The sequence below is a fragment of the Trifolium pratense genome, linkage group LG1 (assembly GCF_020283565.1).
Source record: "Trifolium pratense cultivar HEN17-A07 linkage group LG1, ARS_RC_1.1, whole genome shotgun sequence".
Taxonomy (NCBI): domain Eukaryota; kingdom Viridiplantae; phylum Streptophyta; class Magnoliopsida; order Fabales; family Fabaceae; genus Trifolium; species Trifolium pratense.
This window is the reverse complement of record NC_060059.1, coordinates 1,440,201-1,723,660: the sequence shown is the minus strand read 5'-3', so window position 1 is coordinate 1,723,660 and position 283,460 is coordinate 1,440,201. Positions and strand designations below refer to the sequence as shown.

The 283,460-nt window shown below is 33.8% G+C and overlaps 32 protein-coding genes, 1 long non-coding RNA gene, 2 other non-coding genes and 4 pseudogenes across 47 annotated transcripts in view; 15 read left to right on the top strand and 24 right to left on the bottom strand.

Annotated features, from left to right (window-relative positions):
• The window catches only part of LOC123902611 (glycerate dehydrogenase), an 8,922-nt gene extending 8,452 nt beyond the window's left edge, over nt 1-470 (bottom strand). Inside the window, exon 1 of the mRNA XM_045952379.1 lies at nt 1-470. This exon is cut by the window's left edge and continues 212 nt beyond it. The gene's annotated coding sequence lies outside the window, so the exon portion shown is untranslated.
• A 3,756-nt stretch (nt 471-4,226) lies between these two features.
• On the bottom strand, nt 4,227-6,360 carry LOC123918523 (purple acid phosphatase-like). Its single transcript, XM_045970602.1, has one exon. The coding sequence runs from the start codon at nt 5,853-5,855 to the stop codon at nt 4,434-4,436; it is 1,422 nt and encodes a 473-aa protein (XP_045826558.1). The 5' UTR covers nt 5,856-6,360; the 3' UTR covers nt 4,227-4,433.
• A 243-nt stretch (nt 6,361-6,603) lies between these two features.
• Nucleotides 6,604-9,678, bottom strand: LOC123918532 (pre-mRNA-splicing factor syf2). Its single transcript, XM_045970611.1, has 6 exons — nt 9,387-9,678; nt 9,082-9,224; nt 8,255-8,469; nt 7,927-8,167; nt 7,168-7,304; nt 6,604-7,083 (listed from the first exon to the last, which is right to left on the bottom strand). Exons 2-6 carry the CDS (start codon nt 9,206-9,208, stop codon nt 6,856-6,858), a joined length of 948 nt encoding a protein of 315 aa, XP_045826567.1. The 5' UTR covers nt 9,209-9,224; nt 9,387-9,678; the 3' UTR covers nt 6,604-6,855.
• Nucleotides 9,679-11,068: 1,390 nt separating this feature from the next.
• Nucleotides 11,069-14,150, bottom strand: LOC123884365. Of its 2 annotated transcripts, none has more exons than XM_045933449.1 (5): nt 14,059-14,150; nt 13,596-13,778; nt 12,750-12,893; nt 12,280-12,491; nt 11,069-12,100 (listed from the first exon to the last, which is right to left on the bottom strand). In XM_045933449.1, the coding sequence occupies exons 1-5, from the start codon at nt 14,075-14,077 to the stop codon at nt 11,294-11,296; spliced, it is 1,365 nt and encodes a 454-aa protein (XP_045789405.1). In that variant the 5' UTR covers nt 14,078-14,150; the 3' UTR covers nt 11,069-11,293. The 2 variants fall into 2 exon arrangements, with proteins under 2 accessions (XP_045789405.1, XP_045789410.1); XM_045933454.1 differs by lacking the exon at nt 14,059-14,150 and adding an exon at nt 13,922-14,041.
• Nucleotides 14,151-18,703: 4,553 nt separating this feature from the next.
• LOC123885793 (transcription factor ABORTED MICROSPORES) lies at nt 18,704-21,965 on the top strand. Its single transcript, XM_045935118.1, has 8 exons — nt 18,704-18,796; nt 18,910-19,052; nt 19,140-19,310; nt 19,388-19,466; nt 19,563-19,634; nt 19,916-20,806; nt 21,281-21,457; nt 21,595-21,965. Exons 2-8 carry the CDS (start codon nt 18,949-18,951, stop codon nt 21,796-21,798), a joined length of 1,698 nt encoding a protein of 565 aa, XP_045791074.1. The 5' UTR covers nt 18,704-18,796; nt 18,910-18,948; the 3' UTR covers nt 21,799-21,965.
• Nucleotides 21,966-22,589: 624 nt separating this feature from the next.
• Nucleotides 22,590-22,674, bottom strand: LOC123903355. The gene has a single exon (XR_006807933.1). It is a non-coding gene; the product is annotated as a small nucleolar RNA SNORD36 (small nucleolar RNA).
• Nucleotides 22,675-22,802: 128 nt separating this feature from the next.
• On the bottom strand, nt 22,803-22,890 carry LOC123903356. The gene has a single exon (XR_006807934.1). It is a non-coding gene; the product is annotated as a small nucleolar RNA SNORD36 (small nucleolar RNA).
• A 1,167-nt stretch (nt 22,891-24,057) lies between these two features.
• Nucleotides 24,058-25,174, bottom strand: LOC123899632 (basic blue protein-like). Of its 2 annotated transcripts, XM_045950821.1 has the most exons (3): nt 25,107-25,174; nt 24,854-24,975; nt 24,058-24,439 (listed from the first exon to the last, which is right to left on the bottom strand). In XM_045950821.1, the coding sequence occupies exons 1-3, from the start codon at nt 25,157-25,159 to the stop codon at nt 24,075-24,077; spliced, it is 540 nt and encodes a 179-aa protein (XP_045806777.1). In that variant the 5' UTR covers nt 25,160-25,174; the 3' UTR covers nt 24,058-24,074. The 2 variants fall into 2 exon arrangements, with proteins under 2 accessions (XP_045806777.1, XP_045806767.1); XM_045950811.1 differs by having other exon boundaries at nt 24,854-25,171.
• A 1,529-nt stretch (nt 25,175-26,703) lies between these two features.
• LOC123885345 (probable ubiquitin-conjugating enzyme E2 23) lies at nt 26,704-33,806 on the bottom strand. The gene is made up of 9 exons (XM_045934625.1): nt 33,633-33,806; nt 30,928-32,859; nt 29,688-29,825; nt 28,941-29,393; nt 28,546-28,612; nt 28,300-28,439; nt 27,877-28,188; nt 27,093-27,378; nt 26,704-27,001 (listed from the first exon to the last, which is right to left on the bottom strand). The coding sequence occupies exons 2-8, from the start codon at nt 32,857-32,859 to the stop codon at nt 27,127-27,129; spliced, it is 3,294 nt and encodes a 1,097-aa protein (XP_045790581.1). The 5' UTR covers nt 33,633-33,806; the 3' UTR covers nt 26,704-27,001; nt 27,093-27,126.
• Nucleotides 33,807-35,370: 1,564 nt separating this feature from the next.
• On the bottom strand, nt 35,371-42,554 carry LOC123902776 (monooxygenase 3-like). The gene is made up of 10 exons (XM_045952571.1): nt 42,373-42,554; nt 42,031-42,177; nt 41,872-41,943; nt 41,561-41,717; nt 41,018-41,246; nt 37,114-37,156; nt 36,734-36,952; nt 36,418-36,583; nt 36,052-36,280; nt 35,371-35,961 (listed from the first exon to the last, which is right to left on the bottom strand). Exons 1-10 carry the CDS (start codon nt 42,450-42,452, stop codon nt 35,438-35,440), a joined length of 1,866 nt encoding a protein of 621 aa, XP_045808527.1. The 5' UTR covers nt 42,453-42,554; the 3' UTR covers nt 35,371-35,437.
• Nucleotides 42,555-43,470: 916 nt separating this feature from the next.
• Nucleotides 43,471-45,294, bottom strand: LOC123902817 (annotated as a pseudogene).
• A 1,042-nt stretch (nt 45,295-46,336) lies between these two features.
• LOC123902802 (monooxygenase 3-like) lies at nt 46,337-48,794 on the bottom strand. The gene is made up of 6 exons (XM_045952601.1): nt 48,582-48,794; nt 48,352-48,498; nt 48,175-48,243; nt 47,875-48,031; nt 47,548-47,776; nt 46,337-47,022 (listed from the first exon to the last, which is right to left on the bottom strand). Exons 1-6 carry the CDS (start codon nt 48,665-48,667, stop codon nt 46,481-46,483), a joined length of 1,230 nt encoding a protein of 409 aa, XP_045808557.1. The 5' UTR covers nt 48,668-48,794; the 3' UTR covers nt 46,337-46,480.
• A 944-nt stretch (nt 48,795-49,738) lies between these two features.
• Nucleotides 49,739-52,111, bottom strand: LOC123902809 (monooxygenase 3-like). Its single transcript, XM_045952606.1, has 6 exons — nt 51,696-52,111; nt 51,480-51,626; nt 51,312-51,380; nt 51,056-51,212; nt 50,741-50,969; nt 49,739-50,345 (listed from the first exon to the last, which is right to left on the bottom strand). Exons 1-6 carry the CDS (start codon nt 51,779-51,781, stop codon nt 49,813-49,815), a joined length of 1,221 nt encoding a protein of 406 aa, XP_045808562.1. The 5' UTR covers nt 51,782-52,111; the 3' UTR covers nt 49,739-49,812.
• Nucleotides 52,112-52,364: 253 nt separating this feature from the next.
• Nucleotides 52,365-62,687, bottom strand: LOC123902788 (RNA-binding protein 39). Of its 2 annotated transcripts, XM_045952583.1 has the most exons (14): nt 62,594-62,687; nt 61,802-62,448; nt 59,280-59,361; nt 59,135-59,191; nt 58,680-58,735; nt 56,843-57,077; nt 56,446-56,529; nt 56,227-56,301; nt 55,810-55,893; nt 53,514-53,578; nt 53,222-53,438; nt 53,048-53,136; nt 52,852-52,966; nt 52,365-52,739 (listed from the first exon to the last, which is right to left on the bottom strand). In XM_045952583.1, exons 2-14 carry the CDS (start codon nt 62,428-62,430, stop codon nt 52,701-52,703), a joined length of 1,827 nt encoding a protein of 608 aa, XP_045808539.1. In that variant the 5' UTR covers nt 62,431-62,448; nt 62,594-62,687; the 3' UTR covers nt 52,365-52,700. The 2 variants fall into 2 exon arrangements, with proteins under 2 accessions (XP_045808539.1, XP_045808547.1); XM_045952591.1 differs by having other exon boundaries at nt 61,802-62,607.
• Nucleotides 62,688-63,638: 951 nt separating this feature from the next.
• On the bottom strand, nt 63,639-68,994 carry LOC123921430 (translation initiation factor IF3-1, mitochondrial-like). 2 transcript variants are annotated; one of them, XM_045973972.1, is made up of 8 exons: nt 68,652-68,994; nt 68,390-68,486; nt 67,585-67,655; nt 67,139-67,237; nt 66,437-66,490; nt 65,421-65,489; nt 65,098-65,160; nt 63,639-64,990 (listed from the first exon to the last, which is right to left on the bottom strand). In XM_045973972.1, the coding sequence occupies exons 1-8, from the start codon at nt 68,856-68,858 to the stop codon at nt 64,742-64,744; spliced, it is 909 nt and encodes a 302-aa protein (XP_045829928.1). In that variant the 5' UTR covers nt 68,859-68,994; the 3' UTR covers nt 63,639-64,741. The 2 variants fall into 2 exon arrangements, with proteins under 2 accessions (XP_045829928.1, XP_045829934.1); XM_045973978.1 differs by having other exon boundaries at nt 63,639-65,000; nt 68,652-68,966.
• An 8,858-nt stretch (nt 68,995-77,852) lies between these two features.
• Nucleotides 77,853-83,423, top strand: LOC123911155. Its single transcript, XM_045962513.1, has one exon. It carries the CDS (start codon nt 77,853-77,855, stop codon nt 83,421-83,423), a length of 5,571 nt encoding a protein of 1,856 aa, XP_045818469.1.
• A 10,496-nt stretch (nt 83,424-93,919) lies between these two features.
• Nucleotides 93,920-97,278, top strand: LOC123884165 (probable protein phosphatase 2C 79). The gene is made up of 5 exons (XM_045933193.1): nt 93,920-94,177; nt 94,636-95,151; nt 95,843-96,210; nt 96,387-96,623; nt 96,852-97,278. Exons 2-5 carry the CDS (start codon nt 94,833-94,835, stop codon nt 97,119-97,121), a joined length of 1,194 nt encoding a protein of 397 aa, XP_045789149.1. The 5' UTR covers nt 93,920-94,177; nt 94,636-94,832; the 3' UTR covers nt 97,122-97,278.
• A 4,218-nt stretch (nt 97,279-101,496) lies between these two features.
• On the top strand, nt 101,497-105,744 carry LOC123910899 (protein ALTERED PHOSPHATE STARVATION RESPONSE 1-like). Its single transcript, XM_045965065.1, has 4 exons — nt 101,497-103,124; nt 103,830-104,050; nt 104,216-104,439; nt 104,523-105,744. The coding sequence occupies exons 1-4, from the start codon at nt 102,158-102,160 to the stop codon at nt 105,373-105,375; spliced, it is 2,265 nt and encodes a 754-aa protein (XP_045821021.1). The 5' UTR covers nt 101,497-102,157; the 3' UTR covers nt 105,376-105,744.
• A 555-nt stretch (nt 105,745-106,299) lies between these two features.
• Nucleotides 106,300-114,025, top strand: LOC123884958 (pentatricopeptide repeat-containing protein At2g35130-like). Of its 3 annotated transcripts, none has more exons than XM_045934192.1 (11): nt 106,300-106,413; nt 106,614-106,821; nt 107,092-107,154; nt 107,603-107,701; nt 111,071-111,258; nt 111,356-111,588; nt 111,968-112,217; nt 112,301-112,446; nt 112,560-112,765; nt 112,887-113,011; nt 113,302-114,025. In XM_045934192.1, the coding sequence occupies exons 2-11, from the start codon at nt 106,628-106,630 to the stop codon at nt 113,886-113,888; spliced, it is 2,091 nt and encodes a 696-aa protein (XP_045790148.1). In that variant the 5' UTR covers nt 106,300-106,413; nt 106,614-106,627; the 3' UTR covers nt 113,889-114,025. The 3 variants fall into 3 exon arrangements, with proteins under 3 accessions (XP_045790148.1, XP_045790166.1, XP_045790156.1); XM_045934210.1 differs by lacking the exons at nt 106,300-106,413; nt 106,614-106,821 and adding exons at nt 110,198-110,268; nt 110,621-110,712 and having other exon boundaries at nt 107,139-107,154; XM_045934200.1 differs by lacking the exons at nt 106,300-106,413; nt 106,614-106,821; nt 107,092-107,154 and adding exons at nt 110,198-110,268; nt 110,522-110,712.
• A 1,029-nt stretch (nt 114,026-115,054) lies between these two features.
• Nucleotides 115,055-116,827, bottom strand: LOC123911131. Its single transcript, XM_045962489.1, has one exon. The coding sequence runs from the start codon at nt 116,825-116,827 to the stop codon at nt 115,055-115,057; it is 1,773 nt and encodes a 590-aa protein (XP_045818445.1).
• A 5,920-nt stretch (nt 116,828-122,747) lies between these two features.
• LOC123902646 (protein ALTERED PHOSPHATE STARVATION RESPONSE 1-like) lies at nt 122,748-125,188 on the top strand. The gene is made up of 4 exons (XM_045952424.1): nt 122,748-123,641; nt 124,354-124,574; nt 124,741-124,964; nt 125,047-125,188. Exons 1-4 carry the CDS (start codon nt 122,948-122,950, stop codon nt 125,186-125,188), a joined length of 1,281 nt encoding a protein of 426 aa, XP_045808380.1. The 5' UTR covers nt 122,748-122,947.
• A 1,753-nt stretch (nt 125,189-126,941) lies between these two features.
• On the bottom strand, nt 126,942-132,813 carry LOC123902640 (protein SAWADEE HOMEODOMAIN HOMOLOG 1-like). The gene is made up of 9 exons (XM_045952410.1): nt 132,644-132,813; nt 132,428-132,513; nt 130,363-130,408; nt 130,137-130,272; nt 128,734-128,797; nt 128,402-128,453; nt 127,811-127,954; nt 127,371-127,490; nt 126,942-127,229 (listed from the first exon to the last, which is right to left on the bottom strand). The coding sequence occupies exons 1-9, from the start codon at nt 132,698-132,700 to the stop codon at nt 127,128-127,130; spliced, it is 807 nt and encodes a 268-aa protein (XP_045808366.1). The 5' UTR covers nt 132,701-132,813; the 3' UTR covers nt 126,942-127,127.
• Nucleotides 132,814-144,907: 12,094 nt separating this feature from the next.
• LOC123884713 (protein CHAPERONE-LIKE PROTEIN OF POR1, chloroplastic) lies at nt 144,908-148,670 on the bottom strand. Its single transcript, XM_045933879.1, has 3 exons — nt 148,225-148,670; nt 146,609-146,966; nt 144,908-145,511 (listed from the first exon to the last, which is right to left on the bottom strand). Exons 1-3 carry the CDS (start codon nt 148,567-148,569, stop codon nt 145,336-145,338), a joined length of 879 nt encoding a protein of 292 aa, XP_045789835.1. The 5' UTR covers nt 148,570-148,670; the 3' UTR covers nt 144,908-145,335.
• Nucleotides 148,671-151,628: 2,958 nt separating this feature from the next.
• On the top strand, nt 151,629-153,236 carry LOC123902328. The gene is made up of 2 exons (XR_006807561.1): nt 151,629-151,833; nt 153,052-153,236. It is a non-coding gene; the product is annotated as an uncharacterized LOC123902328 (long non-coding RNA).
• A 730-nt stretch (nt 153,237-153,966) lies between these two features.
• LOC123903065 (V-type proton ATPase subunit B2-like) lies at nt 153,967-160,328 on the top strand. 4 transcript variants are annotated; one of them, XM_045952939.1, is made up of 15 exons: nt 153,967-154,056; nt 154,948-155,012; nt 155,212-155,267; nt 155,385-155,483; nt 155,771-155,830; nt 156,600-156,711; nt 156,815-157,023; nt 157,520-157,651; nt 158,172-158,309; nt 158,559-158,709; nt 158,805-158,887; nt 159,238-159,285; nt 159,386-159,439; nt 159,534-159,617; nt 159,716-160,328. In XM_045952939.1, exons 2-15 carry the CDS (start codon nt 154,955-154,957, stop codon nt 159,899-159,901), a joined length of 1,470 nt encoding a protein of 489 aa, XP_045808895.1. In that variant the 5' UTR covers nt 153,967-154,056; nt 154,948-154,954; the 3' UTR covers nt 159,902-160,328. The 4 variants fall into 4 exon arrangements, with proteins under 4 accessions (XP_045808895.1, XP_045808890.1, XP_045808892.1 ...); XM_045952934.1 differs by having other exon boundaries at nt 153,974-154,055; nt 154,932-155,012; XM_045952936.1 differs by having other exon boundaries at nt 153,989-154,148.
• A 697-nt stretch (nt 160,329-161,025) lies between these two features.
• Nucleotides 161,026-165,344, top strand: LOC123903066 (annotated as a pseudogene).
• Nucleotides 165,345-176,782: 11,438 nt separating this feature from the next.
• Nucleotides 176,783-190,735, top strand: LOC123921610 (annotated as a pseudogene).
• On the top strand, nt 190,700-192,923 carry LOC123921616 (AAA-ATPase At3g28510-like). The gene has a single exon (XM_045974243.1). The coding sequence runs from the start codon at nt 190,737-190,739 to the stop codon at nt 192,210-192,212; it is 1,476 nt and encodes a 491-aa protein (XP_045830199.1). The 5' UTR covers nt 190,700-190,736; the 3' UTR covers nt 192,213-192,923.
• Nucleotides 192,924-193,760: 837 nt separating this feature from the next.
• LOC123902114 (dnaJ homolog subfamily C member 17) lies at nt 193,761-197,155 on the top strand. The gene is made up of 4 exons (XM_045951771.1): nt 193,761-194,468; nt 194,576-194,758; nt 195,671-195,749; nt 196,305-197,155. Exons 1-3 carry the CDS (start codon nt 193,812-193,814, stop codon nt 195,698-195,700), a joined length of 870 nt encoding a protein of 289 aa, XP_045807727.1. The 5' UTR covers nt 193,761-193,811; the 3' UTR covers nt 195,701-195,749; nt 196,305-197,155.
• A 1,094-nt stretch (nt 197,156-198,249) lies between these two features.
• Nucleotides 198,250-210,198, top strand: LOC123903035 (transportin-1). Its single transcript, XM_045952895.1, has 29 exons — nt 198,250-198,676; nt 199,184-199,471; nt 200,941-201,030; nt 201,123-201,200; nt 201,301-201,381; nt 201,737-201,787; nt 202,121-202,206; nt 202,615-202,681; nt 202,767-202,823; nt 202,915-202,944; nt 203,020-203,079; nt 203,213-203,326; nt 203,732-203,845; nt 204,551-204,649; nt 205,024-205,149; nt 205,252-205,326; nt 205,483-205,554; nt 205,650-205,760; nt 206,503-206,586; nt 206,774-206,881; nt 207,140-207,241; nt 207,507-207,569; nt 207,649-207,723; nt 208,270-208,341; nt 208,427-208,551; nt 208,980-209,031; nt 209,118-209,186; nt 209,283-209,342; nt 209,537-210,198. The coding sequence occupies exons 1-29, from the start codon at nt 198,488-198,490 to the stop codon at nt 209,618-209,620; spliced, it is 2,682 nt and encodes an 893-aa protein (XP_045808851.1). The 5' UTR covers nt 198,250-198,487; the 3' UTR covers nt 209,621-210,198.
• Nucleotides 210,199-211,452: 1,254 nt separating this feature from the next.
• Nucleotides 211,453-213,769, bottom strand: LOC123902838 (serine/threonine protein phosphatase 2A 57 kDa regulatory subunit B' beta isoform-like). Its single transcript, XM_045952642.1, has 2 exons — nt 212,250-213,769; nt 211,453-211,914 (listed from the first exon to the last, which is right to left on the bottom strand). The coding sequence occupies exons 1-2, from the start codon at nt 213,228-213,230 to the stop codon at nt 211,576-211,578; spliced, it is 1,320 nt and encodes a 439-aa protein (XP_045808598.1). The 5' UTR covers nt 213,231-213,769; the 3' UTR covers nt 211,453-211,575.
• Nucleotides 213,770-223,355: 9,586 nt separating this feature from the next.
• On the top strand, nt 223,356-230,123 carry LOC123911512 (tetracycline resistance protein, class A-like). The gene is made up of 14 exons (XM_045962940.1): nt 223,356-223,679; nt 225,813-225,924; nt 226,747-226,859; nt 226,982-227,104; nt 227,321-227,511; nt 227,755-227,830; nt 228,015-228,101; nt 228,269-228,349; nt 228,436-228,468; nt 228,554-228,607; nt 228,707-228,748; nt 229,163-229,241; nt 229,331-229,401; nt 229,547-230,123. Exons 1-14 carry the CDS (start codon nt 223,515-223,517, stop codon nt 229,640-229,642), a joined length of 1,323 nt encoding a protein of 440 aa, XP_045818896.1. The 5' UTR covers nt 223,356-223,514; the 3' UTR covers nt 229,643-230,123.
• Nucleotides 230,124-230,374: 251 nt separating this feature from the next.
• Nucleotides 230,375-232,958, bottom strand: LOC123911520. The gene is made up of 4 exons (XM_045962951.1): nt 232,682-232,958; nt 232,472-232,578; nt 231,847-232,110; nt 230,375-230,773 (listed from the first exon to the last, which is right to left on the bottom strand). Exons 1-4 carry the CDS (start codon nt 232,809-232,811, stop codon nt 230,600-230,602), a joined length of 675 nt encoding a protein of 224 aa, XP_045818907.1. The 5' UTR covers nt 232,812-232,958; the 3' UTR covers nt 230,375-230,599.
• A 1,300-nt stretch (nt 232,959-234,258) lies between these two features.
• Nucleotides 234,259-238,554, bottom strand: LOC123911342 (DDB1- and CUL4-associated factor 8-like). 4 transcript variants are annotated; one of them, XM_045962763.1, is made up of 6 exons: nt 238,310-238,535; nt 238,130-238,241; nt 237,625-237,876; nt 237,367-237,510; nt 236,538-237,290; nt 234,259-234,893 (listed from the first exon to the last, which is right to left on the bottom strand). In XM_045962763.1, exons 2-6 carry the CDS (start codon nt 238,238-238,240, stop codon nt 234,648-234,650), a joined length of 1,506 nt encoding a protein of 501 aa, XP_045818719.1. In that variant the 5' UTR covers nt 238,241; nt 238,310-238,535; the 3' UTR covers nt 234,259-234,647. The 4 variants fall into 4 exon arrangements, with proteins under 4 accessions (XP_045818719.1, XP_045818706.1, XP_045818714.1 ...); XM_045962750.1 differs by having other exon boundaries at nt 234,259-235,235; nt 238,310-238,515; XM_045962758.1 differs by having other exon boundaries at nt 234,259-235,235; nt 238,314-238,475.
• Nucleotides 238,555-239,586: 1,032 nt separating this feature from the next.
• On the top strand, nt 239,587-241,473 carry LOC123897388 (pentatricopeptide repeat-containing protein At2g17033). The gene is made up of 2 exons (XM_045947994.1): nt 239,587-239,894; nt 239,983-241,473. Exons 1-2 carry the CDS (start codon nt 239,619-239,621, stop codon nt 241,090-241,092), a joined length of 1,386 nt encoding a protein of 461 aa, XP_045803950.1. The 5' UTR covers nt 239,587-239,618; the 3' UTR covers nt 241,093-241,473.
• A 316-nt stretch (nt 241,474-241,789) lies between these two features.
• LOC123897380 lies at nt 241,790-243,375 on the bottom strand (annotated as a pseudogene).
• Nucleotides 243,376-246,373: 2,998 nt separating this feature from the next.
• On the bottom strand, nt 246,374-260,310 carry LOC123921324 (serine/threonine-protein kinase ATR-like). The gene is made up of 16 exons (XM_045973819.1): nt 259,963-260,310; nt 259,726-259,870; nt 259,537-259,649; nt 258,671-258,969; nt 258,438-258,562; nt 258,006-258,150; nt 257,308-257,886; nt 257,016-257,091; nt 256,076-256,391; nt 254,232-255,518; nt 249,902-253,214; nt 249,187-249,756; nt 248,020-248,643; nt 247,404-247,598; nt 246,891-247,103; nt 246,374-246,796 (listed from the first exon to the last, which is right to left on the bottom strand). Exons 1-15 carry the CDS (start codon nt 260,132-260,134, stop codon nt 246,936-246,938), a joined length of 8,127 nt encoding a protein of 2,708 aa, XP_045829775.1. The 5' UTR covers nt 260,135-260,310; the 3' UTR covers nt 246,374-246,796; nt 246,891-246,935.
• A 2,396-nt stretch (nt 260,311-262,706) lies between these two features.
• LOC123907459 (mechanosensitive ion channel protein 6-like) lies at nt 262,707-267,871 on the bottom strand. The gene is made up of 5 exons (XM_045957759.1): nt 265,569-267,871; nt 264,941-265,064; nt 263,625-263,918; nt 263,317-263,519; nt 262,707-263,219 (listed from the first exon to the last, which is right to left on the bottom strand). Exons 1-5 carry the CDS (start codon nt 267,431-267,433, stop codon nt 262,934-262,936), a joined length of 2,772 nt encoding a protein of 923 aa, XP_045813715.1. The 5' UTR covers nt 267,434-267,871; the 3' UTR covers nt 262,707-262,933.
• Nucleotides 267,872-274,516: 6,645 nt separating this feature from the next.
• LOC123924492 (serine/threonine-protein kinase STY46-like) lies at nt 274,517-281,875 on the bottom strand. Its single transcript, XM_045977402.1, has 15 exons — nt 281,580-281,875; nt 281,012-281,126; nt 279,656-279,756; nt 279,321-279,483; nt 278,936-279,046; nt 278,540-278,590; nt 278,273-278,448; nt 278,055-278,162; nt 277,608-277,681; nt 277,319-277,494; nt 277,049-277,144; nt 276,204-276,284; nt 276,059-276,112; nt 275,814-275,948; nt 274,517-275,066 (listed from the first exon to the last, which is right to left on the bottom strand). The coding sequence occupies exons 1-15, from the start codon at nt 281,798-281,800 to the stop codon at nt 274,992-274,994; spliced, it is 1,737 nt and encodes a 578-aa protein (XP_045833358.1). The 5' UTR covers nt 281,801-281,875; the 3' UTR covers nt 274,517-274,991.
• Nucleotides 281,876-283,460: the final 1,585 nt, after the last annotated feature.

Below are 283,460 nucleotides of genomic sequence, written 5' to 3'. Positions count from 1 at the left end.
TCATGATTCAGTGTGAAGCAGTGTACAGTAGTGATATGTTACACCCTCATGTGTCGGCCAGGTGGCATAGGCTCGGTGGGACCTTAAAGTGTCTCCTCTCTACGTTTGAATTCTCTCGTGTCAATTGGTTTCCGCTAGTGGACGGTGAGATTGATCCCAAGTTAGTCGGTCTTTGAGTCGGATAATTGGTTTCTGCTAGTGGACGGTGAGATTGATCCCAAGTTAGTCGGTCTTTGAGTCGGATAATTGGTTTAAAAAAAATGGTGATATTTTTCTGACCAATGAAATTGATGAATTGGGATGACTTTGACTCTATGATTGCATGATCATGGAATGTTGGTGAGTATAGGATTAGAGCCCTTTGAAGGTTAATGTGAGGCCGTTAGGTGTTGTAGGGAAGAGATGAGTTTGATGTAACGTTTGGGCCTCTCGTTAGGATAACATCCATTTCATCATCTTTCTCCAAACACAATAACATCCTTTCTATTATTTTGTCTTTTATTTCCTAAAATAATTAGTGATATAATATTTTAAGAGTCTCACATCTTTTATATTATAAGCTTGTATACATAAGCAAATTTTAAACCCTAATTTGTTTTTCTCATTTTCCCTCCATTTTATTTCTAACCACTATGGCAAGTATACCAATTGTGATTAAAATTATGTGCAATAATTGATAAGCACCATCAATTTTAAAAGTATATCATATCAAAATTATTGTTGACTATATTATTCATCACAAAATATTTTTATGTCTTTCCTGATCAATGATTTTTTTTCTACTAGATCATAAATTTAGAGAATAATTATCATGTGAGATTTGAAAAGTTATTATCACGTGTGATTTGAAAAGTTATATATATATTCTCATACTATAACACCTTCAACAATATTTAAATCTATTAAAAAAAAAACCATCTTTCACATTTCAATGTCTCATGTAACCTTACTTATATCACTTTTTAAATTATTTATTATGCAGTTTATTAAATTGTAGTTTTTTAAAATTGGAAAAAGAATTTTGTCAAAAAAGATTAATGGAAAAAGAATTGATATTTTTTATAAATACCCTTTATTTTTACGTTAATGTATCCAAACATAAATCAATTCTGTTTAACTCACTTTTAACCAAAATCAAATCTATCAAACTCAATTCTGCTAAATCAATTTTTTTGCAATACAACCAAACACAATCATAGTCATGTCACTAATCACATTCATTATTTTGATTTTAACATTGCAGATTTAATATTAACCGATGATCAATTGATACAATATGCACTAAGAGATATTGAGATGATGTTACGTAGTTGTGGGAAGAGTTTAAAAGATTATCCTCCAATGCCTAGAGCAGACACATCATTAGTTCCTGATATACAAAATAGTTTAATACACGACGAATTGAATTATAACAAACAATCATTAGCTGAGGAACATGTTAGATTGATGTTAACTATGACTTCAAAGCAACATAAAGTATATGACACAATCATGACAAGATTTAACGAAAACAAACATGGTGTGTTTTTTCTTTGTGGTTATGGCGGTACAAGGAAGACATTTATTTGGAGGGTCATGTCAGTCGCATTACGCTCAAAAGGTGAGATAGTTTTAACAGTTGCCTCAAGTGGGATCGCTACATTGCTTATACCTGGCGGTAGAACAACACATTCAAGATTTTGTATTCCTCTAAATGTTGACAAGTTTTCAACATGTATCATAGTTCCTAAAAGCCCTTTGGCGCTATTAATACAAAAAGCAAACCTCATTATATGGGATGAAGCACCAATGATGCACAAACACTGTTTCGAAGCTGTTGATCGAACTTTAAAAGATATTCTCAAGTCTGTTGATAAAAAACAATAAACACATTCCCTTCGGTTGAAAAGTTGTTTTTGGCAGAGATTTTAGACAAATTCTACCAGTAATACCCAAAGGTACAAGGCCAGAAGTTGTTCATGCTACTATTAATTCTTCGGTTCTTAAAAAAATTTTGTGAAGTTTTAACATTAAGTAAAAACATGAGGCTTCTCGGTGGTATTTCAAGTGCAGACGTTGAACAAAGAAAATTATTTTCTGAATGGGTTTTGGGTGTTGGCGATGGGGAAATTGGAGATGAAAACGACGATGATTTAGAACTTGACATTCCATCAGATTTATTGATTCCAAATTCAGGTGATCCTCTTGCTTCTATCGTTGAAAGCACATATCCCAAATTTTTACAAAACATGAACGATATAACGTATTTCCAAAATAGAGCTATACTAGCTCCTAAAAATTCAATAGTCGACACAATAAATGATTATATGTTGGATTTAATTTCTGGTGAAGAAAAAACATACTTGAGTTATGATACTACACTCACACAAAATGTAGACAGTCAAACAGTGGATGATGTTCATACTCCCGATTTTTTTTAACACGATTTCTACGTCGGGACTTCTAAATCACAAGTTGAGACTTAAAGTTGGAGTTCCAGTTATGTTATTAAGGAATTTGAATTAAAAATTAGGATTATGCAATGGAACAATATTTATTATTACGAGATTGGGAAAACGTGCTCTTGAAGGAAAATTTATTTCAAGAAGTAATATTGGTAATCAGGTTTTCATACCTAGATTTTCTCTGACACCATCTGACGTGATAATTCCTTTTAAATTTCAACGGAGACAATTTCCTATAATGATTTCTTTTGCGATGACTATTAATAAGAGTCAGAGGCAATCTTTAAAGCATGTTGGGATATATCTTTCATCGCCAGTGTTTTCACATGGTCAGTTGTATGTTGCAATTTCAAGAGTTACTTCTAGAAAATGATTAAAAATATTGATCATCGATGACGACGGTGAAGATACGACTAAGACTTCGAATGTTGTCTATAAGGAAGTCTTTCGTAATATAACATAATTTTCTTTGTATGAATATTTATCCAAAATTATTATTGAACTATCGTTTAATGTTACTCAACTTTTTTCATATACCTTACATTATTGGAATTATCATATATTATTTAATCATTATATATCTTACAGCTAATTAGACCCGTGCACCGCACGGGTCGATGTTCTAGTCATAGTTTATAAGTAGACATAATCTTTACCTAACAAATCGGTTCTATAAAATTGAATGGGATTAAACTCTCAATTCTATATCGATTATCGGGCCACTAGAGGAATAGAATTAACGAGCATCGCGTGACTTAAAATAAATATTTAGTTGAATATGATTCGTAATGAAAATGTTCTTTTATATTATTTTACATTTATCATTTTAAAATGTGATAATACTAAATAAAATATATATAATATTAAATATTAAAAAAATTTAAAATACTAACGTAAAATATTAAAAAGTTATTTTATATCATTTTACATTTTTCAACTAATTGAACAACTAATTTTCATATACACTTTAATTTACTTATCCACTACCTGATATAAGATATCTATTTTCGACTTATTCATCTAAAATAACATTTGCTAAATTTAGAATTCTTTTTTATTGTTCAACTTGGATTTTTTTATCGTATATCTAATTTTTTGTGTAGGCCTCTTCTTGAAGACTCTGTCATGTGTAGCCGGTATGTCAAATGTTAGTTAGAAGTTTGATATTGGATAAAAAGATAAATGTTGAAAAATATATAAGTAAGATAACTCATATAATCTACGCTCTTAAAATTTTGGATTGTATCAAATTCTCTTTGCAGTACCTCTTGTAACTATTTCTAATCACAATATTATTATACATAGTATATGGAATGCAATAGAGACATCAAACCAAAAACCTTCACATGTCATGCCAGACTGTGGCAGACCAGATCCAAGGAAAGACCCCTAAACAGCTACGCAGGTATGAAGATCTCAAGAATGATATGACTCTCCTAGTGGAAGAAAAGGACTATTACAGGAGTGTTCTGTCCTTTTAAGATTCATACATGAATTTATTCAAAAAAAAAAAAAAAAAATTCATACACGAACTTGAGTAATTTGTGGAAATTTAAGTTTGTCATTTTGTTCATGTTTAAGATTCTCTAAACTCATACTAATGTCATCATAATGATAATACAATCCATCGGATGCCATTTGCTCAATTTGTATTCATGTCACAATTTATTTACTTTTCTTGTTTCCTCCTAATTCTGCATTAACTACTTTTAACTCAAATTTGCTAATGGAGAAACTCTGATATGACAATGCAAATGAGCTAGCAGAGAAGTCTTGTTAAAGTTATACAACATGCATGTTCCTTTGTACTATTTATATAAACAGTTATACAAAGTAGAATGAAAGGTAATGATAATCATAATAATTGATGGTGGTAGGGTATTGACCCACATACAATTATTACATAGTAATAATAATGACTTTATTGATTAACATCACATTGAGTATTCTTGTGAAAAGAGGAGTAAATCAATGTGTTAATGGGAAACATCAAACATGTGCTGTGGAATCATCAACTTGGTTCCAAAATCTGTTGAGAAACCAATGAGAATCAGCCTCAACAGAATAACCATCTTGATTTCTATGCCAACTATAATGAGCATGTGTTCTATTCTTTATGTCAAAAATGGCATGTCCAAAGCTAGCTTCTCTGAATGCTGAGTACTCTGGCTGTGGTTCTGTCATGTTGGTTTCTATGCCTCCGAGGTTCCCGCCATCTCCAATTGTTATGTATACAGGAGCTGATTGATCTTTTATAGGAGTACAAATACCATTTACAACATTATATGCAATATTCGACACACGTTCGGTTCTTTCATAGGCATGTACATGACCAGCAAACACAACATCAACCTTGTACATAACAAACCATGGCTCATACATTACTCTCATTGTTTCCCCTTCCATGTAATGATGATTGTTACTATTATACCAAGGTGAATGCATTAGAACACTCAACCACGGAGTTTCTGTCCGGTTAACTTTTGGTAGCTCCTGTTCAAGCCATTTGTACTGTGGTGTATATTTTCCATAAGCTGAATATGATGACAAGACAATGATGTGTGCTGAAGCTCTTTTAATAGAATACCAAAAGGGTGAAGTACTTTGTGATGACTTATAAGGAGTATGGTATCGGTGCGAATAAGGTTTAAATGGTTTGGTTTCGTTGATTTCTGGTGCGAAATCAATTTCATGGTTTCCTACAGTCCATATCCACGGCTGATAAGCCGTGCTCCTTTCTACAAACCTTCCCCAAGTATCCCACCGAACATTGTCATGATTCGGGAAGTTATCCGCATAAGAGAGATCTCCAACAAACAAAACTGTTTGTCCCTTTCTCGGGTTCAATTCATAGTGAGAAAGTGTTGTGTTTGAATCATAGCTCTGACCAAGATCACCTATGAGACCAAATGTGTATGGCACATCAGGACCAATTTCGGGAGGAGTTATAAACCAAAACTTCCTTGTTGTGTTCCCAAGTCCAACCTCATAATAATATTTGGTGTTGTACTCCAAATTGTTTATAGTAGTGTGATGAATAAAACCAGATGAGTAATTGAAGAATTTATATGTAACAATTTTCCCTTTAGCTAACTTCTTCTTCTGTTTGCTGCTGTTCTCGGCACTCCAGTAATGCACTGTGTTCGACCCTGGTTCATCCTCAGTCACCCACGATACGATCACTGATTTCCCCACAAGATCACCTTGTGTTATATGAACCTGTTGGGGAGCATTATAACCAGAAGGAACAGCAAACACATCACTATCAAGTGACATATTAATGCCCTTCTCAACTTTCCTAACAAAAGTACTAGTTGTTCCTCCATTACACAGACACACTAAATTCAAAACCACCAAAGCTAGTAGTAATAAAAAACTAGTAGGAAATGATAATCCTCTAAAAACACCCATTTTTCTCAAACTCAAAAGAGTGGTATGAATTAAACTACAAATGGAATTGACATATAATGTTGAATATTCAGATTTGGAGTCAATAAAACAGTGAGTCAGTGTAGGGACTTGGCCAATCGTTTTCTTTGAAGGGATTAAAAGTTTTTTAGAATTGTTCTTCCAAAAGGCTACCAAGTCAATAGCACATGTTTTTCTATCATGACACTTTGTTTCGACGAAACTTCTTTCATTACAAGTCAATAGGACTGTTTGCTAGTTTGGAAGTTCTTATGTAATGGTGACAATGAACTTTGCATTTACTACTATGGTCAATGAATAATTGGATAAGGTGGAAATAATTTTCCACAGCATGTAAATGATCAATACAATAGCTTGAACCTTGGAAGAAATTGATAGTGCTTCGCACATTTTAAGTGTATAAGATCATTAATCAAATGTGTGATCAATGGTTGACCAGGATTCAATTTTCACCATCAATACTCTTGGATAATAAATTTACTCTCTTTTTTATTAAGGATAAAATAAATTTACTCTAAATCCATATCCAACAATAAAATAAATTGGAAAAGAATAAGGTTCCATAAAATTGTTAATATTATTTGTCAAAAAAATTTCTAATTCATGTCACACATCAAAATCATGTGATTGGTTCAACATGTAACGTTTTATCCAATCATGTGATGTGTATTTCAATTTGCACCGTGATTGATTCAAATCATTTGTATCCATTTTTGTATAAAATGCCTCATACACATTGAAACATAGAATGAATTGAAACATAGAATGAACGAGAAGAGTGCTACAAAAGAAGAACCCATGTCTGAAGCAAGCATTTAAACTCCAGAAGTTATAAATACTCCACAATGCTCCATATGTGGGCATAGCAAAAATCTATAATATTACATCTGATAAAAAAACCCTCAGAAAATGCAATCCACCATTTAAACTTGCCAGCATTAGAACAATGAGAATACAACGCACCACTGTAAAAGCAAGTGCCTCAGTCAGGCAATGCAGTTCCACGCTCAAGATTATTTTTAATCTCCAATGTGTATTTACCAAAGGCACGTTCAATCTTCTTATTGAAATGCTCGTTACGGTCATTGATTGAGTCAACATCTTTCTCATCGTTAAATTTTCTTCTCCTGCTAAATGACCCGCGCTTCGCATCCCTATCCTTTAGCTCTTGTACCATCTTGTCAATCTTATCCTCTGAGATTTTTGGCGCCTACAATGAAGGAAAGAAAATTCCTCATGAAATATCCATTGGTATGCAGAAGTAAAAATAATACTTTATGTTTTGACATTATACCTTTCCGTACTGGAGACTTGAAGCATCACGATAGAATTCCGGATCAGCTTCTTTCATTCTATTGTATTCTTCTACGTCAACCTCAATGTTCTTGGTCCGCTTTTTGTATGCATTGTACAATGTCCTTTGATTAAAAACTGGTAAAACAAATAGTTACATTATCATCCATTCCATAAGAACTTCTACAGGAAGGCACTTATCTCTCATATAAGATAAAACCTCTGTCAGCTTTCAAATAACAAAAAGAAATATTCATGTGATTTAGACAAATATTTTGAGGTGTTATTCTGCCTATAAACACCTCTTTATCAGTATTTTAGTATCAGAACATGTGTGCAATTCTCCATAACAGCAAACATTCGTGCAAACAAATCTAGTAGGGTCTCACTTAAGGAAAAAGACATTGTAATATTCGGTTAATAAACTATAATTTATAATACGACATTATAATGTTTGATCCATGTAGTCAAGCTTAAAAACTCTGGTTGTTGTGCAAGCTTACAAACTCTACACGAGTCTGAAAATCTTGATATTTTTGGGAACCGCGTTGAAGCCAACACAGACAGAATAAAGTACACTTAAACTTTATATCTGTGTGTATACATGTATGCATGCAAGAATAAATATAATCGAACCAGCTAGAAAAATAACGTATTTGATTGATTATGCAAGAGCATATAAAATCAAACCGGCTAGAAAATTAACATAGTGATTGATTGTGCAATAACAGTTGTTGGAAATATATATTGAAAAACATACCATCCCATCCGAATGGAGCAGGATCCTTATCCCATTTCTTGTATTTCTCTTCTGCAGCCTCTTGTGTGTCAAGCATATAAGCCTTTGTCATATCCAATCCATTTGCATCGAGAAGCTTTCCAATCTTTTTCTTCCTATCTTCAAGCCACTTTTGTTTAGAAACACCCCTAGACTCAGTTGGAGGTTCCATCCTCTTTTTTTCATTAGCTATTTCAATTTGATTACGTTTTTTGGCTTCTTGCTGGCAGGGAAACAAAGCAAGGATCTTTAATTTTATTCCAATAAATAAATAAAAGTTACAAACACAATAATTTTAATCATTTAATACCATTTTGGCTCTCAACTCCATCCACTTTTTCTGTCTGGAAGAGAGTTTCGGGAAGGAGCCATCCTCCATGTTCTCTTGAGCAGGCTCAGGCTGATCAGGCTCACTATCAGAATTTTCTTCAGGTCTCGGTCCGTCGTCATGTGTTCCCTCGTCAGGATACAATTCATTTGGGATGGCTTCCTCACGACGACTACCCCCACTAGCTTGTGCAACTTCTGATACATGCGGCAAACAACGTGTAAATAAATATAGACAAAAACACTCAGAAACATATATAACAAAAAATAATACTAACATTTCAAGTTTTATGCGTATACACACACACACATGTATAAAATAAGATACTTGTTACAAAAAAAGTAATTCATTATGTACATGTTTGGTTTCAATTTGGATGGAGCAAACGATTCTATAGGGGTGTAGAACTAATTTTTACATGTTTGTATGTCTTGAGGAAGAATTTATTTTGTCTCCAGAACTGATTATAACTTGTAGATTTATTTGTAGATTTTGACTCCAAACATGATTTTACACTCAAAATTATTGTTTAACTCAATTTTACGTGAATGTATACAGACATAAACCATTTCACATTCAGCTCAATTTTAACTAAAATCGATTTATTCAAAATCAAGTATTGTCATTGAAGAACTAAACACACACTACAAACACAATGATTAAACCAAAGTTAATTCTAATTCTAATGAAAGCAATAATAGATAAGTATTATCCAATTATCAATTGAAAGAATCAAAATTTAGATAATTGAAGATTGATGACAAGCAATGAATAGAAGATAGTGTATATGTGGAATTGAAAAAACGAACCAGATTGATGATGTAGCTGCATCCTGAGTTTAGCTTCAGCGATGACTCTAAAGCAGTAATCAGTACATTCGTGATAAGGGTTACTTGCATTCCGGCAATCGGGATGAACATCTCGTTCCTCAGACATGTTGTATAGTTTCTTTCTGCATAATAATAATAATAACAAAACCCTAATTTATGAATTGAGTGAATTGAAAAGAGAAGGGGAAAAGAGATAACACATACAGAGATTGGAATTGAAAGAAGGGGAAAAAAATCAAAGCTGAAAAGAAAAGTATTGAGTGAATTAGGTTAGCGATTGTTACCCTTTTTGTTTTATGCGTTGCGTTGAGAGAGAGAAGAGCGTGACAATTAGATGATTTTGTCTCTGTATGTATGTAGCAGCAGAGATTGATTGATTGATATCTGAAGAAGAAGAAGAAGAAGAAGAAGAAGCAGCGATGGAAATTGGAATTGGATTATTGGGGGGTTTGGTTTGCGTTTGTATGATGCAATTGCTTTGCTTCTTCCAATTTCGATGTTGTGCTAAAGATATTTTCTTTATCTTCACGTTTTTATTTTATGGCTGAAACACACGTATATTATTTTGTTACACCATGGATAAATCATAATAGTTAGATACTTTTTTTTTTTGTTTTACCAATAAATAAATATAAAAAAAAGGAAAAAGATTGATATGAGTGAGATGATTCTTATGGATCAATTTTGACAAATAACTTAAATAAAACATATTAATTCTTCTTTTTTAACAATTCATGAACAAGAACAACGAATCCAGAAAAAACCTATGAATGTCCCAATTAGGGGTGCTCGCGGTTCAGTTTGGATTGATTTTTGAGGCAAAAACTTATCCGATTCAAAAATAAATTTATTTTTGGTTTTGTTCGGTTTTGAATGACAAATAAAAAAAATCCGATTCAATTTTATGCGGTTTAATTTGGATCGGTTTTTGGAGATCCATATTATAAATGATAATTTTTTTTATTAAATATTAATATTATAAAAAACGCTATAAAACAATAGTTTGACTTTTTAAACAAAATAAATATTAAGTTTGATGTAAAATATAACATATAATATATTACAAAATAATATTCTGGAATAAAAATTATCAATTATATATTTGAAAAATATCAAAAAGTAAAAAATAGATTAAATTATACTAACAAATACTATTAACAAAATTTAAATGAATAAAAAATAGATTAATGCAATACATATTTATAATAATAAAAAGATAAATAAGTAATAAAATAGATGTATGCGGTTTGGTTCGGTTTTGATTGATTCTGAAATATCAATCCGAAATCCAAAAGTACATAAAAAAATATTCAATTTTTTGAAGTTTTCAGTTTTTTTTATTGGTTTGAGGTTTTTATTTGGATTAGTTTGGATTTGACCACCCCTAATCCCAACTAAAATAAAAGATCTCATGATAGTCAGTCTAGGGTCTTAAAGAGATATCTGGTATATGAAATACAGTTAGAGTATGTTTTGTAAGCTTGAGACCGTCAATCTCTACCTCGCATTCGATGCAAAGAGGTATGCTCCAATACATATAGTTATGTTAGACCATTAGTGAGTGGAAAATAAAAGTAGTAGAGAAGAAGGTGTTGGGTCTTGAGGGATACGTGGATCATCACATCGGGTCTTGCACAACTACATAAGTGAGTTGGACACCACACTTTAACCCAAAACCTTAAGGTGTTAGGTTTATGAGTCCTCTCACTTATAAATTATTCATCATTCACCGTTTCATCCTCAACTCACACTTAAATCAATACATTTTACCTACACCATGTTTATCTAAAAATTCCCCATTCAATATTTTAATGTATTGGTTAACATTTGCTCAACCATAAACTCTTTCTTTGTATCTTTCTTTTTTCATCCCCTCTCCCTTTCAAACGCCCGAAATATCATAATATAAATTAGCAGTAGAGCTAAAAAAGTATTAAATTTACTGGCCAAATAATTCCTCAAGTGATTAAACAAAAGTGTCTTTTATCCAGATAAACTAAAATTTTATCATGACCTCAACAAGGTCTTCATAATTCATACAACCCAAAGTTGTTGGGATAATCATCTTTAACCAAAAAAATTGAAGTATTATGTAATCATCATAGCATTACCTAGCTTGTAAATATAGCATAGTTGCCAAAATACTAATACCATTACCATGATCACCATCACCAGTTTACATTATTATTTATTAAAGTAGTTCATCTAGCAATGATCTGCTATTCAAATTATCAACCTTGGACTTGATAGATAACATGTTCTTCTCCAAATCAGACGACTTCACCTCAAGCTCACCGAGACGCTCTTTGATCCCTTCGATTTTTGTTTTAATATCTGTTGCCTCTTTTTCTTTTTCAGCCAAATTTTCCATTTTTGATTCTAGCTCTTTTCTCAGTGATTCCATTTCACTCTCAGAGTTAGCCTTTGCCTCCTCCACAGATCGGTGCTCATTGATGAGTTCGATGTTTTCAGCAATTTCATTAACTATGCTACGTAACCACGCCACGCGAAGTTGAGCAGACTCTACATCATTAAGAATAGCCAACAATTCCTTGACCTTGGACTTACTTAAGTGCATAATCGAGGTTGATTGCAACTCTTGGATAACGAAGCACACACACTCGATGTAATACGAACGCATTACAACCGATTCCAAATGGCAGCTTTCTCCTATATCGCCATACTTATCGAAGATGGATCGCAGGATAGTAGCAAAGCTTTCTTTCACATGGTATCTTCCAACCGGAACACGTGACTCAGAAACCACAGAATCACTCTCCTCTCCACTGTCAACATCATCATCATCATCATGAAGAACATCAGAGTAACAAAAGTGCTTGGATCCACCAGCTGATGAAGTTAGACCATCTCCAATGTCATCAACAGAGGATATTGGAACAACTTTCGTCGACGAGTTTTTATCCCCTCCTTGTTTTGTTAGTATCACACTGTCTAGATTCTCAAAATTATCCTTTGGTTGGACTTTCTCACTGACAGGCTGCAAAAGAAACATGGTCAAGAGACAAGTCAACTATATGCTATTGCGAAGATTAGTTACATATTTGATAACTAGCGTGGCTTACAGACTGTTATATAACAGATTAACAAACTCTTAACAAATTATATGCCCAACAGAATGTTCCGAAGAGGGTGTGAGAAAAGCGAGGTCGCTGTTACCTTGACATCTAGGGTATGTAGTGCACCAGAAGCTGGTACAATCTCATTGTTTTTTGGCTCCAGCTTTTTAGTTTCATAATATTTTGATATTGGTGATGCAGCATCAGTGAGATAAATAGCACCAATTTTCGATTTCGGTACATTGTCAAGAACTGGGAGTTCAGGCTTAGAACCTAGCCTCTTTTTCCTGTCAAAGTTTAACGAAATGGCACCTACAATTTGAGAAGATTGTAGTCAATACACGTTCATGAACGAACATTCACTATGATCCAATTCGGATTAGTTTCCAGCTTAGTATTACACACTACTTTCATCTTAACTAGAAAACAAAGTTAAACTTGGCCTATAAATTGGAAAAGGCGCCGACAAGAAGACGCACGATATATAAAAATGAGAAAATTGTTACTGAGTTACACATCATTGAATTTGTTATCCTTAAATATAGTAGTAGATAAAAAATGAAGGGAAACCTGAATCAGCTCCTGACATTCTTTTCTGGCAATTGACATCACATGTATGGTAAGGATTAGATGCTTTAGGACAGCCTGAGTGTGTGCGCTTTTCTTCGTTCGTCTTTTTTCCTATGTCAACGTCTGTTACACTTCTGCGAAAACCTTTGGGAAAAAAGGACAGATTTTATAAGTGTTGAGAGATTTGTAGCAGTTAGAACTCAAGAAAATAATAAATTACCAGCACTTTCAATAAGTCAAAACAGTCCAAGCATACCAAAATCATGAATAAGCAGTAACATATAGCAATAAGCCAGTCAGCAGTTACAATTTTTTTCTTTTTTGGTGTAAACCATGTATTCTCTACGCGCAACTGCAGAGACTAATGTCTCACTAAGAGTTTTAACGTGGCTGCAAGCCTGCAACATGCCCAAGCCGGAGATTGAACCCAGAACCTTTGTTAAGCTAGAAGAAGACACCCGCGCCATCTCATCTAAGCGCTCTTGGGTCGTCGGTAGTTACAATTGATACAACTAAAGAAGTGACTTTTTTGAGGCCACCAACAATACAGAAATGGTGTTTTACTTCATAATATAAATAAATTATATTGTTTGTTCGATTAAACAACTTAATTAAGCTCTTACAGCATAATCGATTATCATATAAGCGGTTATGTATAAACTATTTCATTAACAAAAAAAAAAAAAATCAAATTGCATTCATATATACTTTTTTATGAGATATCCTGGATAGTAACTTATGCAAATAAGGTGAAAACAGTTTATGAACATGTCAACAGATAAACGAAAATACGCCATTCAAAGAGACTTATGTATATAAAAAATGCAAAGAGGAAGTAGAACTAACCAGAACCCTTTTTATTCTTAGGTGGCTTATTGGAATTGAATTCATTGATCTTATGCAAACAATTTTCAGTGCATTCATGGTATGGATTAGAAGCATAAACACAGTTTGGCATAACTCTTGGATTCTTAGCCTGAGCCATCTCTATCTCTATCCAACTCTCACCCTCCTCACCTTTGCTACAAACTGTTTCATCCAATCCAACAAACAAAAACAAAAAAACTCAAATTAAACAACATATTCACATAAATAATATATCATAGTTCTTACAAAAGAAAAGAAAAACACACAAATCTGAAAAAGACAATTTTTTTTTTTTTTTGTTTTACATGTTCATTTTTTTTAATGCATATTTTTCATCGAAAAAATGATCACCAATAAAACATCATTTCCAGCTTATAAAATCAATGTTTGAATATGTAAAATCAGAAGAACACAAGAGAAATAATAGAAAAAAAAAACATACAGCAAAAAGAGACAGCCATGAAAGTGAAACAAGAAGCAACAAACTGAAGAATGAAAAATCAAACATACAAAAAGGAACAAAGAAAAACAGTTACCTAGGAGAAGTCAAAGATGGACGTTGTTGATGGAGAAAGTTGGTGCCACCAAATTCCTAATGAAACAGTAACAGGTTTGTTGAGATGTGTTTTGGTTTTAATTAAATAATAATTTTCTCTGCTACAAGTAATAATCAAATTGAATGAATTATGAATGAATGAACATGGTAGGAAGCGTTTGTTTGTTGACCATATTGAAAATTAGATTTATGAGATTTTTTGACCAATTGAATATTATAATAGGTCTTGACCAAAAAAAAAAGAATATTAGTAAAATAGGAAAATTAATTGAAGCATGGAAAAAGGACGAAAGCACGTCAGAGTTGAGTTCACAAGTTTTGAATGCATGTTTGAAATTTTTGCAAAACAAAGAAAATTTTGTCAACACTTCTAGAATGTCACACGCTAAATGTTGCTTATTTGATAGCAATCTTTGCTTACAACTCAAAAGACCCAAGGAGTTAGGGTCTAATGAAAAGGACTTGTTACAACCTACAAAGGTTGGCTTCAATGCTTCATATATAGTTTACGACTTTAAGGAGATGAAGAGGCTCTCATTTAAAAGACTAATCTAATACTCTCTTTTTAACACTTTATAAGTAAAAATGCATTTTTTTTAGATTCATTGTATATCTAATGTATCCGGTCCATAATATATATCAGATGGATTAAATATATAATGAACTTAAAAAATATATTTTTGCTTATAAAGTGTTACGGATGGAGTAAGTCAGATATATTATGTTTTTTTTTGTTAAACGGATAAATTATGTTATATGAACATATTTTTGTAGGAAAAATACGATATTTGTGTTTTGTCTCTTTTATGTATGGTTCTTTAAAGGTGCAAAATGTATTAAAAAAATTTAAAAAGTTGTGCGAATACGTAGATTTTTTGTATTTTTGTTTGGAAGTTTGTGTTGAAATAATATTTTTCTAACTTTTTTTTTTTTGTCAATGCATTTTTCTAGGTTGAATATATAGTGTACATTGAATTAAAATTAATTTTTTTTGACAATAGATATTCATATACATTGAATTAATTAACTATGTTTAAATATATTCTATGATTGTCAAAAAAAAAATATTCTATGTTAATCATCAAATCAATAAATTGAAATAGTGGATATCTGACGTAATGTATGACGTAGTAATAATATGCGATTAAAAGAAAATAGAAATGCATTATGGGAAACAAAATTCCTAATGTTGTTTTAGATTCAATTGATCTCTTTCCTTCTATATTTAAATTTAAACTCGTTTTTAAACTCGTACTGGACAAAAAAATAAAGATGAAGTGAGGAAAATTTTGACTTTATAAATTAAACTTTGAATTTTTTAATGAACTTTTTATAATGTTTTAAACATGTTTGCTAGCCACTGTATGTTTAGTCTAGTAATGGAGGAGTTTGGGTAGTATGTTAGAGATCGTGAGTTCGATCATCATCTCCATTATATAAAAATACATATTTGTAATTGCCATCCAAAAATAATTAACCACAAAAAATTATTTGTAAAATATCATTTAAAAATATACATTAGTTTAATAAAAGAGATTAAAACTACGTGTGTAAATTTTTTTGTTATAACGAAAACATGCAACTTTTTAGAGTAATACGCACCACTAATGTAATTTTGTTTTGTTTTGTTTTGAATGTAAATTAATTTTACACTATTATTAAAAAATGATTTTATAATCATATAAATTCTTTTTTTGGAATGATGCGGTGAAAAACGGTAAATAGTTGTTTGGACGGTCCGGATAGGAAGACAGAGTGTGTGTGAATAGAAGAAGAAAGTTTTGTAAAAAACGGTACAACCCTTTAATGACTTTTTTTGACAATAAAAAAAGCTGTTGAACCGTCCTAGCTGGATGGACTTATAACCAACCACATGCAATTATTTAATTTGTGGTGCTGTGCAAGTGCAAGTACAAGGAAAATCAAATGAAAGAAATTAGTTTACCAAAAAAAAAAAAATGAAAGAAATTATTCTTAATTAATTAATTAATGGTCAAAATAAGATTTTTGCATGCGTATATATATCATGCAAGTCTACTCTAGCCAGCCAGCCAGCGTCTTTATCACGATGCTATCAAATTTTGGATAACTCTTAATAGTAATGGCCCTCTTTGAAATTATTCAATCTTAATTAATTAATTCTTTGAAGTATTTCTGTTGGACATTTTTCAAAAAAAAAATATATTTCTGTTGGACAAAGTATGCAGTTACTTTGTATATTTTTTTTTTTTATAAAATGGAGGCCGTAAAATCAAATTACAACAAAAATATGACGGTTAAAATAAATATTAAACATCGTGTCATAATAAATTAATAGTAGTAACAAATATTCAAGTGGTTAATTTGTGATATAAAATATTCAAGTGGTTTGGTATTAGTTCGTCGGTACATCCGGATTCCTTTGTGTCGATGGGAATATTTTGTTCGGCGGCGGGGCGTCGAAAATACTTAAAGGGATTATTAACGGTGTGACATGCAATGATGTGGAATATTTGGAGTAAGAAACGACCTCATATTCTCATCAAAGGTACCGATCCTCGAAGATATTTTGACAACATAAAAAGGAATTCTTGGAAGTGGTTGGTGAAAAAAAAAAAAAGTGGGTGCCTTATATCTATTATAAATGGAACATTAATCCAATGAATTATATATTTTGATAAGGCTGATTGTTATTCTAAGTTATAGGTTTTTGGTAGTACGTTATAGGTTCTGGGTTCGATCCCGAGTTTAATGTAAACAAAAAAATTAAGATATTGACAACACTTAAGTGAATTTTTTTATGTGCTTTTTGTGTTGTTCTTCACTTAAAATGTATTTATTCTTTGTGGTTATAACAAACTTAAAAAAATTGATTTAAGGACATCACGGTTTATAGATTGTTATGAATATTTAAATGAATGACAATGCATAGGCACCATAAAAAAATGCACACAAAAACAAATGCCCGTAAAATTTTGTCATTAAGGTATTTACTAATTTATCTTTGAGGTAATTTAGAATGTTTATTTCTTATGAATTTGTTTGTAAAATAAATATATTAGCTAAGTCAGAGATATATAATTAAAAAATATGTGTCTGTACTATCTTTAATGTTTAAACTAAGTAATTACGTTCAAGTAGTTAATGAATATCTCTAAGATAAATTGTTCGGAAGAATTTTTTTTTTTTTTAAGATAGTATTATTTATCTTTCGGCCAAATTCTAAATTATTAAGACTCCCCTACATGAACTAGAGGGTTGACAAAATAAAAATGTTAAAACCAACAAAATTTTGGAATAAAGGCTCTAATCGGTTGTTCAAATAATAACTACATGATATTTTCTCTAACCACCCCCCGTGAATCTTTTATCCCCCTGAATTTCCAATTTTGCCCTTGAAAAAACTTCGGTTCGTAGAAACCGAATTTTTTTTTGCCTTGAAAACAAATTTCGGGTTCTAAAAACCAAAATTTACTCTGAATTTGCACTAGAAAAAATTCGGTTTCTGCGAACTGAATTTTTCTGCAAGGGCAAAATTGGAATATTGGGGAGTATAAAAGATTCATCGGAGGGGGGAAGAGAAAACATCTAACTACAGTATTAACTAGTACTGGTATATACTTTGGGCCAAAATACATTAGAAAAGTTGTTTATTAATGAGTTTGGGCCAAAGTGCTCATAATGCTTTGGGCCAAAATAGTGCCTTTGTGGTACACCCCCCTCGTCCACCAAAGGAAAGGCAATCAAGATCCTATTCTGTTGGCATTAGATACTCAAAATTATGATGCATAGGATAGGGAGGAGTTTGAGGATGCCAATGATCATGGTATTGATGGAAACTCTGGTATTTTGGATTTGTTGGGTCCAAATTTACATGGAGAGGTCCAAATTTATCGCGGGGGTGGAAGGATATATGAGCGCTTAGGATGATACTTGGTGATTCAATTTTCCGAATGCTTATGTCAGAGTGTTAACTCGTCTTGAGCTGTTATGTCCAATATTTACCATTTTACGAAACAAACGGATCCATAATCAGTAAATTCCAACCAACATTAATAAAGTAGAGGTCTTTGTTAAACTTAACATCATGCACATAATCATCAAGTACACATATATATGTGCAGTTTCTGTTTTTGGTTAAATATATAATAAAGCATTGAAGAGTAGTTGAATTTAGAGAGATATTAGTTTCCCAAACGAATGAATAACTTTAGCAAAGTTGTTAAAGTTTTTGTAAGCTATCTTTGATCATGCAATATTTGCTCCTCTCATCATCACCAACTCATCTTATACTATATCTCAATTCCCTAACAGAACACATTAATTAATTAATTAATTAATTATAAACCAAACTATTGTTTATTTATCTCTCTCTCTCATTCACTCTCTACACTTCACCTACCAATGTAACTTATATGCATATAAAAAATATATTCTTGTGATAATTAGTTACATCATGCTTTTAAGACATTCATTGATATAAGAAACTTTATTTCTAGTTCATTTGCTGAGATAGGATTTTTGTTATAAGTTGTGTTATATATATTATTATGTATGCATATCATATGATTCAAATTTTGTAATGATGATAATGATGATGCAATTAACTGTTGTCATCAACTGAGTTTATTGTATGATATAGCATGTGAGTATTTTTAAAAAAAAATGCAGCATATTCTAATAGTACATTAATATCTTATATATTACATGATGTATGATTATGATATCTGACAAATTCTATAATGGTACATTTTTCAGCATCTATTGGATTCTCATTAATAATTGAGAGAGTGTGACATGAACAATTTCATCATGCAAAACTTTACTGAGAGATTAAGACCTCTTGTTGGTTTGAATGGCTGGGATTACATTGTCTATTGGAAATTAAGTGATGATCAAAGGTTAGATATATACATTAACATAACTAATCATTCAAATTTTATCTCCTTATCAAATTAATTTTGATGTTACTTTTCTGGTTTATGTAGGTTTCTTGAATGGTTAGGATGCTGTTGTAGTGGAAGTGAAAGTAATCAAAATGTTGGAGAAGAACATCTTTTTCCTATATCTTCATGTAGGGATACAATGTTTTCACATCCAAGAACAAAGTCTTGTGATCTTCTTTCACAACTTTCCACTTCCATACCTACAGATTCAGGGTATATATACATATAAATGTCCTATAATCTGTCTCTTTAATCTATCTACTATGTCCTATAATCTCTTCTTTGAACAGGATTTATGCACAGGCTTTATTAACAAACCAGCCCAATTGGTTGAACTATCCTAATACCTTGGATCCAAACACTTTACAAGTTAGTTAATTTATTCATGTTGAATTCATGAATTGAATCCTATTTTTTTTTTAACTTCATCTTTATATATTGATATTTTGAGTACTAATTTTGCAGGAAACAATTAATGGGACCCATGTTTTGATTCCAGTACCTGGTGGACTAGTTGAGCTCTTTGTCACTAAACAAGTACAGTCACACTTATATATAGATACATAATCGCTTATTCAATGTATCTGAAAAAAGAATCTTTGGTTAGATATTAGGAATTGACAAGTAAGACTAAAAAGTTCGTGTTAGTTTTGATGGATTAGATATTAATCACAGGGTTAAATAATGTTTACCTCCTGTAATGTTAGCGAATTTTGGTTTACTTCCTGTAATATTTTTTTTTTTAACCTTTAAATTAAGTTAAAGTACCTTTGATGCAATTTTACCTAAATAAATATGCTTTGTGTATAATATGACAGGTTGGTGAAGATCAACAGGTAATAGATTTGATTACATCTCAAAGCATTGCAATGGTGGATCAAGAAGGAATGAACCATTCATTTGGCTTCAATTCAATGAGTAACATGCAATTAAATCAAGTTCTAGGTGATGAAAATGATGGAAATAAAACATTGAATCTTCCACATGACATTTCTGTAATGAACTTCATGCAACAGTTCAATTACAGTTACAATCAGCAACAAAACAGAATAAAAAACGACGAAAATTTCTCCGAAGAATACCATGGTTCATTCCTTCATGATCTTGAAAACAATAACATTCTCAAATCAAACACAGAAGAGGAAAATGATAACAAAAGTTTGATGACAGATAATAATCAGTATATGTTTGTTGATCCATTAGACTCAAAAAAGAAACAAGAAAATGGTGTTGGTAGATCAGATTCTATGTCAGATTGTAGTGATCAGAATGAAGAAGAAGATGATGGAAAATATAGGAGAAGGAGTGGAAAAGGAAACCAATCAAAGAATCTTGTTGCAGAGAGAAAAAGAAGGAAGAAACTGAATGATAGATTATATAATCTTCGTTCTTTGGTTCCGAGAATCTCAAAGCTTGATAGAGCTTCAATTCTTGGTGATGCTATTGAGTTTGTGAAGGATTTGCAGAAACAAGTGAAAGAACTTCAAGATGAGCTTGAGGAAAATTCAGACACAGGAACTGAAAGTAACTGCATTGTTAATGGAATTAACAATAATCAATATGTTGGTGGTGTTCAAGTTCAACCAGAGAATCCTAATAATAATGTTGGAAGAGCAGAACATGGTTTTCATGTTGGTAATGGCTATGTTTCAAAACAAAAGCAGGAAGATGTTGGTGCTGTTACTGATAAGCAGACACAGCAGATGGAGGTATACCTAATTAACAACCTAGTTTATAATATAATCTCTATATTAATTGCTGAGGTTTTTGACTAAATCACGGTCGATTTCACTGTTCGTGATATATATATATATATCGATGAAAATTGCCGTCAAATGTGGTCTCAATGACAGGTCGCTTTTGGAAGTCAAATGCGGCCTCAAATGCAAGTCAGCGTCTAATTTTTATTATCTGTTAGAATTGCGACCAAATGTGGCTTCAATTGCAAGTCACAGTAATTGAGATCGCGGAGACATTAAAAAAATGCTTTTGTTTTATTGTGAAGTAAAATATGACCAATAATTGTTTCAGATAGGGATTAAATTTGGGTGCTACGGATCGATATACATTGTTTTATTAGACATGAAATGACTAATAGTGTTTGTGTTTTGTTTGTGCTTAATTGTGTTTTCTATGTTTCTCTCATGAGTGATGACTTACATTGCAAGACATTGATATTGCAGCCACAAGTGGAAGTAGCTCAGATAGATGGAAATGAGTATTTTCTGAAGGTGTTCTGTGAGCATAGGCCTGGTGGTTTTGTGAAATTGATGGAAGCTTTGAACACTCTAGGCATGGATGTAGTACATGCCACAGTTACTAGCCACAAGGGTCTTGTCTCAAATGTTTTCAAAGTGGAGGTAAACATATAATATACTTTCAAAACCTTGTAATTTTAATATTCCAAAATTGTCCACTTCAATAGATATTCTGATACATATCCAAATAAGATGTGTACCGAAGAATTTAGCGTTGATTAATATATGATTATGAACAGAAAAAGGAGAGTGAAATAGTTGAGGCTGAAGATGTAAGAGATTCACTACTAGAGCTGACAAGAAACAAATCTACATGTTGGAGTCATGAGATGGCAACATCAACATCAGAGAATGGTGTGATCAGTAAGGACCAACATGATCACCAGCTCCACAATCACCAGATTAATGCTGCTGCCTATCATCCACATCAATTTCATAGTTAACCTTTTTCATAATTAATCTTTGTCATTGATTATACATTATAATGTTCCTTAGCATAGTTGAAATAATTGAAGAGGTTGTCACCAACCTATATATGAGGCAATTGGTGTATGTGTTATTGTTATACAATAATCTTTGGTGTTAAATATATATTTTTCAGTCTCTTTATTAATGATTCATCCTTTCAAATTTTAACTACATATTTTTTTTTTTTTTAAAACTTGGTATCCGGTCTTAGGACCGACTAATCCAAGGGGGATCCCACCGCCCACTTGCGGGGGGCCCATTTAAAGCCAGAGTTTTTTTTGCTCTATATGGACTTAGAGCACCGAAATTGGCACAAGCGGAATCGAACTTGAGACCTTGAGAGGAGCATATACTCCAAGGGCTCAAGCCAACACCACTCGACCAACCCCAAGTGGGTTCAAATTTTAACTACATTGATTATTTCTTTACAAAAACATCTTTAAGAATTTTAGATTTTTTCTACTAGTTTGGTTTAGAAAAACAACAACAACAACAACAACAAAAAAAAAACCGGATCTAAACAACATCATCTCTCAAGAAATATTGGATCAGAAGAAAAATAAAAAAGATATGAAAACTTGTTTGGATCTAATTTGAGAGATTATGTAAAAAGAACAACAAGTTCTCGTAAGCATAACTCAGTTTCAAGGAACATTATATGTAAAATGCAAGAATCGGAGTTCGAACTCTAATGTTAATTACCACTATTTCAATAAAACAAAAAACAATTGTTCAAACAAAATAAAAGTTGATTTTGAGTATGATTTGAGCATCAGTTTTAAAAAGCTCGATTAGGATAGCTTCATGGAATAACCAATAAGCAATTAATGATTTAATTTCATCATCTGCTCAAATTATCATAGTTTCATTATTTTTTAAAGACAAACAAAACCAAAATATGAATATAAAGAAGAAAATAGGCGAAAATAACAAAAATAAAATATGAATGGAAATAATAAAATAGAAGAAAATGATGATTTGAGCATCAGTTTTAAAAAGCTCGATTAGAATAGCTTCATGGAATAACCAATAAGCAATTAATAATTCATTTCATTCATCATCTACTCAAATGATCATCATATTCTCAATCAACTAAAAAAATAAAATAAAAAATGAATCGAAAGAATAAAATAGAATAAAATGAAAAATATTGTGTTTCAATTTAACAAACCCTATATGACTCTATATTTATAGATCCAAACATGTTAAACCTATCACTTAATTATAAGTTAGAAACAGCAATGTGTCCCTTTTAAAAAGTCCTAACCCAACAATTTTGTAACAACTATAACGTCAACATAGGGATATACATGCATTATTGTTGAATAGATTTAATATAAGCTAGAATAATAAAAAAAAATAAGAAGACACAATTTTGAGATAAGCTAGAATAATTTTGAAACTACTTTGTAACTTCATGCAGAGACTATAAGAAATTTGAGGCATAAAACACGATTTATAAGAGACAATAGTATTTAGTATTTCAAAAAAAGGAGATTTGATATTATAGAAGAATATATTTTTTTTATTAATCTTCTAATTTTTTTATATCTGTATATTTGTTTATCAATTAAATTTTATACAAAAAAAGGTGTACTATTCCGGTAAAAATACAAGAAAAGAAAACCATAATAATGGTCTAAAATAAATAAATAACTAAATAAATAAAACTAACTGTTTTGACCATATTTAATGATTTTTTGACTAATGACCATATTTAATGTTATTAATGGAAAAAAAAAATGAGAACTAATATTAAAAGTTTGTTTCTATCTATGTACCAAAAAAAAAAGTTTGTTTTTATCCTACTTGAAACGTTTATTTTATGCTCCCTCCAGTTTTTTTTTTATTATAAGAAACGTTTGATTTTTCAGTTTCATTTAATAATTAATGTATTTAGTTTATATTATAGATCAAATACATTAATTATTCAATGAACCAGAAAAATTGATATTACAAACACACATATTTTTACGAAATCTGCAGTTAAAATTGTTTATGTTTATCCCTTATATCTGCTAATTTCTTTAATTTTCATTTTCACAATTTGTTGGTTGGACATTAATTAGTTACTATTTATTTTTTGATGTACATGGTGATAATCAGGTATGATCTATACAATTTATCCAAATCTCACATAAATTATTAGCCTAAGAATTGTTATGAAAAGCAAACACGTATTATTATGATATGAAAACACAATGTGCAAAATTAAATAAAATTACCAAAGACCACATACCTAATCAAAGTCTTAATAAAAAATAAAATTGAACAATAATAATAATAATAATCCTGTTCCAAAAGGAATGAACATCCCAATAACTCTCCATCTTTGAGAGATACAAGAATTTTCCAATGGACTTGGTTGAATTTGTTGATTTATTTCACCACCATCCATGGAATTAGTAACATTTTTAACTTCAATTCCAAACCTCATTCCTCCAAGGCAATGGCCAACTATATTACAAATGAACCAATATTTCTTGACCTTATTGAGAACAACTTGATCTTCACCACTCTCATATTTAGCCAATACTCCACTACTTGTTTCACATGATCTAAAAGTCTCCTCTCTCACTTCATACACATTATGTTGCCCCTTCACATACTTGAAAACTATACCAATACAACAACAAACATATAAAATACATTTTAATTTCAAAATAAATTTTCTTGAAATTAAATTTAAGACTAATTTTTTTTTTTTTGTAGATAGACGAAATGACAAGTTATTGAAAATTCACACCCATACAAAAATGGAGAGATCAGGGTTCGAACGCCGATCATTGCGTCTGACCTAACAATTTCAGCATTTTTAACAGTTGGGCAAAAATTTGTGGACACTAAATATTAATTTTTAATTAAACTTTCGAAATTTAATAGACAAATCACAATAAGCACTACATTTTTTTTTAAGATGATGATATAAATGATCACATGAATATCATTTATTGGTGATAAAACAAATTTTAAAAATAATTAAATCAAATACAAGAATTAAGTAAAGATTGAATTAAGAAAGAGAAATACCAAGAACATCTCCAAGGGTAAAATTGTATTTTTCTGCCCATGTAGCATAATTTGTCTGGCTACTCCATTCATCTTGATCACCAACAGCATAAACACCAGCCATGACACAGTTCAATAGAAAACTAGAGAGCAAAATAAGAATTGAGAGCATGAAGATACAATTTTTGAAAAAAGTTGTGACTCCCATTTCTTTGAAAAGGTAAAAGAAGATGTGATGAAACAGTGGCTGAAATAAGGGTTGGTTGCCACTTACCAAAGGTTTGCTTGTGTTTGAAGAAACAGCTCAAATATGGAAGTCCACTTCATCAAATAATTTGTCAATGTTCCAAATTTATTATAAGTCATTAACCACTTATTTTACATAATTTTAAAACAAAGGCAAAGATGGCACTATAAATTATCTTTGCATAACAAATACAAAAGTGGCTAATGCATGGACCCTAAAACATCATTGAAGTTTTACACTTTGCTTATGAAATGATTATTAACTTCACACCCAAGATACCAGAGGACTATACATAGTAAACATTGCTATGCAAATACTATTTTTTATAGAGAATTCGATCATAATAATCATAATTAATAATTATTATTTTTTCGACAAATTAATCATTAACAACTTATTTTTAAAAATAAAAAAATAGAAGGGTCTTTATCTTTTTCTCTCTTCAGCTTTGAATTCATGGTCTTAAGTTCTAAACAGTATTTCCATAGGTAGAACGTAATTAACATTTGAAGACCCATAAAAAAGATTATTGATTGAATGATACAGTTGCCAGCTGAACCCAAGATAGGTTGTCATAACTTGATTATACTTGTTGGAGTGGCAACAAACAAGTAATTTTAATAATTAACAACCCATAAAGTGTCCAACAACTTATAATTTAGGTCCCAGTATATTCTTAAAAAATGGATTTTTGATGATTTAAATTCACAATTGATGAGAGGCTAAATCAGCCTTATGAGATTAATAAATGGAGTGTTAGGGATTGGACCTTGATTAAAAAATGTTTTGGATAAATTTATTTAGAATTCTAATAGGATTTTAATGAAAAGAAAATTGAAGAAGTTTGTTTTGAGATAAATAAAGTCTAACTAATGATCGTTTATGTCAATGCTTCTTGTGGAGCCGTGATTCATGACCATACCAGAGGACTATATTCTTCTCCTTTGCGGATAATCTTAGTCGTGTTTGTTCAATATTACATATGTTCAGCTCTGGGCTATCTTGTTAAGACTTAAGATTTGTCTTTCTTTCCACCTATAATTTTTCGCGTCTCCATGTTAAAAGAGTTCCTTCAACTGTTATTCTTACAGATGACCATAGACGAAGAGCTCAAGCTTTGAGTATGCATTGTAGATCCCTTTGTTAAACTTATATGTGCATGGTATATTCCAAATAGTTACGGTCTACATATCGGATACAACTGATGCAGAGCCTCACTCTGAATAGTATTGTAGTCATTGCAACATCGGATACAACTTATACAGAGCCTCACTCTGAATAGTATTGCAGTCGTTGCAACATCTAAAACATGATGTCACGACCCAGATTGTAATCGAAGACCTTTTTCTACTACCTTAACAAACTTATAATAATACATAAAAACTTATTTATTTGCATAACCTAAAAATAAGCTATTCTAAATGGTGCCTTATTGGAAAGAGAAAGTGTGCAAAAAATTAGAAATTTATTGGTGGATTAAAATGAATGTATAATAGGAAGAAAAATTGCAAAAATACAGTTAATAAAACAATTGGAATTGCCCGAAAAATACAGCATACTAGAAAAATTGGAATTGCCTGCAAAAATGCAATGTGATTGACAAAACAATCCAGGAAGAGAGAAGAAAAACAAAATTGGTTGGTTAGTCTTCAATTATATTCAATTCACCAAATCCTCACACAAAAGTTAATAAACCAGTGCAAGATAATCAACAAGAGACTTTTACATGCATGAAAATATCCAACCCTTCCCACCCTCTTTCCAGATATTCAAAAAATAAAAGTTCAAAACATAAAAGTTAGTAATGAACATTGCCTCCCCATCTGCAGGTGACCATACTACTCAAAAGGGATATTTAGCATGCTCTGTTAGTGGTTGCTTCTCTCCAAGGTTTTTGCCACCAATTATGCTCCTTCAAGCTCCTGGAAGTGAACAAGGTCATTTAAGCAAGAGAAATAAAAGTTTTTAATGGTATAAATCAGAACACACGAGAATCTTTAAGCTTGTCAGTACCTTCAAATTTTAAGGAAGTGATGTATTTATTTTGCTACAGCTCTTTCAAATGCTTGAATTCCTCACAATCAGCTCCAACCTCACTCAGTGACAAGAAAAGCTTTGGCATTATCTTGCCTAACATCAACTTGAAACCAACAGATGTAGAATTTGGACTGCTATTATTACTCACGGAGGCATCTCTGTTCAACGAGCCAATCAAGTAACCTTTCATATATGCATCGCAAGCCTTAAGGATGTAATGACCACGTCTCTTAAAGTGATCTTTGATGAGCACTTCGAAATCCTAGAGAATTCATCAAGAAGATAACAGTTAAATATACTTTGCACAACTAAAAGAATCAAAGTCTCAACAACACATGGAAATATTAAATCTAAACCCTATAGACTTCCCGACATTGTTTTTGGTGAAGACTTAAGACACAAAGTATCGTCAAAATGAATATGTATAATTAACATAACAATTTCTGTGTCATTCAAATGTCCTTCCTTGCAATTAAATAATTCGGAATAGTTTGTTTTTAGTATTTTGTTTATTACATTTTCCTCCTAAGATAGAAATGTTGTTTTGCAGATTACCATAAACACATGCTCCCTAAAAAAATACTTATATTTATTCTTTGCTAACCATGCCCCAACAACGTTTTAAGGGTGCAAATTCTATATAATGATACATTATGCCTATGGCAATAGTCCTTTGACTAATCATGATAAAATAAGAGCAGTGTTGAAACAAACAAAGGGATAGAATCAAATAAAACATCTAAACATTATTCATAATCACCTTAGGGGGCTTCCGCATAAGATACATCATGGTCTTGCAGTTCAGTAAAAATGTATTCTCATTGTATGACAATGAATTCTTCTCTCCTTCAGCTGTTCCAGTTTGCTTATCATATCCAGCTTCATTGAAGTAAGGCTTGGAGTTGAGTACTAGTCCTTGTAGTGAAACTAGAACTTGAAGGATGCTAGATGATTTTGGATCCCATACTTCATTTCCTCTGCCTGTCCATGTATTAAGAAGGCTAAGGCAAACTTTCCCTTCCTCGTATAAATTAGGGTTAATACGCCAACCACCTGAATGATAGTACGCTGACTGCATCATTTAAGGCCCAGACAAAGAACACAGAAAAACATGAGATACATTTATGTGGACTAAATTTATACAATGGAATATAAACTCTTTACATTTAAACATCTTCCTTACCGGCGGAACATCAGGATACTCTGGTGGAAGGTGAAAATCAAAGAAAAACAGTCCATCTTGGTAAGGGGTCCCAAATGGCCCTACAATAACTGCTCTCAAAAGATCCATTCTATCTTCATAGACCCGTACAAAGATTTCATCTGTCAAAATGTTTAAATTGTTTACATTTGTTGAAATGGATGCATAAGTACATCACAATACAAAAATTAGATGGTATGAATAAATCTATCATCACAGTTCACTGACCAGGAAGGTTATTTTGTAGTATGCTCCAATCTTGTTGCACCTTCTTAAACCATTTTCGGTTGTTTCTCTGAAAAAGGAGTGAAAATCATTTAGTGACTTCTTACTCCATATGATATAATAAAGGAAATTATACTTCAAAGAAAGAAACAGGCATTTTAATGTATTTGAGTGCATTCTCACATGTTTGATGCACCAACATGATAATCATTCATCGGTGTTGATATTTAATTTAGCTATATATATATATATCAATCAATACTCAGGCAAATGCATGCCCGTGTGTATTGGTTAATATTCATCAAAGGAAGATGAAGCATAAGATAAACACGCAACTACCTATTCATTCTTTCATTCCCCTACTTTTCTTGATATTAGATATAAGGCATCAGCAGTACCTGTCCATTTGCACCAATATAATAATGGTCTGACGGATCTGTAACCATGTCAAAATGTTTCAAACTGCAAGCATCATTGTCGCAACTTGCAGGGGCCTCTCCATTTTTCAAGCTGCACGGCGTCTCAGCTACTTCCACATTTTCAGATCCTTCTGGAATAATAGCTTCCTCACTTTTACGACTGTTGCTGCCTGAATTGTCACCATCAATGACAATACATTCCTGAGAACTGGACTCACATACATTAACCGGTGATGGACATATAATTTCATCATTTGACTGTGTGTGAACAGGATCTAAGTTCTTTTGTCCCCTGGAGAATATTCCAGAGGCAAGTCTGGTGACGAATCGAAGGGCCGCTAGCGGGACAGAAAGTGCTGTGGTCCGACCAAAGTCTTTCTCTCCATCTTCTGCCTCAGAAGTAACATCGCTTGAATTTTCCATATTAACATCCTGCATGTAATCTTGCGTAATTATAGAAATAGACTAATAATAACAATAACCAACATCTCTAGTTGGTCCATGATATGTCTACCATAAAACAAATGCTTTTGTCAAAGGAAGGAACGGACTCAAAGACCTTTCAAAATGAGGAAAAATAATAATTTATTTCCACTATGAAGTAAATTTTTTATAGGAATCCTGCTAAAGGTAGCAGGTCACAGATTTTCCCTTAGGCTTCCGCTTAGAAAGAAGCAAGCTTAAAACTTACTAATAATCACATTATAGTTGGAAAGAGAAACAAACCTCTTTGGAATGCTCTAGGACTTCCATTTCATCATCATTAACGGTTTCCCAGCTTGCAGCATCACTTATATCGCTCCCTGCAGCAACTGATTCATCATCATCATCTCTATCAACCACATAGATTGCTTGGGGCCCAACCTGGAAGTAAAGTAAATTATAGACAGTGAAAATGGAAATGCTGTATCATTAGGCATCAACAAGTGATTAACAACACAAACACACCACACGTTTATACCCTCAATCTCTTATTTTGCCTCTTAGGTTATTTAGACAAAAGTTTTGATTAAGAATCTAAGTCAAACCTTCATTTAAGGCTGTGAATCGGAAAGACCCATAGACTTAAATTCATGGGTTATTTTAGTACCACTAGACTGTTCAACAAGCTACCAGAGGAATTTTAGTAACCTCAGTCAGTAGCAAAAGGACATGCTTCACTTATTCATAATAGTCTATGATTTTCTCTTACATTATTTAACCCTATAGATATTAAAATGAATACAAAATACCAATTACATTGTCAGTGATATAAAACCTTCCAGCAAACATTTAGATAAAGATCACCCACTCAAAATATTTACTATCAAACAATGGCAGAAACCCATATCTACTACTCCACTTTGATTTTTATATTATGGCACAGGCAACAAATGTTCTTTGACTAGAGATTCTCATACTCCACAACGCAACAAATGTGCCTTATCCCATTAAGTGGGGTTGGCTACATGGATCAAACAATGCAATAATGTTTCTATATCACATACCATATTTCTATCCACCTCATTAGCCTCTAGATCTTTCATACTCCACCTTATTTTATATTCTATAGCTCCACCTTAAGGATCAAATATTCTCTTAGAAATTAGGGTATTGGTCTAACTCAACCCCAAAAGCCAGCTCAAGAGGTGAGGATTGCTAAATACATATAAAGTAAACTAAGGTGCGCAGATTCACCTTTCCCTCATTTTCCCTAGTAATACTATTTCAAGCTTCTGCAATAAGTTTTGACAACTTTCAGATGTAATCCTTATTGATTGCAACTCTAAAAGCTAGACCAGACTTTACCAGCCCAACAAGCATCCAAAAGTAAAATCCTATTCTACCGATAGAAACAACACAAGCAGATTGCTAGAGTTGTATTAATAATGTATGTACAAAACTGAATATTAGTAAAATGCAGCATTTATCTTTTATCAACAAAATAACAGAACAGTGAGAAATTTAATAAATGAAATGAGCATACCGTTGATACCATCCCATCAGCCCAAGTAACTTCAATATCACCATTCTTAAGGCCAGTTATATTTCCAACCCAAGAGAGGTCTGAGAACTCCACATCCCTTTCGCCAGCAGATGCATTTTCTGTTTGGGTTCCAGCTTCCTTTTTAAGTCCCCTTTCTTCATTTTCCTGCTTCGATTTCTCAATGGACTCTCCAACAGAAGCTTCTGAAGAGACAGTCACAGGTGATAGTCTAACAACCACGTCCCCGTGGCAGTAATCATAATCTGGATGGCCCTCTAGCTCATAGACACTAACAATTTCCTCCTTGTCAAATTCTCGGGGATCATCTGCCCTGGCAGCTGGTTTTATCCACCTCACACAAGCTGTCCGCTCTTTGGCATTAACACTCCTCACCACCCCAACTCGGCTAGTTTCACAATTATCCTCACCAACATCAGAGGTCTTCTCCACAACATACTGTTCTGAAACAAATTCATGATCACCAGGATTATCAATAGGAATTAAACTCGTAGAATATAGTTCACGCTCTATTGTTCCATCCTGCCAAGCAACATCAACTCTTGTCCTGGTGTTGGAAATTAGAAGAGCTTTTTCAAAGCTTTCATCTTTCTTCCGAGCTCTCTTTTCTTTCCTGATGACAACTTTCCTTATTTTCTTGCGGTGAAGAGGCCAGGCTTCATGGACAGGGTCCTTTGATACTGAGATAGAACTACCACATGAGCTAGATTCGCGTGAAGGATTCTTTCTATCATTTCCATCGTTCCCTTCCAAAGCACCCACCGGATCAAGGTCCATAGCATCCTTATTCCCATTTGATTCCTCAACTGTAGCGTCTTCTGATTCACACCCACTCCCTGTTTGATTAGAATCTAATTCAATATTAACAGAATTGTTGCGTTCCAATTTTGATTTGCTCTTGTTGATGGAAACAGAAGATGACAGTGCAGATGAGGGTAAAAGACACCAGTCACCCAATTGCCAATTTGCATGAGCAAAACAAGACAACAATTTTAAGTTTTTCGGACTCTGTTCCTCAGCTGGGGAAGTAGAAGAATATGGTCCATAACCTGCAGATGCTATCCAATAAACGAACACTGATCCAACTGTAACATTGGTGACAGTACCTTCTAACCTATTTGCTTTCCACAGGCCAGACAACCACCTAGCCATCTTGAAGATTGATGAAGACTTGGCCCTTACACGTTGCCCTGGGTAATAAGGGAAATGCCCATCTTCAAGAATATTCTTTGAAATCGGTTTAAGATTCATTGGATCTGCTTTGGAGACTTTACAAACTGAACCATCATCGAATAAAACAGTCACATTATCCAAAACCTCATCAACTCTTCCTAGCCAAGACCCGAGCACCACATAATCACCAACAGTGAAATCCCTAATACGCTGTAAGGCTTTTGATGAGACCTCTTTTACAATAGATCCATCATGGGCCAACAAATCCACAGACATATTGACATCAACCACAACACCCACTTGCCCAGTAGGATCAGAGGCAGCAGCTACAAAATCACCATGTAAGAATCCACGATCAATAACCTCGACGTCGCCGAAAGTCTGTGTGGATTCAGATTCATCCATCCAGAGTACACGTAGCTCGTTAGTCTGAAGAGCAGCAGTTTTACCATGCACAGAAGCATCATTCCTATCAGAATTTCTACAACCATTATTACTTTCATCACCTTCTTCAACATCACCATCCTCATCCTCACTATCATCCTCATCATCAGATACTTCGCTATCTGAATCCGAATCTGAATCACCATTAACTTCCGTCACAATCCCAATCATCCCACCGTTTTTATTCTTCACAACATCTTGTCTATAAATTTGCACGGCATTACTTTTCTTACAAGAAACTCCATCGGGCTCGGCCTCATTGTTTTCAGAAAGTGTATCATGCTGTTGAACTTCCATCTAAAATTACAAAACATCAATGTCATGAGATAGTCATTACATTCTTCTTATTCAACATTCAACTCAGCAATTGAACACTAAAAACCTTATCAAATCCAAGTACTACTACTTATAAGAATGGAAAAAATTTATTCTTGACTAAATAATATAGTACTAATAATTAAAAAACATTCAAAAGACATTTGAAGAAATTGGTTTCAAGAAAACATCAGTACTAAACTTCTAAAAATTCCAACTTTAATCAATATGCCAACAAAAAATTCCAACTTTTAAAAAAAAAAATCCAACTTTAATCAATATGCCAACAAAAAAACTCCAAAATTGTTGTGGATCTAAAATCACATAACAGAATCAAACAAAAACATGGTTTAGCTGCGAATCATAATTCAAAACCCAGTTTTTTAAATTCAAATTGACACGCACACACACAACATCGTCAATAAATATTTTTAGCTCAATCAGATTAAATCATAATCGATTATATCCTAAGAAAAACAATAATCAAAACATGGATTAACATACCCTAGGGTAGCTCAATAAATCAAAAGAAAAAGCGAACAAATTGATCGAACATTAAAAAAAGAAAAGAAATAAACGAATGAGCTAGGTTTTTAGATTGATCGGCGCTGCAAGAGGTTAATCGTTGAAGAAAACAAAATTGAATTTGGAGATAGAAAAACGAATATTAGACATTAATTGAAAAAGAAAATTATAGAATGAATACGAAAACCTATATAGCTGTGGGAAGAAGAGAAGATGAAAGTGAAGCTTACGAAGAAAGAAGAACGAGTTTGCGTTTATGAGTTGAAGACGACACGACGATGATGAAGAAGAAGAACATGCGAAGAAGTCGAGTATTTTGTTGTTGCAGCGGCGAAAGGGTAAATTCGTCATTCCATGTTTTATTCTCTTCTATCTATGTGGGTAAACCCTGATCAGGACCGTTCGTTTTAAATATATTTTTCATCATTTCTTTTTTTACTTAGTCTTTATTTTGGTCAATTTTATTTATTTTGTTACCTAATGTTTCTTTTCTTTTTTTGTGAAATACCTAAGTTTTTTTTTTTTTTTACAAAATCTAAGTTTTTTTAATCATCAGTTTTTAGAGTTAACTTTTAAATACTTTTTTTTTGGGAAACACTTTTAAATACTTTTGGATTCTTTTTGTCTAGTTTTTTATATTTTTTTTTATCGATTGTTATTTTTAAAGGGTCATGCTAATTGTTAAATAGTGCATCAGACACTTGTTAAACATGTTAAAAAAGAAAAATTAAGATAAAATTATTGTTAAAAATATATATTTTTTATATTTTTGAGGTATTGAATGCACAAGTTTTAAAATAAACATTCTTTAATGGTATGTTTAACTAGTTAATTTTCGGGGCATGGTTTAATATTTTCCTTTTTTATCTTGTATTAGAAATTATCCTCTTACTCTAATTTCTTATAGAAAAAACTAAAACTAACTTAATAAAAAAATTAACAAAACTAATCGTGAAAAACTATCTTAGAAATGAGTATTGGGCCTAACTCATCCTTACAAAACCGGCTTGTAATGTGAGGATTGCCTCTAGTTTATAAACACTTAGTCAGGTCATCTCTCAACCGATGTGGGACTTCTTAACACACACCCTCGCGTTCAGCGCTATTGGGCTTGATACTCGGATACAAATGGTATAGGTGGCCCGATATCGGGTGGCCCAACGGATCTTGGAGAGGCTCTGATATCATCTTAAAAGTGAGGATTGTCTCTAGTTTATAAACACTTAGTCAGGTCATCTCTCAACAGATGTGAGACTTCTTAGCAAACTAATAGTCAAAACTGATATTTGTTTCCCATTAAAGAATGAAGACGTGCGGAACACTCGCCAAATTAAGGAAAAAAGAAAGAAAGAAGCAAAGTAATGAAAATGCTTTTCTAGGTGATGCAAGTTTAGGATTGTTTGTTGAGAATACGTTCAAAAGTAGTCTTTCGATCCAAAAATGTACCTAATTTAAATAGCAAACAAACGTAAAGTATAAATTGATTAATTTAGGTGTTGAAATAAATATATGCTTTATTTCTTTATTTTTTGTTGACATTATTCTCTTGGTTCTTCAGATAAAGAGGTTCCGATAATTTAAAGTTCGAACACGAAATTAAAAAAGTTTGGCAAAAAATTGTGTTCATTAGATTTTTTTTTTTTTTTTGACGAAGTGTTTATCAGAAATTAAAATCGAGTTCTTCCGAACAATCCATTATAAAGAAGCTACTTAATTATTCTTTTCCCATTTGCTTATTACCAAATTACCATTCATTCATTATCTATAATTGATGGACTTTGACTATATTATTAATTATTAATAATAATTATTCCGATAAAATTATAATAGAGGAATTCGTAGCCATATGAAATAGTATTTTTTTTATTAATAATTATTTTTGGAAGATCCCCTTATAAAATGAACACATAAAAGATATTTTTATTTCCAAATGTACTCTTAATTAATATTACCAATTTTCTTATTATTGAAAAAAAAGTAAATGACACAAGTTTATTATCATGGCAATATATTTGGTCACTAATAATAACTAGAGCTATTTTAGTTGACCATAATCAAAATCTGACTTCTTCAACAGCAGAACAGTTAGAAATGTAGCCAAAATTGTATCTCTGATGAAGTTAACAGATTTTGAACCACTTTGCATAATAAAACCAACAATATAAGATGTAGTAATTAGATCAATGCATCTCCATCTTCTTTCCTTTGCATATTTCTTCAAACTTTCCTCAATCCTTTTGTATATTTCTTCTTTTTTTGGTTTTTTGGAAAAGACCTCACCTAGGCATCTTGCTAAAACCACCCCATCTTCTAAAGCACAACACCCCCCTTCACCAAGATCAGGTGGCATAGAGTGTAAAGCATCTCCAGCAACACAAACATTGCTTTTACTAATATTTCCCATTATAAGCTCCCAAGGATGTCTATATCTCAATGGAGTTGGTTGAAATGCATGTAATTCAGTTTTTTCTATGAAATATCTAACATCACTTGGAATCATCTCTAGCTTGCTTAACACATATTGCTTCAGTTCAGCAGGGTCTTGTGCTAGCTCTTTATCTGTCACACAAATTAAGTAAAGTGTGACAATTATTTCATTTTATGCAAAAGATAAATGGGAAGAAAAGTTTATCTACATTTAGTATTCACCTTGGTTGATAGGAGTCCATGTGAAAAACCAATAAACACCCTTGTCATTACATGGAATAGCTCCAGCTCTAAAACCTTTGCCAAAATACTGCATGAATATTGGCTCAATTTCATGAGTGGTATTCAACTCTGCATAACCCCTGATTGCATATCTTCCTGTGTAAGAGGCCTCCTTGAAGCTTAGCCACTTTGCCACCATAGAGTTCACTCCATCACACCCAATCAATACCTTTTGAATTCAACAACTCCAACTCCAATTTATTGAATGTTGTAAATGTGTGACATTTGTGACCATAGGAATATGTATCTTACTTACTATCTAATTTCATATGTTAGTATGTTACTTATGTTATACATATTATTTACCTTGGTTTTTATGGTTGTTCCATCAGTAAGATGTAGTATCTTAAAGAAGCCAGATTCCTCAATAGCAACAACCTTTGACAAGTACCTAATGGTTCCACTCGGAAGCTCATTGGCAAGGGCTTCCAACAATAACCTCCTTCTAACACCACGAACTTCATGTGCTCCACTACATGTCATAAAAACACACAATATATATACAATTTAGGCATTCTCTTCTTTCTTTTTTTTATTATATTTTTAATATGCGTAAAATAGTCAAATGCGACAATTATTGTAAAAGCACGATGTGAATGTTATAGTTGCATAGTGCAGTTACTGCTTTTCTTTGTTGTCCTTGAAAGATATAGTTGATGTTTGTTGGCCAGTGACCAAAGAAGTAGTGACAATCCCATGAAGTTGTAGATGTTGGTGGCGAAGGATGTCTCCAACACCAACAGCATCCAAAGCCTTCCAAGCATTTTCCCATAATGTTAAAGCAAATCCACTTACTCTTAAAGAATCCCAAGATTCCAATACCAAACTTTTTACACCTAACCTGTGGTAAAAAAAAGTGTAAAATTGTGCTTAATTGTGTATAATTTAATTAACTATATAATTTTGAATGGGTGATTTGAATAAGTAGTCACTAATCACACTTTTAATTTTTATATATGGCTAATCAAGTATCACATGTGTAGGAGAGGTTATTATATCGACCTGTGAAGCCCCAAGGATGTTGTGAGGCCAGCAATTCCAGCTCCTACAATCACAATATCTTCTTCAATTACTGTTTCCATTACTATAAGTATATATATTAGGAATTTAGGATAGATAGAGTAAATAGAAGCTTTGCTTTTAGGTAAGGATAATACTTCAAAGAAGAGCTCAAGAACTTTATTTATAATACTAGTATCGTGCAAAGATGATATTGCATTCAGGATAATACTTCAAAGAAGAGCTCAAGAATTAAGTTTATTTATGATACGCATGTCCTCGGTTGAGTATCGTACCATCCTTAGGTACTGCCTCATGATTCATTTATTTTCTACGGATGAGGTTTGTCTTGTTTATCGTAAAACGTGTCTCGACACTTTTGGGGAGCATATGACTCATTATAGGGAGCTTTCAGACTTCAAATACATGCATAACCTGGCCAAATATGTGTTTTTTTATTTTTTATTTTCAGGTGTGCGGGAATTTATGTAAAGAAATAGACACCAATAAACTTCTTGACCAACCCACAAAAAATGAGATCGACACTTCGCCCGATATATATTCATTTATTTAAAGGTTGACAAATAATTATAGTTAAAAATTCCTTCCGATGATATTGAAGGCATGAAATACATGTAAAATGCATAAAGCAACATTTTGTAAAATACATGTAAAATGTTTGAAAAATTGCTCTCAAGCAATTAATGCATTTTTATTAGTTGGAAACACATGCATTGCTCATGCTCAAGGAAAATTTTTCATCCCACTCAATCACTTTCTCACCTACTCCTTGTTTTTCCATTTTCGCCATTGGTCAAAAAATTCGGAATGCGCTTACCGAATTTTTTTGCCTTTAAAAACAACTTCGGAATGTGTTTTCCGAATTTTTTCCAAATTTGAACTAAAAAAATTCGGAAAATGCATTCCAAATTTTTTGACCAAGGGCAAAAATGAAAAAATAGGGGATAGGTGAGAAAGTAAGTGGGTGAGATGAGAAATTTTCATGCTCAAGACTTTCTCCTTGTTATCCTCATTAGGGGTGGCAAAACGGGTCCAACCCGTCGGACTGGTCAGTTTATCCCACCATTTTTGGCGGGCTGAGCTTAAGTTTTGAGCTCGATCCCTTTAGTTGGCTCGTCCCGCCGAACTCGCTTAAAAAGCAGGGCGAGCACGTGGCGAGGCAGGCTGACCCGCGAGTTATATAAAAATATAAAAACTATTTTTTTTTTAGTAATGAATAGTAATACAAGACTTATTTAAAATAAATTTAGTTTTTTTCTTCTATTCATTCATACAACCGGTGTCAAATTTAGATTACTTGTTGCGGCTTTACTCTCTTATTGTCTCTTCGGTCTTCATACTCGTTCTTCTTCTTCACCGGATTTCTAGTGTAACTTACTTTTTTTTATTTTATTACTTGAAACATCTCATATGGTGTGGTTCACATTTTTTCCGGTTCATTACCTTAAACACATATCAAATACTTCTTTGATAATTAGAGTGACTACATACATATTAATTATAAGTAGATAATCAACGGACTTATGTCATTCTTCCTTGATGATTTTGTCTCATAAGCTACATACATGTTTTTCGTAACAACACAAGTGTCAAAATAAAAAATAAAATAAAATAAAAACTTTTTGTTTGACGAGCCGGTCCGCCAACTCGCTTGTCCGCTATTAAATGGGACGGGCTGCGATTTTAGACTCGGCCACCTAAGTTGGCTCGGCTCGGCTTGTACCGCCTTTAGGCGGGCTTAAGCGGGCCGAGGCTTAACGGGGCGGGCTTGCCCGCTTTGCCACCCTTAATCATCATTGATGAGTTAGGCCAACACATGTTCCTGGTTGAGTATCGTACCATCCTTAGGTACTGCTCGTTATTTCCTACGGATGAGGTATGTCCTGTTTATCGTAAAGCGTGTGTCGATACTTTTGGGGAGATGCAACTCATTGTAGGGAGCTTCCAGACTTCAAATACATGCATGACATGGTCAGAAATGTATTTTTTGATATTTTCAAGTGTGCGAGAATTTCTGTGAAGAAAGCGGCACCAGTGAACTTCTTGACTGACCCAAAAGAAGGGAGATCGACACTTCGTCCAACGGATGTTATGGTGTATGGATGGATAGATGGAAACATGTTTGTGTAGATTTGACTGGAGTTTCTCAACTTGTGAGACTAGGGGTCGGAGATTTTACCGTGGGACGAGCATCCCTCAAAGCTGCTTCAAGCAAAATGGCCAAACATGAGAAAGCACACTCTAACAATATAATCAACATGTTTTTGTACCGTTTACATTCGATACTTTTGCCTTTCTAGCACTAGAGGCCGTAAACCTTTTGAAATGATTTCAAAAGGTCATGCATAGTAATGTTGTGTCAACTAGGTATATGAATGTAGTTTTTCAAATATTGGATTTTGCTATATAAAAAGGTTTAGCGGCGCGCACATCTTGTTGCTTGTATACCTTTTGCTAATGTGAAATTATATATATATATATATATATATGCGGTTTGGATCAGTTTTTAAAAATCAATCCAAAATTCGATTCGATCTGGCGGTTTTCACAAAAGAACGTCCAAATGAAGGAAATTCTTGACAGCCAGCCATAGATCAGTAAATACAAAATTATAGCATATAGAAATAATGCAGTAAATGTGTACTTTGTATGACGAGATTTTGATCTTTAGATAATAAGTTAGGGTTGAGAGTTCTTCTACCTCTCACCGATGAGATGATATACATGTTTCTATCAGAGTGTATATTAGCCTGATGATAATTAATATATATACTCATCAGTGAAGACAGAGATCTCTCAACAGACTTAGATATGAGAACGGTCAACCCTATCGCGGGTTATTTCCAATTATAGTACAACTGATAATAAATATCCCTTATTTATTATCACTATGAGACAAAATTGTATTATACATGGTGGACCATTCTATTAATGAACTAACTTATGAAAACAAAATACACTGCTATTTTATCATCAAAACTTTTATCAAGTTTATTATCATGGCAATGGCAATGGCAATATATTATGTTATTAATTAGAGCTATTTTAGTTGACCACAATCAAAATCTGACTTCTTCAACAACTGAACAGCTAGGAATGTAGCCAAAATTGTATCCCTAATGAAGTTAACAAATTTTGAATTACTTTGCTGAATAAAACCCACAATATAAGCTGTACTTATGAGATCAATGCATCTCCATCTTCTTTCCTTTGCATATTTCTTCAAACTTTCTTCAATCCTTTTGTATTCTTCTTTTTCTTCATTTGGTTTTCTGAAAAAGGCCTCTGCTAAGCACCTTGCTAAAACCACCCCATCCTCTAAAGCACAACACCCCCCTTGTCCAAGATCAGGTGTCATAGGATGTAAAGCATCTCCAACCACACAAACATTGTTTTTACTAATATTTCCCATTATAAGCTCCCAAGGATGTCTATATCTCAATGGAGTTGATTGAAATGCATCTAATTCAGTTTTTTCCACGAAAGATCTAACATCACTTGGCATATTCTCTAGTTTGCTTAACACATAATCTTTTAGCTTAGCAGGGTCTTGTGCTAGCTCTTTATCTGTTAGACAAGTCAAGTGAATGTGATGATTATTTCATTTTTTGAATTGAAATCAATGTTTTAAAAACCAATAATTAGTCGTTCAATTGGTTGAATCGGAAACTACTCAGTTTGTCAGTTGGTTTAATCCTAGTTGTACTACAATTTTATTTTTATTTTATTTATTCACCGTCTAATTCAATTGCGGTTGAACTGTGATTTCCAGATCTCACTGATTCAATATCCGATTAAGTTTTAAAAAAATTGGTTGAAACAAAAAATTTAATTAATTACCATACAAAAAAGATAAAGAGGGAACAAAAGGGTATTTAGTATTCACCTTTGCTTGTAGGAGTCCATGTGAAAAACCAATAAACACCCTTCTCATCACATGGAATAGCTCCAGCTCTAAAACCTTTGCCAAAATATTGCATGAACATTGGCTTAATTTCATGATTTTTGTTCAACTCAACATAACCCCTAGTTGCATATCTCCCTGTGTAAGAGGCCTCCTTGAAGCTTAACCACTTTGCCACCATAGAGTTCACTCCATCACACCCAATCAATACCTTTTAAATTGCAAAATAAAAATTCATTAACTACTAGCTTGTCCAATTCAACAAATCAGACTCCAACTTAATGAATGTTGTAAATGTGTAACATTTGTGACCATAGGAATATGTATCTTATTCTCTGAGACTTTTTGGATTAGACGTGTTCTGGTGTCGGACATGCGTCGGTGTCGAACACCGACCCTTGTAATCACATTAAATTCTATCATTTTCTCAAATTATTATCGGTGTCGATGTGTCAGTGTTTGTATCATATCTGATATCCGTGCTTCATAATTTTCATATGTTATATATGTCACACATTTGTTTACCTTGATTTTGATGGTTGTCCCATCAGCAAGATGTAGTATCTTAAAGAAACCAGATTCCTCAATAGCAACAACTTTTGACAAGTAGCTAATGGTACCACTTGGAAGCTCATTGGCAAGAGCTTCCAACAATAACCGTCTTCTAACACAACGAACTTCACTACATGCCATAAAAACACACAATATCATAGCAAGAAGAATACATAGAATTGGGGCAGAGTATTTACAAAAATTGAAACACTTAGTAGCAATTTATAAATACATGATATGAAATTATGAATGCTATAGCTACAAATTTACAATAATGCACTTACTGTTTTCCTTTGTTGTTCTTGAAAGACGTAGTTGATGTTTGTTGTCCCGTAATCAAAGATGTAGTCACATTTCTACACTCCAACTCAAGTTTTTAGTTTAATTTTCATACACCGTCAGCATAATGCTATTTTTTTAAATAGTTTGTATATTGTACTTACCCATGAAGTTGTTGATGTTGGTGTCGAAGGATATCTCCAACACCAACAGCATCCAAAGCCTTCCAAGCATTTTCCCATATTGTTAAAGCAAATCCACTTACTCTCAAACTATCCCAAGATTCCAATACCAAACTTCGGACACCCAATCTAACAAGATCAACATCAATTCATATAATTATATATGATTTTAATGGTTGTGCATCATCAGTGTAATACATTCAATAATGTGCTATCACATTATTTAATAAATGTCACACATCACAGATATTTTAAAACACCATGATGTGTCAATGTATTATCGAAAGCACGGGATATAAATAAAAATTTGAAAAGGTTACCTACCTGTGAAGTCCCAAGGATGTTGTGAGACCAGCAATTCCAGCTCCTACAATCACAATATCTTCTTCAATTACTGTTTCCATTACTAAGTATATTATCCTTAAAGAGTTTTTAACTGTGAACGAGAAGCTTTGCTTTTAGGTAAGGATAGTACTTCAAATTAGAACTATATATATAAATACTAAATAATAATATTGTGCAAAGATGATATTGCATCATCACTGACTTCACTCACTATATAGTCGCCACATATAGTTCAATTTTGTGACGACATGCCATACGTATATTCGAGATATATTTTCACTCACATCCAATTTATCGGATTTAGTAAAAAAATATAAAATTTCATTAGATATTTTCGCAAAATTGCCACATTTGTTCATAAGCTGACAATCATTTGTTTGGATAAGAAATTTATTTTGCAGCTTATAGTATGATCGCTTGTGAATAAGTTTTTTTTTTTTTATAATACAAGATAAATACAGTTAAATTGTTTCATACAATAATTTAAATATTTTTATAAACTATTCTAAAGAATTTACGGAAATAAACTAAAAATAACTTATAAACATGTCAAATGTTGTTTCCGTAAATTTTTATGTCAATAAATAAATTCAAATAAATTAATTCAAATATGTTTATAAAATAAAGATTAAGTGTTTTTCATATGCTTGGACATTTTCTGTCCCTATTAGCTTAACCGAGTTTGTAGAAATATCATATTATATATGTAGAGTCGGGATTCGAACCACAAACACTTTACTTATTCATTTCTAAGCTTAAATTTTTAGTTACTAGACTATTTGACAAAAAAATACAGTTTTTTGTTGCATTTTTTGTCACAGTAAGTTTAGATCAGTTGATAGGAACATCACATTAAAGTGATCAAATAAAATAAGGGATCAAAGAGTTACAAAAAAAAGATTAAAGCGTTACAAATAAAAATAGATAAAGCATCAAAGCTAGTGTTACAAAAAAAAAAGATAAAGGACCAACGTATTACAAAAAAATAAGATAAAGTACTTGGAGTGTAATAAAGTCATTGTAATATTAAACTTATTGACAATTGATATTATTTTTACAATTTTATTCGAGAGAGAATTGGTTAATACTACATTTTCTATTTATTATAAAACTGTAGAAAAAAATACACTAAATCATAAGATGTTGTTTAATTTAGTTGTCCACAATCAAAATCTGATTTCTTCAACAATTGATCACCTAAGAATGTAGCCAAAACTGTATCCCTAATAAAGCTAACAAATTTAGAACCACTTTGCTGAATGTAACCCACAATATAAGCTCTAGTAATGAGATCAATGCATCTCCATCTTCTCTCCTTTGCATATTTCTTCAAACTTTCCTCAATCCTTTTGTATTCTTCTTCTTCCTTTGATTTCTTGGAAAAGGCCTCAGCTAGACACCTTGCTAAAACCACCCCATCCTCTAAAGTACAACACCCCCCTTGACCAAGATCAGGTGTCATAGGGTGTAAAGCATCTCCAGCAACACAAACATTGCCTTTACTAATATTTCCCATTATAAGCTCCCAAGGATGTCTATATCTCAATGGAGTTGATTGAAATGCATCTAATTCAGTTTTTTCTATAAAAGATCTAATATCATTTGGCATCTTCTCTAGTTTGCTTAACACATACTCTTTCAGTTTAGTAGGATCTTGTGCTAACTCTTTATCTGTAGTAAGACAAATGAAAATTGTTTTATTTTTTGGGTTCGAATAAAAGTTTTAAGAATCAGACAAGTCATTTATCGATCAGGTCAAAGATGGCCCGACTCAAAGGTAAAACTATTCAAGTTCTAACCATGCCTCAAATTGAACCATATTCGAGATATCTTGTGGATTCGATCTCCGATTCAAGTTTTAAAACATCGGTTAAATCGGAAAATTTTATTTTTATATGCAAAATAGAGGATGAAAACAATAGTATTCTAATATCACCTTGGTTGTTGGGAGCCCATGTGAAAAACCAATAAACAATTTTCTCATCACATGGAATAGCTCCGGCTCGAAAACCTTTGCCAAAATACTGCATGAAGATTGGCTCAATTTGGTGAGGGTTCTTCATCTCTACATATCCCCTGGTTGCATGTCTTCCTGTGTAAGAGGCTTCTTTGAACCCTAGCCACTTTGCTACCACAGAGTTCACTCCATCGCACCCAATCAATACCTTTTAAAATTGCAAACATCAATGTATCGAGGTTTACTCGCGTGATTATAATGGAAATTGTTTTCTTCTTACAAATAAATTAATTCTAAGGGGTGTCGGTTTATGGTAAGAATTTGACTTTATAAGACACGATTCAAATTCAACTCAGAACAATGTGATATTTGTGATTGTGACCGCATCGTGCCTTATTACATATATATGTTATGTCACACATAATGTTGTTTAATTACCTTGGTTTTGATGATTGTTCCATCAGAAACATAATGTTTGTTGTCCAGTGACCAAAGAAGTAGTGACAATCCCATGAAGTTGTATATGTTTGTGTCGAAGTATATCTCCAACACCAACAGCATCCAAAGCCTTCCAAGCATTTTCCCATATTGTTAAAGCAAATCCACTTACTCTCAAATTATCACAAGATTCTAATACCAAACTTCCATAGCCCAATCTACAATCATCAACATCACTATCAAGTTTTAATTACTACTATATCTTATTAAATTACATTAACAATCATATTATTATAAGGTGGTAGAAATAAGTTACCTGTGAAGTCCCAAGGATGTTGTGAGACCAGCAATTCCAGCTCCCACAATCACAATATCTTCTTCAATTACACTTTCCATTACTATTACTACTATTAATTAAAATTAATATATGATGATTTGGAGGACCTAATTAATCCTTCTAGTAAAATTTCGTTTGCCTTTTTCTTGTGACTTGTGAGAAGTAAGGATAATACTTAATTAGCTAAGATATATAGAAATTTAATTAATAATAAGTTGTTAAATATAGAAATCAATTTTATATTTTAATTAATAAAATTAGAAATCTTTATAGGTTTAATTAGTAAAATGGTTCCTTAAAGACATTTTTTGTTTCAGATTGGTCTCTTAAAGAAAAAAATGTCCGAATAGGTTCCTTAAAGACATCTCCGTTAATCAGTTTGATCACTAAAAAAATGTCCGAATAAGACCAAACTGATTAACGGATATGTTTTTAAGAGACCTATTCGGACTTTTTTTTCTTTCTTTAAGGGATCTATTCAGACCTTTTTTTTCTTTAAGGGAGCAATGTGAAACCAAAAATATCTTTAAGGATCATTTTACTAATTAAGCCAAGGAGCTATCTAAATATTTAGACATAAATTAATTTGGCGGTTTAGTAGCACTGGTATGCATATTGCATAGTCACTATCGGTGACCGTATATAGTCCCCAGCTGCTGCTATAATCTAATTTGATGACAACATGCCATACGTTATTTAGCACCATATCTCACTTCAGCTTAGCTTGCAAAATTGAATTTGGGTTCCATATTTTCACTCACATCACATCCCATATTCATTACACTAGTTTATTTTTTTCAAAAGTCTAGCACATTTTTTTGATTTACAATGATTTGGTTATCGAACCCAGGACCTATAACATACTACCCAAATTTTTCATTACTGGACCAAATTTAATGGCTTCGCACATTAATTAATTTGTTCCATTTTTTCATCAAGGCATATATATTTTTTAAGAAAAGACTCTTATTATAATTTAGAGTTCGCCGGGAAGATAAATAAAATATGACTAATAATTGTTTTAATAAGAGTGAATATAAAAATACGGGTAATATTGAATTTGGACTCTCGATATACATAAGTTGAAGTACTTTCTATATTACTTTAATAAAATCTTTTTGCTTATACAAAAAATAGTGAGATTTACTTTACCTCTTCATAATTTGAAAGTATTTACCCACTTCCTTGGATTCTTATAAGAAGAAGTTTACTTTTTAGATTCATAAAATATTTAATGTATTTAATTTATATTATTGACTAGATACATCAAACATTACTCGAGTTCATTATTAATATGGCAAGATGAACAACACTTTGAACTGAACATTATACAAGATAAGTACATGTGCCACTAATTAAGGGTAATTCAGTTTACCACAATTAAAATTAGACTTCTTAAATAACTGACCAACTATTAATGGACCAAGAATTTTGTCCCTTATAAAGGTAACCAATTTTGAGTTACCTTGTTGAATAAAACCAACAATATAAGATGTAGTAATAAGATCAATGCATCTCCATCTTCTTTCATTTGCATATTTCTTCAACCCTTCCTCAATCCTTATGTATTGCTCCTTTTCTTCTTCTTTCTTTGAGTTCTTGGAGAAGGCCTCAGCTAGACACCTTGCTAAAACCACCCCATCCTCTAAAGCACAACACCCCCCTTGACCAATATCAGGTGTCATAGGGTGGAAAGCATCTCCAGCCACACAAACATTACCTTTACTAATATTTCCCATTATAAGCTCCCAAGGATGTCTGTATCTGTATGGAGCTAATTGAATTGCATGTAACTCAGTTTTTTCAATGAAATATCTAACATCACTTGGCATCTTCTCTAGCTTGTTTAACACATATTCTTTTAGTTCAGCAGGGTTCTTCTCAATTAGCTCTTTATCTGCAACACAAGTCAAACTAATGAATTAACATGGCAATGGTCAGCAATAGGATACTATTAAATATTTTCATACCTTAAAAGGGTTAATTTTTTTGTTATCAACGAAACTTTAACATTTTTTCAACTCACATCTCGTCTAATTTAAGACTCTTAACACACAACTCCCTAAAACTTGACATCTGGCTCATGACATGAGCATATGTATAGCATGTGGTCCAACAAAACTTAGATTTACTTAATCTAATCCTATAAAACTGAATTGTAATATAAGAAATGTCTCCCATTTATAAACATCTTTTCAGACCCTATCTAGTCCAATTTAAAACTCTAACATAACTCTTTATACAAACAACAAATAAGATTAATTGTATTGGCCTGGAGTATGTTCCTCTTTAAGGTCTCAGGTTCGATTCTCTCTGGTATCAATTTGGGTGTGCTAATTTAGTTTCTCAAAAAAACAAATAAGACTAATTTGGATTAAAACAATGAATTCAGTTTGGATATGCTTAAAAAAAGGGAATTCACCTTGGATGGTAGAAGTCCAAGTAAAATACCAGGAAACAGTTTTTTCATCACATGGAACAACTAGAGCTCTAAAACCGTTGCCAAAGAACCGCATATGCACAGGCTCAAAATTGTGATTGTTTTCAAACTCTGCAAAACCCCTAATTCCATATCTCCCTGTATAAGTAGCTTCCTTAAACCCTAACCACTTTGCCACCATAGAGTTCACTCCATCACACCCTATCAATACCTTTTAAATTGCAAACATTGATGAAATAAATATATGCAAAATGTTACTATGTTAATATGTTATGTATGTCACACCACACATAATGTTATGTTGTGTACCTTGGTTTTAATGGTTGTCCCATCAGCAAGATGTAGTATCTTAGAGAAACCAGATTCCTCAATAGCAACAACCTTTGACGAGTACCTAATGGTACCACTTCGAAGCTCATTGGCAAGGGCTTCCAACAATAATTTCCTTCTAACACAATATTGTTTACTAAACATACATAGAAAAATACACTCATCATCATAAAAAAAAAAAACTTTCAATATATAGGAAAAATTGAATAATACAGGCTAGTTATTTTTAAACTCAATTGAAACATTTTTAATAAAATAATACAATATTGTACTACTTACAGTTTTCCTTTGTCACTAAAAGATAAAGTTGCTATTTCTTGCCCCGTAATCAAAGAAGTAGTCACATTCCTGCACCCCCAATTCAATGGTTCTAACTATAATATAAATTTTTTATTTGATTTCATAATTGAAAATGTAAAAAGATAAAATTTGAAATATGCAATATTATTATTATACCCATAAATTTGTATATGTTTGTTGCGAAGTATATCTCCAACACCAACAACATCCAAAGCCTTCCAAGCATTTTCCCATATTGCTAAACCAAATCCAGTTACTCTTAAACTATCCCATGATTCCAATACCAAACTTTTTATTCCTAATCTGTGATTAAAAAAAAAAATGAATATGTATGCATCATCACTATGAGAAGTATCACTATGAGAAGTGAAAAGGTAGGATGGTACCTGTGAAGTCCTAAGGCTGTAGAAAGGCCAGCAATTCCAGCTCCAACAATCACAACATCTTCTTCAATTATTTTTGTTGTTTCCATTACAAAGTAAAATACTATATGATATGCTGAGGACTAAACTTATTGATATATGTGTTGTTTTGTACTATATCATATCATGTGGAAATTAATTAGTCAATGCTTTCTACCTAGTAATACTATATAAATTTGCCAGCTCTTTATAGTCTTTATTTATTCCCTTATATAAATTTATCTATTATGTGATAAATGAATATTAAATATTAGGATTGTACTAATATGTATAGTCAGAGATGCTTTTAATTTAACACAGAAGGTCGAGCACATGCACAATATTTATATATGGTTGGTTGTTTACAATATAGTAGTTGACAAAGATGGTGACCAAGTGCTTCCATATGCGTTAATTTTTTTTTAAAATGCCGTTAATCTTTATGTGTTGCAATAACATATTAAAAGATTTTGGATTTGTCTAAAATTTTACACAAATGATCTATATGATATAAACTTTCAATCCAACGGTGAATTTTATAAAATTTATATCGGTTAAAACATTATTGAGAGGTGTAACATTTGGTGTCAAACTAGTTAGTGTCATTTGATCCTGGCCTTATATATATATATATTTTGCGTAAACCATTACCTATGTCCGTACATATTGAAACTGATCCCTCCTTGTAGGACCTAAATGAATGACAAACTAAAAATATTTGGATTAATGAATTATTGGTCGAACCGCATCACTTTTAGCTAAGTTTATATGTATAAAAAATTTAAAATATTTCTGTGTTAAATTTCTTAATTATAAAATTTAATAAAAATTCATACATTTAAGAAAAACAAAAATGTTTCTCATTACCATCATTATTTTCATGTTGATTCACATGTTTTAGAGCATGGTCACATTGTCTTAGGACAAAACCCAATATTCGTCCTATAGTATATATATACCACAATCTTATGCATTGAAGTTAAGCTTTGCATTCAAATCATAGGGGTAATTTAGTTGTACAGTGAAGAGATATGCTTGTGTACACTACAAGACACACCGATGCTAGAAGAACCTGGCCACCACCACTGACCACACTAGAACCTGGCCATCAATTTCTAATAACAATGAGAAGAAAAACATCATAGCATCAAAAGCATAGCATTACTCAGAGTTCATTATTAACATGGCAAGATGAAATGCAACACTGTGTCCCTAATTAAGGGCTATTCAGTTTACCACAATTAAAACTAGTCTTCTTCAATAACTGACCAGCTAGTAATGGACCTAAAATTTTGTCCCTTAAAAAGGTAACCAATTTTGAATCACCTTGCTGAATAAAACCAACAATATAAGATGTAGCAATAAGATCAATGCATCTCCATCTTCTTTCATTTGCATATTTTTTCAATTCTTCCTCAATTCTTTTGAATTGTTCATCTTCTTCCATTGGTTTGTAGGAAAAAGCCTCAGCTAGACACCTTGCTAAAACCACCCCATCCTCTAAAGCACAACACCCCCCTTGGCCAAGATCGGGTGTCATAGGATGTAAAGCATCTCCAACCACACAAACATTGTCTTTACTAATATTTCCCATTATAAGCTCCCAAGGATGTCTATATCTCAATGGAGTTGATTGAAATGCATCTAATTCAGTTTTTTCTATGAAATATCTAACATCATTTGGCATCTTCTCTAATTTGCTTAACACATACTCTTTTAGTTTAGCAGGGTTCTCTATTAGCTCTTTATCTGCAACACAAGTCAAATTAATGAATTAACATGACAATGGTCAATATACTATTAAATGTTTTCATAATTTAAAAGGGTTAACATTTTTCTCCTCGAGGAAAATTCTTTAAAATTGAGGTAACCTAACTCAACACTATAAAACTGGCTTGGAAGGAGAGAGAAGTTTATCACTTCGTAACACTTTTTCAAGTCATATATTTCATCTAATTTGAGACTCTTAACACACAACTCTCCGGAAGTTGACATCTGGCACATGACCTGAGCTGCCGTATAACAAGTGTCAAGTGGCCCAACAAAATTTTGATTGACTATGATTTAAGACTCTAACATAACTCTTTATGCAAGCAACAAATAATGAATTCACTTTGGATATGCTTAAAAAAAGGGAAATTCACCTTGGATGGTAGGAGTCCAAGTAAAAAACCAGTGAACAATTTTTTCATCACATGGAACAACTCCAGCTCTAAAACCTTTGCCAAAGAAATGCATAAGCACAGGCTCAAAATTGTGATGGTTTTCTAACTCTGCACAACCACGGATTGCATATCTCCCGGTATAAGTGGCTTCCTTAAAGCCTAACCATTTTGCCACCACAGAGTTCACTCCATCACACCCTATCAATACCTTTTAAATTGCAAACATTGATGAAATACATGCAAAATGTTATGTTATATCACACATAATGTTATGTCACACATAATGTTGTGTACCTTGGTTTTGATGGTTGTTCCATCATGAAGATGAAGTACCTTAGAGAAGCCAGATACCTCAACAGCAACAACTTTAGATAAATACCTAATGGTACCACTTGGAAGCTCACTGGCAAGTGCTTCCAACAATAATTTCCTTCTAACACAACGCAGTTCACTACATACATAGAATCAATTCACTCAAAATCAATTTTACTCACCGAAACATGCACTAAATTGAATATTTTGTATATAATAACACAAATATTGTACTTACAGCTTTTCTTTATCCCTAAAAGATGTAGTTGCTATTTGTTGCCCCTTAATCAAAGAAGTAGCCACATTCCTGCACTCCCAACAAATTCAAGTACGTTTCAGATTCTAACTAATATAAAACTTTTCTTGATAATTAAGAAGGTAAAAAGAGAAAGCTGAAAATATGTACCCATAAAGATGTATATGTTTGTGTCGAAGTATATCTCCAACACCAACAGCATCCAAAGCCTTCCAAGCATTTTCCCATATTGCTAAACCAAATCCAGTTACTCTCAAACTATCTGAACATTCCAATACCAAACTTCTTACACCCAACCTGACACCATTAATAATCATCATGTATGTATCTAAGTAAGAGAATAGAAGTGAAAAGGTAGGATGGTACCTGTGAAGTCCTAAGGCTGTACAAAGACCAGCAATTCCAGCTCCAACAATCACAACATCTTCTTCAATTACTTTTGTTGTTTCCATTACAGAGGACTAACCTTGATGTGTTTTTTTCTACTGGAAATTAGTCAATGCTTCTACCTAGTAATAATAGTACTATATATTTGTCTTCTCTTTAGTCTTATCTATCTATCCCCTATATATTTTTATTATATTATATGATATCATGAACGAATGAATGAATATAAAATATTAGAATCGTATACTCATAGAAAGTTTTAGAGAGTGCTACACAGAAGGTCGATGACTCGAGCACATGCACAATATATAGTAGTTGACAAAGATGGTGATCCAAGTGCTTCGATAGTCGACAAGCCATTCATATTTTCTCACGAAGAGTATCAACATATCTATTATTTTTCATTCATTGTTTGCGTCATTTTATTCTACATTTTAATACATTGTTTCAACAATTTGATTTTTTTTTAAAAGAAAGACTTAAAATAAAAAAATAATAAATGAATTTAATTAAGAGTTTATTGAAGGATTTATAAGTTAAAAGATAAAATGCTCCGCCCCCGTACGGTTTTTTCGTCAAAGTAGGGACAGGTTCGGACTGATATCCATAGGTATAGATTCTATTGGCATGCCTAATTAGAGCCACATAGTACGGACCAATGATGACATTGATATGATACAGCAAAAATTTAGGGTATTTGTCATCAGAAGATGAATTACATGATGTCACTAGCATTCACAAAATTTGTACCAACAAATAACATTGCAAGCTAGAACAGTAAAACTGTATGCTTAAATCAAACCGGCATCCCAAAAACAGGTAAAGTATAGCAATGCCAGCTGCTAAAAGCAGCGCTGTTTTAAGTTATAAGTGTCATAAGACAAATGAAAGAAGTTCCGCATGAGTGCGTATATAACTTCGTTAAAAATATTTATCATATATTTCTGAGATGTCAATATCTGCTACAAGATTCCTGTCATCCAACTATTCGAGGGGGAATCTATCTTCGTATGACTCTGTCACCTGCCATCATATACAGGATTTAATTAATAAACTTTGGGTTAGGGAAAGACGTTCATCAATTGTCAATATCCAGCAATCAAACAAAGGGAAATAAAGCCAATCAAATGTGTACCATAAAGCTTGCAGTGATCATCTTCCCAGCAAACCATCTTCCATGTAAGGCCCGCTGTGCACTTATTGCAGATTGGGTATTTTCAAATCGTAAGTAGACAAATCCAGCACTCTGCCTGCTCATAGAAACAACAATTAAATGAAAATTTCATGATCTTATCATCTCATAGGAACATAAGAATTGCTAATTAACTCACTTAACAACACATAAATGTCTTAAGTTCCCAAACTTAGAGCATTCTGCTTCAACATCTTCTCTAACATCCAAATCAAAGTCTGGTTCCTTCTGCAGTACACAATGTCAATAATATCATTAGACACGACAAAAGCATAACAAAAACTTTCCAAGTATTGGAGAGTAATCTAGCCACCTCATTTTCGGGATCAAACATATTCTTTAACAATAAGCATTCACTTGGAACGCCAATTGTATCAATAGAAGGACTTGTCATTGGAATTTGGAGACCTCCACCTGGATGTCCAGCTAATGGTGCGGCTCCCAAAAGAGCAGCTTCTGGTATGTTTCCAGTTGCTTGTAGATTAAGGCCTGTATTGTTGACAGCAGAATTGCCCAGCAAACCAATCATACTGCAAAAAAAGGCACAGAAGGTAAGATTATGCTTTGATCTAAAAATATGAAAATCAAAATGTCATGGGGAAAACCTTGATGCATTGCTGCTGCGATCCAACTTCTGCATGAGTAATGCTCGGGAAGAGGCATTCAAGGACTGAAAATTCAGAAAGGTCAGTTACAAACTGGTTTGTATGAAAAACAATTCAAATTAATCTATGAAAAGGGTTACATGGTGCTCTCACCAGTCACCATCACAGATTCACAGGGTATGGGGAAGAGTTGGATCCGTTGTTTAAATATAAATTAACTAGAACTGAAGTTGAATATAAATTTAACAAATTTATGTTCGAGTTAATTTATATTTGAAAAAAGTATAACAAAACAAATTTACTAATTTTCAAACAGAAACAGGCATCCAGGTGAAGCTAACAAAATGAATTGTTCGAGCACAATAACCATATAAACAAGCAGGATCCATGAAACCATATAATGACTAAGAGCATCAAATTACACAAGAATGACTAATAGTATATGTTGGATATTCCGCCTTCATTGCGGTCCGCCCCCATCCGCCTAATTGCGGCATTTGAGTTGCCTTCATTGCAGCCTCCAACACCTTCATTGTGTTGGGTGTGAAGGGGTGGATTTAGTCCCACATTGCTAAGAGATATGGCCTGTGTAGCGTTTATATAGCTTTGGCAACCCTCACCTTACAAGCTAGCTTTTGTGGTTGAGTATAGGTCTCTCAAATTCTGACATGGTATCAGAGCCTATCCTTGATCTATTGTTGGGCTTCCCGCATCGTCCACGCTTCAGGCCCATTGGGCCCGAGGGCCTGAGCGTGAGGGGGTGTGTTGGATATTCCGCCTTCATTGCGGTCCGCCCCCATCCACCTAATTGCGGCATTTGAGTTGCCTTCATTGCAGCCTCCAACACCTTCATTGTGTTGGGTGTGAAGGGGTGGATTTAGTCCCACATTGCTAAGAGATATGGCCTGTGTAGTGTTTATATAGCTTTGGCAACCCTCACCTTACAAGCCGGTTTTGTAAGGTTGAGTTAGGCCCAATATAAAATCTGACAGTATACCTTAGACAGTTTAGTTGTATTACTTGAAATTACTAAGATTAAAAAATGCCAATACAGAAATAAATAAATCATTACTATAAAGAACTTAATCTGCGATTGTTCGAGCCTGAAACATGTATAGTATTTACTGAGCGCCTTAATTTTTGAGATAATATATCACCATATAAACGAGTAATATTCCTCAAACATCGGACTCTTGTTAATTGTTGTAATAGTCATCATCTTGACATTGATATACCCACTTCCTAGATGGAAGTATTAAAGGGAACCAATCAAATAAGGAAATAAGGTGAGACAACACTGATTAACTGCTAATATATAACAAGAAACTAAATTACTCCAATAACAATAGGGTAACCAAGTTTAATCACACACAGCTTATCAAAAAAAAGTTTAATCACACACAAAAGATACGAATTTCTGTAACCAAATGTAGCTGTTAGTTACAACGCATTAGCTAGGCCTGAGCATCGGTCGGTTTCGGTCGGGTTCGGCCGAAAATCACTAAATCGATAAAAACCGCAACCATTTAATTTGGACCCAATTCCGACCGTCTATATCTTCGGTTTGTTCGGGTTCGGGTCATACGGGAGGCGGGTTGAACGGGTCGGTTATTACGGGTTATATAGAAACTTTGTTTACATCTAAAACTCACTCATTCTCCAAAAATTCCTAATTTTCGAATAGTTTAATACCTCGTACACAATGCAACAAAAGATAGACGAAGTAAATTAAAAAACAAAGAGGGTTAGATGCAGTTACTTTATTTCCATATGTAGATCTAAAGATAATAAAATATCAAATAAAAGAGACGTAGAAATTAAAATAGATCTAGAATATATATATTAGAATATTTTTCTCACCTTCTTCATCACCATATTATTAATTATAACCTTTGTAAAATATAACATTTTTATCTTATATCAAAGACGGATAAAAATAACAAAGAGAAGAGTATATGAGATTGAGAGGGAGAGAAGGAAAAAAATTAATTTGCATCTAATGGTTGTTCGGTCGGTTTCGGTTATGGAGAGATAAAATTCTAGAGACCCGCACCCGCCCGTATGCAACCGTTCATGCCCGGTTTTTCGCAATTTATTGACCCGCACCCGACCCGCACCCGACCGAATGCTTCAATATGTTGCCGGTTATATCGGTTTCGAGTCGGGTCTCGGATTCATGCTCACCCCTAGCATTAGCGGGACTCACTATACAATTTCTAATAGAACGGATGGATGTGTGTAATTTCATAAAATTTAAGAGGCCGAAAGCAATTTTCCTGAGGAATATATTACTTACCAAGCCACCACCTTCATCGTCATCCATATCACCAGTATTTCCGCCAAATTCTTGCATTCCAGATTGATCAGTAACCGCCGATACCTAAGGAGAAAAATGTGTAACAGGTCACCCAATTTAGATCCTCTAGTGAGTATAGTCTACATAACAGTGATAATTATGTGTAACTAGTTCATTATACACAATCTATAATCTAGTTAGATATACCACAAAATCAAATTACGGATTAAACTGGCCGTGAGCTGTTTGTTGACTCTCGCATTCAAGTAATTAACAATTTCAAAAAATTCGATAGGAACTTGTATTCAACAAATTGAGAGTCTTTCTTTTTTTAAATGGAAAATATAACAAATCGAGAGTCTGATATTAGTAAAAGAAGGCCAGCTAAACTCAAATCTATAAGCAAATCAAAAGTACCTTGATTGTCCTGCCACCAATCTCCAATTGGCTATTCAAGCTCTGGGCATTTTTTGCATCTTCAAGGCGGGCAAACTACAGTAAGCATATCATATATAGACCAATATATTATTAGAATAGCATCATATAACCAAGTAGCAACTGCAACTTTATTCAAGAGTAGATAATTATAAAGCATTGTGAAATTAACTTCGTCTAACAAGTAACTATAAAATTTACCTGCACAAAGCCAAAACCTTTGCAGTGCCCAATGTCATCAAGAGGCAGCTGGACTAGCTCAACTTGACCAAACGCTTCAAACACCTAAACAAGTTAACGTGAAAAAAAAAGAATGAAGTAACTAATTCGAAGCAACTGTGGAAATGAAAAGTACCATCATTCTTGACTTTCAAATAATTAAAAAAAAAAAAAAAAAGTAGCATTATTTAACGAAGAGGCACAGACACAACAAATAGGAGCATACAAGTACTCAGTCCAGTAACCTATCTCATTCTACTCTCAGTAATGCATCATATCATAAGGATCCCTTTCAATCTACCAGTTCTAGAGAATCAATCATAAAATGCACCAGTTACCAGCAAATTATCCAAGGACAAAACAAACAAAATGTGCTTACCCTACGGAGATCAGCTTCAGTAATACTGGAATGCAGATTGCCAACGTAGAGCCTTCTTGCACCCCCAGAATAAGGGCCTAAATTTCCATTAGGTCCACCGGTAACAGATGCCGTAGACTGAGCTAAATTCTTTTCTGCTTCTGATGGCTTCACCATCACTGGTTGACCAAGAAGAGGTTGACCTGAAAGTGCTATTGCCATGGGGACAGACATGACATCATAGAACTCAATATAACTGCAAATATGAAGCCAGAAAATAATAGTGTAAATATAAGGACCTTTCATTAGTTTCATAAATATAATAACAGTTCATAAATGACATTGTGGTGTCAATTTGATGGTTGAAAATGAATTTTAAGTTAATAGCATCAATAGGCTCTGGTGCATATGTTAATTGTATTAAAGAATAAAATGGAACTAAAATGACTCAGTGGTGCAAATGGACCTAAAATGATGATTCAACAACAGCCAAGCCTTATCCCACTAAGTGGGGTCGGCTACATGGATCAAATTATGCCATAATGTTTGGCAATATACCATATTTCGATCTAACTCAATAATATTTTCACTACTTTATCAAAGAGTGTGAAGCGGTGTTTAGATATATGGATGTGAGATTTGCTACTTTATCAATTTGGATGCTAGATCTTCCAGATAAACAAAAATAAAAAACTTTCCAGATCATTTGCTGATATTGGACTGAAGATGATATTTTTGGATACAATTAATTTTGGCGGGCTTTGTGAGCCAAGCAGGGATTTAAACCAAGTTTGTACGATGCATGCAAATTGTTGCTTTGGTATGGATAGTAAGCTTCACGACCTTAAAATTATGCTTCAGGATTGGAAACATTATTTATCATTGCCTCCAATAGCGAAAAGAATTGTGAAGTAGGAGAAAATGGAAATTAAAGTGAAAAATAATTTTGTGAAGAAGCAGAAAATTGAGAGAAATCAAAATAGAAGAGGAAGCTATGGAATGAAGAAGTTTTCTAGAGAGTGAAAGAAGAAAAAACACCGCAGTGGCGATTTACGATTTGCGAGTTGTGATTTCTGAGTGATCAATCCGGTTGCTAACCAATTTATGAAATGGATCACCGGTTTACTGTTTTTTAAATTGAAATGGGCTGGTTTGGTTATTTTTTAAACGGGTTGGGCTTTTAAAATTGGGTATGGTTTGGTTACTATTATGGTTAGGGGTAACCGAATTTTTTGAACACCCCTACTCACACAAATAGTCCTCCTAGTTTAAAATCAAACTTGTTGTTCCTCAATTATCACATTTATTGCAAAAAGTCTAGGTTGGGACGGAAATTGCAACAAATGTGATAATTAAGGAACCAAAAAGTTCAATTTTAAAATAGGGGGACTATTTTCATGGGTGTGATAAAAAAGTGGGACGAAAAATGTAATTCAGCCTAAAAAGAAATATGTTTTGAATCCCTTAAAAGGATTAAAGAATTAAATTTAATTAGAGATTAGTCAATTTCAAATGTTAAATGATATCATTAAAATACAAAAATATTCCAAAAAAAGATACATTGAGTTGAAAGAACCAACAATTTTTAGAATACTGCAAAGTAAGAAATTCTACATATTTAGATAAGGGAATAAATAATACGACGCCGTAAATCTGAAGGTGTTGTGATAAGTTTGATGTTATGAAATTAGAAAGAGAAACGCAAAGATTACTAATTAATCATAAACACCTTTAATTGAATAATTAAAATGGACTAGAACTAGAACACATATTTGTTTCCAGTAAGTCATATCCAATTAAAAGGTCGTTTGAAAATATTTTCAAAATTAGATATCAAATCTTGTTATCTGATGCTTACCCAACACCTTTAGAACGTCTTGAATTGCGGTCCATAATCAAGCGAACATCTCGCACCTGGAAATAGTAGACCACAGATATACAAAAGATATAGGTTAAATTTAAAGAACAAATGGCTTTTTCAATGACAATAAAAGGGTGCTAAAGTAAAAATAAAAAAATATATAAAAAACTCATTGGTTGAGATCCTGTGATAGCTATAATATTCCGCTTGCAATTGAAGTTTTCCAAACATGAGGCATCAGGGGATTGACTGATGTGTAAAACTCTTTACACTAGTGAATTAAAATTAAAATTGAGCAATTGACAAGAATAGACGTCCTTCCAATGTTTTCCGCTAATAACATACAACCTCCATTTCATTTATTATACTCCAAGATCAATGCCAACTACAGTAACAGAATAATTCAATTTTGATACTAGAAGAAAGTAAATGGAAATATGGAATACTATGACCTTGCCAGCCCTTGAGAAGAACTCATAAACGTCTCTCTCATCCGCTTTAAGAGAAATCTGTGAAAATGCTTTCAAGATTAGATACGGCAGTAAATATATGAGCAAAACAGATCATGTTATTGCATTCCAGATTTACTAGGAATACCTGATAAGCAAACACAGTTCTTTGATCTCTTTCAGGATCAATCTCAGGTTCTGCTGCTTCTTCCTTTTTCTCTTCATGCCGTCTGCAAGTTACAAAACAAAAAATTATAGTCCAAGTTGTAGGAATACAAGCAAACTCTTAGCAACAGTTCAGGTTTGAAAAAAAATAATAATAATTGTGTAACAAATTATTGCATAAACCATAGTTTCCCAACACAAATTTTCAGGTTCCTTAAATTTGCAACATGGAAGCAAATTATTGTCTTTATATGTATAAAGCCCAATTTCACTTGACAGAGGCCTGCAGGGAACTAGGTGACGTTAACATGAAATCCCCAGGTAACATAGTTTTGAATTGATGTCTTTGCTTCTTGAATTTAAAAGAATCAAACCTGGAGATTGTGGGAAATGGTAATTAAAGGGAGTGAATGTCGTCCAATTGCTATTAACACAAGATTTTGTACCTTTTATAAATGAAACAAAAAAGTTATATTGGAACAGCATCACCAACTTAGTTGGATGGCAATTCAATAGGTTGAGGGACCTAATAGCATTAAGTTGAAACCTGTTAAAATCTTATATATACTGAATAAGAGAAACCACAAGCATAAGGGGAAAAAATCAATTTCATACATGAAAATAGTTTTATATAAAATGTCCTCAATGACATGATTAAATAGATGGTAAGAATGAGCAGCAACAGGACAGCATGAGACACCAAAAAGGAAAAATCATGTCTTGCAGTAGATAAATTTCCAAAATCCAAAGGCTTTTATCAAATCAATGACGGCTAGGTGCAAAATATGCAATGTGAAAAAAACTAATGCTGCAAAGGGTGGCCATGAACAACAGACATATAAGGACTTCATTTGATTATTGCAAAAGTCATTCTCTCAAAGAACTTGTGAACTAATTGATGTAAAAGTGAAAAGGAGACTAATTGGAGAACCTTCTAAAAACTCTAGTATCTTTTAATTAATCAAAACAAACACCAATCTATTTCATGCAGAAACAGAAACTGCGACCAATATATAGCCAAATGAACATTGTTTTTGTCCACAGGCATCAGAAGATGAATTGCTTCTCTTAATCATAGATAGCTCATTACTCCCTCACCAGCATTTCTGCAACAGAACAAATGCAATTAAGCAACTAAGTTCAAAGGGGGAGGATAACAAATAACATGACATCACACTGCTACAGCAAACATTCAAACTGACCCCCCCCCCCCCCCCCCCCCCCCCAAAACGCTGCAATGCATGCTTCCAGATCAGATGCACTCGGAAAGGGAAAAGGTTTTGAAACCCGTGACCTAAGGTTCCAATGCCTGGCCCAATTGCCAGAAAGACCAGCTGATGATCACTCTACCCTATCTGCGAGTTCCCAGAATCTAATGGTCAATATCCAGAAGCTTTAAGACTTTTAAACAGCATAACTAATTATACACAACTCAGGAACCGCTATTCTTAAACTTAGTATAGATATTAGCCAGCATTCACTGATTCTCACAGTAGAGATGAAAAGCAAGAGAAGTATTTGTTCACAAACAAGGACACAATTCATGAGCATAAATCCAAATAATGATTGGGGTTAGATCAGGCAGGACAAAGAATCAATACCATCTGTTAAAAATAGCAAGTGGGTGGTTAAACTTTGCTAGCTAAGAGGATAACACATTTCCAATTATCTAAGCTTAGCAAAACTAAACGTGAATATATCTGCATTTGCATCACCAGTAACATCTTAAAATACATAAACTGGTTTCTGAAAGGGGTTCACCCAACTACAAAGGTCCAAGTGACCAGCAATCCCTTAGAAGTCACTAAATTAAATATAATCAATGACATAAAAGTAGACAACACATGACTTAAAATTCTAATAAATACAATAACAAAAGAATGGATTAAACTTAAAGAAGAAAAAACTGAAAATGGTTTCCTTCAACATAAGCATGACCTTTGAGGTAGCCTGCAATCAAACTGATGATCAAAATACAGTTACTACACTGTTAACTTAAGCATAACTAAAGCATTGACAAAGATGATGGTGAAAGTGAGTAAAAAATTAGATTTAGCCACTGGCAAAGAAGGTGAAAAATGAACTGAGGAAGTAATTAAATTAAATAAATACTAAAGGATTGATCAACAAGCAATTAGACCTGAAAACATATAAGTAAACTAGGGACTAAAGATGATTTTTATAGTCTCAAATTCCCAAACATAAATATCATTCAGACTAGGAATATTGATAAATTTCAAGGCCTTTAAGCTATTAAAGAAGGGCTTCAGTCATGTGTCTTAGACAGTAGTGCTTCACAATGAACTTGGTCAAGTTATATATAACATGAAAGTATTTGGAAATTTGATATATTATAAACACAAGAATGTGGATAAAATAAACAATTTTTTTCGGGTAAATAGCTTTTCCACATCCAATGCTAAACCAACCGCAAGACCGCAGCAAAAAACCATTATTTTTGTATAAACAGCAGCAAAAGGATAAAACTGAAATGGGTTAAAATACCTGTTTTCTCTATCCGGTTTCTTTGCATCCCTTGCCATTCCTCTGTCTCTATAATCCTTATCTCGGTTTCTTTCTTTGTCACTATATTCCCTGTCACGACTTGTCTCTCTATCACCGTTATCCAAATCACTTCGATGCCTTTCGGGTCTACTTCTGCTTCGCTGAGAACGCTCTTTCTCTCTTTCTCTTTCACTCTCACTCCTTCGATTCCTTCTGTCTCTTTCAACGTCCCGGTCTCTGTCTCTCTCCCTTCTATACTTGTCTCCACTGTCTCTATCCCTATCCCTCCTCCTATCCCCATTACCCTGAGAGCTTCTCAGCTTATCCCTCTCCTTGTCTACATCTCTAGACCGTGAACGATTACGAGGTGAGCCTCTTTCTTTCTGCCTATCGTAACCACCACGATAACCATCACCGGATTTTGAATGCTTTAAACGGTCATTAAGATCATCATCGCCGTCGCCATCATCCCTCTCACAATCCCTACGCTTGGAGCTACGACTACGGACTCTGTCTTCAGATTTAACAGTCCTAATCCTATCCCCACCACTATTAGTAATTTGGTTGTGATTCTTAAGTTCAGAATTATCAACTGTTTTCTCTAAATAGTCATATTCATCAAATTCCATCTTAACTCGATAAAATTCCTGAAATAAATTAGTTATTTATAATCAATATCTGCGAATAATGCACAATAATTATATGATAAATTGTTGTTATATAATATATGATATTGAGAAAATGATAACCCAATATTGAATTGAATGTAGTTAGTTGAATTAAGATGAAAACCTTGATGAGCGAGCAAATACAAAAGAGGCGTTAGGGTTCTTGGAATATGTTTATGTCAATGTCTCATGTTCTATCCTCTCTGGTGCCAATTTTGGTGGAATAGTTCATATAGAGCGAAAAAAATTCTAGCTTTAAATGAGACTATGCAAATGGACTGTGAGATTGGTCCCCTCAGATTAGTCGATTCTTGGACCAGATACTGAGTTTTAAAAAAAAAAATGTGTGCACACGTAAAAATGTGTTATACTTGTTGGTGTATATAACTTAAATCTTTTAAGTATGAATTTAATTTATATACACGCCCAATGTAAAGTTATTTTATACATACGTTCAATAATATACCAACACATCAATGTATGGTATTTAAAAACGCAAGATGTGTCACATGCATTAGATGCAAACTATGATTAACTAATGATTATTAATACACATAATCCTTTTAAGTACTGTCTACAAAGGGGGGAAATTATAAATTTTAAATTTAAGGGTCAAAATTGTCCAATTATAAAATTTGAAGGACCAAAAATACTATTTTTAAATTTGGAGAGTTCACTTTTACAATTAGATATAAAATTAAGGCCAAAAATACTACCATAAAAACTTGGGGCCCTTATAAACCCCCCATTTTGCTTTTTTCTTTCACTTTAAAATATACCCCATCAGAAGTTAACTACCTTTGTTGACTTGCCTCCAACGTTACCATTTACGACCATATTATTGATGGTACAAAGCAAAAATATGGTCGTAAATTAGGAATAGGGTCTGAGGGAGGGAGATAGAAAAGAAAGTGAGATAGTATTTTGAAAAAAGTATAGAAACCAAAGATATATAAATTTAAAATGGTTAAGAATAATTTCTCCAAGTCACCTAAAACTAAAAAATACAAAACCTGAAAATATTTACTTATATTTAAAACTGGAGTCATTATCAGGAAAAAAAAAACTGGAGAGAATACTTTTCTTGTCACGTGAGTGTGTTATTGGAAAAAGAATATAAAAAGAAGCTTCTTAAAAGCCATGAGAATGTAAGCATGCAAAAACGTTGATGAACATAGCAACCCATAATTTTGCATTATTTTAATGTTTGATACAAAGTTGGAATTATTGCTAGCATTCTGGGTTGGTAAATCACCTTATACATATAAAAATTCTAGAGGGGTAGTAAAATCACCCCACCCCTTCTCAACAGTCAAATAAAATGAATATGGAAAGAAAAACTCTCAAATTTGTGTACCAAATATATTAGATTATGCAAAATCCCTACAAAACTAAGCAAAATAAATAAAACATTTTCATATCAACCAAGGTAAAAATACAGTTGTAGGCCTGAGGAGTAACTGATTCGTTGTTTCATCATCCTCCATCCATGTTTCTTAACTGAATAGTGTGAATCATTGGATAAAACCTGTCCTTGTAAATATACTACTTGTTTGCCACTCTAATCTAACTCCACTTTGATATCACCTGAAAGATTCATTCTATACTGAGAGTTCCCTTATCTGTTCCTATGCATCCCTACTAAAAAGGCCGTAGCCTGGACTTGTTGTATTCGGACCTCGAGTTGTATTCGGACCTCTAGGATTCTTATTGATATCGTCACGGGAAGGCATTGAGTTTCTTGATCCAGGAGGACTATCGATTTTGGGATTAAAATTAATATCTACTGGTGCATGTCTTGGTTGATTCAAATTCGAGGGTGCCCACCTGTTTGAATCTCTTGTCCCTGGCACTGGACCTGGACTTGTATTCGATACCGGGACATGTCTTGGTTGATTCAAATTCGAGGGTGCCCACCTGTTTGAATCTCTTGTCCCTGGCACTGGACCTGGACTTGTATTCGATACCGGGACATGTCTTGGTTGATTCAAATTCGAGGGTGCCCACCTGTTTGAATCTCTTGTCCCTGGTACTGGACCTGGACTTGTATTCGATACCGGGACATGTCTTGGTTGATTCAAATTTGGGGGTGCCCACCTGTTTGAATCTCTTGTCCCTGGCACTGGACCTGGACCTGTATTCGGTGTTGGTTGTTGGAACCTGTTTCTTGGCTCAGCTTTTATGTACCTATTCTCGACCACAGCAGGAGGCACTTGTGGATTAGATTGAACCTTGTTCTCGACACGATGATTACCTTTTTTATACCTATTTTCTAGCACGGTGGAGATTCTGGAACAACCTGATATTCAGGAGAACTCTGATTCTCATATTCAATAGAATCACTAGTATTGGTAGTTAATGGTTCCACATCACCCTCCTCGGCCTTTGCATCCAATTGTGCGGCATCTGTTGATTTTTTCAAACCTTTCTTAGGTGGTCCATATTTAACATGTCTTACTATCATATAAGGTTCTTTTTTTGCCTCATCTGGTGCGAATTCCACAACACAAACATCTTCTATCTGTAAAGAACTTTATGAATGTAGAATGGAAGGATATAAAGAAATGGGAATAAGAAAATAGTAAGTAAAAAATAGGTTCTGATCGAAAATTGCACAAGCCGTCGTACCAGAGCCAAAAGACGAGATAATGAGTCTTTCATGGACTGATCTATCTTGCCTGTTGCCTTGACCTGTTTGAAGTAGTCAAAAAAACAGTCATGATTCATTGACTAACAATGCACCAAACATGGCATCCATGGAAGGAGAAGAAAGGAAAGTATGGAAAGTGTATTACAGTTATACAGCATATTGATTAATGTAAAATAGTACAAATTAAAAAAGTGACTGAAAGATAAAAAGGAGGATTTGATTTCAGATTAAGTCAACTTGGTTGCTGATGATGAACAAAAACTACTAAACGGGGGAAATGCCATATATGGAAAGTGAGTACCTTCACCCGATAACCCTTCTCCATTAACTTTCTAACCATGTCTGATTTCATCTTAAGGTCTTTTGATTCCTGAAAATGTGAATAGCAGAAAATTCAACAAATCAAAATTTCTTTTTACAGGTTTGGGATATATAATTCGGCAAACCACTCAAAATACAGAACACACAAACCAAAGAGATAAAACCAAGAATGTTCGACATTTCTCCCTATAAAATTTAATCTTAACCGGTTAATTACCTTCATTAGGCCACTTGTTTGATTCAAATGGCATTGGTGTCTCCCATTTTTAATTAAGGCACTAAAAGCCTTAGGCTAAATCATGGATGTGAGTACAGAGAAGCTGAAAGTGCACAATAGCTGGCTACAGCCTATATACTATTAAGGAAAGCTTCGGTTAACTAAGGCAGTCCTCCAGAATTTTCGTAACTCAACCCCAGGAGCTAGCTCAAAACGTGAGGAATGTTCAAGTCTTCTAACAATCGATGTGAGATCTCAATACACTCCCAAACGATGAGGATTGGACATCTGAAGTGTGGACAAATATAAGTGGCCCAATAAGAAGACCCTTTCATGTCTAGGACTCAGCACCTAGAGCGTGGATATTACGGATGGGCGAATAACATATCTAGAATAGGGTCCAATACCTAGAATAGGGTCCGGTACTATCTTAGAATTTAGACTACAGCTAACTCAACCTTGAAAGCTAGCTCTAGGGGTTAGGACTACTCGAACATTATAAGGACTTCTTAGCATATATCTCTAGTCGATGTGCAATTCCGACAGCGGGTAAAACTTGAATCCTAGTTTATTTGCAAATGCACAATTCCACATACTTGGTCCCAACCAGACATAGGCCCGGCTCAGCAACAACGTAACAATTGTAAACCTGGTTTAAACAAAACTAAATGCTACAAGACTCGGTTTACAGTAAAAAAAAATTATAAAAAAAAGAAAATTACTAAAATAATTAGGAAATATGCAAAATAAAATAAAGGATCCAGAGAAAGAAATCTTACAGTTTTTTCAGAAATTCGTAATTCCTTAGTTTCCTTTCGCATTGTCATCTCAGACTGTATTTGTCAGAAAACTAATTAAAACACTAAGATTAAATATTTGTCTTTGACAACTCCCTAGACATACCATAACAGCAAAGTGACTAATTTAAAATTTCAAATACCCAGTGATAAATTATATAAGTTTTAATATTTGTCAAAGAAAAAGGGGGATAATAATAATGATGATCAAGAACTTCCAACGCACATGCAATATTGGGTTCTGCTGTAGAATCAGGAAGATGCAAACCTTTAAGCTTCACTTCCTAGTTACTACTTCCTACAATTTTATTATTAAACCATCATTGCCATAAGAAAGCTTGCAGCACCGTAATGTTTTTGGAATAACAAGAAAATAATATGTATTTCACTCGGCATATTCATTTTGTTCTACACTAAAGCTTTTTTTCTGGTCATTTTTCCCAATAGGTCTCTCAAGGATTGCAAACATTTTAGCATGCAATATGAAGCATGCATTCTAACAAGCGAAAAGTGTGCTTTGTACCAGTGGTTGTTAATAAAGATTCATACGTTCAAAATATATATTAACACTGTCGAATCAAAATGACCAGGAGAAAGACTCGGCATTGGTTTAAAACCAAAAGCAGATAAAGATACTTCACAACAACACTTGGTAAAAACTGCATTAATCATAGCATACTACACCTTGCTTTTAGCACGCTCCTTCTCACTTTCTTTCTTCTTGTACAATTCCTTGTGGTAGTCCATGATTTTACAAACAGGTGGATTAGCCTTTCTATCAACCTGCAACGTGAACAAATACTCTCAAAATGAATATCACAAGATATCAGAAGCAAATTTTAATGCTTCAGAGATTTGATAGATATGATTCAAGGGTATATAGCTAACTACAATTCTTAACATATCCCCGATATTAGCTTATTGTAATCGTAGTGAAAATTGTTACTAACACTGTAAGACACGCACACTTTAGTATTTAACCCCAACTTAAGGTTAAAACATAGAAGGATTGAAGCACATATCTATCAAAATGGAACAACTTAGGAATGCAGAAAAAGAGAATTGCTACTTTACAGATATCTCTAAAAAATCTCAAATAACAGGGAAAAAGACATAAAACTTCTATTTACCTCAACTAAATCAAGTTTAAGCGTCTTGGCACGTGCCAGTGCTTCAACCCTTGACACCACTGAGTGTCCTCCTGCATAAAAATATAGAATTAATGGGAAATTCAAAGCTCATTTAAAACTTCATCATCCAATTAAACAATAAATAACACACAAAGTCGATCTTCCAAGTTCATATATTAACTAAACTAATATAGTTCTAAGTGGTACATCTCCGTCCTCCATAACTCGATGGACATCAACCTTTTATTATGAGTTTATTTCTTCATGTAAGAAAGGTGCCAAGCTATATGGAAGTTGAATTCAGTTATTAATGATTTAATTTCGAAGGAGAGAAAATAAAACTATTTGAAAATGGTGAGCAAATGTTGTATCATTATTCATTATCATGAAAATAGCTTGGTAGCTTTGAGTTCTAGAAACTTTCCTTTATAGCATTCCTAGGTTTAAGCACATAAACGGTCTAAAATTAATAGAGTAATAGTAGAGAGCTAACAGATAAAATATAGCAAAACTAAGCAACGAAACCGAAGTTAATTACTCCCTCCGTGGTCTCATTCATATATAAACAAATTATGGACCAAATACATTGATTATTGAATGAACCTAAAAAGTGTAAATTTGCTTATATATGAAACTGGAGGCAGTACATGCATGTTTCGAATTACGGTGGATTTGACAAAATCATTGTGCTAATATGCTTTTGTTGAAGCTAGTTTTTGCCAAAATCATGGTGGCACGCCACCGTGATTCTGTCAAAGTCACCGTCAATCCAAACATGAACTAAAATGTATAGTCATATCTTTACCATCATCCCCCACTAGCCTGATATGTCTAGCTTTGACCTGATCATTCAACCGTGGCCCATCATCATCATCCTCCTCTTTATTGGGCTTTACCTGAAACTGAAATGAAATCCCAAAAAACCATCATCAACTGAACATCATCATCAACATCATACCAAATCTATGTTACCAAACACAAAACCAGAATCAACAACAAAAGGGGACACCCCACATGGATAAACGGATCCATAACTCATCACAATTACTAAAAGTTTGAAAATTTACCTTAGCAGGAACAGCATAAAACCTGACACTATTGAGAAAATTTGAGGGTTTGTCATAGAAAAGCGAATAAGGATTTGGCATCAACATAGGATGAGTTTTAGGGGTAGAATTGGAGAAAGAACCATGAGGAAGAAGAGTGTAACATCTATGAAATTGAAAGTATGCAGTTTTGAACTTAGATTTTTCGATTCGATGCAAAAACGCCATTACCTCAACGAATCAAACGGTTTGATTAACCGTAGCTGAGGTTAGTGTGCTTTTTGACAGACAGAGAAAGAACCAGAGACAACCTCAAACTTTTCGAAGCCACCATTGGTTGTGTTTTTCAATATTTGGGCCTCAAAATTTGGACTAAGATTGAAATTTAAAAAAAAAAAATCTTGTTACACAAGAAAAATACACCCCCTCTATTTTTTTCCTTCTTGAAATTAAATTTGTTTACACAAGAAAAATACACCCCCTCTATTCAATGTGGAAGTTTATTTTAGAAGCTATTGATCTTTGATCCAAGTAATGAAATAATTTGTAATTTAGATCTAAGTATTAAAACATTTCAAAAATTATTTATTTCAAGGTGAAATGTGTTTTTTATTTCCTTAAATACATAAATTTTTATTTTTACTTTCTCTAAAAAAATTCTTCGAACTTTAATCGCTCTAATTTTTTTCTCGTTCTTTACTTTTCTCGCATAACCCTTTATGTAAATTAAACTTCTTAATGTGAACTTTTGTTTCTTTCATGTGATAAAAAAAATTATCTGGTAAAATTTTTGGTTTCTCAATTAGTTTATTTTGTGAGGTAAACTTTCTTCTTGTCCTTTCATTTTTCTCGCATAACTGTTTATGTAAATTGCATTTTCTTATATATGGTAAAAAAAAAAAAAAAAATCAGTACAATGAATAACGTAAGAACGTTTGTATAGTAGATTAGAATGAAATGCACACGACTGAAATTATTACAAGGGATATTTAGGAAAAGTCATCCCTAGCGATGGAAATGAATATTCATGGGGACGAATTAAATGACATGTATGTCTGTTTCGTTGAATAAATATGATAATTATTTCTTATTTGTGCGGATATTCACTAAGTGGATAATTAACAAATATTGAGGTACCCACGAATATTTACAAATATTTATAGATGACATTTTTTTAATAAATCTAATTATTAAAAAAATTGCTTTTTTAAAGATATAAATAATACTATATATTTTTTTGACGAAGGTATAAATAATATTAACACATAATATTAAGACATTTTGCTAAATAATTGTTTTTATCAAATATGAAAAGTTGCTCTAAGCTTAATCTCACCACGTTTCAACTAAGATGGATGGCCTTAAAAATGTTTCTCCAAGCTTAATTTGTAATTTCTTCATCTCATATGTTCATATGTTTTTCTTATCTTCTAACTAAATTTTAAATTATGAAAGATTTTCTCTCCTTGAGAATTGAAATAATAATATTTTTACTCCAAATACTTGACAATTTTTATGAGTGCGCATTGGTGATAGTTTTAAGTTTGAAATTTGCTACTCCGTATTAGTTTTCGGAGCAATAAAGATTTTTTTTTTTAATTTTTTTATAAATCTATAGCTTACATTTTTTATTGTCTTAAGGCAACTTTATTTGCGTAAATAAGGAACCTTGACACCACACAATTTTTGTTTAAGTTTTACCAATGTGAACAAACAAAACAATTCTATTGATATCATTATGTAGGGTACCATTATTTACAACACTAAAAACCTTAGGGCAGACCATGTACACACTATCAAGGATGGAATTAAAATATCTACCACCTGTGTCACCTGTTGTTGGTCACATATTAATTTTCTACAGTCTAAAAAATATTGTAGTTTTGTGAGCATAACTATTAATTACAGTTTTTGTCTCATTATTTTAACTTAGTTATGAAATTAATTTATCTATTTTAAAATCATGTAGCACTTAAAAAAAAGTTAAATTATATATTAAGAAAATTGAAGTTTTAATAAGTCTTCTTGTCATTCCATGTGTATGTCACATCATTTAAAACATGTCAAATCAGGTAGAAAATACGTATGAAGACCAAAATTAAATGATTTTAAATATTAAAACATTAACAAAAATAAAAAAATAAACATAAAAAATTAAAGTATCTTTATTAGTTGTAAAAAAATAATGTATACTATTATAAAAGATACTCCTATATGATTTTCAACATGAGCATTGACCACAAATTAATAAGTATAAAAACCATGTATGTACAACACAAGTATGGATGGCAATTTGATCCATACCCAGTGGGTACCCGCAAAAAATACCCACAACGGGTAGGGTAAAAATCCGCATTTTGGGTATGGGCACGGGTATGGGTAATTACCCGCAAAAATGAACGGGTATGGGTGCGGGTACGGGTACCTTAGTACCCACCCCGCCCCATACCCATATAGTATATATTTATTTATTTTGTTTATATTATTACGTAATAATATATGTATATTAATTTTTAAAAATATAACACTATTAAACTATTACACATTTTTAATAAAAATGTTTATTTATAACATAATGCAAATCGAATGTGAATATGTCAACATATATATGAACTTTAACATGAAGTTAGTAATAGATTTTGTTTATAATTTGTATGAGTTAACATTAAAATCTTTGAATTTTATTAATTTTATTAAAATGATATGATATTTTATAATTGATCGATTTATTTTAGCAAAAATGCGGGTAAATGGGTACGGGTATGGGTACTCAGGTACCCACAGGGTATGGGCACGGGTACAAAGGTTGTTACCCACACGGGTATGGGGATGGGTACTGTAGTACCCTATCCATACCCTACCCATTGTCATCCCTAAACACAAGTGGACCTCCACTTAAAATAAAATGCAGTACAAGTATAAGCTAAGACTAGATACATTGCTTTATCATTATAACTTATAAGCCAAGACATGACTGTGTGAGTTGAAGAGCTTGATCCACATTTTACATTTCCATTTCCATTACTGTGCCGGTGATGACATGAAACCTCAACTAACCTTTGCATTATATATTTCATGCTCAACACAACAGTAGATGAAACCTTCAACCCCAAAAGTTTCAATCTTCAGCAATCTATATATATAAATCCTAGATAGTTGTCCAATTGACTATCTAAACCCTAATCCACATCACCCACTTAAACCAATGAAAACCTTTCATTTAGCCATATCACCCACTTACATTCATTTAATGTGTGGTACTAAATGTTATTATTTTATTTTATTATTATTATTATTATTATTATTATTATTCTTTTGGGTTACTATTCATTTTAATTTTTTTTCTTCATTTTATTATTTTGTGTATTTTATTATTTTTGGTTCATAATAGGTAATGCTTTTGCTAATAATCTTTTGTTCAATCTTTGTGTATATAATTAGTTGGTCGATTGTCAAGACTATTTACTGATGATTTTGGTACGCAAATTCATCGTCACATTCTTTTGATTGATCCAAATAAAAATCAATTTGAAGTGTTAATAAAAAAAAATAGATAAAATAAAATTTACTGATGGTTTGTATGCTGTTCATGATTTTTATCATATTCAGTTTTGAGTACGCGGTTAAGTTGGTTTGTCTTTGCCTCAATATGTTTCAAATAAATATAAATGACCGATTTGATAATGAAGTAGTTTATCCAACTCAGAATCCACCAATGAAATTTATAATAAAAAAAAAAACTTTTTATGTTCCAACATCAATTGTTTTTCAATGGTCAATTATATGTTGGTATTTCTAGAGATATTTTAAAGAATGAATTAAAATATTGCTAACCAATGTTAATGAAGAATATACCAAGATGACTTCAAATGTAGTGTATAACTAATTTTTTTTAAATGTATAAACACATATTTTATATCTATATCATATTTAGATAACTTCTATATTGTTACTATTATTTTGATAATACTTATTTTTCAATTTTAGATTTACTACCTATACAAATAATTTTTTTATGTTATAGTATAAAACAACACATAAAACCCGTGCGATAATTTTTTATGTTATAGTATAAAACAACGCATAAAACTCGTGCATCGCACGGGTAATTGTCTAGTTAGTTACTATAGTACCTTTGTCAAAAAAAAAATATAAATAGTTTGATAACATAACATAATAACACTATACATTGACCATGATGTGTATTTATGTCCATATACTATGGTTAAGCGCGTCACTGATGATGTGGCTTTGACAAAGCTATTAGAACTTTGAAGATTCCAAAATATATATGTACTCAAAACCAAAAAAAAAAAAAACATATACTCCTATATATATATATATATATATATATATATATATATATATATATATATATATATGTACTCTCATTTGGTTAATCAAGTAATTTTATTACTATTATATATATGCACATTGTGTTCAATATCTAGTAGTTAGAGATTTGATTAGTATGTATGTTCTAGCCTCAAACATCATTAGTTCCAATGTAACTAAAAAAAAAAAAATTATGTTTGAATACATTTATATAAAATTGAGTTAAACAATAAATTTAAGTATACACATTAATTTTAAAATGAAAAGGTCCGAGAATAAATTATAGAGGAAAAGTAAATTATACTTTAGTGAAACAAAATGTATGCCCGAGAATCAATTTTTGGCACCTCTAAAAGTGGAACTAAAAGAAGAAACTTTCTCACTAATACTTACTCTCTAATTAGTTGAAATTAATGTGAGTCTTTCGTTTTAAAAATACTATGTCTCACATAAAGTGATGAAAGAGTGTTGAAAAGAGAGTATCATTAGCTAATTGTGGAACCAAACATATATTAATGTTGCTGGAGTTAATATGAACTAAAACATACACTAAAATAGGCTATAGCCGAAAAGAATCAGCTCACTCAATTTTATCCAACTTGAGAGATTAATCTATATTCTTAAATACAACCTAGCTATACTAATTTACATCGAAAATATCCATTATTTAAAAGCACTTAGATGAGATGATGTATGTCTCTTTTAGCTTAATCAATGTTCTGGGTTTAATCTTTGGCTTGCAGTGTTAAAACTCTTAGAGAGAGTTTGCCGCCTATTGGGTCCCAAAAGATTCGAGAGATTAGTCTTTGCAGTTGCGCGTAGAAGATATCTGATTTACGGAAAAGGAAAAAATTCCATTCATGTTTCAAAGCACCACCCAACAAAATTTCCCATCTCTACTCTCTATTCATGTGTTATTCTATTAATTTACGTGGCACACTTGAGAATGCAGAATGCTAGCTCAACAACGATATATATCAAGTCACTCACTCAACTCAATCCAAGATTGCCAATAATGTTGGACATGGTATATAAATGAGGTTCTAGTTTGATTCAAATTTCATATTGTCTCTATTGTATACCAAAAATCCAATACCAATAATAATGCTGGAATTGTGCTGTATACTTTTAATTAATAATAATAACAATAACGCATTGCCCCACATTTTCAGGTCTGCATGATTTTTGTAGCTACTTGCTAGCCTGGGTTGGTTGGTTTCACTCGTGCAACAAAATGACAATATTCAATCCGTGAGTGCCTTATGAGATTATTGGGTTGTCACTGTGACACATTAATTCATTTTTTATATATTATGTTATGTTAGGTATATGCTATATATATTTCAATTTAATTTCCTATGGCTTTCACTATCATTCTGATATCCATCGATTCCATTCATGCGCCATGACATATATATGCCGATCAATGCTGAAAAATATAACATAAGATAAACCGTAGAATTATATTATAATATTATTAGAACATAATGCATGTACATTTTCTGGGGAAGGTTTTATTTTGGTTCCATCTTTTGAAATTATGATTGGGTCGTTACATAATTCCCGGGAGTTTATTTGTCTACATTTGACTATGGAAAAAGTAAGCTTCCTGGAAGGGACGGTAGTTTACTTTGATTTTGATTGAAAGAATAAAAATATCATCTAAATTGGACACAAGTTAGATAGATTATACACGGTAATGTTCATGAAAATGTTACCATGTATGGTTAATAAAGAGGTTAAATTGAAGTCAACACAAAAATCAACATTTTGATGTAAGGTATGATGTAACTAAGGTATATTATCGATCGACGATGGGTATCCGCCAAAAGATGAAAGAATTTGAATAAGATAGACCGACAAAAATCATATTTAAATCAAAAAAACTATAAAAGAGAACTAGACCGAAAATTAAAGAAGAATGGAATTTCGAGAAGGTCGAGGTGCATTCGCTTAGATGAAGTTTTTTTTTCAATTTATTTGTTCCACGAGAAAACAAATAAGAGGTTTTCGATAGATGTATATAATAGTCTAATACTTGTGCCTCTGCATATACTCAATACATATTGTTAATGTTACAATTAACTTTTTTAATTTTCAAAATTCTTACAATATGATCTTATAATTAGAGACAAGTGTAGTATAAATAATTCATTCAAAAAAGAAAAAGGAAATAAATTTAAAGGATTGAGCAGAAAAATGAGTCAACTTAAACGAATACGAGTAATTGAGTGAAATTTTGTCATTAATCAATCAGTTGCATGTCATTAACCACACTACATGTGATTATTAGTCGAATGTGAAAACAAAAATTAATTTTGTAAATAAATAAATTTTCTAGTCTATCCAAAGAAGTCATCCTATTGTTAAATTTTGGATTTATATTCTACTTCATCCACTTAATGAGGGGATGGGGCAATATGCCATGGACTAGCCCCAAGATAATCGAGTTGAGATTCTCTCCATTTTGTATTTTTTTAATTTTTATTATTAATATATAGTTTTGGAAATATAAATTTAAAAGTGTGACATTAAATGAGTCTCTTTTATACTCCCCAAAATATTAAAAAACTTTGATAATAAAAAAAATGAAAATCATAGGAAATTGAGAGGATCCTCACTCAAATGATCAACGATATGGGAATGTTCAATGAATAATGCTAGCAACACACTCTTTAACAAACACACTCCAACACACTTTCTTTTATTGGTTGAAATTCACATGGGTCCCATAAAAAAATGTGGACCCATATAAATTTTATGGGACCCATATAAATTTTAACCAATAGAAGAGAATGTGTTAGAGTGTGTTTGTTAAAGAGTGTGTTGCTATCACTCCACAATTCTCAATTGCTCACGTTAATGGTTCAAGGACATAAAGTATATACCCTATGAGCTTATATCATATGTCCACCAAGCTAAGTAGTTAAAATTAACCATTTTTATCGTAGTGTTCCAACTTTCTTATGTTTTGGAATTTGAATTGTAATATGGAGCCGCACTTTGCAGGCATTTCCTGAACATAGTTTGGAAAGGTTTATTATCCTTCATATTTTTAAGGAAATAAACAGGACAATTTATGTTGTATTACGTTTGATTCTAAATTGAGACCGAACAAAATGTAGGTTAAGGAATTGAACAAATATTGAATTTCTTGTCAACAATTAAATCACATGACAATTTTTTGTCTTAAATACAAGTTATCGAAAATACCAAAATAATTATTTGTCCATCAAACATCTTAGGCTTTAATGCAGTTTTGATCCCCTATTTTGAAAAATCTGAACTTTTGATCCCCCTATTTTAAAACTCAGCACTTTTGATCCCCCTATTTTAGTTTTTTGTTAGTTTTAGTCTCCCACCTCAATTTGGTCAAACTTTTGTTAATGTGCCATGCTCACTGATGACGTGGCATTGTACATGTGGACAACTTGCTATGATGTTGTCAGAAAAATTGGTGACACACAATATTTGACCTATAGAGATGCATGTTTTGCAATGGGATTTGATGACGTTAGTCATTACATGGAAATAAAGACCATTTTCAAGTATTTTTAGAGGTTTTTGACCTAAATCATGAAGAATGAAACATTGATTTGAAGCTACATGCGAAGAAAGATAGCAAATGAAAATTGGTGAATTGTATAGTATTTTTACGCCTAAAACGGAATTATTTCCGCCTGGGGCGGAAATTTCACTGAAGAACCAAGATTGCTCACTGTTTTGCCGTTTCAGGCGGAAAAAGCTGTGCCTGAAACGTAATTCTTTACGCCTGAGGCGGAAATTCTGTGCCTCAGGCGGAAAACGTTACTTTTGATCATTTTTATAAAAAGGAAACATCAGATCTGGATCAGGATCAAATTGGAAACACTGAGAACAGCATTTGGAGCGATTTTGGAGGATCAAGAGCGACCAAGCAAGGATTCAAGTGTGGAAACACATCAAGATTCTTCTTGTAATTATGCTTTCTTTCATTTTATTTGATGTAATTTCTGAATTTGCAATGTCTAGCTAAATTCTCATGATTGGTCCTTAGGTGATTCTAATTACTTTTGATTTTGAACTATGTGATTGTCATATGATATGATTAATGAATTACGAAGTTAGTTTCTATTGATTGTTCTTTGTGCTTAATGCTTTGTATGAATTCGCGACTTATATGATGATTGCAATGATTTGTTTTACTATGACGATAGGAATAAATCATCGATCTAGGAACGATTGATCAATTAATTTTCACTTAAGAAATTTTGGATTGTTAATTGAGATTAAGAGATTAAAGTTTTTCTTCCTCACATGATCATAGGTCTTACTAAGAAATTAGGGATTGATGATCATGAGAGAGGATTATGTTACCAAGACATTGGGCATAATCAATTATGTTTTTAATCAAATCATGAAACTAATTTGACTAATTCGTTATCATACATGACATTACCAGGAGAAATAGTAATTAGATGACCCAAAAAGGACCAATCGCTTTTCTTACATCAATCTAAACACCAAAGCAATTCCAAAGTTTAAAAATTTGAACTTGAAACCAAACAAGAACCCCCTTTTACAATTTATGTCAATTTACATGAGTATGTCTTCAATTTACAATTGATTTACAACAATCCCTGCGGAGAGAACGATTTTATTATACTACTTGACGGCTATTTAGTACACTTGCTAAATTTTCATCAAGTTTTTGGCGCCGTTGCCGGGGATTGTTGATTAAATCAACAAGGCAATTGAGTCATACTTTGAAATTTTATTGTTTTATTGATTAAGTTTTTGTTTATTTTAATTATAAATATATATATACAAAAAAATAAGTTCTGAATTTTATTTTCATATTCATTCTTGTGTAGTGCAGTTGCTTCTTAAGGTATTTTCTGATTGTTTATGCAAGGTAGGAGAGTAGCAAGAGAACTTGTCTTTGATCCTGAAATAGAGAAAACAGCTAAAGCAAACAGGAAAGCAGTTCGGTTAGCCCGAGAGGCTGCCCGGTTAGCAGGTGTTGCACAAGAAAGTAGTGAAGAAGCGGTTTCTAGTCCAAACACATCGGACAACGAAGCCAACATCATGGCTGAAAATCCACCACCACCTCCACCAGTTGTGCCTGAGAGGATGTTAGGTGACTATGGGCAAAGAAACAATGGAGAGCTTGCCAATCTGGGTTTCCAACCGAGAAATCATGTGTCATTTGATATCAAGAATTCAGTGCTCAGCGCCCTCAAAGAGAATCAATACTCAGGGGCAGAAACACAATGTCCAAATCTGCACCTGGAGCATTTCTATGAAGCTTGTGACTATACAGACCCACCAGGAGTATCTGAATCAGATAAAAGATTAAGGCTTTTCAAGTACTCGTTAACTGGAAGAGCTAAAGACTGGTTGGACACAATACCACCTAACACCATCAATACTTGGCAAGAGCTAGAGATGAAGTTCATGGATAGGTACTTCCCAATTCATAAGTATCTTGAAAGAAGAGCTGACATTACAAACTTTGAGCAAGGAGACTCCGAAACATTGTATGATGCCTGGGAAAGATTCAAACTGAGCCTGAAGAAGTGTCCTAAGCATGGGCTTGATAGTCATACTCAAATGCAACATTTCACACAAGGATTGAGAGCTCAAACTAGAATGTTTCTAGATGCATCGGCAGGTGGATCCTTGAAAAATAAAAATCAAACTCAAGCTAGAGAGTTGGTGGAATCCATGGCTCAAAATGAGTACAGAGTTGAAAATGATCGTGGTGCAAAGAAGAAGGCAGGCATGATAGAGCTTGATACTCAAACTGCTCTTTTGGCCCAATCTACATTGATGAATTCTCAAATGGCAGCTGTGTTGAAACACCTCACTAGCACTCCTAATGCCCAAATGCCAGTCATGGCAGCTAATGAAGTGAAATGTGATTTTTGTGGACAAGGGCATGCTAATGGCCAATGTTTTCCTGAAGGGTCAGAAGAGGCAAAGTACCTAGCCAACTTCAAAAGGAACAACCCAAAGTATGATCCATATTCAAACACTTATAACCCAGGTTGGAGAGATCATCCAAACTTTGGTTGGGGAGGAAATCAAAACTCAAATCAATCTCAACAACAATCTTCTTCACAAAACTCTCAACAAAGGAGACCTTCTCAATTAGAGGATACACTTACTCAATTCATAAAGGTTACTCAAGGGAACTTCGAAGCTATGAAGGTTAGCCAAGATCAAATGAAAACCAACCAAGATATTGCCAACAAGAATCATGAAGCTTCAATTAAGAACTTGGAAACTCAAGTTGGGCAATTGTCAAGGCAATTCGCGGCTACTCAAAATAATGGTTTTGAAGGTTCTACAAAGGATAATCCGAGGAATGAAAGTTGCAAGGCGATTAATTTGAGAAATAGAGTGGTTCCTTCACCTGAGATTGTAACGAAGAAAAAGAGTGAGTCTAGTGTTGAGGGAGTGAAAGAAAAAAATAATGTTGAGGGAGAAGTTGAAAATGAGAATGAGGGAGAAGTTGAGAATGAGTTGGAGAAAATGATTGAGATTGAGAAAGAGGAGTTAGTTGAAGATGAGAAAGAGAAAAAAATTGAAAAAGAGAATGATGAGAAGTTAGTTGAAAAGAGAGGCAAGGGTGTAGAGGAGAAAGAAAATTCTGTCCATGCTAAATTGCCATATCCGCGCAAGAAGAAGGCAAAGGCTAATGATCACCAACAATTCAAAAAGTTTATGAAGATGCTTCATGATCTCCAAATTAACATTCCTTTTGCTGAAGTGTTGGAACAGATGCCTGTTTATGCCAAATTCATGAAAGAACTTATGACAAAGAAGCGGAAACCTCTTGACGATGATACAGTGGAGATGACAGAGGAATGTAGTGCCATAATCCAAAAGAAACTTCCTCAAAAGAAGAAGGATCCTGGAAGCTTTACAATACCATGTTCAATAGGTAACATCTCCGTTGGTCGAGCTCTATGTGATTTAGGAGCTAGCATCAACCTAATGCCATTGTCAATGATGAAGAAGATACCCGGAGCTGTTGCAAAACCCACAAAGATGCAGCTCTCTTTAGCTGATCGTTCTATTGTACATCCTTACGGAGTACTTCATGATGTGTTGGTAAGAGTTGCGGAGTTTGTTTTTCCGGCGGATTTCGTCATCCTTGATATGGAAGATGATGCAGATGTAGAACCGTTGTTGTTGGGTAGACCATTCTTAGCTACCGGAAGAGCATTGATTGATGTTGAGATGGGAGAACTTATGTTGAGAACACATGGGGAACAAGTCATGTTTAACGTGTTCAAAGCTATGAAACACCATGATGATGAGCCACAATGTTACAAGGTTGATGTGATTGAAGAAGTGGTAGAAGATGTCTTAGTGGAAGAAACACCATCCTTACCTTTAGAAAGAGTAATTGTTAATTCCATCGATGATTTGGAAGAGGAATGGGACAAGGAGATTGAAATTTGTCTCCGTCAACTTGAATCATGTAAAGAAGAAGAAGCACAAAAAGATTTTGAAAATGTGTATGCTGTGGAAGAGAAAGTTAGTGGTAAGGAGGACTTAAAAGTTACTATTCCGGAGTTGAAAGAGCTCCCCCCTCACTTAAAATATGTTTTCTTAGGAGAAGATGCTTCACAACCGGCAATCATAAGCAGCAGGTTGAGTTCTTTGGAAGCAGAGAAGCTAACTAGAGTCTTGCGAGAAAATAAAGAAGCCATGGGTTGGAGCATCTCTGATTTGAAAGGGATTAGTCCCGGATTCTGTATGCATAAAATAAAAATGGAAGATGAATACAAACCTGTGGTGCAACCTCAAAGAAGACTAAATCCAACCATGAAAGAAGTGGTGAAGAAAGAGGTTCTTAAACTTCTAGAAGCTGGTATGATTTATCCAATCTCGGATAGTGCGTGGGTTAGTCCTGTCCATGTGGTCCCGAAAAAAGGTGGTATGACAGTTGTGAGAAACGAAAAAAATGAACTGATACCCACTCGCACCGTCACTGGGTGGCGGATGTGTATAGACTACAGGCGGTTGAACTCGGCAACAAGAAAAGATCACTTCCCTCTTCCATTCATGGACCAAATGTTGGAAAGGCTTGCAGGGCAGGCCTATTATTGCTTTTTGGATGGATATTCTGGGTACAATCAGATTGTGGTAGACCCAGAGGATCAGGAGAAAACAGCTTTTACTTGTCCTTTTGGAGTGTTTGCTTACCGGAAGATGCCTTTCGGGTTGTGCAACGCACCGGCCACATTCCAGCGGTGTATGCTATCTATTTTTGCTGATATGATGGAGGACACAATCGAGGTATTTATGGATGATTTTTCTGTGTTTGGTAAGTCTTTTGATAAATGTTTAGCCAATTTGAATGCCGTATTGAAGAGATGCATAAGTACCAATTTAGTTTTAAATTGGGAAAAATGTCATTTTATGGTTAAAGAAGGTATTGTGCTTGGACACAAAATCTCTTCAAAGGGCATTCAAGTTGACCAAGCAAAGATAGAGGTTATTAAGGAATTGCCCCCTCCCGTTAATGTTAAGGGAGTGAGAAGTTTCTTGGGTCATGCCGGTTTCTATCGGCGTTTCATCAAAGACTTTTCGAAAATAGCTAAGCCCTTAAGTAACCTCCTTGTGAAGGAAAATGAATTCAAATTTGATGATGAATGTTTGAATGCTTTTGTTGTGATTAAAGAAAAGTTGGTCACCGCGCCCATAATCGTTGCACCTAATTGGGATCTCCCTTTTGAATTAATGTGTGATGCAAGTGATTATGCGGTTGGAGCGGTGCTTGGCCAACGACATGCGAAATTTTTCCATGCTATATATTATGCAAGCAAGGTTTTGAATGAAAACCAAATCAATTATACAACTACTGAAAAAGAGTTGCTTGCAATAGTATTTGCTTTGGAAAAATTTCGCTCTTATCTGATTGGATCGAAAGTTGTTGTTTTTTCAGATCACTCGGCACTTAAGTACCTCCTCACAAAAGGCGACTCAAAGCCTAGACTCTTGAGGTGGGTACTACTTTTGCAGGAATTTGATTTGGAGATTAAAGACAAGAAAGGTGTGGAGAATGTGGTCGCGGACCATTTGTCAAGGTTAGAAAATCCAATGGTGACCACAAAAGAGAAGTGCATTAACGAAGAGTTCCCGGATGAAAAATTGCTGATGGTTTCTAAAAGGCCTTGGTTTGCTGACATGGCTAATTTCAAAGCAGGAAATGAAATCCCGGAGGACTATTCCTATCAGCAAAAGAAGAAATTCTTTAGAGATGCTAACTTCTATTTTTGGGATGATCCATACCTATTTAAGGTGGGGCAAGATGGTTTGATCCGTAGATGTGTTGATGAAGAAGAGGCGCAAAGTATAATGTGGCACTGCCACAGTTCTCCATATGGTGGTCATCACAGTGGTCCACGAACAGCAGCAAAGGTGCTTCAAAGTGGTTTCTTTTGGCCGACACTGTTTGCAGATTGTGTAGAATTTGCTAGAAGATGTGATAATTGCCAGAGGACCGGCAATGTTTCAAAGCGGGATGAGATGCCTCTAAACCAAATGCTCGAAGTAGAACCTTTTGATTGTTGGGGGATTGATTTCATGGGACCTTTTCCATCTTCACGGTCTAACCTTCATATATTGGTGTGTGTAGATTATGTTACAAAATGGGTGGAAGCTATTCCTTGCCAAGCAAATGACTCTCATACCGTGGTCAAGTTTCTTAAAGAAAATATTTTTACTCGGTTTGGGGTTCCTAGAATTCTCATTAGTGATGGAGGCAAACATTTTTGTAACAAATACTTGGAGAATATCTTGGAGAAATACAATGTTAAGCACAAGGTGGCCACTCCATACCATCCTCAGACAAGTGGACAAGTTGAAGTATCTAACCGGCAATTGAAACAAATTCTGGAGAAAACGGTTTCTACTTCAAGAAAAGACTGGTCAATGAAGCTTAATGATACACTTTGGGCTTATAGAACCGCGTTCAAGACACACTTGGGGTTCTCTCCGTACCAACTAGTTTATGGCAAAGCATGTCACCTACCGGTTGAGCTAGAACACAAGGCATATTGGGCTGTGAAATTTTTAAATTTTGATGCAGGTCTTGCGGGTGAGAAAAGATTGCTTAAGCTGAATGAACTTGAAGAATGGCGGATGCAAGCATATGAAAATGCTGTGATTTTTAAAGCAAGAACAAAGAAGTATCACGATAAAGGGCTGGTAAGAAAGGAGTTTAAGAAAGGACAGCAAGTCTTGTTGTTCAATTCTCGTTTAAGGTTATTCCCGGGTAAGCTGATGTCTCGGTGGTCTGGTCCGTTTGTCATTAAGGAAGTTTTTCCACACGGGGCTGTGGAAATTTTTACACCAGGAGAGGAGGAGAAATCTTTCAAAGTAAATGGACAAAGACTCAAGTTTTATAAGGGAGGAGATTTTAATCGCCACAAGGTGGCAGTACTTTTCGAAGACCCTTGAGATTTCGAGACCGTCAAGCTAATGACGCTAAAAGTAGCGCTGCTTGGGAGGCAACCCAAGGTTTTATTTAACCGTAATAGTTTTTCTTTTGATTTTTTGTGTTTTGCAGGTCAAATTGAAAAAAAGAGGAGTGTGAAAAGTGTACAACCAGGAAATTACGTTTGGGGCGGAAAAAATGGAGCCTGGGGCGTAAAAAAATTCTGGAAAATGTGGGTTGTTCTCTGTGTGCCGTTTGGGGCGTAAGAAGTGCCGTTTGGGGCGGAAAAGTTTGAAGAAAAAAACATTGCTCTCTGTTTTGCCGTTTGGGGCGGAAATGTTGGTGTTTGGGGCGTAAAAAAATACTGAAGAAAGTGGCTGTCATTTATTTTTCCGTTTGAGGCGGAAGGGTTTCCGCCTGGGGCGTAAAAAAGTCTGAAAAATGTTGGTTGCCCTCTGTTTTGCCGTTTGGGGCGTAAAATGTGCCGTTTGGGGCGGAAAAGTCACGTTTTAGGCGGAGAAACACATGAAACCCTCATTCTTTCTCTCAAACTTCATCTTCTTCAACAAACCTTATCCTTTCTCTCAAACTTCATCTCCTTCCTCACACAAATTCTCCATTAACCACCATCCAAACCTTCAAACCCAACACAAATCCTTCATTAAAACAACAACCACAACAAATTCACCCATTATCTTTCATCAATTTCATCCTAAATTCTCAAACCCCTCTTGAACCTAAACCTCCCAAATCCTTCAAACTCCATTAAAACAACAACCTCTCTCACACCCATAACACCAAACCCACGAAATTTCTTCCATCCAACTCTATTCTTCAAAACCCATCATCAACAACAACCAATTCTTCAAATTTTTCCAAAACCCAAAATAAAAAAACCCTTCAAAACCCTACACGAAAATTCATCCAAAACCACCATAAATTTTCATCTTTTCCATCAATCACCCATAAACCATTACCCTTCTCAATCTTTACCTTTCTCACCATGAAGAACATATTCAAAAAATCCTCAAAAGACAAGGAAGTTGAAGTTGGGTCTTCAAAATCAAGGTCAAAAGTGGTGAAGAAAAGGAGAGTAGTCCGAACTCCTACACCGTCACCTTCGCCTTCTCCTCCACCATCACCGCCTAGAGAGCAATCACCACCTCCTCCAACGCCGGTTGTGACTGAAATTCCTCGGTCACGTTTTGTTCGTCCAACGGCCTACAATCGGTACCAGACTCTCAAAAGTAAGGACTTCAAACCTGAAAAGCGTCTCACGGATGAAGTGCTAGCATTGCCCTTAATTGAAGCAGAATTCCGCAACAGGCATTGGTATGAGTTTAATTTCTGTCTTCGGTCTGGAAATCGTACTTTAGCATTAGAATTTTTGAGTAATGCATGGCGAGTGAAAAATTCGTCACCACGGATTGCTAAAGTACGCGGGGTAGATGTAGACTACTCCCCGGAAACTATAAATAGGATATTTCATTTTAATGTTCCTGAATTCTGTGTTCTGAATCATCGACGTGAGAATAGGGCAACCATGGCATCAGATAAGCGTGAGGCTCTAAAATCTCAGCTGACTGTACCCGGAAGTGTGTGGGTGAGACCATCCAGACAGCTCCCACCCCAGCGGTTTAAAACCGCTCATTTGTTAGATTTTCCACGGGTTTGGGCTGAATTTTGGATAAATAACGTGGAGCCAAGTGGGAACAATTCTGAGATTCCTATGGATGTAGGGCTAGCACTTCAAGCTATTCTGTTAGGTGAAGACATAGATTTGGGCAAAATTCTGAGTGATGATTTGTCTGCAATGATCCAGAAAGATCCCGGGTCATATAGTCTAACACATCTCTGTTTGATCACTAAACTGTGTCTGGATCAAAATGTTGCTACTTTTGATGATGATCAAATGGAAGAGCCTAGAAAAGTCACTACGGCTTTTATGAGAGATGTGAGAAGAAAAACTTTCGGGAAGACATTCATTCCATTTGCTGATGTGGATGATGTAATGGATTACACGGTGGAGGGAGGAGGTGAAGAAAGGGAGGAGAATGTTGAAAACGTGATGCACCATGAAGTGCCACAGGCTCCGGAGATGGAGGGTTTTCCAGCTCCGCAATTTGATGTGAATGTTCTTGCTGACATGGTGTGGAAAATGGACATGAGCACCCAACAGGGCATTGATATGGCGGACCACTATGACACTTCATCCGCTTTATGGCAAGCATCCATGCGTTACCGGGAGCAAGTCCCGGCATATTTCTATCCGAGATATCCAACAATGCATGATTTTGATGAAGCTCACAATCAAAGAGTTAGGAGCATGGCGGCCACACATGAAATGAACCGTGCTACCTACATTCGCCAAAGGAGGGCAGCTGGCCTACCAGATGAAGGAGGGTCCTCATCAATGCAATTTCCTGGAAATCTGCCTCGTTTTGATCATGATCACAACATGCCCGAGCAGGATTGAGGTTTTGTGCCATTCACCTTTACTGTCCTTCTCCTCTATAGATTCTTTTTGGCCTGTGTATTTTGATTCCTTTGTTTAATTTGTTGCATGCTTGGTGTTGGTCTATAATAAGTACTTGAGCTAGTCGTTTTGTTTTCTTTGAATGTTTTAGTCTTTTTGAAAACTTCACACTATTGAAAGTTGTTTGGCTATCATCTTAGATTCAAAATTGTTGACCAAATGTGTGATATGAATTTGTGATGTTTTTGATTGTTTCGGATGCATCATAGTGATGATTTAGGCAAGGCTTAGGGACTCTCACAAATATTGACCATAGTTTAATTCAGCAAAAACTGTGAGATTTTGAACCCAAACACTGATTTCTTTTGATGATTATGAGAATTCCACACTTAGCTATGTCTCTAGAATTTGCGCATGTTCTCTTTAATTGATTTATTGTTGTGATGTACACACGAGGCAATTTGTTTGGTACCTTGAGCCTGTTCTAGCCACCCTTATCATTGCTTATCCGTTGTTTAACCCCTTTTGAGCCTAAAGAAAAAATGTTTTGTTTGTATCTGACCCAAGTTATCAAAATAATAAAAAAAAAAAAAAAAAAAAAAAAAAAAAAAAAAAAATGATTTTCTTGGAGAATTAGATACCTTTAGTGGTTTTTGCACAATGCATTACACTAAGTTTGGGGTTGCTTTTGGAACTAGCAACAACTTAAGTTTGGGGTGGATATACTATACTAGAGAACTAAAAAAAATCATGAAAGAAAAATTCCAAATTTTGAAAGAAAAAAAAGTCAAAAGTTCACCAAGAAAAGAAGTATCGAAAAAAAAAAGAGAAGAAAAAAATAAATAATAAAAAAAAAATAATCATGGTGATCTTCTTGAAAACAAAAAGGAATTTTGTGAAAGAAAATTGTTCTCTAAGTATAAATTCTTACAAAGTAGGGTGGGGTGTTGTATCTGTTCGACTCAGTGGTATCTAATTTCAAGTTTTTTTACTCACTTACCAGAAAAGCCACCATCCACCTTTTAACCAGGCCACGTTATAACCTTTAAAAGTCCTCTAATGTGTGTGCTCATGACATGGTGATTGATTTTTGAGAATGTCTGCAAATTTATAGTAGTCTAGTTATGATGTGTTGATTGAGTGATTATATTACCCTTAAACAGGAGAGTCGGTGAGGGTGTGAAGAAATTAAGTATGGTCAATCTTTGTTTGATGCTCTTTGTTTTGCCTAAATTTGAAACTGTGTGTACTTGAATCATGACGAAATTGATCATTGAAATATCATGCAAATTACGTCTAACTTGATTGGGTTTGAGTTTGTTTAGCCAGATAAATTGAAGTAGTGTTTTGTTTTCCTAGAGATTGAGATATTCCTTGAGGACAAGGAAAAGTTCAAGTTTGGGGTTGTGATGACGTTAGTCATTACATGGAAATAAAGACCATTTTCAAGTATTTTTAGAGGTTTTTGACCTAAATCATGAAGAATGAAACATTGATTTGAAGCTACATGCGAAGAAAGATAGCAAATGAAAATTGGTGAATTGTATAGTATTTTTACGCCTAAAACGGAATTATTTCCGCCTGGGGCGGAAATTTCACTGAAGAACCAAGATTGCTCACTGTTTTGCCGTTTCAGGCGGAAAAAGCTGTGCCTGAAACGTAATTCTTTACGCCTGAGGCGGAAATTCTGTGCCTCAGGCGGAAAACGTTACTTTTGATCATTTTTATAAAAAGGAAACATCAGATCTGGATCAGGATCAAATTGGAAACACTGAGAACAGCATTTGGAGCGATTTTGGAGGATCAAGAGCGACCAAGCAAGGATTCAAGTGTGGAAACACATCAAGATTCTTCTTGTAATTATGCTTTCTTTCATTTTATTTGATGTAATTTCTGAATTTGCAATGTCTAGCTAAATTCTCATGATTGGTCCTTAGGTGATTCTAATTACTTTTGATTTTGAACTATGTGATTGTCATATGATATGATTAATGAATTACGAAGTTAGTTTCTATTGATTGTTCTTTGTGCTTAATGCTTTGTATGAATTCGCGACTTATATGATGATTGCAATGATTTGTTTTACTATGACGATAGGAATAAATCATCGATCTAGGAACGATTGATCAATTAATTTTCACTTAAGAAATTTTGGATTGTTAATTGAGATTAAGAGATTAAAGTTTTTCTTCCTCACATGATCATAGGTCTTACTAAGAAATTAGGGATTGATGATCATGAGAGAGGATTATGTTACCAAGACATTGGGCATAATCAATTATGTTTTTAATCAAATCATGAAACTAATTTGACTAATTCGTTATCATACATGACATTACCAGGAGAAATAGTAATTAGATGACCCAAAAAGGACCAATCGCTTTTCTTACATCAATCTAAACACCAAAGCAATTCCAAAGTTTAAAAATTTGAACTTGAAACCAAACAAGAACCCCCTTTTACAATTTATGTCAATTTACATGAGTATGTCTTCAATTTACAATTGATTTACAACAATCCCTGCGGAGAGAACGATTTTATTATACTACTTGACGGCTATTTAGTACACTTGCTAAATTTTCATCAGGATTCCTTAAAGATGATCGTGTTTACATCACTGCAATCAAAGAAGCAAAAGATTGGGGCTCGGGACACTATCTAAGGAAATTGTTTGTCCACATGTACAATGCCACGTCATCAGTGAGCATGACACATAAGCAAAAGTTTGACCAAATTGAGGTGGGGGACTAAAACTAACAGAAAACTAAAATAGGGGGATCAAAAGTGCTGAGTTTTAAAATAGGGGGATCAAAAGTTCAGGTTTTTCAAAATAGGGGGATCAAAACTGCATTAAAGCCAACATCTTATTATAAGATAAAAAGTTATTTGTGGGGTAAACGGGCTGGACCGGCGGATCGGGCCCGTTTTGTCATCCCTAGTGAGAATCTCAAATTATTTAATTGTGTAATGTAGTAGAATTTACTTGAATCGACCAACAATGAATTAGTTCAAGTGTTAAAGGTTTTGATCTCCTTAAGCATGTGGTCAGGCTTCGATGCCTAACTCATGCATATGGAGAAAATTTGGAGGAGGAACCCACCTTTTGTATTCTTCGACAAAGACTAATCATCATCAACAGCGGTTAAAACTTCATATAAATATCATAATAACTAAAGAAATAAAAATTACGTGAACCGTGCATCGCACAGGCACCTACACTAATATTTTACATATCAATCGAACTCATAGGCTTGTATGACTTTGATTTTTTATTTCTTTTTATTTGTGTAGAAGCTCCATGCAATCACCCAAAAATTAGTGTGGAATTTTATGCTCAATTCAAAAATCGTTTGTTCATCACTTTAGTCGAATGGAGATTTAAAAGTAATATATTAGTTATATTTAATAAGCATAAAAAAACAGGAATTTACTAAAAAAACGTGTGATACTGTGATATACAAAATTAATCACCACAGCTTTAACTTAAAAGGTAAATATTATTTTTAAATCCAATCACATATATATACCAAATGTCTATCACATAGAAGCTATTAGGTTTGACCTAGTGGTGAGAGGTTTGTGTAATATATTATAGGTCATGGTTTCGGTTCTTAACTCATTGTAAACAAAAAAAATATCTATCTATCACATAGTTTGGAAGGGTAGAAAAATAATAAAAAGAAAATAATTGGAATAAAATAAAATTTTTATTTTATATCAAGTCCTCAAATAGTTGATAAGGAAACGTGAAAATAATTTTTTTTCCCCATGTTGAGGCCAATATTTCATCCCAGCATGTGAGGAAAACGTGCAAGAATAGTTTTTTCGTGAGATATATTCCATCTCTTGATCATTTAGGATATTTACTCATCTATCAATGTGAATAGTCTATATAAGTATGGTTGTACCCTTTTCGAACACAATTATAAGTAAAAAATTATTTTTTAGGTTCATTGAAAAAATAATGTATCTGTTCAATAATATAGACGATATACAATTTTTTGAAGAGATGGTTTAAAAAAAAACCACTTTTTTTACTAACAACTATAGATTTGTTAAATTAAAATGTTTTAATTTAAACCTTTTTATACAATTCATTTTTTCTTGAATAGATGAGTGAAATGACTGACAACTGAGCTAAGCTCACGCTCACAGGATTATATTACGACATTTTATTTGTGTTTAAGAATATTTATATCATTTTATGTAAAAAAAAAGAATATTTATATCATTTATTTCATTTTCTCCTATCATTAATTCTTTTCATTTTTTCCCTAGCAAATTATTTAGCAATAATTGCGTCAAGTTTTTTTTTAGTAAACAATCGTACAATACTTTACATCTTTCTTCTTTTCGTTTTATTATTACTAGTATCCGGACCCGTGCCAAACACGGGTAAAATGAGACTAAAAAATTAACATTTTAATATTAAAATTTTCATCATTCTAAAATAAAAAGGATGAAAAATGAAAAACTATAACATAAAAAAGTAGGATCCCGTATTTGTCAAAAATAAAATAAAATAAGATCCCGTATTAATATATAAATATAGTCAATTAAAATAGTTTTAAAATCATACACAATTCAATTAAAATTGTACCTCTGATTTTTTATTTTACGGAAAATTAAACGTACAATTTTAATATATTTCCCGCGTGAATCACAAAAAAAAAAAGTAGGCCCCGTATAAATTACAAAAAAATAAATCATGTCTCTTAATATATACGTAAAAATATAGACTCGTGTGTAAACTTTTTTAAAAAAAGCCCCCCAAACAAACAAAAAAAAGTTAAAATAATCTCATAATACCCATAGTAAAATAAATATGAAACAAAAATACCCTAAAAAAATTATTTGAATATATCTTATATTAGTTAATTTAATTTCCACATCAATATCCTCCAAAAAAAATAAATATAGAACATCGTATAAATTATTGAAAAAAAAAATGTCTTTGTGTTAATATATGAATAAAAATAACGTATTTATTGTAATATATTTTTTTTGGTATTAAGTAGTATTAACACTCTTGTTCTCATGGAAGAATTCGCTAATAATTCACAGTTCGACTGTCAGGTAAGTATAGCCCCAAAGTAATACATGTGCAAAAATATATGCCCGTGTAAATTATAAATACAAAAGTCTCACGTAAATTATAAAATAAAAATAGATTCCCGTCTTAATATATGAATATAAATATATAATCTTCATATAAATCAACAAAAAAAAAGTCATATATAAATAACAAAAAAAAAATGAACACAGACCTGATAAAAAATACAAAAAATAGATCAATGTATGAATATATGAGTAAAAATATAAAATCTCGTATAAATGTCTTAAAATAAAGCCCCCGAGCAAACAGAAAAAGTTAAATTAATTTCATAATATCTAAAGTAAAATAACTATGAAAAAAATAGGAAAATGCTAACTTGTTCCCTTAAAAGTTAAAATTAATGTAACACATTTAATAATTTAAATAAAAAAATATTTTATTAAAATTCATGCGGTTAATTCAAGTTTAAATTTTCATAAATAAAATGCAGAAAAATTTATTATATAAAAAAAATGCACAAAAATGAAGAGAATATTTTGATATTTGGATTCTTTAACATGTACTCTAAGAATTAACATGACCCAAAAAATTAGTCACTAATTGTGGACATAATTTTTTATTATTTAATCGTACATATTAATAGTCTACACTAATTTAATTGCGTGACATAAATTTTCTAATTTTGAGTTTTTAAGAGACTTGGGGTTGTTGTTGTTTAACTCAAGGAACACGATGTACTGTGATGGGATCCTCTTTTCTACTTTTCTATTATATGACTTTATTGGACAGTGCGAGTGTTCCGATTTTAGCATATCTTATGCCTTGATTAATAAAACCACCTTATGTAATAAAAAATTATCATAAATAATGCATTCGACACAAACATTGAAATTAAAAAAAAAATTATATATGTCTACATCATAAATCAAATTACATTACATTGCAACAACTGAACATAAATCTCCAAAACATAAAAATAGCAAATTGAAAAGATAAACAAAACTAAAAAATGTAAAGAATTATTCTTCAATGTCAAGTTATTTAGCAAATTATTTAGCAATAATTGCGTCAAGTTTTTTTTTAGTAAACAATCGTACAATACTTTACATCTTTCTTCTTTTCGTTTTATTATTATTTTTCACTATTCCTTTTACAGACCAACCAAAACAAAAAAGTGTCATTGTGGAGAATCTAAAAATTCCACGTGGCATGGGTGTGAACCCTATTACACGGAAATGTCCAAAACAACTTATTTTTCTTATCAAAGTTTGTTTCGGTGTGAATGTTTGATTTCTAAAAAGTAGAATTGATTTTACCTCCGTAATTGATTCTGTTTGATGGTAGAAATCGTAACTTTTGATTTTAAAATTGATTTTTACACTTAAATTATTTGTTCAACTCACTTTTATTTGAATACATCCAAACATAAATCAATTCTATCAATCTCAATTATATCAAAAATCAATTTTGGGCCCGTTTGTTTGAGATTTAAAAAAAAACATTTTCATTAAAATCATTTTTTTGTGATATTTTGAAAAAATTTTAAAGCTATTTGCCGTTTGTTTACATTCATTAAAATCTATTTTTTTAAGATGGTGAGGGATGATGAATGATAAAAAAAATGAATTTTGATAAAAACTATTGAAAATAGATTCTCATTTTGATGAAAAAAGTGATTTTTTTATTAAAATGATTTTTGAAAAAATCTGAAACAAACACAAATAAGATAAAAACATAGATTTTGTTTTTTGGAAAAATAATTTTTTTTTGTGAAAAATCTAAAACAAACAGACCCTTTATCAAACTCAATTCTGTCAAAATCAATTATGTTCACCGCAGTATCAAACACATACTCAGTTGATTTATAGCATAGTTAATTTCTTGACATAAAATTTTAATACTGTAGTTGATTTTTTTTTTTATATAAGTAAAAGTATAATGTTAATAAAAATCAGAGTATAAGGTACAAAATTCTTACAAAAAGAGTATTGTTAGATATACTTTCTATACATACAACATAAAAGATTGGTCTGTCAATCAGTGAACATAATTTCTACCGCTAAATTGTAGTTAAGAGATAGATTTAATTTGATCCAGCAAATTAGAAAAATCTGCCACCAGAGGGTTTTGGAGGGTGTTCTCACGAGACATCAAAATTTTAGAGATCAAAAATTTTAGGGGTATCATTTTTTTAACTTAACGTGTGTATGTGTGTGCACTCATATGTGCGTGTGTGTTAAAATAAATATATTAAATTATTATATAACTAAATTTTAAAATAAACTTAGACTTTTATAATTTTGTTGACACTGATATTTATTTGAAGAATTAAAAGTTATTAGAGCTCATTTAAACCTCATCAAACATTATAAATTCAATTAATTAACTTATCCACTATAATTAATGCATGGATCGTCGTTCGAACTTTGGTAGTACTCCCACTTAACTATCGTTTTGCCTGACTTTTTTACCTCTTATTTAGAGCTTATGCATTTTTATATATTATTATAAGTTTGTCAAAGTAGTTTATGATAAAATAGCTTATAAAATTATAATTTTCACTAGTATGAATTTATAAAATAACATAAAACTTAATTTATATTGCATAAGCTATTTGCATTAGCTCAAAAAAAGCTAGGCTACTTAACAAAAAAATAAAAAAAAATTATCCGCTATAGTAATAACTAAACGGATCATGCTAACCAAATTTTAGTTGATTCAGTGATAATTAATGTTGGACTTGGTAGGGAGCAACACAGTTCAATCTCCCGCAACTGCATTGGAAGGACTGAAAACAAAAAAAAAAAGATCATGCTAAAGAGTGTCCACGAGACCATATTAAAAACAAAATCAATTTATTTTTTCCTAAACTAATTTATTAATTATCCGTTTGTTTTTTTTATAAACAAAATCAAATTTTTTCCTTATAGATGAAGTGGTTAATGGTTAATTAAACCTTGGAGCATAGCATAGCATTGGAATGTGGTGTGGAGCCCATTGGTGAAGCACTGCTTAGCTGGCTCCAACCTCTTTTTATGGACCTTGTCTGCCTCACTCCCTTCTTCCCAATTCCCATTTTTGTTTTATTTTACAAACAAACAACAATTAAGTAAGTAAAACCTTTTTCTTTTCATTTCACTCTAAAAAAGTCTTCAATTTTTCTTCTTCTTCCTCAGATCTAATCATTCTCCTCCGATCATCACTTTTCTCCATCTGGGCCATCTAATAAATACTTTAATCCTTTGGTAAGATCCTTTTCCTCAATTTTTTTGATTAAAAATTTCATTTTTATTGTTGTCATTTTTTGATTTTATGGATAGTTTTATCAGTTTGGTTTTAATTTTCAATGTCAACAATTGATTCATTCCCATTGAGCTAACCAAAAAGTGGGTTTTGAATTTTGATTCATTGACCTTTCATAAAAAAGTACTAAGAAAATGAAATCACTATTGGTTTTTGTCACCTTTAGCGGTTGTAGTTGTTCATAATTTTTGTTGCAAAGTAAAACAAGACATAAAGTTTGATTCTTTTTCCTCTGTCTGTGATCAGAACCCAATTTCTGTTTTTGGGTGTTGCTTGTTTTTGTTTCTCAGGAAACTGTAATAAGCAGCTTGTTTTTGACCTTTTTGTAGTTTATAATTTGAAGTTGAATTGAACCATAATTGATTTTTATATATGTACTTGTTTGTTGATGTTGTTGTAGTTTGTGGCGGATCATCATCATTGGCAGCATCATCATTGTTGTTGTGGTAACTGGTGACTTGTTGTGAGGAGAGTGTAGTACTGTATCTATATAGTATATATTGAGTGAAAATTGTGAGGGGTGAAACTGTGTTTTGTGGTATTTTATAGATTATATTAGATGTGGAAATCTTTGATGGTTGTTTGGTGAAATGAGGGATGTTATCGGAGTTAGTGAACTTTTTGAAGGCCTGCTTTCGGCCGAGTACTGATGGGTATGCACGAACAGCATCAGATGCCGGAGGTAAACAGGATGGACTATTGTGGTACAAAGACTTGGGGCAGCACTTGTGCGGTGAATTTTCGATGGCTGTAGTTCAAGCCAATAACTTGCTGGAGGATCAGAGTCAGATTGAATCTGGTAGTTTGAGCTTGACCGAGTCTGGCCCTTGTGGAACATTTGTTGGTATCTATGATGGACATGGAGGGCCTGAGACATCACGGTTTATCAACAATCATCTATTTCAACATCTCAAGAGTAAGTTTCTGACAAGATTAGTGAGTTTTTCAAGCTCGTTTAGTTTTTTGTATTAGCATAGAGTTTAATTGTTGCTATGTTTTATCTTATATGTGAAACCTGTATATTGTTACCTAGACCTTGTAAATTTTGTATTGTGTTGTTTGCTTTAATATCCAAGACACGACATTTCCGTCTCATGCGAAACCTGTATATACCATCAAGAGAACCATTCTTTTATTTTTCATTTTTATCGGATAAATTGTTTTAGCATAGCTAGTGAGGGATCATTGGATTCAAGTCTCAGCTCAATGGTTGGAGTTGTGACGTTGATGAAGCATAACAACAAACTAAGACTATAAAAATAGTCGATATACACTTACTAAGAAAGTAGTGGATTTCAGTACCTGTTTCGTTGCATTGTTTTGGTCTTAACCCTCCGGTTCCCACAGAAAAGGGGATCTAGTAATCCCGAGTTCGGCCAAGACATAAGTCTGGATAAATATTGTTCTAGCTAAGATTCAAATTCGGGTTCTCCCAAATGATTCATCCTTAACTGAAGCTCATTAGCAACTTGAGCTCAACCACTTGGTTTGTATAGTTGTATATCTATCAATTACAGATATATCGTTTGTGTGTTTTGAATCTTTGTTGTCTGCATCACTACCAAATATGAATTTAAATATATTTATTTCTCTATTTTAAATTTCAGGATTTACTTCCGAGCAACAATCAATGTCAGTGGATGTAATTCGCAAGGCAATCCAAGCAACAGAAGAGGGGTTTATGTCGCTGGTTTCACAACTGTGGTCAATTTCACCACAAATTGCAGCAGTTGGATCGTGCTGTCTTGTTGGTGTTATTTGTAATGGAACCCTTTATATAGCAAACCTCGGTGATTCTAGGGCTGTTTTGGGAAGAGTAGTCAAGGCAACTGGTGAGGTTTTAGCCATGCAATTATCAACGGAGCACAATGCATCAATAGAGTCCGTAAGACAGGAGCTTCATTCTATGCACCCCGATGATTCAAATATCGTTGTTTTGAAGCATAACGTATGGCGTGTGAAGGGGATTATACAAGTAAGTCACTTTTATATTAGCAGATAACCATCAGTTACAATCAATAGCTGATAAAATTGTCTCGGTACCATGACAGAACTTAACTTTCAACTTGCTTAATTCAAATGCTTATTGAATGCTTAATTCACACACACACATGAATTGCGTAATAAATTTTAAAATCTCTTCTGTTGCAGATTTCTAGATGTATTGGTGATGTGTATTTGAAAAAAGCTGAATTCAACAGAGAACCATTATATGCCAAGTTTCGACTTAACGAGCCTTTCAAGAAGCCAATACTGAGCTCAGAACCATCAATATTAGTGCACCCATTGCAACCTCATGATCAATTCATTATATTCGCATCTGATGGGCTCTGGGAGCACTTCAGCAATCAAGAAGCAGTTGATATAGTTCAAAAGAATCCTCGCGCTGTAAGATACTTATTTAACTTTGACTATAGTAGATAGTATCACAGTTAATACCATTATTAATAAAGATTGAAAAGTCTATATTTGTTGCTTTTTTGACCGAAAACTTAAGGGTATGTTTGGTTCAAGAAACACCCCTTTGACAAAAGACAAAATTACCCTTGCATGATAATATAAATATTATTCTCTAATTACAATGTTATTATATATGTATACATATTATTGTTTCAGGGAATTGCAAGGAGGATGGTGAAAACTGCGCTTAAAGCAGCGGCAAAGAAGAGAGAAATGAGATATTCAGATTTAAACAAAATTGATCGTGGAGTTCGGCGGCATTTCCATGATGATATAACTGTGATTGTTGTGTATCTCGATTCAAATCTGATGAGTAGGGCAAGCACCGTGAAGTTCCCTAGTATTTCTGTTAGAGGTGGTGGTGTTAACATTCCTCAAAACACATTGGCACCTTGTACTACTACAACAAATAATGGTGGTACTTAATCATGTTTAATTTAATTGGATCTATACTAGTTAGTAGGATTTATTTAGAGTATCATGAAATATAATTTAAATTGCGCTCATATCTTTTGAAGGCATAACAAATTGAACCATCTTTAACAATCTATCTGAAAGAAACATGGATTTTGGTTTGTTTCAATCATCAATTTGTCATCATCATATTATAATACCTACCAGTGTTAACTTGTGTCATGCATGAATGACTGTTAGGACTTTTTTATCTCGGTCGTCTCACATTTGAAGGGAAAAAATCAAAATCTCAAGTGTATACTTGGATGAATGTTAGTGAATGATAAAACAAATTGTTCTAAGAATGTTCTCTCCTGTGTGAGAGTTTAAATTAAATGTAAATGAAGTGGTTTGTGTGATGTGTTTACGGTAAATAAATAGTTAAAGGTAAGAGAGATTTACACAAAAAAATTATACCGGTTCACCTTAATCCTGGGTAACGTTCCTCATCTCATTATAAACCAAAAAAAGGAAACCATTTCCGAATTCGCTTCCACATGCCCTTACTTTGTGGATCTTCTATAACTGAATTGGATTCTTCTACCAGAGTACTTTGCTGTCCTCTTTCCATTTTTTCATCTCTTATTGTTCCACTTCCATGTGGCAGCTCACAATTCCATTCAAAATGTGGCAGAACCCAAAAATTAGTCATCCAATGTGAATGGTCAAGACAATGATAAGCAGTACTTTCACTTTTCATATCATAGATCTTAAAATAACCTCGTAAACCAAGTTGAGAGGTGGGAGAATAATGTGAGGTATATCCTTAATAACAGGTTTCATTAGTGTTATAATAGAAGATGTAGAATGCAAACCAACCATGACTAGAACCACAAAGTGTAAGATTAGGATTAGCAAGACATAATTGATTCAATTGGTAGAAAGGATAATGTCTCTTGTATGGAAGGCCGTGCAACGACCATGTGTTCTCCTTAACAAAAGATCTTCATTGTGACCTAAATGGTTCCTTGCGCATCACTAACATGGGAAGTGTGTTGGTCTTGAATTGATGATTTTGATGATTAAGCTTTGCAATTGATTATGATTTTAAAAAAATGTAAAATATGAGTTGTGACGGGGATTTTTGTGTTTAAGGCCTATGAATCACATGCTCCAACACCACGACGTAAAAAATATAGGACACCGATACTGCATATTTATAAAACATGTAAACCTAATTGAGCAAGTTATTTCTCAAAAATAGTTTTAAAAAAAATATATGATAGTATTTTACCTTTATTTATTCATCTACTATCGAAAAACAAAAAATATTGTAATCAAAATGTAATGTCTCAATACCTCACTGATCAATATTATTTCGACACATCTTTAACTCTTGTAGACATGTCATATATGTGCCTAAGGAAAGTATTATAAGCAAATAAAACATTTTTTTTTGGAACACTTGTCCGACACGTGTCGTACGAGTGTCTTATAGGTGTCGGACACCGATCAAATGAGTGTCAAAGTAAAGAAAAACTTGAGTTTTTCCCGACACCGGTATGAGCTATCTGACACTTGTCATACGAGTGTCATATGAGTGTCAGACACCGACATGTGTTGGACACCGCGACACGCCTAATCATAGAGGTGTCGGTGCTTCATAGTTTAAGGCTCTCCTAGTAGTATCCGGACAAATTTTGAAATCATATTTTTTAAAATAATAGACTAATCATAAAAAAGAGTGTAGAACATTTTTCTCTTTAGCTACTTGTAATCAGCCGGCCCTAATTCTTTTTCCACTTTTAATCTCTAAAAATTTTATATGAACTTTAATCTTCCAAATTTTTTGTTTAAAATTTTAGTGCCTGTCTTTTTATAAAAATTTACGTTGCATGTTTTAATTGAATTTCAACTAAAATGTAAAGAGAAAAAATGTTAAAATTTACTCCTAATATTAACAATTTATGATGGTTGCTCTTCGCCTCCTGAATTACTAACACTATAAAACACATTATCATGAGATATCTTTCGATAAAATTTACACTACTGAAAGATATCTTCAATAAGATTTATACTACCGAAAAATATATCTCCCTGTAAATTAGTAGATATGAGAAAATTCTAATAAATTTAGGAGAGCTAAGAGCAACCATAGGTAGATTGGGCCCATGAGTCAAAAATGAGGTAGAGCGGACCTTTGCATTAAGTCCAAAAGATGTTCTTATAAGGGTTGCTTTTGTTATAAATTGTTCACGAGTCTTCCTTTAGCAACTTAAAATTTCAAGAGAGTTACTTCATTTTTATTTATTTTTTACAATAAATAAAAGAGTTACTTCATGAACTCCAAAAGCTTGGTCTACTGGTAAAAAGACAGGTCTTGAATTCGAGAAGTCCCGGGTTCGAGTCCCACTAGTGTTTTTGAATGATGGTAAATGTAATTATCTTTGTAAGCGCTTTTTAAGCTCAAAGGTTTTCTCTGCCTTGGGACTGAGGCGCCATCCTCACCCTAAATTTTTCTTATAAAAAAACGAGTTACTATTAGTTTATTTATTTATTTTAAAAAAACTATTAGTTTGATTATTTTATTTTTTAAAAAATCTACTGTTAGCTTGATTGAAAAAAACAACCCTAGTTCATATTTGCAGATAAATCAATGCTGTAATCAGGCACCATATTTCATTACTATGACATACTAATGGCAGCTTGCATCACACCTGAATTGAAAAAAATTGAAACATTGGACTGACAAAATCTATTGGCAATGCAATGTTATTTTTTTTTTGCAAAAAGGCAATGCAATGTTATATGTGGGGCAGAAAAGGATCTAGTGAAAAGGACAAATTCGTCATTTACATAAAATCTGACACAATTTGAGTTCTGACGAGAATATGTTTTGCTAAACCCACACCACCACCCACATTTAAATACTACTAGTGCGAATTTACTAATATTATTTTTGTAGTCTTATTTTATCCGTGTTTAGCACGAGTCCGGATACTAGTTTACTATTAATAGTAATTTATTAAGGGTATACGTAACTATAAACACACAATTATTCTTTCATTACATGACAAACACTAGAGTTTAATTAGTAGTAGTAAAAAAAATTACTTACTAATAATTCTAGTAGTAAAAAATTAGTCTTCCACTAATAAAGACAGCGTATACCGACACAAGAGAGGAGACCCCCCCCCCCCTATCCTTTGGTGGAGTGGAACGGTTTTTACTGACTCTACCCTCTGCTAGGTTTGACTCCTCTTTTTACTCACAAGTCACATCCTCTCCCTTGCTTGCTTCTACACCCTCTCCAGTCTCCACTCTTTGTCCTTAAATTTTTTTACTTTTTGTTTTTACATACACTTGTCCTTAAAATCCTAACAATTTTTTTTGGTATTATGTAAAGGTAAATGCTAACGAGTGTTCCCGGAGTACTCTTTAAGGCCTTAAATAGTAAGTTTTTTATAGAATTTTTATGGGAATGCGTGAAGTCAACGTATTGAAAATTGTAATGTTTAATTTTTTGAATAAAAAATTTCTTTAAATAGAATGCTTAAAGAGTGTCCCGAAGGCACTCGTTAGCAAGACCCTAAATAAAAAAAAATTCAGCTAAGGTTCATAAGATGTCAACATAACTAGGAAAATAAATGAGTTATCACACCATAAGAATTTCATTTGGAAGATAAGTATAATCAATATATACTGTCATATAAATTGATAGGTCGGTTTGATTTTATTGAAAAAAAATGTGAGGAAAGAAATTTACATAAATCAATACATGCATTTAGACTAACTTTAGTTTAAGTTCATGCATTAATTTACGTAATTTTTTTTCCTTCCACGTTATTTGTATAGAACCAAACGAACCCTTATTTAACCACTTCGTTTAATGTTCGATCTAGATATAAAATTGGAATATGTCAACTTTCTAAATACTCCATCCGATTTTGTCAAAAAAATAAATAAAAATACTCCATACGATTTTATTGAAGAATTTTTTGTCTCAGATATAAGAAAAAATTGCAAAGTTTGATAAGTATTTATTGCTTAAAAGACTTTTATACCCTTTTATATTAAATACTAGAAGTGCAGTTAATCTTTAAACTAGAGAGCTGAAAACATTTTAATGTGAGTTTATTTTAGTAAAATTGACATGATTAAATGATTTTCCTTGGTGTTGGTGTTTTTTTCTTTCTTATACATATAAGATCAGAGGAAGTGCATCTCAATTAGTAGTATCTAGATAAATTAATCTCACAATTGTGTACGATGATGCATTGATTTGCCAAAGAATAAAAACATTTTTTTTTATGTCTAGTCTCCCCAATTGTTTTTGTTTTTTTTATCCTAATAGTAATACTTTGAATTTTTAATGACACTCCATCCATGCTCTTACTCATACTGATACCAGAGCTTTTAACAAGAATGCCTCACCATTACCGTACTCTTTCTTTCTCTCTCTTTCTCGAGCCCCAACATTCTTCACTCACCTGCCTCTTCTCTCTCCCTTGTCTCCAATGCAAATGTCTAGTCAACTTATGCTCTTTCATTTCATTTTACCAAAAATACTTTTGTATTTTCACTTCTTTTAGGTGTAGAGAGAGAGAGAGAAAGATATTTTCTGCTAATGGTACACTTTTTAAGGATTAGTATTAGTCCTTAATTAAACCACTTCCTAATAACTGCATTTTTTTATGTTCTTTTTTCTTCTTACTTGTTTGTTTGTTTGTGTAACTAATGTTGAAATTCTGAAACACAGCTCAGATATGAAAATTATTGCTTCTGGTTTTCTGTAAAAGCTTTTTCATTTTTGTCTTAAAATGACGAAATGGTTTTACTGAAGAAAAAAAAAACTTTTCTTTTTTTGTTCTTGTTTGTTAAAGCTTGTTTTTTTAGAAACCCATTTGAAACTTGAAAAAGTTCCTTCTCTCTATCTGTGAAAGTTCCCTCCTTTTTGTCAGAGAAAACAGTAACAACACATTCAACCAAGCAAGAGCAAGAACCTTTCTTTCTTTCTTTTTTGTTCAATCTTCTAAAGAAAAAACCAAACTTTGTTGAAGATAAGAGAAATGGGTTGTGTTGCTTCCAAACTAGAGGAAGAAGAAGAAGTTGTAGCTATCTGTAGAGAGAGAAAACGGCAGCTGAAATTAGCTGTAGAGAAAAGATATGCACTTGCTGAAGCTCATTGTAAGTATTTTCACTCTTTGAATGCAGTAGCTGCAGTTATTAAGCTCTTTGTTGCAAGACATTCTTCACCTTCTTCACCTTTTCTTATAACTTTTCCTCCTAAGGGTTTTGACCCTTCTTCTCATTCATCATCAACAAATGAAAATGTCATAAATAACCCTATGTTCCTTCAGCAAACACCATCTGAGACAAAACATGAATCTATTGCTGCTTGTGATTCATGCATTGTTTCAACAACATCCTCAGAGTCTTCTGAGGATGAGGGAGAGGCTGAAGAAGGTTGTAGAGTAGAGCAGAATGAACAACAGGCAAGTGAGTATTTCTACATGCATATGCCTATGAATATGAATATGAACATGCCTATGCATATGTCTATGCCACCACCTGCAATGCCATCTCCACAGAGAGATTTTGGTTGGGATTTCTTTTACCCTTTTGATAGTGTGAGGCAAGAGGTTATGAGTGGCTACCATAGGAACTCAGATGATGATTTGAGGGCAGTGAGGGAGGAAGAAGGGATTCCTGAGTTAGAGGATGAAATGGAAAGGGTAGAGATTGAGCATAAGGTGGCTGTGAGTGTTGAGGAGAAGAGTAATAATGAAGGTGGAGGACAAGTTGTGAATAATGGCGTTGAAGCCGCTGCGAAGGAGGTGGATGTGGCTAATGAAAATGTTGGAGAGCAAAAGGGGCTTGCTGTTCTTGATACACCTGCAGAAGGGAGAGAGTTGCTTGAAGCTTTGAAAGATATTGAGGATCATTTCATTAGGGCTTATGAGTCTGGTAAGAATGTGACAAAGATGCTTGAGGCTAATAGAATTCCTCTTCATTCTAGTTTGGAGGAAATCAAAGGTGAGTCCTATTTCTTCAATGTCTTAAATTAATTGCAAAAAGTTTATTTGATTGTTAACAAATTTCATGACCTAATTGTAGTCGATTTTCTTGAATTGAAGCATTGAAACCTTTTCAACTTTAGCATGTCCGAAGTACGGCAATTACTTATTCATTTCCAACACATCGGTTCATCTTAATGACTTTATTTCAATTGAGTCATATTCCTGCATTTGGAATTTGGGCATCTTAAGACTTGTAGATACTTGAGATGACTGACTTAGCTAATGCAGGGGATTTGGATTCCACGCAGTAATGTTGACACATTTATTGATCTTGGCCGTCATATATCTTAAATGAACGGTGGTGATTATTTAAATATGATTTGGCGAAGGTTTAATGTGAGCCAACCAAGGTTAAACTGATAGCTGAGATCAGTTAATGCATGTTACCGCGTGTTTTTCTAAATTAAGGGAATCTGGATCCTTAATGTAGGTATGCATAATGCGTAACTAGGAACTTAAATAAACAATAAGTGCATTTCTTACATGACCACACGGCCATTTAAGATGCTGACCCTATTGATTTGAGTGCCTAAACTAGTTGCAACTTAGCTAAATTCATCGTAACCTTTAAACTTTATGGATGTCTCATATTGTGAAATAAGGTGTATATTCCATGTATGTATATCTGTTTGAGAATTTGAACCATCTGATATCAATGCAGAAAGCTCGTCCAAACTAATCAATGCAATAACATGGAAGTCCATGTCATCTAGGCAATCATCATGCAAGAGTTTGGTGGTTCAAAATATGAAAGATTCTTCAAATTGGGTGGAATATAAGAATGATCTGTTTGATGATTATGGAGGGATGGATTCAGGAAGTCATTTATTAACATTAGGAAGGTTATATGCATGGGAAAAGAAACTGTTTGAGGAGGTTAAGGTAAGGTTAATTTATTACTTTTGTGTTTTTAATACGTATTTTTTTTGTCTTATGATGAAACTGCTTGGACGTGCATTCTATGGAACCGATGGACACAACTATATATTATTAGCACTTAATTTTTTTTCCGGTCATTTTGCTAACATTTAATAATCCTTGCCTTAGGCTGGAGATAGCACACGGAAAAATTATGATAAGAAATGTGCGCAATTGAGAAATAAGAATGTTAAAGGAGATGATGAATTAAGCATGGACAAGACTAGAGCTGATATGAAGGATTTATATGCTGGGATCTTGGTTGCAATTCGACGTGCAGAAACAATCTCAAAGAGAATTCAGAAAATGAGAGATGAAGAATTACAACCTCAAATTGTTGAACTACTGAAAGGGTGAGATAATATAGCACTTGATACTAAACAGACTAAATTGTTATGTTTCATTTGATTTATTATTTTCCATTTTTGAAATGCAGCCTTACACAATCATGGAAAATCATGTTGGAGTCGCATGAAACACAAAAGAAGATTCTTTCTGAAGTCAAATACTTCACATGTCCTGCAGACGGCAAATTTTGCAATCAATCCCGTGGATTGGCAACTCTTCAGCTTGAAGCTGAGCTTCACCATTGGCGCGTGTGTTTTAGAGAGTATACTGCAGCTCAAAAAGCATATGTAGAAGCTCTTTATGGATGGTTAAATAAGTTCATAGTCCCTGAAGTTGAATTCTACTCAAGAAGCAAAAATGTTGGCATGCCAATGCCATTTCAAGTTAATGGGCCGCCGTTACTTGTGATATGCAACAATTGGTTAAATTCTATGCGAAAGTTGCCTGATAAGACGGTAGTACTTGCATTGAAAAGTGTTGTGAAAGATGTGAAAGCTCTTTGTATTCAACAATGTAAGGAACAACAACAGAAGAGGAAAGTAGAGAGCTTATCAAAAGATTTAGATAGAAGATATCTAGGATCATATAAACTGAAGACAAAGATGCTTGAATTGCAAGCAACAGATCATAGATCAGAAGAGGAAACCGAAGAAGAATGCATGATGGAGAAAGGTGATTATTTGGAGACACTGAGGAGAAAACTCGAGGCAGAGAAGGAGAAGCATTACGGATGCATTCAAGAAACACAGAGGATGACATTGAATGGAATGCAATATGGATTTTCCCAAGTACTTGAATCTTTGACAGAGTTCTCTAAAGCATCGCAGAAAATGTACAATGATCTTGTGACTTTCAGTGAAAATAGTGAGAAAGCCGGGAACATTTCGTATATAGAAGGTGGTTGCAATGCGGAAAACTGTAACAGCCAAAATGAACAATAGAGTTGTACTAGTATTAGTTAGGGTGATATTTGTTCATTAAGGGGTGCTTTATCATGTTATTATTATGTTATGATTACGTTCGGTGTTATATGTCGAAGCAGCTCGCTGAGACATCATTGATTTTAAAGGCATTTGTTTAGTTGCTCTGAGTGCAGACATCAATTTTTAATGTATTTGCACTATTAGTGTTGGTATTGTTGTTGAGAATGTCCTCTAAGTTGTAGTACAAGTTAATATACTTTAAACTTTGTACTAATTTATTATTCTTCCTTAGTTATGAGCTTGGGTCCTAACCTAAGTGCTTGGTTTTTACCTTTTCATCTTTTATACATCACGCTGGATAAATGAGACTTGAGACAAAAAAACAAATTCTCATGAAAATCAAATTGGAGACGAGTATTACATCTTCATAGCATGTTGAATAAGCAGTCATGTGTTTGGATTTATTAGTGTCATATCCTTTGTTTCTAGCTTTACTAGTTTACTAGTGCAACCTCAATTGTACTAGCATGCTTATTATTTACCACCACTTCCAATTTCTCACATCTTTTAATTAAAATCGATTCAAAGCTACGAATTCCATAAATCTCAAAAGCATTATTATTTAATAAAAATAAATTTAAACAAGAGAAGAATCTTTAACCATACAAATATCAATGATCATGCATACGTTTCAATTGCAAATGAAATGGAAGATACCAAACTGGATTTCCAGAAAACTCCATAAAAAACGCACGGTTGTTTCCTACATACTAGGGGTAGTTTGGGAAAACTATTTCCCCAGCTCCAGAAAGTGAATTCTGTTAGAAACTAAGAAAGTGTGTTGAAGACGGTTTCGCTCGCAACAAACACTCACACACTCTGCATTGCACTCACACTATATAAACACATTCCTCAACCTCTCTCTCTTTCAACCATCATTCTCTTCCCAAAATTCACTTCCGCATTCTCTCTCTCTCTCTTTCTCTCTCACCTGAGAAGCTCTTCTGAAGTTGGAGCTTTTCTTCCTTACTCATTCTCTCTTCTGTTACTATCAAGGTTCTTCATCGTTGAATTTCTCTGCTCTTTCAATAATTTCAGTATGCATGTGTTATTGTAATCAATTTCAATCGTTTAATTTCTTAGAATCGATTTTGTATTTTGATTTTTCTTCCATCCGTAACCGTTTCTTTCATTTGCAATGTATTAATCTGTTAATCAATCGTGAATATCTGTTAATCGTTTAGTTAATTATCTAGTTTTTCAGATCAAAATGCATAGCAAAGAAGTTCGTTCTCCGTCATCTAACGGCATCGGTATCAACACCGCCGACCACGAGCAGTTGAACGCCGGCGCGTTTGCTTCTTCCTCTGCACCGACTAATGACAAACTTCCATCGCTCGCCTGCAAAGAGATTGAAACTCTGCAGAAGGAGAACGAAGAACTTGTGAAGAACGATTCGCAGAGGTTTGTTACTTTCTTATTCTGTTACGAATTAAGCATAGCTATTGTTAATCAGTTCACGCGGCGTGAATATGATGTTAATTTCCGTTAATGTTAACCGTTTCTTAATCGTTAATTATCTCTGTTAACCGTTTCTTAGTCGTTAATTATCTCTGTTAACCGTTTCTTAACCATTAATTATCTCGCGTTTGGTTCACATGACCTTCGTTCTCCGTCTGGATTCACCATCGGTATCAACGCGTTTGGTTCTTCCTCTGCACCGACTAATGACAGTGTTCCATCGCTCACCGGAATGCAGAAGGAGAACGGAGAGCTTGCGAAGAACGATTTGCCGAGGTTTGTTACTTTCTTATTCTGTTACGAATTAAGCATCTGACAAGTACGATCGTTAATTTATGCATTTGTTATTGTAATTTAATTTTTTGAATCGATTTTGTATTTTGCTTTTTCTTCATCCATTTCTTGATTTATTAATCTGAAATTGTTGACGCGTAAATTTCTGCTAACCGTTTCTTAATTGTTAATTATCTCTGTTAACCGTCTCTTAACCAATAATTATCTCGCGTATTACTTAACATAACAAGGACCTTATATTTATTATATTATTTTTTATTTTATATTATTATTTGATTTTATTATTTGATTATATTCTTTTTTATTATTATTTTATATTATTTTATATATTATTATTTTCTTTTAGAATTTTATTATTATAATAATTTTTTTATATTATTTTATTATATTATTTTAATATTATTATTTTATGTTCTCCGTCTGGATTCAGCATCGGTGCGTTTGCTTCTTCCTCTGCACCGACTAATGACAGTGTTCCATCGCTCACCGGAATGCAGAAGGAGAAAGGAGAGCTTGAGAAGAACGAGAGGTTTGTTACTTTGTTATTCTGTTACGACTTAAGCATCTGACAAGTAACGATTGTTAATTTATGCATGTTATTGTAATTTAATTTCTTGTTTGAGACCTTCAAACTCATTTTGTACCCACACAATTGCCTTCTTCATTTGTTTATTAACAATTGCATCAACTGTGTTTTGCACCCAATCCTGCCCAGCCTTCCCTTTTGCCTCCTTCTTCAATATGAGAATCTCATCTTTCAAACTTAAAATCTCAGAGTGGTGTTCCAATTTCAACATATCAATTTCAATTTTGTGGTTAGCTTTCAACTTGGAAATCAATTCTCCATCTGCTGTAGATGATCCCTCTGCTCCATTATTTTGGGTCTGCACCCAATCCTGCCCAGCCTTCCCTTTTACCTTGTTCTTCAAAATGAGAATCTCATCTTTCAAACTTAAAATCTCATCTTTCAAACTTAAAATTTCAGCTTTCAACAACTCCTCTGCCCTAGATGATCCCTCTGCATGTTGGGTCTGAAATCCATCTTTATCAAATTTTCTAATTCGATCTATGACCCCTCTTACTGTCCTGCCATCAACAAAAGTCATCAACTTTTCATAATTTTTTCCATGAATACTGTATCCTAACTTGAGCCGATCGTCTTCCACTTGGCTCCACCACTTCCCTTTATTTTTTGCTGCTTCTGACACCAAAACCGCCTTTTCTACTGAATTAGTGTTTACCGGTGGAAGATTCTTATCCGTGAGAGCTTTTGATTTTCGCACCGGAACCATTTTCTTGGCAGGTGCATTGAGCTTCTGTATCTCTGCAAACATTTCTGAGGATGAGGAAGCAAATGGGTTGATACCACCACTTTTGGATGACGGAGAAGGAAGATCCTTATGTGAAGTAATCCTGCAAAACGCAAGATAATTCACGATTAAGAAACGGTTAACAAAATTCACGCGTCAACAATTTCAGATTAATAAATCAAGATGGATGAAGAAAAGCATTGCGTGAATTGTTGACGCGTGAATTTTGTTAACCGTTTCTTAATCGTGAATTATCTTGCGTTTTGCAGGATTACTTCACATAAGGATCTTCCTTCTCCGTCATCCAAAAGTGGTGGTATCAACCCATTTGCTTCCTCATCCTCTGAAATGTTTGCAGAGATACAGAAGCTCAATGCACCTGCCAAGAAAATGGTTCCGGTGCGAAAATCAAAAGCTCTCACGGATAAGAATCTTCCACCGGTAAACACTAATTCAGTAGAAAAGGCGGTTTTGGTGTCAGAAGCAGCAAAAAATAAAGGGAAGTGGTGGAGCCAAGTGGAAGACGATCGGCTCAAGTTAGGATCCAGTATTCATGGAAAAAATTATGAAAAGTTGATGACTTTTGTTGATGGCAGGACAGTAAGAGGGGTCATAGATCGAATTAGAAAATTTGATAAAGATGGATTTCAGACCCAACATGCAGAGGGATCATCTAGGGCAGAGGAGTTGTTGAAAGCTGAAATTTTAAGTTTGAAAGATGAGATTTTAAGTTTGAAAGATGAGATTCTCATTTTGAAGAACAAGGTAAAAGGGAAGGCTGGGCAGGATTGGGTGCAGACCCAAAATAATGGAGCAGAGGGATCATCTACAGCAGATGGAGAATTGATTTCCAAGTTGAAAGCTAACCACAAAATTGAAAGTGATATGTTGAAATTGGAACACCAATCTAAGATTTTAAGTTTGCAAGATGAGATTCTCATATTGAAGAAGGAGGCAAAAGGGAAGGCTGGGCAGGATTGGGTGCAAAACACAGTTGATGCAATTGTTAATAAACAAATGAAGAAGGCAATTGTGTGGGTACAAAATGAGTTTGAAGGTCTCAAACAAGACATTGTGGAAGAACTGGTCAAGAAGATGTAGCCATCTAATAATGATCTGCATATATAGGCATATAGACATACTAGTACTCTTAAACTGGCAGCATATAATGCATATATAGCCACTATTAACTAGGAGAATCTTAAACTTGCATAATGAGTATATAGGCATATATAAGCCACTATTACTAGAACTTGTATTTGGCATATAGCCACTCTTAATGGGAAACAAATATCCACCGATATTAGTTTTGTTACGTTCAAAAAAATGTTAGTTTTGTTATTTTTTTTACAATTCAACAGAAGAATTATGCAGATTTATCAATATAAACAAATCAAAATTGTGCTCAAAAGTTAACAGTAACAACAATGGAAAAAGCTTAAGCTGAAATGTGATTATGAATGTGAAAGATGAACAAACAAGCAACATGTATACAAATTCAATTACATATGGCATGTCGTCATAAAATTGAACTATAGGTGGCGACTATGTCTATATGTGAGTGAAGTTAGTGATGATGCAATATCATCTTTGCACATTATTATTATTATTATTATTATTATTATTATTATTATTATTATTATTATTATTATTATTATTATTATTATTATTATTATTATTATTATTATTATTATTATAAATAAACGTCTTTGCAGCTCTTCTTTCAAGTACTCCATCTTTAAGATACTACATCCATCTTGCTGATGGAACAACCATCAAAACCAAGGTAAACAATGTGTGACCTATAATAACATATGAAAATTAGATAAGATACATATTCCCTATGGTCACAAATGTCACACATTACAACATTCAATTAGTTCAAGTCTAATTTGTTGAATTGAGATCACGGACTTCATATTTTAATAACTAGGTGTAAATGGGAATCAAATTGAGCAAGTTAGTAGTAAATGAATTTTTATTTTGCAATTTAAAAGTTAGTAGTCACTTGTGATGGAGTGAACTTTATGGTTGCAAAGTGGTTAAGCTTCAAGGAGGCCTCTTACACAAGGAGATATGCAACTAGTGGTTATGTTGAGTTGAACAAAAATCATGAAATTGAACCAATGTTCATGCAGTATTTTGGCAAAGGTTTTAGAGCTGGAGCTATTCCATGTAATCAGAAGAGTGTTTATTGGTTTTTCAAATGGAGTGACTCCTATCAACCAAGGTGAATACTAAATGTAGATAAACTTTTGTTCCCATTTATCTTTTGCATATACTAAAAAAATGAAAATAGTTTCAATAAATTGTGGTTTAATCCGGTTTCAATCAAATATTGTAGTACAATTAACTAGGACCAAACCAACTAAAAAAATAAGTAGTTTCCGAATGTAAGCTCCATTCCATTATCTTCATTTCAATCTCATTATACATATCTATGTTGTTACATTGACATTAATCCTTTAATTAATATAAAGTATAAGATATGATAGGATATTATTATTATTATGAAGGGTCATTTGGTTACTTTGATTAACTAAAGTGGCATTAAAATTAAACTTATTAATTCCTGATGTTATCTGCAGGTTAAATTCTGGTTTATGTACATTGAACCGCGTATTTATAGAACCAAGATGTTGCATAAATGAATCCGAACGGAAATCAAATGATTCAAGTGGCGTGGCATTGAAGAAGTTCAAGAAAGACAGTGTTTACATTGACAAAAATGGCAAATTAAGGAACTTCAATCACAAGAAACTGTCCAGAAAAACATGTAATCTATGTTATCCAAGCTGAAACAGTGTGTGTGCGCGCGTGAATGTGTGTGTCTATGTTTTAAAAGTGTGTTGTTAATTATTTTCTGTGTGTAGGTGGTTCTATGAGAGGAAGAGGATGGAAATTTGGTTCTGGATTTGTTGATGGGATATTCCCAGTGTTGAGTCCAACTGCACAACTAATGTTGGAGTATCTTCAAAAGGAAGTGGATTCCGAGAGAATTTGGGGTTCATTGGATAAGCTTCCACCCTCTCTTGATGCATGGGATGATGTTTTAACTGTGTCCGTTCAACTCCGGATGAGAAAAAAATGGGATTCAATCATTTCGGTGAGAAACACATGCTGCTACAGCATACTAATCCTATGCAACTTCACGCTTTTAATTTATTTTTTCAATGGATTATGTTCCGGTGCACAAAATATCCCACATTGCTTGAGAATCAAGACTAAGGATAGTGTATTAGCATGGGATGGCTCGTAGTTTACTAATAATTGTGTTAGGTAATAATCGTATAAATTGGACCGTAGTTTTTAAACACAAGTTGTAATATGTAAATCCTAAGCTTGAATAGGTAATGCCGCACCTTCTGAGACATAGGCAGAATTGACGAACTCTGATAAAATCTTGTGTGCTTCCATTTGCATTTTTTCGTATATGTTTACTTTTAAACTAGGGTTGATCTTTTAATAAAGTGAAATCTGTTCAGATATGTAAATGGATACTGCTAAGAAGTTCCTTCAAGCCAGATGTGATATGCTATAATTTACTCATAGATGCTTTTGGGCAAAAGTTTCTATACAAGGAAGCAGAATCAACTTATTTGCAGCTTCATCAGGCTAGGTGCATTCCTAATGAAGATACCTATGCCCTTCTCATAAAGGCCTATTGTATGTCTGGGAAGCTACATAATGCTGAAGCTGTATTTGCCGAAATGCGAAATTATGGCCTTCCTTCAAGTATGTTCCTCAATAAAAACTTGTTTTTTTACCGGCAGGAATCAAACTCGGCACTTTAGGTGACTGACACAATGATTGTTCAGGTGCTGTTGTGTACAATGCTTACATAAATGGATTGATGAAAGGAGGAAACTTCGACAAAGCAGAAGAGATTTTTCAAAGGATGAAAAAGGACGGTTGCAAGCTATCTATTGAAAGTTATACAATGTTGATAAATTTATATGGGAAGGTAAGCTAATAACGGCTATTTACATATGATTTATGGGACTAGATGTAACGTTCATGTATATTTCTAGATTATAATTATGTTAATTGTATTGAAATTTGAATTTTATTATGCAGGCTGGTAAATCCTATATGGCCTTAAAAGTTTTCGATGAAATGTTAAGCCAAAAGTGCACACCTAATATTTGCACATACACTGCTCTAGTGAATGCATTTGCCAGAGAGGGATTATGTGAGAAAGCTGAAGAAATATTTGAGCAGATGCAAGAAGCTGGAATTGAACCGGATGTTTATGCTTATAATGCCCTCATGGAAGCTTACAGGTTGTTATTCGAAGATGGTATAAGTGCCTTCTTCATTGATTAATGTATTATCAATTTGGCTTATACCAATCTAATAGTTTATATATCTAGAAAAAGTTAACGAATTTTCTTCTCGGAACAGTCGTGCAGGTTTTCCTTACGGGGCAGCAGAAATATTTTCACTAATGCAGCATATGGGATGTGAACCAGATAGAGCCTCATATAATATCTTAGTAGATGCATATGGGAGAGCAGGTTATCAAGATGGTAATTATCTGCCCTAGAAACTTATAATTTTCTTTGGCTTATTCACATAAGACATGTTTGGATAAACAACTTAATTAAGCGCCTATCGCTAAATGCTTATGTATAAGCTATTTCTACAACAGACTACAGAATATAAAATTAAGTCAAATTGTTTATATATGATTAAGCTATAAACTGTTTTCATAAGCTATCTCGGAGAGCTAGTGGAAATAAGCTGAAAAGAGCTTACAAACATGTCAAAAGTTGGTCTGACACATGTTTTTCTTCTCTTCCTTTTGAATGAAAAATAGATGCTGAAGCTGTTTTTGAAGATATGAAAAGAGTTGGAATAACACCAACAATGAAATCTCACATGGTACTTTTATCTGCTTATTCCAAAATGGGAAATGTGAGTAAATGTGAAGACATTCTTAACCAAATGGGTAAATCAGGCCTAAAACTAGACACTTTTGTTCTCAACAGCATGCTCAACTTGTATGGAAAGTTAGGCCAATTCAAAAAAATGGAAGAAGTTTTAACAGTGTTGGAAAAAGGATCATATATAGTTGATATTAGTACATTTAATATCTTGATACATAGGTATGGACAAGCAGGATTTATTGAGAAAATGGAAGAACTCTTTCGGTTACTTCGTACCAAAGGTTTAAAACCTGATGTGGTTACTTGGACTAGTAGAATTGGAGCTTATTCTAAAAAAAAGCTTTATCTTAAGTGCTTAGGAATATTTGAAGAAATGATTGATGCTAGTTGTTATCCAGATGGAGGAACAGCAAAAGTACTTCTTGCAGCATGCTCCAATGAAGATCAGATTGAGCAAGTTACTAGTGTGATTAGAAATATGCATAAGGATATGAAGACTGTTTTAGCAGTAGCATAAGTTTTTGAACTTTGAGATGATAGTAAAAAATGTAATATGTGTTAATGAAAAGAATAAAATTAACTTGGTGTAAAAGTGATTTTTATGGGAGGAGAATACTCTCATGTTTTGCTTTTACGCATTGGTTACACACAAAATGGTTTAAGACTTTTCTAAATTAAGCGAATCACTTTAGAAAGTAAAATGAATAATATTAATCACTGATAAAAAATCGATGATTTATATTATATGCACATGCATAACAAATCGCTAATAAAAAATCAAGACTCTTACCACTTAAACTTGTTGGTTTATTGTATCATATTTAAATATAATATTTAGTATATCAATAAGAGAAAATAAAGTACATTCTATCACTTTTCTTATCATGGATGTATTAAACACATAATAACATAAATCTTATAATTATTCTATAATATTATTTAAATTAAAGAAGTAACAACTTATGATGCTAAATACAACCGGTGGAAAGACCCTTTCCGATAAAAATGAAACTAGATTCAGAGCAATAAAACACTTCATAAAACACCACCAGAAATAGTTGAAAGATAAGAGCTTAGTATCAATTCGAAATCTAGCTTTAAGCCACCAAAAAAAGTTTCGAAATTCGAGAAAAAGGAAACAAATTCTCAAACCGAAGACACATGAGCAAGGATTGTACACTACTAATACCAAAATAACTATTTATCTATTAAACATAGCATAAAAACAAAATTTGTTCGATAATACTAGTATTATCTAACCATTAAACTACTATAGTAGTAGTATTTTAGAGAGCAATGGATCCCAACTCAAATTCTCTAACCATTCAATTCAATTCAATTCAACTTTTTCTTTTTGTTTTTTTTATCCTAATAGTACTAATATTTTGAATATTTAATGACACTCCATCCATGCTTACTACTCTTACCCGTGCTTTTAACAAGAATGCCTCACCATTACCGTACTCTTTCCTTCTCTCTCTTTCTCGAGCCCCAACATTCTTCACTCACCTGCCTCTTCTCTCTCCCTTGTCTCCAATGCAAATGTCTAGTCAACTTATGCTCTTTCATTTCATTTTACCAAAAATACTTTTCTATTTTCACTTCTTTTAGGTGTAGAGTGAGAGAGAGAAAGAGATTTTCTGCTAATGGTACACTTTTTTAAGGATTAGTATTAGTCCTTAATTACACTTGAATGGAAGGCAAACGAGCAACAAGCTGCGCCGCTAATCCTTTTTGAATGGCAAAACCAATCCTTTTAAATACTACATCTAGAGACCTCGGAGACACCACATTGCTATGCATGACTCTTTGAACTCTTTTCAAAATATTCACAGCATCTGGAGCTAGAAAGCCAAACGTGTCAAACGCAAATGGTATAAACGCATGTTGATTGTTAGAACACGCTCTCTCATGTTTGGCCACTTTGCTTGAAGCAGCTTTGAGGGCTGCCTGTCCTACAGTAAAATCCTCAGTCGTCAATCCCACAAGTGGGGATACTCCAGTCAAGTCCACACATGCATGTTTTCCTCCTTCCCATCCGTACACCAAAATATCGGCTGGCCTCAATGTAGATCTCCCTTCCAGTGGGCCAGTCAAGAAGTTCACAGGTGCCTCTTTCTTCACAGATACGCCTGCACGCTTAAAAACATCAAAAAGGACATCCCGAACAAAGTCATGTCTGTATTTGAAGCCTGGAAGCTCTCGACAATGAACTGCATGCTCCCCAAATCTATCCAGACATGCCTTACGACAAACAGGACATACCTCATCAACAGGAAATAGAGGAATCATCAAGCGATATTTGAGGATTGTGCGATATTCTACCGGGGACATATGTTGACCTAATCCCTCGATTGGGATAGCTAGAAGAAAATCCTGAGCATGGGACGCCTGCAAACATCCAAAAACTGCTTTCTGTCTGGTCGTCAATTGAAAGTTAACTTCCATGTCCTTAACAATTTTACTAAACAGGGCACTCGCCAAAACATGTTGGGCTTTAGGGGGGACGGTGTCCTTGCTAGTGAAACTGCTAAAGTCTAAAGTTGGAACCATATCACGGAGACCATCCAAAGCATTGTCAAAATCAGCGTCCATACCACACACTCCACTATCCCTCAATATATGATCTTGCAACACCCAAGACTGAGCTCTGGAAGCAACAAAAGCATATGAGGCTGCCTCTACTGCTGAGTATAACCCTAACCCCCCGACCTTAATAGGTAAGGAAGCTATTCTCCATTGAAGATCCCCAAAGAAAGGACCTCCGCCAACCACAATGTCTTCAACCGCCCCACGCAACTCTTTATCAAACAAAAAAGCTGCATCTTCCATGTAAACTGGTTGACACGTCCTTAGTCCAAAAAAAAGTTTGGCAATACCCATGCATGATCGAAGTAGAAGAAGCTCACTTTGTGGGTCCCTTAACCGAGGAAGAAGATGCATCAACTCAACAGCCCTGACAGCTCTCTTCATGGCCACACCCTCGATAAAACATTTATCTCGACTAACAGCCCCTCCGAGCAATTTCACCCCTAACGTCGGCCTCCCAATGTCTGAAGGGAACAACCCCTCACGAAGTTTATTTCCATCACATGAAGGCCAAAAGATCTCAGTCTTACGAATATTTAAATCAAGACCCAAGCCTGGGCCTCTCTCCCGGATGATATCAAGTGCTTTAGCCACTTCCCTTGAATCACCTACAACAGTCCCATCATCAAGATACCAAGCATGAAGAAGAAGCTTGCAATTGTCTCTAATCATATGAATAAGAGGATGCAACACAAGAGCGAAAAGGAGCGGTCCCAACGGGTCACCTTGTTGTACCCCAGTAGCTGACATAATATGTCCATCCCCAATGTATAACCTTGCTTCCTGACCATAAAGAAATTCAACCCACAAAGAAATAGATGGACATCTCACTCTTACCTCGTGTAGAAGCGCCGACCTGTCTACCATGTTAAATGCATTCGCAAAATCTACTGTGAGCATAGCCAAAGAACCATCTCCATGTCGCTTGCTTAACACCCTATTGATGTTCTTTTTTCTTCTTACTTGTTTGTTTGTTTGTGTGACTAATGTTGAAATTCTGAAACACAGCTCAGAGATGAAAATTATTGCTTCTGGTTTTCTGTAAAAGCTTTTTCATTTTTGTCTTAAAATGACGAAATGGTTTTACTGAAGAAAAAAAAAACTTTTCTTTTTTTGTTCTTGTTTGTTAAAGCTTGTTTTTTTAGAAACCCATTTGAAACTTGAAAAAGTTCCTTCTCTCTCTCTATCTGTGAAAGTTCCCTCCTTTTTGTCAGAGAAAACAGTAACAACACATTCAACCAAGCAAGAGCAAGAACCTTTCTTTCTTTCTTTTTTGTTCAATCTTCTAAAGAAAAAAACAAACTTTGTTGAAGATAAGAGAAATGGGTTGTGTTGCTTCCAAACTAGAGGAAGAAGAAGAAGTTGTAGCTATCTGTAGAGAGAGAAAACGGCAGCTGAAGTTAGCTGTAGAGAAAAGATATGCACTTGCTGAAGCTCATTGTAAGTATTTTCACTCTTTGAATGCAGTAGCTGCAGTTATTAAGCTCTTTGTTGCAAGACATTCTTCACCTTCTTCACCTTTTCTTATAACTTTTCCTCCTAAGGGTTTTGACCCTTCTTCTTCTCATTCATCATCAATGTTGTGAATTCGATAAAATCACACCAATAATAATCTTGATGTGTGGAGCAAATACGATTAAGCAATCAAAATAAGCGAACGGCAATAATAATCTCAAATAATGATAAACGGCGAGAAAAGAAAAGGACACAATAAATTGTTTACCCAGTTCAGTCAATGTGACCTAATCTGGGGGAGAGAGCAGCTCTCCGTTCCACTATCAAACTTTGTTCCTTGATTACAATGAGATTCTCAAAAGAGTTGCAAGAAAATAGAGTTATCCTATTTCTACCCTTTTCCCAAATCTCTTCCCGTGACCAAGAGATTTCAATGAAAGTGTTTCCCAAGGTGATAGAATGATTACCCAACCCTAGAGTCTTCACAAGATGTTTCTCTTATAACCCTAGTTTGTATGTTGGCCTCAGAAACCCTAAAAACTTGTTATGAAAAACAGAAAACGTGACCCTTTAAATACCCTGCAGCGATTTCCGCCTGAAACACCAAGATTTCCGCCTGAGGCGTAATTTCCGCCTGAAACACCAAGATTTCCGCCTGGGGCGCCAAAACAGAGAGCCCCCTTATTTCTGCTTCAAATTTCCGCCCGAAACACAGGTTTTTCCGCCCGGGGCGGAAAACAGCAGACTAGTGTTGTTTTTCCTTCACGTTTTCAAGGCAATTTGCAACAAATCTCCACCTTGCCTTTAAAACGATGGTGATGCCAACTTCCCATCAACCACCGTGCTGCTCTCTCCAACCTCCGTCTACCCTTCAACGAAGTTAATTAAGTCCAAGCAATGCTTGAACTTAGCTCTAGGTAACGATTTGGTGAACATGTCAGCTGGATTCTCCTCTGATGCAATTTTCTGTACCATGATCTCTTTTGTTTCAATCATGTCTCTTACAAAGTGCAACCGGATGTCAATGTGCTTTGTCCTTTCATGATACACCTGGTGATTTGCCAAATGAATGGCACTCTGACTGTCACAATGTATCTTCACACACCCTTGACTAATCCCCATTTCTCCAATCATACCCTTCAACCATATGGCTTCCTTGACCCCCTTCAACAAGGGCTATGTATTCTGCTTGAGTTGTTGACAAGGCTACAACAGATTGTTGATTGGCCTTCCACGTTACCGTTGTACCGAACAATGTAAACACAAAACCCGATAAGGATTTTCTAGTGTCTATATTACCTGCATAGTCCGCATCCACATATCCCTCCAAAGCATCTCTTCCTGGATCAGTTCTTGTGTACTTCAGACCACCCTTCAAAGAACCATTCAAATACCTCAGAACCCACTTCAAAGCTTGCCAATGAACTTGGCCCGGATTTGCCATAAACCGACTTACCACACTTATTGCATATGATAAATCAGGCCTACTACAAACCATGCCATACATGATGCTTCCAACCCCACTTGCATAGGGAGTACTCTCCATCTTCTTTCTCTCATCCTCGGATTGAGGACACTGTTTTATCGACAACTTTGAATGGTGACCAAGTGGTGTATTCACTACCTTAGAATCTGTCATTCTAAACCGCTCCACCACTTTCTTCAAATAATCATGCTGAGATAAGAACAACTCACCTTTACTCCGGTCTCTCAAGATATCCATACCAAGTATCCTCTTCGCATTTCCAAGATCCTTCATCTCAAATTCACCATTTAATTTCTCCTTGAGCTTTTGAATCTCATGCTTGTCAGAACTTGCCATAAGAATATCATCTACATAAAGAAGGAGGTAGAGAATGACTTTCTCATTCCTCTTCATCATGTACACACAACTGTCATAGTTGCTTCTCACAAATCCAGTCTTCAATAAGAAATCATCAAACCGACGATACCACTGCCTCGGACTCTGCTTCAACCCATACAAAGATTTCTTCAACAGACATACTTTAGAATTGTCTTCCACAAAACCTTCAGGTTGTTGCATGTAGATAGTTTCTTCTAACTCTCCATGTAAGAATGCGGTCTTCACATCCATCTGTTCTAACTCAAGATCATACATGTTGACAATAGCCATAAGTACCCTTATAGAACAATGTTTCACCACCGGTGAGAAGATTTCATTGTAATCAATCCCCTCTACCTGAGTAAAACCCTTTGCTACAAGTCTCGCCTTATACCTTGGTGCTTCGACCCCTGGTATACCTTCTTTCCTTTTGAACACCCACTTGCTACCAACTACCCTTTTATTTTTAGGTAATGGCACAAGCTTCCAAGTCTGGTTTTTCTCCAATGAAAGCATTTCCTCATTCATTGCCTTCAGCCAGTCTTGACTATCTATGCTTTCTGATGCTTCCCTGAAGTTCTTTGGTTCCGAGTCTTGCACTTCTTCAGCTGCATTCAAAGCATAACAAATAAGGTCAGCATAACCGAGTCTATTAGGTGGACGAATAACTCTCCTCTCCCTATCTCTTGCTAGCTGATAGTCAGGAACAGTTGTTTCATCACTTCCACTCTCATCAGGTACTTGAGTCTCATCCTCCTTTTCCCTCTCATCAATGGAAGGCTCCACCTCAAACTGAATTCTCTCCACCCCTGTTTCTGGTCTTTTCTCCAGGTCTTTGCACTTCATCCCCATCCGGGTCTCATCAAAAGTGACATCCCTGCTTATGATAAACTTTGATCCTCCAGGCTCCATCTTCCACAGCTTGTAACCTTTCACACCCTCGGGATAACCAATGAAAACACACTTCACAGCTCTAGCATCAAGCTTATCTTGCCTGACATGTGCAAATGCTAAAGCTCCAAAGACTTTCAAGTTAGAGTAGTCTGCCGGCTTGCCACTCCAAACCTCCATAGGTGTCTTTAGATCAATTCCTGTTGATGGACATCTGTTGATCAAATATGCAGCAGTGTTAACTGCCTCTCCCCAGAAACTTTTGGGTAATCCAGCTCCCAACAGCATACATCTCACGCGCTCCAGCAGGGTCCTGTTCATCCTTTCAGCCAGACCATTCTGCTGCGGTGTGTATGCAACGGTTCTATGCCTCTTTATACCTAGTTTCCTGCAAAACTCATTAAATTGCTCTGAAACAAACTCCAGGCCATTGTCAGTTCTCAACACTTTCAGTTTAGTTCCTGTTTGATTTTCTATTAAGGTATGCCATTCCTTAAATTTTTCAAAGGTGTCACTTTTGTTCTTTATTATGTGAACCCATACCCTTCTAGAATAATCATCAATCATAGTAAGAAAATATGAACCTCCCCCATGAGTGGAAACAGACGCTGGACCCCAAAGGTCCGAGTGAACATACTCAAATGGTCTACTAGAATTATGCACTCCCACCCCAAACTTCACCTTGTGTTGTTTGCCTAATGTGCAGTTATCACAAAATTCTAGTTTGTTCAATTTTTCTTGTCCTAGCAAACCTTGTTTAGCTAGTTCAACCAAACCCCTCTCACTGACATGCCCTAACCTCAAATGCCATAGTTTGGTTATATCTGCAGCCTCTACACTAGTTACTAATGCATTAGAAATAACAGTGGAACCTTCTAAAATATAAAGTCCATTAATTTTAGACCCTTTAGCAATTACTAATGCACCATTTGAAATTCTCATTACCCCACGTTCAATTCTAGTACAAAACCCTAGACTATCAAACATGCTTATGGAAATCAAATTTCTCTTAAGTTCGGGAATATACCTCACATTCTTCAAAAGGAAATCACGGTCATCAAACATTTTGAGACGGATAGTACCCATCCCTTGAACCTTGCACGCCTTATTGTTACCGAGACGAACAACTCCACCTTCTTTAAATTCCAAGGTTTCAAAGTACTCCTTTCTTGGACAAATGTGATATGAGCACCCTGAGTCCATGACCCAGCTTTTCTCAGGTTCCCAACTTGTAACTGTTAGTGCTCCTGCACTCTCATAACCTTCCTCCTCACTAGCGGCAATTTGAACTGACGAACTACCACCACCCCTTCTCTCGGGACAGTCCTTCTTGAAGTGACCTGGTTCATGACAATGGTAACATTTGAACTTGCCACCACCATCACCCTTTGCCCTAGACTTGGACCTGTGTTTCTTCCCTTTTCCTCTCCCTTTGTTTTCACTTCTCCCCCTTGCAATATTCAAGCCTTCTCCACTATCATCAATTTTCATATCTCTGAGTTTAGTCAACTCCTTGGTTCTCAAGGCCGATTGGACTTCATCCAAGGTGATAGTGCCTTCTTTGCCATATAGCAATGCATCCTTGAGATTGTAAAGAGACTTGGGAAAAGCACACAACAGGTGAAACGCTTTGTCCTCATCTTCCAGGTTCACATCAATGTTCGCCAAATCGTCAATAATTTTATTGAACTCCGATAGTTGTTCCATTACCGACTTATTCTCCACCATACGAAAGAAAAACAAGCGTTCTTTCAAACACTGCTTATGTGCCAAAGACTTCGTCATATACAACGCATCAAGCTTGGTCCACATAGCCACAGCTGTTTTTTCTTTCGCTACTTCTCTCAACACCTTATCCCCAAGGCACAAAATAATCGCACTCAGTGCTTTATTATTCATCTCGGTCTTTTCTGCTGGTGTCAAAGTAGCAGGCATGTGTGCCTCTCCTAGAAGCGCCTCATCACACTTTTGTTGAGTTAGTATTGCCCTCATCTTCACCTTCCACAACCCAAAGTCGTTACTCCCGGTGAACTTCTCGATGTCCCACTTAGAACCCATGATACTTAATTCGTTTGATCCTTTGCCCCACGGTGGGCGCCAATTGTTGTGAATTCGATAAAATCACACCAATAATAATCTTGATGTGTGGAGCAAATACGATTAAGCAATCAAAATAAGCGAACGGCAATAATAATCTCAAATAATGATAAACGGCGAGAAAAGAAAAGGACACAATAAATTGTTTACCCAGTTCAGTCAATGTGACCTAATCTGGGGGAGAGAGCAGCTCTCCGTTCCACTATCAAACTTTGTTCCTTGATTACAATGAGATTCTCAAAAGAGTTGCAAGAAAATAGAGTTATCCTATTTCTACCCTTTTCCCAAATCTCTTCCCGTGACCAAGAGATTTCAATGAAAGTGTTTCCCAAGGTGATAGAATGATTACCCAACCCTAGAGTCTTCACAAGATGTTTCTCTTATAACCCTAGTTTGTATGTTGGCCTCAGAAACCCTAAAAACTTGTTATGAAAAACAGAAAACGTGACCCTTTAAATACCCTGCAGCGATTTCCGCCTGAAACACCAAGATTTCCGCCTGAGGCGTAATTTCCGCCTGAAACACCAAGATTTCCGCCTGGGGCGCCAAAACAGAGAGCCCCCTTATTTCTGCTTCAAATTTCCGCCCGAAACACAGGTTTTTCCGCCCGGGGCGGAAAACAGCAGACTAGTGTTGTTTTTCCTTCACGTTTTCAAGGCAATTTGCAACAATCAACAACTGAAAATGTCATAAATAACCCTATGTTCCTTCAGCAAACACCATCTGAGACAAAACATGAATCTATTGCTGCTTGTGATTCATGCATTGTTTCAACAACATCCTCAGAGTCTTCTGAGGATGAGGGAGAGGGTGAAGAAGGTTGTAGAGTAGAGCAGAATGAACAACAGGCAAGTGAGTATTTCTACATGCATATGCCTATGAATATGAATATGAATATGAACATGCCTATGCATATGTCTATGCCACCACCTGCAATGCCATCTCCACAGAGAGATTTTGGTTGGGATTTCTTTTACCCTTTTGATAGTGTGAGGCAAGAGGTTATGAGTGGCTACCATAGGAACTCAGATGATGATTTGAGGGCAGTGAGGGAGGAAGAAGGGATTCCTGAGTTAGAGGATGAAATGGAAAGGGGAGAGATTGAGCATAAGGTTGCTGTGAGTGTTGAGGAGAAGAGTAATAATGAAGGTGGAGGACAAGTTGTGAATAATGGTGTTGAAGCCGCGGCGAAGGAGGTGGATGTGGCTAATGAAAATGTTGGAGAGCAAAAGGGGCTTGCTGTTCTTGATACACCTGCAGAAGGGAGAGAGTTGCTTGAAGCTTTGAAAGATATTGAGGATCATTTCATTAGGGCTTATGAGTCTGGTAAGAATGTGACAAAGATGCTTGAGGCTAATAGAATTCCTCTTCATTCTAGTTTGGAGGAAATCAAAGGTGAGTCCTATCTTCTTCAATTTCTTAAATTAATTGCAAAAAAATTATTTGATTGTTAACAAATTTCATGCCCTAATTGTAGTTGAGTTTCTTGAATTTAGGCATTGAAACCTTTTCAACTTTAGCATGTCCGAAGTACGGCAATTACTTATTCATTTCCAAACACATTGGTTCATCTTAATGACTTTATTTGAATTGAGTCATATTCCTGCATTTGGAATTTGGGCATCTTAAGACTTGTAGATACTTGATTTGGTCCATGAAATTGTAGGCATGAAGTGACTGAATTAGCTAATGCAGGGGATTTGGATTTCACACAGTAATGTTGATCTTGGCCGTCATATATCTTAAATGAACGGTGGTGATTATTTAAATATGATTTGGCGAAGGTTTAATGTGAGCCAATCAAGGTTAAACTGATAGCCGAGATCAGTTAATGCATGTTACCGCGTGTTTTTCTAAATGAAGGGAATCTGGATCCTTAATGTAGGTATGCACAATGTGTAACTAGGAACTTAAATAAACAATAAGTGCATTCTTACATGACCACAGCCTTTTAAAATGCTGACCCTATTGATTTGAGTGCCTAAACTAATTGCAACTTTGCTAAATTCATCATAACCTTTAAACTTGATACTATGGATGTCTCATACTGTGAAATATATTCCATGTATATCTGCTTGAGAATTTGAACCATCTAATATCAGTGCAGAAAGCTCGACCAAACTCATCAATGCAATAACATGGAAGTCCATGTCATCCAGGCAATCATCATGCAAGAGTTTGGTGGTTCAAAATATGAAAGATTCTTCAAACTGGGTGGAATATAAGAATGACCTGTTTGATGATTATGGAGGGATGGATTCAGGAAGTCATTTATTAACATTAGGAAGGTTATATGCATGGGAAAAGAAACTGTTTGAGGAGGTTAAGGTGAGGTTAATTTTATTACTTTTGTGTTTTTAATACGTATTTTTTTGTCTTATGAAGAAACTGCTTGAACGTGCATTCTATGAAACCGATGGACACAACTATATATTATTAGTACTTATTTTTTTCCCCGTCATTTTGCTAACATTTAATAAATTCCTTGCCTTAGGCTGGAGATAGCACACGGAAAAATTATGATAAGAAATGTGCGCAATTGAGAAATAAGAATGTTAAAGGAGATGATGAATCAAGCATGGATAAGACTAGAGCTGATATGAAGGATCTATATGCTGGGATCTTGGTTGCAATTCGGCGTGCGGAATCAATCTCAAAGAGAATTCAGAAAATGAGAGATGAAGAATTACAACCTCAAATTGTTGAACTACTGAAAGGGTGAGATAATATAGCACTTGATACTAAACAGACTAAATTGTTATGTTTCATTGATTTATTGTTTTCCATTTTCGAAATGCAGCCTTACACAATCATGGAAAATCATGTTGGAGTCACATGAAACACAAAAGAAGATTCTTTCTGAAGTCAAATACTTCACATGTCCTGCAGACGGTAAATTTTGCAATCAATCTCGTGGATTGGCAACTCTTCAGCTTGGTTAAATTCTATGCGAAAGTTGCCTGATAAGACGGTAGCACTTGCATTGAAAAGTGTTGTGAAAGATGTGAAGGCTCTTCGGATTCAACAATGTAAGGAGCAGCAACAGAAGAGGAAAGTAGAGAGCTTAACAAAAGATTTAGATAGAAGATATCTAGGATCATATCAACTGAAGACAAAGATGCTTGAGTTGCAAGTAACAGATCATAGATCAGAAGAGGAAACTGAAGAAGAATGCATGATGGAGAAAGATGATTATTTGGAGACATTGAGGAGAAAACTTGAGGTAGAGAAGGAGAAGCATTACGTATGCATTCAAGAAACACAGAGGATGACATTGAATGGAATGCAATATGGATTTTCCCAAGTACTTGAATCTTTGACAGAGTTTTCTAAGGCATCACAGAAAATGTACAATGATCTTGTGACTTTCAGTGAAAATAGTGAGAAAGCCGGGAATATTTCGTATATAGAAGGTGGTTGCATTGCGGAAACCTGTAACAGCCAAAATGGACAATAGAGTTGTACTAGTATTAGTTAGGGTGATATTTGTTCATTAGGGGGTGCTTTATTATGTAATTATGTTATCATTATGTTCGGTGTTATATGTCGAAGCAGCTCGCTGAGACATCATCGATTTTAAAGGCATTTGTTTAGTTGCCCGAGTGCAGACATCAATTTTTAATGTATTTGCACTATTAGTGTTGGTATTGTGGTTGAGAATGTCCTCTGAGTTGTAGTACAAGTTAAATGATATACTTTAAACTTTGTACTAATTTATTATTCTTCCTTAGTTATGAGTTTGTATCCCAAGTGCTTGTTTCAAGTTTCTTTGGTTCAATTCATTGATTGTTATCCCTTGATGTTTCAGGTATGAAACTGCTATTTGTACAAGATAACTACTACTGATTTGGAAATGAAGCTTAAAGTTTTGCATCTTCCTGGTTTGGCTTTCAACTATCATTAGTTCATTCCAGAAATTTCAAACCTCGTCGATCTTCACTTTCATCATTATTATTTATAAAAAAAAAGCCTTCCATTGTGAAAAAAAAAACCTTCCACCATCATAAAGTTATTTCTTGTCTAACAAGTCTATTGCTTTAAGCTTAAAATTAAAATTGAAAGCTTTAGAAATAAAGCTAAAGTTGTTTGGTGATTGTTATTTTTATATTTTCGATTTCAAATACTCCTTTCATTGTTATATTTCATGATACATTCAAATAAAACGGAAACAATTTCTTACAAAAATTAATACTTCATCTGTTCCCTTTTGAATATCGTTTTTTCATTATTTTGATCCGCAACTAATGAAAAAACAAGTATTTTTTTCTATAAGAATACGTTGAGAGTTGTTCGTCATAAGCTTGAGAATATAAATGAGATCAAAGTATGCTACTGTTCATTAAAAATAATAATATATAATGAACACTATTTTTTGATGATGGAGCCATCATAGAGAGAGAATGTCTCAGTCGTGTAGAATAGAAAATGGGAGAGGGGGGAGAGAAACCGAGATGGAGAGATGAAAAGAGAGAGAGAATTACATGGAATTTGCAAAAACAACAACAACCACCTAAAAGATTGTTGTTGTTATGTTGTCACCTGTCATTTAAAATAAGGGGATTCCTTTTAAGAGCATCTTTTGTGCATTTGGTTTGTTGTTGTTTTTGCAAAATAAATCACAACACTCTTTAAAAGTCCAATCTATCCAAACGACATCGATAAAAATCAATTTTATGAGAATTCATGCAACATAAATCAATCCAATTCAACTTACTTTTAATTAAAATCAATTTTACCAAAGTCAAATTTAGTCACCGCAGAAACCAAACATACACTTATTCACATGGTAACGAACAAGAAATACAAGTTTGTTAAAAAAAAAAAAAAAAACAGTTCCTAAAAAGAAAAACAAGGGAAATACAAAACAAAAATTTGTAACTTCTATCCCCACAAGGTCTCTATGGGGTTCAGGAAAGCTTCTAAGGGGGCCTCAGCTTCTTCTTGTGTTGGCCTACAACATATACCGTCCCAACGAACTTCTTCCTGCCAAAGACAAACGAAATACATCAGGCAAAGGTAACATCTGAGGATCTACCTAACAACTACCAAAGATGATAGCAAGAATGTTGATGACATGACATGGAATGGTTTTTGTTAAAATGAAGCAAATATATCAAATATCACCTCAGACTTGTCATGGTAAAACCGGACAGTGAAGATGCAGCTACATTCTTTGCTATCATGTACCCTCCTCTCGATTTTCAAAACACGAGCATCACAATAAAGGGCATAATCAGATCTTTCCTGTGAGAAACCAATGAAGGGTCAAAAGAGTATCAATGGTTAGGGAATTTATGGATTTGTTAAAAGCAGAACGAAAAACAAAATATTCCATTTGGGTTTGATATGTTGGACACAAGTCACATGATTTTGCAAGAAATTTTGCGTCGAAACCACCTCAAACGTGTGTTTTACCAACACAAGAAATTTTGCTCTCATCTTTGTTCATGTCTTGCAGTGTGTGCAAAAAGGATTTGACGTGTACACAAACAAAGCGTCAATCATGTGCACACTGGACACATTATGTTTATGTAAGTACAATAAAAAAGGCTGGAATCCATTACCAGGAAACATAGTACAAGATGTCCTTCCTTCACCTTGTGACACTCTGAAGCTTCCAATGGGATGGATCTTTGCCGCACCCCGTCTTTCACGTTAATCCATTCATCTTCATCCTTACCGAATCCATGATAGCGTACACGAACTTCCTTAAATCATATGTCACAAGATACATTAACTTCAATTGATTGTCCATAATATACCAAAAGAGCATCCTCTAAGTCAGAACAGCCATCATAAGACAGCAGGATAACTTACACCGTTCACAGGTATACAAAAATAGGTTGCAGAGTAATTCTACTGACATTTCCAAAAAACTTCAATGAATGGAAATATAACAAATAAGAGCATGCAATTATTTAGATTACACAATATTGAAAATCATATTGGAACAGAATGTCTCGCTAAAATGAAAACTAAATTTCAGGCATCAAATAACTTGCGAATTTAGTGTGAAAAGAAGTACATATAAAGATGGGTATTTTAAGTAAAATAAAGAAAGCATTGCAGGCATGAAAAGGACTATTGCTTTATTAATTAGAAATTCAAAACAACGACTCAGTTTCTTAACAACCCAAAAGATAAAAGAATCTTACAAGTTCGCCTGTGCATAGCACTCTATAGTTCAGAAACATTGCAACGTCATGCCTGTAATTGGAAAATAAAAAAGTATCAAATGGTGGGACAGTATTTGACTAACTAACAATAAAGGCTTAATGGTTGTGTGAACGGGAGAGGGGTTTAGGGTTATTTGGCGGGGGGTGAGGGGGCACATAATCTTTAATCTTGTATTCTTGTTCTGACTGCAATGCCACAAACAAAAATCAGACCATCTCTAATGATTCTCATTATATTTTAAAATGTCAAAATGCACAATATGCATAAACTCAAAATAGAGTTGCAGCTTAATCAGAAGTTTATTCCTCACCATGCATTGTCTTTTATAGATATTGCTTCAAATACCATTTCTGACAGATCTGCAGCTTGAATACCTACGCGTGTTAAAAACCAGAAATCACAGAACAGTAAATAGCAGAAAAACCCCTTCTCTCTCAAATTAAAAGAAAACATGATTATTTTATCAACAAAAAAAAAAAAAAAAAAAAAACATGATTAAGTATAACAACTGCAGATGATCATTAATTATATTTCCATCAACAGAAATTAAGAATCATTAGAGCAATTTTAGTCAGAACATGTACAATATTGTTGTTACTTGATTTGAGGTAAAACCAATATCATCTTCAATCAGGGGCGGAGTTTTGTTGGGACAAGGAGAGCCACACCACCCCAATTTGTTTTCTTAATAGTTATACATACTACTATCGATCAATCAATCATATGGTTATATATATATTATATTTGTCGTGTATAAAACAAATATTGTCTGTAGCAGTGGTTAAGCAATCTCATGCAATGAAAGGAAAGGACCGGGTTCGATACGTATAGGTTTCATGTTTGCTACTGTGAGGACAACACTTCTTCTAAAGTAACAAATTGCCTCATTTTAGATTTGAACACTGTTCGCCTTGCTTCCAAAAAAACAATTCACCACAAGTCCATAACGTTAGGATGATATTGATATAAGCCATAAATTATTTATAACTACGGTCAATATAGAATTGGGGAATTTAACATATGCTACTTCATGTGGTTTGACCGCTGACTCACTGGTTAGACCAATAATCACAGTACATTTACCGAGTTGACAATCGATCTGAGCCTGATAACATTATCTGCAAGACGTTTAACAGTTTACTCGGAAGTCGTTTCATTGGTTCAAAGAAGGTTCAATGACAACATTTCCAAGGTATTAGTACACTGTACATATGATTCAATGGTGTAGCCAAGCAGGCTAAGGGACCGTTTCTCAGCCATCAATTGTTGCATTTATTGTAATATTACTTTTGTATCAATTATAATGATTGTATGTAGAGAGATAGAGTGAATTCAATGAATCGTTGGGAAGTGAGTATAAGTAATCATGTTATAAGTTTATTTAAAACTTATTGGCCTTGTACCCACCTATGGTGCCTATAAACATAACTTGTGATGAGTGCATAGAAAAGCAATTCATTATGAACATTTTCAGTCTCCTTTCACACTCTTTAGTTTTTTTTTTCTTTCAAGTTTTACCATTTTGTTCCTGCATATCATCTTTGTCGGAACTAACAGCATTTGACCCAAAGCAAATGAATGCCTAGTAATGACAACACAATAAAGGTCACAGTCGCAGATAACTAAAATGATCACGTGTTCCAGTGATTTAGTTCTTTCTTCCTTTTTTGAATTCATAGCAACATTAAAATCTAAGAGGAAAAAAAGGAAAACCTTTTGGTTTTGGAGAGCTTTTATGTCCCTTTTTCGAAGATTTGTCCGAAAGATCAACAAATAGGTCCAGGCCCTCAGGTGATGAAGCAAACTGACCCTTTGACTCTCTATGTTTATTTTGGAACCACTGCTGCACCTGAAACCCATTATAACCAATACATCATTATAACATGCTACTATCCATACACTCCAAAACTGTCAAAAATGATAAAGTAATTTTAACAACCTGTTCCCATGATAAAGAATTTTTACCAACACTGTTTGATGAAGAGCTGCAAAATCCAAACAAATAGGTCATGTATGCTATATCATAATAAACAGAACACATAGGGCATGTTTGGATTGACTTATTTGAGCCCTGGAAGCATGTGTACTCCTTTTTTAAAAAAAAATAGGCAAAATATTATTGAAAGGTGAAAATCTATGCAGAAGATGTGCAACAGACATCACAGGAAAATTTACAAAAAAACAGATGAAAAAACTGGTTTCAATAAAAGCCTTGGAAAATCAAACCAAAATACAACCCCCCCCCCCGTATTCAGCTGCGTCCAAGTCCAAGTGAGCCAACAAGGCATGAGATACAAATCAATGGGTCCTGATTCCATTCATAGAACATACATGGAGGAGTATGTGACCTCTTAATTCACCATTTCCAGGATGTAATCTTAACCTCTGCCACTAATCCTGCTACATCTCTAACTCCATTCTCAAACACAATCGTGTTTCTATGCATCCAGAGTCCAAATGACTGCATTCCATATCATTATCAACCCTTTGCGCAGCTGTTTTCTGCCTGGGTAATAGGCAAAAAAATTCAACAGAGATATCAAATTGTGTGGAAGAGAAAAATCCAAGCCTATCCAACTGAACACACTGCGCCAAACCATAACCGCAAAATCACAGTATATCAATAAATGGACCGCAGTTTCTACCTCATTCCCGCAAAGAACTCAATTAAGCTCCCCGTCTGCGAAAGAGGTTATCTCTTGTGGAATCCTATTATGAAGAGCCAACCACGCGAAGCCCACAATCTTAGACGGCGCCGGACTTTTCCAAATTGCTTTGAAAGCCGTCGTCTCTTCCCGAGTTAGTGACGTCTCTCCTAGGAACTGTTTTACCAGAAGCACATACGTAGATTTTACGGTAAACAAACCTCCCTTTTCAGCTTTCCAGCCCCATTGATCCTCCATGCCAGACAAAATAACGGGATTTATGATTGTGAGGAGCTCATCCAGCTGATTACTTTCCCACACAAACAGCCTTCTTTGCAACTGAAGATTCCATCTTACCTCTCCATCTCGGTTGCATAGAACTGCAACTAAGTCTTCTTTTTGGGTAGAGATCGAGTAAAGTCTCGGGAATTTGTCATAAAACGATACATCACCAATCCACTTATCCTTCCAAAAACTCGTTTGAGCTCCATTACCCATTTTTTTCACAACCTCATCTAAGAACCAATTTGTTTCCAAATTAGTCCCAATAGAGCAGATATCTCTCCACCAAGTCGAAGAGAACCAAGGTTTGCAATCCTCACCCAGCGCCACCCTTCCTATCACCGCATCACCATATTTTCCTCTAATTACCTCCTTCCACATACACAAATCATTAGAGAGGAGCCTCCATCGCCACTTAGTTAACAAACTAATATTCACCGCCCTTATATCTCTCACTCCAAGGCCTCCGCAACTTTTCGGTCTACAAACCACTTCCCACTTCCTAAAATGGTGAAGTACCTGTACCATGTATGGTACCGGTACACTTATGGTACTGGTACCATACATATAATTCTTTTTCCATTTTTGTTTGGTTGATTCGCCATTGTGAATATGGCAAAAACGTGTCGGCAAAGGGAAAATAGCGGAAAATATTTAGATTTTTTATTGCATTTAAATTCTCTCTTTTGATTTTGATGAAAACATTATCGATGGTGGACATAAAACGTAAATCTCTAAAGCATGATTGTAGTAGTTCACTCAAAAGAAATATTTTTTATATTTTATATTATTGTACCTGTACCTTCGCTTTTTAAAATTTTCCGTATTTCATACCCGTATCGAGTAAGGCTACCGTACATATGCATAGTAGATTTGAGCTTATTTACCAGCATAGTTAGACAGACACTCTTGACACTTTTCGGGAGAACTTATGAAAACATCTTATGACATGTTCATCAGCTTATTTCCATAAGCTCTCCAAAATAGCTTGTGAAATTAACTTAAATTACTTATGCTAAAAAAATGGTAAAATAACAGGGCCATAGTACTCCTATTTAATTGTGATTATGGATTTACCTAAAACTTGTAGCAATATCCATGCAGAAATTGTGATCAAGTGATTTTTGTCCCACATCATTGTATATTCGTTCCAATTCAAGTATCTACAAATGGAAGTTAATAGGGTTAGCAAATAAATTTTGCATGCAATGAAATAGAAGATTAAAAAGGTTGAAATGAAATTATAGAAATTAAATATAGTTTTGTAATAAAGAAGATAGCAATGGGAATTACCTCGTCCATAGAAAGCTTAGAGCATAGAGATTCGTTTGAAGTAAAATCTTTCATCATTTCAATGTGTGTGTCAGAGAAGTGAACTCAGTCGCGGTGCACTGCGAGGACGACGGAGGCAGCTTCTCTGACTTTAGTGCGCGCCAACTGCACTCTACCGTTGTTTATTCTGGTCCACAAGATGCATTTTTTATTTCTTAATATTTTTAAATTTAGCCTCGTTTGGATTAGTTTATTTTTGAGTTTATGCAAACAGTTTATGCAAATTTTATGTATTATTATAAGTTTGTCAATGTGGTTTATGATAAAATAGCTTATAAAAATACAATTTTCACTAATGTGAACTTATAAAATAGCATAAAACTTAATTTATATTGCATAAGCTGTTTGTATAAACTTAAAAATAAGTTAATCCAAACATGCCCTTATTTTACTTTGATACGTGTCAATTTTTTAGATAAGGGCATTTTAGGACTTTTATTGTTATATACTCTCTTCGGTCCTTTTTATAAAGAACACTTTAAGGAAAAAAATTGGTCATTTTTATAAGAAACTTTGACCAAATTTTAAATGTTTTAAATGTTTCATTTCACTTATACTCTTATTTATTATGAAAGATAATATTAAAAAAAAAAAGTAAATTAGTTGAATTAAGAGTAATTAAATAAGGATATATATGAAATATGTTTAAATTTATAAGAATATTAAATGAAAAAAATTATTTACCGACTAGTGCGCATGGAGAAGCATTTGTTGGGAGAGGTCAACTCCTTAAATGGATCTCAGTTACCTCGAGGGGATTAGTCTCCGCAGTTGCTCGCGGAGGATACCTTTGATTTACCAAAAAAAAAAAAAATTTACAATATATTTTCTTAGTTTATGTGATTTTTTTTTTCAAAGTGTCCCTTATAAAAATGACCAGATAGAATATATGTTTGGTTCAAGATGAGTGAGGAGAGATTTTAAAATTAATTTACTTTTTTATCCTTATGAGTCTCGTAATTTTATAGTTATTCGATACAAATCAAATTATATATTCACAAAATAAAAAAATAAAAAAAAAACTATATATTCACATCAATTTTTTTATTTTTATGATGCACGGAATCCAAAAATATATTTACAAGTTTAAATTATCTATAATTTTATATCAAATAAATTTCCTAAATTACTTTTCACAAACTCAAAATCTGGTCTTCACACTAATGGGGGAGTGGTTATGGTGCATAAATAATGAAAATTGCTTAACGCACCCCCATATTGCTTAGCGCCCCCATATACTTAGCGCACCCTCATATTTTCTCGCACGCCGCCAATTTTTTTCTCACGCACCCCCCAAATATTCTCGCGTGCGTCCCCAAAACCATTTTTGTTGTGTAATGGTTTCACATTAGATGTATTTATAATGTCAAAACATTTTTACTGTCGAATGATTTTAGAGGGTTGTAAACTAGGAGGCACGCATAGCAATTTGGGGGTCTAAGTAAACTGGGGGGCACGATAAGCAATCTGGGGGTGCGCTAAGCAATATGGGGGTGCGCTAAGCAAACTGTGGGCGCTAAGCAATATGATGAAAACAATACAACGGTGACATTGTTTAATAAATCTCACAAGATTTATGCAATAAATTGTAGACACGTCTTACGATCAATTATTAGTTGTATTGTTTTAAAGAATCAACTCCAAAAACCTGTAGACAAAGTTATGATGATGACCAGGGCCGTCTCCGACTATTGAGAGGTCCTAGGCAAATAATGAAAAAGCACCCCTTGTAAAAAACATAATTTTTTAAAAAAAAAATATATAATATTATATTTAAATTGTAAATAATTTTTAAATAACAATAAAAATCTGTATTACCTCACACCCACACTCTATGTCCGCTATATATTAAACTTCCTCAACCCCTTTCACTCATCATTGGATCCAATTTCTCTCTCTCTCTCTCTCTCTCTCTCCACTCTTCAAAAGCTTTGCTTTTCTCTGTTACAGTGATTTTTCTTTTGTATAATGCTGTTGATGTATCGTTTTTCAAATCAGAATGATTGGATTATGTTTTTTATTAACATTTGTTCATCATTTTTTGTTGTTGTTCATTCATTGCAGATGGAAAATCCTGAAGGAGCTCGGACAAAAAGAAGTGGTCGGGAGTTTGGAGAACCAACTCTTCCTCCGATTCCGCGTGCCCGTGGGAGACCCCGCCGTGCTCAGAGATCTGTGACTCCTCCTGCCGTGGAAATAGTCGAGGTTTCCGAAACTCCTGCCACGGAAGCTGCCGGAGTATTTAAGCAAAGGGAGGGTAAAGAAGTCGTTGGCAGCTCAAGTAGTGTCAAAACAATTGAAGAGTATCAAGCTGAAAATGCTTCAATGAAGGATGAATTGGAAAAGTTGAAGAACGTAAAAGTTGAAAACGATGCCATAAAAGAGGAACTAGAAACTTTAAGGAAGACAAAAGGTGTTGATAGAGATGGATTGAATTTTACTGTTGGCGTGATAGTGGACGATAAGCGCGAGAAGCTGGTCAAGATGTTGGAAAATGAGCTTGGTTATGAGTATAGAAACGCAATTGTGAATGAGGTGATTAAGCAAGCCATGAAGAACAATTTAGTTTTGTCGGTCACTGCTACTTTATGACAGTTACGCCACATAGATACTAGATGGATTGTAATAAATTTATACAATCTACCTATAATAAATTTATTACTACTATTCTACTTAAATCACTAATTTGGTAGACCAAGGTCTTAAGTTTTGGTTTTTAACATTATATTTATTGTATTGAACTTAAATGTGAGATTTATTATATATGATCAACAAAATTTTGTTAGGGTGGATAACTCAAATGGTTTGAAGTCAACTAAGATTATTATTTAAATATGAAAAGTATTATCCTTTAAAGATAGGACAAATTCTAAGGTGCAATCATTAAAATTGACTTATTTTAATGTGTATCCATTTGTGTACCCTCATTGATCAAGTGAATTTGATGACATTCTCTTTTTGATTTTTTTTTGTTTAAACATAAAAATAACTAAGTTTGTTTAAACAAGTTTGTTTTATAATTCAAAATCTTTAATCTTCATCTTCTCTAAACCTAAGATTTTCATGTTCATCTCTTGTACCCATAAATCTCTAACATCACTCCTTAGTCCTTAACCATCACCATCATCATTTCTTCAACCCACTGCATTCTCATAAAATCCAAAAAAAGTAAAACAAATCTAAAGCCACCAAATCACCCTTTCACTTCCCACTATCTCCAAATCTCAATTTCTCTTAGTCACAAATTATCATCCCGTCACCCTAATTTTCATATTTGTCGTCTCACTAATTCACACATACATTTTTTTATCAACATTACATGTTTATAAATATCACATAACGCAAAACTCATCAAGTCTTATTCACGTGTCGCAGCGGTCTACATGTTTTGTTGTTGCTAACATGTTGCGGACTCGATAACATCTGAATTAAGTATTTATACCACTTGGCTAGATGTGTATTTCGTTAAAGTTATAAACCCCATCCATATATATTTTCGTTTAACTGAGTTGTAACGATTAATATTATTAATATTTTTTTAAAAATGTTATATGAATTAAAATTGATTGCTTGTTGTTTATGTAATTTAATTATTTTGACATACACAATTAAATTGTTGATTTGCTGCCGGAGTCGAGGTTTAAGCAAAGGGAGGGTAAAGAAGTCGTTGGCAGCTCAAGTAGTGTCAAAACAATTGAAGAGTATCAAGCTGAAAATGCTTCAATGAAGGATGAGTTGGAAAAGTTGAAGAACGTAAAAGCTGAAAACGATGTCATAAAAGAGAAACTAGGGTTGAATTTTACTGTTGGTCTGATAGTGGACGATAAGCGCGAGAAGCTGGTCAAGATGTTGGAAAATGAGCTTGGTGATGAGTTTAGAAACGCAATTGTGGATGAGGTGATTAAACAAGCCACGAAGAACAATTTAGTTTATTCAGTCATTGCTAGTTTATGACGGTGATTATTAGTAAGCCACATAGATACCGGATGGATTGTAATAAATTTCTACAATCTATCAATAATAAATTTTCTACTTAAATCACTAATTTGGTGGACTAAGGCCTTGAGTTTTGTTTTTTAACATTATATTTATTGTATTGAACTTAAATGTGAGATTTATTATATATGATCAACAAAATTTTGTTATGGTGGATAACTCAAATGGTTTGAGGTCAACTAAGATTATTATTTAAATATGAAAAGTATTATCCTTTAAAGATAGGACAAATTCTAAGGTGCAACCATTAAAATTAACTTATTTTAATGTGTATCTATCGTGTACCCTCATTGATCAAGTGAATTTGATGACATCTCTTTTTGATTTTTTTTGTTTAAACATAAAAATAACTAATTAAACAAGTTTGTTTTATAAATCAAAATCTTTAATCTTCATCTTCTCTAAACCTAAGATTTTCATGTTCATCTTTTGTACCCATAAATCTCTAACATCACTCTTTAGTCCTTACCCATCACCATCATCATTTCTCCAACCTGCTCATAAAATCCAAAAAAAAGTAAAACAAATCCAAAGCCACCAAATCACCCTTTCACTTCCCACTATCTCCAAATCTCAATTTCTCTTAGTCACAAATTAGCATCCCGTCACCCTAATTTTCATATCTGTCGTCTCACTATTCACACACCTTGAATTCTTCTTTCACGTGAGTTTAAATACGGAACCATTTTCAAGTTTGTTCAAATTTGTTGATGAATCATTTCCTTACTGAACCGTTTCCAAGTTTTTTATAATTTTAATTTTAGGTTTTTTGTTTTAGACCATTTGAATCAAAATTTAAATCATAAATGTAATATAAATGGTTTTTGTGATGTTTTTGCATAATTAATTGTTATTTTTAATGTTTAAATGACTTGAAACCGCTGGATATTGCGGATCTGAAAGCTCGTCGAAATGACACGACTGAAGGTTAAAGATGGTGAGTATTTTAATTACATTTTTTATCAACATTACATATTTATAAATATCACATAACGCAAAACTCATCAAGTCTTATTCACGCGTCGCAGCGGTCTACATGTTTTGTTGTTGCTAACATGTTGTGGACTCGATAACATCTGAATTAAGTATTTATACCACTTAGCTAGATGTGTATTTCGTTAAAGTTATAAACTCCATCCATATATATTTTCATTTAACTGAGTTGTAACGATTAATATTATTAATAATTTTTTAATTTACGACGAAATAATCGAGTTTAAAGTAGTGAAAAATTGCGTTTTTTTTTCGGTGTCCAAATCAAACGAACCAAGTCTCTATTTGTAGAGAAAAAAAAATTATGAATTTTGGTATAAAAATTAAAAAATAAAAAATTAATTTACGACGAAATAATCGAGTTTAAAGTATTAAATGGAAAAAAATTAACGCAGCCAATCATATGCTGACACGTGGCCTTACCTTTTCAAAAAGTTTCTCTCTCCTCCCATCCTTCCACCCACGCGCGCCTGTCGGCGCGTGTGGTGCACGCGCGTGAATTTTGTCCTATAATCGCGTGACACGTGTCCTGGGGGGGAAAAAGAAGTGGGGGGCGCGTGTAAAATTGCAGAAAATTACAGAAATGCCCCTGTTGCTCTATTCTTTCAAAAATTAAAAAAATGGGTATTTTTGTCCAACTCAAAAGGTGCACCTTGCTAACTTAGACCCAACTGGGTCTAAGTTAGCAGCCCCCTATATATATATATATATATATATATATATATATATATATAGGGGGCTGCTAACTTAGACCCAGTTGGGTCTAAATTAGCAAGGTGCACCTTTTGAGTTGGACAAAAATACCCTTTCTTTTTATAAAAAAAAAAAAAAAAAAACATATTGGCGCTGATCCAGTGTCGCGCGCCTACCGCAGGACCACCGTTACAGACCGTTGATTTCCATCAGACGGCCAAGAGATGATCTCATCATGGCTGTCGGATCAATCAGACAGTCTAGATCATCCAGCTCCATGATAAGCCAGCGCGTGCACCACACTAGATCTGCGCCTGGAGAGAGAAAATTTTATTTTAAAAAAAGCAGGACACGTGTCAACTGCTGGGTGGTTGGCGTGTTTTTTTTTCATTTAATACTTTAAACTCAATTATTTCGTTGTAAATTAATTTTTTATTTTTATACCAAAATTCATAATTTTTTTTTGTCTACAAATAGAGACTTGGTTCGTTTGATTTGGACACAAAAAAAAAACTCAATTTTTCACTACCTTTAATTATCTTTATATAATACTGTGAAACCATTTAGCTGGTAGAATGGTTTCACAGTATAACTCTCTGAAACCATTTTACTGGTAGAATGGTTTCAGTGAGTAATTTCTTAATTGTTTGCTTCTGAAACCATTCTGAAACCATTTAGCTGGTACAATGGTTTCAGAGCGTTGTACTTTGAAACCATTTCACTGATAGAATGGTTTCAGGGGAGTTGATTCTTAATTGTTTGCTTCTGAAACCATTTTACTGCTAGAATGGTTTCACAGTATAACTCTCTGAAACCATTCTTCCAGCTAAATGGTTTCATAGTAATATATAAACATAATTTTTTACTTCCTTAATCTCGTTATTTATATGTTCTATTGCATTTTAAATTATGTGTATCGTACTAAGTACGTTACTTGTGTGTTGTAATTTAACACGCACCACTCAATCAACTCACTGAAACCATTATACCAGCAAAATGGTTTCAGAATATAACTCTCTGAAACCATTCTACCGGCTAAATGGTTTCATAAGCAAATAACTAAGAATCAACTCAATGAAACCATTCTACCAGTAAAATGGTTTCAAAGTACAACTCTCTGAAACCATAGTACCAGCTAAATGGTTTCAGAAGCAAACAATAGTTTTTAATTACCGTTTTATCTCATTTAATTAACGAAAAATAGTTTCAGGTCTCCAAAAATTTCATAAAATATACCAAAAGTTCCAGAATATTATCTAATATTTTATTAGAAACAAATAAAAAAACAATTGGTTTCAGAGTACAAATCTATAAAATTATTATTATTATTTGTTAAATGGTTTTAAATAATCAACGGAATTTGTGAAAATAATTTCATGACTTGAACTAGGGAGAGTGAGGTACACAAGAGGGTTCTAAATAATTCATAGTACTTTACATAAAATTTTGGAAATTTTTTATGGAATTATAATATTTTTAATTACCTTTTTAATCATTTAATTAACTAAAAATAGTTTCAGGTCTCCAAAAATTTCATACAATATACCAAAATTTCCAGAATATTATCTACTATTTTATTATGAAAAAATAAAAAAACAATAGAGCTTCCCTGAGGCCGCACGCGCCCCCACGCGCCTCCGGTGAGAGTGGGCGTGGGCGACGCGCACTGTTCATCGTCCCCCCCACCCGTTTTATGCAGAAACGGGTCGCGCGACCCGGTTTTTGACCCGGTTCGATCTCCCTCAATACTCAACGAAACTCGACGTTCCTTATATGGATTTTGATCGTTTTTCAATTTTACAAAGGTTTCCGGTATTAGTTTTTGAAATCGGCGTTCGATTCGCACGTAAAATGAGGTCGAAATTTGGAAGAAATTTAAAAAATGTAATAGTTGTTGTTGTTGCATGGGGGGCGCGCTATTTTGGGGGGCGCGCTATTTTATGATGCAAATTACATACATGCCCCAGTTGCTCTATTGTTTCAAAAAAAAAAAAATGGGTATTTTTGTCCAACTCAAAAGGTGCACCTTGCTAACTTAGACCTAACTAGGGTCTAAGTTAGAAAACCCCATATATATATATATGGGGTTTTCTAACTTAGACCCTAGTTAGGTCTAAGTTAGCAAGGTGCACCTTTTCAATTGGACCAAAATACCCATTCTTTTAATTTTTTGAAAGAATAGAGCAACAGGGGCATTTCTGTAATTTTACATAAAAAAAAAATAACAACACGCGCCCCACCTTCTTAAACAATTAATAGACGTGGATCCAGTGTCGCGCGCGTACGGAAGGACCATGGTTACAGACCGTTGATTTCCATCAGACAGCCAAGATGTGATCTCATTAAGACTGTCTGATCAATCAGACAGCCCAGATCATCCTGATCTATCAGATCATCCTGTCTGCGCCACACTAGATTATAAGCTGGAGAGAGAAAATTTTGCTTTTGAAAAAGGCAGCCACGTGTCAGCATATGAATGGGTCTGCGTGATTTTTTTCATTTTATACTTTAAACTCGATTATTTCGTCGTAAATTAATTTTTTATTTTTTATACCAAAATTCATAATTTTTTTTTCCCTACAAATAGAGACTTGGTTCGTTTGATTTGGACACCGAAATCCTTCTGAAACCATTTATATGGTAGAATGGTTTCAGAGAGTTGTAATCTGAAACCATTTTGCTGGTAGAATGGTTTCAGTAAGTTGATTATTAGTTATTTGCTTCTGAAACCATTTAGCTTGTAGAATGGTTGCACATAGTTGTATTCTGAAACCATTTTACTGGTAGAATGATTTCAGTGAGTAATTTATTAATTGTGTTTGCTTCTGAAACCATTTATCTAGTAGAATGGTTTCAGAGAGTTGTAATCTGAAACCATTTTGCTGGTAGAATGGTTTCAGTAAGTTGATTATTAGTTATTTGCTTCTGAAACCATTTAGCTTGTAGAATGATTGCACATAGTTGTATTCTGAAACCATTTATCTGGTAGAATGGTTTCAGAGAGTTGTAATCTGAAACCATTTTGCTGGTAGAATGGTTTCAGTAAGTTGATTATTAGCTATTTGCTTCTGAAACCATTTAGCTTGTAGAATGGTTGCACATAGTTGTATTCTGAAACCATTTTACTGGTAGAATGGTTTCAGTGAGTAATTTATTAATTGTGTTTGCTTCTGAAACCATTTATCTGGTACAATGGTTTCAGAGAGTTGTAATCTGAAACCATTTTGCTGATAGAATGGTTTCAGTAAGTTGATTATTAGTTATTTGCTTCTGAAACCATTTAGCTTGTAGAATGGTTTCAGAGATTTGTACTCTGAAACCATTTTAAAGGTAGTGAAAAATTGAGTTTTTTTTTTGTGTCCAAATCAAACGAACCAAGTCTCTATTTGTAGACAAAAAAAAATTATGAATTTTGGTATAAAAATAAAAAAATAAAAAATTAATTTACAACGAAATAATTGAGTTTAAAGTATTAAATGAAAAAAAAACACGCCAACCACCCAGCAGTTGACACGTGTCCTGCTTTTTTTAAAATAAAATTTTCTCTCTCCAGGCGCAGATCTAGTGTGGTGCACGCGCTGGCTTATCATGGAGCTGGATGATCTAGACTGTCTGATTGATCCGACAGCCATGATGAGATCATCTCTTGGCCGTCTGATGGAAATCAACGGTCTGTAACGGTGGTCCTGCGGTAGGCGCGCGACACTGGATCAGCGCCAATATGTTTTTTTTTTTTTTTATAAAAAGAAAGGGTATTTTTGTCCAACTCAAAAGGTGCACCTTGCTAATTTAGACCCAACTGGGTCTAAATTAGCAGCCCCCATATATATATATATATATATATATATAGGGGGCTGCTAACTTAGACCCAGTTGGGTCTAAGTTAGCAAGGTGCACCTTTTGAGTTGGACAAAAATATCCATTTTTTTAATTTTTGAAAGAATAGAGCAACAGGGGCATTTCTGTAATTTTCTGCAATTTTACACGCGCCCCCCACTTCTTTTTCCCCCCCCAGGACACGTGTCACGCGATTATAGGACAAAATTCACGCGCGTGCACCACACGCGCCGACAGGCGCGCGTGGGTGGAAGGATGGGAGGAGAGAGAAACTTTTTGAAAAGGTAAGGCCACGTGTCAGCATATGATTGGCTGCGTTAATTTTTTTCCATTTAATACTTTAAACTCGATTATTTCGTCGTAAATTAATTTTTTATTTTTTAATTTTTATACCAAAATTCATAATTTTTTTTTCTCTACAAATAGAGACTTGGTTCGTTTGATTTGGACACCGAAAAAAAAACGCAATTTTTCACTACTTTAAACTCGATTATTTCGTCGTAAATTAATTTTTTATTTTTTATTTTTTATACCAAAATTCATAATTTTTTTTTCTCTACAAATAGAGACTTGGTTCGTTTGATTTGGACACAGAAAAAAAAACCCAATTTTTCACTACCTTACATCAACTCACTGAAACCATTCTACCAGGAAAATGGTTTCAGAGTACAAATCTCTGAAACCATTCTACAAGCTAAATGGTTTCAGAAGCAAATAACTAATAATCAACTTACTGAAACCATTCTATCAGCAAAATGGTTTCAGATTACAACTCTCTGAAACCATTGTACCAGATAAATGGTTTCAGAAGCAAACACAATTAATAAATTACTCACTGAAACCATTCTACCAGTAAAATGGTTTCAGAATACAACTATGTGCAACCATTCTACAAGCTAAATGGTTTCAGAAGCAAATAGCTAATAATCAACTTACTGAAACCATTCTACCAGCAAAATGGTTTCAGATTACAACTCTCTGAAACCATTTTACCAGATAAATGGTTTCAGAATACAACTATGTGCAATCATTCTACAAGCTAAATGGTTTCAGAAGCAAATAACTAATAATCAACTTACTGAAACCATTCTACCAGCAAAATGGTTTCAGATTACAACTCTCTGAAATCATTCTACTAGATAAATGGTTTCAGAAGCAAACACAATTAATAAATTACTCACTGAAACCATTCTACCAGTAAAATGGTTTCAGAATACAACTATGTGCAACCATTCTACAAGCTAAATGGTTTCAGAAGCAAATAACTAATAATCAACTTACTGAAACCATTCTACCAGCAAAATGGTTTCAGATTACAACTCTCTGAAACCATTCTACCATATAAATGGTTTCAGAAGGATTTCGGTGTCCAAATCAAACGAACCAAGTCTCTATTTGTAGGGAAAAAAAATTATGAATTTTGGTATAAAAAATAAAAAATAAAAAATTAATTTACGACGAAATAATCGAGTTTAAAGTAGTGAAAAATTGCGTTTTTTTTTCGGTGTCCAAATCAAACGAACCAAGTCTCTATTTGTAGAGAAAAAAAAATTATGAATTTTGGTATAAAAAATAAAAAATTAATTTACGACGAAATAATCGAGTTTAAAGTATAAAATGAAAAAAATCACGCAGACCCATTCATATGCTGACACGTGGCTGCCTTTTTCAAAAGCAAAATTTTCTCTCTCCAGCTTATAATCTAGTGTGGCGCAGACAGGATGATCTGATAGATCAGGATGATCTGGGCTGTCTGATTGATCAGACAGTCTTAATGAGATCACATCTTGGCTGTCTGATGGAAATCAACGGTCTGTAACCATGGTCCTTCCGTACGCGCGCGACACTGGATCCACGTCTATTAATTGTTTAAGAAGGTGGGGCGCGTGTTGTTATTTTTTTTTTTATGTAAAATTACAGAAATGCCCCTGTTGCTCTATTCTTTCAAAAATTAAAAGAATGGGTATTTTGGTCCAATTGAAAAGGTGCACCTTGCTAACTTAGACCTAACTAGGGTCTAAGTTAGAAAACCCCTATATATATATAGTATATATAAAAGAAGGGTTGATAAAAATATATTAAATTAATCATCTTCTAATCTCTTTTGGCTTTTCTTCACTTTTCTCTTCAAACCTTCTTTTTTCTCTCTACCTCTTTTTTTTCTTCTTATACAAAACGATTCTCTTCCTACCTCTTTCTATTTCTTAAAAAATATGACTTTGCTTTCTAACTTCTCCACTTAACCTATTTTCCCTACATTTTCCTTATTTACACCCTCAACTATTACTTAGTATACATTCTTCACTTTGCTATTTCATTGTGCTCATTGTTGTCGCCAATAGTTGATGTTGTCTCAATATCTTAAGTAGTGTGGGTGGGGTATCTGGTTCTTTTATCATGAGTGATTGGAGGATGACGGGACCACCGCTGAAATGATCAAAGAATGGCGGCGACGAAAGAAAGAGGAGAGGCACCAATGAGTAACAAAAGAAGATGATGAAAAAAATGATGATGATTTTCCTCAAGCTGAATATTTTGTGAATTTTTGCTTCTTTTTTTTTAGTAAATTGTTTCTTCGTTTTTTTTTGGTCCATGGCCACCCCCTGTGCCAATTGTCATTGATTGGATTATTGGGATTGCAACGTGCTCATTGGCCTGGAACTTAAATTTGCATCTATCCAATATAAATTGCATACTTCTTTCTAATTTCCCCAGATAAACAACTGCATTTTATTCAATATTTTGTACAATATGCGATGAATTTTACATCCTAAAAATGCTCGTGGTGAGACCATGCTGCATGTAAATGGAAAATTACAAGTTTCAGCTTTTGATACAAGATTGCCATGTTTGCTTTTGATACAAGATTGACATGTTTTGCTGTCTACCTTAAGTACAGTGAAAACTAGCATGGAGCGATAATTATGATTTCACTAACAACATCAACAGGGAAGCATATTGCCCAAAAATGGGATATTTACTACTGCAACCAATTCTATACCGAAAACACTGCCACAGAGGCAGCTATATGGTTATATATGACAGTAGCCTTCCCTGTCAACCTTGGACATGATCATGCAAATGAATAATTACAAATTTAACATTTTAATATAAAGAGCACCATGTTTTTCCGTCTACCTTAAGTACAGAGAAACCAAGAATTGAGAGAAAATTATAACTTCACTAACAACAGCAGCAGGAGAGTGTATGCCTAGAAATGGGACAATATCTACCTGCAACCAGTTCTCTACAACTGAACCTACAACAGCGCCAGCTATGAGCCCTCCTATAGTAATAACAGTTGCCTTTCCTGCAGAAAAAGAAAAGCAAAATTTCAAAGGAGGAAAATGTGAACTGAAAGAAAAATGTTATGCTAATTCAAAAGGATTAAGTGTGCGTCTGGCTCTGCGGCGACAAAAAGTGAGTTGAATGTAAAGTTATTCATGTTTGGATACATTCATATAAAAGTGGGTTGAACAATAAATTCAAAGCTATAAACCGATTCTAGAGGCAAAAACTCCAAATTCTAATTTCAAACTAGAATTAATTTTGGAGGCAAAATCAATTCTACCCAAAAACATACACTAAGCAGAGTTTAATTAAGAGGTAAATGTTCTTACAAGTTTTGAAAAATATCTCAACTACCCACAAGTAGAAGTACCATTTGTTAAGATGGTCAAGTTTTCTGACAACAAAGCCATTTTACATCGACACAATCTTCATTATAAGTAAATAAAACCCTCATCTCAGAGAATCAAGCAGTCATATACAAAGTAGCAGTATCAGAATATCGGAAGTCTGGGAAACATGAGAAATGAAATCTATTTAATAGGCTGGCCTTATTGTTCTGACAAAGTTTGGTGTTATGCACATAGAATTGCGTTACCTCACAATAATAAAATGCTAATATGAATGGCTAAAAACATGGTATTCTATATGATGCAGTGTCTCATTATGCACATAGAATTGCGATACCTCACAATAATTTACACACTTTAATAGGAGGCAACAACAACAAATTGAGGCTCACTCATACCACTCATTGCTTTCACATGCATATCTGTCTTCAAATATACAATGTCAACTAGAAGAGTGCTAGCAACACACTCTTTTTAATCCCTCTCTCTCCTATTGGTTGAGATTCAAATGGACTTCACATATTCATGTTGATTCCAGATAAATTTGGTGAGACTCCTGAACTTTAACCAATAGGAGAAAGTGTGTTGGAAAGACCGTGTTGCTAGTATTTTTCTATCAACAAAGGCAAAACTCATCAATTTGATTCAAAGATACAATTCAATATGAATATTACCATACATGAAACGGAAATTTCATTGAATTGTGACAAACGCGTATTAAGTGAGTGGACAACTTCAAATTATCAATATGCACGAGAAAGCTCCTTACCTAACTTAACATTCTTTTTTGTCATAAAGTACAGGGAAGCTCCAAAGCTACCAGCCAATATAAGTCCCGGAACATCGGCCCCGGCATAACCTGCAGGGGGCATAGAAGAACCACTAATATAGGTTAAACCCATCAGTGCACCATACACTCCAGCTTGTAAACCCAAATCACTGGTGGAAGGTGACTCAATTGAAACTGGTGAATTCTTCATGGTGGATTGCATCCATTGAGGCATTGAACCATTAACCTGGGACTGAACACGCTTTACATCAGCATAACGAACATTGCTGTTCACTACTTTTCCTGCTCGCCGCTGGGTTAGCCTCTGCATAAGTAACATATCATATGCAGCCTCTACCTAAAAACATGCACAAATTCCATCAATAGGGGAATAGACTTAATATTTAAAACACTAAAAATACATAATTTATAAAAAATAAAAAAATACTTAACAAGAGTCTGAAAATGGGATGCGCTAAGAACATCAGGGGTATGCGCAAGAATTTCAAGACTATAGGCAAAAAAATCAAGCATGTATCAGTTTTTTTTTATAATATATGCAGTTGCATATTATTACAATCTCAAATATACAGAGTATGTCTTACTTTTGTCCATAAGAGTCTTCAAATGACCAAATATTCTTCTCATGAATACGGTTTGATTTCATTCCGGTCGGTGGGCTTAAAAGACAATGAAAAAAAAGAGAGCTTGAAATCTCTGGCTTGACCATCCAAAGCCAAAAACCAAATTAAATGGACTTTTTGTCTGATCATTGACCACAAAATACATACACGCAGTGGAGGGGGGGAAAATTAGGGTCCAAGCCAAGGTTCTGTTTTAGAAATTAAAAGGCATTAGTTTTAGATAATGTATTTGGTTTACAAATAAGGGTCTGTTTTGTTTACTTTCTATTAACATTTTCAGTTTCCATTTTCTGAAATTGCGTGCATTTTAAATTACTAACAACTGATGTAGTAAATAATGAAAACAATATTTGTAAGGTGAGGTTAGGAGTGTCACTCCTTGTAAACTCTTTCATAAGTCATAACAATGCATTTTCAAAACAATGAAAACAATGTTTTAACATCTTCAAAATTCTAAAAAATCGCCATTTAATTTTCCATCTTTTAGCAAAACACATAATTTATCATTATAGAACCAGTTTATAAAGTGAGGTTAGGAGTGTAGTTTCTTATAAACTCTTTTCACGCCTTATCTCTTTTTTAAGTAAAAGATAAATGCAAACAAAGTTACTTTAATGTTTTTTCACTTGATCAAACACTAGCTATAGCGGGGTAAGTGCGTAGCTCAACTGGTTTGAGCTAAGGGTTAAAAGGAGTTGGAGATCTCAGGTTCAAAACCTCCTCGCGAAGACGAAAAAAATATTAATCTAACAAATTAACAATTAACATTGGCCGTTAAAAAAACACACTCACTAGAGTGAATGTAGATAATATAGATTAACCATCTAATCTACTACTAATAAACACCAAAACCGAAATCAAAACCAACTAATGAGGTAATTAATCATATATCATCATATATAATAGTAACGAAATTAATTAGACTAACTAGATTAGTTATAAACAAGATTGAAATTGAGGGAAAGTGTAGACCTGAGAAATGGTTTCTTGGTCATCTTTACAAGAAGCAACAATAGAGTTTTTGGCGCGTAGTATATCATCGAAGGAAGCACCTTCTGATACACCTAACAACTTGAGCGCGTTTTCTACCGACATCTCAAACGGTGCTGAGTCATCAGCTCGTGAACTCGCGTGAACTGGACCTACTACGCTTCTCCTCGTTGACGCGTGCCTCCACCGTCTTTGTAAAGGCGCAGTACGCCAAGGTTCGGTTAGGATCGGTTTTCTGAGTTGATGAACCGGTGGTGGTCTAGGGAATGGTGAACCGGCTGAGATACGGTCGGACCGGACGGGGATAGTGGCTGTTGTGGCAGTCATTTGTATCAGAGAGAAATGTGAGGCTTGAATTGGAGTGACGGGACAAGTAGAAAAGGAAAAAGAAAAGGTCCAAAAATAAAATATCGACAAATAAATAAATAAATATAAATCATCTTTCTTTATATCCATTTTATTTCATTTCATGATAGAAATTAGAAAGAGTCGTACGTATATTGATCACTGTTCCTTCTACGCTAGTGCTACAATTATTATTACACGTTGATTAAGAATAAGAAAAAATATTTGATAATTTTTTTTAATGATTATCTTTACAGTTTAAAATAAGCATGCATTCGTAACTTAGAGGACTAGAGTTTGATTCCCACAACTATAATTTGGATGGCGATGAAACAACTTGACGTTATAATTGGCCCTCGAACTAGATTAAACTGATGGTAAAAATAAAAGAAAAATAATGGATTCCACGCCTCTACTTCTTGTGGAAGGGGGTCTTAAAATTGTTATTTCTTGGTTGCGAAATTTAGAATTTTCTAATGTTGTTAGAAAACTAATAAACTATCTTGCAAGCTAGTGGTTGATGGCATTAGAGGTAAACTAAATTTACGTACGGAATTTACCGCTATGTTATTCGCGTGTAAAGTTTCTTTAAGTTCATTACCAAACTTGAATAAGTTTTATTGGGAGACAAAGCCAACAATATTACTCATTTGGCGAAATACAATATTAGTAAAAGCGGCATTGTTTTCGTTAGTCACCAAAAATTTAATTATATATCATCCTATTGAATGAAATTGAATGAAACAAGTTAAGATTTTTACAATAAAAAACAAATTCGCCGGTTTAACAAAAAATTGCAACACCCGTACTAAATTATAATTTAAAATTGCATTACTTTAAAGTTTAACCGAGTCAAAACACTTTAGGATCGAAAATTTATAAAAGTCTTAATACCTCTAAGCATTTAGAGGGGTAAGATCAAAAGATTTTGAAAGGAGGGAAGTAAAGAGAGTGAATAAAATAATAGGATTCAATTTTGCATCAATCAATATTCTAAAAACAAAGTACTATTATACGACAATCAATTTTCATCGCCTGTGTCACTCACTCTCACTCCCCTCTTCACACACCCTAGAGTTATTGATTGCCTTGTTCATATGTACACCCTCCTTAAAAATGATACAACTTTCCATTATCAACTTTTTTTGAAGCAATTCAATGTCTAATGTCGGCATCAAACTCAATATCATGCACACTATACATAGACACCATCTTTACTTCTCAGCTTCTTTTCAAAATTTGAGAGCATCCTTGCTCAAATGTCATACTTTACTAAAGTCTAACTATAAATTTATCCTTTTTTTTTTAGAAAAGAATTAAGAAAAACAAACTTAAACGTATAATTAAGGTGTCACTGGGGTTATTATTTGTTGGGTCATGAGGGGGCAGCCGAAGATCACCAACGTTGGACTCAAAACAACTCTATAAGTGAGTTGGGCACCACACTTTTTCCCCAAAACCTTAAGACGTTAAGTTTATGGATTTTCTCACTTATAAAATACATAGCCTCCACTATTCTAAGCAATACGAGATTTAACTCGCCTCACACTTGGCACAACATTATTTTCACGCAATCACACAATCAATCATTCAATGTGCATTTGATCGAAATAACGGATCAAAATTCAACTTAGATATGAATTTTGAAAATATGAATCATTCAACCTCAAACTAACAATCATTTATATGTCAATTGAATTATTACATGTAGAAATGAGGAATACAATCATCCTTTCTGATTTCACCGTAAAAAAAAAAACTGAATTCATACAGTGTGTGAGATGTAAAATTAGATTAAGTGTAGTCAAGTTGCATGTAGTCGACAATTCAAAATTGTTTGATCTTAATTTGAGTGGGAAGGAGAAGAGTGAGTGAGCGATGAGAAAGGGTTTTGTTCTGTTTTTTAAGTTAAAAGTTAAAATGAATGAAGAATGAAAGGGTTGCTCCCGAAAATCAATTCACTTTCCTTAATGATGAAATTCTTCCGAGTAAATACTGTATAATAGAATTAGAAGAGACTGAAGTGAAAGAGCAAACAACTGTCAATTATTATCATTATTACCTACTTTTTTCTTCATTATTATTACTAAAATAATTGATAAGCTAGTTTATAACCGATGAACTTATAACATGATATATTATAATTTTTATTTTTATCTAATATAAAATTTTAAAATAACATTTGAACTATCCGATTAAAATTGAACTACTACATGATTAGAGCACATAATCTATGTCCGTGAGATGTCTATCTTGGAACGTGACACATCACACCTGGCAATGGCATATGGCCATAAATCCAATTTCATTTTCATTTTGATTTTTCCCAGCATAGAACTAGAAAAAAATAGTTCACAAATCCTAACTCAATTGACAGATGTGTTGAAATTGCTAGTGTCGGACGTCAGGACAAAGATTTGAATCCCGGTCATTTCACTTTGTGTGTGAGTTTTTAATGACTTTTTCATTTCGTTTATCAACAAAAAAAAACTAGAAAAAAATAAAAATTACACAATTACCTTACTTGAGAATTGGAGTATTTGTTACTCCCTCCGTTTTTTTATACGTATCCAGTTAGAATGATAACACCGAATTAAGAAAGTGGATCTTTGCGCATTATCTTCTTATTATGCCCTCATCTCAATTAACCACTAAATTCCTATTTTTCCACTCTTTCAAATAAATTTATTGTTATAAAAAAAATTATTGTTTCTCTCGTAACAATCCATTGTTAGTTACTATTTTAAAAATAATAATTTCCTGTCGTAACAAACTTTTCTATCGTAAAAAAAGAACAAACTTTTTTTTTAAAAAAAAAAACTTTGTTTAAAAAAAAAACAAACTTTAGTTTTTCAAATATATCTATAACATTAATAAAGGGAAAACATTTCTTTTGGTGTAGCCTATTTTCTTTCCAATTTTACCCTTCATTTATTGCAAAAATTTCAAAAAAAAAAATATATTTAAAGGGTGGAAGTTGAAATCAGTTATATCATTTCAAAAAGAAAATATAACTACTCTTTTAAATTAAAACACAAAAACAAAAGAAAGGAAAATCTAAGAACCCAAAATATATAGAACAAATTGGTTAAACATATTACATTTTTTTTATAATGTTTTTGTGTGTTTTCAATTCCGTGGCACATATGTTCTGTTATCAATTATTTGACAGGGCTGGAATCAAGGCATTTGGATTACATAGATCAACATAATTTTGGAGTCTTGCTGAAATTTAATTTCCATTTGGTGAATTGCAATGTTATTGCATCATATCGATATATGTAACGGTTTAGAGTAAACAAAATTCTATTATACGACTTATAATGTACATTGTATGGATTGAAATTGTTTGTATTCTTTATTGTTTTTATTTCATCATGTCTTTTCTTTTGAAAAAACTTTTCTTTTGAAAAAAGAAAGATGAACATGTGTTAACTGCTTTTCAACCATGCATGTTGTAGTGTTTGTACAAATGAAATAAAAAACTTTTGATGAAAACAAATAAGTTAACGTCTGAAAAATATCACATGCATGAAAATTGTAGTGGTTTTTTTAATTTAAACTGTGAACATGTGACTAATAGATTATAATTTGCTCGGTAACAAATTGGATTTTTATGTGTTGTTGATGGTAGAGAGTGCAAGCGCAATTATGTCAATTGTGGGTTCAATGGTGAAGAAACTTAATCTCACACTACCACCCGAGAGATGGTCTAGAAAAGGAAATGTGAGAACCCTTTAAAGGTTTGTTGTCTCAATTTTTCATCTTCTATATTTTAAATATTTGAATTGACTTTGAAGCATAATAGTGTTAAATTGCTTCTTCTGTTTTCCATTTAATAGGGTGTAGGATATCCATTATTCTCAATTTTGAAAGAACTATTTGGCATCTAATGATTTCTTAAATTAAATCTCACGTCATTTTGATAGCCCAATAAATAATACCAAGGTATGATAAATTATATATGCATGTCATGATATTAATTCTCCTTCCGGAAAAAAAATGATATTAATTCTCCTAATGCTTTTTTTTTCAATATGGTGAATCACTCTTAAAATATTTGTTAACTCGGTATTGTTTTATTTAATTTTTATTTGTATGTGTCTTATTTAGGTTGAAAAGATTATAACTTAACTCTATATTCTTCACCATGACTATTGATGGTTACTAAATTGCTTTTGCCATTGTGACATAATTAAAGAATATCGTGTTTTTATACATAAAGGTTAGATTCTATACTTCACTTTTGATGTGTTCAAATTCGAAGTATTTTCACTCAATAGTTAAAAAATTTGACATCCTTTTTATTATTCGAATCTTACCATTTCATTGTTAAAAAATTGTTATATAAGAAAATGATATTGGAAGTTAATTAATCATTAAATAGATATATATTATTAGTGTTGTTTTAATTTTTCTTTCTCTGATGATTTTTTTTTTTTCATTTATAATTTGATATGGAAGATGTGCAGATTAGTGCAAGGAGAATACGGATATGGTGGCACTACATATATGTTTGTTATTGGAGGGGATATTAAAAAATAACATATTTTGTTTCATGTCTCTTCCTCTCCTAGCCTTTTTGGTTTTATTCAAAAGGTTGGAAAGATTGTGCTACAATATCAAAATAGAGTGATATTATTTACTGAGATTGGTTGTTTTGATTATCTCTTTTGGTACTTTTTTGCTCAATTTCTTCATCCAAATTTAATTTTCTTCAACATTTTAATGAGTCGAAAAGTTCAATATAGTTTAATTAAGTTATCATGTTAAATTTCATTATTTCATTATTAATCTGTATTTTTTTCTTATTGTTTTTTAATTAGTTTTTCTTTATTTCAATTCATAGATACTCCTATGGAGTATAAACATGGAGAGAAATAATAGTACGAAAATAGAACAAATTGGTTGATAAAGTAATTGCATATTAGAAGAAAAACTAGATTGAAAAAAATAAAAATAAAAAATAAAAAGTTAGCGCAATAGAAAAAGCGGATCACACAAACGGGCACGGAACGTGCCCGTTTGGCCACTAGTATATAAAAAAAAGAATTTAATTTATATGCACCGTCGGTGTAAATTTATTTTGCACATGCGTCCAATAATATACTGACACATCATGTATGGTAATTAAAAACACATGATATATCACATTCATTAAATGATGTGGCAACGTGTTATTGGATGCATGTGTAAAAAAAATTACACCGACGGTGCACAACAATTAAACTCTAAAAAAAATTATTGAAAAAGATAAGAATAATGGACAAAGGATATAATTGACAAATCGTATAGTTTAAAATAACGAAATAATTATTTTATTTTTTTGACAAAAAAAAGAAATGATTATTTCCAATTTTGTTTGATTAGTTAATTATTTTGGTCCATTAGATCCATTCCCCTCACCCAGTGTGTCTCACCCACGTTTCTCATCTCTCTCTCTCTGATCAGAAATATCGAAAACCACAGGTACGTCATTTTCTCTCCGGATCCATTTTCCGATTCTCAAAATCATCATCCAATTCTTCGTTTCTCGATCTCATTGTTTCACCGCTGCAATAGTATGTAACCAATTTACACTTCGATCTCTTAACTACTACAATTACGCTATAGTCTATTCAATTTTCAATATTATCGCTATCGTTGTTGTTTATCAACATTTTTATTCCATTTTATGTTATTTACAATTTTTCTGAGTTCAGTAGCGGTTTGTTTGGAATTGGATCAAATCAGATTTTGATTTTTACGTACCAATAAGTGCAATTTTGATGGCTTAGAACCGGATCAAACCAGATTTTGATTTTTATGCATCTATAACTGTAATTTCTGACTTCACTACCGGTTTTTTTTGCTGAATTTTCTGTTAGAGTGAACCGAACCTCTGAATCAGTTCACCTAATATTTGTGCTTCACTCTGTTGTTATTTGATTTTGTATATTTGTGAAAATGGTTGAAATTGAGTTTGGATTCACTGTGTAGACTGTCAGATTTGATTTTTAGCGTGATTTTAATTTTGAAAATAAGCGATGAAAATGAGCTTTTGCGATAAGGGTCAATCATCAAATCAATTTTGATTGAGATTGTATTCATCAACTGTGCAATCATACACACACTTTGTGACAAAAAATTTGAATATTACTTTGATGACATTTGAAGAATTACTCTAAGATTAATACTAGTTTATTATTTTTCGTTGTGAGCAATTATGTATTGATTTTTCGTTTGCCTTTTATTTTTTGTTGTTTGTTCTGTTTTAATCGTGGATGGAATCTGTGCTGCTTTTAGTCTTTGCTTCTCATTTGTGTTTTTGGTTTGGAATGTACTGACTATTGTACACTTCTTTCGTTTGATTATTTGAAGTTCTAAGATGGGAGTAGCTCAGAACGCTGATGGCCTGGACGATGGTACCTTGGAGATAGGAATGGGTATGCATCTCTTTGGTTTACATGTCTTTTTAATTTTCTGCCGGGATCAGATTCCCCGCGGTTGTTTATACACCAGTTGTTGCTGTTTTGCATGAAAGAAACATTTTGCTAGCAAGACTGCTTGATTTGTCAATCAGGTATTCATTCTGTTTTTGTTTAGTTTCACGGTAATTTATCTGTCTGTTTATCGTTGTTGCAGAATACAGAACTGTATCTGGAGTTGCTGGACCATTGGTCATTCTTGAGAAAGTTAAGGTAACATTGACAGTATGCTTACTGATTTTCTTATTGAATATTCTGATATTTCGATCTTCTCAATGTGACTGACTTCTTGATGGTGTGGCTAAATTTTACTTTGGTCAACTGCATTAGGGACCCAAATATCAAGAGATTGTCAATATTCGTTTGGGCGATGGAACTACCCGGCGTGGACAAGTTCTTGAGGTTGATGGTGAAAAGGCTGTTGTTCAGGTGAGAGCCTTCACCATACATAACCATCGTCTGCACTTGCCTCTTATCTTTGAGTTAATTAAGATTTCTGTTTTTATTTTTAATTTAACAATAACCATAATGTTCTGAGCTTCCTAGTAGTATTCTTAGTCAACGCACCTCCGTGGTCATTGTCTAGTTTATTCATGTAACTGTGGTTTTTTATAGTGCACTTTTTCTTTTCTTTTCCCACTGTCTAGTTTTACTACTCTGCTAGGATCTTTAACATCAATTTACGGTTTATTGACTTTTTTAAAACTATGGATCAGGTATTTGAAGGTACATCTGGGATCGACAATAAATTTACGACCGTACAGTTCACTGGAGAGGTACAACCTCTTGCTTATTACAATTCTCTTATTATAAGTTCAAAAGTACACGTAAAATGACAAACGCAAGTTTTATTGATTTCTCCCCATAAAAACATCTGCTGTTTAGTGTGTTATCTCAATGAAATTTGAATTCTGCATTACCTAAATAATATATTAACCGTTAATTTGTGAGTCATATTTTGCTTTGTCAATAGAAAAGACATAATTGAGTCAATGGTTAGCTAGCCTTTTAAACTGCTATTTACGAAACTGTCCCAGAGAATGATAAAGAAGAGAAATCCAATTATAACTATCCCCTAAGCTTGCCAAAACTGCTGTTTACCCCTTCAAGAAAGGGAAAGATGATTTCACTAATCACTCGAATCAATGTATATTGTGTTGCATATTGTGTTGATTAATGGATAAATTTTACACTATGCATTTGTTTTTTGCGTGTGAACTTGAAATTTTGCAGCGGAGAATGGGTACTTTGATTTCATAATATAATACATGTAAACATAGAAATTGTCGAAACTGGAAACTAAATTATGCTTAGAAAATAGAGGAGGAATTGTGTTAAATTGAGTTGTAGTAACCACAAGGTTTGCTGCTCTGATTATTATTCTATTAATTTGTTCTCGAGGAGGACTTCCTCAGGTGATTAACTTCACACGATTTAGCCCATCCTCCCCTTCTGCAATTTAGCCAAGTATTGGCTATTGAACTGAAATAAAAGTTCTGTCTTTAAATTATTTTGCTTTTCACTGTTTCTCGTTTATATCCATAGGTCTTAAAAACTCCTGTATCACTGGACATGCTTGGCCGGATATTTAACGGTTCTGGAAAACCAATCGATAATGGTCCACCAATTTTACCCGAGGCTTACTTGGATATATCAGGTATTTAACTTCTGCTGTGTGCCACTACTGCAATTTTGTTGACGTCCTGTCTTTTTTTTTTCTTGTTTTTTTTTTCTGTTCTAATATCTTCCTAATTATTCAGGAAGTTCCATCAACCCTAGTGAGAGAACCTATCCTGAGGAGATGATACAGACAGGAATATCTACAATTGACGTCATGAATTCTATTGCCAGAGGTCAAAAGATCCCTCTATTTTCAGCCGCCGGTCTCCCCCATAATGAAATTGCTGCACAGATTTGTCGTCAGGCTGGCTTAGTCAAGCGATTAGAGAAGTCTGATAATCTTCTTGAGGTATAGATAAATTACTGAAGTGCACTTTATCAAATATGTTAAATGCTCTTGAATTATGACTTTTGGAAATTGATGATACCATGATGATGGATACAAAAGAAATATTATAAGATATGTACGGGGAATAAAAAAAAATGGATAATGTATCATACGATAGAAATGACAGCTCTGAAGGAAGATTAAAAGTAAAATCACCTATACAAAAGTAGTCAAACAATAAAACAAGCACAATGCAAGATGAAAACATAAAACAAACTAAAAGTACATATCTGCTATTATATCACTATTTCCAACAACTCTTGTGAAGAAACTGACATGAATAATTTGAAATATCCTCACTTGTTATATTGCTTACAGTCACAGATATACACATATTTTTCTCATTGCCTTATATTAAGAAGGCTATTTTTGCATACTCATTTACTTAAATTTATTACTTCTATACTTTATGTAATATGATCAAGGTTGTTTTTCTTACAAATCTTGATTTATGCAGGGAGGAGGAGAAGACGACAATTTTGCCATTGTTTTTGCAGCTATGGGAGTTAATATGGAGACTGCACAGTTTTTCAAGCGTGACTTTGAGGAGAATGGCTCAATGGAGAGAGTGACCCTTTTCCTTAATTTGGTAATCTTTAAAATCACTATGCACATGTTCTTTAAGTCCCCCTATTTTGGTAATTTTGGTTTCATGATTTTCCCTTCAGTGTTTGTGGTTGAATCGTTTTACAAGTTAGAGAAAACAAATGTCTCATAAATTGATAATGCTTGGAACTAACTTAAAGTATTGTCTTTTGTTTGATTGTCCATCTTTAACGTAGAACTAATATTTGGCACGTTAACCAAAATCAAACACATGTAAATTTTAGAAAAAAGATGTAAATTTTTTTAAAATGTACCAGCTGATTGAGATTAAGCTTTTAAATGATATTTTGTTCTGGTAGGTTTTTATCATAAATATTATGCATGACATGAATTTTTGTAAAATGGATCAACATGTTTTTGAGGAACACAATGTTATACATTGAGAATTATGTTTTTCCCCTCATTAAAAAATTATAACGAGATATCTACTGATCATTTTGAAATTTTGATTTGTTAACCTGTCTCTAACATGTTAGTTCAATTGCTATTGGGATTTACTGCAGGCAAATGATCCTACAATTGAGCGTATTATCACTCCTCGTATCGCTCTTACTACTGCTGAATATTTGGCTTATGAATGTGGCAAGCATGTTCTCGTGATACTCACAGATATGAGTTCTTATGCTGATGCTCTTCGTGAGGTAATGTACCTTCAACTGTAATTTATTAGGAAAAACAACCAATGAAAGGAAAGAAGAGAGGAACGTTTTACTGCTTTTACCATTCTCCTGTATTTTTCTTCTTCTGAGGATTAAATGATGATTAAAATTTCCTGCTTAGTATTCCACTTATTCTTGTAGTACGATAAGTAACTTAAAAAATATTTAGTTTTATCTCAAACAATTTGCATGACACAAGCTATTAATTACTGCTTGTTCTTATTCTGACAGGTATCTGCTGCCCGAGAAGAGGTGCCAGGAAGACGTGGTTATCCTGGTTATATGTATACAGATCTTGCAACAATTTATGAACGTGCTGGAAGAATTGAGGGGCGTAAAGGCTCTATTACTCAAATTCCAATTCTAACCATGCCTAATGATGGTAATGAAATAGTAAAGTTTGTCTTCTTTTTTTGGATAAAAAGTTTTCAAATCTCAATGCTGAATGATCATTTTTCTTGTACTTCTGTTGTATAGATATTACACATCCAACTCCTGATCTTACTGGATATATTACTGAGGGGCAGATATACATTGATAGGCAGTTGCATAATAGACAGGTGGGTAATGTTAAAGCTTTCTGCTGTGATGAATGCCATATACCATGTTGGATTAGTTACTGTGCTAATTACGAGAGAGTTTAGTGCAGAGTGCATTTTGATATTTAATATAATTTGATATACTAATATAAAATCAGTTAATTGTTGGCTTGTTGTTCTTCAACTTTTCAATTCTCTTTCTTTTCTTGCTTTCTATCAAATGGTTTGAAATGTTTTGATTTCAATTTTCATCGATACATCAAGGTTGAATGCCATGAAATATGTGGCCCCTGATGAATCATGAGATTGGTATACAATCAGTCTAAGTGATCTGGTAAACATTCTAAGCATTTTTTCTTGTTTTCGAGCAGATATACCCACCAATCAATGTTCTTCCATCACTATCTCGGTTGATGAAGGTAAAGTTAATCTTATTTGATATGGTTCTGTCATATGTGTTTCTTAATCAAAAGGTATGTGGTTCACACTCTAATGATGTGTCATTGGTCACCGCTGCAGAGTGCTATTGGGGAGGGAATGACTAGAAAGGATCATTCTGATGTGTCCAACCAGGTATTTTCTTGTTTGTTCATTGTGTAGTTTTCCTATTTTTTTTTTTTTTTAAATATGTAAACTATCTTATTGGTGTTATTTTGTTTCTGTTCAGCTCTATGCAAATTATGCCATTGGAAAGGATGTCCAGGCAATGAAAGCTGTTGTTGGAGAAGAAGCACTTTCATCTGAGGACCTGGTATGTACTAATTTTCGCTCTAGAGATAGTCTTTGATCAATTGAAATTGTCCATGAAGTGGTATTAATGAAACTTATTTTCCCCCATTCTATTAACAGTTGTATCTGGAATTTCTGGACAAGTTTGAGAGGAAGTTTGTCGCCCAGGGAGCCTACGACACCCGCAATATATTCCAGTCTCTAGATCTTGCGTGGACTTTACTTAGGATTTTCCCCCGTGAGCTTCTTCATCGTATACCAGCCAAGACTCTTGACCAGTTTTACAGCCGAGATGCTGGTAATTGATGATCAAACTAGTTCGCGTGCCACCTTAGTCTCCTGCTCAATCAGCGCCTAATGTCATGGGCAATTGATTTGTTTATTTGCTTTCTCGCCTAAAGTCCGCATTTGTTCTATCCAGCATAAATATAATAAAGGTTAAGTCTGTTTTGAGTGCCTCATATTCCAAGCCTGTTCAGTTAGTCCCACCCCGTAGATGTTATGCTTCATATGCCAGTTTTTTACTTTTGGTTAACATTGCACACAATTTGGGATGGTTGGAATTTGTGGACTGTTTTTGCCAGTGTATGTTTGCTTGTTTCATGATCTTATTCATCTTGTAATTTCATTATTTAGGATATTTGTAATCAGGATAGTTGTCGGTTGGACACTTCCTTGATGTATTTATTATCTGTGTTATTCTATTTAATAATAATTGAAACAAGCTTTTTCAGTCTGGTGAATCTGCAACATTGGCTGTTGTTTAGTCGCTATCATTGTAGAACCAAGCTCCACTTTCTTAGTAGGAGTAGTTTTTTGGGTATCCCCGTATCCATAATTCTTTCTCTGCATGGTGCTTCAGTACTTGACTGCTTGATAAAAGCAGTTATTTTACTTTGTGCAGGAAACTTACAGTGAGCATGTCTTCCCAAATAGGAGCCATTCATGATGCTTGAGTACCACCTACTTTGGCAGTCCACCACCCCATGATTGGTTCTACTCAACGCACTTCTTCTACCTCATTTTCTATGTCCCATTAGAAAAAATTCTCAAGTATCATTGTCTCTTGAGTTCAAGGGTGGTCATAATACCACTGTCCTTCGGTTAAGAGTGATCCTAATATTATATTAGAGCGGTTCAATTAAACAGTTTTTTTTTAACTCTGATAACATCAAATCATTCAAAATTAAATCAATTGCATGGAATTTTATATTTAAATCAGACACATTTCAATCTAAATCGGGGAACACCTCCTCAAAACCATGGAGTAAATTTGGTAAAAAACAAAATTACTAGTAAATGATTGAAATCTTAAGTTGACTGATACGGTTTAAACGCTGTGATGAACTTAAATTATTTGTTTTATTACAAGCATAACTGTCCTGGTTAGTTGGAGCTTTTTAATAACTATATACTTATGCCATTAGGGGCAAATTATATATATAGCATTGTCACACGGTTTAACGCTGCTTTGACTTTTATCATAGCACAACATTCCAGTTTGTTCTCAGTTCTCTCATTCACCTCAACTCCTGTTTTCTCTCTCTCCTTTGATGCAGCCAACCCAGATTCACTTGCTCATATCTCTTTTGCTGACTGTTGATACAGTGATGATGCCCACTACCACCGCCACCTAAGTTAATATTTTCCAATTTTATGTTATTTATAATTATATATGCTGAAATGATTTGCATGTTATGTGGCTAGTAGCTTAGTATAGTTAATAATGAAACTGTTCCAGTTCTACCTCATTTGATTTGTCTTCTGTAACTTCATTTCCTTTCATAAGTATTTTTCTCTCTTCCCATCAACTTCAAGGATCCTGATTTCATTTTGTTGAACTTGTATTGTTGGAATATTTTAATCAATTATATTAGCCATTTTTCACTTATAATTTAAATTGATTCATGGTCAAATTAAATGATACGACTAATCATTAGAATAAATAATTTCCATGAGTCATCATTCAACTGATAATGCCGAAATTGATAGGTTGGAAGCCGTCACCAGAGTTGGAACTTGGGAGATCACAATTGTGCGAGTTTCAATGGTACTTGTCACTTCGTATATGGTCAAAAAAAGAAAACTAATTAATTTGTTGATATGAGTGCGTTTATGATATCTTGTTTTCAATTTGTGGTCATTGCATCACTTGATTCATCCCACACAATAGTATCTTGTAGTGTCTCATAAATATATGATAGTGCTCACATACTTGATAGAAATTATACTTTTATTCAAGCAAATGATGGTTTGAATAGTACTAAACTGCTAATTCATGTTGCTTATTGTGATATATAGACACTCTTGCAATCATCTAATTTTTCCTTGCATTGCATACTTTCAGCTTCACAGACATAATGTATAATACATCAATCTCAGCAAGTTAGTTTTTGCTTTTACAATTTCAATGGCTTGTAGTAGAAACCAAAGTGTCTCTTCACCTAGCAAGCCATGGAAATATGATGTGTTTGTGAGCTTTAGAGGTGAAGACACGCGCAACAATTTCACTGATCATCTTATTGGCGCTCTTCATAAAAAAGGCATCGTTACCTTCAGGGATGATACAAAGCTGAAGAAAGGGGAACATATATCATCTGAGCTTCTACAAGCCATTGAAGGATCCCGTATTTTGATTGTTATCTTCTCAAGAAACTATGCCTCTTCCACATGGTGCTTGCAAGAATTGGCAAAAATTGCTGATTGCATTGATGTATCAGGACAGACTGTTCTACCTATTTTCTATGATGTGAATCCATCTGAGGTACGAAAGCAAAGCGGAGATTATGAAAAAGCCTTTCTTAAGCATGAAGAAATATTCAAAGAAATCTTAGAAGAAGTGCAAAGATGGAGGGATGCCCTGGCACAAGTAGCGAATCTCTGTGGTTGGGATGTAAGAGACAAGTAAGTAGTCTTTTCTATGTTTGCAACAAATTGATCGGGACTTTAAAGTTTATTAATATTACTTCAACTATTCCACTAATTACAGAAGCATATAATTTTTGCTTCTTGAATTGCTTTATCAATCAACTTTTGTGGTTTTTGTTTTGGGTTGCCTTGTAATGAATTATTATTTCTATCCTCTGGTCTTTTAGGCCACAATATGCAGAGATTGAAAAAATTGTTAAAGAGGTTACATGTTTATTAGGAAACAAATCTTCAACTTTGCCCGGCGATATAGTTGGGATGCACCCACGAATGGAAGAATTAAAAAAGCTTCTGAATTTGGACTCAGATAATGATGATATGATGTACTAACATATGCCAATGGCCTTCCATTAGCAATTAAAGTGTTGGGCACATTTTTGTATGGTCGAGATGCCTCTGAATGGAAAAGTGCATTGGCAAGATTAAGGGAGAATCCAAGAACAGATATTATGAATGTACTCCGAATTAGTTTTGATGGACTAGAGGATACAGAAAAGGATATCTTTCTCGATATTGCTTGTTTCTTTTATGAAAAAGAGGAGACATATGTGAAGAGAGTTTTAGATTTTCGTGGATTTCATCCTGAAATTGGTTTAAGAGTTCTCGTTGATAAGTCATTCATAATCCTTGAGAAGGGGAGAATTTTTATGCATTATTTGTTCAAAGAACTGGGCAAGAGTATTGTTAGAGAAAAATCACCCAAAGAACCGAGAAAGTGGAACAGGATGTGGGACTACAAGGATGTCCACAATGTTATCTCAGAAAACATGGTAAAATCGTCATTGAAAGGAAATTATTGGTTGCCATTTTTCTGTAATCTATTAATAACCTCAAAGTATCTATCATTTTTAATGTCATTGCAATACTGTATTACTGTAGGCAACAGGAAACCTTGAAGCCATAGTTCTGCGGCGTTATCCAGAAAATATTGACAAAATACAAGCAATGTCAACTTTGAGGACTGAAGCTTTAGCGCAAATGAGTCGCCTTAAATTGCTCATGCTGTGGAATTTGAATTTCTCAGGAAGTCTCAATTTTCTTTCAAGTGAATTGGGGTATCTATGTTGGGATAAATATCCTTTCAGTTGTTTACCATCAAGTTTTGAGCCGGATAAACTTGTTGAACTGATCCTACCTCATAGCAACATCAGACAACTATGGGAGGGCACAAAGGTACTATAAACATAGTCATTATGAGCCTTTGTTTTTCATTTTTTGGTTAACTAGTAAAAATCGTTTGTATCATATTCTTTCCTCTTTCACTAGAGTTAGTTAAAGAAACAAATTACAGTTTAAATATGATTTTTGATCTATCTCTTTCTATCTGTCATTGCCTGCAGCCTCTACACAATTTGACACGTATTGATCTCTCTCACTCTAAAAATCTTATCATGATGCCAAATTTTTCGATGATTCCAAATCTTGAGTGGCTAGATCTTGAAGGATGTATAAAACTCGTTCAGATTGATCCATCCATTGGTATACTAAGAAGGCTTTTCAAATTAAATTTGAAAAACTGTAAAAATCTGATCAGTATTCCTAACAACATTATTGGTCTGAGTTCTCTCAAACATCTCAATATCTCAGGCTGTCCAAAATTACTTAATAATCAGCTGTTACAAAGACAAATAAAACATTTAGAGATGCTTGATAACAAAGAAAGTACTACCCAATACCAGTCAACATCCTGCATCCCGTCCTTTCGATTTTCTTTTTTTCGCAAACGTAAAGATTCAGTTGGTTTATTACTGCCTTCTCGTTTGTCATGTTTGCAATATCTTGACCTAAGTTTCTGCAATCTTCTTCAAATCCCTAATGCTATTGGGTGGTTACATTCTTTAGAAATCCTAAATTTGGGGGGAAACAACTTTGTTACACTACCTTCAAGCATCAAGGAACTTTCCAAACTTAGACAATTGAACTTGGAGCATTGTAAGCAGCTGAAATATTTGCCTGAGCTCGCATCAAATACAGTCTTGCCAGTAGGAAAAACATTTTTTGGTAGATATGTAGCTGGATTATATATTTTTGACTGCCCCAGTTTAATTGAGATGGAATGCTGTTATAAAATGGCTTTTTCTTGGATGATACAACTCCTTCAGGTGCCTAATCCATCCTTTTTCCTTTTGTCTATACATATCTTTTTATGTGATTGAACTAATACATAACTAATTTATCTGGTATAAGGTGCACATGCAATCTGATCTTCCAATGGGTCAGATTGATATTGTTATTCCAAGAGCTCAAATTCCAATATGGTTTAAAAAACAAAATGTTGGTAGTTCAATAAGCATGGATCCATCACCTATTATGCATGACAACAATTGGATAGGTGTTGCTTGTTGCTTAACATTTGTGGCACATGATGATCCAAATAATTTAGGTGAAGGACGGTCACCTCATATTGGGTTCGGTTTTCAAAGTAAACAACGTGGACGGTTTCCAGTTATTCCCATCCATCTTGAAAAAGATCTGGTCACAGTTGAGTTAGAACACCTTTTGCTTATTTTTTTCACTAGGGGAGAATGTATTGATTATTATATGAGCCATATTACAAAGGGATTGCATGATATTAGTAGTACTATTGAATTGGCAGCTGTAGTTGAGCAGCCCCTTGGTTTGCATTTGGAGGTAAAAAATTGTGGTTATCGTTGGATATCTAAGGAGGATTTAGAACAATTAAACCCACAAATGATGCACAGTGGAAGTGGAAATTCATCTGTTCAAATCAAGTATGTAACAAATAATTAGACATATTACTGGGTTGATTAATGAGAAACCCAGAAATTTGATAAAACCATTGATAAAGATTTTTTTCTCAGTTTTCTTTTTCATGCTAGAAGAGTCAATATTAATGCATGCCATGACAGTCATAACAAACATGCTTAGTCATTGATGAACTCTGATGATCTATGTATTCATCTTAAGATTCACAGGATTATTGAGATTCCTAAAGAGATGAATTTGTGAATGGGTTCAAAGTGACATGTAGATGACAAAGAAACCACCATTTCCACCGGTTGAGAGTTGGGCATGTCATAGCTTCCTTAATATGACTTATCTTTGTTGCGTCTAATGTTCCCTTTGCATTGAAGTATTTTTCAGTACAAAGAATTCACCATTAGACATCTTCAGTAGCATCAAAAATATAAATTTTCATCTCTAATCTTGACTAGCGGAAATGAGATAAAAAAAATGAAAACACTAAATGATAAGTAGTAGAGAGCTACAACTATTCTAAGGAAAATATAGAAAAAGCATAAAAGAAAGACAAGTAAAATAAAATGTTTTCATTCATTTTGGTTCCTTACAAAGTGTCTCAAAGAAAGTATAAGTAGAACTTGTAATGGATAATGACTTTCAAGACACAAAATGTTAAAAAACCCAAATAAATAACAATTCAAATAAGAGATCAATCAATATAAATTATAAATTAACCTTTTTTTTTTAGCTAATAGGGGAGTTATTAATAATCCACATGAGTTGTCATGTCTGTTTTGTTTTCAAGAGATCGAAGAGATTTAACGTTGTTCAAATGTTTGTTTTCGATATAAGGTGGAGAAAAATTTGTCGATGGATGCAAGTGGACAACATATCAAACGATTTTAGATTTTTGTAAGACGTAACATAGATGATCTATATGATATAAATTTTTTATCTAACGGTGGATTTTGTAAAATTTGTATTCGTTAAAGCGTTATTAAGCGGTGTAACATTACTCAAATGTTACACCGGTGTAATTTGATCCCTCCTATATATATATATATATATTTTAAATATTGTAATAGTTGTGATATAAATTCAGATATCCACCATGAATGAATTACACAACCAAACTGACGAGGAGTTCTGTAATAATAATTAGACGGCTTCATCAGCTATTTCCTGCAATTGATAATGTTTTGGTTTAGTAAATAAATAAACTCTTTATTCTAGTATTGATGCTTGCTATTCAATAACAAACCTTAGTGAAGATGACGAAATTGAGCCTTTTCAACAAATAAATTGGACTCTATTTTCTGTTTTGTTCTATTCTAATTATGAGTCTATTAGACATTATCATACGGTTATATTAGGAACCAATTCTAAATGTTTGTTTTCAAAATAAGGTGGAGAAAAATTTGTCGAATCGAGCCTTTTCAACAAATAACTTGGACTCCATTTTCTGTTTTGTTCTATTCTAGTTATGAGTCTATTAGACATTATCATACGGTTATATTAGGAACCAATTCTAGCATTTTCTATTTATTTGTTTGATTTAACGTATGTTGTTTAAATGTTTGTTTTCAAAATAAGGTGGAGAAAAATTTGTGGAATTGAGCCTTTTCAACAAATAACTTAGACTTCATTTTCTGTTTTGTTCTATTCTAGTTATCAGTCTATTAGACATTACCATACGGTTATATTAGGAACCAATTCTAGCATTTTCTATTTATTTGTTTTATTTAACGTATGTCGTTTAAATGTTTGTTTTCAAAATAAGGTGGAGAAAAATTTGTCGAATTGAGCCTTTTCAACAAATAACTTGGACTCCATTTTCTGTTTTGTTCTATTCTAATTATCAGTCTATTAGACATTATCATACGTTATATTAGGAACCAATTCTGGCATTTTCTATTTATTTGTTTGATTTAACGTATGTTGTTTAAATGTTTGTTTTCAAAATAAGGTGGAGAAAAATTTGTCGATGGATGCAAGTGGACAATAGGAGTCGGAGCCATTTCAATTTGTTTGGTAGGTTTATGAATGGCGAGAAATGTCACAAGGTGAGAATTTGATTTGGCTTACGTGTCTTTTGCGACTCTGAAATGATATCATGTTTAACGGAGTTTTACCAAATTTATTTGTCCTTATTGATCAAATTATGTATTTTCATGGTTTTGGTTCATGGATAGAATTGAGACAAATATTTCTTATGATTATGTTGATTGATGTAATAACTCTTTAACTTGCCTCCATAAAATTTAAATGTATTTATTGAATAATGAAAAATCCATCCCAAACTGCTTAAAGATGAGATTTCTCGGATTCGTGCTATGCATGCTAAGAAAGTTGTTCCCGGGTTTGGTTCCAAGAAAGAAAGCGGTGGTTCCAGTGGTGGTGGCGGTGGAGTTGATCAAGAGAAGGTTTTGAAAGTTTCTTGGGAGAAGATTGGTGAAGATTATTCGGCGGAGAAGTTGAGGAAATTGTTTTCGAAATTTGGTGAAGTTGAAGATGTTGTTATCAAAGGGAATAAGAAAAAGGGTTCTGCACTTGTTGTTATGGCTACTAAACAAGGAGCTGTAAGTTTCTTTTGAATATGATTTTTTATATAAATTTTGAATTTTTGAATTATTAGGTTTTGGCGCTTTTGGAAATTTTAAGTTCTGTTTGAGTTTCTAATGGTGTTGGCTAGTTTCTAATGATGATGTTAATTTTGATCAATTTATGTTAATTTTGATCTAATGGTGTTGGTTTCTAATAATGATGATGATGTTAATTTTGATCAACTTTTGTTGTTGTTGCTATTATATTTGAGTGATTGTAAGTTGTATGTGTGATTTGCTGAATGTGATTGTGGTTTTTTTTCCGGCTTGCTACAATTGGAAGTGTGATTGGTCATCTTTCTAATCCATCGTTGGTTTTACCTCTTAAACCTGCAATGGCTGCAGATTCTTGGGGTGGTTCAAAGTATGTCGAGCGTGAAACACCTAGTAAACTAGTTGAAGCTGGTTTTCAAGCTTTTGAGAATTCCGTTCTTGCGAAACTGCAAAAGGTATACCATTTGCTTGTGTACTTTTCGTGGTTTAATTTTTTCCCCCTTTTTTTTTTACTTCCATTAAGTTTACCAATTAGAATTATCATATTAAAGTTTAGTTTAATACCAAATTTCTTATGTAATTTATGTATGGCAGTATTTCAATTTAAATTACGTTATTGTCATGTGTTAAGTGGTCAATTAGAATCATTGGGTTTTGATATACTTTTTTTAATTCTAGTGTTGTCAATTGCGGATGGAAAATAGGGGTTTGTTCAAATTCTATTTGACACAACATGTTGAGTAGTTTCACTTCCAATTCAGCTACTATAGCTGCTATTTAACAACATTGTTTAAATTTACATGCGTAAGTGTGATTTTGGTATTATTGTCCATACATTTGTTATTGAAGTGCTTATCCTGCATTTGGAAATAAGCAATAATAATAACGACATCGACAAAGAAGATAAATAAGAAGAAAGAACACAATATTTGTTTCTTCAAAGAGTAACCTTACAAAAGTGTTCAAGTATAAAAGGGTTTCTTCAACATCAAACCGTAAACGACAGCATTCAAGAGCGTTCAACTATAACATCAAGAATTTGGGGGGATTCTCGTTTTCATTTATCCAAACAAATCGGTTTATGTTGTGAATTCGTCTTAAAAACCATGATGTGTGGAGCAATAGAACGACAACCAATAATTAAGCGGAATAAGCAATAATAATAATAATGACACCGATAAAGAAGATAAAGGAGAAGAAAGAACACAATATTTGTTTCTTCAAAGAGTAACCTTACAAAAATGTTCAACTATAAAAGGGTTTCTTCAACATCAAACCGTAAACGGATAAAAAATCTTGTCTCTGTAAGAAAATTTACGATTGATAATGATGTTTCTGTTGAATTTGATCCATTTGGTTTTTCTGTGAAGGATTTTCAGACAGGAATGATGTTAATGAGATGTAACAGTTTGAGTGACCTTTATCCAATTACTACAAGACAACAAACTACAGCTTCACCACCATCCACCTATGCCGCGTTATCCAATGAATTATGGCATAATCGTTTAGGACATCCGGGAGCTCCTGTTTTAAGCTCTCTTCACCGAAACAATTTTCTTATATGTAATAAGTTTAGGAACAATTTTTTTTGTCATTCTTGCACTCTTGGAAAACAAATAAAGCTACCTTTTCATGATTCGTTATCTTATACCTTTCTCCCGTTTGATATTGTGCATAGTGATCTTTGGACTTCACCTGTTCTAAGTTCAGGTGGACATCGTTATTATACGTTGTTTCTTGATGATTTTACAAATTTTTTGTGGACTTTTCCTCTTCATAATAAATCTCAAATGCATTCTATTTTTCTCAAATTTCAGGCTCATGTTCAAACACAATTTGAAAGAAAAATAAAATGTTTTCAATGTGACAATGGAAAGGAATATGACAATTCTCTTTTTCATAAATTTTGTGAACTAAATGGAATGTATTTTAGATTTTCTTGTCCTCACACATCCCCTCAAAATGGAAAAGCCGAAAGAAAAATTCGAACCATTAACAATATCATTCGAACACTTCTAGCCCACGCCTCTATACCGCCATCATTTTGGCATCATGCTCTACAAATGGCCACCTACCTCCATAATATCCTACCCAACAAAAAGCTTGCTCTTCAAACACCTACAAAAATACTCTACCAAAAAGATCCTTCCTACTCTCATCTTAGAGTCTTTGGGTGTCTTTGTTACCCTCTCATTCCATCTACTTCTAGAAATAAATTACAAGCTCGATCAACACCTTGTGTATTCTTGGGATATCCATCCAATCATAGGGGATATAAATGTTATGAGTTATCGAGTCGTAAAATTTTTATTTCTAGACATGTAACTTTTGATGAAAATACTTTTCCTTTTTCTAATTTAAATGCTCCTTCAAGGTTTAGCTATAATTTTTTGGATGACGACACGGCACCTTTCCTCCCATCATATATCCAACCTACCCCTACACAAATTGCACTACCTCCTACCAATAAAACTACATTACAAACTCCTCTCAACAGTACCCAACAAACAACTCATGTACTACCTCATAACAATGAAACTGAATTCCAAACTCCTCCCAAAAATCAACCTACACACACCTCTACACCACCAAACACGTCCCCTCCCTTAAACCAATCCAATACCTCACATATTTCCCCATTAACCCAATCCCCCTCAACCACAACCCCACATCTTTCCCCTCAAATGACAACCCGAGCACAACATGGAATTTTCAAACCTCGTCAAATATTTGATCTTCATACATCAGCCCATACCCCCATATCTCCATTACCTACAAATCCTATTGATGCATTAAAAGATCATAACTGAAAAATGGCCATGAAAGATGAATATGATGCTCTTATTGAAAATAAGACGTGGGACTTAGTTCCTCGTCCGTCTAATGCTAATGTTATTCGAAGTTTGTGGATTTTCAGGCATAAGAAGAAATCTGATGGATCATTTGAGCGGTATAAAGCTCGTCTTGTTGGTAACGGTGCAAACCAACAAACTGGTGTGGATTGTGGTGCAACCTTTAGTCCTGTTGTCAAGCCGGCTACAATTCGAACTGTATTGAGCATTGCCATATCTAAATCATGGTGTCTTCATCAACTAGATGTCAAAAATGCATTTTTGCATGGAAATCTTGATGAAACTGTGTACATGCATCAACCTCCTGGTTTTCGACATCCTGAACACCCTGATTATGATTATGTGTGCCTGCTAAAGAAATCTCTGTATGGTCTTAAACAAGCACCTCGCGCTTGGTACCAAAGGTTCACCGACTATGTTGCCAAGATGGGTTTCTGTCACAGTATTTCTGATCATTCTTTATTTATTTATCATCATGGCAACGATCTCGCTTATATTCTTCTTTATGTGGATGATATCATTCTCACAGCTTCTTCTAATGCTCTGCGCGATTCCATCATGTCTAAACTTGGCTCTGAATTTGCAATGAAAGATTTGGGCCCACTCAGTTATTTTTTGGGAATTTCAGTCACAAGACATTCAAGAGGACTTTTTCTCTCTCAAAAGAAATATGCAGAGGAGATTGTTGAGCGAGCAGGTATGTCTTCATGCAAGCCATCCTCTACACCAGTGGACACCAAAGCGAAACTCAGTGGGTCTTCCGGCAACCCTTATCACAATCCCACTGAATATCGCAGCCTAGCAGGAGCATTACAATACTTAACATTCACAAGACCAGATATTTCATATGCCGTTCAACAAGTATGTTTATTCATGCATGATCCTAAAACACAACATATGTCTGCATTGAAGCGGATTATTCGCTATATTCAGGGAACTATTAATCTCGGCCTACACCTTTATCCCTCTTCCGTTAATAAACTCATCTCTTACACTGATGCAGACTGGGGAGGATGCCCAGACACAAGAAGGTCTACTTCTGGCTATTGTGTGTATCTTGGTGATAATTTGATCTCTTGGTCTGCGAAAAGACAACATACATTATCCCGGTCTAGTGCGGAGGCTGAATACCGTGGAGTTGCTAATGTGGTGTCCGAGTCTTGTTGGATTAGAAACTTGCTTCTTGAACTACATTGTCCTGTTACGAAAGCTACATTCGTATATTGTGACAATGTAAGTGCAGTGTACCTATCAGACAATCCAGTTCAACATCAACGCACTAAACACATTGAGATGGATATACACTTCGTACGTGAAAAAGTTGCTCGCGGTGAAGTACGAGTTCTACATGTTCCGTCGCGTTATCAAATTGCCGACATCTTCACAAAGGGACTTCCGTTGCAACTTTTTTATGATTTTCGAGATAGTCTCAACATACGCCTACCTCCAGTTTCGACTACGGGGGTGTATTAGAATTATATGATACATATCTCTATATTTAAAATGTATATTATTAGACTTTATTATGAAAGATTACTCATCATTATATGAGAATCATTAGGAGAAATATTAGGAGACAGTTGTTGTATATATATGAATGATGAAAGCAAATCAAGGCACGGCAAATATTTCTATCAGCAATAATAATAACAACATCGATAAAGAAGATAAAAGAGAAGAAAGAACACAATATTTGTTTCTTCAAAGAGTAACCTTACAAAAGTGTTCAACTATAAAAGGGTTTCTTGGGAGAAGATTGGTGAAGATTATTAGGCGGAGAAGTTGAGGGAATTGTTTTCGAAATTTGGTGAAGTTGAAGATGTTGTTATCTAAGGGAATAAGAAAAAGGGTTTTGCACTTGTTGTTATGGCTACTAAACAAGTAGCTGTAAGTTTCTTTTGAATATGATTTTTTATATAAATTTTGAATTTTTGAATTATTAAGTTTTGGCTTTTGGAAATTTTAAGTTCTGTTTGAGTTTCTAATGGTGTTGGCTAGTTTCTAATGATGATGTTAATTGATGACAACAATTATTACGAAGATATGCTTGGTTCATTTGACTATAACCACATACTGTAATTGACACTTAAAGCTAGTAATTATATGGTGAACTAGTTTGCATCATAGAATCCAAACTGTGATGTTTCAGTTTTTGCAGTTTTACACACTCGCATCCTAAATAGCGAGAGACTATTTTATTTAACTGCCGACATGCTCGCTACGTAGAAAGCGAACATCATTGCTCGTGACGTAACATGCAAACAACGGTGTTTGAGTTTTGTTATTTTCTATAGTCGCTTTTTAAAATAGCAAGTGGTAAATTGGAAATACTAAGACGCGCGCATATATGCTAAGGGTGCGAGAAGTAATACTCAAACAAATTTACTTTTGAAAAAAAAAAATATCATTTTTCCCCGACTTTATTGATACCAAAATTATAGGCCTCATTCCTTTGTAACCTCCCTAGTAACCAAAGGTTAATACAGAAAAACACAAAAAGAGATTAGAAATTAGAAATAGGATTAAAGCATTAAGCAACAGCGATTGGGAAATTTTTTTTTCTACCCCAACAATCTTCATTCTACCCCAACATATTTTTCAAAATACTCAGTATACCCTTATAAAAAATTAATATATTTTAATTTTTTTTTTGTCGTATTATACTGTTCCGGTAAACTGTTCCTTCCTCCCAAAAAACTGTTCCGATAAATATTTATGTATACCGGTATATTAATTTTACCGGTACACTTTAATGAGAGTGTACCGATATGTTAAAATTTTAGAAAATTATAACTACATACAGGTCTACTTTTGAAAACTGTACCGGTAAGGAAAATTCTTTAACATACCAAAAATTTTAAAGTTGATGCAGGTAATTTCATCCTACCAGGAACAAGACGACTCGACTTTGTCCTAAATTTTATGATTTGTGCAACTTCATAACCAAGATAACTTGTCCCTTCTCCATCAACTCCACTTGCACTAGATTCATTACTAGCCATTACCATCATTCATACTGTCATTTTTGTCTTTGTTCAACTGACTCATAATTTCTACTTTGTCACTAAATTTTTCTATACCCTTCAAAATTGCATCATATTAAACAAACCCTTAGCCAAAGGAATTCATAATCATAAATACACAAAAAGATGCAAAAAATTCTATCATTTTGAACTGTTTTAAACCCAAATTACCATCTAAATACAAAAAAGTCGAACCTCTTTTAGCAGAACACTCAGAATAAGTGAAATTAGGTGAAAACACGGAAAATAAAGCAATGTTTTTTCCTGTTCAAGTTGACTTTTTTGATTGATGTAACAAATGGGTTGGTAAGAAATCGAATTAATTGATAAAAAAGAACTGAACTTTATTCAAATTATGAAAATCAAAAGGAAAATGAATATCTGGGTAAGTACCAATTGAAACTGAATTCACCGTCACTAAAGGTTATCTTATAAAGCAATTTTTTTTGAAACATTTTATCAAGCAATTGAAGAACAAAAAAATGGGGGTTTAGATAGATGGTTGAGTAATGAATCCTGTGATTGGAAAATGGGGGTTTCATCCACCATGTTTGTGTGTGAGTGTTGTGTTTTGTCAGAGTGTGTGTGTGGGGTGATGAATAGGAATGAAACATTGGAACAATGTCCATGAATAGATTTTGTCAAATGACAAATCTCATATGAGCTGCTATGCCTGTTTTTCTTTGCTTGGATATGCTTATGTAAAATACAGTATTCTTTAACATACCGGTCCAATTTTCAAAAGTGTACCGGTAGGTAAGTTATAATTTTCCAAAATTTTAACATACCGGTACGGTTTTCAAAAGTGTACCGGTAGGTAGTGATTCCGGCAAACTTAAAAAAAAATTCTCAGTAACATTTTCAAACCGGCACACTTCAAAATAAGTGTGTCGGTATGTATTATTTCATTTACTCTCTTTTGCGCCTCCCCTCAAACCGGTACACTTTTTCTAAATAGGGTAGATAATAATTTTTTTTTTATACAGTTTTACATTATATTTGAGGACATATTTGTCATTTCAATTTTAATTGTTGGGGTAGAGTAAAAATTGTTGGGATAGAAAAAAAAAAATTCTAATGTAATGTATTGAGGATTAGTCAACTAATCAAGTTATACCCGTGCACCATTGCATAAGCATGCATCTTATTTTTCCTCTATTGACCAATCCAATATTGTGATAACCTCATGCATAGATTAAGCTCACTTGGTTTTGTTTAAAGGAAAGTCAATGTATAATAAATGCATGCAGTTTTACTTGACTTGTGCAATTGAAATTCGGAAGATCAAATTGAAGTATCCATGGTGTCTAACAAGATTCTAACTATTAGTAGGTTTTTAGAAAGAAAAAAAAGTTGATTAAACTAATCTAATCCAAATTGCATTATTGGATTAGACAGATTTTTTTCAAGAAAACTATTCAAATCTAACAAACCACAAGTTATTTTATCATTTGAATTAAATAACTTATGTCTCAATATTTATTCAAATTGAACGACTTAATTGCATATTTAATCCCTTATATTTATTTTAAGTTTAAATTTGGTCCTTACATTTACAATGTTTCAAATTGGTTGCTTATGTTATTGATGTCAACATAAGTTCGTCATTTTCGTTAAATTTTGAGTTAAATTCTTTTAAAATTTTCATATAGTACCCTCCTAAGTTGACCGCATACGCAAATACATTAGTCACATAGACGATACAAACAAAAATTTGACTAAAAAGACCAACTTAAAACTTTTTTTAAACGTAAAAAACCAAATTAAAACGTAAAATAAACATAAGGGACCAAATATACAATTGACAAAAAGAAAAACAAAAGTTAACACTCAATTTCCATAACTCAAGGAAGTGCGAGTAACAATAGTTAGGATGCATGCAGTAAGGAAAATTTCTCATCCCACCCTCCCTCTTTCTCGCCTACCCTCCAAACTTCCCAGTTTGCCCCTCATTTGTTGACTTCGGAAAACAGAAAGTGAATTTTTCTTGCCTACCCTCCGCTCGCTAGTTTGTTCAGAAACAAGTTTCTGGTTAATTCGGAAAACAAAAACTGAATTTTTTAAAAACTTAAAAAATTCAGTTTCTGCGTTCCGAATTCTGGCAATTCGCAGAAAATCATTTATATTAAAAATAATTTGCATTAATAAAATAATTTATATTAAAAATAATTTGCATTAATAAAATAATTATTGCAAAAATAATTTTAATAAAATATAATTTATTTACACCGACACTTTTAATGGCCGAGATTGCACCGACACCTTTGAATGGCCGAAATTACACCGACACCTTTAATGGCTGAGATTCCAGCGACACTTTTAATGGCATGGATTCCACCAACACTTTTTATGTGGCTGAAATTAACCAAAACCTATTATATATACGTGTATATGTACTCAGTTAAAATCATTGAACAACACAGTTTCTTAAAGATGAATGTTTTAACTCAGTTAAAATCATTGAACAACGAGATAAAGGTGAAATCTCAGCCATTAAAAGTGTCGGTGGAATCTTAGCCGTTAAAAGTGTCGGTGAAATTTCGGTCATAAAAAATAAATAAATTATATTTTATTAAAATTATTTTTGCAATAATTATTTTTAATATAAATTTTTAATATAATTATTTTATTAATGCAAATTATTTTTAATATAAATGATTTTCTGCGAAATTTCCAGAATTCGGAACGCAGAAACTGAATTTTTTAAGTTTTTAAAAAATTCAGTTTCTATTTTCCGAATTAACCAGAAACTTGTTTTTCAGAAAACTAGCGAGCGGAGGGTAGGCAAGAAAAATTCAGTTTCTGTTTTCCGAAGTCAACAAATGAGGGGCAAACTGGGAAGTTTGGAGGGTAGGCGAGAAAGAGGGAGGGTGGGATGAGAAATTTTCTGCAGTAAGGTATAATCTAGGCCCAAACTCTCGATGAGATCCAGGTCCATGGTCACAGTGTTGAAGAAAGGAAAAAAAAAGGCAAGAAATAAAACAAGCAAAATTGAAACCGCAAAGAGCATTTTGGGAGGGAAGTTGAATAGAATGATTAATCACCATCAATCCGTCACCATCACCATCACCATCACCATTCATATCACAGTGACTGAGAGTATTATAGCAATAATCAAAACCAGAGAAGTGTTAGTTAGTTAGTTAGTTAGTTAGTTAGTTAGAGCAGAGAAAATGGCAAGAGCAAACTTAACTAGCTTATTGCACGAACTTCGAGAACGCATAACATCTCCTCCACTCCAAACAACCCTACCGACGACACCGACGCTTTGGAACTCAGTTTCCGTGCCGTTCTCCCCAATCTTCTCCATTCTTTCGTCCTTCCTAATTCCTCCGGTAACCTAACCTACTCTTTTTTCTTCTTCATCATCATCAATTCATCATTATCACTATCGATTAATTAATCACTCAATAATCGATGCAGGAAACGATAGAGAAGTGATTGCGGTTGTGAAACTCATCACTCGCACATCGATAAACTTCCCCGGAGTGTATTATCACGGCAAAGCAACCGCTATTTTACCAATCATTGCTCGTTTACTTCCTTTTTTCGCTGAGCCTCTTTATCGGTCTATCTTTTTCCTTACTTTTTTTTTACGCTTTTTTTTTTTTACTCTATTCTGTTTCTCATTTACTTCATTTTTTTTTCCAGATCTTGTTATGGTGTTTTCTTTCAAGCTATTGGTTCGCTTTTATCATTGCTTCGCTCCGGTGCTCGAGATTCATATAGACAGTTCTTTGTTGATTCCATGTTCCTAATTGAAGGTAGTACTAAACTAACTAGTATAAATAATTATGAATGCATATGCACTCAATTCAATCAAATCAAATAGTATTACTAATTTCGTTTAGGCATTCGAGTTTATTTACTTTTGAATTGACTTATTTGAGTTTATCTACTTACATAAGTTTTTGTGTCAAATTGTTTGGGAGAACTTAAGAAAACAGCTTATAATTTATCCATAAGCTGTTTTCAGATTATTTTCATATGTTCTATGTTCTATAAAATAGCTTATGAAAACTAGCTTATATGACAGCCGATTGAAGATTGACTTATTTGAACTTATCCACTTACATAAGCTTTTGTGTGAGACATTTTGTGGAAACAACCTATGACATATTTGTAATTTGTTTTCAGACTATTTATACAGTTTAACTTTATTTTATCTTGTTATGGAAATAACTTATACATAAGCACTTATATGATAGGTGCTTATGCTAGGAGTGTTTAATTAAGTTGTTTATCCAAATAGGCCTTATTTATGGTGACTAATTTCGGGTACTGCTGTTTCTGTTGGTAACTGCTTTTATTTTGTTTTCACATTGATAGATGTTTTACACGCGGCTTCGCTCAGTGGGAGTGGATCCTCTAAGGTGATGATTAAGTGTTTTTCTGAGTGCTTCTCTGGAATTGAAGATCTTCCACCAACCAATAAACCAATTGATGGTTGTGGTTTATTGATTGACCTGAGTGGCAAAAGCAGGTTGCGACCTTTTGCAACTTGGATTTTGAAGCTTATCAGTAAATGTCTAACTGAAGGAACACTCTATGTTGAAGGATTGATCCATGCTTCCTTTGTTTCTTCCGCGTGTTCTCTTTTATGCTATGGGGATTCTGATCTGCATATGGTGGGTGATGGTTGATGAAAATTTGAAATTCAAGTATTTCCACCTTATTTTACATATATTTTATCAGAAACGATACCAATTGTCTGACAATTTATGTTTTTCTGGAAGGCATGCTTTGACTTTGTACACATCATTGCAACAGTGACAGACTATGAACTAATTCCTCGTCAGAATTTAATCCGCTCAATAATTACTATCTTGAATTTGGACAAGGAGGGGCTTCCTTGTTTCAGGTTTGGATATGTTTGCTTTTTTTCTTCTCATATGAATGGCCTTTTAACAGTACACTATGGTTAGGCCCCTCAAAAATGCTTTTCTTATAAAAGCCTGTTTCCTTTTTGATTAAACTGTTACTTTTATTACATTATTATTATTATATTATTATTATTATATTATTATTATTAGGCTAAATTGCACTTTTGGTCCCCTAAGTTTCAGAAACTTGCAATTTTGGCCCCTTATGTTTCAAAATAGCACTTATAGCCCCCTAAGTTTCAAAAAGTTGCGATTTTGGCCCCATATGTTTCAAAATAGCAATTTTGGCCCCCTAAGTTTCAGTAGTTGCGATTTTGGCCACCTATATTTCAAAATATCACTTTTGGCCCCTATCTTTACCCCTTTTGCAAAAGGTCAATTTTGATCGAGTCAAAGTTGATATGGCAAAGTCACTTAAGTGACTCAGCTGCCACGTCAACATTTTTTTGTCATCTTATAATTAAAAAAACTAAAAGAATAAAAAAATAAAAGGAAGAAGTCACATGCTTTAAATTTATTCTTTCACTACGTTCAAAAAAAAAAAATTTATTCTTTCACTAACACACATATATAATCTCAAATCCTAAAGAATTAACCAAATACTTCGTGACGTTTATTCAAAAGGATTTTTCACTATACGTAAAAAAAAAACCTAATTCCAAATCCAAAAATAGGAAACAATGGAAATTGAAAACTCTTCGTGCTTTTTGTTATGTCTTTTTAATTATGTAATGACTTCATATATGTAATGACTTGATTTGTTATGTCATTTTGATTTAGAAAAGTGTCTTGAACTTCCATTTAGAAAAGTGTCTTGAACTTTCATTTTGCAAAAGGGGTAAACATAGGGGGCCAAAATTGCTATTTTGAAACATAGGGCCAAAATAGCAACTTTTTGAAATTTAGGGGGCCAAAAGTGCTATTTTAAAACATAGGGGGTCAAAATTGCAACTTCCTGAAACTTAGGGGGCCAAAAGTGCTATTTTGAAATATAGGGGACCAAAATCGCAACTTTCTGAAACTTAAGGGGCCAAAAGTGCAATTTAGCCTTATTATTATTATTATTATTATTATTATTATTATGTTTTGAAATTAATGTATACAAACAAAACAAACTAAATATATTTTTTTCAAAGTCTTTTACAATGTACAACATTAAGATTAAGATGGGGCTCACCTGCAGAAACACGACTTATGATTCATCGTTGGGTGTTTGCCTCAATACACTCCACTCTAGCTGTCCAGAAGATATCGTTAAATTAACAGCAGCTGATTTGGTTGGTGTATTCTTTGGATCACTATGGAGAACCAAAAGCCAGCAACTTAAGGTTAACATTGATACTTACTTTTTTTTGTTAGAACAGCTTAGTTAACTATAGAGCTATTCATAGAAGTTTTACCCCATTTTATAGATACTTTCTACAAGTTTATAGATTTGAAGCAGGGAATTGATCAAGAGGACTTAATATATTCTTTTCAGGTGGCACTATGCAGTGCTTATGTTAGAATTACTCAAGTTTGCCCCCCTCATGTGTGGAAGCCAGAGCATCTCATATCTGCACTCTGTCATCTGGAACCATGTTTGCCTTCGATAGAGTGCTTTCAAGTAGCTGTATCTACTCTTGGTCCACATCATTTTGGGGTAATCCAAGGAAACAATAAGAATGTAGCCCTTTGATCAAATGAAAACAAGTCAATTGAAAGCATTAGGCATGGACAAAAGAGGTCCATTCAGGATATGGATAATCTTAAGATCAAACGCCAAAAATTAAATGAAGAAATTGATTTTGCAGATGCCAGTATTGAGGTGGAACTCAAATATAGTTGTATAGTTACTTGCCAAACAGTAGAAGAGTATGCTAACCATATGAATAAATCTCTCTTATCATTTGTTCAATCATTAAATGCACCGGCTGTTGGATCCGGTTCTTTGAGGCCAGATATTGCTTTATCTGCACTTAGCATTCTATGCGCTGCCTTCTCTATTTATCCAGAGAGTGATCTGTCTGTCAGAATCTTTCAGCAAATGCTTGCATGGCTTTCTTGGATAGCTGAGCAGGTAGGTAGGCAACCGTTGCAAATTCTTATCACATAATTTGTTTATTTTCCAATAAACTAAGTTGTCTGTGTTTATAGGCGAAACAAGGAAATTCGATTACTGTAGATATTTCCACCTACCTAGAAGGAATTCATAGCGTACTGCTTTTGAAAAGTAAGTTTTGGACCTTACCTTAATTGGTTCTGTGAGTTAACATCTACTTTTTCCTTAGCATAAAGATATTATACTTCTTCCTAGGTGATTAGATTACATTACTTTGCATCTGATTTTCTTTGGTGGCAAGTAAATTATAAGGACTGCTAGCATTCTTATCATTCTCTCAATGGTCAAAATTGCATTCTTTGGATTTTGGCAGGTATAAGTTTTTGTAAATAAACAATCGTTTTTAGCCTCTCTCACCTACTGCCACTTATGTCTTGAACAGAAAATAATATTGATTTGGAAATAAAGTAGTTTGTTCTTTCAAATAATATATTGCATGTGGAGTTGTTATCCAATGTGTATGTAAATATTGAGACCCTTGTTAAATATAATGTACAGCCAAGCCCAGTCCACCATTTGCCAATCATGGCTCGTTTTAAGGGTTCTTTAATATCTTGTTGCTAATAACATTCTAGATTTATGGTACCGTCCTCTTGTCCCCTTCTGCATATTAAGTGAGGGGTGATTTAGGTTTTTCTTGGAGGGAAAATATGTTAATAAGCAACTAAATATGGGGGCCTAACTGATTTTTCTCGATATATCCTTTAATTTACTTAAACTTCATGTTCGTGGTGTCTGCTATTTCATGCTCCTGATCTATGTCACTTGTGACTTCTCTCAATCAGGTGCCTCTTTCAAAGAGAACAACACATTACAAGATGGGAATTGCCATGTGGACCTTTTGCTTGTTGGGCTTAAACTTCCCTGGACTCATACGCTCCTTGTTATTGATAATCAATTGCTATGGAAAACTAAATGTCTCTCTCTTCAAGTATTATCGATGTTAGGTCCAAGCTTGAGCAGTAAAGTTGTTCTTGAAGTTTTAGATTTGGGTCTTCATGATGAAGCTGAAGAAGTCAGGACTGAAGCAGCTATTAGTATGCCAGTGATGGTTTTGTGGTCTGGTCTTGATATATCACCTCCCGTCTTTAAAAGGATGGAGTAAGCAAACTGTGTGGTTGCTTTTGCATACAGATTTCAATAACATGTCAGATTTGTCGTTTGGTTAGTTTGAATATAGGCGTATGAATAACTTCAGTTTCTCAAATATTAATTTCAATGTCTGAATTGCAGGAGCTGATTCATAGATTATATTCTTAAGTTAATTTCTTTCCTTTGAACTGTTGGATCTGTATCCTAGGATGGATTTTCTGTTCAAAAATCATCACGTATGCACATGGAACTTGCTTTTCAATCTTATTTAGTCCAGTAGGATTCAGTTTATGAACCACAAACTTTTAAATGATAGAATATTTTTCCTTTTAGTGAGTTGCCCATCCTATAAATGATTTGGTTTTAAATAGGTTTCACTGTTTCAAATTTATGATGGCTGCCCTTTATTGTTAAGCAGTTTCTATTTTGTTTTTTTCCCAGTAATGTATTAGTTCTTTGTAAGTTTCCGGGTAGCATGGAAGTAAGTATAAGGATGAAAGTTTTTTCTTTTGAATAAAATGGAGGGACAAATCTTCTGGTTGTTTACATCTCTACATACAATATGCAGGTACTTAAGAACAGATAAAGAGGCGAAGAAACTTCTTCCTATATCTCTTGGCCTATTGTCATGCCTTTATGGATGCAGACGAGCTGTATCTGGTCTGCCAACGAACGAATGCAACTTATTTCTAAAGAGGAAAAGTGAAATATCGAGTTGGACGATAGAACATTTAATTCAAGGTTTCAGTTGTTCAAAATGCGATAAAAAAATTATTCGCAATCACAATGAGTGGCATCCTCCAATCATTGTAGATCTGATATGTGTGGAGCAGATGCACAAGTTAGTTTGGACTCTAGTTTCATGCAGCTGCAATCTTTATTTTTTAATCTTCTTTTTGATGAATCATCAGAGGATGTCCAGATTTCCTGTGTGAAAGTTATTCGTCGCATCCTTGCACATGGTGCCCCCGATATTCTGCTCAATAAAAGGCTTGAATGGATAAAATGTCTAAAATATCTATTGACTTGTAGGAGCAAGGAATTAAGAGATGCATTTTGCGGTCATATTAGTTCCTTTGTGGATGACCATATTTTGAGTTTAATATTTGCTGGAGATGCAGACAAAAGCAAGGAGCAAATTTTTTTGGATACAGTTAAACATGGCATGATAGACACCGATAGTCCACATATTTTGGAGACTTTAATGGAATGTACAGCAGAATAATGGTTTCTGTTGATATAGGTAGCAAACTGTTCTTATCTGCTCTTATACTGTTGGTTGATAAGCTTGATAGCAACCATGTGAATGTGAAAATGAATGCGTCAAGATTAATATACAAATCTTGTTGTTTCCATCTTAAAGGAGGTCTTGAACTAATTCTTTCTAAAAATGCTCATATTCGTAATGAACTGTACGATTATCTCTCTGAGAGACTTGCCAGCCGCCCGGTCTTAGTGAGTGAGTTTGCAGAAGCTGTTTTTGGTGTTGAGACTAGAGAACTGGTCAAGAAAATGATTCCTTCTGTTCTCCCAAAGCTTGTGGTGGCTCAGCAGTATAGTAGTCAAGCGGTTACCACCTTAAATGAGTTGGCCAAGTGTGTGAACCCTCCACAAAACCCTCCACCAAACCCTCCAGTAAACCCTGTGGCGCTTCTGATAGTTGATTGGCTGCCAAAAGTGCTTGCTTTTGCTCTTCATCAAACTGATGACCAACAGCTACTTTCTGCTCTGCAGTTTTACCATGCACATTTTGGTTTTGACAGGAAGGAAATATATATAGCTGCTTTACCGTCTCTTCTAGATGAACTTGTATGTTTTACGGATGATAGTGATTCAGATGAGATAAGCAAAAGGTAAGTAGATGACTTCTGAAACTTGATTGCACTTTTTTCCTGGATGCACTTTGTTGATCACATTGTGGTTGGCAAGTGGCAACTGTAAAATCTGGATAGTAATATTTGGAATTCATGTTTGTCTCAGAAAAAATGTTGCTGTTGCCTCAGATTTAGCTATATTAAGGGTTATATACTTTATTATTATTATTATTATTATTATAATAATAATAATAATAATAATAATAAATCGGCAATTACTCCCTTTGGTCCTTAATATAAGAAAAAATTTGCTTTTTAGATTCATAGAATGATTGATGTATTTGGTCTAAAAAATGGACCAGATACATTAATCATTCCATGAATCTAAAAAGCAATTTTATTGTATTTATTATAGTAAGGACCAAAGGGAGTGTTATTTAATTGTATTTATTCACTCATCATTGACTACCAGAAACTGGTTTATTTCACTATGGGTATTGCCTAGCAATTATAGTTAGTTCCACATATTCATTTCTTTCATTATACTCCTATTAACTTCCGTCATAAGTAAAAAGAAGGTCCCATACTTATAGTAACAGAGCACTAACAAGAAACAAAGTAATTGTAATTGACAGTGTCATGAACTGCCATTAAAAAAAAAAAAAACAGTGCACGAACCAACAATTCCAAAAGCTTTAGTTGTTAGGTGAAGTCATATGAATAATTATATATGTTTGTTTTTAACACTCCCTCTCAAGTAAGAGGCCTTCGTGCTCTAAGAACGGACAACAAATAGACTCTTCAACCCTAAGCTTCACATTCAACTGTTTTTTATAAAAAATATGGATGGGGTGAGCAAGGACCGGGCTCTATAAATCTTGGTTATAAATGCTTTGATACCATATCATGAACGGTGAACCAATTATTCCAAAAGTTCAACCTGTTAGTTGAAGAGACACAAATGATTTTTATATTATATTTCTAACAAAGGGTACATGAGCTTTGTATGTCCTTCACTTATTCTTCTGTTTGTTGACAGATTAGCTAGAGTACCTCAGATGATTAAAGACATTGCTAAAGTTCTTACTGGTGCAGAAGATCTTCCAGGCTTTTTGAGGAAAGATTTTGTTCGCCTTCTTAACATCATAAACAAAAAAATGCTCCGTTCTGATGATTTTTTGCTTTGTAAGCAAGCATTAAACCGAATTGAGATGCTGATTAGAATGATGGGTTCTAATCTTAATACGCATGTGCCAAAACTGATGGTGCTTCTCTTGCATGCTGTTGGTAAAGAATCACTGCAAATGGAGGGGCTGTCTGTCTTGCATTTTTTCATAAAGCAATTAGCTAAAGTTTCACCATCTAGCATTAAGCATATAATTTCTCAAGTTTTTGCTTCTCTTCTTCCCTTCTTGGAAAGAGACAAAGAAAATCCCTCAATACATTTGGACAAAGTGGTAAAAATTCTAGAAGAACTTGTTTTTAAGAATAGGGTTATCCTAAAGCAGCATATATCTGAGTTCCCCCCACTGCCCAGTATACCTGCATTGGTGCAAGTGAACCAAGAAATTGAGGATGCTCGTGGGACAATGGCTTTGAAAGATCAACTACGAGATGTGGTTGATGGTTTAAATCACGAGAACTTAAATGTGAGGTACATGGTAGCATGTGAACTTCGCAAGCTTCTGAACTTGAGATGGAAGGATATTACAGATCTAATCACTGCCGAAGTTGATTCAGACTTGGATGTTTTGAGTTCTCTGATCACATCGTTATTAAGAGGATGTGCAGAAGAATCAAGGACCGCAGTTGGGCAGCAGTTGAAGTTGGTCTGTGCTGATTGTCTTGGAGCCCTTGGTGCTGTTGACCCTGCTAAGGTAAAAGGTTTCTCATGTCAACGTTTCAAAATTCAATGCTCTGATGATGACCTCATATTTGAGCTGATCCACAAACATCTAGCTCGGGCATTTAGATCTGCACCTGATACTGGTATTCAAGACTCTGCTGCATTAGCTATACAGGAGTTGCTAAGTTTGCTGGTTGTGAGGCGTCACTGGATGAGAATGCTTCAACTAAGATCAGGACTACCAATGGTGGTAACGAGATTAATAATAGGGGCCAGAAATTATGGGATAGGTTTTCTAATTATGTGAAAGAGATAATAGCCCCATGTTTAACATCTAAGTTTCAGCTTCCTAATGTAGCGGACTCAACCTCTGCTGGCCCTATTTACCACCCATCTATGTCATTTAGAAGATGGATTTTCTCTTGGATAAAAAAACTGACCTTGCATGCCACTGGATCTCGTGCAAGCATCTTTAATGCTTGTCAAGGTATTGTACGCCATGATATGCAAACAGCAATATATTTGCTTCCCTACCTGGTTCTTAGTGCGGTCTGTCATGGCACTCAGGAGGGACGCCACAGCATAGCACAGGAAATCCTATCTGTTCTTGATGCGGCTGCATCAGAGAACAGCGGAGCTTCGGTTCATGGATTTAGTGGTGGTCAAAGTGAAGTTTGTATTCAATCCGTGTTCACTCTACTTGATAATCTTGGACAGTGGGTTGATGATGTTGAGCAAGAACTTGCTCTTTCCCTTTCTCAATCATCTGTTTCTAAACAGCAAAAGTCAAAGGATCAAAGTCCAGTTTCCTTGACAGACCAGGACCAACTCATTGTACAATGTAAATATGTTTCAGAGCTTCTATCTGCGATTCCAAAGGTGACTCTTGCCAGGGCTTCCTTTAGGTGTCAGGCTTATGCAAGGCCGTTGATGTACTTTGAGTCCCATGTAAGGGAAAAGTCTGGCTCTTTCAACCCTGCTGCTGAGAGGAGTGGTATCTTTGAAGATGAAGATGTTTCACATCTTATGGAAATATACAGCTGTTTGGATGAGCCTGATGGACTATCTGGCTTGTCATGTTTAAGTAAATCTTTGAGGTTACAAGATCAGCTATTAATAAACAAAAAGGCTGGGAATTGGGCTGATGTTTTAACTTCTTGTGAACAAGCTTTGCAGATGGAACCAACCTCAGTTCAGAGGCATTCAGATGTCCTTAACTGTTTACTAAACATGTGCCACCTTCAGGCCATGGTCACTCATGTTGATGGTTTAGTTTCTAGGATTCCTCAGTACAAGAAAGCATGGTGCATGCAAGGTGTTCAGGCTGCCTGGAGGCTTGGAAGGTGGGATTTGATGGATGAGTACCTTAGTGGAGCTGAAGATGACAGTTTAGTTTGCAGTAGTTCGGAAAGTAATGCTTCATTTGACTTGAATGTCGCAAAGATTCTCCAGGCAATGATGAAGAGGGACCACTTCTCAGTTGACGAGAAAATTGCTTTAACGAAGATGTCACTAATTGCTTCCCTAGCTGCTGCAGGAATGGATTCTTACACGCGGGCCTACCCATTTGTTGTAAAACTTCACTTTCTACGGGAATTAGAGGACTTCCATACTCTTCTGGGAGATGACTCTTTCTTAGAAAAATCATTTCATTTAGATGATCCAGCTTTCTCTAAATTAGTTGACAACTGGGAGAATCGACTTCGAATTACACAATCATCAATCTGGGCTAGGGAGCCACTATTGGCTTTCAGGAGATTGATTTTTGGTGCAAGTGGTCTTGGGGCTCAAGTTGGCAACTGCTGGCTTCAATATTCAAAACTATGTCGCTTGGCTGGTCATTATGAAACAGCCAACAGAGCAATTTTAGAAGCCCAGGCCTCCGGTGCACCTAACATCCAAATGGAAAAAGCAAAACTCCTTTGGAGCACCCGTCGGTCTGATGGTGCCATAGCAGTGCTGCAACAGTCTCTCTTGAACATGCCTGTTGAGGTCTTAGGCGCTGCTGCAATTTCATCTATTACTAGCCTTTCCCTTGTACCACTGAATCCCCCACCTATTGTTTGTGAAAGTCAAGCTCCAAATGAGAACAGAGACATTGCAAAGACCCTTCTTCTGTACTCAAGGTGGACTCATTACACTGGGCAGAAACAGAAGGAAGCCATAATAAGTCTTTATACCAGGGTGAAGGAACTGCAACCTAAATGGGAGAAAGGGTACTTCTATATGGCCAAGTATTGTGATGAAGTACTTGTTGATGCCAGGAAACGCCAGGAGGAGAATGTTGAACTTGGCCCTAGACTAGTTCCTTCAAACTTAAATAATGAGTGGAGTTGGTGGTCTTATCTTCCTGACGTGCTGTTATTCTATGCAAGGGGACTTCACAGGGGACACAAGAATCTATTTCAGGCACTTCCAAGGTTATTAACCCTATGGTTTGACTTTGGAAGCATGTATCTAAGAAGTGGTTCGTCAAAAAAGGATTTAAAGGTTGTGCATAAGAAGGTGGGTGGAGAAATTTTCTTCTCTCTTCGTTTCCTTTTTTCAATACAGTGATATTTCTTTTGTTTTTTTACAAAACGTAGACATGCTTTTTGTTCACTACTTTCTGCATTTATAGTAATTACTGTGTTGTCTTTTGCTTTGGTAGATAGAGAGTGTTATGGGAGGCTGTTTGAAGGATTTACCAAAATACCATTGGTTGACAGTGCTACCTCAATTGGTTTCAAGAATTTGCCATCAAAATGCCGATATTGTTAAGCTAGTCAAAGCTATCATTACCTCTGTTCTCCACCAGTACCCACAACAGGGCCTATGGATTATGGCTGCAGTTTCAAAATCCACTGTTCGTTCAAGGCGCGAAGCAGCAGCTGAAATCATACAACTTGCACGTAAAGGTTTCAGCCCAGGAAGTAATGAGAACATTTTGTTTGGTCAATTTGCTAGCCTGATTGATCATTTGATCAAGTTATGTTTCCATGCCGGCCAGTCAAGAGCAAGGACAATTAATCTCTCTACTGAATTTAGTGCTCTAAAGAGGATGATGCCCCTGGGAATTATAATGCCAATTCAGCAATCTCTTACCGTAAATCTTCCAGCATATGATGGGAATCTGGGTGATTCACTTATGTCTAATATATTTTCTGCCACAGATCTTCCTACTATATCAGGCATTGCTGACGAGGCTGAAATTCTATCATCTCTTCAGCGGCCTAAGAAAGTATGCTATTACTGAATTTCTCCCTTAATATGCCTCCTTAGTTTTTCTTTGATTCTTGAGTAGGCAGTTAATTTTGTTTATGTGTATGGTGGTTCAACATTTGTTTGGTTCCCACATAATTTCAAATGAGTAGCATCATAACTCATAAGACCAAATTACCATATTGTTTTTGCTTATAAAATCATGAAATACCTAAAATAACATTTTAAGAATAACTATTCAAACCAAATTTTTATTTGAATCTTTTATAAAAAAATTCTTTGTAAATTTTTATTTACACAAAATCATGTAACACTATAGAATCCATTTTTAAAAAAATCCTAAACAAACAGGACCATAATTAGTAACCATTTTTGCATATGTACATTAATGAGAGGCTGACTTGACTCTACTGAGAAAATGTAGCTAGCTGTATAAGCATTATGTGGTCTCTCTCTGAATAGAGGAGAGTGGTTGCATTGCATATAAGAGCTGTGTGGATCAGGATGATGTGCGGGTTATCTAAGCACCCAACTTTTAGAAAAAGATGTTCAGTTTTTGTAAGGGTTGCGTCCAACTGTGTGGGTTATCTAAGCACCCAACTGTGTGGATCAGGATGATGCAGCCTTATATTTCCAACCTCATTGCAAAGATCAAAGTACCAACTCCAACAGCCAGACCATTCTGTGATTGATGTGGTGATTAATTTTTCATATTAAACTATTTGGTTAAGAACATAAGATACTGGGCAGGTCTCGTCTTCAGTAGAACTTAACTGAATACTATTGTTGTCTACTCTTCGGTATCTCTTTATGTACCATCTTCTTAATGAATGCCTTTGTATTTCAGATCATTCTACTGGGCAGTGACGGCGTTGAGCGCCCGTTTCTCTGCAAACCCAAGGATGACCTCCGCAAAGATGCTCGCATGATGGAGTTCACAGCAATGATTAACAGACTGCTTTCCAAATATCCTGAAAGTCGTAGAAGGAAGTTATATATTCGCACATTTGCTGTGGTTCCTCTGACTGAGGACTGTGGTCTGGTAGAGTGGGTACCCCACACTCGTGGGCTTAGACAAATTCTTCAAGACATATATATTACTTGTGGAAAGTTTGATTGTCAGAAAACAAATCCTCAAATTAAGCGAATTTATGATCAATGCCAAGGTAAAATGCCAGAGGATGTGATGCTGAAGGACAAAATTCTTCCGATGTTTCCTCCTATTTTTCACAAATGGTTCTTGACAACATTTTCTGAGCCTGCTGTGTGGTTCAGGGCACGTGTTGCATATGCTCACACGACTGCTGTTTGGTCCATGGTTGGGCATATTGTGGGTCTGGGTGACCGGCACGGTGAAAACATTCTTTTTTATTCTACCAGCGGTGATTGTGTTCATGTTGATTTCAGTTGTTTATTTGACAAAGGTTTGCAATTGGAGAAACCCGAGCTTGTTCCTTTCAGGCTTACACAGGTATGAGAGGCCTGTAATTGGAAAATATGTGTATCTGCCATTTTTTATTTTATCTTTTCCTTTGAAGAGACGGATGTTGTTGAAATTATTTAATTTTACATAAAGAGAGAAGAGGGGGAAAAATACTTCGAATTATAATTATGGCGATGACAAAAATGTCCAAGTACTAACTCTGAAATATATTTATAATGGTCTCCTAATTATAATTAAATAGGAAAACAAATCATGATAATATCATACATCTTATTTCTACAAGCAATGTAGATCGTACACTAGCACTTATTTGCAACGAATTATAATATCATCACATCACTGATTTATTTGTTGTTGAGAATACCACTAATTGAAAATTATAAAATTCTTCACATATAAAAAAATTAACATCACAAAACGAATAGTGCGCGTATGACTACTATTTTTGCATGTGGTCAAAGTCCAAGCTATCTAGTTACAGTATTATGAATAAACATGTCTGTTTGATGATTCAACATCTCATGATTATGTTTTCTCATGATCCATAGTAACAAACTCACGAGACAAATGATCATTAACTTTCTATATAAAAAATCAACAGGTTTAAACAAAGAAGAAAAGTAACACAAGAAAAAGAAAGAAAAAAGAAAAACAAACATGGGTGAAATTTGGGATCTAACTGGTTCAAAACTTGCAAGCATATTGTTTATCTGGGCTATGGTTCAAAAGTTTTGTCCATATCAAATTCATGATTTCATAAAAAAAATCTCAAACAAATTAGCCAGCTTGTTTGACCCTTATGTTGAGGTTAGATTCTTTGAGTACATTGGTGATTTCAAGAAAATCAATGAAGCTTTCTCTGTCATTGATCACTACTTAACATCCAAATCCACCAATCAATCAAAGAAACTCCAAGGTGAATTTGTGAAAAATTCTTTAGTTCTAAAGACAGATGAAAGAGAAGAGTTTCATGATGAATTTGAAGGCATTAAGGTTGTTTGGAGTCTAAGAAAAATAGTTTCCCAAACAAAATCTGTTTCGTTCCGCCCTCCTAAGGACAAAAGATATTACAATCTCATGTTTCACCGCGGACATCGTGATTTTGTTACAAAATCTTACCTTAACCATGTTTTGGAACAAGGTAAGAACATTGGTTTAAGTAAGAGGCAAAGAAAACTTTACACAAATTGCAAAGCTAAATGGAGTCGTGTGATTTTTGAACATCCAGCTTCTTTTGAAACAATTGCAATGGATCCAAAAAGTAAGAAAGAGATTGTTGATGATCTTATTAGATTCAGTAAGTCCAAAGAATATTATGCAAGAATTGGTAAACCTTGGAAGAGGGGCTATTTGCTATATGGTCCTCCAGGAACAGGAAAATCATCATTAGTAGCTGCTATTGCAAATTTTTTGAAGTATGATATATATGACATTGAGTTAACTAATGTGAAAATAAATGCAGAGTTAAGGAAACTTTTGATTGGAATTACGAGTAAGTCGGTTGTTGTTATTGAAGATATTGATTGTTCGCTCGATCTTACCGGTCAGAGGAAGACAAATTTGGAGAATGGTAAAGAAAAAGAGGTGAAGAAGGATATGAATCAAGTTGTTGCTTCTCTGCATGAGTTAAAATCAGAAGCTGCAATAGAGAACCAAAAAATTAGTCAGGTAACACTTTCTGGATTGTTGAATTTCATTGATGGGATTTGGTCAGCTAGTCCTGGGGAGAGATTGATTATATTTACTACTAACTATGCCGAGAGACTCGATCATGCTCTAATTCGTCGAGGACGAATGGATATGCATATTGAATTGTCTTATTGTGGTTTTGATGGATTCAAAATATTGGCAATGAATTATCTGAATCTTGAATCTCATTTTTTGTTCGAGACGATTCGGTCTTTGTTGGAAGAGACTAATATGATACGAGCTGATGTTGCTGAAAACTTGATGCCTAAGGTAACTAATGAAGATGTTGAGACCTTATTGGAGAGGTTGATCCAAGCACTTAGAAGCCGTAAGGAAGAGGCAGAGAAAAAAGAAGGGACTAGTGGAGAGGACACATCAAAGGAGGAGGCAAAAGATGCTGAGGACAAGGAGTTCGAGGAAGAGATTGAAAATGTAAAGTCCTAGGCAATGTATGTCAAATTGTAGTTTATTGTTGGGTATTTTTCAATATTGTCTTAATTATGAATGAGTTAGTATGAATATCTATTTCTATGCTTACATTAGAGTCTTATTTTACATTATTATAGTTACATTAATATGCTTAATTTCAAACAGTGTTATGTTGAATCACAAACTCAACATTTGTGCTCTAGGCATATGATCAACAATGTAAAAATATACATATTTTTAGTTTGTAATAAAAGTTCAAGTTTTATGTGTGAGCTTTTCTATCAAATGTTCTTTTTTCCGCTAGTGCATGTTCTTTATTGTCTATAGTGCATTCTATTCTGCACTTGCTACTACTAAATTAAGTTTTTTATTCAATAGACTACAGTATGTGTATCCAAGAGTAAGTGTAGAAACAATTATTCCAGTTAACAACTCAATGTAGACATTAAATTTCAATAACCTAACTGTCAAAACAAAAGTTCTTATTGAGTACACAGTGATGCAATAGTTAGATATGAATGGATACAGGTGATAACTATTGTTAACTAATGTTCTTACATATTTGACATTTCCTTGTATAAGCAATGTTGATATACTACATGTTAAAGAACAACAGCACAGTAATTTAAGTCAATAAATACTAGTAACATTGCAAGTGCATGTGAAACTATCTTGGCCGTACTCGTACCATTTGAGTTCAAGTTTATCATCATCATATGTAATAGCAAAATTATATTATCTTATTTTTTTTAACATTTTGATTTTTTGTAACACTTTTTATCATTTATTTGTAACACTTTAGTCCTTTATTTTTTTGATTTGTAACATTTTAGTCCATTTTTTTTGTAATAATTTGGTCTTTTATCTTATTTTATTTGTAACACTTTGGTCCTTTATTTTTTATAAATAAATAAGATAAGGATCAAAGTGTTACAAAAAAATAAAGATAAAGGACCAAATTGTTACCAAAAAAAGATAAAGGACCAAAGTGTTACAAAAAAATAAGATAAAGGATCTGCAGTGTAATTTTGCTGGAATTTTTTTATTAACTGATCCTAAATTCAAGCCACTAGGTTTCGTCTATGGTGAGATAATTGGATACTCCCTCCGTTCTTTTTTTTTTGTTGTCGTTTTAGAAAGAAAAAAAAATTTAAATCGTTTGTCTTTTTGAAAATTTAGGGTTATATTTATCTAATATATCCTCGTATAAATTCCAAATATTTAGGAGTAGTTGTTCAAACCTTAAAAGATTTAATATATATTTGAAAAACTAAAGTTTTTTTTTTGTACATAACATATTAATTTTTTTGGTTACATAATATATTAAATTTATTGGAAAGATAAAGTGTGTGAAAAAAAAAATAAAAGGAATTTATTAAATTTATTGGAAAGATATTTTTACATCGAATCCAAAATAATAAAAAATCTCCAAAAAGATTTACAGAACTTTTATAATCGAGTCCAAAAAAAAAAAGATTTACATTGAATCCAAAATAATAAAAAATCTCCAAAAAGATATTTTTTTCTGACCTTTTATAATCGAGATTTCAAAGCATACAGTTTATTATTCTCCCCTCTTTCTTTCTCTCGTATTTTCACCTTCCAAACAAAACAATGGACGCAACCGTCGATCACTACACCGTTCTAGGGTTACCTTCCGGCGAAGAAGGCGCAAACCTAACCGATAAAGATATCAACAAAGCTTACAAATTCAAAGCTCTTGAACTTCATCCTGACAAAAGACCCGACGATCCCAACGCCGCTTCCAATTTTCAACAACTTCGAACTTCCTACGACATTCTCAAAGATCAAAAAGCTCGCAAACTATTCGACGATTTTCTTCGCGTTAAACGCGATAATCAACGCCGTCAAGCTCACCGTGATTCTCAGCGTGATGGAAAACGCCGCAAACTGGTTTCCGATCTTGAAAGGAGAGAACGCGATGCTTTTTCTCCTGATCCTGCTGCAAAGGGGAAGGAAGAAGAGGATAGGATTGCTAAGCAGCTTAAGGATGAGATTGCTAGGATTCGTGCTATGCACGCTAAGAAAGTTGTGCCTGGTTTTGATTCCAAGAAAGAAAGTGGTGGTTCCGGTGGTGGTGGAGTTGATCAAGAGAAGGTTTTGAAAGTTTCTTGGGAGAAGATTGGTGAAGATTATTCGGTGGAGAAGCTGAGGGAATTGTTTTCAAAATTTGGTGAAGTTGAAGATGTTATCAAAGGCAATAAGAAAAAGGGTTCTGCACTTGTTGTTATGGCTACTAAACAAGGAGCTGTAAGTTGAATTTTTATATAAATTTTGAATTTTTAGGTTTAGTGGATGAAGAAATTGATCAATTTTTGCTGAATGTGACTGTGGTTTTTTTCTTTTTTCTTTTTCAGCTTGCTACAATTGGAAATGTGATTGGCCATCTTTCTAATCCATTGTTGGTTTTACCTCTTAAACCTGCAATGGCTGCAGATTCTTGGGGTGGTTCAAAGTCTATCGAGCGTGAAACACCGAGTAAACTATTTGGAGCTGGTTTTCAAGCTTTTGAGGATTGCGTTCTTGCGAAACTGCAAAAGGTATTGTACTTTTCCTGGTTTCATTTTTCCCGTTGTTTTTAGTTTGATACCAAATTTCTTATATAATTTATCTATGGTAGTATTTCGATTTAAATTACATTATTGCCATGTGTTAAGTGGTTTTGATATACTTTTTTAATTCTAGTTTTGTTCAAATTCCGCTATGCAACAAGTGTTTTAGCGCTGCTATAGCCACTATTTGACACAACATTTTGTGTCGCTGAACAATAGCGAGTTCCAATTCAGCTATTATAGCTGCTATATAACAACATTGTTTAAATCTACACGTGAAATTGTGATTTTTGTATTATTGTCCATACACTTGTTATTGAAGTGCTTATCATGTAATTGGGAATTCAGTTTCGTATTTTGGATAATGTAGTTAGAGCCAACGGAATTGAGTGCTTTTTCTATTATAATTTTTAAAAATATTGTAATAGTTGTGGTATAAATAAATTCATATTTCCCATAATCCCACCATGAATGAATTGCATAGCAACCAAACCGAGGAGGAGTTCTGTAATAATAATTAGACGGCATAATTAGACGGCTTCATTAGATATTTCCTGCAGTAGTTTCTTGGTTTAGTAAATAAACTATTTATTCTAGTATTGATGCTATTCAATAATAAACTTTAGTGAAGATGACGAAATTGAGCCTTTTCAACAAATAAACTGGACTCCATTTTCTGTTCTGTTCTATTCTAGTTATCTGTCTATTAGACACTATCATATGGTTATATTAGGAACCAATTCTGAATGAAATCCTTTAAATTTTGATGAACAAAATAAACCACTACTCTCTTCTTTGTACAATTTGTGTGTTCCATTGTCTTTGACTTATAACAGCAATACTTTTTATGACCTCTGGCATTTATATCTTACCTGTTTCCTGTACTTGTTTCTAATGCAGGCTGCAGCAAAGCAAGCCAAAGGTGACTAGAATGGACTGTTTGGAATGGTCATCGCAGATTCGCTGATTTTAATTCTAGGTACTTGACCTGCTGTTGTTGCCATCAGTGATACATAATCAGTGACCTACTTGAGCTACTGCTGTTGTCATCAATGATACATAATCACTGGGTTGTCAGCTTAAGTCTTTGTATCGAGTTGTACTATATGAGGAATAGTATTCTACAGAACCTGTGGTTTGTACTGTAGTATTATGTCATATAAAATATAACTTGTGGCTGCTATTGTTGTTGGAGTATTTTTATTATTTTGGATTCGATGTTTGCCGAGTGTTTTTTCCTGGTTTTTTTTTTTTTGATAAGCGTGTTTTTTCCTGGTTTGAATAGCAAGTACAAAATAACTAACTCCAACATCTTTGTCTCATTGCGTAAAAAAAAAAAAATCTGTCTCATTTTCTTTTTTAATTATAGGGAAGTTAAGTGATGGGATCATGGGGATTATATTTCTTAAAAACAGATTGTGTTTTTCCTACTTCATTTATAGTTGTTATACCTAAAGGAAAATGGGGTTTGACAAGCATTGCATATTTCAAGTACAAATCTTTGACTGGTTTGTTGTACTTGGTTGATTCTCAGGATTCTGCAACCTGTGGTGATATGATTCAATTCAAGGAAGCCTCCTTTCGATGAAAACCATAAACTGGAACTTTAGGAGGTGTGGTTTTAGTCTAGCCTTGGGTCTATCACAAATGTTGTTTGGCTGCAAAAAAGAGAGAACAAATGCTAACTGATGGAATGAATTCAGAGACCAGTGGTTCCCATGATGGCATAAAACATTGAACGTTAAGTGTCAATATACATACAAGTCATGTGTTCTGGGTCAGTTTGGAATTCCTTGTGTTATCTGTATGCAACACTAACATGTGAGTTGAACACTCAGATTAAGTCTAAAATTCCAAGATAAATCATTTGGGGAATTTGGAATCCAGCAAAGCTTACTCCCAACACAAAGGACCATAATTGCAGGCAGACTTGGAATTGGACAATAAAGTGTTACTATAGCTTTAGAGAACGTGCCTCCAACCTGTAGAATAGATTCTATCATGCTCAATGATTGTTCCATTAACAAGTACTGTTGTATGCTTGTTGTTTTGTGTGTGATACTCCTATGCACTATTATCATTATTAGTAATTTATGGGCACATACACCAAATAGTACGAAAAGATGCAACACCAAGACAGGCAATAATAACCTTACAAACAAACTATAAAAGTAGAGAAAATATATTGATCAAAGTGCACAAATAGTGAGTCCACTTCATTCTACCTAACCTATGTAGTATCTCTTGAGCCTTGAGGTGGCTGGCTAGGTCTTTCATACGGCGGACATTGACATGCTTGTCTAGAGTATTGATGTAGTAGAATTTGACAGCTGTTTAGTGACTCATTAAAAGTCTATTAACGTGCAATGCATTTTTCCCATAAAAGAATGTTTAGGATGTCTATCAGTGTTGATAAGAGTTGCATTGAATGATTAATTATTACTAGTCTCCAAAGATATTTTGACATCACATTTTATTTATTTTTTTGCTTCCCATCCAAAAGAAGACCTAGTTTTTGGGGCTTAAGCCCCATCTCAAGGAATAAGTTATTGTACAAGAAAAATCATCAGAATGCCCCAAGCTAGTGCACCAAATGATAATCCCAGAGAGTGCAGGCCAATTAAACAGTAACAACTCCGATGTTCTTGGAAGTCACATTTCAATAAGTTAATCATAGATATCAATACTTGAGAATTTGCTCACTAATCCCCAACAATAAGAGTGTCCCAAAAGTCAGACATATTTCACAATCACAAATAACACACAATATTTTATCATAAGTATTACATCGAGGGCAGGTAACATAAGCACTGATAGTTCCACGCCGTCTCTCAACGTTAATGCATTGAGGGTCAGATGTAATAGAAAGTAAAGATAAGAAATATTTTGCCCTAAAGATGTGAACCCAAATTTGTTCGGATTAGAGATCATTTACCAAACAAGCATCTTCATAATGCACAAACTATCAAACCTAACACCCATCAACTATATTTTCAAGTGTCTTATATATTGGTATTGGGGACAGGTGTGAGGTAGTAAGTTTTTATAAAAATATTTGAATATAAAATCGAAATATTTAACTTTTTAAATAAAAAATAAGGTTTTTTTTTTTGTTGTCAGATAAACGAAATGATAAATCATTAAAAACTAAACATACACGAAACGAAATGAAGGGACAAACAAAACTTATTTATTTAAGTGAAAGAATCAAAACATGTCTTTGTTTTTTAAAAAGAAAATAATTTTTGAATAATTATTAGACTAGATAATTAAAGGGAAAAAAAAAACAAGCCAACGAAGCAAAAGTAACCTAAAAAGAACCAAGGCGTGACCGTTGTTGCGTTGGATAATTGTTTGATTGTGGCAAGTGAAGTAGTAAGTCTAGTACCAGAATACTATTCTACTGTACTATATCCTAGTCCTAACTTAAAGCCTTGTTTGGTTTGGTTCTATTGTTATTTATTTGCTGGCATAAGCATAATCTTATTTCTATTTTCCCTCTTTGCGTTTCTTCATCTTCATTCCATCGTATAATCAATTAATCATATAATATCATATATAAATAAATAATAAATAATAATATTATTATTGTTACTCTTTCTTTCAATCTTCAAACAAAAGAATCATTCTCTCTCCCTCTTTCTCTAAAACCTCTTTCTCTCTCCAAAAACCAAAAACCCACTCACCTCAATCGGCGGTTGGCGGATTCCGATAGCCATGGCGACGGCGGCGACACCATCGTGGCAACCACAAGAACAAGGGTTCAAAGAGATCTGCGCTCTATTAGAGCAACAGATTTCTCATTCTTCTTCCGCTGATAAGTCTCAGATTTGGAACCAAATTCAACAATACTCCAATCTTCCTGACTTCAACAATTACCTTGTCTTCATCTTTACTCGTGCTCAGGTAACTTCATTTTCATCTTCAAAAATCAATTCATTCAATACCGTCTTGCGTTGTTTTTCATTGCTAGATTTATTTACCTATGTAACTAATTTTTTGTGTTTTGTTTGATTGTTATGAACTTAACTGAATATAATCTAGTTAGTTCACTTATGAACATGTCGGCTAAATCATTGTTTCAATAAGGTTGCGTTGTTTCAACGGTTTTAGTCACTGTTTTTTTATTCTGTCCTTTTGTTTTTTACTTAGTTCATCAATTTTGTCAAATAGTGGCACTATAGTGTAACAGAATTTTAACAAATTTTTAGTGATTCATGATACACTATTTAGTACCGTAACAGGTATACTGATGGTATAGCACTGTAGTATAGTGAAATTTGAACAAACTGTTATTTTTTGTGATCCGCGATTGGTAACACTGACAACGAAATATTTTGATGGATTCATGGAATTCCTGATGTTCTATTCCATTGATAACTAATGCTGCTCTGGCAATTTTATTTTGAACAGGGAATATCTGTGGAGGTTCGGCAGGCTGCAGGATTATATCTGAAGAATAACATGAAAAACGTATATAATTTAATGCAGCCTGAGTACCAGCAATACGTGAAATCAGAGTTGCTGCCTTGTCTTGGTGCAGCAGATAAGCACATAAGATCTACGACGGGAACTATTATCAGTGTTGTTGTTCAAACCGGAGGAATTTCACGGTGGCCTGAATTATTGCAAGCCCTTGTAAGTTGCTTGGACAGTAGTGATCTAAATCACATGGAAGGTGCGATGGATGCATTATCCAAGGTATGCTCTTCTTTTTAAAGTTTGTATACTATGTTTAGATTATAGATCAAGATAAAGTAGTTTGTGCCTACAGAGAAAATAGAGTACATCCATTTTATAGTGCTTCTCATAACCTCTATGGAGAGAGGAGTGTGTGTGGTGGTGGTGGGGGGTTGTTTGATAAAGCATTGTTATATGTGCTGTCGATATATAGTGAATAGTCATAGGATGGCACACATTTACTGATTTACTGTCACTGTCAAATGAGCACACATCAATAAGAGCAAGATATATCATATTATATAGCAATTTCCAAATATTTGGTGTGTCTATGGATGCATCGAAGTGTCTGGATGTGAGCTTCTATTAGGTTTTCAGGAGTTGAAAGAGAGAAAAGAAAGTATAAAGAAGGAACAGATGCATTGCTCTGCCAATGGAAGAATTCCCTTCTTACAACTGTAATCAGATTTCCATTACAATGTCAACAGTTGCTCTCTCCCATATATGCCACTGTATTTAAGTATCCCTTCCGAACAGTCATAACTGTCAGATTCACTTAACCTGTACATCCAGATTCCCTCTGCTGCCCTCTTTGTACTAATTAATTTCTCTTCCTTCCAGAATAAAATTTCAATGCTGAACTTCTCCATTCCTAACAATATTTCCCTTGGGGACCTCAACCTTGTCCTCAAAGTTGAGCTAAACTGGAGATCCTAGATGTTGCTTTGTCTGCAGGCTTATTCTTCCACTTGATATTACTCGATCCACGTACTCTGTCCCTCTGCAAATATTCATTTTTCCAGTAGCTGTTGGTGCACCGTTTCCTTTGTCTCAATTGGCAACTCTTGTAGATGGACTTGCTAAACAGGATATTTTTCTTCTGCTTTCATTAGCTATTACACATGAAAAACAGGATGAGTTCTGGCTTGTTCAGGAAGCTGAAAAGCAAGCAACAAGTCCCATTAGCTAAATGCCTTAACCACGGGAAAAAGGTCTATAGTGTTGTCCGGCCAGCCAACTTGGGATGTAACATATTTACTACTTAAAAGTAACTTGTGCAAACGCTTGAAGTTATGCAGAACACTGCCTCTTTTGCAAAATCTGTGCTATGATGTTAATCCGATGCAATTGCATGGTTTCAAAAACTGCAAGGAGAATACTGTTGTAATTAAAACTAAGGGGATCGAACGTGAACTTCAATAAAACTAAAGAGCCCAAAAGTATTCATTTGAAGCAAAAAAACAAAGAAGGTGAAATATAGCCGTTCCCTTGATCAAAACTGAACTTTAATGCAACTAAGGACGCCAAAAGTATACCAAAAAACAAAAAAAATGTTACATATAGTTCCTTCTAGTTTACCGGTTTTTAAGTCATTGGAAATATTTTCTGTCAAAAAATTCATGTGCAGTATCAGCAACTGATACTTTAGATTTCCTATTATTTGTTTCCATAAACACCTTTACACACTTAACATTTTACTGGACATGCAGATTTGTGAAGATGTTCCCCAAATTCTTGACTCTGATGTACCAGGGTTAGCAGAGCGTCCCATCAATATATTTCTTCCCAGATTATTTCGGGTAACATCAGTATTTTCTTTTTCGTTGCTTTCTTTTCTTATATTTGTGTGTGTGTGTGACTATATCTTCCAACTGTTCCTTTTTTCCTCCAGTTTTTCCAATCACCTCACGCTACATTAAGAAAGCTATCGCTGGGTTCTGTTAATCAATACATTATGTTGATGCCTTCTGTAAGTATATCACAGGACTTTATAATCTCAGTTTTCTGGTTATTAAATATAACATTGAACTTTGGAATTTGATAATAGTAATCTAATTCATTCTGTTTAGGCCTTATATGTATCCATGGATCAATATCTTCAAGGTCTGTTTATTCTTGCAAATGACCCTACTGCAGAAGTGCGGAAGTTGGTGAGTTCTTGATGCCTTATTGTGTGAATGTATTTGATGTAAATCAAATAAAATATTTTCATATTGCAAATTTCTGAATTATTTTCGTTGGTTTGGATGGCTAACAGTTGAATTCTTTGGTTTTTTTGGCCCTTCCACCTACTTTCTGCATATTCTATATTTTGTGCATGTATTATTTTTATGACTGAGGAGAGTCAAGATCAGATCCTGTTGATGTTTCACGAAACCTAATTTTTGATAGGTTTCCCATTCATAAGAAGGAAATTGATTAACTTCTATTTCTCAAATCAGCTATTTCTATTTCTTATTAATGCTGTAATTAACTGAGACCATTCTGATTTCCATTGACGACCAGGTTTGTGCAGCATTTGTCCAGCTGATTGAAGTCCGTCCGTCTGTCTTGGAGGTGTGAGCTTCTTATTCTAGTTCATTTAAATTTTTAAAGTTATTTGAGTATGCTGTTTTTTGGGAACATTGCATATTGAGCTGGGTTTTGCACTTTATTGATTCCATCGCATTACACTTCATATAAGTGTTTACTTGTTTGAGTAAGTAGGAAGCAAAGAAACTGGAAAATTATCATGCATGTCATTTGGAAGCAGTAAAATCTGAATATGTTGCTATGTCTTACATTCTTAAATAAGCCAGCACCAAGTCTGATGGTCATTTGCTTTATTTAAAATTTTAATCCTTTTCTATCAGCTCCTTCTTTTCTGATCAATTGCTTGCCACACTGCAGCCACATCTAAGGAATGTGATTGAATATATGTTACAAGTCAACAAGGACCCAGATGAAGAAGTGGCCCTTGAATCCTGTGAATTTTGGTACTGCTTTTTTTGGGATTTTATTTACTTACTGTACAACTAGGGGATTTTGTTAATAGCTAGCTTCTATATATTGCTATGATTCTCATGGAAAAGAATAAACTTAATTATAATTGCTTGTTTTATGGGAAAAAGGGATGGGGGGAGAGTTCGGGTGGGGGTGTCTATAATATTTTACAATATGGGCATGGGTAGTATATCCCACAAGGGTAGCTGATTTTATAATTTATTTATTTTTTGTTTATGTATGATTTGTTTACTAGGATAGCATATGAATAGTCAATTTCTTGTTTCTGAAGTCAGCAAACTAATGCAAATTAAAGTTTGACATTTCTGTATTATGGTTATGCTGTATCTTAAACCGTGCAAGCTTCTGTCTGTTTTTCTTATTAATAATTGTTATTGCAGGTCGGCATATTGTGATGCTCAAATGCCACCAGAAAACTTGAGAGAATATTTGCCTCGTCTTATTCCAGTAAACCTAATTATACATATTTATACTATTATTGTTTTACGTTGCGAGGTTTAAAATTTGAAATTTATCTGTTGTATCTTTGCAGATATTGTTGTCAAACATGGCTTATGCAGATGATGATGAATCACTTATTGAAGCTGAGGTTGCTTTCAATTGATTTGTGTTTGTAGATGCCTTTAAATCCTCTTGTTGTTCTTGATTACATGACCTCATTTTTTTCTTTTTTCTTCCAGGAAGAGGGTTCTCAACCTGATCGAGATCAGGTCTGATTGATTTTGGCTGAGTTACTGGATTTCTTTAGTTTGACATGTTTCTAATTTTGATAGTTTTTCCCACAGGATCTTAAACCTCGATTTCATGTATCAAGGTTTCATGGATCAGATGAAGTAGAAGATGATGTATGTTGTATCTACTCTGTTGATTGCTTATTATAGTCATTTGATTAATCATTTTGTCTCTATTTATAAAATGAAATGACGAGAAAAATGTGCTTTTCTGATCTGGACTTGAATTTTATTTTCCACATTACAGGATGATGATGTTGTTAATACTTGGAATTTACGGAAATGTAGTGCAGCTGCTCTAGATATTCTCTCGAACGTGTTTGGAGATGAGATCCTTCCCACTCTGATGCCTATTGTTGAGGTGATTTACATCCCCTTGTTGGAATGAGTTTGTTAAACTGGTGCTCTATCAATTCAAATTTAGATTGTATACATGTAAATATTGTGTTAAACATGTGTATGTATAGAAGACATTCTTAGAATTGGGAGTTGGGCCTAACTTAACCCTACAAAACCAGTTTGTAGGGTGTGGATTGCCTCTACTTTTTAAACCATGTCCATGCCATCATATCCAATGTGGGACTTCTTAAAACACATAAATGGCCACAATTTCTCTTTTGTCGTCTACTTTCTTTGTAAATACCATATTGATCTGTGCTTTTAATGAGTTACTTCTGGATACATACTTTTGTATGACACTAGTTTCTCCAGAAGCTGTTACACTCCCTTTATGAGGATATACTAAACTTTCTAAGAATGTGATCAGGCCAAGCTGTCAACTGTCGGAGATGATGGCTGGAAAGAAAGGGAAGCTGCTGTCTTGGCACTTGGTGCCATAGGCGAGGGTTGCATCAATGGTCTTTATCCTCATCTGCCAGAGGTATTCTCTAATATTATCTTCTGATGACTTAAATGCAAAATCAAATGGCTTTATTATGGGAAAAAAGTTTGATTTGTTTTTATATTTAATTAGTATTAGTATATGGTGGAACAAGTTTATAGCTTTATGCTTGTTATATTTCAATACTCTAGTATCAGCCTATTCTTTCATGTTTCTTTCACATTTCCCTCAAACAACTTGTTGTTTAGGTCTTACTAGTCTTTGTAGATAAATTTGTGCCAAGGTGTAGAGCTGCTGCTCCTGTTCCAAAAATATATGATCTCTTTTAGGATAATTCTTTCCCAATAATGCTTTGTGCTATGGTTGTATTCTTTCATACTAGTTTATTTATGGCCACATTCAATTATTCAATCACTGTCAAGCCTCTAAGCAATGGATTTTTTAAAAGGGCAAAAGTTCTAGATAAGAAATATAAGAGATTTCTTTGTGTGGATGTATTTGAAAATATCATTCCAAATCCTTGCAAAAAGAAGTAAAATGTTTGATTGACAATGACAACACTTGTTATATTTGCTCAGTCACCATCATTCATATCTTATTCATTCTTGATTTGTGATCTAATTTATTTGATCCTCATGCTCATACATTAATCTAAATTTGTTTTTAAATAAATTCTTTTGAGCAGCCCTTATTTTATACTAATTAAATTCTAAAGCTAAGTCATTTATTATTCTGATTTTATAGATTGTGGCATTTCTTATCCCTCTTCTTGATGATAAGTTTCCTCTGATACGAAGTATTTCATGCTGGACAGTATCTCGGTTTAGCAAATTTATTATTCAGGTATGCATGTATTTTTGTTCTCTCCCCCGCAGTTGGACATCAATCATTTGTTTTTTGATGTGTTCAAGTTTTTATAACTTATGCACTTTATAGACATATGAGATTATATTTAAGATTCTTTCCATCATCAAAGTCCTAAAACATATGGCTAAAACTATATCCTAATTACCAGCAAATTCCTAATTATTAAAATCCCCAATTGCCCTGCAAGTTTACCTATGGAGCAACTGACATAGACACACATACACGACATCGACACTGATAATAATTCAAAAAATTGAAAAAAAGAATTTAATCAAAATTAGCATACAGAGGCATCATTATTCATTTTATGTATTCTTGTTTGAATCTTGACGTGCGTGCTTGTGTGTTAGGGTATTGGGCATGCCAAGGGTTATGAACAATTTGATAACGTTCTTATGGGTCTTCTTCGAAGAATTTTGGATGATAATAAGCGTGTACAAGAGGCTGCTTGTTCAGCTTTTGCAACTCTGGAAGAGGTTCTAACTACGGTTTCTGTTCATCTGTCCTTAATGAATTAGTTCAGTTTCTTCATTTATTTCAAATATATATAGTTCTCAAATTTAATTTACTTATAATAGGAGGCTGCTGAAGAGCTGTCACCACGCTTGGAAATCATATTAAAGCACCTGATGGTTGCATTTGGGAAATATCAGGTGATTTCCCGACCTTAACACAATTCTGTTGATATTTCATGTGAAATGAATCATATTTGGAAGAGCACTATCTCTTTATTGTTACTGTATTTTGTCCTTCTCATCATATGTATGCTCAGACATCTTTAATTGTAGTTTTTTGTTCTAAAACTTTAGAGGCGAAATCTCAGAATTGTATATGATGCTGTTGGAACTCTAGCTGAAGCTGTTGGGGGAGAGCTGAATCAGGTATGCTAATCAACCTTCTTTCCCAACCAATTTTTTTTCTTTTCTCTCAAGTTAAGTTTCATGGCATATTATCAAATATTCTCTATTTTTTGCAGCCTGTTTATCTTGACATTCTCATGCCACCATTAATTGAGAAGTGGCAACAACTTTCAAATTCAGACAAAGATCTCTTTCCACTCCTAGAATGCTTCACATCTATAGCACATGTATGTCAGTTTTTCTGGTGTTTGATTTATTAAAAATGTTTTACTCTCTACTGTATATATACCCTCGAAACATTTGCTATATGTCATAGAATTTAGGTGTGACCCCCCACCCCCCAAGTATAACCATTGTTCGATATCATTACCCAGTGTGACACCCCCTCATGCCAATGATTGGACATCGGGGTTGTGATGTTTTAAGGAGTGAAAATCTGTGATACCATCTGAAATTTGAGTTTGAGTCTAACTCAACCCAAAAAGCTTGCTCATGCCTGGGAGTTGCTCCTCCTTTTGTCATTATTAGCACCATGCAGAAGAAACCGGTCCCCGCATCTTTGAAATTAAACTTTGTTTTATATTATTTGCTTAAAGATGAGTGCCAAGAACATTCTGCGTTGCTGAAATCCCTATTTTAAAATTAATTTGGAACTTATGGCTACATAAAAACTATGCCGACCTGCTCCTTCTTTCATGATGTTCTAGGTACTACTATAGATGATTGTTTCTGTTAAACTTGACACTGAATTCTTCACTATTGAAAGTTTACATTTATATATTTCATTTGAATATTAATGGGCTTAAGCTAGCTATTGGCAGTTAGGTTATAATTATGTTCTCATGTTGTATATGCATGGAATATTGGGAAGCTATCTATATTATTTGGAATGCTGGATAGACTGTTTCTGTGCCATTATAGGCATTTCCTTGCTCCTGATATGAAATTTTGGTGTTAAATTTTTAACAGGCACTGGGTACTGGATTCACTCCATTTGCTGAACCTGTATTTAGGAGGTGCATAAATATAATTCAGACCCAACAATTGGCTAAGGTTCTGGTCACTTTTACTCACTATGGAAAAGATTTTGATAATTTCTTAGGTGTTGCCTGTGATTTCATTTGTCATCCTGTCACTGCTACTATTATGTTGTCTGACATACTCATTTTTTAGTAGTGGAGAACTGATTTTGAGATTTTATTTTATTTTTCAAGGAGTTAAGTGTGTTGTCTTATTTCAGGCCAATCCTGCTGCGGCTGGGGCTCAGTATGACAAGGAATTCATTGTATGCTCTCTTGATCTTCTTTCTGGACTAGCAGAAGGTCTTGGCAGTGGAGTAGAGAGTTTGGTACTCATCCAAAACTTCTATTTTTGAGATATGAAACATGAATTTTTGTTTGTACAGTATATTTCTTCTTCTTGGATATATTTTACCTATAATCTTTTTGTGCTTCGGTAAGTCCTTGAAGTGGACAGCTTATCTGCATTTCCAGAACTTTCCTATGCCGTTTGCCATATTTTTTTCTTCTTTTTGTGCATTGATAAGTCCTTGAAGTGGGCAGTGATAGTATGATTTGTTTATGTTATCTCAATTACTATTTTGCAGGTTTCACAATGTTCTTTGAGGGACCTACTTTTGCATTGTTGTACAGATGATGCTCCCGATGTTCGACAAAGTGCCTTTGCCTTACTTGGAGACCTTGCTCGAGTAAGTTTATTGTCTATTTGCATACATTGTACCGAAGCTCTCACATCCATTGACAGCATCTGCTTAATGCTTATGGTCCTTAAACACGGGATGTAGGAAACATTCCATAAGCTGATCCTTCTTAATGCATGTTTGAAAGTAAATTGGGTTAGTTTTGGGAGCATATTTTTTTTGGGTGGGTGCGGCGGGGGAAGGTGGGCAGAGCAGGATTATTGTGTATGTTGCATCCTAGTTGGTAGCATTCTAATAATTTTTATTTGGCTAGGTGTGCGTGGTTCATTTGCACCCTCGCTTGTCTGAGATTCTTGAACTTGCTGCCAAACAACTGGTATGTGTGTGCCTGGTATAAGTTTTGCTATGCAGTTGAATTTATTCCATCCTTTTGTTGATATGCCATAATTGTACAGGAAATTTCTAAGGTACATGCGGCTATTTCAGTAGCAAATAATGCATGCTGGGCGATTGGAGAATTAGCAGTTAAGGTATGTTATTGTCAATTGTTGTATTCTAATAAAACAATAGAAATGTATTGAAACTATAATCTAATTTGCAATGATGGACATTACTTTTCATAATGAAGTTCATAACTGTTGGAGGTAAGAATTAGGACAATATCAGTTTTATAAGCTATGTTAGACAATAATGATAATTATAACATGAAACACCAACCTTCATATGCTAAAAATAATATTGAAGATAATTTTACCAAGGCCAGAATTGAAATGCAGTACTGTCTAAGATCAAGGCTTTGGATGTGCCTGCATATTTTGTTTTCTCTCTGCTACCTAATTTTGGAATGGATTCTTTTGGCACGGAATTGCAAGTTTTCTAAATAGATTGCTAAATTAAATCCTTGTTTGATGTGTACATGTGTTTGTTTATTCCCCAAACGGGTGTGGTTTTCTTTGTTTCTTATTTCTTACGATGAGGTATTGGTCTGAATAGCTTCTGATATTAACTATTCCAGTTCACATTTTAACCACTTATATATGAAACATGTCACTTAACATATTAATTTTGAATTTCAGGTTCGTCAAGAAATTTCACCGTTCGTTTTAAGTGTAATTTCATGCTTGGTACCAATTCTTCAGCATGCAGAGGTCAATGTCTAGTCATTCTCTATGTATTATTGATTGTTTTGGAGATATTCTGTTGCTAATCAATATTGGTTAATGTGGATTTTAGGGACTCAACAAGTCACTTATAGAAAATAGTGCAATAACACTGGGGAGGCTTGCATGGGTCTGTCCAGACCTTGTATCACCACATATGGAGCATTTCATGCAACCTTGGTGCACTGCTCTTTCAATGTAAGTTATTTCACCACTAACTGAATGGTTCTAACTGAACGGGTTATGTTAACCGTATTTTTCTGTTTCAAATATCTCATATACTCTTCCTCAATATAATAAGATTCAGAATACAATCCAGATCTGAGTTTCTTCTCTTTCTCTAAATTTTCCCAAATTCGCAGTTGTTGAACTATGACATTGTTTTACCTATTTATAGTATTTTGGTCTCAAAACATAAAGTTGGATCGGTTTACTTTTTTGTCTCAAATGGTAGTGCCTGTGGTCCTCTGTTTTTATACATTTGGGACTTACACATAGAAAATATAAAGGAGGGTAAACCAATCTCTGAAAATCTCCTCTTTACAAATTGGTCATGGTTTTAGATGTCTAGTCTTTCTTTGCAGGTTATCTTGTGTATATAAATTTTCTTGTATGATTTGTGGCAGGATACGAGATGATGTTGAGAAAGAGGATGCTTTTAGAGGTCTATGTGCCATGGTATGCTCCTCCTTTTAACAAAGAATTTTGCACGCATAGACTGGTTTTGATGTAATCAGTACTTGACATTTTACGTTTGTTTTCAGGTCAAAGCCAATCCTTCTGGAGCTCTAAGTTCGCTTGTTTACATGTGTAAAGCCATTGCAAGTTGGCATGTATGTTTGCCAACATCACCGTCATCACCGTTTTCTTAAATGTCAAAATGATTTACAATCTATGTAATATATAACCTCATTTGTTGACATGTATAGGAAATAAGGAGTGAAGATTTACACAATGAAGTCTGCCAGGTCTTGCACGGATATAAACAGGTTAGTGTTGCTTGTCTGCTAGGAGCTGCAATTCATTCATCATGAAAACAAAACTAAAAATTAATGAAGGGGTCACCTTGGTAGATTTGGGTGGCCCTTCATATGATAAAATTGGTATTAAGTACTGCTTCATTCTTTGTCTTAAATCCTGATTACTTGGGGGAAATTCATGATATTCCATAATTATGCTATAGATGCTGCGCAATGGAGCATGGGACCAGTGCATGTCTGCTTTGGAGCCACCAATAAAAGAAAAGCTTTCAAAATATCAAGTATAATTTGATTGAGTGAGTGAGCATTGTATCTGCATTGGCCTTGGTTGTTATGTGTGTTGTCATGCAATATAGGAGTCATGATTCAATATTGAGCTGGAGCCTAGTTTTGGTCCAATTTTATCGGTCAGGGTTATCAGTATGTATACAATTCATTGAGCTTGATGATTACAGGCAGTTCCACAAGCCTTCAAGGTCTCATTTGATGGTGTTTCCTATGAGAAATGTACAGTGAAATGGCTTTCAACCTTTGGAAATGCTTGATTCTTTGTTGTCTTTTATAGTTAAAAAAGCCTTAATTAAAGGCTATGAGTTTGATTCGACCTTTGAGTTCATCGTCACAGTTTTCCAATATTTGTTAGTGAGTTTATAGGTTTTGTCGCTTTGGTTATACAGTTTTGTATCACTAGATAGAGAGGGAAGTAGATGGAAGGAGGTGTCATAACTAGACACGACAACCTGTAGTTTCCACCGTATTTAGTTGTTCCATGGTTTGTAACACTTGAAACCAGTTGCAGCTATGTGTTGCCTTATGTAGGGCATCGTTTGAATTTTGATTGAGACTAAACTTTTAAACTTTTGCATATTTCATTCACCAATTTTTTTCTTTCAGTTAAAAGTATTGTTAACATTAAATTGTAAGAATAATATTAGGAAAAACTCTCTATATCCCACAATACACTCTTCTATTGATTGAAATTCACGAGTCTTGTATAAATTATAACCAATAAAAAAAGTATGTTGAAAATTGAAATTTGTGTTACGAGTGTACTGCAACCAACGTAATCTCATATCCTACAATAAATAAGTTGTGAAAATAATTTTTTCATCTGTCCTTTATACACTTTTTACGAAACCAAGATTTTACCTCTTCATCATTTGTATTTGAAATTGAAACTGTTTTATATTTACATGAGAAATTCAGGAAGAATTATGGTTGTGGTAAGAAATTCAAACAAATTCTTTTTCTTGACTGATGAGAAAATATCCTTAAATAAATACAACAAATACCGAATGTGTAGAACCACTGAAAAGCAAAAGCATCATTAATAAAAGGTGAATACTTCGTTACACATATTATGTGAATATGTACTGGCACATATCTTAGGTGGATGATTGTGATTGGTCCACAAATAATATTTATATAGAAAAATTGATAAATACTATTTGTAAATCAGTCAGAATTATCCACCTTCACAATTGTTTCAAATCTTTGTTCACTCTGCTATATTAAAATAATGCAATGATGTTACCATAATTACAAGAGTTGATAAGAAGGCTATAAGAAATGTAACAGTAGATACAAGTTCAGAATTAATAATCACAATTTCTTGCTTATAAAAAAAAAATCACAATTTCTTTTACAAGCACAAGCAGAATTAAGAATCAACACAAAGGAAAAATGATATAATTATTATGTGTGACATAGAAAAATAACATAGAATAAAAGAGATGTATCAAATTAGAATTAAATTCTGACCATTGGATTAAATTATATTAACATCAAAGGTTTGTGATTATTAGATTTTACTAATTGGTACGTGTAGATAGAAGCGTGATAGAAGATAGAAAAGAAAGGAAAATAATAGTGTGTAGAAATATTATGTAACAATCAGTAGGCAATAATATCAACAAGTCGTTGTAGTATAGTGGTAAGTATTCCCGCCTGTCACGCCGGTGACCCGGGTTCGATCCCCGGCAACGGCGTTATTTTTAATTTTTATTCATTCGCTCATTGAAAGTGGTTGATGTAGGAAACCGCTGCAAAACTATTTCTTCATAGCAGTAGAATTTGTATGGTGTGAACTGTGAAGTGTCAATATTTGTCACTCAAAACATTGAAAGAACTTATTTATCATTAATGCTTAGTTATAAATACTTCTTGTGTAAGTATGCTTTTAAACATAGCTTATGATTAAGAAGATTGACATGTATGTTGCATGCATTAAATTTATTAATGTTCAGTTTGAGACACATATGTATCTTTGTGGATTCACAAACTGATTCTTAGAAGCTGCCAATTCAATTCTTTCCCATGTCTTTTTTCTCTTTATATCTTTTTGATGTGCTTCTGATTCTTTAACTTTCATGTCCATTTGAGCTTTTGCATATAAATCTGGATCAATATCTTCCACCACCACCTTCACACTTTCTGTTAACTGCCTAACACTCTTGCTCCAATGCAATTTCAAGTTCTTTTCCACACCTTCTACTATCACTGGAAGTACTTCTACTGTTCCCGTTGTTGCCATTTTATAGAACTGCTCATTGTTCCATACATATAGTGCCCTTTCAGCTACCTGGAAGGACATATCATATATTTGCTTAGGTATAAACTATTTTTTCTACAACAAAAAAATAAAATAAAATCAAACTATTTTCATATAAACTACGGAGATTTTATGAAAATAAGCTGAAAAAAACTTTAGAAATATCATAGGCTGTTTCCATATAAGTCAATCCAAATAGGTCCTTAATATGTCCATACAGGTCCTTATGAAAATAAGCTGAAAAAAACTTGGAACAGTCTCACAACCGCTAATGCTAGTGGAAAAGTTCAAATAAGTCAATCCAAACAGGTCCTTAATATGTTTATGTGAATACATTTTGGAAACTACAATGAAATTTTGTTTACCTGAGAATTCCAACTGTTGATGCATTTTGTAATCTGAGTACATATCGGCAAGGCCAATTTACGATATTGATCAGGATCCAAATTCTCGACAAGATCTTCCAATTCACCGATCAACAAAATTTCCTTTTGACAATTTGTAACAGGCCAATATCTCAAAATTCCCCTTACAACAACACCTCCAAGCATAGGCTCCTTCTGCACAAACTGTGATATACAATAAGCAAGTTGTCTATGATAAACTTGCATCCCTTTAGTCTTATGTAAAGGAATCAACACTCTCATAAGAAACAACTTATGCTCTTCCTTGAGTGGCACGGTAAAGCCATTAACAATAGTTCCCCATATCTCAAGCAAGTCAGCAATACCAGAATGTTTCTCAGTCTCAAAAACATAGTTCAACAAAACATCAGTCATTGATTTCCTCATCGCAGAACGGTCGCAAACAAACTTAGAATATATCTTATGGTACACATTTTTCAAACTCTCGCGTTCCCTCGGATCTTCGGATTGGAAAAGCGATAACAGATTAAGAAGGAAAGAATGGTCCATATAGTTTCTAAGTATTTTGCTGTCTGTGCTATTAACAAGCCTAAGTAAGATTTCATAAACTATTTGTAGATGTGACCATAAAGGTGAAAATATTGAAATAGGATCTTCTTCATCAAGAAATTCTGATATAGCAGAAGGGTTTGTAGGTGGAGGGAGTGGCCTAAAAAGATTGGCTTTGATCATTGATACTAAAGGTCCTACAACTTTTTCATGCACTGGTTTTTTGGAGGATTTCAACATAGCTATGAGTCTTGAAAGTTGAAGTCTCTTAGAGTCTCTTTGTGCAGGAGATTCTGAAGGGTCAGTGAATGTGAAAACAAAGGTGCAGTATGAAACTGTTGAGAGAATTTCTTCATTTCCTGAAGTAGGTGAAGATGGTACAAGAGGCTTTTCCTTTTCAAAAAATTCTATAAGTGTTTTTGGGTTGCTCATTTTTTCTGTTTGAGGATTAGGAAGGAACTTGTGTGTTTTGAGTTTGATTATAAAAGCTTCTTAGACGGAGATTCTTTTGCAACAAGAAGCTTTGGAATGTTCAAATTGTTAACTAAGCATTAGAAGAACTTTGTTCAAATTCTTGTGTTTTGTGAGATTATAACAAGACATGGAACATGGTATCTTAATTTTATTGTTCCTTATTCTTTCTTTTGGATTTTCGTCGTGTGGGATTTTCGACATATTCAATAATCTAAACCTTATCAATTGGAAAAACGGATTATAGACAAGCGTTAACGCAGTAATTACTGTAGACCGTCCAATCAGAAATAAACGGTTAAGATCAAAATTGTGTGAAACTATATTGAATCAATCATAATCATCTAATCAATTTTTAATGACCGACGTTGATTATATGACAATTACGACGGATAATCCCGATCCATCATTGCCATTGGTGGTTGAAATTTGCACCATAGGGCTTAAATAACATACAAGTTGTGTTGTCAAAAAAAAACATACAAGTTGCTTATTAACATATTCATCTTTAGTTAGCAACTTGGTTTTATTAATGTGTCATCACTAGATAATAGAGATTTGAATTATTTTATTTTTCATTAGAACATGACAATGATTAATTAGGAAAGAAAAAGACAAAATTATTTATAAAAAAAATGAGAGACACAAAATAAAACCTGTATAGGTCCTATCATTCAGAGCTAAGACCCCAAATCCTTGTTGTTTAGTCTTTTGTTGATAAATTAAAAAATATATAAAAAGTACTAAATCCAAAAATAGAGTACTAGTGGCTTGCAAGTTACAACTACCACTCATTTCTTAATATATATATATAGTTGAGCTTAAGATTTCTCGTCAAAGAAAATATCTATTTATGATTTGGAGCATAATCCTAATAAAACAAGATTAGCCGGAAGATAAACATATGAACTTATGAAGGATAAAACACACATGTAGATGCATTCAGGGAGGTTATAAACTTCCATTTTTGCATTTAGATCTCTGTGGAGCTGATTTTCTTAAATTAAGAATTAAATCTAACTCAATCTTATAACTGTAGTGATCATTATCTTCAGTTATAAACATATATTTAGGTTATGTCGTAATCGATATGGAAAGAGATATTTCTATTGATGTAAGGTGTTTGAAGTGTGGTAACTTAGTATAATTGCTCTCGACAAGGGTTTGGAGTCAGAAGTAGGCTTATTATGGTTATTTGTTACTGAAATCTTTTTGGTCAATATGAGAATATAACCTCTATTTTGAAGATGTCCTAGGAGTTTGTCATAAAAGAACAAAATTAAATAATGTGTAATTTTTTAAATAATTAACTGATAGATATTTTCATGTATCATAAAAAATAATATTTGTGACCATATAAATATTTTTATTATTTTAGTTGAGAGTAACATTTTTTTCTTGTCTTAATCAACAAATAAAATAATACATTTGACTTTTATTTTATTTTTAGGTGACCATGTTAAATGTTACAGGTTTGAATTGTTCACCGTCACTTAAACAACATTGGATTTTATTATTTTGTTGGTACATACAACATTTAAAGGGCGCTTTTTATTTTATTTATTAAATGTTTATAGTACCCAAGAGCGTTTAAATGAGACGACACATTCTCTTCTAGTTTAATTAATCAAAGTTATGAGTTTGATCTATGGTTTGGACATGCATCAACGTTAAAACTTTTAGGAAGAATTTTCCATCCATTTGAGTCCCACAAAGGTCGAAGAGTTAGTCTCTACATTTACAAGTAGAAAATATTTGATTTACGCCAAAAACAACAAGAACAAAAAGCTGCAATTATATACATCTATATGCCCTCTCTTACCACAATTATAAGTAAAAATTCATTTTCCAAATTCATTAAATAATTGATGCATTTGATCTATATATTAGATTAGATACATGTTTAAGATGTGTCCATGTTTTGTCCATCTATTATGTCAAATATTCGCATGTCAATATTATGTATAAAAAAATATATGAGAACATGTTAATATAATATGTAAATTAGGAATAGAAAACAAAAAAACAATAGTTTGGAAGAACGAAAACATCCTCGTTCTATTTTTAGGTACTAAAACTAAAATTCATTTTTTTAGACAAAAAACCAATTTAATTCAAAATAAAATTACATACTCCAACTGGTTTATATTTAAATTAAGCTCAAATTATATAAACACTTATCATATAAAGACATGTTTTCATATTAATGACAAGTTTTTTTTTAAGTTATTTCAAAGAATTTGTGTTAATAAGCCAAAAATAGTAGAAAATTAGCTAAACATAGCTGGCCCGGCCCACTAGCCCTTTTAACATGGGTCCATTTATAAAAAGTTTAAAAACAATCAGGCCTTATTTAATATAAGCACTTATTTCTTACACGCCTTACGCGTTTTCGTTTTTACCCTTTCGCTATTTAAGTAGCTGATGTTATAAAAATAATTTAACTTTTTTTAGGAATTTTGAATGTGATCTCCGCTACTTATGAAGCATGAATAGACATATTAGTATATGAGGAGAAACTAAATTTTGTGAAGAAATCCAATTTTTTTTTTAAGAATATTATATTAGCTATGTATTTTATCTAAAATATACAATTGAATAATATATGTTATTTAAAATTTTATCAGCTGCACATCAAATTACAGAACTCCCTCCATAATAAATTATATGTGATTTTTATCAATTTTACATGAATTAAAAATTTAATGGTGTATGAAAATGAGTCATTGTAAATTACTTTATAAAATTATCATATATTAATGATATAAAAATTAAATTTTTGTGCCAAATAAAACTTAAAAGAATTTTTAAAAAAAGATAGAATAATAAAAATTAGCCCAATAAAAAATAATTTTATAAAGTAATTCGCAATTACTTTATAAAATAAAAAATTAATGGCGTATGAAAATGAGTAATTGCGAATTACGGAGTACTTTATAAAATTATCTTTTATTTGGCTAATTTTTATTAATTTTTGGGTAAACAACCCACAATTCTTTCAGGGTAATCTAGAAAAAATCCTAGAAAAAACTTTTTTTTATTATTATTATTTTTTTCCATTCTAATTTTTTTTTAACAAAATTCTAGAACTTTCTTTGGAAAAAAAAAACATATAAAGAAAATAGTGATTGAGGAAAAATGAACAACTTCACAATTAAAACAACTTAACTAAATTTTAATTCGTCTGTGAAAGAAAACGAAGGCACCACACTGGGATAAAGATGAATGTGGCAACAACATCGTATACGAGTTTGAGAGACGTGATGATATCATTGCCACATTCTTCTTCTTCATCATCATCATCATCATCATCTTCTTCTTCTTCTATGAATACCATTTGGGATGAAAATATTTCAATTAAAAATCATCTTCTCAAACAAGCTGCTTTGGCTTATCTTCAACCTATTTCCACCTCAACTGATCATGATTTTGCTAATAATAAGGGTTGTTTCAATAATATAAAGTGCTTCTCTTGTGGCGACGACGGTGAAGAATCTGGTTGCTTTCAGTGGCTTAGTTTTGGAACCCTTGTTGAGGCTTTTGTTGTATTCTTTTGTGGTAAAAGAAGAAGGAACGCCAACGAGGAAGAAGATGAAGATTACATTGAATGAGAGGAACACCATGAAAATGTAAGAACAAAAGGGACACTTGTGTTTTTTGGAACATTCGGTTTGACCAATTGATACATATTAAGAGGTTTTTTTTTGTTGACTTTCTTCACTTTAGTTTAGTCCAATTGAAATTTGACTCATGTTATGTTTTTTTCTTTTACTCAAATAAAAATCATGTTTTCTTTTGTAAATTCAGGTATCGTTGAACAACTGTTGAATTTATCATTTGAGGTGATTGAGATTCATTATACAAAAATCCATGATTTTAGAGTTAGAAGAAGCTTAAACGCATGAGTACGTGTTACAAAAATAACATGTGAGATGTTTTTTTGTGAACAAATAACATGCGAGACACTAATATTAATTAATGGTGGTAACGATATTGACTTGACTTTTATTTAAAAAATGATATTGACTTGACGCGGTTGTATTTTATATTTATATATGGAAAAGGCGGATAAGATCAAGGGTAAAGAATTGAAGGCATCAAGTTAGTAATTACACATCGTGTAAAATGTTAGAGAATTCGTTAGGTTGAAGAGTGTAAATGTTATATATAAATTACCACTAACCTTAATTTTTAAGGCATGTGAATTTTTTTGTGTACCGAATCATTTGTATTTGATATAATTAACAAAATGTTGTGTGCTATTTGGGTTATGCATTACTTTAAAATATTTGTTTGTATGGTTAATTATTGTTATACAATTGTCAATTGTTCGCTAACAACATTTGAATTGCATTTGTGTTGGTATAATGATGACCCATGCTAAGCATGCCATACTTTATTATTCTTAATTTTTTCAATGGGATTTGACACATTTACAGTATGTATAATCGAGGATTTGTTGTCAAGCGGTGTTAATTTTCTGAAGATTAACCCTAACTCCTCAATCAATTGGGTTAATAGAGACGGAAATCAGGTTTCGAATCCTACTTTTCGCATCCCTGAATATCCTCGGTCACCCCTTGAAATCATCAAATTAACCCTCTCGCTTTCTAGGATGCAAACACATTTTTCGCACTTTAAGTAGCGAGTGTCAATATTTTTAGTTCAAATCCACCTTCTATCATGAAAAAAGGAATTCACATTTTAGAAAGCAAACTCAGCTACAGTTTGCTATCTAGAAAACGAACTCTCCCCCCCCCCCCCCCCATTTTTCTATTTATACACTCACATTCTAAGTAGCGAGAGGTAAAAAATTCGGAATATCAGGGGGGTGCGTATGTATGTCTTGGGGGCCAGAAGTAGGATTCTCAGGTTTCCCATGAGTTGGCTAAATGGGCCGAGGGTGGTCCTAATAAATGAAATTTTCTCAACCCACCATAACATTTCTCCCCTACCCCCTAGCGTACCTAAAAAAATTCGGAAAATACGTTCCGAACTGTTTTTTAGTGTAAAATTTACACTATAAAAAATTCGGAGAACGTTTTTCGAATTTTTTGGGGGGTGGGGGAGAAAGTGAGTGGGAGGGATGAGAAAATTTCCTAATAAATATTGGCCCAATTCCGCTCCTATTTATATTTTGTCCCATATCCAAAAAAATATAGGTTTTTGTATTATGTTTAGAGGTGAGTATAATGGTTTTTTACGAACAAAAAAAAAAAAAAACTGGTATAAATAATTTGAATTTGGTTGCTTATTTAGTCTTATTATTTTATCACACAATAAAAAATAGTTCCTCTTTTTAATTTTTTTTTTCTCAAGTATCAATTTTCAAAAAATTTCCCTAACAGAAATATTTTTTATCTTCATATTTAAAATAGTTAAGTAAATTTTTAGCCCTTAAAAATTATCAAATTTCATTTTTCCATAACACAAAATGACACATTTTCTTCCCTATAGAATTTTCATGCACGCGGTTTTACCTAAATTTTCTAAGTGTCCTTACAACTTAAATTTTTTTTCCTCAAACTTAAATTTTTTTTCTCAAGTATCAATTTTATTTTTGTAATTTTGGTTGTAATCCAAAAAATTTCCCTGACAGAAATATCTTTTATCTTCATATTTAAAATAGTTAAATAAATTTTTAGCCCTTAAAAATTATCAAATTTCATTTTTCCACAACACAAAATGACACATTTTCTAAGTGTCCTTACAAAAATTATTATATTAAAGATATTGATTATGTGGATACATTAAGGAACTATTATCTTTTATTTTTTTGACAATAACTTTTTTTTAGGACTAGAAATTTTATCCTTAAAACGGATAAATGAGGTGTACGGGGTTCGAACCTCGACCCTGCATATAAAATGTGATGTCCCTATCAATTGAGCTATGCTCATAAGGACACAATAACTTTTATTATCTTAATATAAGGATATTGCCGCAAACTCGCAATTGTTATTATATAAGCGATTATATATGTATGTTCAAGATTGGTTGAGGTTGTGGTGAATCCGTTTATAGATTGGTGCATAACTGAAACGATTGGATTTGGAACCACTAACAATCGAATCTGAACCAGATTATTAACAATGCACAATGACAATGGTTTGAATGGCATCCAACTAAACAACAACGTAATTTGGAATTTGGAAACCGAAGGTAGTGGTGGTCGGGAGAGATGGGTGAAGCCGAATATGGGTGAGTTGAAATGCAATGTTGATGCAGCCTTCGATCAATCAATTAATAAAACTAGATTATGGTTGATGTTTAAGGGATTCTAATTGTGCTTTCACTCGTGCTCTATCAGGTTGGATCCATTTGGAATTATCCATTTGTGAGGGGGAGGCGATGAGGCTTTGCCACACTATGTCTTGGGTCTAAAATTTAGGTTGGAACAAGGTGACTTTTGAAAGTGATTCCGAAATTATAGTTGATGTAATTAAGTCTAATTTTTTAGGTGTGTCAGAGTTTAATGTTATAGTTTCTTTCTTATATTGGAACTTTGCTTCATTTAAATTACAACTTTGAGGTTAAATTACAACTTTCCTTTATATTTTCAAGTCTTTTAAATTTAACTCTATCAATTTTAGTCACAAAAAAAAAAGAAAAGAAAAACTCTCTATCAATTGCACACTACATATTTATCCAAAACTCTTTTTGAGTAAAAGATATAATCAATGAGCATGTGAATATATGCAATGAATGATAATTATAAAAATGGAGTGATGAAGTGTTTAACCGTTTGTTATAGGAAACTGCAAATGTCATTTCACATTCTTGTCATTTTCATAAAACACAAATTCATGATTGGGTTAGGCTCAATGAGCATTATTTGATGTACGTTCTTTCTAAACAAAGCATATGATATGAAGATTCAAATCATGAACTTTCAGTTACATCCAAATCCAATGGAATTTTGAACGTTCAATTTCTGGAAAGTTAAGGTGGTAAAAAGAAAATTATGAAATTTCATTCAACAAAAATGATAGCTCGAGCAATTTGTATATTTATTGGGAATAAAAAATGTTAGATAAGGTTGCACCTCTTTTGAAAGTAGCGGTGAACATAACTTAGTTGGTAGAAACATCATATATATTATGCATGAGTTGGAATTCGAATTTCGGACACTCTATTATTAACCTTTAATGTAAAATTTTTAACCACCAGACCAAACTATTAGACAAAAAAAAACGTTAGAAATAATTTTTTTTTTGTTTAAATAGACAAAATGATAATAACTATCGTATACTCACACATATAAGTGAATGAGTCGAGATTCAAATCTTAATCACAGCATGCGACTTAACAATTTCGACAATTTTTTACTAAGTGGATTAGAATTTGTAGACAATAATATTGGATAACTTATTGAAAAACTAATTAATTTCAATCAATCATGAAATCTTATTAGTACTATCGTTCACTCCAAGCGACTGATCACACTTTGTCAATATTCTGTCGTTTGTCCCTTTGGCTTCTACTTAAAATAAGACAAATATTGTTTGAGCCACAAAACTCTCTTCAAAGGCAAGAGAGAAAAAAGGGTAATAGCAGATTGAGAATTAAAATATTTGCTTTTTAACAGCGCGTTTGTAGCGCGTAATTAAGAATCTACTTTTAATATTTGATGCCGGACTTCCAAATTGTTGGAACTTGGAATGAGCCTTGCTCATACCATACACAAATGTATTTTTTCACTACGTCTCATCATATTTTATTTGATTTATTGGTAGAATTGATTAATTTAATAATAAATTTGTAACATTACCTCATTCTCTTAAAATTTTCAAAGCTTTGTGGAATGAGAAAATAAAATATAGTGTACAATAGGCTTATGCACAATAGACATTGCCGTATATAGGCTTCGCAGGACCATTTTCACTTTGTAGGCCGTTAATTCCTTCTATCATTAATTTACCATGTCACATGTACGGATATATCTTGACATTTCATATTGCAAAAGTTAAGATTCAATGTTTTACGGAATTTAGGATTAGAGAGTACAAAAATGATAGAAAAATTGACTTGGACAAAAATTTAAGTGAATGGAATACTCATAAGTCATAACTTCAGAAATATATATTAGAGAAAAGGGGTCTAACATATTTTATATATGATGAAGTTTAAGAGAAAATTGATTCCCTTAACTTTGATATACATATAATTCTTAATTATATAGTTTTTTTTACCTATAATATAAAAGTTTATAGTGCTGCTAAAAAAATAGGGTCTTAACATTCCTTAAAGGCTTTTAAACATGCTCATGATGTCCCTCTCTAAGACCACCATATGAATCCGTAAAAAGTTACACCATATTAAGATGCACTAATGTCTATTCTTTTCAAACTAAATATATATATGGTCCTAGCTAGAAGATAGTTGTTTCGCTTAGATTAAATATTACATCACGCGCACTTACGTGCAAAAGATCTTAAGTCTTCTTCCTTAACCTCTCGGGCAAATCAACTCACATTAATTTTCTTAATCCTAATTTCGTACTATTCTTTTACTTCTTTTAACCGGAATTTATAAGTCTTGTTGTTTATTTATTGCTAAATATCAACTATTTTATCTAACGTGAGATTTTAACTCATATCGGGATTTAATTGGTAGATGATGTTTCCAATTTCCAAGTCTTAACAACTTTAAATCTTTAATAAGACCAATATAATTCAAGAATCAAGTAAGTACTAGTAATGAAATAAAGCATAGTAATTAGTTATAGTGAAAAAACAAAGATGGGGCCATTGCATATATTATGTGTGTGTTGAAAATGAGTACTACAAAACTTTGACGTATGTAGGAAGGTTACATATTGAAAAGAAAAAAGCAAGAGAGAGCATTGAAACATTGTTTTTGTTTGTTCTCATTCCCCACCACCAACATTGGCTTTGCATTGTGCACGCCAAAGTAACCTTACAAATACGGTAAATCCAATAAGTATCAACTTTCTTTGGAAGACAGCACAACCCAAATGAATACTATGCATAATACATACATAGTGAGTGAACCTTCCAAGCCACGTCTCATGATCTGTTCTTTTGCTTTATTTTGTTGTGTAGAAGTTAATGTCATCAAAGGACTTTATTGGGAGGGAATCTTCTTTTTATCTTTTTCTTTCTTCTCTTTATCTCATTGTTTTCCTCACTCACAAGTAGGGAGGGAGATCCAAAAATAATATGTCAAGCATTTTGAAAATCTAATTAAAAGTAATATAAATTAACATTATAAATCAATTATCAAGTGATATTTTTATAGAATTTTATTTATTAATTTTGGTGTATATGTGTAAAATGAAGGCAATGAATTTTTTTAGACACATGTAATGAAGGCAATGATGTTTGAATCTAATATCTCATGTGTATTATTCAAACTCCTCACTATTAAATCAATTTTAGTGGTTTTTTTTTTAATCATTTTTAGTTGTAACTTGTTAAAGTAAATCTAAAAAATAAATGGTGTACGTTTTTTTTCCCCCTTTTTTTTTATTAAATCTTGTATTGTTTCTTTGTTTCTTATTACTTGTCGTTTTTGTAAAATAAAATTATGTCAATTTATTTGTTATTTTTTAAAGTTCAAGGTAAATTGTATTTTTTCTGAAATAGACGAAATAATAAACTATTTGAAACTCACACATTAAGTGGAGAGACCAAAGTTTAAAACTCAGTTATAGCGTCTGAACTAGTAATTTCAGTGTTTTTTCGGTTGAACTAGGATTTGTGGATATATTGTAATCTATAACTATATATAAAGATGATACATAAGTTTTGGTTTGGACTTTTCATAATACCAATAATATCCTTGATTTTCTTAGTAGCAACAAAAATCTTTTATTAACAAACTCATCATAACATAAGACACATTTTTGTTTTTAGCAGCAAAATCTTTTATTGACAAACTCACCGTAACATAAGACATGCTTTTTTTTTTGACATAAGTTAGACACACGCGTCCGCTAGTGTTAATAATACTCTTAACTATTTATTTCAAATTATAAATAATTAATGGTATTATATGAAATAAGAAATAGTGGTATGAAAAGTACAAATTGTTTAAGAGGGTGTGAGCCCACATCGATAGATCCGTTTAAATGGTAGAAGCAACCGAATTAAGCAAAGATTATAAGTAGAAAACAGAGTGACATTATAACACATACATAACATAACATAACCTCTCTCACTCTTTTCCAAATTGATACACATAAAAGGCCAAACCCAATATAGAGAGATATTTATTTATATTATGGAAGGATTAAGAGGACTTGGTCATTTATTTGTGACAATGTTTATAGCAGGTGTTGGAGGATTTATAGCTATTCCTTCAATAACAGATGTAACAATGTCTGCACTATGTCCTGGTCAAGATGAATGCTCTCTTGCCATTTACCTCACTGGTTTTCAACATGCTGTCAGTATTCTTCTTCTTCATCTTCTCTTTTATTTAACATTTTCTTTGCTTTTCAACAATTTTCAGTTTTCATCATCTTTTCTGTTCTGTTCAACAAACGCTCTGTTTTTCATAAAAACAACTCTCAACTGTTTAGATACAATAACGCATCTTTTCTTTTTTATTCCAAATTATAAGTTCGGCAAATATTTAATACATATACAATAACTTCACAAAGCTTAGCTCAACCTGTAGAAAATATTAAAATTGTTGAGTCGGATATTATGATCGAAATTCGAACTGTGATCTTTCGATTTTATGTTTGAGTTTCCAATAACTTATTATTTGGTCTATCAATACAAAAATAAAAGAAACTCAGAGTCCGAATTTGACTAGAACAATTATTGATCAAATTTTATTTATTTTTTTTCCAAACTTCATATTACTATAAGCATTCCTTCTAAAAAGAGGAGATTAAGACACCTCCAAAAAAAAAAAAAAGAGATGGAACTAGTATTTTATTTTAGTTACATGTAGCTACAAGCTAGCGTTATACTCAAGTGACAAGTCTATGAATAAATAGAGTACCATCCAAAAAACTAGTCATTGAGTGAATGACCATCATAAATAATTAATGGATTCTACTACTAGTATTTCATTCTAGTTACTTGTAGCGTTAGACTTAGACTCAACTCTTGGAATAGAAAAAAAAAACTCTGATTTTAAATGGGACTCTGCAAGTGGGCGGTAGAATTGGTCCTTTTGAATTAGTCGGTCCTAGGGCCGGATACCAAATTTTCAGAAAACAAAAAAGTCTTTGAATAGAGAGTATTTTTCAAAAACAGAAAGAAAGTCCATGATCCAAAAAACTAGTGATTGAGTGAAATAGTATCATAATTCAAGCACTACTAAATTATACACACACTTTTTTCTTTTTGAATATGTTATGTCATACTCTTAACCCATTACTCCACCGATGGACCACAACAACCTTCCTTCACCGCTCAATCACCCACCGACTCACTATTGGGATTTTCCTACAGGTGACAAGTCCCACGGTTGGTTCCATAGAGACACTTCAACATAAAATAAAATTAGTCTACATTATTCTTAGAATCAATTTCAATCTACTTGGTTTGTTCATTGTAGCTTAGTTAGTACAATAGCTAGGGATGGCAAAAAAACTCAAACCCGAGAGAACCACCCGAACCCAAACCCAAGTCAACGGGCGAAACCCGATTTGACTGAGTTTGGGTTTGGGTTCGGGTGACACCCGATAATATGGGTGTAAGTTTGGTATCAATCAAACCCACACCCGAAACTCATACACCCACCCGAAATATTTTATAATTACCTAATTATCCTCATAGTCTCCCTCAATTTCCTTGGAAGACCTTAAATTTTAGTTGTAATTTAATTTCTTGAAAGTCTATGTTGTAATTTCTTGAAAGTCTATGTTTGAATTTCCTTGTAAGACCTTAATTTCAGTTGTAATTTAATTCAAAGTCTACGTTGAAATTTAATTTCTTAAATTTGCAAATTATTTTCAAATGTGCTGCGGGTTTGAGTTTGAGTGGAAAAAACCCGAACCCAATGGGTGTGGGCGTGTGTGTTGTTTTGCCACCCGAACAGCCTTTGAGTTTAGGTTTGAGTGATGATTTCGGGTGTGAGTTTGGTAAGTGTCAAACCCGCACTCATGGGCGCCCGTTGTCATCCCTAACAATAGCTACTAAAAATATTATTAAAGAAGTCGGAGTTCAAATTTTGAATGAATTATTTTTCCACACATATTTATAGTGTAAGTGTAATCGTTAGACTACTAGAAAATAAAAATAATAAGCAATGTGTCTTTTTCGAATTTATTGTTAACACACTTGCAAGTTACCTAAGTTAAGCTTTTAAGTTATGCTGTATGCATCGCATAGTGTGTCAATAGCTTCAAAGATATGTTGCTGAATTCATCGCATGTTATCAAGGTGAATGTGGCTTTTCATGACCACTCCCTTTTTACTTTTAAAAAGTTAATTACATAATTAATTTTAAATTTTTTTATTGTATTTAGCTAGTTTGTTTAATTAGTTTCCATGACACACGAAATGAAATGAAATGAAACGGTGGTTAGAGATTAATTGAGATTTTGTGGTGATGTGGCAGATGATTGGAGTTGGGTCAGTGGTTACGACACCATTAATTGGAAATTTGTCTGATCGCTACGGTAGGAAAGTCTTGATCACACTTCCTCTCACCGTCTCTCTCATTCCTCAAGGTAATTACTACTTTATCATTAATTTAATCACTTATTTACTTTTGTAAAGAGTTGAATCATATCCTGCAAGAACGTGAGTTCAACTTCTTCGGTCAATGTTAAAACTTCGTTAATGTATAATTTGTAAATAGTTTCATAAAATTCTTCGGATCTTGAGGACTCGTCAAGACCACATTCACCTAAAATTTTTCATTCATGAAAAAAGAATAGTATGGTATTTTTTGTGAAAATGTACTATTGATATATACATTCGTGTGTTCCCTTAGTGGGAAGCCTAATTATCAATTATTCATCCATGTTTATAGACAAACACACTCCACTCCACTCCACTGTACATGCATGGATGGATGCCATAACTGTTTGGCACTCAACACCATTTGAACCTTTTGGTGATGATGGAGTTACCACTTACCACTCACTCCTTTTGCTTTTCATAGTTTTCATTCATCAAATATCTTCTTGTCACCAAATAAAGCTCAACATATACCTTTTTCTTTCTACTCAATTTTCTCTCTTGGTTTAACTAACTTTTTTGACAAATGGGTTTAACTAACTTTAACATCACTTGAAAGAGTAAAGTAATTAGAGATGATTTTATCATTATTTTATACTATTGTATCAACTTGTGGTTAGTCCAAGTATAAGAGACTCGAATACCTTAAACAAATAGTCAGTGATTTGATTTCTAAATCTTACATATGAATAAAACATGTTTGAAGGAATAATTAACCTTGTGTGTTTCCCAACTATATTATATCAAGAATTCAAGATTAATTGTCTACATGATAATAAATTAAAATAATGTGGTATTTATTTATGCAGCAATATTGGCATATAGCAGGGAAACAAAATTCTTCTATGCATACTATTTGGTGAAAACTCTTGCTGCCCTTGCAGGCGAAGGCAGCCTCCATTGCTTAGCTCTTGCATATGTGGTACTACAACTACTTCACAGTCTCATAAACCTGGTCAATTAAGCTCATACCGATACATGTGCGCGCGCACATGAACATTTAATTTACATACACATTGTTACTCAATTGATTTATGGTATCAGGCAGACAAAGTTCCAGTTGGAAAACGAGCATCAGCATTCGGAATACTTGCTGGTGTTGGATCAGCATCGTTTGTTGGTGGAACATTAGCTGCTAGATTCTTATCCACGGCTTTGACATTTCAGGTTACACACTAAAATTAAATTTGATAACTATATATAGGCAGTTCCGCACTTCTGCATCATTGTTAAATACTTAAGGACATGGCATCATTCTTTAGTCCAAGGGGAAAACATAAAAAATGTTATGACATGGCTCAGATGGCGGTTGCGGACCTTTATTTAAAACTGTGGGCATAATATCCTTATTCTTATTTCTGAATTTGTGTTTCGTTTATTCAGGTTGCTTCAGTGTTCTCAATGATAGCATTGGTGTACATGAGAATTTTCCTCAAGGAAAGTGAACCTATGAGGCAGCCATTGTTGAAAGAGGCAGATGAACCATGCATTCAACAGTGTGAGGATGATATGCCTCAAAGAACATTTAAGAAACTGCCTTCAATGGGGGATGTAATTTGTTTGCTCAAGTGTAGGTAAGTAAAGCAGTTCAGAAATGTATCTTATCTTGCATTGGTATATAGATTGATGCTATCAATCCATTTTAAGCACTTGTGAGACTATTTGAAAAAGTTTATCGAAACGAAACAACTTATGACATTTTCATATGAAAACATCTTATACTTAAGTACTTACATAGTAAGTACTTAATGAAATAGTTATCGAAACAGGGTTTAAGTTTGATAGAGTTGCTGGTCTTACAAGCTTAACTTTTGCAGCCCTACATTCTCACAAGCAGCAATTGTTTTGCTCTTCAATAGTCTTGCTGATGGCGGCTTGATGTCTATTTTGATGGTAAATTTTCACTTTCTTATTTAATACAGTCAATTCATGAGATAGCATTATTTTAGATGCAAAAAATCATAGGGCAAATTTCAAACAAACTGCATTTAATTAACTGTCTATGGATACTGTATAATCAAATACCAAAAAATTCTGTAACTAATTAAAATAAAAATAAATTTGTCACTACATGCAGTATTATTTGAAGGCACGTTTTCAATACAACAAGAATCAGTTTGCCGATTTGATGATGATTTCCGGGATTGGAGCTACTCTGACACAAGTATGCCACAGTCCTAGTTTAAACATTTTGTTTAATTTTATGTGTTCTTTAATCTACTCATCATTTTCAGTTTTCTCTATTTCAATGGTAGATTGAAAATGTTAAACTTCAATTACTCATATTAACTACCATATTGTTGGTTTTATGTACTTGCAAATTTTTTCCAGCTATTCCTCATGCCCATATTAGTACCTGCTGTAGGAGAGGAGAAGTTGCTCACAACAGGTCTCTTTGTTTCCTGCATAAGTGTAAGTTCAAGCCTGAAACCTAACAGGTCCATCGATTTCTATTTTCTAAGTCACCTTACGATTGATTAGTTTGTTACGTTATGCAGATCCTCGTGCACAGCATAGCATGGTCAGCATGGGTAATTATTTTTGAAAACCTTGTTATTTGCTAAAGTTTATTTTATTTTGCAAAAACAATCCTTAAGACTGTTGAAAATCATGCAGGTTCCTTATGCTCTAGCAGGTTTCTCAGTTTTAGGAGTTCTAGTGCGCCCAACTGTATGTTTCTTACTCCCTCTATCATATATTCATATTTGTGTATATTTTAATACTTTGAAATAGTACTCTAATATCTCTCTCACTTTGCGATTGACGCAGATAACCAGCATTGCATCCAAACAAGTTGGACCTAACGAACAGGTATCTTTACGGGAAAAAAGACATTGAGGGGGTTATACAAATGTTAAAAACAAATTTTGAATCATTTCATGTTGAATTTTGAGAAGGTTATACCGGTGATCTCTATTAAAATTTGAGTCCCACCACATAAAGTATATTAGTGAATTTTTATGATGAGATCATCAGTATACCCTTTCGTGTTGAATTCCAACATGAAAAGATCCAAGTTCTGCCAAAAATACACTCGTTTGACTTATGTTTTTTTGTTGAGTACAATTCACGTGAGTCTTATCAAATGGAGAATGTGATCTACATGTGAATTTTATCTAATAATAAAAATATGTTGAATACGATAAATCTGTTGTTAGAGTTACTACTACTATATATGTAGCATTGAGTGAAAACTTTGCCCAACTTCGTCTCTACTTGATTTAGGGAATGCTTCAAGGATGTCTCTCAGGAGTCACTTCTGTCGCCAACATAATTTCTCCGCTAGTTTTCAGTCCACTGACAGGTAAAACTATAATTATGAACAAAATCTACAGACACATATATTACTATCTAAGTAAGACGAAAATCACTAAACTTCTACATGGTATGCAGCCTTATTCCTGTCAGAAGATGCACCATTTAATTTTCCTGGATTCAGCCTAATGTGCCTTGGGCTAATACTGGTAAGATGATCCTTTCACCTCAACATTCATCACTTAGTGGGGTTCAGTTATTAGCTTTCATTACAGAACAAGAGAATTGATTCCTGCCATTTAGTTTTCCTTAAGTTTCTTGGACACGAAGTTAACACATCACATTGTATTTCAGATGACAGCATTTTTCCTTAGTCTAATGATTCGCGCTCCTCCTCCTATTGTGGGTGACAAAGTTAGTAAAAACTGCTGCACAGAAACCTTGGTCTGAGGTGGGAGATAAGTCTGCTTCCTATTTGTGTGCAAAAGCAACAAACATTATCTTTCATTCATCATTTCGCCTCAGCAAAAATGTTGTACATATCCTAGAATGAATGCTTTGACACGTGGAGACCAAGAACACTCAATGGTGAATTACAGGAACATGATTCAGTTAAGTTAGTTTTGAAAATAGTAATTAGGTAAACCAACTGGTGTAGAGCACAGAATTTCCCTGCAATTATGAAGAGGGAATGTGGTATGTATTTATGAGCCACAGTATCTCATCAGTTGTGTTTTAAATCATTGCAATATTATTTATTGTATTCAAACAGCCTTGCATATGTTGTTCATATTTTTAGCTGTTATAATTTTTTTCCGGAGTTATCCTCTGCTAGAGGGACCCGTTTGGAACACAGGTTTCCATACATAAATTAGTGAAGGACTGTGTAATATTTAGTATGTTTTATGTTATGGATGATTGATTTCAAGCATGTGAACTTGAATTGTGTAATGTAAATATAACGATTGATTTTGATTATTTTTTAAGAAAATTAGGGGTTCTTTCAATGAAATATTATTTACACCTCCGAGAAGTATACTGTGATAGAGCGACGGAAGGAAACAAACAATGCTAAAATGCACTGATTGAAAAAGTTTTTAATAATAGCGGAACCTTCAGAGGTAAGCCAAAGAGGAATGGCAGAGTCAAAAAATAAAGATCATAACCATCTCACAAGATGAGTAGAAGCAAAGGAAATAGTTAGTTATGGAATTTATTGTACATTATCAAATTGATGATTGAACAAACCAGTTACGAAGCTATACATGCACATATATTATATACAAAGCAAACCTCTGACAAATTTTACTATTAAGCTTGAAAACATAAACGATATACAAGACAACTAATCTAAAATTCCTTACGATCAGAGGCAGAAAATATATGCTCCATAAGCTGGCAATTCACTTATGTAACAGGGAATATATCATCATCGTCATCGCTGTCTATGTCCATGAACCTGAACTTAACATCCTCCCATCCAGGACCTTTATAATTAAAACTTGAATTCAGATAGCAATTTGTCTCCTGAAACAAGTTCAAGTGATCCACAAGCTTATGATACGCATTGCATCCACAGCACTGCCAATAAGAAGGGAAAAGAAAATGTATGGTCAGCTTTCTTTCCTTCAGTCCCTACTAGAAATTGGACATGACATTCTTACTTCTTTTTTTGCACACTTTTTTACATCCTTTCTTGCATTGAAATTTTTCCTTCCGCAATATCCACATTAATTGTTTTTTTAGATCCAACCGGCCGGGTTGAAGTGGACTTTGCCCATTCATACATAAAGCGCAAATATGTAACAATATGTTGAAAATATGATATACTCCATAAATATTTTAACCATACAAATAAATCATGTACAAATATTAAAATCATAATATTATCAAATTTATAAGCACTGAATTAACATGTCTCTTTCTTTAATACATCTAGTATGTAAAAGAAAAGAGAAACGAGATAAAATGTATCTCATTGTGAGAACTCTTGTACTCCAGGGTCTCGTTGAAAACTGTGGGTGGGAGGGGGAATATACTTTGTTTCACACTTAGTACACTCAAAGTCATGATTCTATGGTTTGCACAAACAAAGAATTAAAGAATTACAAACAAACACCAAAACATAAGTGTTGAACTGTTGATATTCCTATCGGCTTTCTAATTCTAAGAGCCAACTCAAAACCTTGAGAACTGTTGGCAATTTATGGTTGTCATCTTGAGAACTGTTAGGTAGTTATTCCAAGATCATCTATATATTATAAATGCCCTTTCAGGATTTCCTCTTATCTTTGATAACTATCAGCTAGATATTTCAGTTTAAATACGAATTGCCGGTCTTATGCAATCCATGACAGTTCAAATAAATAACTGAATCAAAGTTTGAGCAGTTTAGCTACACAGTCAATATGCAAAATTCTACTGTCTGAAAATTTATTTTGAAGACAAATCAAAAATAAAAACCGAGAAGAACTTATGACATAAATGCTTCAACTCAAGGAACTAAAGCATTTGCATTGTTGATATTTGTTTTCATTGTAAAAATGGAAGTTGGGGTGAATATAAATTGAACAACGGATAAGCTGTTTCGATAAGCTATCCTTTAAATAAGCAATTTCAAATGCTCCCTCAGTTGAAGAAAGACAAAATGTTACCTGAACAAAAACAGTGCCATCGGTGTAAGCATGAGGATTAATAGCCCGTGTAGTTCTCTGGCTACAAATGGTACAAGTAAAAGCGATGAGCATCCTTCTCCTTGGGGATTTTGTGAAGAGTGACCACGGGAAAGTGGAAATATTCCCTCCTGTCCCTGATTGGTCATCCTTACCTACAGCAGGAACAGGGGGTCCTTCCATCCCGGAACCTGTCGTCCATCCTCTACCGGTTGCAGCACTCAAGACCAACCCCATCGCCGCATCCTAACCCCACAAATTCTCATCAGAATTGATCCAATTGAATGAACTTGGTAACCAAAAATAAAAACAAAAAAACAAAACTTTTGCATCTATTACATATAATGAAATTAACCTCTTAAAATTTGAGATATTTTAACTGAAGATACATTAAAGTTCAAATTTTGAGACAGCTGAATATTTTCGCTACCGACCCTTTTAATTAAGGCATGGAAATTGATTGAAAGGAAAGTGACACAATTGGATATTCTTATTAACAATAAAAAAGCTAAGATTTTTATACCGAAATAAATGAATTAAAATTAGAAACATGATATGATAGAAGGAGAAAATTAGGGAAATAAAGGAAAAGGATATTAGTACATACATTAGAAAGAGGGGAAATGGAGAAACAGCGATTATTACTGAGAATTGGGAGATTGATGTTGTTATTGTTTGATTTAGATTGGGAGTCTGTATCGTTACCATCGTCACCTGAAATTATTATTATTTATGAGAATAATAATAAAATTAATGATGAAAGTTGAAAAGTGATTGAGATTGAGAGATAGAGAGATAGAGGAATAGGAATACGCACGCTTGGAGGAGGAGGGTGGACGAAAGTGTAGGAGGAGGGGGGTCTTCTTGGAAACAAGGGATGATGATGTTGTTGAAGGGAAGATTGAGAAAGAAGGTAGAGTTGATGAACTAAGAGATTCCATAATCATCACCTCACACACACACGTTGTGAATGAAATGAAATGAATGATTCTCTCAAATTGCACAAAACAAAACAAAACAAAACAACTTCAGTTTCCTCCCCGCAAAATATCCCAACACAACGCCACCACACCGCAATTTTTTATTTTTTGGTCAACAAACCACACCTCAATTTAATTATTAATTAACCGATCGTTAGTTGGCCCAGTGGTGATTGTCGTTAAACTTGGTAGGAATGACTGCAGTTCGATCCCCACAACTGTGATCGGAAGGGGCTATAACTACTTGATGTCAGAACTAACCTCCGAACCAGATTCAACTGGCGGTGAAAAACCAAAAAATTTAATTATTAATTAATATTAATATTTAATATTATTATTATTATTATCATCATCATCATTACACTATTTAAACACAACAATTTGTTGAAAGAAGTCAACTCCTTAAATGAATCTCAGTTATACGAAGGGGTTAATCTCTGCAGTTGCGCGCAAATGATACATTTGATTTAAAAAAAGAAAGAAATTAACAAAAAAATACAACAACTTTTTACTAGTTTTAATAATTTTTGTATGTCAAATGATATCCGTGTTGTGAGTAAAAAAAATGCATATAGAATTTTTGTCATTCTTGTGTTTATACAACGTATCTCTTATTATTATTAGGTGAGGAGATTGAGACTTTGAGAATAGTAAGAGTGAGAATAGATTAGATCGGCTTGTGTCCAAAAAACCATAGATTAGACTGATTTGAAGGGGCCTACTCAAATTCAAGTTAGTCAAGCTATTGACTATTTTTTTAAAGAGCGGATTAAAAAAAATTAGAAGTCTATTAAACAATTTTAGAAAGAGTGTGTTGAAAAGAATGTGTTAAAAGGACTCTTGCTAGCATAATTTTTTTATTTTTCATTCATGAGATGACCGTTTATTTATCTGTTTGCAGCGTTAACCTTTTAAGTTGTGTGCTCTTGTTGCATCGACATCTTTTATGTTACTAATTATAACTATGTGAACCATAGAATTTTGTTGCATGATTAAAGATAAACAACATCAAAAGTGTATACTCCTTCCAAAAAAAAAAAACATCAAAAGTGTATACTCATCACACATATTAGATATAAACGACTCACTATTTTTTTTTTAGTTCGTAGATTCTTAATTAAAGAAATGAAGGAAGAAAGAAAATAGACAAATTTGACATGTATATCTAGATTTTTATCATAATAAAATATTATGCGTGTTTTTTTTAACAGATTTTTTTTTAAAAAAATAACAGTAGCAACATAAAAACCAATTTGACAAAATAAAAAGTTTAAAGATCACCTCCTTATATATACACAAGATATAAACAAATATCATAAGGATAATTCAAGCTATAGTAACTTTCAAATTCCTAGCTTACATTAATCCAAGAGGAAATGAAACCTTTCTTTATAAAAAACACAAAAAGAGCAAATAAGTCAAACAACCCCGTTGCCTTTAAAGTTAATAACTCTCGACCTTAGGTTCAGACCAACAATGCATGTTTGTATAGACAGCAGAATGTGTACTCATGTGGTCAAATTGATTTTAACAAAAGGATCCAGGGGCGAAGCTTTGGTCAAAATCAATGTTGCAACACCCAAAGGATCAAAGACTTAAATAAACACATAGCAGACGACTAATTTACATCACATAAACATAAAGAACTAAAACATGTACCACAAATAAAATTTAAGGGCAGTTGTATTCGGAATACTGTTACAACAGTCTGCAAGATTATACTCGAGTTATTCTTAATCCTATGTTATATATACAATTGCTATCATTGTTTTAGGAGGCCCAAGGCAACAAGCACAACTCAAATCAACTGAACAAGTCATCTTGGATGGTTGCATCTCCATCATCATCACCACCATCATCATCATCAGTAGAATCATCACTAATAGTATTGAATGTCAATATCAACTCTAAAAGTTCTCGATCTGCAGTTGCAGTTGAACGTTCTGCATTGGTTTCTGTCCTAACCCTCCGTCTTGGAAGTGAAAACAGTTGCAACATCAAGTCTTCCGGAGAATCTATCTGGTACATCCAGCCCCTAGCCTTGGGTTTCTGTCGGACACACAAAACTTTTATCAATTTGCATCATTACAAACCACCAGAAAAATTATCATCGTTGCCATTGTCATCATTATTATCATCACCAACACCAGTATTGACATCATCATTACAATCATTGACATAACCGCCTTTGTCATATTCATCGACATCGTCGTCATCATCATAACCTTCATCGTCGTCATCATCACAACCTTCGTCGTCATCCTCATTATCATCATCCATATCATCGTCATCAAACATATCATCCTCATCATCAAACATATCATCGTTATCCTCATCGTCATCGTCATCGTCATCACTCTCAAACCAACGAATTTCATCAAATATGAGAACCTTTTTCAAAGAAGTAACAGCAGAGAAATTAGATCCTCTGCTGCTCAAATAGTTCCCTCATAACATAAACATCAACCTTTATATGATTCATTGTTTAACAGTTTAACAATAACAGACCAGTATCAGTGTTAAAATTATGTTAGTTGAGGACTTTTCAAGACCAGCATATTAAATTCTCTTTTATTGGTACTTAGAATCACCTTTAACCGGGGGCAATTATTTTTTCAGATAGATGAATATTTAAAAAAGTCTTAAATGTTCTTTTGTAAAATAATTTGTGAGACATTGTACTTATCATGCTTTGCTTTCATAACTAACAGTCTAACACCCACTCAACTCCCCATGGTCAGCATTTTCAAGCCTCGTAATGATCTCAGTTTGTCACATCATCCAAATATGAACCGTTCCAACCAACTAAGTCAGCACTTATTTTTAGTCAAAAAAAAAAAGTCAGCACTTATTCAAAAGTTTCCTGCAGAACTGGCTGGTTCACACTGGTTTTCGACCTAAGCAGATATCAGGTAATTTAGGTCTCTACCGTGCTGCTGCTTGGAATAGTCCCCACTTAACATGGTCAAATAGGCTCAGTACATTATTTCAAACACTACTCTAGAGATATCCCATATGAACTGCCGTGGCTAGAAAATCAGTTATTTTTCTTAAAAGATTATTTTAAACTAAAAATCTAAAATCACAAGCTCTAACCACAATTGATATAGGAAAAGATATTCATATAAAGGATATTTTCATGGCATTCGTTCATATATTAATAGCTCATACTTCACAGGATTTTATATCCTGCCCAGAACAGAATAGCAGAAATGTCTCAGCTCTCAACTGAGGTGACCTTCTTTAATTACTCTACTAGCAAACGCTCCTCTTATAGGCCAGGCCAGACCAAAATTAAAGAATACTGCTTTGGCAATAACTGAATCAGTTAATGAGCAAGCATACTACAACAGTACAACTTTGCCTTGTACTACATAATATCAAATCAACACAATCTGGTCAAGGGAAAGATTGTAGCATGTGTGACATCAGACTGCTAGATTTTTTAACTGGTTGAGATTGAAAGCCAGCCAAGGACATGTGGAGGAAAGAGGGCCAAAAAAGCTTTGGACAACATCATCACAATATTTATTCGGGTTCTTATTTTTATTTTTTAAATGAAGATGATATATCATATATGTGTGTGTGTCTTTAGCTTCCAAAACATAAAAGGCATCATCCACATAAGATAATATATAATTTTTAGTTGAGTTCTGAAATGCAATAACTAGCTCAAGAAGACCGATTTCATACCTGCTCAATATTTTTGGGCAAAACAGCTTTCTCGAGGGCCTTTGGAGTCCATATCTTGATGTCATGCTCAATACCGCTGCTTGCAAGAACTGTTGTATGAGGATGAGACTCAATACAGTTCACAACATGCTTGTCTGCTTCCATGACACGAATAAGCTGAGCACCTTTCTTCTTCCATGTGAAAATCCGACCACAGTCTGATCCGCTCACTACATACTCACAATTAGGCCCAAAAAAACCAACACCCTTGACTGTCTCGCAATTCCTGTGTCCCTTAAAAACTTGAGGGGTGATTTTCTCATCAGCATCCATCTTTGATGGAGATTGCACAGATCCATGACTACCTCCCGTTTCACTTGTATCACTATCCACAGATATAGGGGACCCAGGAACAGGATCCGGTCCCAAACCCATATCTTGTGTAAAAAGGTAAATAAATTCATCATTGTAGGACACAAGAAGCTCCCTTTGTTCAGAAAAGGCCAGGCCTGTTATTCCTACTCGCTCATCTCCAATCAAATGCGGAGGACAAAAGTAGTCGGTCGGTTGACCAAAATCAGTTGATGCGTCCCATTTATACTTGCGGATATCAAAAAGTCGCGTATACTCGTCAGACCCAGCAACCGCAAAGAGATTTGGGTTCCTTGGATCAATTGCAATTGTATTAAGATGGATGACTGGCATGTAATTCCATCTATCCTTAAGTGGCTTGCAGGTGAAAAGTTCCGTTGCAGCCCCAGTTCTCAGATCAAACTGTTAACATAGTTCGTGAGATAGGACTAATGAATTAAAAAAAAAAAAATATTGGTAGAAAAAAACAATCACTCACATGCTGTACTAATCCATCTTCACCGCAGGTATAAAATATATGAGGGCTACCAGGCTCAATAGCCAACTTATGAGCGCGTCCTTGATGACTGCCCAACAACTTAGTTTCCACTCCTTCATTTTCAAGGATTTGAGCATGTCTCACCTGATAATTTGCATAACAAAACACCCTTGTTTTAGTCAAACGGCCTAAGAAAATGCATGCATGATCCTTACTTATTATGACAAAGTGAATGATCATATTATATAGGTAACATACCTGGCCATCAGCAGCGCAAGTGATGATGCTTCGATCATCACAGTGAGGCATAAACTTAGCCTGGAAAACATTGTTACTATGACCAGAATGGAAAGATAATTTACTACGACCAGTTTGCCAATCCCAGAGAATAATCCTTCTGTCATCAGAACCCGAAACGAGAATGTCACCATCTGCATTGAAGCATACAGTGTTCACACAACCTCTGTGCTTTTCGAGCTTTCTGAATACATCAAGTCGAAGTACAAGATCCTAAAACACATCATGATAACATCAATTAATCAGAGCATAGCATTTGAGCCTCATCAATCATCACAGAAGACACATTAAGATCCATATATCATATGTCTTGAAACCCTAATTATTTCATTTTATCATATCATTCATAAAAGGCAACACCTAAAACCAATTGTGAATTTCAATATCGCAGACAACAAAACACGATAAAAAAGTTAATTGGAAAAAAAATAAGGGTAGATAGAGAGTGGAAAATGGAGGGAGGTACCTCGGAGGCGGCGAGACGGTTAGGGAAATTTCTGGCGGGTAATTCGCCGAGCTCTCGATTGGAAAGATCGCGAAGGGGCTTGTAAACAGTGTTCCTTGGTCGCTTGTTCATCCTGAAAACGGAAAAAGGAAAGAGTAAGCACTGTGATGATGATGATTGATGAACGGTGATTGATGATACCTTCCTTGGAAAGCCAGTGAGGGAGAGAGAGAGAGAGTGATTGCTTTGATGCGTTTGGGAGCGACGCAGAGTTTTGTAGTGTTGTGTGATGTGAGAGTGGGGCCTTTGTTTGTGTTGATGGATGGATCAATCGCTGCAATGTTGCTTAATGCCTACATTACATTACACAGCCTTTAATCCTATTTCTAATTTCTAATCTCTTTTTCTGTTTTTCTGTATTAACCTTTGGTTACTAGGGAGGTTACAAGGGAATGAGGCCTATAATTTTGGTCATCAATAAATTCGGACCAAAAATTAATTTATTTTTTTTTAATCTAAAAAAAAAATGAGCTTAAAAAATAACAAAACTGAAACACTGTTGTTCACATGCTACGTTGCAAGCAATGGTGTTCGCTTTTTACTTAGTGGACATGTTGGTAGTTAAAACAATAGTCTCTCGTTATTTATGATGCGAATGTGTAAAACTGCAAAAACAATCATAATTTGCATTCTATAATGCAAACTAGTTTACCATATAAAAATCTTTTTTTTTCCCTTATTCATTGTAATTACTAGCTTTAAGTGCCAATTACAGTATGTGGAGTGGTTATAGTCAACTGAAGCAAGCATATCATGCATATCTTCGTAATAATTGCTGTCATCAATTTATTTTGATTTCTTTATTCATTGTAGTATTCCTGTACCATTTATTTTTATTTCCTTTTTTTGTATTCACTTTTTTTTTTTTTATAATGAGGTGATAATCGAATCCGGGCTTACTCAAACCCCTCACCACTAAATTGAACCTAGTGATTTTATTCACATTAGATTTACTTAAATGTAGTCATCAATTAATAAGGAAATCAAAATAAATCCATGATATTTGCTCACTCATTATATATTAACGTGTTTAATGCTCGCTAATTGTATATATCTTTAATGGTTTGTTTCGCACTCTACATAACGAATCGAGTTCAATAGCGAGTGACTTTATTTTTTACTCAAACACAACGTGTGCGTCATTATGAAGGAGATTCAAAGAGCAAATTTCGTCACTAATAGATCTAGTCGAGCCATTATGAATATGTCCCCAAAACCAAGAACAAAATGAAGTTTTTCTAACCTCGCCACCAAACTCTAAATTTTGAATTATTATTTTTTTTGTTTATAACCTCTAATATACTATTAAATCATCTCACCATCAGACAAAACCTAGTGGCTTTAATTTCGGATCGGTTAATAAAAAAATTCCTTATGAACTTCACTGAGGTATATTTATGTAGCCGTTTAGGTAAAGTGAGTTGATTTGAAGTACACGTTTGAGTTGAGGATGACATTTCAACTCCAAATTCAACAATGTCCTCTTCTTCTTCCTCCTCCTCAACTACGTAACAGTAACAGTAACAGTAACAGTAACAGTAGTATTCGCTGCACACTTACAAAACAAGGCCAACGATTTCTCACTAAACTCACCACCACCAACACCAACACCGATAACCTCATCAAAAAATTCGTTCAATCTTCCCCCAAATCCGTACTCCTATCCACTCTCACTCACCTCATCTCTCCCAACAACAACAACAACCTCTCTTCTCTCGCTCTTCCCGTAAGTCTCTCTCTCTCTCTCTCACTCCCATCTTTTCTTCCCAAATTACCCTCATCTCTTAATCTCATACTTCAATTTTTCACTGCAGCTATACACAAGAATCACCGAATCACCATGGTACACGTGGAACCCAACCATCATCGCCGATCTCATCACCCTCCTCCACAAACACCAACTCTACACCGAATCCCAAACCCTAATTTCAGAAGCAATTTCAAAACTCAACAACAGAGAACGTGAACTTGTTCAATTCTACTCCAAACTCTTGGAATCACACTCCAAACGCGCTTCTCAAACTGGATTCGATTCAGCTTATTTCTCCCTCAATAACTTACTTCACACTTCTTCATCACTTTATGTTAAACGCAGAGCTTATGAATCCATGGTTAGTGGATTGTGTGCAATGGATAAGCCACGTGAGGCTGAGAATTTGATTCAGGATTTTAAACATGGTGGTCACAACAAGATTCAAATTCAACCTTCTGGTTTTGAATTTAAGTCTATTTTGTATGGATATGGAAGATTAGGGTTGTTTCATGATTTACTCAGAGTTGTTGATCAAATGGAGAAAAATGGGTTTGTTATTGATACTGTTTGTTACAACATGGTTCTTTCGAGTTTTGGAATTCATGGGGAGTATGTGGAAATGGTTTCTTGGCTTAGAAGGATGAGGAATTCCGGTGTTCCGTTCTCTATCAGAACTTATAATTCGGTTTCGAATTCTTGTCCGACGATTATGGGGAAGGTGGTGGAGTTGAATGATTTCGCATTGTCGATTGATGAGTTGTTAAATGTGGGGTTGGAAGGTGGGGAAGCTATGGTGGTTAAGGAGTTGCTTTCGTGTTCTGCGATTTTCGATGAGGTAATGGTGTGGGATTCTAAAGAGGTTAAGTTGGATTTGCATGGATTTCATTTGGGTTCAGCTTATTTGGTTATGTTACTTTGGTTGGAGGAGATACAAAAGAGGTTGTTGAATGCTTCTAATTATGAGATTCCTGCTGAAATCACTGTGGTTTGTGGGGTAGGAAAGCATAGCAATGTGAGGGGAGAATCGCCGGTTAAAGTATTGGTTAAAGAGATGATGACGAAGATGAAAGGTCCACTAAGGATCGATAGGAAGAACAACGGCTGCTTTATCGCTAAAGGTAAAACTGTTAAAATTTGGTTATGTGAATTGAGGAAGCCACAATTTCATTGAATTGAATGAATGGATATCAAAACAATTTTGCTATTACATATGATGATGATGATGATGATGATGATAAACTTGAACTCAAATGGTACGAGTAGGGCCAAGATAGTTTCAAATGCACTTGCAATGTTACTGGTATTTATTGACTTAAATTACTGTGCTGTTGTTCTTTAACATGTAGTATATCAAACATTGCTTATACAAGGAAATGTCAAATAAGTAAGAACATTAGTTAATTTAATTCTTTTAATGTGATGTGATGAGATGATAACAATAGTTATCACCTGTATCCATTCATATTTAACTATTATGTCACTGTGTACTCAATAAGAACTTTTGTTTTGACAGTTAGGTTATTGAAATTTATTGTCTACATTGAGTTGTTAACTGGAATAATTGTTTCTACACTTACTCTTGGATACACATACTAGTCTATTGAATAAAAAACTTAATTTAGTAGTAGCAAGTGCAGAATAGAACATGCACTATAGACAATAAAGAACATGCACTAGCTGGAAAAAAGAACATTTGATAGAAAAGCTCACACATAAAACTTGCACTTTTATTACAAACTAAAAATATGTATATTTCTACATTGTTGATCATATGCCTAGAGCACAAATGTTGAGTTTGTAATTCAGCATAACAATGTTTGAAATTAAGCATATTAATCTAACTATAATAATGTAAAATAAGACTCTGATGTAAGCATAGAAATAGATATTCATACTAACTTATTCATAATTAAGACAATATTGAAAAATACCCAACAATAAACTGCAATTTGTCCTCAGCATCTTTTGCCTCCTCCTTTGATGTATCCTCTCCACTAGTCCCTTCTTTTTTTCTCTGCCTCTTCCTTACAGCTTCTAAGTCCTTGGATCAACCTCTCCAATGAGGTCTCAACATCTTCATTAGCTACCTTAGGCATCAAGTTTTCAGCAACATCAGCTGGTGTCATATTAGTCTCTTCCAACAAAGACCGAATCGTCTCGAACAAAAAATGAGATTCAAGATTCAGATAATTCATTGCCAATATTTTGAATCCATCAAAACCACAATAAGACAATTCAATATGCATATCCATTCGTCCTCGACGAATTAGAGCATGATCAAGTCTCTCGACATAGTTAGTAGTAAATATAATCAATCTCTCACCAGTACTAGCTGACCAAATCCCATCAATGAAATTCAACAATCCAGAAAGTGTTACCTGACTAATTTTTTGGTTCTCTGTTGCAGCTTCTGATTTTAACTCATGCAGAGAAGCAACAACTTGATTCATCTCCTTCTTCTCCTCTTTTTCTTTACCATTCTCCAAATTTGTCTTCCTCTGACCGGTAAGATCGAGCGAACAATCAATATCTTCAATAACAACAACCGACTTACTCGTAATTCCAATCAAAAGATTCCTTAACTCAGCATTTGTTTTCACATTAGTTAACTCAATGTCATATATATCATACTTCAAAAAATTTGCAATAGCAGCTACTAATGATGATTTTCCTGTTCCTGGAGGACCATATAGCAAATAGCCCCTCTTCCAAGGTTTACCAATTCTTGCATAATAATCTTTGGACTTACTGAATCTAATAAGATCATCAACAATCTCTTTCTTATTTTTTGGATCCATTGCAATTGTTTCCAAAGAAGCTGGATGTTCAAAAATCACACGACTCCATTTAGCTTTGCAATTTGTGTAAAGTTTTTTTTGCCTCTTACTTAAACCAATGTTCTTCCCTTGTTCCAAAACATGGTTAAGGTAAGATTTTGTAACGAAATCACGATGTCTGCCATGAAACGTGAGAATGTAATATCTTTTGTCCTTAGGAGGGCCGAACAAAACAGATTATGTTTGGGAAACTATTTTTCTTAGACTCCAAACAACCTTAATGCCTTCAAATTCATCATGAAACTCTTCTCTTTCATCTGTCTTTAGAACTAAAGAATTTTTCACAAATTCACCTTGGAGTTTCTTTGATTGATTGGTGGATTTGGATGTTAAGTAGTGATCAATGACAGAAAAAGCTTCATTGGTTTTCTTGAAATCACCAATGTACTCAAAGAATCTAACCTCAACGTAAGGGTCAAACAAGCGGGCTAATTTGTTTGAGATTTTTTTTATGAAATCATGAATTTGATATGGACAAAACTTTTGAACCATAGCCCAGATAAACAATATGCTTGCAAGCTTTGAACTAGTTAGATCCCAAATTTCACCCATTTTTTTTTTCGTGTTACTTTTCTTCTTTCTTTAAACCTATTGATTTTTTATATACAGAAAGTTAATGATATTTGTGTCTTGTGAGTTTGTTATACTATGGATCATGAGAAAACGTATTCATGAGATGTTGAATCATGAAACAGACATGTTTATTCATAATACTGTAACTAGATAGCTTGGACTTTGACCACATGCAAAGACAGTAGTCATACTCATACTATTCGTTTTGTGATGTTAATTTTTTATCTTTTTATTTTATAGAATTTTAGAATTTTCAATTAGTGGTGGTCTGGTCTCAACAACAAATAAATCAGTGATGTGATGTCAAGATGTTAACCTTGAGTTTATTTATGAACTAAGGGGGTAAGTAAGTTAATTAATGTGGGACAAAGTTCATTTAAAATGAATTAAAAACAATCAATTGGCTGTGTCAAATTAAATTTTATAATGTGTCAAAAAAAATTAAATTAAATTTTATAAGTGTACCACAACTGTTAAGGGTAGTTGTTATGTCATGAGATAAACTCAAATAACTGTTTGAAATGTTAAGAGTATGTTCGTTTTAAATTATTTTTATGAAAAGAAAAAGTACTTGGTGAAAAAATAATGGCTTCTATGTGCTCTATTTTATTCGAAGAAAAATAGAGCAAAGGAAAGAGAGTAAATAACGAGATAACATTTAGTTTGTTAGTAGACGAATTAACAAACGCTATTGAAATTTACACATAATTATAAAGTTTTGAATTCGAACTCGAAATTAAAGTGTTCAACCTAATTATATTGGTATCATCAAATGTCAATTGAATTAGGACTTATGGACAATGAGATAAATTTCTAGTCGTTTCTATTCTTGTTTCATAGAGGATATAAAGTAATAGAAACTCGAGTAAAAATAGGATGCATAAATAAAATGAAAATATAAAATATACTCTCCAGACCGGTCTAAGATATTTAGAGGTTTAAACAAATTTTACGGTGAAATATTTTAAAAATTACTTTAAATGGTTTGGTATTATTCAATACGGGAAATCAATTGAGAAGCATATACCAAATGCAATACTGCAAAGGTAATTACAATTTCTATATTTTTACTTCATGTTACATTAAGAGAATCATAATAAATATCACTAATCTAGGACTTCCTTTTTGCGTATAATTGAGTTGAAGAGGAGCATAGATGTTGCACAAGAGCTCACTTCAAATCCAAGAATATGCCTCAGTTTTGTTATGTTCACAAAAAATAAGTGAAGAACAACGCCAATATCCGCATAAGGAAATGCATAAAGTTTTGTCCAATTGAAATATTATATATCTTACCGATCGTTAGTTGGTTCAGTGGTGATTGGCGCTGAACTTGGTAGGGATGATCACGGTTCGATCCCCGCAACAACGATTGGGAGGGGGCTGGAACTAGATTAAACTGATGGTGGTGAAAACCTATATATATATATATATATATATATATATATATATATATATATATATATATATATATATATATATATATATATATATATATATATATATATATATATATATATATTGGTATACGAAATATTATATATCTATGTTTAGAAATAGAGATGACTGATCAGTGGATGCACCGACCATGGAAAATATAGAGATGAAATAGTGAGATTAACATGTTTTAAACAATTTTGATTTTTAGTTTTAAAATGTGTCTTATGAAAGTGTTTTAGAAAATAGTTTTAAAAAATAGAAAAGCAAAACTTCTTGAACCTATTTTAGTTTTTTAGTTTTAAAAAGTGAAAAACAGAAAATAGTTTTTGAAAACACTTTTATAAAATTGGATTACCAATCAAGTTTTTTAGTTTTTATTTTTTAAAAACTAAAAAACTGTTTTTGAGATTGGAATCAAACAAGCCATAAGTTTTTCTTCTTTTTTTAATCAAATAGTGAGATTAAGTTAAGCTTTATATAATTGTAATAAATCAATGCTAATCATGTACCTTAAACCATATTTCTTCACTGCCAATTAAAAGATCTTGATGTAGAGGCGGTACGTGATCCAAATCTTCCTTAAGATGCAAACTTTCCAGCCAAGAGAAGAACATTGTATCCCTCATGATAAACAATTTGCACCAAAACATTTTTGTATGAACCCTTACTCAATATTAGATCGTACACACGTTCTTACCGATGTAAAATAGATAGCAACGTGAAGCAAACTTTGCTCTTTAGAATTGACTTCCATAAATATATCAGATTGTAGTTGAAAATAAATTCTAAAATTAAGATGTTTCCTAATTGTGCTGCATCAAACATTGCTTTCGAGATTTTCCTATATGGTAGAAGTTCATCCTTTTATTCTTCTTCGAAAGCTAACATAATTGATTGTAAAGAGTTTAATGGAGATGCACTTTTACACAATCATCCAATAAAAAATTATCAATTTGTCATATATTAAAAAAATGGGGAGAAGTGCCTGAATTTCCAAAATTATTGGTGAAGTATAAATGATTATTACTTTTTTTGAATGGTGTAGATGATTATTACTATTTGCTTAACTTTATATAGTGAGACTGAGAGCTCAAATTTAACAGATTGAATTACTTTTTTTCCTTGGGTTCCATACAGTAACTGTTACGTACAAGAATTATTTTTTTTTTATCGTGTGCTAGGCCAGCAAAGTATAGCATAGTTAATTTACTTTATTTTAGCAACTAAGTATGGCACTATAAGCAGTGCGGAATTTAGCTCATTTTTGCATTTCCACACAAGTTATCATATACTCCCTCCGGTCCTTTTTATAAAGAACAATTTGAAAAAAAAATTTGGTCCTTTTTATAAGAAACAATCATTAAATTTATTCTTACAATTCCATTTTTACCCTTATTAAATTGTATCAATTTCAAAGTTATGTATTAATTAGAGTGATATATTCCCTAAGGATAAATTAATACACAAAGGTTAGTTTTGGAATAGATTGTAAAATTTTAGAATTTTTATTAAGAAAGATAAGGTTTATTGGTATGTGTGTTTTTTCCAAATTGTTCTCAGAGGGAGTAGTACTTTTCTTTATTTGCATTTCCACGCAAGTTATGACATGAAGCGAGCAAATGATATTATCTCACATTGATATGCAATGGAATTTATGCATCTACAAATCATAATCTATCAATGACCAACGCAAACTAGGATTCATATACAAAGGTGTTCGCAAAACGCAATTACCTTAAAGAATATACATAGAAACCCCAATTCTAAAAACACGTGCTTTCATGGGATGGATCCTTGTGAAGCAGAGCACACACAGATGCAACTACGTAGCGTCAGGTTTCATTCAGCCGCAGCTTAAGGTGAGGTTGGATACTCGTCGATATTGACTATCTCGCGTCCCAAGTCAATTTCACCATGATTTTTGAAAACTACAAACCAGAGTTTAAAGGATGTACGCCATTCCCCTGAATAAGAAAATGCTTGCTGTATGCATTCAGCTCCAATGGTCGCACAGTCTAAGATTCCCTATGACCAAAATAAGAAAAGCATGATTCATTATTTTCTCAACATTTTCAGGGATTATACACTGAGGATCGAAATGAAACAAATAACATCATACCTGTTTGAATGAATATGTGAAGATCTTCTCGACCCATTCAAATCTTCAAAACCAAGGCATCCACCATACATACATCTTCCCTAGATTCTTGTGAGAGACTGCTTCAGCAATTAGCCTACGAGCTTGGCCTTCTACAGCTAGAGGTAATGACGGTGCAGCTCCAACACCAACAACCACACCTTCTAACCTGGCCTCAATATTACTTATGGCTCGCTGATAAATAAATTCCATAAAAAATTATTACAATAATTATTTTATTTGCTCTAGTCTTTCACAAACTATAACCTAAGAAATAGGTCGTCTACTTGAAGGAATATAAGATAAGAAAAAGAACAAGCACTGAAACTATTTAAATTGTTTTTAATATAAACTATTCCTAGTGAAATAATTATGATCCATGTAGTTAATCTCATTCAGTGAAAAAAAGCTCAGCTGTCATTGTATCCCCAATGGGAAAAAAAAATTCAGAAGCAGCTGATTTAGAGCCAATTAAACAAAAGCTCAATAGCAAACCTGTGCGTGCGGATTCTGAACTTCTACGCCACTAGACTTGTGAGTTTTTGTCCATTCTACGAGAGGATCGTGGATAAAAGTTTCAAGCACGCTCATGAGAGTCTCCCTGTGTGTCCTCAATACAGAAAGTGTTATTTCGCAAACCCTCAAGAAGATGCCCTCGTATCCAGTGATGCCTAAGCCATCAATCATGTTCTGTAGGTTTTATTGCAAAATCAACGATAACCAAGAGGCCAGCATTCATACACATGAGAACATAAAAATTAGCATCAATTGTGATACTGTGTCACCAGCATCAAGTATAAAAAAAATGCTGTCTTTGCAAATAAGTGCTAGTGTACGATCTACATTGCTTGTAGAAATAAGATGTGTGATATTATCATGATTTGTTTTCCTATTTAATTATAATTAGGAGACCATTATAAATATATTTCAGAGTTAGTACTTGGAAATTTCTGTCATCGCCGCAATCATAATTCGAAGTTTGTTTTTTTTTCCGCTCTTCTCTCTTTTATGTAAAATTAAATAATTTCAACAACATCTGTCTCTTCAAAGGAAAAGATAAAATAAAAAATGGCAGATACACATATATTTTCCAATTACGGGCCTCTCATACCTGTGTAAGCCTGAAAGGAACAAGCTCGGGTTTCTCCAATTGCAAACCTTTGTCAAATAAGCAACTGAAATCAACATGAACACAATCACCGCTGGTAGAATCAAAAAGAATGTTTTCACCGTGCCGGTCACCCAGACCCACAATATGCCCAACCATGGACCAAACAGCAGTCGTGTGAGCATATGCAACACGTGCCCTGAACCACGCAGCAGGCTCAGAAAATGTTGTCAAGAACCATTTGTGAAAAATAGGAGGAAACATCGGAAGAATTTTGTCCTTCAGCATCACATCCTCTGGCATTTTACCTTGGCATTGATCATAAATTCGCTTAATTTGAGGATTTGTTTTCTGACGATCAAACTTTCCACAAGTAATATATATGTCTTGAAGAATTTGTCGAAGCCCACGAGTGTGGGGTACCCACTCTACCAGACCACAGTCCTCAGTCAGAGGAACCACAGCAAATGTGCGAATATATAACTTCCTTCTACGACTTTCAGGATATTTGGAAAGCAGTCTGTTAATCGTTGCTGTGAACTCCATCATGCGAGCATCTTTGCGTAGGTCATCCTTGGGTTTGCAGAGAAACGGGCGCTCAAGGCCGTCACTGCCCAGTAGAATGATCTGAAATACAAAGGCATTCATTAAGAAGATGGTACATAAAGAGATACAAAAGAGTAGACAACAGTAGTATTCAGCATGGTCTGGCCGTTGGAGTTGGTACTTTGATCTTTGCAATGAGGTTGGAAATATAAGGCTGCATTAATTTTATGTGAAACGCAACCCTTACAAAAACTGAACATCTTTTTCTAAAAGTTGGGTGCTTAGATAATTGCACATCATCCTGATCCACACAGCTCTTATATGCAACCACTCTCCTCTATTCAGAGAGAGACCACGTAATGCTTATACAGCTAGCTACATTTTCTCATTAGAGTCAAGTCAGCCTCTCATTAATGTACATATGCAAAAATGGTTATTAATTATAAGCAAAAACAATATGGTAATTTGGTCTTATGAGTTATGATGCTACTCATTTGAAATTATGTGGGAACCAAACAAATGTTGTACCACCCCACCATGCACATAAACAAAATTAACCGCCTACTCAAGAATCACAGAAAAACTAAGGAGGCATATTAAGGGAGAAATTCAGTAATAGCATACTTTCTTAGGCCGCTGAAGAGATGATAGAATTTCAGCCTCGTCAGCAATGCCTGATATAGTAGGAAGATCTGTGGCAGAAAATATATTAGACATAAGTGAATCCCCCAGATTCCCATCATATGCTGGAAGATTTACAGTAAGAGATTGCTGAATTGGCATTATAATTCCCAGGGGCATCATCCTCTTTAGAGCACTAAATTCAGTTGAGAGATTAATTGTCCTTGCTCTTGACTGGCCGGCATGGAAACATAACTTGATCAAATGATCAATCAGGCTAGCAAATTGACCAAACAAAATGTTCTCATTACTTCCTGGGCTAAAACCTTTACGTGCAAGTTGTATGATTTCAGCTGCTGCTTCGCGCCTTGAAGGAACAGTGGATTTTGAAACTGCAGCCATAATCCATAGGCCCTGTTGTGGGTACTGGTGGAGAACAGAGGTAATGATAGTTTTGACTAGCTTAACAATATCGGCATTTTGATGGCAAATTCTTGAAACCAATTGAGGTAGCACTGTCAACCAATGGTACTTTGGTAAATCCTTCAAACAGCTACTCATAACACTCACTAGCTACCAAAGCAAAAGAAAACACAGTAATTACTATAAATGCAGAAAGTAGTGAACAAAAAGCATGCCTACGTTTTGTAAAAAAACAAAAGAAATGTCTATGTATTGAAAAAAGGAAACGGACAGAGAAGAAAAATTCTCCACCCACCTTCGAATGCACAGTCTTTAAATCCTTTTTGGACGAACCACTTCTTAGATACATGCTTCCAAAGTCAAACCATAGGGTTAATAACCTTGGAAGTGCCCGAAATAGATTCTTGTGTCCCCTGTGAAGTCCCTTTGCATAGAATAACAGCACTTCAGGAAGATAAGACCACCAACTCCTCTCATTATTTAAGTTTGAAGGAACTAGTCTAGGGCCAAGTTCAACATTCTCCTCCTGGCGTTTCCTGGCATCAACAAGCACTTCATCACAATACTTGGCCGTATAGAAGTACCCTTTCTCCCATTTAGGCTGCAGTTCCCTCACCCTGGTATAAAGACTTAATATGTCTTCCTTCTGTTTCTGCCCAGTGTAATGCGTCCACCTTGAGTACAGAAGAAGGGTCTTTGCAATGTCTCTGTTCTCATTTGGAGCTTGACTTTCACAAACAATAGGTGGGGGATTAAGTGGTACAAGGGAAAGGCTAGTAATAGATGAAATTGCAGCAGCGCCTAAGACCTCAACAGGCATGTTCAAGAGAGACTGTTGCAGCACTGCTATGGCACCATCAGACCGACGGGTGCTCCAAAGTAGTTTTGCATTTTCCATGTGGATGTTAGGTGCACCGGAGGCCTGGGCTTCTAAAATTGCTCTGTTGGCTGTTTCATAATGACCAGCCAAGCGACATAGTTTTGAATATTGAAGCCAGCAGTTGCCAACTTGAGCACCAAGACCACTTGCACCAAAAATCAATCTCCTGAAAGCCAATAGTGGCTCCCTAGCCCAGATTGATGATTGTGTAATGCGAAGTCGATTCTCCCAGTTGTCAACTAATTTAGAGAAAGCTGGATCATCTAAATGAAATGATTTTTCTAAGAAAGAGTCATCTCCCAGAAGAGTATGGAAGTCCTCCAATTCCCGTAGAAAGTGAAGTTTTACAACAAATGGGTAGGCCCGCGTGTAAGAATCCATTCCTGCAGCAGCTAGGGAAGCAATTAGTGACATCTTGGTTAAAGCAATTTTCTCGTCAACTGAGAAGTGGTCCCTCTTCATCATTGCCTGGAGAATCTTTGCGACATTCAAGTCAAATGAAGCATTACTTTCTGAACTACTGCAAACTAAACTGTCATCTTCAGCTCCACTAAGGTACTCATCCATCAAATCCCACCTTCCAAGCCTCCAGGCAGCCTGAACACCTTGCATGCACCATGCTTTCTTGTACTGAGGAATCCTAGAAACTAAACCATCAACATGAGTGACCATGGCCTGAAGGTGGCACATGTTTAGTAAACAGTTAAGGACATCTGAATGCCTCTGAACTGAGGTTGGTTCCATCTGCAAAGCTTGTTCACAAGAAGTTAAAACATCAGCCCAATTCCCAGCCTTTTTGTTTATTAATAGCTGATCTTGTAACCTCAAAGATTTACTTAAACATGACAAGCCAGATAGTCCATCAGGCTCATCCAAACAGCTGTATATTTCCATAAGATGTGAAACATCTTCATCTTCAAAGATACCACTCCTCTCAGCAGCAGGGTTGAAAGAGCCAGACTTTTCCCTTACATGGGACTCAAAGTACATCAACGACCTTGCATAAGCCTGACACCTAAAGGAAGCCCTGGCAAGAGTCACCTTTGGAATCGCAGATAGAAGCTCTGAAACATATTTACATTGTACAATGAGTTGGTCCTGGTCTGTCAAGGAAACTGAACTTTGATCCTTTGACTTTTGTTGTTTAGAAACAGATGATTGAGAAAGGGAAAGAGCAAGTTCTTGCTCAACATCATCAACCCACTGTCCAAGATTATCAAGTAGAGTGAACACGGATTGAATACAAACTTCACTTTGACCACCACTAAATCCATGAACTGAAGCTCCGCTGTTCTCTGATGCAGCCGCATCAAGAACAGATAGGATTTCCTGTGCTATGCTGTGGCGTCCCTCCTGAGTGCCATGACAGACCGCACTAAGAACCAGGTAGGGAAGCAAATATATTGCTGTTTGCATATCATGGCGTACAATACCGCGACAAGCATTAAAGATGCTTGCACGAGATCCAGTGGCATGCAAGGTCAGTTTTTTTATCCAAAAGAAAATCCATCTTCTAAATGACATAGATGGGTCGTAAATAGGGCCAGCAGAGGTTGAGTCCGCTACATTAGGAAGCTGAAACTTAGATGTTAAACATGGGGCTATTATCTCTTTCACATAATTAGAAAACCTATCCCATAATTTCTGGCCCCTATTATTCATCTCGTTACCACCATTGGTAGTCCTGATCTTAGTTGAAGCATTCTCATCCAGTGACGCCTCACAACCAGCAAACTTTAGCAACTCCTGTATAGCTAATGCAGCAGAGTCTTGAATACCAGTATCAGGTGCAGATCTAAATGCCCGAGCTAGATGTTTGTGGATCAGCTCAAATATGAGGTCATCATCAGAGCATTGAATTTTGAAACGTTGACATGAGAAACCTTTTACCTTAGCAGGGTCAACAGCACCAAGGGCTCCAAGACAATCAGCACAGACCAACTTCAACCGCTGCCCAACTGCGGTCCTTGATTCTTCTGCACATCCTCTTAATAACGATGTGATCAGAGAACTCAAAACATCCAAGTCTGAACCAACTTCGGCGGTGATTAGATCTGTAATATCCTTCCATCTCAAGTTCAGAAGCTTGCGAAGTTCACATGCTACCATGTACCTCACATTTAAGTTCTCGTGATTTAAACCATCAACCACGTCTCGTAGTTGATCTTTCAAAGCCATTGTCCCACGAGCATCCTCAATTTCTTGGTTCACTTGCACCAATGCAGGTATACTGGGCAGTGGGGGGAACTCGGATATATGCTGCTTTAGGATAACCCTATTCTTAAAAACAAGTTCTTCTAGAATTTTTACCACTTTGTCCAAATGTATTGAGGGATTTTCTTTGTCTCTTTCCAAGAAGGGAAGAAGAGAAGCAAAAACTTGAGAAATTATATGCTTAATGCTAGATGGTGAAACTTTAGCTAATTGCTTTATGAAAAAATGCAAGACAGACAGCCCCTCCATTTGCAGTGATTCTTTACCAACAGCATGCAAGAGAAGCACCATCAGTTTTGGCACATACGTATTAAGATTAGAACCCATCATTCTAATCAGCATCTCAATTCGGTTTAATGCTTGCTTACGAAGCAAAAAATCATCAGAACGGAGCATTTTTCTGTTTATGATGTTAAGAAGGCGAACAAAATCTTTCCTCAAAAAGACTGGAAGATCTTCTGCACCGGTAAGAACTTTAGCAATGTCTTTAATCATCTGAGGTACTCTAGCTAATCTGTCAACAAACAGAAGAATAAGTGAAGGACATGCAAAGCTCATGTACCCTTTGTTAGAAATATAATATAAAAATCATTTATGTCTCTTCAACTAACAGGTTGAACTTTCGGAATAATTGGTTCACCGTTCATGATATGGTATCAAAGCATTTATAACCAAGATTTATAGAGCCCGGTCCTTGCTCACCCCATCCATATTTTTTATAAAAAACAGTTGAATGTGAAGCATAGGGTTGAAGAGTCTATTTGTTGTCCGTGCTTAGAACACGAAGGCCTCTTACTTGAGATGGAGTGTTAAAAACAAACATATATAATTATTCATATGACTTCACCAAACAACTAAAGCTTTTGGAATTGTTGGTTCATGCACTGTTTTTTTTTTTTTTTTTGAATGGCGGTTCGTGACACTGTCAATTACAATTACTTTGTTTCTGGTTAGTGCTCTGTTACTATAAGTATGGGACCTTCTTTTTACTTATGACGGAAGTTAATAGGAGTATAATGAAAGAAATGAATATGTGGAACTAACTATAATTGCTAGGCAATACCCATAGTGAATAAATACAATAAAATAACACTCCCTTTGGTCCTTACTATAATAAATACAATAAAATTGCTTTTTAGATTCATGGAATGATTAATGTATCTGGTCCATTTTTTAGACCAAATACATCAATCATTCTATGAATCTAAAAAGCAAATTTTTTCTTATATTAAGGACCAAAGGGAGTAATTGTCGATTTATTATTATTATTATTATTATTATTATTATTATTATTATTATAATTATAATAATAATAATAATAATAATAATAATAATAATAATAATAATAATAATAAAGTATATAACCCTTAATATAGCTAAATCTGAGGCAACAGCAACATTTTTCTGAGACAAACATGAATTCCAAATATTATTATCCAGATTTTATAGTTGCCACTTGCCAACCACAATGTGATCAACAAAGTGCATCCAGGAAAAAAGTGCAATCAAGTTTCAGAAGTCATCTACTTACCTTTTGCTTATCTCATCTGAATCACTATCATCTGTAAAACATACAAGTTCATCTAGAAGAGACGGTAAAGCAGCTATATATATTTCCCTCCTGTCAAAACCAAAATGTGCATGGTAAAACTGCAGAGCAGAAAGTAGCTGTTGGTCATCAGTTTGATGAAGAGCAAAAGCAAGCACTTTTGGCAGCCAATCAACTATCAGAAGTGCCACAGGGTTTACTGGAGGGTTTGGTGGAGGATTTGGTGGAGGGTTCACACACTTGGCCAACTCATTTAAGGTGTTAACAGCTTGACTACTATACTGCTGAGCCACCACAAGCTTTGGGAGAACAGAAGGAATCATTTTCTTGACAAGTTCTTTAGTCTCAACACCAAAAACAGCTTCTGCAAACTCACTCACTAAGCCCGGGCGGCTGGCAAGTCTCTCAGAGAGATAATCATACAGTTCATTACGAATATGAGCATTTTTAGAAAGAATTAGTTCAAGACCTCCTTTAAGATGGAAATAACAAGATCTGTATATTAATCTTGACGCATTCATTTTCACAGTCACATGGTTGCTATCAAGCTTATCAACCAACAGTATAAGAGCAGATAAGAACAGTTGGCTACCTATATCAACAGAAACCATTATTTCTGCTGTACATTCCATTAAAGTCTCCAAAATATGTAGACTATCAGTGTCTATCATGCCATGTTTAACTGTATCCAAAAAAATTTGCTCCTTGCTTTTGTCTGCATCTCCAGCAAATATTAAACTCAAAATATGGTCATCCACAAAGGAACTAATATGACCGCAAAATGCATCTCTTAATTCCTTGCTCCTACAAGTCAATAGATATTTTAGACATTTTATCCATTCAAGCCTTTTATTGAGCAGAATATCGGGGGCACCATGTGCAAGGATGCGACGAATAACTTTCACACAGGAAATCTGGACATCCTCTGATGATTCATCAAAAAGAAGATTAAAAAATAAAGATTGCAGCTGCATGAAACTAGAGTCCAAACTAACTTGTGCATCTGCTCCACACATATCAGATCGTACAATGATTGGAGGATGCCACTCATTGTGATTGCGAATAATTTTTTTATCGCATTTTGAACAACTGAAACCTTGAATTAAATGTTCTATCGCCCAACTCGATCTTTCACTTTTCCTCTTTAGAAATAAGTTGCATTTGTTCGTTGGCAGACCAGATACAGCTCGTCTACATCCATAAAGGCATGACAATAGGCCAAGACATATAGGAAGAAGTTTCTTCACCTCTTTATCTGTTCTTAAGTACCTGCATATTGTATGGAGAGATGTAAACAACCAGAAGATTTGTCCCTCCATTTTATTCAAGAGAAAAAAACTTTCATCCACATACTTCCATGCTACCCGGAAACTTACAAAGAACTAATACATTACTCGGAAAAAAACAAAATAGAAACTGCTTAACAATAAAGGGCAGCCATCATAAATTTGAAACAGTGAAACCTATTTAAAACCAAATCATTTATAGGATGGGCAACTCACTAAAAGGAAAAATATTTTATCATTTAAAAGTTTGTGGTTCATAAACTGAATCCGACTGGACTAAGTAAGATCGAAAAGCAAGTTCCATGAACATACGTGATGATTTTTGAACAGAAAATCCATCCTAGGATACAGATCCAACAGTTCAAAGGAAAGAAATTAACTTAAGAAGAATATAATCTATGAATCAGCTCCTGCAATTCAGACATTGAAATTAATATTTGAGAAACTGAAGTTATTTATACGCCTATATTCAAACTAACCAAACGACCAATCTGACATGCTATTGAAATCTGTATGCAAAAGCAACCACAGTTTGCTTACTCCATCCTTTTAAAGACGGGAGGTGATATATCAAGACCAGACCACAAAACCATAACTGGCATAGTAATAGCTGCTTCAGTCCTGACTTCTTCAGCTTCATCATGAAGACCCAAATCTAAAACTTCAAGAACAACTTTACTGCTCAAGCTTGGACCTAACTTCGATAATACTTGAAGAGAGAGGCATTTAGTTTTCCATGGCAATTGATTATCAATAACAAGGAGCGAATGAGTCCAGGGAAGTTTAAGCACAACAAGCATAAGGTCCGCATGGCAATTCCCATCTTGTAATGGGTTGTTCTCTTTGAAAGAGGCACCTGATTGAGAGAAGTCACAAGTGACACAGATCAGGAGCATGAAATAGTAGACACCACAAACATGAAGTTTAAGTAAATTAAAGGATATATCGAGAAAAATCAGTTAAGTCCCCATATTTAGTTGCTTATTAACATATTTTCCCTCCTAGAAAAACCTAAATCACCCCTCACTTAATATGCAGAAGGGGACAAGAGGACGGTACCATAAATCTAGAATGTTATTAGCAACAAGATATTAAAGAACCCTTAAAACGAGCCATGATTGGCAAATGGTGGACTTGGCTGTACATTATAATTAACAAGGCTCTCAATATTTACATACACATTGGATAACAACTCCACATGCAATATATTATTTGAAAGAACAAACTACTTTATTTCCAAATCAATATTATTTTCTGTTCATTTACAAAAACTTATACCTGCCAAAATCCAAAGAATCCAATTTTGACCATTGAGAGAATGATAAGAATGCTAGCAGTCCTTATAATTTACTTGCCACCAAAGAAAATCAGATGCAAAGTAATGTAATCTAACCACCTAGGAAGAAGTATAATATCTTTATGCTAAGGAAAAAGTAGATGTTAACTCACAGAACCGGTTAAGGTAAGGTCCAAAACTTACTTTTCAAAAGCAGTACGCTATGAATTCCTTCTAGGTAGGTGGAAATATCTACAGTAATCGAATTTCCTTGTTTTGCCTATAAAGACAGACAACTTGGTTTATTGGAGAATAAACAAATTACTCCCTCCGGACACAAATATAAGAAAAAATGCACTTTTTAGATTCATTGAATAATGGATGTATCTGGAGTCCAGATACATCCATTATTCAATGAATCTAAAAAGTGCATTTTTTCTTATATTTGTGTCCGGAGGGAGTATGTGATAAGAATTTGAAACAGTAGCCTACCTACCTGCTCAGCTATCCACGAAAGCCATGCAAGCATTTGCTGAAAGATTCTGACAGACAGATCACTCTCTGGATAAATAGAGAAGGCAACGCATAGAATGCTAAGTGCAGATAAAGCAATATCTGGCCTCAAAGAACCGGATCCAACAGCCGATGCATTTAATGATTGAACAAATGATAAGAGAGATTTATTCATATGGTTAGCATACTCTTCTACTGTTTGGCAAATAACTATACAACTATATTTGAGTTCCACCTCAATACTGGCATCTGTAAAATCAATTTCTTCATTTAATTTTTGGCGTTTGATCTTAAGATTATCCATATCCTGAATGGACCTCTTTTGTCCATGCCTAATGCTTTCAATTGACTTGTTTTCATTTGATAAAAGGGCTACATTCCTATTGTTTCCTTGGATTCCCCCAAAATGATGTGGACCAAGAGTAGATACAGCTACTTGAAAGCACTCTATCAAAGGCAAACATGGTTCCGGATGACAGAGTGCAGATATGAGATGCTCTGGCTTCCACACATGAGGGGGGCAAACTTGAGCAATTCTAACATAAGCACTGCATAGTGCCACCTGAAAAGAATATATTAAGTCCTCTTGATCAATTCCCTGCTTCAAATCTATACACTTGTAGAAACTGGGGTAAAACTTAAGCTGTTCTAACAAAACAAAAAAAAAGTATCAATGTTGACCTTAAGTTGCTGGCTTTTGGTTCTCCATAGTGATCGAAAGAATACACCAACTAAATCAGCAGCCGTTAATTTAACGATATCTTCTGGACAGCTAGAGTGGAGTGTATTGAGGCAAACACCCAACGATGAATCATAAGTCGTGTTTCTGCAGGTGTGCCCCATCTTAATCGTAATGTTGTACATTGTAAAAGACTTTGAAAAAAAAATGTTTGTTTTGTTTGTATACATACTTCTTTTTCAAAACATCATAATAATAATAATAATAATAATAATAATAATAATAATAATAATAATAATAATAATGTAATAAAAGTAACAATTTAATCAAAAAGGAAACAGGCTTTTATAAGAAAAGCATTTTTGAGGGGCCTAACCATAGTGTACTGTTAAAAGGCCATTCATATGAGAAGAAAAAAGCAAACATATCCAAACCTGAAACAAGGAAGCCCCTCCTTGTCCAAATTCAAGATAGTAACTATTGAGCGGATTAAATTCTGATGAGGAATTAGTTCATAGTCTGTCACCGTTGCAATGATGTGTACAAAGTCAAAGCATGCCTTCCAGAAAAACATAAATTGTCAGACAATTGGTATCGTTTCTAATAAAATATATGTAAAATAAGGTGGAAATACTTGAATTTCAAATTTTCATCAACCATCACCCACCATATGCAGATCAGAATCCCCATAGCATAAAAGAGAACACGCGGAAGAGACAAAGGAAGCATGGATCAATCCTTCAACATAGAGTGTTCCTTCAGTTAGACATTTACTGATAAGCTTCAAAATCCAAGTTGCAAAAGGTTGCAACCTGCTTTTGCCACTCAGGTCAATCAATAAACCATAACCATCAATTGATTTATTGGTTGGTGGAAGATCTTCAATTCCAGAGAAGCACTCAGAAAAACACTTAATCATCACCCTAGAGGATCCACTCACACTGAGTGAAGCCGCGTGTAAAACATCTATCAATGTGAAAACAAAACAAACGCAGTTACCAACAGAAACAGCAGTATCCGAAATTAGTCACCATAAATAAGGCCTATTTGGATAAAAAACACTAAATTAAACACTCATAGCATGAGCACCTATCATATAAGTGCTTATGTATAAATTATTTCCATAACAAGATAAAATAAAGTTAAACTGTTAAAATAGTCTGAAAACAAATTACAAATATGTCATAGGTTGTTTCCACAAAATGTCTCACACAAAAGCTTATGTAAGTAGATAAGTTCAAATAAGTCAATCTTCAAACGGCTGTCATATAAGCTAGTTTTCATAAGCTATTCTATAGAACATAGAACATATGAAAATAATCTGAAAACAGCTTATGGATAAATTATAAGCTGTTTTCTTACGTTCTCCCAAACAATTTGACACAAAAACTTATGTAAGTAGATAAACTCGAATAAGTCAATTCAAACGTAAATAAACTCGAATGCCTAAATGAAATTAGTAATACTATTTGATTTGATTGAATTGAGTGCATATGCATTCATAATTATTTATACTAGTTAGTTTAGTACTACCTTCAATTAGGAACATGGAATCAACAAAGAACTGTCTATAAGAATCTCGAGCACCGGAGCGAAGCAATGATAAAAGCGAACCAATAGCTTGAAAGAAAACACCATGACAAGACCTGGAAAAAAAAAATGATATAAATGAGAAACATAATAATAGAGTAAAAAAAAATAAAGTAAGAAAAAAAGATAGACCGAAAAAGAGGCTCAGCGAAAAAAGGAAGTAAACGAGCAATGATTGGTAAAATAGCGGTTGCTTTGCCGTGATAATACACTCCGGGAAAGTTTATCGATGTACGAGTGATGAGTTTCACAACCGCAATGACTTCTCTATCGTTTCCTGCATCGATTATTGAGTGATTAATTAATCGATAGAGATAATGATGAATTGGTAGTGATGATGATGATGAAGTAAAGAGTAGGTTAGGTTACCGGAGGAAGAAGGAAGGACGAAAGAATGGAGAAGATTGGGGAGAACGGCTCGGAAACTGAGTTCCAAAGCGTCGGTGTCGTCGGTAGGGTTGTTTGGAGTGGAGGAAGATGAAGAAGATGTTATGCGTTCTCGAAGTTCGTGCAATAAGCTAGTTAGGTTTTCCCTTGCCATTTTCTCTACTCTAACTAACTAACTAACTAACTAACACTTCTCTGGTTTTGCTTTATTGCTATGATACTCTCAGTCACTGTGATATGAATGGTGATGATGATGGATTGATGGTGATTAATCATTCTATTCAACTTCCCTCCCAAAATACTCTTTGCGGTTTCAATTTTGCTTGTTTTATTTCTTGCGTTTTTTTTTTTCCTTTCTTTAACACTGTGACCATGGACCTGGACCTGGATATCATCCACAGTTTGGGCCTGGATTATACCTTACTGCATACACCCTAACTATTGTTACTCACACTTCCTTGTGTTATCGAAATTGAGTGTTAACTTTTTTTTTTGGCTTAATTGTATATTTGGTCCCTTATGTTTATTTTACGTTTCAATTTGGTTTCTTAGTTTAAAAAGTTTTAAGTTGGTCTTTTTAGTCAATTTTTTGTTTATATTGTCTACGTGGCTATGGATTTGCGTATGCGGACAACTTAGGAAGATACTATGTGAAAATTTTAGAAGAAATTAACTCATAGTTTAATGAAAAAGATAATCATATATTGACATCAATAACATAATGGATCAATTTGAAAATTTTTAAACTTAAGCACCGTATTGAAATCTAAAATAAACATTACGGACTAAATATGTAATTAAGGTTTCTTTTTTTAGGGAAAAGATTGAGTGTTAACTTATTAACTGTTCAATTTGAATTAATATTGAGACAAAAGTTATTTAATTCAAATGATAAAATAACGGGCCTGTTTGTTTTAGATTTAAAAAAATGGATTTTTCTTTGTATTTTTTAAAATAGATTTTCTAAAACCGTTTTTCAAAATATTACAAGTTTTTTTATATTCGTTTTTTCTAAATTTAAACACTAATTTTGACATCATATAACATAAACACACATTATTGAAGATCAAAACATAGTCAAAATCATAATTTTTTCAAAAAGTTGTGTTTCAAAAATGATTTTTATGAAAATCTATTTGAAATATCTTAAAAATTAAATGATTTTTTGATATCCAAAATAAAATTCAATAAAATGATCAAATACCTAAAATAACTTCTTAAGAATAACTATTCAAACCAAATTTTTATTTGAAATTTTTATAAAAAGTTTCTTTGCAAAATTTTTTTACACAAAATTATTTAACACTACAAGAATCTATTTTAAAAAAATATATAACAAAGAGGCTCAACATGTGGTTTGTTAGATTTGAATAGTTTTCTTGAATTTTTTTTTGTCTAATCCAATAATGCAGTTTGGATTAGATTAGGTTTATTCAACTTTTTTTTTTTTCTTTCTAAAAACCTAATAGTTAGACTCTTGATAGATACCAGTTAAACTACTTTATGGATACTTCAATTTGATCTTCCGAATTTCAATTGCACAAGTCAAGTAAAACTGCATGCATTTATTATACATTGACTTTCCTTTTAACAAAATCAAGTGAGCTTAATTTGTGAGGTTATCTACCTCACAATATTGGATTGGTCAATCACATAGGTGAAAAATAAGATGCATGCTTATGCAATGGTGCACGGATATAATTAACTTGATTAGTTGACTATTCTCCAATACATTAAACCCTAACCACACATTTCCCTTATCATCACATGTTTAAAGCAAAACCTCAGCAACCCTACTCTACTCCATTGTATTGTTAAGCCTTATTGTCAATGTAGATGTCACTATTGAAAGTAGTTTGTTGGTTATTGGTTATAGAGTCACAAGTTAGAATCTTCCAATTTTTCTATTTGTACCTAAGGTGGATTCATACACGATTTGTGGTGCCTCTTAATTGGTGGTGTTGTTGCATGTTAATAAAGGAAATTGTTAAGCATACTCAACAATTTGTGGTGTTGGTGTACCCCAATGTAAATGTGACTTTTACAAACAATAGAATTTATGAAATGTAAAAATAACTTTTCGATGATGAATAAAGATATTTTTTTGGTACATGAATAAAGATGATTTTTATTGTACAAAATATAAAAAGGAAACAATATCATAAAGATGACTTTTATCCTTAAAAAAGATTAAGATGACTTTATTTTATTTTTTTGATAATACAGATGACTTTTAGAATAACAAGTTAGCAACCATAAATATTATTTATATGCATAAGTTAAAATTTAAATTTCAGACACTCTACTTATTTATCTTAAAGGAGTAAAATTAATTTTATTTTTTTTAAAAAAAAACAAAGACATTCAAACTAGTAAAAGAAGGGGGAAAAAATGTCTCCAATGTACACCATATAATTTGTCACTTTTAATAACGAATGTGGTTAAAGATAACCACAAAATGAAGGGGTAGTTTTATTTATTTTTTTATACGATAAGGGTAGGTATTACGACTAAAAGAAAAAGTAATATTAGGTACAAAAAAGGTCTTAGGCCCGTCCCAAGGGGCAGCGCAAGCTACATTGAGCATTTAAGGGGCATTTGATAATTGTAGTGTCAAACAATCGTGTGACCGTTCCGGATAAGTAGATTTGGCCGAGAACGATCCTTGGGCTGGGACATGGTAGAAATCTAGAGAGTAGCGATTTAATAAGGCGTTGGATAAGAGGTATCGACGAATACTCATTATTTAAACAAAATTGCACGAGAAAGGTGTGTACCAATACCAATAGGCTTCGATTTATCAGCTAAAAACTAACCTTAGTAGATATATTAAGCTTAACCTACAGCAATAACCAAATGAAATTCTTTCTTTACATAAAGACTACCCTGCTAAAAGGTAACACTTCAGAACAAATGTCGCATGATTACACCATGGTGGATTTCATCCTTCTACTCAATTTGTCATTGATGTCCAACTAGGTGGAAGACGGTCAGAAGTGGTAGGCACAGCTCTAACGTTAATGTCAAGAGGCATGAGACGGTATTGAATGTCGAGATCTTTGAAAATCTTTATCAACTCTTCAATAAGAAGAGACCTCCTGATAAATCGTTCTCCCATGTCTTGGAAGTTCATTCTATGAGTTGGCCAGATCGCCAATCTCACCATGTTCATTTGTTCGTGATCCTTCAAGACTATAAAAGGTGAAGGATACCAGTGCTCCTTCTTGTTATCAACGAAACTGCATTGTAATTCATTCACAGTTTTAGCTTATCAGATCTATTACCAACAAATATGCATAAATAAAGGAGAGATAACCTTTCAGTTTCAGTACATACCTATTTATTCTGTGTTTTATGAGTGCAACCTTTTCAGCTGGGGTAGCTATATGGATAAGGAATTCAATAGCATCTCCCATGTCAGGACTACGGTAGAAATTATTTATGGCCTTAGTAGCAAGAACAGCGTTAGGTATCGTTATCTTTAGATTATCGTATCTAAGAAATACGGTGGTCAATATGTTCATTTCTTCTACAACCATCTGAAATCGATAAGCAAAAATGGAGGGAGGGGAATAAAATTAAATCATGTTTGCATTGCAAAAAGACAAAATCTATAAATAAATTCTTGGAGATATAAACATTACCTGGGTTGCATCAATTTCACATCTATCTCCCACATCAAATGGGTGCATGACAAATAAGAATATGATTGCTTCAAATACGGTTTTGCAGGTGTTTCCAAATATAAATGCAACCAAGACAAGTTGTGAGCTCACAAAAAGAAGAAATTTGGTGGTGGCAATTTCCAATATCAAGAGCCAAATAACCAGTATGATAATGGCAACTAAAAAATTGAGCATTCGATGAAGTTTGTTCACTGCTGTTTTGGTGTCATTCAATGTCAAAGCAAGTGCTCTCCTCTCCCTGAAGGCATTCACCTGGACAATAAAATGCAAAATGTTAAACACATTTCACTTGCATGTAACATGTACCAATGAAAATACTGACTTTGATTTCAATGCAAGTTTTTCTCAATATAAGATAACCTTCAAAGCATGTGAAGACACATACATGTATAACTGAAAACGACAGCACTATTGTGTTTAACATATGCAAATTATCATTATTGTGCCATTGCATAACTGTTTTAGGAAAGGTCTACAAAGTTCCAACTAAGCTAAGGTAACATGGCACTGTGAGTTTTATGCAATATATACATATACACTACATGGTAGGGTTGTTTAAAAAAATAATATACTGGAACGAAACTACCGAACTGAATTGAACTAAATTGCACTATAAAAAACAGAATCATTTTTTACAGTTTACAAACTGAAAATATAATTTATATACACTCACTCTCACTTATCATAATGTTTCATGAACCATCTAAAATTTATATTATAATTTAAAAAACTTATATTATCGAGACTTGAGAGAGTTACAGAGATGCTATGAAGGCCATTTATGGTTCTTGCCATTTGCAAACTCTAACATTCACTTGCAACCTCTCTGGTGCCAATTTGTGTGGGCTAATTTAGCTTCTTCAAAAAAAAACATTCACTTGCAACCTAAATAAAAATTCCTAATTTCTATGACATAAAATCCCAAAATCAAAACTGTACGGAGTAGGAACCTATGGCACTTGAATACAGCGGAAAATGAAAAACTCAATACCTATTTTCTTTTGCAATTAGTCACAAAAATGAATCAGGTTGAAAACTCTTGTTTGTATGCTTTGTGTTTCAATTGGGATGTTAAAAAACATGGTTAGACAGAAATTGCTAAATGAAAAACAATGTTCATGCAAACTATTTTTTTGGTTCACTTTGGTTTGGTTCAATTCTCTGCATGAACCAAACCATGAACCCCTCTACCACATGGCAAACAATCTGGTTTAGACATTGCAATAAATATTATCAACTTCAAATTATGCATTCTATGTCAGTTAAATTCTTACCACCCAATTTTTCAAGGCGGATTTACTGATTCTCCCAGTATCTATCGCTCCTTCAAAGAGATTTATGGTTTTTATAGCTTCATCTTCTCGCATAAAACGCATCAAGTCCTCAGGGTATATAAACCTACAGTGCAGAAAAAAGAAAAGAAATAAAATGACAAAAGCAAATGATTAATAAACAATAGAACACTTGTCATTTATTAAATGTAATCCATATTAAAATACTATTAGACTAAAACTTCTTTCTTTATTTGTAATCACTAAACACACAATTAATTATGTCACATAGAGAGTTGGAGCAACACATATACATATAAGTCAAAGACTATTAAAATCTGCATAGGGTGATTTGGTCATTTTCCAATAGAGACCCCAAATAGTAGTAAGAAAAAACATTAAATGGAAAATATATTCCAATTAACATCAAAAGTTAATTGTATTATCGTTAATAGTAAGAGAAAGAAAATAGGTTTTAATAATCATAACAGAAAACTAACATAAAAAGTTGATAGCTTGCAAATGCATAAAGAGATATAGTCAAAGTGTCAAATATGAAAACAAGCAAGATATTGTATCATATATCATAGTAATTTGTAAGTAAGACAAGATTAATGGATAAATAAAAAACCTGCAGCCGCGCCTAGCAACGTTCTGAAAGATTTTCTTAGCCGCTGCTTTAGCCTCATTTTCACTTCTGATTTGTGTGGCATGCTCATCATCAACACCGGAATCAAGTATTTGTTCATCCAATGTAGTAAGTGCTCCGTGCCGAACCATATTCATCAACCTTTTCATATTCCAAGCAGACACATTATTTGGATTCAGCTTATGTAAGTGATCAATAGTTATCCCACCACCATTCCCAATTCCACCATCATCAGATTTCTTCGAAAGTGGTCTTGAAAACCTGGCACTTTTAACAACAGGGCTTTTCGGAAGCATTCCACTCTTGGACCTTCCACTCTGGGTAGAAAATGCAGACTCTCTAAGATCAGCAGGTATGGTAACCCCAGCATTCTGCAACTTTTGAACCTCTTCAGCAAGTCTTTCCTCTTCCTCTTCAGCCTTTCGAATTTCCACCAAAGGTGGCCCCGAAAGTGTTTCGATTACGAATTGATTAAACAGTGACTCTTGAATTCTATCAAAATATGTACTGACATGAAAAGAAGAAGCTAAAACCTTAACCATTAAAGTTTTCAACAACCACACCAAAGTACCCACCAAGAAACAAACCAAAACCTTTGTGACATATTGAAGGAAATTACTTTTTGTCTCTCTCTGAACTCTCTCATCAAAGAGAAAATGCCATGCAATTAAAACAAGTCCCAACCAAACACAATTTTGCACTGCTTTCTTCACACCATACACAAAGTAAAGTACCCTTTTTCTCAATAGAAAATTTCTTTCAATGCAAAACACAGCAATTCTAATAAACCAATCAGAAACCAATCTACCACATATTAGAACAAGAATCATAACCTCCCATTTCCATAATTTGAGTTGCCACAAATTCTTCTGCCTCAAAAAAGGAACACTCAAAGTAGTTACTAATGCACCAATAATCAAAATCAAACTCAACCATTCAAGAAGAATCCAAAGACTAAATTGTGTTTTCTTATACTCATCAGGAAAATCCTCTTCCATAAACGGGTCATCCTCTTCCTCGTCGCCTTTCTTCCCAATAAACCCAGACAAAAGCTGACCGGATTTAGCAACCCGACCTGATCTTCTATCCACAGGTTCATCTGGAGGGTCCATTAATCTGGACTTAGTTTTGGTTTTCAACAATGTGGATTTCCTCTGCATGGAAATGTTCCTTTCAAACGAAGGATGAAAGGAACCATTAGAGGTACACCTAACAACCTCAGAATCATTTCCGGGCGGGGCCGGAGACGGAGAATGACCTCGACGGTCATGATTAGGCGGAAATGGAGGTCTAGGATACTCAGACGTGGAAGGTGAATCATTAACATGTCTTCTCCTAATAGAATCATTAACAGATTCAATAGCATTAGGAGGTGGTTCCTCAAAAGAAACCTTAAGCTCACGTTGTATCATTGTTGGAGATTCCTCAACCGGAGTTAACTTTCCGTCGCTATCACCATCTTCATTCTGAAGCTCATCCATTTCCAAATCCATATCCAATGACATCTCACCGGAAGCTTTTTGTTTATGCAAAAACTTTCCGATTAGCTGCGAAGGTGGATCCTCCTGAGTTTTATTCCGGAAATCAAAACTATCCTCACCATTAACATTGTCACCGGTATCATTCCAGAAATCATAACTCGATTCTCTCCAAATTTTGTTTTCACGAGAAGGCTCACCGCCGTCGTCAATCTTCACGACGACGTCTCCGGCCATTGGATAAGGTTGACGGTGGTGGTGTTCTTGGTGGTGGAGAATAGGGAGTTGTTGTTCTTGGTCGGAATCGGAAAACCTAGTAGTAGAATGTTTTTTGTTGTAAGATTTGAATGATTTTCTAATAGATTGCATCAGGGTTAGGGTGTTCTGGAAAATAATAATACTCTGATTTAAAGATTGTTGGAGAAAAAATAATAAAATAAAGTATCATAGTGTGAGAGGTGGAAAAGAGATTAGGTATTTTACTGACCAAAGAAATGAAATTATTATTATAGCATGGTATAAAAAATATATATAATAGTTTTTGATTATTTTTTATTGAAAAGGGTCTTTTAGAGGACGCGTGTAGTGTGTGAACAACAGAGCAGATGCAAAAACACTACTAACGATGATGATATTGATGGGTGAGGAATGGAAGAAGAGTACTATATAATAATAATTAATAATAATGATGTTTTTGATTAATTAATAGTGTTTGTTTTGGTTTAATTTTAGTTTTAAGGTTGGTGCTGTTATGTTATATTGATGATTGATGCGCTGGTCCTTCCTTTTGTAATGTAATAAACGCGTACATGTTACCTGTGGCCACTGAATTTATTTTATTTTTCGTTGAGATATTTTCTTTTCTTACCATGATTCTAAAACTATCTTTATTATTTGTTATGTTAGGCGTTTTTGTTTTGTTTTTCTTTGTGCCAACAAAATGCCAGAAACTAGTACCAAACAATGATTTGGTTTAGTTTAATTTTACTCGTTTAACATATTCGGAAATTGTTAAATATTTAAACCATTTTTAATAACATATTTAACTGAGTTTTATAGAAGAATTTTACTTTTTATAATTAGAGAAACTTTACGTGGCAAATTAAATTGCATTATTTGTACAAAAGAAATAATTAAATTGCATTAAAATTATATAATTACCTTAAATAAAGTAAATATTGTCATTAATATTTGGCAACTTTCAACCGTACAATTACCAAATAATTTTATCTTTTTTTTTTTAGTATTACTTAAATAAAATAAGATAAATAAAATCTTTTTAAATACAACATGTCTCTATCTTAGTGGTTAATTTTAGTCATGGGTTGATAATCATAAGGATATACATGCAATGAGAAAAATATAATATACCACAAAATTTTGACCATAGTAAAACATAAATATTTCTTCTAAACTATACTCCTTCATAATTTAGGATATTTTATTCGTCAACTAATGAAAACAAGTCATATATATGTGAAAATAATAAAAAATAGTTATAAATTAGTTATTTGTATATATACTACACGCAAATCTATTTATGCAGTTTATTCTCTTTAGTCGATAAATAAATACCCTTAAATTATGAAAATGATAACCTCAAAAAAGAATTTGACCATTTGGATTGTGACGGTCGGAAATGGCATGTATCATAGTAGTTTGTCTTTATTTGTGTGAAGATATTATTATAGATGCTTTTATCACTTGACTTAAGGCAATGATATAGCATAAGCTTTAATTTCACAGTGTGAACAAGCTGGGGGAGTGAAGTCCAAAACATGATGTAATTTGTTTAGTTGGCAAAACATGATGTGTCAATTTACATTACTGTTACATGAAATGTCGTTTACATGCGTACAACTAATATGGTCACATGCACTGTACCAGGTACATGTTTTTGCTTCCGATCGACATTGTCTTAACGTATATAAAATATGTATTATAGGATCACTATTTGGATTCATGTTTTCTCTTTTTTTTTTCTTATAATAAGTGTTTATAAATTATAAAGAATAAAAAGAATAGAAAATCAATCATTCAATTAAAAAAAAAAGAAAAAAAATATGACAGAAAATTTGAGAGGATTTAAATCCTCTCTATCTCTATTTATAAAACTTTGTGACATGTTTTATTTAGAGACAAACAAGATTATGTCATGTAATTAGAAAAAGATGAAAACGAGCAACTATTAAAAAAAGCAATACCTTACTTATTTTTTGATTCTTCCTTGGTCGTGTGGAATATGAATTAGCATTACGTCATTCCTGCGAGTGATCACCTATCCAGGATTTGAAGAAGAATCGCTTCAATCTAATCTAATAACATTGATATATGTAGAGTCAAGGAGAACATGTGAAGAAGCATATATTATTATCATCACTTGATTTCAGGGAAGGATTATCATAGTTGGAGCCTAGAGCTTTTATTATTATCACTTGATTTGAGGGAACTTTAATTTTAATTAATCAAGCTAAAGTGGAAATTTGATTAGTTGGCAAAACATCATGTATGCCAATGTGTCATGAATTATACTATACTCGTTTGCGTTTAAGTCAACAGTTGCGTAGACCAACAAACCACATATGAGGATGTGTCTTGCTTTTCCGTTATTATCGCCTCAAGTTCCAATTATTATTTTTTGGTCAAGACAAACAAAAATACTATTTATTTCTTTATTATTTTATTTTTATTGTTTTTATAATAGTAGAATTGTTTTTTATTTTTATAATCTTATAATAGTAGGGTTTTATAATAGTAAGGTTCAATTGGTCGGACCGGGTTCAATTGAGATCGAACTGTTTTTAATTAAATATATATTTTAATTAATATATAAATAAAAATATATGAATAATTGTTCAATATTTCATAATTTCACACATTAAAAAGATAAAATATCACAAGTCAAAATAAAATAAAATTTATAATTCAAACAGATGAAAAACAAAAACCTTTACTATTCCTACAACGTCGTTATTTTGTTTCAGATTTTTTTTTATAAAAAAAGTTAAAACGACGTCATCTTGCCCTGTTTTTTTTTAAATAAAAAAATAAAAAAAAACTGCAAAACCGCTTGAACCGCCCCGACCGGTTCGTCCCGGTTCAACCCGGTTCACGCGTTTTTTGCCGATCGGTTTCCTATCCGTTTTTTGCTCAAAACCGAACCGTTTTTATGACCGGTTCACGGTCCGGTCCAATTTTGATAACCTTGAAAAAAATTATTTCTAGCTTTCTTGACCATTCTTTTCCAAAGTGGCTAATCCTGGTATGCCAAGTGTCTTGTGTGACTCCTCAAAACCATATTTCAATGGCTACTTCACACATGCTAAGTGTGACACATACATTCTCTAGAACCTTCATTCCCCATGCATTGGCCCAATTGTTGTCATTCTCTAAAACCTTCATTCTCGGTGCATTGGTCCAACCGTTGTCATTCTCTCTTCTCCTCATTTAATGCTCACCACTATCCATCTTCATAGAACCTTCATTCTCGATGCATTGGTCCAATTGTTTCCATTCTCTCTTCTCCTCATTCAATGCTCACCACTCTCCATCTTCAACCTTCATCTTTTCACACTTTCAAACATCCTATATAACCCTTCTCAAATCTATCAAGCATACACCCTCATCCATCCACCCTCCCTCACCCACGCTCCCTACCTCTCTCCCTCACAAACACACACATCAACTTCTCTCTCTCTCTCTCAATCAACATCACCTTAAATTTTCATCTTCTTCACTACCACCACCACTACTTATCTTTTTTTTATTTCTCTATCTCTCGCAAACAAGATTGAGAAAAAGCAACACAAAAATTTTACACATAAAATATTTACAAAAAAAGAAGGAAGAGTAGAGGATTCAAACAATTTGAGTAATTAAAACAAAATTAATACCGCATATATTAATTCGCTTACATAGTAGATTGTATATGATATATCAATGCCTAGATAATAATTGATTTTTATTTAATAAAAAAATTGAATTTGTATAAAGTGAGGTAATTTGAATTTGGGTTACATACAAAATATTGAATTTTTAGATAAAAAGAAAAAAATCGTGTGAGAATAACAAATAAAGTGGAGTTTTGTGGTTACAATTGGGCATTTAACTCATATTGATTATATGTTGGTTCAAAAAATATAACAAATTAATTCATATGGCTTAGTGATAAATATAACAAGAAGTGTAACTAAAAGGGCATTTTTTTACTAATTTTTGTTAAATAAAGACACAAAATAACCCTAAATTAATTATGTGTCAAAAAATGAAAAAAGGGCAAATTGATACGATTGTGTGGAGTGTGCATACTGGATCTGGTATGGTTGTGTGGAGTGTGGACTGCTCTGAGAGAAACTCTTCTATAGGCACGGATACAACACATCAACTATAGGCACAACAAATAAACATAGGACACGTATCAATTCAATTATAAAAAAAAAACGAGAAAAAGAATAATGTGCCCCCTTCTCTCTCTTTCAATTGTTTCCGGCAAAGTGCTCTCCATATTCCGCCGCCAGGGTTCTTTGGAGTTGCTACTACACAAAGCTCTTGCTCCGTGATCGATTGTCGTGTTGGTGTGCCGACGTTCCTGTTTGTTCCTCTAAGAACATTAACAAGACTTGCAAAGTCGGTCGGATCTGGGATTGAACTTCACCAATATCCAAGCTTTCACCGACCCATTATTTCTGGGACTCGGTCTAGGAGGCACAATTATTAAAAATAATTTTATATATTTTTATTAGTGTTTTTTGTTTACTTTTTCCTGCTACATTAGTTGTACAATTAAACAGAAAAACATAATGTGATCATGGCTTCCAAGTAAATTAAATCATAGGCCTGCAACGGTAGATACACATGTGTGCAAGCGGTATATATATACACTATAGAGAGGAGCGGAGGGTATAGTAAATATCAATTTTCCTGGATCTGTTATATCTTATTTTCCTATTGTTTAGTATAGTAAATATCAATTTGGTTTCTTTTCCATATTAATGTAAACATTATATATATCATTAACTAAATATGACTCGTGCGAACTGCCAACGGGTAAATAGTCTAGTTGTTTTTATAATAGTAGGATTGTTTTTTATTTTTATAATCTTATAATAGTAGGGTTTAATTGTACCCAAAAAAAAAATAAAATAGTAGGGTTTAATTAATTTATGTAAGTATATATTAGCATGGCAACCCAATTTCTATATGTGGTATAATGTTCAAATTTTGAATAGAAAAACTTTAAAATTCTTGGAATTTAATTTGAGCTTGAGTTTTCTCTAATTTTAAAAGATGTGAGTAGTGAAAATATTGATCCTTATTTTGAATCTGGCACTTAAATGTCCTATCATGTGAAAATGGCTATAAAAGAAGAGATATGTGGAGAGTTAAAACTTAGATAAAATCTAAGCCGTTAATTTTAATGGGATGATCATGATTTAAGACTTTCATCTCTCACAATAAAATAGTACTCTCCCCTTCCAAAATCACATATATGTGAACATGTCAAAATTTGTTAAATAGTTAGTGTATTATACTTGCAGCCAATTTCATCAAACTAGTGAAATCTATAGTTAGGGAGACCCATTTTGTCCTACAAAAACCAACTTCCAACACAAATCAGAAGTGAATCCCACCAAGTGAGGGAAATAAGACTATGACAATGGCTTGCATGTTTGACAGCGTAACCATAGCCTTCCCGGTAAATATGCGACGTTGAGACGTTAAGTCTCAAAGAGAAACAATTACGCCAACGATTTCTCAACGTCCAAGGGAACAATATTCTTATTGTTTGTTGATTGCACTTGCACCCAACGCAACTTTGGAATCACTTTCCAACCATATGTTATGCAAACCATGTAAGTCGGCTTGCTCAAGCGCGATAATCATTCACATAAACTCCATATGTATTACCGAAACGTGACTGTGTTTAGAAGTGAAACCCCATAGATGGTTGGCATAGTGGCCGCGGATGATACCCTCACAAGCTGAGGAATTATGCAAGAAAGATCCATCGGTATTCACTTTAACCCACAGTATACTAGGATCTTGCCAAAGTACTAAACTGACTTTAGGCGCATTCTTGAGGCGAATTGGTACCTTTTCCAGAATTAACAAATTCTCAAGTGAGTTATTGGAACAGCTTCTCATGAGCTCTACATTCACATTCAAGGTTTAACTTTCATTTGTGCAGTGCAGCACGTAGCGAGATAGATGCGTTATTAAAATGGATATCATCATTCCTTGCCATCCATATAGTATGGAAAATATTAATGATGGCAGTTGTAGCAAAAGGTCCAAAATCTGCGAATCCCAAGCTGGATTGCAACTATTAAAAACCATACTCACCTCAGTTGTGTCGAAATGATGCTGGAAAATATCGTCGAGCTGTTTCCACATTGCATCAGCAAAAGGGCAGTGGAGGAAAATATGAGGGTTGTTCTCTGCAGATACACAAATAGAAACCATCGTGCAACCGCGTTTCATCAAATTCTCATCGGTTGACATTTTCTCATACAAACAACGCCAAAGGACAAAGGAATTCGAAGGAGGGATATGATTATACCAATAAGAAAAGTTCCAGATATTAGCAGGAGGGGCTGGCTGGGAAGAGAAAATTATACGCAATACTGAATGTCAAACTTCCGTTGACAGCTTCCTTTCAAACTAATTTGTCATCAAATAGAGTTTCATAAAATTTCTGACCAAAAAACAATAATAATTGAAGAATTTATGACCAAAAAACAGAACTACAACCATAAAACACAAAGAAGACTAACAAATGGACATAGTACTGTTACAAGAAACATGAATTCATGAGATGAACAAAATGAACGCAATGAAACAAACGGACCAAACAACAAATGAAAAAGATAAACACAATTTCCAAAGACGGATATGTCATCTGAAAATAACATTATAGTTGCATGACATATTTGTATAGATCAAATAGGATAATACCATAAAAAAATGTGCAAATGAACTGCTTAAAACTAGTTTAGGAATGTCCCCGTAAACTTAATTCAGTTGGTAGGGACATCGCCCTATATATGCAGGAGTCTGGGTTCGAACCCGGTTACTCCACTTATTCACCTTTAAGATAGATTTTCTAGCCACTGAGCTACTTGAACAAAAAAAAAAAACTAGTTAAGAAACTGATATTATTGTTTCAAAAAAAAAAAAAAAACTGATATTATTAACTTTGCCTCTACATTATATATCAATTAGATTTTTAATGCAATTTAAATATGCGGTTTATTATATTTAGTAAATAATTAATAAATATAATAAAGTGACGTAACTCATTACTCACCTACTTATATAATTAGCAATAATTTTAATTGTTCAAATATACATAATATTCGTTAATCATCCAAAGTGTGTTAAAATGTGCAAAATTCCAGGATTTCAAATACGCATGATATTCAAAATGTTATACTGAGAGAAAACAAAAACAACTTAAAGATCTAAATCGTCGAGGTGCTGACTGTAACATGACCTCAATCCTTCCTCATCCATTTCATGAATACATATTGTTTATCCAATTCCAAACACGTCTTTCATGACTCGTGTTAACAAAGATTACAATTAATTGATTAGAAGCCTCAAGATCCATGCAGTTAACTGGAAAAACGTCTACTATCATAATTAATTAGCAACATTTAGCTGAAAAGAGGCATCACTGATTTTACATTATGCATTCATGATATCATGACCTCTTTTTTACAGATAAAAAAAACATCGTAAAACTAAGGAATGTGTAACTAGTCATTTTCAAAATGCTTATATCGTGAGAAATTAAATCTAATCTATCTAATATAAAAACAATCAGATATTATGAAGAAAACTGTACATGTCAATGTAAAAAAAGTGAAATGGCCACTATGGTTGATCCTATCTATAACAAAGACGTGGATGTCATCGGTTCAAAAACTTAGTGATGACCTCGTCTGAGGACAGACAGGAATCCTCCGGATTTGTCCTTGCGCCCCTCTCCTTCATCTCCAACCTGTTCCACATTACATATGAAGTTTTTACCGATGTCGCCGACATTTGCAATATTACATAATAGTACATAGCAAATCATACGAGCAATTGGATTCAAGCTTTCTTTTTTTTCAAATGCAGCCTATAAAACTCAACCCCTTTCCGGTCCCTCTGTTTTATGCGAATAATAAGGTATCATATTGATGTGATGCAGTGTTAGTGCCATAAGGTGCACACGTGCACATACACTTATAGATGTGTGTCGCAATCCCAACTAGTTTTGGGAGGGGAGGGCTTTGGGGAGTTTTTTTTTCTTCATAATACAAAATCCTTTGTATTGGAGGGTTTTTGAAGGCATAGATAAATTCTTCTTATTCAATCTATATTGTTATAATACACTACAAATTAAAAATATAATAATAATTGGCATTCATTTATCGTTCTCTACAAAAACCCTCAAAAAAGGTAGAAGATTTCTCTCTTTTTTCTTATACTTCCCTCCCGTAAATTTAACATCTAATGCCAATGATCATGACTTGTGCAGCATGGACATGTACGTGCAAGTATATTGCATAGTATAATAAAAGATGTGTCTGACTAATACTAGTACACTATACAATCATATATGGATAACTAAGATTATTTTACTTTAATATAATCTTGACTGTTTAGTTATGTTGTATCGGTGACCTTCTCGTGTGAGAGCTACTTTGACATGACAAACTCCCTATATGCATAAAAGGTAAAACATAAAGTGACCTTTTTATACCTCCTTAGCCAACTGCTGCAGGATCTCGATGATTTCAGAGAAATCGGGTCTTAAAGTTGGATCTTGCTGCCAAGACGTCTCAAGAATTTGAACAAACTTTGTGTTGGTGCCCTTGGGGATGGTGGGCCGTAAACCCTGAAATCCATTTAAAGTTATGGTAACATAAATTCTTTAAACAACATACGTCCAGAAGCAAGGACACATTATCTTTCAGCTTATTCTACCAACCGAATTAAAAGAATTACCTTCTGAACCACTCCTATTGCTGCCTGTAGAGGGGTCAAATATTCGTATGGAAGCTGACAACAGAAACACATTAGTTTACACGAGAGGTTAATATTGGAATAGCCATAAGGTAGAAGTAGCACTAGCAGTACAAATAAGCTATACCTTCCCAGTGAGCAACTCCCATAAAACAACTCCAAAACTAAATACATCTGCCTTGTGATCATATGGCTTGTGTTCTATAACCTTCAATACAGAGTAATCATGGTAAGAAAATACTACAGGATAAATAATCTCTCTCATCTACCTTCGCCACCAGAAAATATTTAAAGAGAAGAAAAGCCGATAGAAAAACATATTTTAGTCGGCAAATACTGACATTCAGGGCATGGGTTTGTCAAACCTCCCAGTTTTCCATTAAAACCAGCAATGAACAAACATTTCAGCTTATCAAACTACAGCTACTAGATATTAAAAGAGTTAATACTATAATTTTACCCTATATTTTTTCTACTAATAATTGGAACACATTCGTTATTCGATAGTATAAATATAATGCTGCAGTAATCTTTTAACCCACACTATACGCAGAAATACAATTTTATCGCACAACACGCAAGATGTTGATAGTTAGGGGTCAACTTAGGTGTGCGAGATTGAGTTGAACAGGGAAAAGATAACAAAGAAAGTCAAAACTGAACACTTCAGAACAATGTTTACTGTACATAATAAGATGATTGGCAGTATACTTTGCTAAAGTCGATATGAGAACATGTCTGGAACCTAAGTGGCTCATGAGTCATGAGTAATGTCAACATTTTCATTTGTTTTATATTTCTAGAAGGACAAAACTATTAAAAATCATCAAATTAATAAACATAACCACTTAACTTTTATTAAGAATAAAAGTATAAAACAACTAATCCTCAAAAGACAACAGGCCTTGAAAAGGCCAGCAAGATCATGTAAATTATTAGAACAACCTAATGATAATACTATGAGAAGTTTACCTCAGGAGCCATCCAACGATATGTCCCAGTTTCTGCTGTCATAACTCCGGACTGAGTTTTCACTCTAGCAACCCCAAAATCGGCGACCTTTACAACCTGTGATGGAACACATACAACTTTCATTTCTATAACCTGATTTATGTTATTCAACATGATTATCCATGCATATGGTGTGTTGTGTCCTGTGTGTGTGTGAGAGAGAGAGGGTCGAGATCAAACTAAGTAGTATTGTATTGGATCAGACCATATATAAAATTAGAGGAAACATACACCATTTTCATCCATCAAAAGATTGGCAGTCTTCAAGTCTCTATGGATTATGTTATGTTGGTGCAAGTAGTTCATTCCTTTAGAAACATCAATTGCAACTTTGAGCAGGGTAGGAAATTTGAAAAACCCTTTCTGCTTATGTAGGTAGTCATACACACTTCCACCAGACATAAACTCTGACATTTTAAAAGAAAACAATGCTTATAATGGGGATAACCGTTGCTAAATAGTATTTAAGATCACGTCTATTCAATTATTATACTTCATAATGCATTTCACCGGATTTCACCTGTAACTATGCATAAGCGTGGGGGCTTGGTACATGCTCCCATGAATTGCACAACATTCTTGTGTCGAACCTTTCTGCAAGTTCCATCAGCAAGTTTATATATGCATACTTTTTTAAAATGAAAACACAACTAAAACCAATTTGAATTTTGTAAAAATTTCCCTCCTAAAAAAGGAAAAATTAGTGAATAAGCCAGCTACATTAAAAGTTCAACATATGATGACTAGAACCAAGAAACTAGATAAGAATGCAGATATTATATGTTCTTGTAGGCTTGTAGCTCATCCACCTTTGACCTTACTAGAAATGATTTGTGCCATTTTTTTAGATAATTTTGCCATCTTAATAAGCATACTTTTTGACATTATTAAAACATGCAAAATACTATCTCAATAAACAAGTAGGTCGACTACAATTGATAAATATGAGCAAATTTAATACACATACCTCATGATGTAGACTTCCTGAGCAAACTCTTTCTGCATTTCTGAACTTACATGCTCAGCCTTAAGAACTTTGATGGCTACTTCCTGACTACAATATGTACCTTTAAATCTGATTTAATTTAAAGAACTGGTCAAATAAAATTGAAATTATATATGCGCTTACTGAAAATGTCTGTGAAACTAACACAAATGCATAATTCTAGATCGCTATGTACTTACAGTTCACCGTATGACGCAGCTGCAATTTGAGTTCCATATTTCAAATGTTTTGGATCTATTTCCCAAACATCTGTCCCATCGTTTGGAATTGTCAAATGATCCAGTCCATTTTTCATCCTTGCTTGATCTCGCTCATCAACAGATGATATTGATTGATGACTGGACCTCTCAAGTCTCTGAAGGTGGTCGATAAGAATTCAATTACCCAATGTTTTCAAATTTACTATATAGCTGTCATCTAGAAACAGAGAAAATGGCCAGAGTTACCTCAATCTTCAAGACTTCTTTTTCCAAAGTTTCTTTTAGCTTCTCTGTTTCCTGTTTTCAAACCAAAAATAATCAAAGAAAGCCCCATTAGCTAAGCCTTTTGAAAATACTTAGACAATATTAAGAGCATGAAACTGATGGCAGACAGTGACATAACAAAGTATTCTAGAATACAATAAAAGCAGATTCGAGTCAGTCTGGTTGATAAGCCGGTGCTTGTGAACTGAAATATGGAGTTGTAACATAGTTTAAATGAATATGAATTCTAATATTATCTATTTCAAGATAAGTATAAGGGTCAATGGCATTATATTTTGAAAGAAACTGCTCACTTTTATTCCAATATGTATCCATCCCAACAAACTGGTAACGATAACAAAATGATCACCAACATACCTCATAGGGCCATCCTTCAACAACAAACACATCTAAAGAGTAACCATCATTTGTGGAAAAAGCATGTGCTTCTTGGATGTTCAGTCCAACCTCAGCAAGCAAAGCAGTTAACTGCAGAAGAAACCACACCTTTGAGATGCTCTCATTTATCACACAAGGTTCAAAGTTAGTCCTAATTAAGTTTACATAAGTAGGATGACTGTGTGTAGGTTAGGGTTGAATGCCTGTGCCAGCCGAGTCAAATGTTGTCTCAACCATTAATCGTGAATTTCAGTAATATATGAACCAAAATTGATGAACTCCAAATTTGTGCTACTTGTTTAGGAATAAGCCATAAGGAGGTTTTAATATGCATAATATTTTGATAAGGAAAGTTATCACATACCTGGCTGAGAAGCTTTGGCTTGTCATCTGTTGAGAAGGTGATTTCATGCATGGGCCTACTGTCATGCAAAGATCGCTCCTCTTCTAAGTCATTGGAATCATTTTCTTCAAGAGCCAGTGCTTCAAGATTAGGAGAAGAACCAAAAGCAGGAGGTGGATGTATACTACCGACAAATAAAAAAGAGAAAACAGAATCAGAATTTCATATTACAGCCATTAAGCCCATGAACTAGAATAATTGGTGGTGCGTTACACACAGCTATTACTTGAGCTTTATGATAAGAGCACCCAAAAAGTTCACTTTTTATGAAATGAGGATAAGTGAGAAAATGATACCCCTGTCTGCTTGAGTACTTCAAAGAGCTTTGAACAGAATCCTCGCCAGGAGCATATGATTGGAAAGTGTCGGGTGTGTTCTCATCTGATGAGGAATGAAGCTGCACCAAAATTCCAATGCCAAAATGATATTGTCCACATGTAACAAAGAAAATGATATGAACCATACCACTCAAGATACAAAAACTGAAACTGAGAAGAACTTGAATACCACGGGGGAAAGCCGTGATCTTTATAATTCAGATGTAAGATAGAAAAATATTTGAATACTTAAAAAGAGACAATTCAACCAGAGTACCAGACAAATGCAGTTTGATCTTTGTGAAAGAAAATATTCAGACATACTGATGACACGTCAACAAAAGAAATCTGTAAGAGATTTTCCTCAACTACAAAGCTAGTATACTAAAAGTGGCTCAAATGAATCATCAACAATGCTGTATGAAAACAAGTTGAAACTCAAAATGTGCTATATTTCTTCGGTCAAGGAGGTGATGAGAAATTCAAGGCATGCTGATTATAGTACTCCAGCATCATATATCATACACGTACATCATAATTATTAATTGTGCTCATGAGGACAAACCCAAACCAAGACTCGTATGTTGAAAGTAAAAGTACATCTTATTTCACAGTTACAAGTAAGTGTTTAAAAATTGACTTGAATTTCCTAATATGAGTAACCATTCTTTTTTTCACCTCAGTTTACACCTTCTCACCACTATACCTAATAAATTTAACTTCAAATCACATATAAAGCAGAAACACAATTGGAGTATGGTATGCTAATATGGTTGTGGTACGGCAAGATAATGAACTGTGACAGATATGTTACTGCTTTAATGACTCTTATGAATTTGTATTTCAGCTGCATGTGAAAGAAAACTTCTCATTCAAGACTTGAGAGTCTAGGCAGAAAAAAAAATCTACTTGAATAAACTATAATTAATTCACAAAATAAATAAGTTCCAAAGGGTGTGCTGCAACTTCATTAAACTTAAAATGCTTGACTTTGTTAAAGCACATAGGTATTAGTATTACACGCAATCCCTGATTGGAACATGTCCATTTAAAATGGTAATCCTCCACCAAGAATGAAATGAACCACTTGTCAATAAAACACAGCAAAACAACAATGCTGCACGCTATGAAGCACAGATACTCCACAAGAACACGACACATATGATTACAATGACTTCTGTCATTTTCTCAAATTATTATCGGTGTTGACGTCTCAGTGTTCGTGTTTGTATCCATGCTTCATATGCCGCACCACACGAAAGCACTAAGAAATGAAAACTACAAAAATTTGAAATTAATAGCATGCAGAACAGAACACTGCAAGGGTCAAGTTACCTGAACTAAGCGAATTTCAATTTGAGGTCTATTAGCAGGATCATGTGCTAAATGTAGTAATCTCTTATGCATAAGAACATCTTCTGCCCTTTCCACATTCACATCTAACGCATACCTGCATTACAGAATACCCTCAAATTCAAATCTCTCTCCAAAACTCAAAACCAAAAATATTTTAAAAATATATTCAAATAAAACAAAAATTTAAAATTAAAACACGTAAACCTAATCAACAATACTAAATCATCAACTAAATGAAATCATAAAAATCAACGAAGCCAAAGCCAAAGCCAATTATCAAGATTCAATATATTGCATGCACACGGTTTATAGAGAATAACAAAAAATCACTGTTAATCGATTCCACTTGATAAATTCACGCTTAAAACGAAATGAATCCACTGCAAAAACCTCAAATAATTACATAAACATAATCACAAAAATTCACAAAAATAAAATAAAAGAAGATTCACACAAAAAAAAAAAGAAAAAACACACGAACGAGAAGAATAAAAAAGCTGTAAAAAGATAGTTATAGAGATGCGAAGAGAAAATGCGAGGAAATGACCGTGAAGGAAGACGGTTGAAGTGAGCCCAAAGCTGATCGCTGAAGCCAGGTTGCATAGCTTCTTCGTTGCCGGAATCGTTAAGACGACGGAGAATTTCATTGTATACTTCGAGTTTCTGGCGGTGATGACGAGTTTGTCCAGGAATTGATGAAGAAGAAGACGTGCGGTGGTGAACTCCGCTGCCGCAGGTTTCGTTGTCTTCCATCGCCACCGTCACCATCGAAGGAGCGAACAATAACGATATAATGCGTTGCGTTTCACGTGAAATAACCAAATTTTCGCTTTTATTGTGATGCTGAATGAAGGAGAGAATGGTCCATTCGTTATAAATAAATACTGTGAATTGTTGTAAAATATCAAAACATTTAATTTATTTAATTTTTGATAAGATCAAAACATTTAATTTAATTTAAAAATTAGACTAGATGGATAAACACGATTTTAATTTTACATTTTCTAACAAAAATAAATACACAATTATAATCTAAGTATATCTTATCATGATGTCTTTATATATTATCGGTTAATCAAATAATTTGATGATTTATTGTTAGTTAAGTAATTTAGTAGTTAGGAATTTCATTTCATTTTAAAATAAATGAGTAGCGTGTTTAGGATTCTAATTACAATCCCTACATACATAACTATGTGACTAACAATTGATATAAATTATTCTATAAAAAATATAATTAGACGATGTTTTTAATCGGTAATTAAATATTAAATATGATTGGATTATGTGTAAAAAAGGTTGGATTATTGTAAAAGAAACCTTTTTATTATTTCTAGTAATTAAAGCCAATTATCTTAGTAATAAATTTATTTTGGAATAAAGACCCAACCTTTCTACTTTAAACCTTTTTTTTTATGAAAAAAAAAACTTTAGTGTGATATTTAGGAGCCAATAGCAAAATGTAAGTACCGGGCTGAACGGACGTGATAATACATGACAGAATAATACGGGATAAACGTTTAATGTATTGAATAAATATTGGGTTGTACAATTTTTTGTGGATAAAAAGCTAATTTGATATTTTAGACAACTTGTGCAGAGAACAAAAAATTATCAATGGTTCGGTGAATGACAAGAATTTATGTTTTTGTCCTATCATTTGCCTTTAGTTTGTCCAAGACCAAAACAATTTTAAAATCAAATATATTACATTTAAAATTGTCTCTTCAATCCCTTATTTTTTAACAAATCAAACGTACCCTAAAAGTATTGTGTTTTTTACCAAAAAGAAAATAAAATATTATGACATTTCAGTCTGTTAAGCAACAACTTGCACTATCAATTGAGACGGATGTCCTATGTAAGGTGATCTAAAAGGAATATGTTTTCATTTCAATTTTTTTTCTTCTTTCTAGTAGTTCAATGGCTAAAAATTTCATCTTAACAAGTGGAGTGTAATATATGCGATGTCCCTATCAATTAAGTTAAACTCACAAAGACTTCATTTAAAAAATTATAATAGTTGCAAAAATTATGAAGAACATTAACTTCTAGATTCAAAAGACAATATTTATCATCATTAATATTTTGAGCGTTTTTATTGACATGATGTACCAAAAACTATGTTCATATTAGGAATAGAATTTGTTTTGTCAGCTTAGCTCAGTTGGTAGGACAACGTATTATATACATAGGGGTCAGGATTCGAACCACATTCATCATCACACTTATCAACCATTCGAACCACAGTCATCATTGTACTTATTAACCTTAATAGTGAAATTTCTAGTCACTGGACTATTTAAAATAATAGAATTTGCCTTGTTGATTAGAAAGTGTGTAACATGTGTGAGTGATGATTATTTGTGTTTAGAAAGTCTGTCAAAAAAGAAATGTTTCTTTAGAAAGTGTGTAACATGTGTAAGTG

Bases quoted from the DNA above. Each gene is read 5' to 3' on its own strand.
- LOC123918523 (XM_045970602.1), bottom strand. From the start codon at position 5,855: ATGGGTGTTTTTAGAGGATTATCATTTCCTACTAGTTTTTTATTACTA.
- LOC123918532 (XM_045970611.1), bottom strand. From the start codon at position 9,208: ATGTCTGAGGAACGAGATGTTCATCCCGATTGCCGGAATGCAAGTAAC. The intron at 7,305-7,926 runs GTATGTTTTTCA...TTGTTTTACCAG, and splicing joins TGCTCCATTCGGATGGGATG to TTTTTAATCAAAGGACATTG. The intron at 7,084-7,167 runs GTATAATGTCAA...CCTTCATTGTAG, and splicing joins CAAGTCTCCAGTACGGAAAG to GCGCCAAAAATCTCAGAGGA.
- LOC123884365 (XM_045933449.1), bottom strand. The intron at 12,894-13,595 runs GTTAGTTCTACT...TTTTTCCCAAAG, and splicing joins TAAGAATAAAAAGGGTTCTG to GTTTTCGCAGAAGTGTAACA. The intron at 12,101-12,279 runs GTAACAGCGACC...TTTCTTTTGCAG, and splicing joins TACATACCCTAGATGTCAAG to CCTGTCAGTGAGAAAGTCCA.
- LOC123885793 (XM_045935118.1), top strand. From the start codon at position 18,949: ATGAACAATTTCATCATGCAAAACTTTACTGAGAGATTAAGACCTCTT. The intron at 19,311-19,387 runs GTATATATACAT...TTCTTTGAACAG, and splicing joins TCCATACCTACAGATTCAGG to GATTTATGCACAGGCTTTAT. The intron at 19,467-19,562 runs GTTAGTTAATTT...CTAATTTTGCAG, and splicing joins TGGATCCAAACACTTTACAA to GAAACAATTAATGGGACCCA.
- LOC123899632 (XM_045950811.1), bottom strand. From the start codon at position 25,040: ATGGGAGTCACAACTTTTTTCAAAAATTGTATCTTCATGCTCTCAATT. The intron at 24,440-24,853 runs GTATTTCTCTTT...GTATTGGTATAG, and splicing joins TACCCTTGGAGATGTTCTTG to TTTTCAAGTATGTGAAGGGG.
- LOC123885345 (XM_045934625.1), bottom strand. From the start codon at position 32,859: ATGGAAGTTCAACAGCATGATACACTTTCTGAAAACAATGAGGCCGAG. The intron at 28,613-28,940 runs GTACTGCTGATG...CTCCTTTTTCAG, and splicing joins ATATTGGTGCAAATGGACAG to AGAAACAACCGAAAATGGTT. The intron at 28,189-28,299 runs GTAAGGAAGATG...TAAATGATGCAG, and splicing joins AGTATCCTGATGTTCCGCCG to TCAGCGTACTATCATTCAGG.
- LOC123902776 (XM_045952571.1), bottom strand. From the start codon at position 42,452: ATGGAAACAGTAATTGAAGAAGATATTGTGATTGTAGGAGCTGGAATT. The intron at 41,944-42,030 runs GTAAGTACAATA...GTTGGAGTGTAG, and splicing joins CAACATCAACAACTTCATGG to AAATGTGACTACATCTTTGA. The intron at 36,281-36,417 runs GTAAATAATATG...TGAATTCAAAAG, and splicing joins GAACAACCATAAAAACCAAG to GTATTGATTGGGTGTGATGG.
- LOC123902802 (XM_045952601.1), bottom strand. From the start codon at position 48,667: ATGGAAACAACAAAAATAATTGAAGAAGATGTTGTGATTGTTGGAGCT. The intron at 48,244-48,351 runs GTATAATAATAA...TTGGGGGTGCAG, and splicing joins AAACATATACAAATTTATGG to GAATGTGACTACTTCTTTGA. The intron at 47,777-47,874 runs GTACACAACATA...GCAATTTAAAAG, and splicing joins GGACAACCATTAAAACCAAG to GTATTGATAGGGTGTGATGG.
- LOC123902809 (XM_045952606.1), bottom strand. From the start codon at position 51,781: ATGGAAACAACAAAAGTAATTGAAGAAGATGTTGTGATTGTTGGAGCT. The intron at 51,213-51,311 runs GTAAGTACAATA...CTATGTATGTAG, and splicing joins TTTAGGGATAAAGAAAAGCT to TGAACTGCGTTGTGTTAGAA. The intron at 50,346-50,740 runs GTGAATTTCCCT...CTTGTGTTGCAG, and splicing joins TTGGACTCCTACCATCCAAG to ATAAAGAGCTAATAGAGAAC.
- LOC123902788 (XM_045952583.1), bottom strand. From the start codon at position 62,430: ATGGAATTTGATGAATATGACTATTTAGAGAAAACAGTTGATAATTCT. The intron at 56,302-56,445 runs GTAAATTTTATA...TGCTTACTGTAG, and splicing joins AAGGTTTTGGCTTTGTGCAG to TTTGCCCGCCTTGAAGATGC. The intron at 52,740-52,851 runs GTACACATTTGA...ATATGATGGCAG, and splicing joins TGATCACTGCAAGCTTTATG to GTGACAGAGTCATACGAAGA.
- LOC123921430 (XM_045973972.1), bottom strand. From the start codon at position 68,858: ATGGCGTTTTTGCATCGAATCGAAAAATCTAAGTTCAAAACTGCATAC. The intron at 65,490-66,436 runs GTAAGATTTCTT...TCACATTTTCAG, and splicing joins TACGAATTTCTGAAAAAACT to GAATCAAAAGACCTTAAGAT. The intron at 65,161-65,420 runs GTACTCACTTTC...TACTTCAAACAG, and splicing joins AGAAGGGTTATCGGGTGAAG to GTCAAGGCAACAGGCAAGAT.
- LOC123911155 (XM_045962513.1), top strand. From the start codon at position 77,853: ATGCAAGGTAGGAGAGTAGCAAGAGAACTTGTCTTTGATCCTGAAATA.
- LOC123884165 (XM_045933193.1), top strand. From the start codon at position 94,833: ATGTTATCGGAGTTAGTGAACTTTTTGAAGGCCTGCTTTCGGCCGAGT. The intron at 96,211-96,386 runs GTAAGTCACTTT...CTTCTGTTGCAG, and splicing joins GTGTGAAGGGGATTATACAA to ATTTCTAGATGTATTGGTGA. The intron at 96,624-96,851 runs GTAAGATACTTA...TTATTGTTTCAG, and splicing joins TTCAAAAGAATCCTCGCGCT to GGAATTGCAAGGAGGATGGT.
- LOC123910899 (XM_045965065.1), top strand. From the start codon at position 102,158: ATGGGTTGTGTTGCTTCCAAACTAGAGGAAGAAGAAGAAGTTGTAGCT. The intron at 104,051-104,215 runs GTAAGGTTAATT...TCCTTGCCTTAG, and splicing joins AACTGTTTGAGGAGGTTAAG to GCTGGAGATAGCACACGGAA. The intron at 104,440-104,522 runs GTGAGATAATAT...TTTGAAATGCAG, and splicing joins ATTGTTGAACTACTGAAAGG to CCTTACACAATCATGGAAAA.
- LOC123884958 (XM_045934192.1), top strand. From the start codon at position 106,628: ATGCATAGCAAAGAAGTTCGTTCTCCGTCATCTAACGGCATCGGTATC. The intron at 107,702-111,070 runs GTTTGTTACTTT...TGTTATCTGCAG, and splicing joins GAGCTTGAGAAGAACGAGAG to GTTAAATTCTGGTTTATGTA. The intron at 112,447-112,559 runs GTAAGCTAATAA...TTTATTATGCAG, and splicing joins TGATAAATTTATATGGGAAG to GCTGGTAAATCCTATATGGC.
- LOC123911131 (XM_045962489.1), bottom strand. From the start codon at position 116,827: ATGGTAGACAGGTCGGCGCTTCTACACGAGGTAAGAGTGAGATGTCCA.
- LOC123902646 (XM_045952424.1), top strand. From the start codon at position 122,948: ATGTTCCTTCAGCAAACACCATCTGAGACAAAACATGAATCTATTGCT. The intron at 124,575-124,740 runs GTGAGGTTAATT...TCCTTGCCTTAG, and splicing joins AACTGTTTGAGGAGGTTAAG to GCTGGAGATAGCACACGGAA. The intron at 124,965-125,046 runs GTGAGATAATAT...TTCGAAATGCAG, and splicing joins ATTGTTGAACTACTGAAAGG to CCTTACACAATCATGGAAAA.
- LOC123902640 (XM_045952410.1), bottom strand. From the start codon at position 132,700: ATGATGAAAGATTTTACTTCAAACGAATCTCTATGCTCTAAGCTTTCT. The intron at 128,798-130,136 runs GTTTTCCTTTTT...TAACACGCGTAG, and splicing joins AAGCTCTCCAAAACCAAAAG to GTATTCAAGCTGCAGATCTG. The intron at 128,454-128,733 runs GTGAGGAATAAA...TTCCAATTACAG, and splicing joins TCTATAAAAGACAATGCATG to GCATGACGTTGCAATGTTTC.
- LOC123884713 (XM_045933879.1), bottom strand. From the start codon at position 148,569: ATGACTGCCACAACAGCCACTATCCCCGTCCGGTCCGACCGTATCTCA. The intron at 146,967-148,224 runs GTCTACACTTTC...GCATGTTTTTAG, and splicing joins ACCAAGAAACCATTTCTCAG to GTAGAGGCTGCATATGATAT. The intron at 145,512-146,608 runs GTAAGGAGCTTT...CTTTTTCTGCAG, and splicing joins AAAAAAGAATGTTAAGTTAG to GAAAGGCAACTGTTATTACT.
- LOC123903065 (XM_045952939.1), top strand. From the start codon at position 154,955: ATGGGAGTAGCTCAGAACGCTGATGGCCTGGACGATGGTACCTTGGAG. The intron at 155,013-155,211 runs GTATGCATCTCT...TCGTTGTTGCAG, and splicing joins TACCTTGGAGATAGGAATGG to AATACAGAACTGTATCTGGA. The intron at 158,888-159,237 runs GTGGGTAATGTT...GTTTTCGAGCAG, and splicing joins GGCAGTTGCATAATAGACAG to ATATACCCACCAATCAATGT.
- LOC123921616 (XM_045974243.1), top strand. From the start codon at position 190,737: ATGGGTGAAATTTGGGATCTAACTGGTTCAAAACTTGCAAGCATATTG.
- LOC123902114 (XM_045951771.1), top strand. From the start codon at position 193,812: ATGGACGCAACCGTCGATCACTACACCGTTCTAGGGTTACCTTCCGGC. The intron at 194,469-194,575 runs GTAAGTTGAATT...TTTCTTTTTCAG, and splicing joins TGGCTACTAAACAAGGAGCT to CTTGCTACAATTGGAAATGT. The intron at 194,759-195,670 runs GTATTGTACTTT...TTTCTAATGCAG, and splicing joins TTCTTGCGAAACTGCAAAAG to GCTGCAGCAAAGCAAGCCAA.
- LOC123903035 (XM_045952895.1), top strand. From the start codon at position 198,488: ATGGCGACGGCGGCGACACCATCGTGGCAACCACAAGAACAAGGGTTC. The intron at 199,472-200,940 runs GTATGCTCTTCT...CTGGACATGCAG, and splicing joins CGATGGATGCATTATCCAAG to ATTTGTGAAGATGTTCCCCA. The intron at 202,682-202,766 runs GTAAACCTAATT...GTATCTTTGCAG, and splicing joins ATTTGCCTCGTCTTATTCCA to ATATTGTTGTCAAACATGGC.
- LOC123902838 (XM_045952642.1), bottom strand. From the start codon at position 213,230: ATGAGCAACCCAAAAACACTTATAGAATTTTTTGAAAAGGAAAAGCCT. The intron at 211,915-212,249 runs GTAAACAAAATT...ATGTCCTTCCAG, and splicing joins TCAACAGTTGGAATTCTCAG to GTAGCTGAAAGGGCACTATA.
- LOC123911512 (XM_045962940.1), top strand. From the start codon at position 223,515: ATGGAAGGATTAAGAGGACTTGGTCATTTATTTGTGACAATGTTTATA. The intron at 225,925-226,746 runs GTAATTACTACT...TTATTTATGCAG, and splicing joins CGTCTCTCTCATTCCTCAAG to CAATATTGGCATATAGCAGG. The intron at 227,105-227,320 runs GTTACACACTAA...TCGTTTATTCAG, and splicing joins CCACGGCTTTGACATTTCAG to GTTGCTTCAGTGTTCTCAAT.
- LOC123911520 (XM_045962951.1), bottom strand. From the start codon at position 232,811: ATGATTATGGAATCTCTTAGTTCATCAACTCTACCTTCTTTCTCAATC. The intron at 232,111-232,471 runs GTATGTACTAAT...TTGTGGGGTTAG, and splicing joins CCATTTCCCCTCTTTCTAAT to GATGCGGCGATGGGGTTGGT. The intron at 230,774-231,846 runs GTAACATTTTGT...TCTTATTGGCAG, and splicing joins ATGGCACTGTTTTTGTTCAG to TGCTGTGGATGCAATGCGTA.
- LOC123911342 (XM_045962750.1), bottom strand. From the start codon at position 238,240: ATGAACAAGCGACCAAGGAACACTGTTTACAAGCCCCTTCGCGATCTT. The intron at 237,877-238,129 runs GTACCTCCCTCC...GATGTGTTTTAG, and splicing joins ACCGTCTCGCCGCCTCCGAG to GATCTTGTACTTCGACTTGA. The intron at 237,291-237,366 runs GTGAGTGATTGT...CTATGTTAACAG, and splicing joins AAGATGGATTAGTACAGCAT to TTTGATCTGAGAACTGGGGC.
- LOC123897388 (XM_045947994.1), top strand. From the start codon at position 239,619: ATGACATTTCAACTCCAAATTCAACAATGTCCTCTTCTTCTTCCTCCT. The intron at 239,895-239,982 runs GTAAGTCTCTCT...TTTTCACTGCAG, and splicing joins TCTCTTCTCTCGCTCTTCCC to CTATACACAAGAATCACCGA.
- LOC123921324 (XM_045973819.1), bottom strand. From the start codon at position 260,134: ATGGCAAGGGAAAACCTAACTAGCTTATTGCACGAACTTCGAGAACGC. The intron at 259,650-259,725 runs GTCTATCTTTTT...TTTTTTTTCCAG, and splicing joins TTCGCTGAGCCTCTTTTTCG to GTCTTGTCATGGTGTTTTCT. The intron at 256,392-257,015 runs GTAAGTTTTGGA...TCTCTCAATCAG, and splicing joins TAGCGTACTGCTTTTGAAAA to GTGCCTCTTTCAAAGAGAAC.
- LOC123907459 (XM_045957759.1), bottom strand. From the start codon at position 267,433: ATGCAATCTATTAGAAAATCATTCAAATCTTACAACAAAAAACATTCT. The intron at 265,065-265,568 runs GTTTTTTATTTA...TCTGCACTGTAG, and splicing joins GTTGCTAGGCGCGGCTGCAG to GTTTATATACCCTGAGGACT. The intron at 263,220-263,316 runs GTATGTACTGAA...ATTACAATGCAG, and splicing joins ATAAAACACAGAATAAATAG to TTTCGTTGATAACAAGAAGG.
- LOC123924492 (XM_045977402.1), bottom strand. From the start codon at position 281,800: ATGGTGACGGTGGCGATGGAAGACAACGAAACCTGCGGCAGCGGAGTT. The intron at 277,145-277,318 runs GTATGTTTCCTC...GTTCCATCACAG, and splicing joins TTTTGATGGATGAAAATGGT to GTTGTAAAGGTCGCCGATTT. The intron at 276,285-277,048 runs GTAAACTTCTCA...TCTGTATTGAAG, and splicing joins ATCGTTGGATGGCTCCTGAG to GTTATAGAACACAAGCCATA.